This window comes from Oryctolagus cuniculus, chromosome 11 (assembly GCF_964237555.1).
Source record: "Oryctolagus cuniculus chromosome 11, mOryCun1.1, whole genome shotgun sequence".
In the NCBI taxonomy this organism is placed as follows: Eukaryota; Metazoa; Chordata; class Mammalia; order Lagomorpha; family Leporidae; genus Oryctolagus; species Oryctolagus cuniculus.
Genome location: NC_091442.1, coordinates 13,288,874 through 13,560,452, shown reverse-complemented (window position 1 = coordinate 13,560,452; position 271,579 = coordinate 13,288,874). Strand labels below are relative to the sequence as shown.

The window sequence follows — 271,579 nt, the reverse complement described above, 5'->3', positions numbered from 1 at the left end:
TAGCAGGCTCATTTTTAACTTGATTGTTTTGTACGGCCCGCGAGTGATGCTGTAAACAGCCATATGGCCCTTGGCAGAAAAAAAAGGTTCCCCCCCCCCCCATCCTTCGCTTGCCACCTTTCCTTACCTCGGTTTTTTCTTGAGTAAGTTTAAAAGGCAACTCGGTAGCAGGACTGTCATTAGGAGTCATGTCCTTGCCATTAGGAGAAGTTACCCATGAAAGTAAGAGTGGAAATGAAACAGTGCCAGTGCGGGCTGCCTGGGGGCTGTCCTCTGAAGAAGGCTGTGGCCCGAGATGCTCTTTCTGGCTCTTTTCTAAATATGGAGATGAGAAGTGGTAGAGAAGTGCTTTTTATTGAAACCAAACTGAGATCTTCTCACTCCAGAGGGAGAGCTGCCTGCTGTCCGCGGTGGTGGTGCTCCGTGTGCACCAGCAACAGCCTTAGCGGCCAGCGCTCGCACCTGGTCCACGCTGGGGTCAACACTCACCCGGCCCAACACCGCATTCGCTGGAGCGGGAAGCAGACCTGGGAGGGACTGCCTCCCCCGAGACCACACAGGGAGGGAGTGGCTGACCCTGGGTTAGAACTTGACTCTCAGCCCAGGGAACTTCTTGCTGTTACGGCTGTCTGAAGACCTGCCCTCTAGCCTGGCTTGGAATAGCCTGGCCAGGGATGTGGGGGCTGTGTCCAGCATGGAACACAGCTCCAGGCTGGTCCTAAGGGCTGGCTCAGAGGCCTGAGGCTGGTTGTCCGGGGGGGTTGTCAGGACCGACCCATGGGAAAAGACTGCTCCCCAGAAGGGTCCAAAGGGCCAGCAGCCCCAGGCTCTGAAGCTCATCTCTGTCTTTCTCTCCCTGTGCTGCCTTGAGCCTGGGTCATTTCAGACGAGTCTCAGGTAAGACGGGGGTGGGCTCCCACTCTCCTGGGTCCAGTGGCAGGGGTGAAGGGAAGAGGTGGGTAGGGAAGGGGCCCGTGGACAAGCTGCTCCTTCCCTGACTCCCACCCTCCGTGCAGCTCTACACCCTCGCCGTGACGGGCCCAGGGCTGCCAGCCCATCAACCAGCCCACATCTCTCGCCGCTACTCGGACTTCGAGCGACTCCACCGAAACCTGCAGCGTCAGTTCCGGGGCCCCATGGCTGCCATCTCCTTCCCCCGTAAGCGCCTGCGCCGGAATTTTACTGCAGAGACCATCGCCCGCCGCAGCCGGGCCTTTGAGCAGTTTTTGGGCCACCTGCAGGCAGTGCCTGAGCTGCGTCACGCCCCAGACCTACAGGACTTCTTCGTGCTGCCGGAGCTGCGACGGGCGCAGAGCCTCACCTGCACTGGCCTCTACCGGGAGGCTCTGGCGCTCTGGACCAACGCCTGGCAGCTGCAGGCCCAGCTAGGCAACCCCTCTGGCCCAGACCGCCCCCTGCTGACCCTGGCTGGACTGGCTGTGTGCCACCAGGAGCTGGAGGACCCTGGAGAGGCCCGCGCCTGTTGTGAGAAGGCCCTGCAGCTGCTGGGGGACAAGAGCCCCCACCCTTTCCTGGCACCCTTTCTGGAGGCCCACGTTCGGCTCTCCTGGCGCCTGGGCCTGGACAAACGTCACTCAGAGGCCCGACTCCAGGCCCTGCAGGAGGCAGGCCTTACGCCCATGCCACCCCCCAGTCTCAAAGAACTGCTCATCAAGGAGGTGCTGGACTAATCCTTGCTTAGACTGAGGGTCACTGCCCCAAACGGGGGCAAGACCCTGCTGAGGACATGGAGAGCAGCTGGGGCCCCTGAAATGTCCACAGAGAGGATCTGTAGCAGAGTGAGGAGACTGAATTCTGGTGAGCAGCGCTCAGGACGCCCCGGAATGGTGCAGGGAGGAAACTGGACGCAGCCTCTCTCTGGCTTATAAACAGTCAGGGGCTAGGGCCAGCTCAGGGCCAGCGTTTCGTTTCCCACAGATCTCCGAGCCAGCCAGGCAGCCTGGCTGAAGAGCGAGGGACTCTGCCCTGGAGTCCTGAAGTTGAGGGATGGAGGGAGGGCTGCAGGTCTGGCCCGGGGGAATTAAAGGCCACTCCAGCGGTATGAGTCTCTTTATTGGATGGGGGCGGGAGGGGGGGAGGGGGGCAGGGGACAGAAGGCTCAGCCCTCAACTGTAACTCTGCCTCAGGAATGGTGGGAGAAAGGAGTTTCTGGAAGGCCCAGGCCAAGCTGGTACCTCTGGCTACAGCTTGCTTTCTGAGACCCGGGGCTTCACTCGGATCACGCCCTCCTGGGCACAGGTCACGGCTAGGACCCCGTCCCGACGCCACAGCCGCCCATGGACCAGCCCCCGAGAACCACCTGCGGGTGAGAAGGGTGAGACAGGCCTTCCCTGTGCTGTGCTTCAGCATGCCCAGCTGTGCTGCTTCGGAAGGGTCTGGCCCCGGCCAGGGCTGCCCACACAGGACATAGTGTTCTGGCTGCTCCAAATCTCCTGGTGGCCCTTTATGGGCCTCTTGTGGACAGTCACTGGGGGGAACTCCTCCCACAGAAACTCCACTTAACGGTTGAAAAGCACATTCAAGCACCGGCTCACTTCCTCAAAAACATCACAGAGGGAGGAGCTCCGAGAACCGTGCCCTCCAATAGGTTGACCCAGCAGTTGTGCTGTACCCCTGGCTGCCTGGGTTGGGAAGCCCAGCAGTTCCCCTGTAATAATCAAGCCAAGGCCTCCAGGCTGGAAGTTCATGAGGACTCGGAGGGGCTCTGGGGAGGGCCCCTGAGGCCGTGCGACCTGGCCTCCCTCTCCACCTGGACATTCTTCCTCGCTGGACTTGGACCTGAGTGTGAGGTTTCTTATAGAGAACTGGTGGTTTCCCCAAACATGGCAGAGCCCACCTAGTTCTCACAGAAGCCAAATGCAGTCGGCTTCATTTCTTGTCCTGTTTTCTAGATGACGACATCAGAGTCCAGAGAGGCTGAGGAACTCGGCCCCAAGAGGCAGGCCAAACCTGACCCAAGTGCCCTGCCTTCAGGATCGCTCGTCTTGTCTTTGACCCTACTGGCACCTGAGAGTGCCCCTCCCCTGAGGATAAACAGTCCCTTAAGTTCTGTCCCAGTTTTCGAAAGCAAGGTGTTTCATTACTGGAAATGTACTTCCTGCGAAACAGAGCAGGATTCTGGAACGGGGTGATACCTGAGTCTAGATTTCTCTCTCCCTGACACGCAGGGCGCAGGGAGTGAGGCCCTTAGGGACAAGAGCCTGGGGGACAAGAGCCCCCACCCTTTCCTGGCACCCTTTCTGGAGGCCCACGTTCGGCTCTCCTGGCGCCTGGGCCTGGACAAACGTCACTCAGAGGCCCGACTCCAGGCCCTGCAGGACCCCCAGCCACGTCAATCAGCATAATCACTTAGGGAACTTCTCATGAGTAGCTTCCTGGACCTCGTCCAAGACCAGCTGAATCACCATCCAGGGAGTGGAGTCAGAATCGAGTTGGGAAAAGCTCCCTCAAGTGGCAGTCCAGTGAGTTGCCAAGTTTAGGCAACACTGCTCTGAGGTCACCCTACTTGGGAAAAGGCAGAGGGGAGACCGGATTTGCCACGTGGAGAATGAAGTACTTCCGGACTAGACCTGGGTCTCTAAAAAAGTGAGTCATCTTCTCGGAATGTCAGAGAAACAGAGCTGAGCGGGTGTCCCCTCCTCACCCTGTTCTAAAGAGGAGAACGCCAAAGCCGGGCAGGAGAGGACGCGAACCGTGCAGTGCCCCCGAGGAAGTGGGGGAGACAGCATCACCCAAGGAAGCAGGCTCCCTCCACCCCGGGTCAGTGCCCTTGTCCCCTGCGGCCCCAAACTCACCAGCCCAAGGGCTCTCGCACTCATAGAGCATCCAGTGGTCAGAGCGGAACGGAGCATGGAACCACATAGAGTGGTCTAGGGAGACCATGAAGTGCACCTTATGCTGCCGGTGGTGGGGCAGCAGTGCCGTGCCCAGGAAGGCATAGTCCGAGATGTAGGCGGCCACGCAGCAGTGCATCTTGATGTCGCCCTCCCCTGGAACAGGTCCCAGCGCGTCAGCCCTGGGCTCCTGGGCGTCACAGCTCAGGACCTCCAGGGAGGTGGGGAGAAAGGGACCTCCACACACGGTGTATAGGCCAGCTGCTGCCCGAAGTATGTGTGTGTGTGTGACAGGACAAAGGAGTGGGAATGGACAAGGGTGGGGTAACTGAGGACTAAAATCCAGTCTTCACCCCCGAGTCTCCCGCCCCGGGGCCCTGGCCGGTGTATATTCCTCTGACTGCAGAGGTAGAGGTTCCCTCAGCGAGGCACCTTACTTCCCCCGAAGGGTCCTCCGCTGGGATTAGTCACCTCCCCTTTCTCCCTGTGCAAAGGGCTGAGAGGGCCCTGGTGAGAAGCTCTGCCAACTTCCCCATCATGCAGGTAACAAAAAAAGACAGCAGATGCAGCGTGCCCCAGGCCACCCTGGGCAAGCGAGTGGCAGGCCTAGACCTCTGCAGCGGTTCCTCCAATCTTTGGGGTCCTCTTACCAATATAGCCCCGGGCTCGCACCCAGAACATCTGTTTGGGCTCCGTCCTTTGTATCTGGCTCAGGGAGGAGGGTGGGTTGACCAGCTTGATCTCAATGGGCACCTCCTTGGCAGCAATTCGGTTCAGCCCCACTCGGTACTTCTTCTGGAGGTTAGGGTCCCTGAAAGTGAAGAGGAAAGGGTCAGGAGACCCTGAAGATGGGGAGCCTCTTGTAATCCCCTCCTCATTCCTCCAGACCTCCCTCCCCTCGTGGCAGGCAGGAGGGCACAGTGTGTGAATCCTTAGGAGCCACGTGGTCTTGTGTATGTCAGCAGTCTCTCAGCCTGCTTTCCCATCTGCCCTGCTTGGGAAATGAGAGTAACCTACCTCCTAGCGAACGCTGTGAGAAGACAAGATAAGGCAAACAAGCCCAACATGCCCTAGTAATAAGCACACACTACCATATGCAGCTCCCAAGTGCTGCACATACAACTCACTCTTCACAGCAACCCTGTGAGAGGAATCGTTAGCATGCCCGTTTGATAACTGTAACTCAGGCTGCCCAGTTCCATACGCTTAACCATGACATTATTCCAAACATGCAAGCCACAGGCTGCGTGATCTGCATGGAGCGACCAGCAGAGGACACCATGAACCCTGCATTCCCAGGAAGGCGCCCTCAGCACAGTCCCCACCACCCACAGTGCTCTTCCCAGGTCCTGCCATTTTCACTCCATCCATCCATGTGAACAGAAGAGTCAGGCTGATGGGATGTGGCAGAATAACTGAGAAACAAGTGTGAATTCTATTTCATTTATTTAAAAAAAATTTATTTGGGGCCAGCACTGTGGCACAGCGAGTTAAGCCGCCACCTACAAGGCTGGCATCCCCTATAAGCACCTTTGAGTCCTGGCTGTTCCACTTCTGATCCAGCTCTCTGCTAATGTACCTGGGAAAGCAGCAGATGGCCCAAGTGCTTGGGAGCCCTTGCCACCCATGTGGAAGACCCGGATAGAGTTCTGGGCTCCTGACTTCAGCTTGGCCCAGCCCTGGCCATTGCAGCCATTTCAGGAGTAAACCACTGGGTGAGAGATCTGTCTCTCTCCCTCTCTGCCTTTCAAGTAAATCTTAAAAAAAAAAAAAAAAAAGACATTTATTTGCTTGAAAGGCAGAGTGACAGAGAGGAAGAAAGAGACATCTCTCAGCACCAGTTAAGTCCCAGCGGCTCCACTTCTGATCTAGCTCTCTACTATGGCCTGGGAAAGCAGTAGAGGATGGCCCAAGTCCTTGGGCCCCTGCAGCCACATGGGAGAGCCAGAAGAAGCTCCTGGCTCCTGGCTCTGGATTGGCTCAGCTCCAGCTGTTACAGCCATTTGGGGAGTGAACCAGCAAATGGAAGACCACTCTCTCTCTGCCTCTCTCTAACTCTGCCTTTCAAATAAATAAATGAATCTTTAAAAAAAAAATGAGCCTGCTACAGATTTTGTGAATTTCGAACCCTGCCTGCGGTTGCCTTGGCAGGCCAGACCTAAGGGTTTTGCTGGCCTTATATGGCCCCGCCCCTGCACTAAAGGATTCCAGCAGCCACTAAACCCTGTGAAAGCCCTGCCCTGGAGCCATCGCTCTCTCACCTCAAATACTGGTCAATCAGGGCCTCGTGGTCCAGCAGCTCTTCCGGTGGGGGCACAGAGGGCATGGAGAACTGGTGCTGCACAGGGCTGGGCTGGGTCTGCTGGAAGGAGGCCTGGCAGGTGAAGATGGGCTTCCCATGCTGCACCGCCTTCACGGAGCGCACCGAAAAGCTCGCACCTGTCCGCGTCCGCTCCACCTGGTACAGCACTGGCACCTTTGGGTCCCCTGCGTCGGGCACAAGGGGCCTGGTGAGCCAGAGTCGGCCCCACAGGCCCTGTCATCACCACAGTGACTGCACAAGCACCTCTCCTCCACCTGTCCTCCCTTTCATTCCTGCTTCCTAGCTACTGACTGAGGCCCGCGAGGGCCTGGGTCCTGTCATCACGCAGCTCCGAGCAGGTGGCGCACGGACATGGCCAGATCCTCAGCATTCACACCCTAACTGTGCCCCTCATCAGTGGGGGATCCTGGGAAAATCTTTTTTTTTTTTTTTTTTTTTTTTTTGACAGGCAGAGTGGACAGTGAGAGAGAGAGACAGAGAGAAAGGTCTTCCTTTGCCGTTGCTTCACCCTCCAATGGCCGCCACGGCCGGCGCGCTGCGGCCGGCGCACCGCGCTGATCCGATGGCAGGAGCCAGGAGCCAGGTGCTTTTCCTGGTCTCCCATGGGGTGCAGGGCCCAAGCACCTGGGCCATCCTCCACTGCACTCCCGGGCCACAGCAGAGAGCTGGCCTGGAAGAGGGGCAACCGGGACAGAATCCGGCGCCCCGACCGGGACTAGAACCCGGTGTGCCGGCGCCGCTAGGCGGAGGATTAGCCTAGTGAGCCGCGGCGCCGGCCCATCACCTCATTTTTCTGAGCAGCATACTTATTTGTAAAACGGTGGCCAGAGTGGGGATACCTCACAATATTTTAGTGAGAATCAAGTGAGCTCCCAGTAGTAAAGTGTTTAGAACAATATCTGGCACACAGTATAGCTTTCTTGTTCCATCCGTGCCTGGGATCTTGTCATGAGGCCTAACCCATTCCATTCTTTTAGATCAAAAGTCAGCAACGCTGGCCTACTGCCTGTTTCCCTTCTTGGGTCTTGTCTTTTTTTTTTTTTTTTTTTTTTAAGAACAAAGGCTATTTATTCAGAACTTGCTCCAGCAGAGAACCAACCACCGTCACGTGCTTTTGGCAGAGCCCCAAAGGCAGGCAGAGGAGCGGAGAGGTCTGGAGAAGGAAGGTTCAGGTGTGCCCTGTTGCTGGCATGGGGAAGCAGGTGAACAAGACACAGGGTATTCCAAGCACAGGGTGACGAACGCAGATTCCGCTTTCTCTAGTTGGCCCTAAGTTGGAAGCGGGGCCACGAATGAGGGAAGCTGTCAGTTATTAACTGAGTCCTGGCTGGGGTTGTTGTCTGGCTGCCTGAACTGCTCGCTGGAGACGGCGGTCTGATCGCCTACAAGGCTGACATGGAGAAAGGTTGGCTTCCTGTTGGATTACCGCTACCTATGGATCAGAGATGAAGGTTTTTTCAAATTTTTATTTAGTATTTTTACTTTTTATTTGAAAGGTACAGAGACAGAGAGAGAAGGCAAAGAGATCTGCCTGCATTGGCCAGAGCTGGGCCAGGCTGAAGTAAGGAGCCTGGAACCCCACCCAGAACCCCTATGTGGGTGGCAGGGACCCAAGTACTCGAGCCACTGTCTGCTGCCTTCCACGGTGCACAATAGCGGGAAACCGGATCAGAAGCAGGGAGCCCAGACTCAGATCAGGCACCCTAATATGGCACGTGGGAGTCCCAGTTGGCATCTACGATCCCATTGTGCCAAATATCCAAACCCATTTCTGTAAGTGGTCTGGCCAGGCTATTATCTCTTTGTACACTCAGTCTCTCTCTGGAAGGCTGTCAGCCAGGCTCTTCATGTGTGAATGGTCCTTCCCCAGCCAGTGCCTGTGCGCCAATGCTGCGTGGACGCACTGACTTCGATTAGAAGGTCAGGGAGCATCGTTAGAGGCCCAGCCCCCAGTGTCCCTGAAGCGCCTTGCTGTCAGGTTGACTCTGGAAAGCTCTGACACCTGAGCTGTGAGGTATTTAGGGGATGATCTTCAACTTGCAGTTGAAAGAAGCAGACTAGAAGTGTTGCCTCCTCTACTGGGATCCAAATCCTAGGGGAACTAACTTGTACCAGGGGCTTTTCAGTAAACACCAGTGTCTGAAGCCCAGCTGGTACTGGGATCGCCATAAAGAGCACTTTGAGGGGCCGGCACTGTAGCGTAGAAGGTTAAATGTCTGCCCGCGGTGCAGGCATCCCATATGGGTGCTGGTTCAAATCCCGGCTGCTCCACTTCCAATTTGGCTCCCTGCTAATGCTCCTGGGAAAGTATCAAAAGACGGCCCAAGCGCATGGGCCCTGCCACTCATGTGGGAGAGCCAGAAGAAGCTCCTAGCTTCAGCCTGGCCCAGTCCTGGCCATTGTGGCCATTTGGGGAGTGAACCAATGGATGGAAGATCTCTCTCTCTCTCTCAGTATCTCTGCCTTTCAAATAAATAAAGAAATCTTAAAAAATAAAAAAAGAGCTCTTTATCAGAATGGGAGGTATTCAAAGTCAAAGGCTTTTAAGGAAGGCTTACAAAGAGTGGAGGCACTGGAGACAGCTACTGTGCTGTCTGATTTCAGGGTCTGGGAAGGAAGCCTGCCCTCTATAACACTGAAGTTTTACACTTTACAAAGAAAAGGGTGGGCCAGGCGCTGTGGCGTAGTGGATAAGGCCGCCGGCTGCAGTGCCGACATCCCATATGAGTGTCGGTTCGAGACCCGGCTGCTCCACTTCCAATCCAGCTCTCTGTTATGGCCTGGGAAAGCAGCAGAAGATGGCCCAACTCCTTAGGCTCCTGCACCCATGTGGGAGACCCAGAAGAAGCTCCTGGCTCCTGGCTTCAGATCGGCACAGTTACAGCCATTATGGCCATCTGGGGGAGTGAACCAGAGGATAGAAGACCTCTCTCTCTCTCTCTGTAACTCCGCTCTTCAAATAAATAATTTTTTTTAAAAAAAGAAAGCTCTAAAGGAATCCTCAGGCGGCAGCTAACACGCAAATTCCCAGAGGAGGATCGCAGCCTTGCAGTGTGACTGGGTTCCCAGTCTCCTGCCTACTTCCACGAGGGCAGAGCAGGCAGGCCCTAGAGCACCCTGAAGGAAGGCGGTAACGGTTCTGGAGCAAGTGCCGGCTGCCAGGCGGCACCAGGCCCTGGGGAATGTCTCCTCGTGCTGGTCTCACAGGAGCTGCGCAGGGTGGGGAGAAAACGGATGCTTTAAGATAAACATTTTCGGAATACAGTCGTGCTCACTTACATATTGTGGAGAGCTCCAAAATATTTACTATCTGACCCTGGACGCAATGTTTGCAGATCCATCAGGGATTCTCCAGACTCTATCAGAACCCACACCGAGTTACATTAGATTACTCCCATACACTTAGTACCTCTGTAGAGGAAACCTGAAAATAAAACTCCAGCTGATCACCATTTTTTCCTGGGCTTTTGGAGAAAGAAATGAAATGATACGACAAACGGCCAAGCCCTGCCCCTTGCATATTTTATTTAAAATGTCGTTGAAACATCATCACTGGTTATCTTTAATGTATCTGAATCACATCACAAACTGGTAAGAAAGCTTCCATTTTGCCTTGTGCCAAGAAGCTCAGAACTAAGTTTTGTGCAAAACTGATCCAGTGTTTTAGCTTAGTTTCTTGACACGATCATTTCCCCCAAGCCTGTTCTTTGACTCTTATTTTGATAGTCCTTTAACAGGTGCTAATTATTTTAAGCTGTCTTGCCTTTCAAGAGGCAGACAGAGGCACAAATAATTAATGATTAAGTCTGAAATGGTAGCTTGGGCATGGTTCATTTTATGCTGCCCTTGGGTGGAGAACTTCCAAAGAAGAGGACCTTTCCCCCAGAACCTGGGAATGGCACCCTGGCAGCTCTCTCACGGCTTGGAATTACATCCCAAGGGCAAAGCAGCAGCAAAGAGCTTGGCCTTGGAAACACCCAAACGAGGTTCAAATCCAGAACACCGCAGGAACTGGTTGAAAACCCTCAAGCCTAGCTTCCTTAAGTAAGAATGGTGGGGGGAATACCCACAGCTCCACTTCCTGCTAAATCAACATTACAAAGGAGCGGCCATAGCTTTGGAATAAGCTCCTGCCCTAGGCCCCAACTGGCCCCAAATGACCAGACTGAAAACCGGAATGCAGTCACTTATGCTTAAGCTCCAGCTCATCCACCTGAAACTGTTTATCTGATACTTCACTACACTAGGGAAGGGTCAGACATTTGGCACTGTGTCAAGGTGTTGGTTGGGGCCGTTGCAGCCCACATAAAAAGAGTGCCCAGGTTCAAGTCCTGGCTCCACTTCCGATACTTCTGATGCCAGCTTCCTGCACCCTGAGAGGGAGCAGATGATGGCTCTCTGCCACTCACATAACAGACCCAGAATGAGCTCTGAGGTCCTGGCTTCAGCTTGACCCAGCCCCAGCTCTTGCGGGCATTTGGGGAGTGAAACAGCGGATAGGAGATCTCTGTCTTTCTCACTTGCAAACAAATAAAAATAAAAATTTTAAAATATCAGGAGACATCATCACTGGGGTTTGCTTAATGCAAATCACATATTGCAGAGTTGCACAAAATCTTCTCAGCCAGTGGGCCAGGCCAGGGCCAAAGACAAATCACCGGCATCTGCCTTAGAGACGAGGTGGAGGAGGGGAAGCAAGTGAGGATTTTGTTTCTTTTTTCAAAAGAGAGCATCTGTTTTATATTATTACTCTTTTATTTGATTCCAGAGCTATAAGCACCTGTATAGGACATATATAAAATACCTCTGGTCCTGCCTCTCTTCCATTTTTATTATTTTAATTTTTAAAAAATATTTTATTTATTTTTCATTTAAGAAGTAGTTACAAACAGAGCGAGGTAGAGACACAGAGAAATGTCTTCCACCTGTTAGGTAGGAAGTCGGAAATTGAGCCTGTGTGTCTGTGTGTGTGTGTGTGTGTGTGCAAGGCCTGAAGACTAGCACCTACTGCGGAAGCTCCAGAAGCCCCGCATCTTGCACTTCAAAGTCCTGCTCAGACCCTGAAGACCTCCCAGAATTCCTCCTCAGGACCAAAGGGGTTACCTGATAACATGGGGCAATAAAACCTTCTCAGCCGCCCTAAGGGAAGCCCCCCTACTCTGCCAGCAAATCTGGGAGGAATTTGCTAATTTTCACCCCATAAACCCTTCCGCCAGGACTCTCCATCCTTTGTCCTGGAGGAGAGAGGGCGGTGGGTAAACAGACTCCCTTAAAAACCTAGGGAATCCAAACGGACTGTGCGCTCAGCCCTCTGCCTCTCTGCTGAGCGGCCCACCTGGCCTGCCCAGGTGTATTCTCTCCACTCAACCATGTAACCTCGCTCTCCGCAGTCCGAGTGACTGGGTGCTCTCTGTCCCTTCCGTTCTGTCGGATGCCCTATCCCCAATAAAGCCTTTTTACTCCGCTCTCTGTCTCACGCCTGAATTCTTTCTTGCACGAAGAACCCCACGAAGACAAGAACCCCATGGCTTCCACAGCCTTCCCTCCAGTATCACATCCGTTGGTTCACTCCCCAAAAGGCAGCAATGGCTGGAGCTGAACAGATCAAAGCCAGGAGCCAGGAGCTTCTTCCAGGTCTCCCACACGGGTGCAGGAGCCCAAGCACCTGGGCCATCTTCCACTGCTTTCCCAGGCCACGGCAGAGAGCTAGATTGGAGGAGGGGCAGCCAGGGTTTGAACAGACACCCATATGGGATGCCGGTGCTGCAGGCGAGGCTTATCCTACTATGCCACAGCATCTGCCCCTGTTATTTTTAATTTTTAACAATTTACTTGAGAGACAGGGATCTCTTAAATGCTGGCTCACTAACCAAATGCTACTAATAGTCAGGGCATGCCAGGCTGAAGTTGAGAGTCAGGGACTCAATTTGGACCTTCCAAGTGGGCTGTAGGGATCCATGAACTTGGGCCATCAGCCGGTGCCTCCCAGGGTGTGCATTAGCAGGAAGCTGAAATTGAGCAGAGCCCAGGCACCCTGATACGGGACTGTGGGTGTCCCAAGTGGCATCTTAACTGCTGTCCCAAACACCTGCCCCCTCCCTCCATGTTACAGATGAGGTCAACCAAGGCTCAAGGCTGCCCGATTCCGGGCCCTAGAGCCACAGATTCTGCGCTCTCGCCCACCTCCAGACCCCTAGCAGAGGATAAGTGCGGTGCTAAGCCCCAGAGGGCATGTGAAGAAGGAAGGACAAAAGGCACACAGGAAGCAGTTAGGCCACCATTTGCATCTTCAGGGATCAAGAAGACTAGTACACAGTGAGCCTCAGGGGGTGTGAGCTCTACCCAAGGCCTCCTAGGGAGGTGTCTCCCGCTCCCTCCCTACTCTTCCTTCCAGCCCTATTCTCTTCCTTTCTCCTAGTGGCTCCTGGGTCACTAGGGCTGCCTGGGGATTAGGGAAGGGGGTTTACCTGCCCGAACAAAGTAGCAGTGCAAAGAGTGCACGTGGACGTCTTCACTCACAGACTTGGCTGCGGCCACCAGGGCCTGGCCCACGATCTGACCTCCAAACAGCCGCTGGGTGGTGGGTACCCAGTAATGCCTTCCTCTGTGGGGAGAGGAGAAAAGCAAGACAGACGGAGGGGGGGCTGGGCTCAACTTCCCGGCCTCCCCAGCCCCTCCGTGCCGGATCTCAAAACCACATCTGGGTCTGGGATGTTTTTCTGATTCTAGGAACATCTAGTAAAATTTGCTTTCCAGGCAAATATCCTTACGTCCGTCACTCTGCGGGAGACTCCACAGCCTCTGTGACCACGAAGGCGTTGCGCATAATGAACGAACCTCCATATTTTACACTCGGAACAGGGCTTAGGGAGGGAAAGTAACTCAAGCAAGCTCACACAGCTTCAACACTGCCAGTCTTGGGCGGCACCTGGACTTTGACTGCCAGGTCCAGTGTTCCCTCCGCTCCCCGTCACAGGGGGAGGCACAAGCCTCCCAAGGCCTTGCTTGAACCAGAATGAAGCCCGAGGGCTGAGCTGCAGGTGGGCTGGATTAAGGCCTGTCCCTCACACTTCTCACCCACAGCAGCCCAATCCTTCCAACGGGATTCGGAACTACAAGGGTCTCTGATGTCAAATCTAACTCCTTCCGGCTGTGCCATCTTACACAGCCGAGCCAGGCCAGGCCCGGGGGTGACCGGAATCTCCCACCACCCAGCCTGGAGCTTACCATTTTCCCTAACAATGTGCTGCAAACAGCCCCCAGGAAGGGATTTGTAATTAGCGCGAGCAGGGGAGGTCTAGGCGAGGTAGCCTCCAACAAGGCCAACCTGCGCGCCTGGGAAGTAAACAGACCCAGGCTTCAAGGTGCGAGATGAGCTGCCAGCCCCCACAGGGGGCCGGCGACGGGGTGCGGGAGGGGCTGCGTCTAAGTTTTCAACCTGGTCCGCTTGTGCCCTTGGGCAAACCCCAGGGCAGCCGCCCCCCGGGGAGGGCAGCTCTGTCGGGCGCAGGTCCGTTCCTAAGTGCACAGAGCTTGAATCTCGCGCACGGCTCCTCCTGCCCGGGTGGCGAGGGCCAGGGCACGGCGGCAGCCGAGATCAGCGGGCTCTGGCGTCAGGCGGGGTGCGGGCCAGGCGCCGCCGGCTACCTGAAGAGATCCTCGTCTAGCGGCTCGAGGTTGAGCACACTGGTGACCAGGACGCTACGAAGGTCCCGGGGGGGGTCGTCGCGGCCGTCGCCGCCCTGTCCGTCCTCCCGGGTCTGAGGAGACGACATCTTCTCGCTCACGCGCTGCCAGCCCGGTGCACTGACCAGGGCGGGACACGCGGAGACCTACCCGGCACCCTGCGCTTCCGGTAGACGCTCTTAGCAGCCGGAAATCCCCTGTGGCTCCAGGGCGAGAGGGCTGCAAGTTACGATTGGTTGGTGCTCCTGTCAGTCCGACGCTGGGCGTGGCCCTCTTTCTCGGGCGTTTGGAGAAAATGAGTGCCAGTCTGGGAACTCTGTGTGTGATTGGCTGTGACATGAGTGGGCGGAGCCTTTGGCCTGGATAATAAGGACCGAGTGTCATCTTTTTTTTTCTTCCTCTCTGTCAGAAAGCTAAGACGCCCCCAGCCTCATAACCTTGTCAGACCTAGAATTCCTCCTGAGCTCCATAGTCGGCCACCCAATTGTGGCTGCCCCTTAAGGCGTCCTGGGCCCACGCCAGGCTGGGAACCCTCATGGTGTGACCTCTGACCCCTGGTGAGGTGTTGGGCCCGGGTTGGGGCCAGGCCGTGGCGTGGGCTGCGTGGGCGGCCATGGAGCTGGGCAGCTGCTTCAAGACCTACGAGGACTTCAAGGAGTGCTTCAGCGCCTACAAAAAGGAGAACAGGTGCTCCTTCATCCTCAGGGACTGCGTCTCCGTCCGCTTCCACAACCTCAACCACGGCACCTCCATCCGCGAGGACGTCCTGTAAGGGCGGGGCAGGGCGGGGCGGGAGGGCGGCCGGCGGGCCGAGGGCGGCCCTGGGCCCTGCGCCGCGGCCGGGGCCGCCCCTGGTGCGGGCGCGCGGAGCACCTGCTGCACGCCTCGCCTCGCGAACCCTCCGCAGGCATCGCTCGCTTGACCACCGGATCGCTTCCACGCCTCCGTTCACGAATTCTCGGAATTCGTAACTGACATGTCGCCCCTCCCCCTCCCCCCTTTTTATTTATTATTTATTTATTTTTGAGCACCTGCAGCACCCCAGGCACACAGAGTGCGACTTTCACGGAGGGGTGCAAACGCCTCTCCTCCATCATTCTCCCCTTGCCGGAGCAGGGACGTGGTCATTGGTTGGGTTGTCCATTCATTCATCCGCTCCCCTGTGCACGGGTCTCCTGGCATTAACAGTCGTTTTCAAGCACTTCCCATGTCCCCGGCTTTATGTCTGCTTCAACCTGCCCTCCGTTTCCAGAGTTATAGGTAAATGCTATTTTTTCCCCGTGGACAGATGAGAGTAGGCTTAGAGGCTCAGATGGGTGAAAAAACTCAGATGCCTTCGGGGCTCGAGTGTAAGGAAGTGTGACTTGTGATTTCACAGTTGGAATAAGGAGTAACACACTCACCAGTCTTTGTGGTAAGGACCACAGGAGTGTGAACAGGAAAGCAGGCTTCCTGTCCCAGCTCCAGCGGATGGTGCCGTGGGAAAGTGGTCTCGTGCCAGAAACCAGACTTCATGTGAGCGTGTCCAGCTTTTAAAGGTGGAAAATCCATTTTTTAAAAAGATTTATTTATTTATTTGAAAGAGTTACACACAGAGAGAGAGAGAGGTCTTCCATCCATTGGTTCACTCTCCAGCTGGCTGCAGTGCCCAGAGCTGCCCCGATCAGGAGCCAGGAGCTGCTTCCATGTCTCCCATGTGGGTGCAGGGGCCCAAGGACTTGGGCCGTCTTGCACTGCTTTCCCAGGCCACAGCAGAGAGCTGGATCAGAAGTGGAGCAGCCGGGTCATGAACCGGTGCCTGTGTGGGATATTGGCACTGCAGGCGGCGGCTTTACCGCTACACCACAGTGCCGGCCCCTATATAGCATTTTCATCTTTAACACACATCCTGTAGGCCAACTCTGAGGGTCAAAGTGTATCTGAGTTTGACATCTAGATTGAGATGTTTGGCTCATAACTAGAAAGCCAACCTACATTCTTCCCAGACTGCCCTCAGAGAGCTTAAGGTGGGACAGACTTGGACTCAGATAAGCTAACTGGTATAGTCAGCTCCCTGACATCCATGATTCAACCAACCACAGATCAAAAGTGTGTGTTTAAAAATTTTGTCTGCACTGAAAATGCGCAGGCTTTTTAAAAGCACTCCCTAAAGGAATACAGTATGATAACCATAGCGTGTATATCTGGTTGGGTATTACAAGTAACCTAGAGATGATTTGAAGTATGCGGAACCACAGTCCCATTTTATATAAAGGGCTTGATCATTAGCAGGTTTTGGCCTGGGGGTGGGGGGAGGGGTAGCCTGTAGCCGATCCCCTGAGGGTACCAAGGCCACTATATTGTATGTGATGGTAAATGCCTGGGAGGTAGGGGAGGCTTCCCACTGGAATGCATGCTTTCTCTGGGCTGTGAATACATGTGAAAGGCTGGAGAAGATTTGTGATCAATTACTGGGCAGCACCGAGTAGTTTGATCAAAAGAAGCTGTGTAGAAGGCCTTTGGGAGCAAAGACTCAGCTGTCAAACAGGGTGGGGTGCTGTGCTTGGCGGGAGATGAAGCCAGATGCAGTCTATCTGAAGGGCCTTTGGGTGCCGTTTCGAGGTACTCGGACTTCACACTGCGTGGGTATCCCCTTGCTAAGCAGCGAGAGGAATACGAAACACTCACAGCTGCCCTTAATCCTCTTAGGTGTGTAGCACAGGGCTTGGCGCAAAGCAGGCATGGAATAATTGTTGAATGGAAGAGTGGTCGGTGCTAAACATGATCTGGGGAAATGGTGCTGCAGGAACTCGGGAAAGAGGACAACCACTACGGGCTGGAGGAGAGAGAGGGAGGCTTGAGACGGACGCCCGAGATGCGCAGGCGCAGGAGGCACAGTCGTTGTCTAGCTGCTCGGCTTTTTTTTTTTTTTTCCCCAAGATTTATTTATTTATTTGTAAGTCAGAGTTACACAGAGAGATCTTCCTTCTGTTTTCCACTCCCCACCTGGCTGCAACAGCCAGAGCTGCACCAATCTGAAGCCAGGAGCTTCTTCCAGGTCTCCCATATGGGTGCAGGGGCCCAAGGACTTGGGCCATCTTCTACTGCCTTCCCAGACCACAGCAGAGAGCTGGATCGGAAGTGGAGCAGCCAGGACTAGAACCAGTGCCCATATGGGATACTGGCGCTGCAACCAGGGCTTTAACCCACTGCGCCACAGCACCGGCCCCATGATTGTTATTTTGTAGATGGAAGGCAGAGCCAGAAGTCAATGTTAAGAGACCAGCAGTTTCTACTTCTCTGCTTTATGTACTTTGACGGTTCAGATCCCCAGAGTTGTCCATGCTTAAGAAAAAGGGAGGAGGAGAGGAGAGATACAGGGACTGGGATGGACAGTCCCTGCAGGAACAGGGACTGAGACAGGGCCCTGCAGAGGCAGGCAGTGCCAGGCAGTGCCGAGAACCTGGGACAAGAAGCACCTGCCCCTCGAAACCACCTGGGAGGTGGTCAACAGTGTGAAATGGGAGGGGTGAAAGGCAGGGAGCAAATCAGAGCAGAGAGTAAGAGAAGGCTTCAAAAAGCTGTAAGAAAGCGTTTACATGTCAGAACTCGGTCAGGGGGGCTGGCGCTGTGGTGCAGTGGGTTAACACCCTGGCCTGAAGCGCCGGCATCCCATATGGGTGCCAGTTCGAGTCCCGGCTGCTCCTCTTCCAATCCAGCTCTCTGCTATGGCCTGGGAAAGCAGTGCAAGATGGCCCAAGTCCTTGGGCCCCTGCACCCGTGTGGGAGACTTGGAGGAAGCTCCTGGCTCCTGGCTTCGGATCAGCTCAGCTCTGGCCGTTGCAGCCATCTGGGGAGTGAACCATCAGATGGAAGACCTCTCCTCACTCTGTGTAACTCTTTTGAATAAATAAATCTTAAAAAAAAAAGAAGAAGAAGAAGAAGAAGAAGAACTGAGGCCAGGTCAGGTCAGCCTGTGTAGTGCCGGGCTTGTTAACTTCTGTATTTAGCCACCAGACTGTAGTAGCTCTCTACCAGCACTTGTTCACTCACAAATATTCCTTCAACAAACTGTAGTAAAAGGCCAAGTGTTTGTTATTGGCCAGGCATTGAGCTCAGATACAAAGATGAGTAAATTAGGGACAAGAGTGGACTGTGTTAGCTTAGAGGTGGTGAGTTCATGAGCAGCCCTGGCCTTCAACGGAGACAAGTTGACCTGCTGGCCAGGATGTTGGAAAGGGGATTCTGGGATTGCTAATTGCACAGTGGCTGTCTGCAAAGCTTACTGTGTTAGGCTTCTCGAGTGACAGGTGAGGTTTGGGGAGGAATGCTGCTTTGGAGGGGACGGGTAGAAGGGAGAGCTCTTTCTAGGAGGTGGTTTTTTGTTTTTGAATGGTAGAGAGACAGCTCCCAACTGCTGATTCACTACACAAATGCTTGCAGTGGTTGGGGCCTGAAGCCAGGAGCCGGAGCTGGGAATTCAGTTCAGGCCTCCCATGGGAGTGGCAGGAACCCAAGTACTTGAGCCGTTACTGCTGCCTCCTGGGGTGTGCATAGCCGGAAGCTGGAGTCGGGCTGGAAGTGATGGTCTAACCTGGTGCTCTGATGGAACCAGTGTCTCAGTGGCTCAGCCAAACACCTGCCCCTTTGGGAGATAATTTAACACAGGTTTCCACAGCCAAATATTCATACCACTAGGTGGTCAAGTGAGGTGACTTTAATAGTAATTTATCTGGCCGGCGCCACGGCTCACTAGGCTAATCCTCCGCCTTGTGGCACCGGCACACCGGGTTCTAGTCCTGGTCGGGGTGCCAGATTCTGTCCCAGTTGCCCCTCTTCCAGGCCAGCTCTCTGCTGTGGCCAGGGAGTGCAGTGGAGGATGGCCCAAGTGCTTGGGCCCTGCACCCCATGGGAGACCAGGATGAGTACCTGGCTCCTGCCATCGGATCAGTGCGGTGTGCTGGCTGTAGCGCGCCGGCCACGGCGGCCATTGGAGGGTGAACCAACGGCAAAAGAAAGACCTTTCTTTGTCTCTCACACTGTCCACTCTGCCTGTCAAAAAAAAAAAAATAGTAATTTATCTAACATATAGACATAAAGTTCCTTGTTAAAGCAAAGCAAGTAAGTTAAATTTTTTTCTTTTTTTTTTTTTTTTTTTTTTTTTTTTGACAGGCAGAGTGGACAGTGAGAGAGAGAGACAGAGAGAAAGGTCTTCCTTTGCCGTTGGTTCACCCTCCAATGGCCGCCGCAGCCGGCGATGGAAGGAGCCAGGAGCCAGGTGCTTCTCCTGGTCTCCCATGGGGTGCAGGGCCCAAGCACTTGGGCCATCCTCCACTGCACTCCCTGGCCACAGCAGAGAGCTGGCCTGGAAGAGGGGCAACCGGGACAGAATCCGGCGCCCCAACCGGGACTAGAACCCGGTGTGCTGGCGCCGCTAGGCGGAGGATTAGCCTAGTGAGCCGCAGCGCCGGCCCAAGTGAGTTAAATTTAAAAAAAGAAATAAGAGTGCCAGTGTTATATGGAAGGCATGGGAGACGTCACGGTAGCTTGCAGTTCTCTGAGGTTCAGGAAGAGCTCTTGAGTTGGACACAGCCTTTGTCCTCAACCTTCGCAAGACTCTCAGCCTCTGATAGTTCATCCTTTCTGGAACATCATGATGGCAGTTGAAGAAGAAGGTGGGTGTTGCACCTGAAACAGTGCTCAGTAGATATTTGTCGAGGTCATAAGTACAGAATGAGGAAGGGGACCTCAAAGTCTATGGAGAGGCTGGCACTGTGGCTACAAGGTTAAGCCACCACCTGCGATGCTGGCATCCCATATGGGCGCTGGTTCGAGTCCTGAGTACTCCACTTCTGATCCAGCTCCCTGCTAATACACCTGGGAAAGTAGAAGATGACCCAGCTGTGTGGGCCCCTGCACCCACCTGGGAGACCTAAAGGATGTTCCTGGATCCTGGCTTTGGCCTGGCCCAGCCCTGGCTGTGGCAGCCATCTGGGAAGTAAACCAGCAAATAGACAATCTCTCTCTGTCTCTCTCTGCCTTTCTAATTAATTAATTAATTTAAAAACAGAGACCAAAAAGTCCTATGCAGAGCAATTACAGCAGTTTATAAAGCATACGGGAGGAAGTGTTTTGACCTTTTTCATAATTGACTGTTATACATTAACATTCTTTTTACATCAAGCCAAGCTGTTTATACTGTTCTGTTTGATTTCACATGCTGAGTTGTGTGACAAAGACGTGATGCTTAGGTTGTGTTCCGTTTGTAATTAGAGCTAGCATTTCAGGGAAATCGAGCTATGTGCCTGTTGAGGGGCTGGCCTTGGAGAAGTGTGATAACGGAAGAATTAAACAAACTCAAACTCAGTTTCTCATCCTCACATTCTCACGACACATTTCTAATACCAGACGTGTGGCAGTTTTTCCTCTGCTCACCAAGCAAGCAATGCCGTGGCAGGGAACACCCGACAAATGTCCTCTAAATCAATTTAATTCTGACACTTTCTACCTGGAGGTAGCATCAGCTCCTCCAGGCTGAGGGCTCAGTCCCACGAGGCTGCATCCCTTCAGATGCCAGTCACAAGTCCAGGCTTCCGGGATTTCTGACTGGCCATAAATTGGGGCTCCCATGACCCCTTTCTTGAGTTCAGTTAATCTATTGTAATGGAGTCAGCATCGTGGTGCGGTGGATTAAACTGCCACTTACAACAGCAGTTCAAGTCCTGGCTGTTTCGTTTCCAGTCCAGCTCCCTGCCAGTGTGCCTGGGAAGGCAGCAGAGAATGGCTCAAGTACTTAGGCCCCCTCCACCCACACGGGAGATCCAGAGAGAGTTCTGGGCTCCTGGCTTTGGCCTGGCCCAGCCCCAGCCATTGGAGCCATTTGAGAATGAACCGATGGATGGTTTACTTCTCCCTTTCTGTCACTCTTCTTTCAAATTTATTTATTTCAAATTTCAAATTTATTTATTTATTTAGTTGAAAGGCAGAGTTACGCAGAGGCAGAGAGGTCTTCCATTCGCAAGTTCACTCCCCAGATGGCCACAATTGCTGGAGCTGAGCTGATCAGGAGCCAGGAGCTTCCTCTGGGTTTTCCACGCGGGTGCAGGAGCCCAAAGACTTGGGCCAACTTCACTGCTTTCCCAGGCCATAGCAGAGAGCTCGATCAGAAGTAGAGCAGCCAGGACTGGAAACAGTGCCCATATGGGATGCTGGCACTGCAGGCGGCAGCTTTACCTGCTATGCCACAGCGCCAGCCCCAGAATCTATTATTTTATGTTCGGTTTCTCTCCTTTTTTTTTTTTTTTTTTTTTTTTTTTTGCCTCTTTGTTTTGACTTGTGGGTGACTGATATTCAAACAGTGCACAAAGTATTCTGGTGTCTCGCTCCATTGCTGTCCAGTTTGATAGCCACCGTCTTTTAACACCTTGCTGGAATGCATTCCCGGTAACTCTGCAGGCATTTTGCAGGCATTGTCCTTACCACACCCTTTAAATTAGACCCTTGTTATCAGAGTTTTCATTATCCATGTGTCTGTGGTCACAAGGCCGTTTAGGAAAACAAAGGTCATGACATAAAAATCTTGCTAAGAAATCAGCTGCTTAGAAAATTAGTCACCACTCGACCATTCCTTCCTGCTTATCCTTACCATCCCTATCAACATCTGCAGTATCTGGCTGATGAACAGAAGTGACAAACATCAGGATAGTGTAGCGCAGATAATATTGTACACACTGAAACGGCGCATCCCCCAATATGCAAGTCCCAGTCCTGCAGGACAGGATGACATAAAGAATCTTCAGCTTTATACCAGTTAGCAAGTGGAGAAGGGATCTCAGGAAGGCTGACTGAAGAACAAACTGGAAAAGCACAGGATTTGCCTAGCAAATAATTAAATTATGCCCTTGGGAAGCTTGATAAAGCCCAGGAATATTTTGGCATAATTAACTTTTGTATGTGTAAAAGTGAGACAGGAAATGAAGTATTCATAGTGTTTGAAGAAACTGTGTAGGGGAGCAAGGGGAAATGAATTGATGCTTTTAATCAGAACCTAAGAATTGGCATATCCAGGCAGCATTTTATAGTACAGTGTGGTCAAGCCGCCACTCGGGACGCTCCCATCCCATATCTGAGTGCCTAGATTCAAGTTCCACTCCACTTCAGATCCAGCTTTCTGCTAATGTACACACTGGGAAGCAGTAGGTAAAGGTTCAAGTGCTTGGGTTCCTGCTACCCACATGGGAGACTCAGATGGAGTTCCTGGCTCCTGGCTTCTGCCTGGCCCAGCCCCAGCTGTTGGGGGGCTTTTGGGGAGTGAACCAATGGATGGAAGGCCTTTCTCTCTCTCCCCACCACACACACTGTGTGTGTGGGTGTCACTCTGCCTTTCAAATAAATAAATATTCTTTAAAGAATTGGCATGTATTGCCATTATAACCCAATTTTGTGAAATATATTAACTTCATACTTTCAGTCCCAATTTTTTTCTTAATTTATTTATTTGACAGAGTTAGACAGTGAGAGAAAGAGACAAAGAGAAAGGTCTTCCTTCCGTTGGCTCACCCCCCAAAAATGGCCGCCATGGCCGGAGCTACACCGCTGATCTGAAGCCAGGAGCCAGGTACCTCCTCCTGGTCTTCGACGCGGGTACAGGCGCCCAAGCACTTGGGCCATCCTCCACTGCCCTTCCGGGCCACAGCAGAGAGCTGGACTGGAAGAGGAGCAACCAGGACTAGAACCCGACGCCCACATGGGATACCGGCGCCGCAGGCAGAGGATTAATCAAGTGAGCCACGGTGCCAGCCTCTTCAGTCCCAATTTTAAAAGTAAAATTCTACTCAAATATTTTTTCCACTGGTCTCTCTGAAATGTTTCTGGGGATGTTTGTGGGTTAAGCCTCTGCTGTGATACCCACATTAGCGTGCCTGGCAGCTCCACTTCAAATCCAGCTTTCGGCTCATGGGTGCCCTGGGAGCAGCAGATGACTGCCCAAGTACATGGGTCCCTGCCACCCACGTGAGAGACCCAGATAGCGCTCCCGGCATTTGGGGAGTGAACCAGCAGGTAGGATAGCTTTCTCTGTTTCTGCTCTCTGTCACTCCATCTCTCAAATAAAAAAGGTAAAAATGAAGCAAGTCTAGGATGGGCCTCCCAAGGTGATATTTTCAGTGGCCCAGGCTATACGCATCTTTCCACACTACCAATATCAGGTTTCAGCTTTGCCCTGGAGGAGGCTCCCAGGAGGCACAAATGCAGGACCCGCATTTAGAAGATTCCTGCAGATTTCCTGTTTTTTTCCTTCTCTAGAATTGGGCCGGTACCCATGCCCATTTCTAATGAGATTACCTTGATTGGCCTAGACTAACCCCGAAGCACGTAGCTCTGTGGGAGAGAAATGGCAACCTGAATAAAATCGGAAGAAAGGAACTAAAGGATGCTGGGTGGGCAGCCAGCAGCTTCTGTCACAGCCTTTTAAATGATTTCATTTTAAATAGTACTGATCATTCTTTTTTTTTTTTTTTTTTTTGACAGATAAAGTTATAGACAGAGAGACAGAGAGAAAGGTCTTCCTTCCGTTGGTTCACTCCCCTAATGGCCGCTACGGCTGGCACTGCGCGGATCCCAAGCCAAGAGCCAGGTGATTCTTCCTGGTCTCCCATGCGGGTGCAGGGGCTCAAGCACTTGGGCCATCCTCCACTGCCCTCCTGGGCCACAGCAGAGAGCTGGACTGGAAGAGAAGCAACCGGGACCAGAACCCGGTGCCCATATGAGATGCTGGCGCCGCAGGCAGAGGATTAACCAAGTGAGCCATGGCGCTGGCCCAGTACTCATCATTCTTAGATCAAGTACTGATTTTTTCCAAGACGCCCCACGGATACCAAACCTTGTGGATGGTCAAGACCTTTTTATACAGTGGCCTAGTACTTGCTTGCATATAACCTGAGTACCTCCTTCCACACACTAAGTCACATGAGATTATTTTAAATGCTTAGTAAGTACTAAGTAAGCATTTTAAATACTTAGTAAGTTCATGAGAAATAATATTATGACAAAATTAGGCATGAATTTCAGTTTTCTGCACAAAAGATGTATCCTTTAATTCCTTTTTTCCATGAGCCTTTTAAAGTACCCTCATACAATGTAAATGCTGTATTATTATACTATATTATTTAAGGACTAGTGACAAGAAAAAAGTCTATATATGTTCAGTACAGATGCAGTCTTTTTCCACATATTTCCATCTTCAGTTGGTTGAATCCACAGATTTGGGAACCCCCAGATATAGAGGACCAGCTGTGTGCATAGACCAGTACTCTGCCTGTGATTTCCATATTTATGAATAAGGACTTGGGAGTCACATAGCTAATAAGTGGAATTTAAACTCACATCTTCTGACCCTGGAGGTCTTGTTCCTACTTCATGTTGTATTGTCTAAAATGACTTTATCCATTCATCACCTTTAAAAATCTATTCAGTATTCAAGGTGCAATTTGCAATCAAGGACACAAATCTACGTGAAAGAAGTAAAAAGCCTTAGTTAATCTGTGCTAATCCCTATAGTTGCAGTGTACGTCTGTTTAACTGTTCGCTTCATTTACTGGCCCTCTATGTAATAATCTCTCTCCTTACCAGACTTTGAAAAGAGAGACTACCTAGTTTGTCTCTGTAGACCTTGCAATTCCTGGAGTGTTTCATACATAGTAGAACTTAGTACATGTTTGAAAGTCAATAAAAGATTTAGCCAAAGTTACTAAGAGTAATAGTGCTAGGACTAGAAGCCAAGTCTTCTAAACTCTCTCCCAGTGATTTTTCTGGTCTACTACCTGTGGATAGGAAGAACTTTCCATGCCCACATCATCCACTGAACATTTACTCAGTGTATGTATATAAACCACTAGTATGTGCTGGGCACTGGGGCACCATGGGCTCTCTGCCCTCTGAAGCAAACACCTGCACAGTAGATGGGAAGAGAGCGGAACTGGCTGACTTCCCCCAGGCCCCGATCGTGTGCTGTTATATAAGCACTAACAGAGATTCAGAGAAACGTGAGACGTGTTCTTGTCCTGAAACAAGTCTCTGCTTTTACCAAAAACACAGAAATAAGTACAAATGAAAATAACTAATGCTCAACAGATTTTTACAAAAGATTTATGTATTTCACTGCAAATTATAGGTTAATAAGAAAGATTAAAATAATCAGAAAAGAGAAACTTCAAGCTAGCACATAGAAAGTTTGAAATTCATGACCCCAGCAAGCACAGTTGTTTAGAGATGTTTCAGAAAGTCATGGACCCGAACTGATGTGCTGAGGGTCAGTCTGAACAGGTAAAAATAGCAGCCCAGAGAAAGGAAATAATTTGAAGACAGCCAGGCAACAGAACAGTTAGCTAGTTGACTACAGGCAAGCAAATTTAGTCTAAATCCCAGATTTTCATCTGTGCGAACCTCCTTAAGCCTGTTTGCCATCTCCAAAATGTAAATAATAGAACTTTTCCCGGTACAAAATGGTGTGTATTAGGGGCTTACTATACCCTGGCATATAATGAATCCTCAGTACATGTAGCAGTGGTAGGGAAGAATTAGAAGGACTTGTTGATAACAGTGGTCATAGGTGAGAAGGGGAACTTGAAAAGGATGCCCACACTGCCACCCTGGAAGGTGGACATTAACGGAGCCTGGGGTTGACGGTCACCAGGATCTTTCTGGGAGGAGTTCCACAGACATTGACTAAGTGCCCGTAAAGTCAGCTTCGGTTGATGAGCTGGAGTTGGTCTAAGATGAGCCAGCGGGATGGTGGTGCTCAGCCAAAGGGCTTGAGGGAGGCTTCCTAGAGAAGACAATGGTGGCGCGTAGTTCTGAAAGATGGCTAAGCTCTGAGATGAAGAAAGCTGGGAAGGGCATTCTGGACAAAAGACAGACATCAGCGAAGGCCCAGAGCGAGACGCAGCTTGGTAAACACAGGAAGCTGTCGGTAGTTTGTCTTTCTGTGATGTGAAAAACAAGGTAGTGGAGGGCAGAAGACAAGGCAGAGGCCCCACAGCGGCTGCCCCGCACTGGCCTTGCCACACCCACTGGCCGGCTCCAGCGCTCCCTGATCCACAGCTAGCGGTGGTGCTGCCTGACACGGTGCACACTGCAGGTGCAGACATTCTCAGACCCAGGCCCCTCCGCCCTGTTGTTATGGGACTGACATCCTGTTTTCCTTAACTCGCCCCACAGGATGGGCAAACAGGACCAGCTGGACGGGCGTGTTTGGAGGAGTGTGGGTGGGACTCCCAGGCTGTGCCAGGTCATGCCAGGGACTGAGATTTTTTTTCCACCCCCTACTCTTTGGGATGAGATACTCCCTGGGGATACGAGGGTGTGACCCATCCCACCCGCTGGTGGTGCCTGAATCATTCACCTGGTGCGTCATCGATAAGTATCTGATGAAGGAATTGCTTGTGTTAGGTGCTTGGAATAAAATAAGGCCTAACTTAGTCTTGCCACTGGAAGACATCCCAATCCAATTGGGCAAGCACTGCATAAACATTCAAGAGAATGTCCCAAGGTATAGGAGTTGTAACAGAAGGAGTAGCTACATTTTATTTAGCATGAATAGAAGGCTGAACCAATATTTTGCCTGTGGTTCGTTTAATCCTCGTAACAACCCTAGTGTGAGGTCATCTCATTTTATGACCAGGAAACTGCACACCGAGAGGTAAAGTGAGTTGCCCAAAGAAACAGCTTCTGAATGGCAGAGGGGGTGCAAATCCAGACAGCCTTCCTCCAGGGTCTTTGTTCTGCTGGTAGGTGTACTGTTACCCAGAAAGTCTGCCGAGCCTTTTAGATAAATGCTATGAAGCAGTTACTGTGGGTTGGGGACACCCATAAAGGCTTCCCAGAGAATGTAGAACCCTAACTTGGGCCTCAGAGCATGGATTAAATAGGGATAGCTGGGGCAGGCGCCATGGCATAGTGGCTAAAGCCACCACCCACAGTGCCAGCATCCCATGTGGGCGCCGGTTCGAGTCCCAGCTGTTCTACTTCTGATCCAGCTCTCTGCTATGGCCTGGGAAAGCAGTGGAAGATGGCCCAGGTCCTTGGGCTCCGGAGGAGGCTCCTGGCTCCTGGCTTTGGATCGGCCCAGCTCTGGCTGTTGCCGCCAATTGGGGAATGAACCAGTGGATGGAAGACTTCTCTCTCTCTGCCTCTCCTTCTCTCTCTGTGTAACTCTGACTTTCAAATACATAAATCTTTTTTAAAAAATGAGGATAGCTGAGTAGAAAGGTTGACTACGCAATTTATTACCACTGTCCTTTGAATCAATACTTTCAGCCTAGAATAGACAATGCTAAAAGGACCCCAAAGAGAACCCAATGCTTATCAAACTTTCTTTCTTTCTTTTTTTTTTAGGATTGTTTTATTTATTTGATTGCTTCTCAGCCTTTGGCTAAGATCAAGTCTAGGATTTATTTATTTATTTGAAAGGCAGAGTTACAGAGAGAGAAAGGCAGAGAGAGAGATTTTTCCATCCTCTGGTTCACTCCCCAAATTGCCACAATCTGAGTCTTCCACATGAGTGGCAGGGGCCCAAGTACTCAGGCCATCTTCCACAGCTTTTCCAGGTGCATTAGCAGGAAGTTAGATGGGAAACAGAGTAGCTGTGACTCAAACCAGTGCTCATATGGGATGCTAGCGTTGCAGGTAGTGGTCCAACCCTGTGTACCACAATGTCAGTTCCTGGTTATCAGACTTTCTTAGGATGCTATTTGTTTTTCATTAGAAAAAAGGTAAGCAAAGAACCCTTTTTTGAGAGCAAGCCCAGACACACTGTAACCCCAGAAGGCCTTGAAGAGTTCACTTGATAACCACTGATCTCCTCCTGCATCCTTAGAACATCTTTTTTTTTTTTTTTTTTTTAGATTTATTTATATGTTTAAAAGGCAGAGTTAGAGAGAGAGGATGCGCTGGCTTCCATCTGCTGGTTCACTCCTCAAATGGCTGCAACAGGGGGACCTGGGCCAATCCAATGCCAGGAGCCAGGAGATTCTTACAGTTCTCCCACTTGCCCCCACAAGTACTTGGGCCATCTTCCACTGCTTTCCCAGTCGCGTTAGCAGGGAGCTGGATGGAAAGTGGAAGCAGCCAAGACTTGAACCAGCATCCAAATGGAATGCTGACACCACAGGTGGTGGCTTAACCTGTTGCACCACAGAGCTGGCACCAGAACTTCACTTTTTATCACCAGTATCTGAGGGAGGAGAAAGAAGTAGCATCCTAAGGATAGGGATAAGGGGGACACTTCAACCAGGGAGTAACCAGCCAGGCACTCTGCAGCCGCCACTTGTCTATTTTCCCTTGTATCCTGCTGCATCAGGTTGAGTTGGTGATAGCTATATATAGCAACAGAGGAAAAGGAGAGTTGGCATTAGAGCTACCATAGAGGAACCTGAAGGGAGTTGACATTGGTGAGGTCTTAAAGAGCTGAATGTTTTGGGACTGTAGAGTTCGTGTGAATCTTTCTTTTTACATTCTATGCTACGTGGTGGTCTCCAGGAAATCTCTCAGCCAATATGAATCCCTGTAGTGCCTTATCTTATAAGAGAGAGGGGGTGGTCAGCACCTTTCTTACTATTCCCTCTACCTTCCCTAGATATATGCAGGTGAAATTTGTCTGTATTCGGACCCAATCAAACAGGAAGAGAACACGGAAGGCGGACACGTGCCCGGCCTACTTGCTCCTGCGGTACAACGAGAGTCTAGATAGACTGTTTATCAGTGAATTGAACACCCATCACATCCATGTTGACTCCAAAGCCGCTGGTCATGGAGCAGATAGCACAAGCAAGCCGCAGAAGACGATATGCATGCAGAAACTCCAACCCGTGCAGCCTGCAGCCGAGGCAGACCCTGCCACGGCAGAGAAGTTGCCAGTCGAACCATCATTTTGCCTGGAAAAGGTGCAAGTGCCCTCAAAAGCAGAGCAGGAGGGCATCACTCCTTCTGACCTGGCCAAGATAGCAAAAGTGATGAAGAACTTTCTTAAGGTAGATGAGGGTTCCATGGCCTCCTTCAGCGTGGGCAACAACCAGGACCTCGACCGGCTCAGCTTCCAGAGCAGCAAGATGAGCGACCTGTTCACCCGCTTCCCCGAGAATCTCCTGCTGCACCGAGTGGAGAACACCCGGGGCCACATCCTCTACGCCTTCCTGGTGGAGAACAAGGAGCGCGAGGGCCGGGTGGTGCACTTCGCCATGCTCAAGGCGGAGACGGCCACCTCTGTGGCCAAGATGCTGAGCATCTTCACGGAGTTCAACGCTGACTGGCCCAAGGTCAAGGTGGTCTTTGTGGACCCCTCGTTCCCTTACCGGGCCGTCCTCCAGGAGATCTTCCCTGCTGCCCGCATCCTCCTCTCCATCTACCACACAACCCGCCTCTTGGAGAAGAAGTTGCAGCGCAGCCCGGCAAATCCGTCCTTCAAAAGGCTCATGAAGGAAGCCCTGCGGGAGGCTGTGTTTGTCACGTCCGACGCCAGCCTGAAAAATCTCTGTCAGATGTCCCAAGCCCTCCTAGATGAGGATCTCTTTAGCTTTCTGCAGGCCCACTGGTTCTCTTGTGAGCTGCTGTGGTACATGCATGTACGGAAGGGCCTGCACGCGTGCAGCACCTACATGGACAGCCTGGACATCGTCACCAGCAAGGTGTCCAGCCTCTTCCGGGAGCAGCAGTCCCTGCTGGACTGCATCCTTCGCTTTGTGGATTACATAGACTTCTTTAACACCAAAGGCTTGAAGAACCTGCCCACGGCTCCTCCCAAGTTAAAGAGACCGCGGCCTGCCAGCATGCCGCCCAGGTCCAAGAAGGCCTTCAGAGTCTGTGGAGGGGGCCTCGACAGGCTCCCCGGGGAGGAGGCGGAGGCGGAGCCGCAGCAGGCGCAGGCGCAGCCCTCCCAGGGCGGCATGCTGGACACTCTGCACCAGAGCGGCTCTGAGCTGGCCTACAGGCTGTGTCACAACGAGTGGGAGGTGGTGCAGAACTCCACCCACCTGGTGGGCGTGGCCGGCTCCTCGGTGGACGTGCAGCTGCTCGAGGACTCTCACCAGGTCAGCAAAGACGGCTGTAGCTGCAGTTGTTCCTTTCAGCAGTGGTACCACCTGCCATGCCGGCACATCTTGGCGCTCCTGCACACCAGCCAGCAGCCAGTGGGCGAAGCCATGGTGTGCCGCCGGTGGCAGAAGAAATACCAGCACCTTCTTGGGCCCAACGGGGAGCTCCAGGACCGTGGAGGGCTCCCGAGCACAGGCCAGCCCGAGAGGCAGGGGCGGAACAGCACGATTCAGGACCTAAGCAGGGAGCTAGCGAACCTGCTGATGCAGACTGAGGGCCCAGAGCTCGAGGAGCGCTACTCTACCCTGCGCAAGATTGCCGACATCTGGGCAGACCCCTGCCAGCCGCCCGAGTCCACGCAGCCGCAGCCGCCGGGGGACTTCCGGGACGTGGGGTGCCTCCCCTTCCTCTGGGGAAAGCTGGAGGAGGGGGAGGGGCTCCCTCCTGCTGAAGCCGTGATCCACGATTGAAGCACTTGCATGGCGTGTTGGACCACAGACTCCTCTCCTCAGAGACATGAGGCTTCAAAGAGGGCGACCGTGCTGGGGAGCAGCATTTGACCAGTGTCTCCCGGCTGCGGCAGCAGGGAGGAGCGCCCCACCGTGTGATAGTCCTTCGGCTGTGTCCCCCTGCAGCCCTCCCTTTGGCATTCCGTGGGCACCTCATTCATTGTTCAAGGCCAAAGTTTTCTCTGTGTTGAAAGGTCACCGCTCGTCCCCCTCAACCGCTGCCATCAGATCTCAGCTGCCCCCTAGGGATGAACCCCGCCCCAGGACAGGGCAAGACAGATGGGCCTGGAGAAGGGGCTTGTCTGCCGGACAGAGGGAAAGAGGGTGGTCCTTGACTGTTGCTGCTGTTTATGAAGAATCTGTTATTTGTATCTATTTTTATTCATATTAAATAAAGTTTTACTACTAAAATCAAAGGAGCAGGGAAAATGCGTTCTGCTTGATTGATAGGGAAGGAAGGGGGTTTGCACAGCAGTGGGACTCCTGGCTTGATGGCCGTGGAGTGGGCACGACAGAGTGGATTTATTAATTTTAAAGGACTTTCAGTGTTATCAGTCTAATGGAGTTGTGGAGCCAAATAGAACCTGAAGCTTCCAGTGCAAACCTCAGCAGTCGCTTGCCCTCTTCTCCAGGCAGCAGGAGGAGGCCAGAGAGACCGGGAGGGGAGAAACCTGAATCCGACTCGACTGCAACTGGCAGGGGCTGTAGGCAAGTGGCTCACGTGTAAAAATCGGCACACTGGCCTGTTCTCACCCCACATTTTCCCTCCAGATTTGTATAAAATCTGGAACATTTTTGACACAGTGATATTTACTTATTTATTTATTTATTTATTTATTTATTTATTTATTTATTTTGACAGGCAGAGTGGATAGTGAGAGAGAGACAGAGAGAAAGGTCTTCCTTTTTGCCGTTGGTTCACCCTCCAATGGCTGCCACGGCTGTCGCGCTGCAATTCGAAGGCAGGAGCCAGGTGCTTCTCCTGGTCTCCCATGGGGTGCAGGGCCCAAGCACTTGGTCCATCCTCCACTGCCTTCCCGGGCCACAGCAGAGAGCTGGCCTGGAAGAGGGGCAACCAGGAAAGAATCCGACACTCCAACCGGGACTAGAACCCGGTGTGCCGGCGCCGCTAGGTGGAGGATTTGCCTATTGAGCCGCGGCGCCGGCCAGGAACAGTGACTTTTGACAAACTGACCTTTGGCGTTGCTAGTTGGTGAGCCTACTTGTTACCTGTTACCCACCCAGCTTTCTCAGACTGCCGTCTTCAGTAGGAGCCGAGGACAAAAAATGGCGGTCAGTTGGCTCTTACCAGTTCACCAGGATCTTAAACAGGCCTGGGTGCCAGGCTGGGCTTGTCCTGTAAAATCCTGGAAGGCGTTGAGCTGGACTAGACCAAGGTCTGGCTCCAGGGGCTGGGCTCCTGAACGCTGAGGCAGCAGCAGAGGCTGAGATCCGGGCCTCAGTGTCTCCAGGAGGTAGACTACACCTGCATGTGCTCCTTTTTCTCACCCCCTGAGACTGGAGTTTGACCCAAAAAAGAAAAATAGGATTTCTATAAAACTTGTTCTTTATTTTTTCTTTGCATTTTCGGCCATCCAGGGAGTTCCATAGTAACGTGCTCATCCCTGAGTCTACCAGAAGGGGGAGCTCCAGAGTTCAGCCACAGAGCTCCGATGCCTCCATTGGTTGCTGCCAGACGAGCCTCTCGTAACCTTGGTAACAGCAGCCGCCTACAAACTGCCAGGTTACGATTGGTCCGTGGCGCCGAGGACCGAGCGCGAGCTCCTCAGACCATTGGCCCGAGTCGCTGCGAAGCTGGCGCCGTGATTGGTGAGCGTAGAGGTCGGTCAGATCGGAGGCAGGGTCAAATAGGGAGAAATGGCGGCGGAGCCAGGCTGGGGGTGAGTGATTCTGGAGGGTGGAAGTGTGAGGCGACTGAACACAGTTGGCTATCACGCAGCTCCCAGAGCGTGGGAGAGCGGGCTCCGGCCCCGCCGGACTCGGAACGGGAGCGTCAGATTCCCAGGTCTCCCGCCGGGTCGGAGGTGAGAGGTCAAAGGCGGCGTTCCCTCCCCGTCCCTGACTTCCACCGGTCCTGCAGGCAGCAGTCAGGATCCCGAGCCAAAGACTCGGCTTCCTGCTACTTACAGAATAACGGCGGACAGTTCTCGTAACCTTCGCGCCTCTATTTCTCATCCGTAAAATGGGGACAGTAGCCCACCTTGGGGCCAGTGTGAGAGGAGACGCTTGACCAGGGAGCTACGCGGGGGCTGGAGAGGCAGTGCCTCGCTGGTAGCGCATTTGGCGGTGGAAGGGATTGAGGCTCAGAGAGGGCGACCGGCTTGCTCAGGGTTACACAGCAAGTGTGGGCCCCTTGCAGCTCTCTTGTACTCCTGCAGAGCGGGACCAAAGCAAAGAACGGATGGCAGGGGGTCACCCGTGAATATAAAGTGCTGTACAAATCCTTGGGGCGGGGCATATGCAGCTCTAGCCTTCACATCCGTGTAAATCCCCTGGAGCCACATCTTCCCGTGGCTGGCATCTTAGCCTCTGGGCTCACATTCAGTGTGGCCCCCCCAGAGACGCCTCCTCGGGCCACCTGAGCTAAAGGAACCACCCCACCCCCCCGTTTTGTTCTCCCTGGCTCAGGTTGGTGGCCATGGGAACCTGCATTATTTCAGACTTGCTTGTTTGTGGACGTGGCCATTGTGTGTCTGCCCCCCGACAGTGCTGACGCACAGTTAAGTGTCCAGTAAACACGGGGTCAGTAGCGAGGAGCCACGTCCCTGCTGTCTCCTTCAGCCTCTGTTCCTCTCCGTAGGCCCGTCTTGGGGAGACAGCCTGGAAGCCACAGTCCAGCCGGGAGCCTCCACTGACTCGGAGCCCGACAGACGCCCGGCCTCCCGGACAGCAGCCGTCCGGAGAGAGCGTGCTGCGCCCGGCGGCCGGTTTCTGCCATCGTCCCCCATGGCCTTCACGGTGCTGAATGGACTCTTGCTTAAGGACCTGAGCCAGCCGGTGCTGCTGCAGCAGGTGGGCAAGACTCCTCAGCTGGACAGCTTCAGCTACCAGAGCCGCTTCATGCACGACGTCTTTGCCCATTTCCCGGAGGTCTTGTTCATCCACCGGACCTACAACCCCCGGGGCAAGGTGCTCTATACCTTCCTCGTGGACGGGCCCCGGGTGCAGCTGGAGGGCCGCCTGGCCCGGGCCGTCTACTTTGCTATCCCCACCCGGGAGGATGCCGAAGGCCTGGCCCAGGTGTTCCAGGTGTTCAAGACATTTAACCCAGCGTGGGAGAGGGTCTGTACCATCCTGGTGGACCCCCACTTCCTCCCGCTGCCCACCCTAGCCATGGAGTTCCCCACAGCCGAGATCCTGCTCTCGGCCTTCCATGTTTGCAAGTTCCTGCAGGGCAAGTTCTACCAGCTGTGCCTGGAGCGGCCCGTGGAGACGCTGCTCCTGACTTCCCTGCAGAGCACCATGTGCGCAGCCACAGCCGGCAACCTGAGGAAGCTCTACGCCCTCCTGAGCACCTGCGTGCCGCCCGCCCGGCTGCCCGAGCTCCACCCTCACTGGCTGCTCAACGATCGCATCTGGCTGGCCCACCGCTGGCGGAGCCGGGCCGAGAGCAGCCGCTACTTCCAGGGCCTCGAGGTCACCACCCGCGTCCTCAGCCAGTTCTTCGGCACCACCGCATCCGAGAAACAAGGCATGGCCTCCTTGTTCCGCTACATGCAGAACTCCGAAAACAAGGCAGGCCTCCCCCTGGGCCTGGGCCCCCAGGACAGCGGTGCCCTCTCGGACGCTAGCGCGCAGAGCCCCAAAGTGGAGCAGCTGGTCGAAGCCCGCATCCAGCACTCCCTCAACACCATCTGCACGGGGCCAGCGGCCCAGCTCTGCCTGGGCGAGCTCGCCGTGGTCCAGAAGTCCATGCACCTCATCGGCTCCGGCTCGGAGAAGATGAACATTCAGATCCTGGAGGACACCCACAGGGTGCAGCCCCAGCCGCCGGCCAGCTGCAGCTGCTACTTCAACCAGGCCTTCCACCTGCCCTGCCGCCACATCCTCGCCGTGCTCAGCGCCCGCCGCCAGGTGCTGCAGCCCGACATGCTGCCGGCTCAGTGGGCAGCCGGCTGCGCCACCAGCCTCGGCGGCATCCTGGGCAGCAAGTGGAGCGAGACCCTGGACAAGCGCCTGGCCGTGACCCTCCTCACCGAGGAGGTGGGGCGGCTCCTGCAGCAGTGCAGCAAGGAGGAGTTCGAGCTGCGGTACAGCACCCTGCGGGAACTGGCCGACAGCTGGATCGGGCCCTACGAGCAGGTGCAGCTCTGACCGCCCTCGGCGCCCAGGGCCGGCCCCGGCACGTGTGCACACTCACAGCGACCCCCCCAACACGCCGCTGGGCTTTTCATGAGCCCTGCTTCCAGAATAAGGAGGACAAGGCTCTTAGGTGTCTATCTCCGTGAGACAGAATCCACAAGTCTTTTCTGCCCAGGGCCCCACAGTAAATATTTGAGACCCTGCTGGCCACAGCCCAAACCAGAGCGCCTCTGTGTTCTTGGTTTGGTTTCCTTAGTTCAAGGATCTTCACAGATCCAGGTGAGCCCAGGTCTGAGATAAGAGAAAAAAAAAAACAGGCCATAAGATTGAGGGCTGGGTTTGCTGGCAGCTGCCGTGGTCATGAGACATCATCTGCCCCATGTCCCCTGAGTGAGGTGGCCAAGAGCCCTCCCATAGAGGAAGAGGCCCCTCAGGGCGGGTGGCTCGGCCGGGCTCCCAGCATTTTTGCCCCTGCCCTACGCTGGGGTCCATAAAGGTGAATGTTGCGTATTGCTCCACTTGTCCAGTGTTTCGTTTTGTAGAAGCCAGGTTAGAGTAATGCCAGGGGAAAGAAAAAAGCCCGGGGGGTGACCCCACACGTGAATCATGGTTCTTTCCCACCCTCATGTTTGATGCCACCTTCTGCCTTTACAGACTCTGGGAACTTTGGCCAGGTCCCCTCGCTAGGCCCCAGTTTGTTTATCTCGGGAAACGGGGTCCCCACGGAGCGGGTAAGATGAAAGAATCAGACACCACTTGACCCGCAGCCCCAGCCAGAGCACCTGGGCTTTCAGGCCTCAGCTCCCATTCTGAGCTCAGCTTTCTACTCACATACACCTTGGGGGGCAGCAGGGAGTGGCCCAAGTACACCCATATTGGAGGCCTGGATTGAGTTCCAGGCTCCTGGCTTCTGCCTGGCCGTTGCTGACTGCTGTGGGCATCTGGGGAATGATGGGAGAGCTCTGTCTCGGTGTGTCTGCCTCACAAGTAAATAAAATATATAATGGGCTGAACACCCAGTGGGTGCACAACTGAGTTCTCATTTTCCTTGTCTTCCATCCCACCGCATGCCTTCAACAGGCGAGGGGATTTAAGGTAGGAGGAAAATTCACCTTGTCTAGGACTTCCTGCAGATCAGACACCTCTCCTTGGTGTTACCAGGAGAAACCTCACGCAGTCCGGGCCCTAGTGAAAGACTGGATTTGTCAGAGTGGTTCAGCCTTTTCCCATCCCTGCCATAGGCCCCCAAGCCCCAGGTGCCCAAAAACCATACGGAGAAGCCACCCTGTGTGTCTGGTGCTATTTCATCCAGCTACAAGCAGAAGCCGGAGGCTGGCTCTTCCCGGCTCTCCCTAGGGGCATCTGGCCAAAGGCTGGGTGGAAACGCATCTGCTCCTGCCACGCCCCTCCACGGCCCCCTCTGGCTCCGGGTGGGCCATCATGAAAGCCTGGGCCGCCCGGATCAGGTCCTCTTCCCGCAGGCCCGGGACGGGCACAGTGGGGATGCCAGCGATCATCATGGCCAGGGTAAGGATGCAGATGTCCGGCTGGGAGCCAGCCTCCTTCCCCCCTGCCTCGGAGGGTATGGGCAGAACCCCTGGTGACAGCCCACACAGCAGTAGGGGCCTCGGCCTGCTGGGGCCACGCAGCTGGGAAGTTCTAGAGCCGCCATCCTCCCAGCCCAAGCTCTCGGGCTGCCTCGAGGGAGGGAATTTGTGGCAGTATCGGGCGTGGCTGTACTCCTTCCTTGCCAGAGTCTCCCAGCCAGTGCCCCCAGGGCAGCCTCTGGCTTCGGAGGAGCCAGCCAGGGCTGGGCCCCAGGCCTGGGCAGCAGGTGTCACCTGCTCGGCCCTCTGGCTCAGTAGGCCTAGTCTGCCAGAGGCCATGACCATCGGCTCTGCAGGACTATAGAGCCGGAGGGATGAGCCGGGCGAAGGAGAAGCGGCCCCACCTGCAGAGAGGAATGAGATGGAGTGTTATTCTTGGCCTCCTTCAGCAGGAAGCCCTGCAGGGAACGCGTGGGGAGCAGAGTTTGGGAGGGCCAAATAAGACCCAGCCCGAGAGGACCCTGCAGGGGTTAGCAACTCAGACTTGCTCACATCCACACCCCCAGCCCCAGCACTGCAGCTGACAGAGGAGTGTTTGTTGAGTGAATGAATGAGTAACTAGTTACTGACTGAGCAGGACCTGGGGAGAATGGCCGGGGTGAGCAGGCAGCCGCCTTCCCCGCTGTGGGCAGCACCCCAGATCCAGAAGCCCCCTGCAGTTCCAGGAGCCCGTTGCTCACCTTGGCCAGGAGGCAGAAGACCTAGCTGAGTTTGTGGAGACATGAAGTAGGACATGACTGCCCCAAAGCCCTTCTTTGTGAGGAAATAGTTCTCTGCCTCCTGTGCCACTTCTCCACCCTTCTAGAATGCCACCTCATAGTCCCTCCCCTTTACACCCGGAACCTGCCTCATGGCATTGAGCTGTGCATTCTAGAACCTGCACATGACAATGACATGAGAGTAAAGCACCCCGGCCCAGAGTCGGGGTGCTCCAGGCTCTTGGCTCTCACGGACTGGGTCAAGTCACGTGGGCGCTTGCAGCCTTGACAGCTCATCTGTAAGGGGTGGGGGGGTGAGTGCCCAGTACTCCGTGAGGAGTTGTGAGGATGAAATGAGCTCATTTCTGTGGTCAGAGACCCAAGAAAGGCAGGGCAGTGCCCTGTGCCCTACAGGAGATGAGAGGACTCTGCGCTCCGCCATCTGCTGTGTGGCCTCTCTGGGTCCGCGTTTCTCTCCTGCAGAACGAAACAGCCGGTCTAGAGCATGCTCTCAGCCCAGGCAGCTTTAAGAAATCCTGATGCGGGTCGGCGCTGTGGCATAGCAGGTTGTCTTCACCAGCAGCGCCGGCATCACACAGGGCACGGGGCCAAGTCCAGGCTGCTCCATTTCCCATCCAGCTCCCTGCTAATGCACCCAGGAAAGAAGCAGAAGACGGCCCAAGTGCTTGGGCCCCTGCGCCCACATAGGAGACCTGGAAGAAGCTTCTGGCTCTTGGCTTCAGATCAGCGCAGCTCTGGCCATTGTAGCCATTTGGGGAATGAACCAGCAAATGGAAGACCTCTCTCTCTCCCTCCCTCTCCGTGTGTGTTGCTCTGCCTTTCAAATAAATAAATGAATACGTATTTTAAAAAGAATGAAATCCAGGGGTGGGTGTTTGGCACAGCAGTCAAGTTGCCACGTGCAACACCTGCATCCCATAACAGAGTGCCTGCTTCAACTCCAGCTCCTCTGATTCCAATCCAGCTTCCTGGGAGCCACCAGGTCATAGTTCAAGCACTTGGGGCCCTGCCACTCACATAAGAACAGAAAGAAAGCAAGAGAGAAAGAGAGAGAGGAAAAAAGCAAGCAAGCGGGGCCAGCATTGTGGCATAATGGGTTAAGCTACTGCCAGCAATGCTGGCATCTCACATGGGTGCCAATTTGAGTCCCGGGTGCAGCACTTCCAATCCAGCTCCCTGATAATGCGTCTGGGGAAGCAGCAGAAGCTGGCCCAAGTGCTTGGGCCCTCCATACATGTGGAAGGCCCCGATGAAGCTCCTGGCTCCTGGCTCCTGGCTCCTGGCTCCTAGCTTCAGCCAGGCCCATCCCAGTTCCAGCTGCTGTGGCCATTTGGGGAGTGAACCAGCAGATGGAAGATCTCTCTCTCTCTCTCTCTCTCTCTCTCTCTCTCTGTCTCTCCCTCTTTCTTCTGTAATCCCACCTTTCAAATAAATAAGTAAATAAATAAATAAATAAAAAGCCAGCCTGATACCCAGCCTCATCCCACACCAATTATATCAGAATCCAGGTATAACTATTAATTTTTTTTTAAGATTTGTTTTTATTTGAGAGTTACAGGGGCCATCCTCTGCTGATTTCCCAGGCACATTAGCAGGGAGCTGGATTGGAAATGGAGCAGCCAGGACTCAACCCAGCGCCCGTATGGGATACCGGCACTGCAGGCTGTGGCTTAACCTGCTGTGCCACAGCGCTGGCCCCAAGGTATGACTATTTTTCAAAATTCTTCAGCTGATGACCGTGTGTGCTGGAATTGAAGCCTCTATTCCCAGCACACACTACAAGTGTAAAGAGAATCTTAGATAGGGCCTGGGACTAGACATTCTAAGTATCCCACAATGCCAGCCAGTGGCCAGGCCAGGAACCACTGGTCTGCACAATGTCTGAGATGCTCTCTAGCTCTGACCTGCTGACCCACAATGATTCTAGAAGCGTCTCTCACAGGTTCCAGGGGCAAGGAGATCCTACAAGGATCAGAGTGTCAGCACTGGCTGCGTTTATTTCCGGTCTTGGCTGGCAGCACCGTGGCCAGCTTCCGACCAGCCCGCAGCTCTGGGGCCAGGGTGTGCTCCTGTGGCCCTGCCCCGGGGTGGGGGCTGCAGGCCATCACTCATACTTGCAGAAATCCTTGAGCCCTTTGGGTAGATGGAGCCCGTCGATGGCCAGCCGGTGCACCACGCTCCTCTGGATGACCAAGCGGCACAGAGTCTGAAGGGAGGGCACTGCGGAGAGAAGGGTGGAGTGGCACCGATCGGGGAGGGGCGGTCAGAGTGGGTCAGCATCGGGGTCTCGGCACCCACTCTGCCATTCCCCGGGGCGGGTCTGTATCAGCTCTCAGGCCCCGCTGTCTCACCGGGGTGCCCACGGGGATGAGGTCTTTCACAGCGCCCCCACCCCGTCTCTATCCTAAACTCAGCACACTCCCTCTCCCCCGATTCCTGGCAGCTTCTGGGGCCGGGGGTGGTGTCTACGCGGCCTGCGCTGGAGGCTGCGGCCCGGAGCGGGCTCTACTTCCCTGAGTTCATGAAACACCATCAGGGATATAAACTCGATTTTGGGGGGCTCTAACGAGCCTCAGGCCAAAGAAGCCCCGAGTCGGGTGTGGGATGTTCCTCCAGCTGAGATGCCCGACCTCTGAGCGTTTTCCTAATGAGGAAGCACCCAACTCTCCAAGAGGCCCAAGATCTAAAACCATTTTGAAATCCCCGCACTAGGTTGACACAGAAGGCAGCGCCACAACAAAGCGGGAGCCCTAATCCATCTGCCCACGCGGGTGTGCTGTGGCCCAGAGCCAGGAGGGACTTTGTGCAGAATCACAAGGAGAGGGACAACCTGTGGCCAGTGCTGGACAGAGGGGCCTCGGCCTAGCCCGCTGGCCGGGAAGTCCCTGCGCCTGGCCAGGAGGGGTCGCTGCTGCCCAGGGCGGGTGGGATACCTACAGCCATACTCGAGCTGGACCAGGCGCACGCTCTTGGTGGAGGCAAACACGTCCACCACCGCGTAGAGGGGCTGGGCAGCGGGCAGCCCCCGGGCGCTGGGGCCCATGTCCTCGCCGTTGATGAGGATGTGCATGTCGGCGGTGCCGTCCCGGCGCGGGCAGAAGAGGACGCCCAGGCGGCTCCGGCGCGCGGTCGGAGGCAGCACGTTCAGCTCGTAGAGCTGGTCCAAGAGGTGGCTGTAGAGGCCCGGCCGGCTGCGGCCCACCAGGCGGTCCCGCGGGATGCGGAACTGCTCGACGCACAGATAGGGTTCCACCAGGAGCGCCGGGGGTCGGCTGGGGGCCAGTGCCTCGGCCGCCGGCTGGCCCTCCCGGGGCACGCGGTTGTGGTGGCGCGTGATGGCGAAGACCCAGGTGTGGCCGAGGCTGACCAGGTCCGGCAGCGAGAACTCGGGCACGACGGCCAGGCTGGCGGGGTCCAGCGCGGTCAGGCCGAGGCGCAAGTGCCCGCACCAGCCCAGCTCCTTCTCCTCGATCTCCACCAGGAACACCTGGCCCGGCGCCAGCGGCTCGCGACTGAAGCACACGCCGTGGGCGAAGCTCTCCACGCGCGTGGCCCGTGTTCCGGAGAGGTCCACGCGGATGTTAGCGCCGTGCACAGGGTGGAAGCGGGTGGGAGGGGGCTCCGGGCGTGCGGGTCCCCAGGATGCGGCCAACGGCACGGGCTCGGAGGCAGCAGCCATGTCCCGGCCATGAGGCAGGGGGACAGGCGCCAGGGGCTATTTTGGGCGGCGGGAGGACGTGGTGACCGCGGAGAAACCATGTAAGGCATTCCCCCTCAGCCCGAGGCTCTGCCCGGGGGTCCTAGCGCCGCTTGCCCAGCCATCCAGCTTGGAACTGAGCCCCGGGAGGCTGGAACACCTGACTGGTCCACACCCAGGTCATCTGATCGCAGGCGCCCGGGCTTCGACCTTAGGCACCGGAGGACCTTGACCCAACGTGGCCCGCCCCCGCCCCCGCCCCCCACCCCATCCCCAGGGACCAAAGCGGGGGCCTGAGAAAGGCTGTCACGTGAGGCCGGCGCCCACGTGACTCGGAGTACACATGACTGCCTGTCTCCCGGCGCCTCCTGGAGAGCAGAGACGCGAGGGAGCAGAGGTGAGGGGGCTCCGGAGCTGGAAGTGGTCCCCGAGCCCCTGGGTCGGGGGCGGCGGAGGCTCGGCGGGCGGAAGCTTCCCGGGCCCGGGCGCCGCCCTGTGCTCCCCAGGGGCGGCGGCGCGGAAGTGCAGAGCAGCCGGGGCGCGAGTCCGCGACCGGCGCCCGCGCCTTGCTCCCGCAGATGGCCCGCGCCGCGCTGTCGCCGCTGTTCCTGCTGCTCGTCGCGTCCTGTGCGCCCCGGAGCCAGGCAGCCCCGGACCAGGACGAGATCCAGTGCCTTCCGGGGCTGGCCAAGCAGCCGTCTTTCCGCCAGTACTCGGGCTACCTGCGAGCCTCCGACTCCAAGCACTTCCACTACTGGTCTGCCGCCCGGCGCCCAGGACGGGCTGGGGAGGGGGGGAGGCGGTGCGAAGCCCACCCGGGGGAGGGGGAGGGGAGGGACGGGGCTCTGGGGGCGCCTGGGAGCCCCTGCGCCGGGTCCAGTCCTGCCCTGCCCTCCACTCCGCCAGGTTTGTGGAGTCCCAGAAGGACCCCAAGAGCAGCCCTGTGGTGCTCTGGCTCAACGGGGGTCCCGGCTGCAGCTCTCTGGACGGGCTGCTGACCGAGCACGGCCCCTTCCTGGTGAGTAGGCGGCGCCGGGGAAGAGGGAGAGGAAGACTCCGGTCTCCTTGTCCTTGGGCCTCCCTGTTTGCCTCTGCTGACTCGGCCTCCCCGGACGAGGGGAGGGGTCCCACACTGAAAGGGACTTCTGGGACCTCCTCAGCCACCTCTCTCCCTTCTCAGATCCAGCCGGACGGTGTCACTCTGCAGTACAACCCCTATTCTTGGAATCTGGTATAGCCGGAGCCCGGGGCTTGGTGGGCAGCGGGCGGCACCCGGGCGCTGGGATGGGCTCGGGGACCCTGTCACCTCTTGCCTCCTCCCCTCTAGATTGCCAACGTGTTGTACATCGAGTCCCCGGCTGGGGTGGGCTTCTCCTACTCCAATGACAAGGTTTATGTAACCAATGACACTGAGGTGAGACTGGCAGCAGCTTTCTGGCCCAGCCCCGCGGGTGGTCCAAACTGTCATGGAGCAGGTGCAGAGAGCTGGGCCTTGGAGTCCCGGGCCTGGCTCGGCCCCGGGCTGTGTGGCGCAGTCAGGGCCCAGTCACTTCCTCTTGCACACACAGGGCGGGGGTTGTGGTCATGACCTCCGAGGTCTGTTACAGCCAAAGCCCTGCTGACTGCCTGCCTGCCTCCTGCCACCCCCAGGTTGCCCAGAACAATTACGAGGCCCTCAAAGATTTCTTCCGCCTCTTTCCGGAGTACAAGGACAACAAACTTTTCCTGACAGGAGAGAGCTATGCCGGCATCTACATCCCCACCCTGGCCGTGCTGGTCATGGAGGATCCCAGCATGAACTTGCAGGTGCGGGGCAGCGGCAGGAGGCAAGGGGAGCTGCGACCTTGGCATTGGCCGGATCACACGGGCTGGCGCCCCACCCAGCCCGGCCTCCGCCGTGCTCTGCCTGCCACCAGATTCCCTATCTCTGCATGGGGCGCTCAGCTGCCAGGCTGCCCACTCCCTTCCTGACGCTGCGTGGATTTTCCCACCCTTCCACCCCCACAATCCAGCTGGGGTTTCAACATCTGGATTGCAGCAGGGCTGGGTACGTGTCAGGCACAGCCCTGCCCACTGTGCAGATGAGCTGAGCACCCTGCCTGTTCCACAGGGGCTGGCTGTGGGCAATGGCCTCTCCTCCTACGAGCAGAATGACAACTCGCTGGTCTATTTTGCCTACTACCACGGCCTTCTGGGGAACCGGTATGGAAGGAGGGGGATTGGGCAATCTCTCGGGCGGGGTGGGTCAGGATTGCAGCCCTCGTGCCAAATGTGTGACAACCCCAGCCCTGCCCTGGTTTGTGGGTGGGGGGTGGGGTTGTGGGCAGGGCTGGATGCCACAAGGCTAGCCTGCAGGTCACTTCACAGGGGCGCAGGAGTGCTGGCCGGCCCCCGGGCAGCTTGCTTGGAGACCTGCCTGTCACGCCTGTGATGGTCTTCCTCAGTCCCCCAGATCAGACCTGATGGGGCTTGGCAGGGAGACGGTGGGTGGCCGCCGCCCCCTCCCCTGCCCACTGGGCCTGAGCGCTTCTCTCTGGTCTGCCACAGGCTCTGGTCTTCCCTGCAGACCCACTGCTGCTCCCAGAACAAGTGCAACTTCTACGACAACAAAGACCCAGAATGCGTGACCAGCGTGAGCCTCCCCCCCACCCCGCACCGGCCCTGCCCTGACAATGGGGCCACATCCCCTCCCTGGGGGACTCTCGACCCCTCGTCCCCTGTCACCTTTCAGAAGCTTCTGTGTGTGGGGGACGGGGGGTTCCTGTTTCTCAGATCCCTGTGCTGTGCCAGGTACTGAGCTGAACCACGGCTCCTTCATGGGAGATAGTTGTGTCTCCCCATTTTCCAGATGGAGAAACTGAGGCCCAGAATGTGGAAGTCACCTGCCTGGAAAAACAATGGTGCTTCCGGGTTTGGAAGATTGCTTCCGCCAAACCTGTTTTCCTACCCCTGTTCAGAGCGGGTGGAGAGTGATGACAGAAGTGGAGTCGGAGAGCCCTGAGGGGTGCGAGGGCTGGAGTCTGGAAAGCTCAGGGGCTGGGTGTGTCATTGCAGCTTCAGGAGGTGTCTCGTATCGTGGGCAACTCGGGCCTCAACATCTACAACCTGTACGCCCCGTGTGCTGGGGGCGTGCCCGGCCATGTGAGGTGGGTGTGGCCCCACGCCGCTCAGGCCCAACCCCAGTCCCAGCTGGAGGCCCGGCCCCCTTGCACCCATTTCCCTTGCAGGTATGAGAAGGACACTCTGGTGGTTCAGGATTTAGGCAACCTCTTCACGCGCCTGCCGCTCAAGCGGACGTGGCATCAGGTGGGCGAGGGCCTGGGCCTCGTCCCCGTGGGGTCGGGGCCGGGGGAGGCAGGGAGGCAGAGCCTGATGTCCCTCTCTGTGCCCCCAGCTGCTGCTGCGTACTGGGGATAAGGTGCACATGGACCCCCCCTGCACCAACACCACGGCCGCCTCCACCTACCTCAACAACCCTTACGTGCGCAAGGCCCTGCACATCCCCGAGCAGCTGCCCAGCTGGGACATGTGCAAGTGAGGGCCCTGTGGGGGCCTGGGGCTCAGGGCCGCAGGCCGCCGGGGTCCCTCTGGCTCGGGTTTCTCCCAGGGGACGCTGTGGGCGTTCAGGACAAGACACTTCCTGGTCGTGCAGGGTGTTTCCCACCCATTGTGAGCAGGGGGTGGGGGCTGGAGTTGGGGGCCCATTGCCGTTCAGCCCATTCATCCTTCAGGGCCGCACTGCTTGTCAGTGTCCGTTACTCCACGGTAGTCAGTTAACGGACACCGTCCCCAGCTGCCCAGATCGCCTGTGACCCCCGCCAGGTAAAAGGTGGCGCCTGGCACGGCGGGGGCCCCTGAGGTCCATTCTGACTGCTCGGTACGCACGCTGCACTGCCTGCTGGCCCCCAGGCATGGAATGCCAGCTGCATCCTGGTCGCCATAGCAACCAGAGTGCCTGTGCACTTCTGAATGGGGGTGGGCTCAGCATCCGAATTCCAGAAGCCCTGGACAGGTGACACCCACGGAGGGGGCTGGAACCCAGCCGTCTGCCACCTAGGGCAGGAGAGGTCTGACCTGTCGTCTCTCTTCTCCCCCTCCCTGGCCGTCCTGGGGCCTGCCCACCTACTCCCGGCAGCTTCTTGGTGAACATTCAGTACCGCCGTCTCTACCAAAGCATGAACTCCCAGTACCTGAAGCTGCTCAACTCACAGGTGCCGGGGCAGCACTGCTGGGGACCCCCTGAGAGCGCCCCTCAGGCTGAGGAAGCTGCAGCCCCAAGTGGTGAAGTCATGTGCCCAAGGCCCTGGGGTCAGTGGGGTCAGGATTTGAACTGAGGTCTGTCCCCACCCCGTCGTACTCTGCTGGAGGAGGCCCAGGGTCTGCCTCAGCCCAGGAGCCTTTAGGGTGAGAAGAAGTTGGGGTATCTTGTCACAGAAGGGCAGAGGTCCAGGGTGGGGACACAGCCTTGTCCCAGGTCACACAGGACCGGCACAATGGTTAACAGCATTGTCCCTTTACAAGGTATGTGCTCCTGGGCAAGTTTCTTAAATGGCCGCTGCCTCAGTTTCCCCAGCTATAAAATGGGGATAATCACAACATCTACTTTCATGGCCAAAGTGTTTAGTTCAGGCTCACCAGACACGTGGTAAGGATGTCAGCAAACAGGAGAATATCCGGGTTCAGGCGATCTCGCTGGGCCCCTTGAACTCCGGGAGGTCGGGGGTTGACCCAGGCAAGAGCTGCGGCCTTGGCTCGTTGCGGACCCCTCGTGTTCCCCTGCCCCATTCCAGAAGTATCAGATCCTGTTGTACAATGGAGATGTGGACATGGCCTGCAACTTCTTGGGCGATGAGTGGTTTGTGGACTCTCTGAACCAGAAGGTGAGGCAGGTGCAGACGGGGAGCGGCGGGTGTGCGTGTGCGCATGCGTGGCTCCGGCCGCCGGAGGACAAACCCGGCCAGGAGCTGCGGGCTCCCGAGGCCCGGCCGGCGCTGTGAGCGGGGCGGAGGGGCCACCGCGGGCTGATTGATGTCTTTCCTGGCGGGGCAGATGGAGGTGCAGCGCCGGCCCTGGCTGGTGGACTACGGGGACAGCGGAGAGCAGATCGCCGGCTTCGTGAAGGAGTTCTCCCACATTGCCTTTCTCACTATCAAGGTAGGGCGGGGCCTGGGCGGCACCACGGGGGGAGGGGCGGGGCTTCCCGTGGCGCGGGGTGGGGGTGGGGGTGGGGGACGGGAAGCACAAAGGGCTTAGGGTGAAGGAAGCATCTCACGAGCCGCTGCTCCCCAGGGCGCCGGACACATGGTCCCCACCGACAAGCCTCAGGCTGCCTTCACCATGTTCTCCCGCTTCCTGAACAGAGAGCCCTACTGACACCACGGGACGCCCCCCCACTCCCGCCTGGTCCAGCCCCGCACGGGCTGGGACCGAGCTCTGCCCCTGTGGGGCAGGCCCCTGCCTCCAGAAACTGCCCCAGCCCCCAGCTTCCCTCCGCCTCACGCACCCCACACTGCCCCGGGGTGGCCGGGCCGGCCCCGCCCTGCTTCCACGGCGCCCTTGACTGCACCCCAGGAATCACGCGGAGCTCAGGACAGCCCGCCGCCGAGGCGTGGGCAGACTGTAATCGAGGGACTGACCGATCATGGAATTAAATTGGGTGCAGCTTCACACCCTTCTCTGCAGCCCTGGGGGTTAGCGGGGACGCCAGGGAGGAGAGGGGCTGTGTTGGGTAGTGGGGGGCTGAGTCCTGAATGGCAGCTGTCAGGCAGGGGGGTGCGGGGGGCTCAGTCAGCTGCGGGGGCAGGCAGGGGAGCCTCGGATGCCTGTGGCTGCCTGGTGGCCGCGGGCGGGTTCTTGTCGATCACCTCACGGTTCTTGTCGATCACCTCACGCAGGCCTTTGGCAAAGTGGAGGTCAGCACCGATGGTGAGGAAGCCCTGTGCGGGGAGGGAGAGAGAGAGGGAGCTCGTGGGTATGCGTGGTGGCTCGGAGCCATGGAACAGCTCATGGCCTTAAGGGTTTCTCAAATCTGGAGGGAGACAGAGGGCTTCCTGGAGGAGGTGACTTCCTAGCTAAAATCTGGGAGATCAGTAGGTGTCGGGGTGGGCTGGGAGAAGTGTCCTAAGGAGAGACATGGCCTGTGCAAAGGACCGGGGGAGCCTCATATGATTAGGATGGGAGTGTTGGTCAGTAAAAGGGGAGCTAGCGTTGGGTCATGGAGGGCACGGGGAAGCTGCGGGGCGGGAGGGGGGCCGGCCCCATTGCGCCCACACTCACCGCGTGGTTCGTCACCACCTCACGCACAAAGTTGATGCCCTCGGGGAGGGGGATCTGCACTCCACGCCAGGTCCGCTCTGTGGGTGGGAGCCACTGGCTCAGCCTGGGCCCGCCCTGCTCACCCCTCCCGGCCTCCTCCGCCCCCAGCCCTACCATTGAGCATGGGCATCACCCCGATCTGCAGCAGGGTCTTCAGGGGGGCCTGGAGCGGGATCAACTGCAGGGAGGGGAGACAGGCAGCCGCGGCGGGGGGCTTGCCTCGGCCGCCCACCCCGGCCCTCGGCCCGGCCCGCCCCCCGCCATTGCCAACTCACAGCCAGTGACTCGATGGCAGACTGGTTCGAGTAAATTCGGAATCTGTGGGAGAGACGCGAGGCTGGTGGGCAGGCAGCCTGCAAGCCCACCTTCCCCGGGCTGCCCGGGCCTAGCGGGCCCCTGTCTGCCACCCCCACGCCCTGCCAGGCAGCACTGCGGGTTCCAGAGGCAGATCCTAGCGCGGGTCCTTTGTCGCCCCCTCCCTGGGTCTCCCGTCCCCCAGGTCTGCTGCTTGTCCTCCACTGAGCACGTCTACACAGCAGGCTTCAGTGCACAGCTCGGCAGGTGGTGTTCATTTTAGTCAACAAAACCACAAGGCCGACTTCCTGGCAGATACTAAGCACATGAAAAAAAAAGGCTGAATATCATCAAAGTAATTTTAGAAACCAGTTGATGTAGTACTCATAGCAACTCTAAAAAGCGGGCAGGCGTTCGGCCTAGCAGGTAAGATGCCCGCATGCAGGGTACCTGAAGATCCCCGGCTGCAGCTCCTGACTCCCAACGCACACCCTGGGGGGGCCGCAGTCATGGCTCAAGTGCTCAGGTTCCTGCCGCCCATGTGGGGGACCTGGATTGGGTTCTTGACTCCCGCTTTAGCCCAGGGCATTGTAGTGTTCAAGGAGTAAATTCGTGGATGGAACCGCCTCTCTCTCTCTCTTTCTGGGTGTGTGTGTGTCTTTCTCTGCCTCTCAAATAACGTGTTTAAAGCAGGCACTATGATTTGCACTTTGTGCGTGAGGACGGAGGGGCCCAGAGAGGTTCCGTCAGTGGCTGGAAGCTGGCAGAGCCTGCCTCTAGGACCCAGGCTCTCGCCATCACCACCCTTGCGTTTTCTCCTGAAGTCCCTAGCGCAGCGCCGTGCGTGGCACTTCGTGGGTAACGTTCTGGTCTGCGCTGTCTGCCGGGGAGCTCGCTGGCCCCGCGTGTCTGCTGAAACGCGAGGGATTCGTTGATGTAATGACTCTGGATGCAGGCAGTCACCTGTGGCCGCAGTTCCGGTTCGGACAGCGCAGCCCCAGGAAGGAAGCGCCACGGTCACCTGTGCTGTGGTACGCACCTCAAGGAGGCTTAGGAAGATACAAATGGCGCTCCTGTGACATCAGGTCACAGGGCTGTGCTGTGCTGTTTCTACCAAAACCCAGGCTCTCATCCTCTCGGCTGCCAGGCCGTGGGCCCCTCCCTTAACCTGGTGGGATACGCGCCCCGCCCTGCCCTGCGCGGAGGAGCTAGGCTTTTGGAAAAGCACTTGGACGCAGTAACAAAGACAGTGCCCAGCCCAGGAGTGCCTTCTAGGATGTCGGCCGTCAGCGCTGGGAGACTGCTGTGCCTCCAGCCCTGACAGCGAGGGGCCTGCCCGGCCCCCGGCACGGCACGGCTGCTCACTTGCGCAGGTCCAGCTGCGTGCGCAGCGCCTTCCCCCGGAGAGCCATCTTGGCGCTGAAGCGGGCGTCCTGCAGACACGTCGGGGAGGGGGCTATCACTGGCCGCAGAGGGCCACAGCCCGCTTCCCCCTGACCCCCGGCTGCCCCCACTCTGGGGCCCGCACCATGACCATGCTGGACAGCTGGACCTCGGGCTGCATGGGCGGGACCAGGGCGATGGTGACGGTGGCGGTGACAGAGATGGTGGTGCCCGAGGGCTTGATGGTGCAGCGGGGAGGCGCCGTGACCTGAAGCTCCAGCTTCAGCGGGGAGTCGATCACCGCAGGGCTCTGCGGACAGACGGCAGGGAGGGCCGGTTGGGTCCTGCTTGGTGCCCTGGCCAGCCCCCTGGCACTGGAAGAGTGACACAGACTCGGCCCTTGGGGACCAGAGGTGGCAGAGGCCATGGCCTGCCTCCACGTGGTTCCCTGCTTGTTTTCCGAAATTCCCTCCATAATTAGGGGCCATGGCCAACCCCGATCCCAAGAGACAGGACTTTATGTTAACATCCCGGCCCCTGGTACACCTTCCTCTAAGCCGCTAGGCTACGTTGGAGCCAAGGCTTAGTCCCCACCATCCCCGGCTGTGTGGTTGTGCCCTTCAACCTCCCAGTGAGCATGCGTGCCAGGGACACTGCTCCTCAGTGTCCAGAGGGGAGACTGAGGCAGGGAGGCAGCAAGTAATGGTGCAGAATGGGGACTGGAAGCCGGGCGGTCTGACAGCAGAGCCCACGCCCTTCACTCCGTGGCCAGGGATCTGCCAGTGGCGAGAGCAGTGGCAGCAGTCCACAGAGCACTCACTGTGCCCCGGGTGCTGTTCTGTTCGAAGGAGTTAATCCAGCGAAGCCCCAGGCCAACCTTGAGCGTTTGCATTGTGAACTCAGAGACTCAAATCCAGGTGCAAAGTCCAGTTCCACCATTTACAACATTACACCAAGGGCACACCCTTTGACATAACTGAAGGGTTTCTTTCAGCGTTCTTAGCTCCCACTGCCTGCCTTGTTAAATAAGGGGAACCAGACAAAGAGACAGATTCACTGTTAGAGCCCCTGTACCTGCCCAGCATGGGTTCGTGCCCACCCGTCCTGCCAAGAACTCCGTGAAAAGGGAGGAGCAACCCCGTTCACTGCTAGGGCTGGCGTGGCAAGCTGAAGGGCACAGCCACAGGCCAGGGGCCAGGCCTCTGTCTCATCCACGGCTGCTGCACACACCTGCTGGCGGGCGGGCGCCGCGCCCTCCAGCCCTGGCCACCTGCCTGCCTCCCGCCAGTGCTCACCAGCAACACGATGCTCCCAAAGTAGGTAGCTCGCAGCAGGATGTCCAGATCGTGGGGCACCTGCACGGGGGAGTTGGGAGCAAAGGAAGATCACCGGGAGCTCTGTGCCCAGTCCCCTGTCGCCTGTCCCCCAGTCAGGCCCCAGCATACCTTGTCCCCCACCAGCGACAGCTTCAGGGCCCCTGCCCGGAAGTAGCTCTCCATGGCCGAGTCGAAGAAGAACTCCGAGAAGGCCACATACACCATGCGCTCCTCCTCCTGCAGCTGGGGCTCCACCGCCCGGTTGAGGAAGCTCCAGTTCCCCTCGGCCAGGGGGAAGAAGGCTCCCTGGAGTTGAGGGATCGGAGTCGTGTCAAGGCAGTCTGGCCCCGCACCCAGACTGACAGCTGTCACTCAGGCACAGCCGTCTCCCAGCACGATGGCGCTGACGGCCGCCATCCTTGAAAGCACTCATGGGGATGGCGGCGAGCAGGACCCAGCCGCTGTTCTCAGGGACTTAGGGCACAGCTCTTAAAAGTGGGAGGAAGCAGGCTGGCCGGGAACTGCAAGGGAGCACCCTCGTCAGACTGGAGAAGGGAGGATCAGGAAAGGCTGGTGGAAGAGGCGGCATTGGGGTGATCAGAGCCAGGACTTGAACTTCAGACATTCTAGCTCTGGAATTTGTGCTCTCAAACTCTGCCGTACTCCCCAGAGGGGAGCCGAGCTGCTGCCTGCCAATGAGCTGTGTGGCCTTGGGCAGGTGAAGCTACCTCTCTGAGCAAGGCTTTGCATCCTTGAAAGGAGGATGGTGTTAGCACCTGACTCCCAGGGTTGTGGGGGGATGAAGTGGGTTTATGTGCACAGAGGTTCCTGTCCAGCTCCTTCGAGGAAGATGGGGAGAGGCTGTGCCTGGGCAAAGGCCCTGGGGTGGGAAGCAAGGGCCATATTTGCAAGAGAGGAGCTGCAGAGACACAGGATGGAGTGAGAAAGGTGGAGCCAGGTAAGGCTAACAAAGCGCCAGCGCCAGACCCTGGAGGTCAAAGTCAGTGCTTTGTGGCGCTGGAGAGCCATGCAGCCTTGGAGGTGAAAGTGGCCTCGGCAGAGCCGGGCTTCGGGAAGGTAAAGATCAATGCATTAGAAGAAGAAGGAATCTGGCGAGGGGGTCGGAGGGCTCACCCGCACACCCCACCCCCGGGCAGCTCACCCGGAACTCCATGTCCAGGTAGCTGTTGGACACCACGGGGTCCTTCAGGAGGGAGTAGTCAATGCCCACGAGCTCATCCACGGCACTGCGCACTGCAGGGAGGCCGAAGTCATCCGCAGCCTTGGCGTCCCCAGGCCTCGGCCACTGAGCGGGGACTTTTCCCTCATGGCGTGGTCAGGGGATCGAATTCGTTTTAACAGGAAGACACTGAGTGCATAGTGTGTGGCAGGTGCGCCCTGATGTCACCTGTTATTATTATTATCACTACTTCAGGAGTTTCAGGAAATCCCTAAGCAAGATGGCAAAGGGTTCTTTCCAATCCTCGGCATCCCCTGCCCCCGCCTTCCCTTCCCACGCCCTGCGACTTTTGCCAGAGGTCACGGCTGAGAACAGGCCATTCCTGCTAGGCGGTCAAGGCAAAGGCAAGGACAATTCTCACAGCTGCCTCCAGGGGGAGCCATTGCCAACCACAAGAGGAATCCAAGGGGCAGAAGTACTCACCTGAGGTCACAGGGCAAGCCAGCAGCAGAGGCCACATTGGGACCCGGGACTGCTCCACGCTGCGGGCCCCTGTGCCCCCAGCCTGCTCCTCACCCCACACCTACTCCAGGAACTTGGCCCAGAGCTCCCAGCCCCGCTAGTGCCAACTCACCGGGTACAGTGTCCAAGAGGGAGTTAAGCAGAACCATGCCTGCGTGGTAGAGCACCGGGCAGATCTGGGAGGTGGGGGCCAGGGTCAGGGCCCGCTCCGGAGAGGGCACGCCCCCCCGCTGCCCCCTCTCCCCCCCACCACTGCCCACACCTGCAGGTTGAGGAGGAAACGCATCCCGGAAGTGATGAACGTGGAGAGAAACTCGTACACTTTCCTGCCAGCAGATGAGAGATCGGGTGAGCCCAGACCCTGCCCCTACCCAGCCCAAGTCCAGGAGAAGCCACACTGTCCAGGGACGCAGCGGGGGTGGGGTCGCCTCCGCTCCAGCCTGAATTACCAGCTCCACGGTGGCCGTTTCCCACGCGGGAGGCCCGATCCCCTCGCTAACCTGATTCTCAAGACCCCCTCGCCATGCCTTCCCCAGCAGCCCAGTGAATCCATGCAGGGCTCCTCAAACCTGCTCAGAGCGCCCTCCACCTCAGTGCTCCCACCCTGCGTTTCCCCATCTCAGAGGCTTCCTCTTCCAGGCAGTCTTCCCAGATCATTCTCCCCTGAACCCCAACACTGCTTTCTTGGTTCCTCACCCAAGGCCCTGAGGACAAATGTTCTGTCCCTTCGGCCAGGCTCTGAGGTCCTTTCGGAACCCTTAAGGGCCTCATAGACTCTTTGCTGCACAAACATGAACTGACTATACCGACACCAGACGGTCAATCCACCATCTTTTCTCCCCTACGCCCTCTTAGAACCAGCACAAAGTCCCTTTCTGAACCCAGCTGTGCGTACCAGGCCTCACAATTACTCTGACCTAAGGGGCTAGCGTGGAGATAAGCATGCGTCACACACCAGGAACTGTTCTAAACACTTCTCCAGTCCTCTCGCTGACTTTATAAACTAGGTTCTGACATCATCCCCGTGTCACCTGCGAGGGAGCCGGGGCACTGAACCTGAGGGACTTGCTGAAGCTCACGCGGCCACGGCTTGGCGGAGCCGAGACTGGGAGCAGCTGCTCTGCCTCTCCAGCCGTCACCCCACACTGGGCAGATGGGCTGGGGGGCTCCCCGGGGGCCCTGGCTGCAGCTCACCTGAATGTTCCCCCAAACGCCGCGTGCATCCTGGAGACAGAGGCCAGGCAGGAAACGTTGGACACTCTCATCTGGCCGGCGGGACCCTGGGAGAGCTGCAGAGCCGTCCGGATGGACACCCCCTCGGCCGAGGCGTTGATGTAGCCCCCGTCATAGCTGCCGAAGGCGGTGACCGGTCACCCCCGCAGGGAGCCTCGCTCTTCGCTGCCCCCTCCCCGCTCCCACGCATCGCGATCTCTCTAAAGCTCACTTCTGCAGTTCATCAGGCAGTGACTGTACCCATGACACAGATGGAGAAATGGAAACTCAGCAAAGCCGTGGGGTCGCCCCCAGCCCCCAGCCTCGCTGGCCCTCCTGCCCCGCCCTCCGCTCCCCTGGGGGTGCTGGGTGCTCACAAGAACCAGTAGAGGAGCTGCCGTCGGAAGCGCAGCCCCAAGGAGGCGTTGGTGATCTGCAGCGCGAGCTCCTGCTCCGGCTGGAAGTGGAGCTCAGACCCCGTCAACTGCAGCTCCGTGACCTTCACGCTGTGCAAGGCAGGGTCAGACCCTGGGGCACAAAGAGGGACCCCCCCACCCACACACAGGAAATCCGCTCCCGCCTCCTCCACCCCAGGCCTGGGGAAGCTGGGCTGGGTGGAACGAATTCTTCCATGGCCTTTAGGGACCCAACTTGGACTTGGGGAGCTCGGGGCGGGGGTGCCCCTGACCCAAGTGTGGATAGTGAGCTTCATTCCATCTCTTGGAAGTTCTGTTGCTTGCATACCCTCCACTCCCTCTCCTTGGGGCTGCTACCCCCTGGTCATTTAACCAAATCCTATCACCTAAGGTCCGCCCCCTATCGCAGTTCCCCTCCCGCCCCTGCTCCTAAACCACTCCTCCCATGAGCTCCAGCGCTGCCCTAGACTCCACTCGCATCCACTGGCCAGTCCCTGCCACCCTTTCGGTGCTCTCTGGCCATTTGTCATCCACTGGTCCTGGCCTCTTCTAGTCTGGGCCACGCCCATCTTCCTGGCCCCGCCTATGCTGGCTGGCTGGGTCTTTCTAAGTCCCGCCTCCGGGCCGCCCAGCCTCTCCTGCGGCCCCGCCTCCGAGGCCCACTCACTCAGAGATGTTGTAGTAGAAGTGGCCCTCCCGTCCTCGCAGGTCGGGGATGGTGATGGCCTCCAGCTCTTGCTCCAAAAAGCGCAGCCCCTCCTGCTTCACTGAGGCGGCAGGAGACCCTTAGCTGGGGACGGCGACCCCACGCCCGGCCGCCCCCGCCTGCACCCGCGCCTTACCCAGCGCCAGCGCCTCGGAGGTGACGCGGATCTTGCAGCCGGGGATCTCCGCGTGAGCGCCAGCCAGCAGCGCTAGGAAGACGGCCCCGAAGAGGGCCATGGCGAGCGGGCCTGCGGGTGGGGTGGGGTCGCTAGAATCCACTCCTTGGACGTCCGACCATTAGAAGGGTCTAGCCCGGGGTGTTACCTTCCAGGTAACTTCCGGGAATTCGGGACCGATAATCCTGCCTCCATTTGGCAAAGGTAGACTGAGGCTCAGAGAGGCCACGCGACCTGCGCTCTGGTCCCAAGGACTCGGGGCCCGGGGAGGAGGTGGTCTCGTTGCCGAGTGCAACCGCCGCGTGACGAGTCCGGACCTCCGGGGGTCCTGCCCACCCCCCACCCAACCCGACCAGCGCCTCCCAGCTCCTCCAGCGGCAGGCGGGTGCAGGCTTGCACGTTGCCGTGGCAACAGCTGCACGCGCATTCCTGGGGGGTGGCTCGCGGTCTCCCAGGGCCCACGCCGAGGGGGGAGAGGAGCTGCCGCCGGACGGAGGACTCCCGGGTCCTAAGTCCTCCCCTTGGGGATCTGTGCCCCCCCCCCCCCAGCTCTCCCGACCCTTCCCACCCCGAGGTCAGTGCACCGCAGGCTTGGCTCAGCGAGGGTCGGGGATGGGACAGGGACGCGCCCCAACTCACTTAGCCGTGGAGCTGGGGGCGGCGGGCTGCGCAGCCGATCCGGGCGGCGGGGTCTGGCGGGCAGCGCTGTCCCTGCCGGCTTTATAAAGCCGGGCCTCCGCGACCCCCCTCCCCTCTCCGCTCTCCCCTCCTCCCTCAGGGGCTGGGAGGGGATGAGGCGGGACGCTGGCAGCCGGGAGAGTGGAGAGGGCTGTTCGAGCCCCGTGACAAGCCCGACCGCTGTCGAGACAAGTGGGGGACCCAAGTGAGCAAGAGGGAGGGAAGTGCGGGGGTGGGTGTGTGGGCACGCCCGCCACCACCACCGCCCACCGCCCAGCCCCAGCAGGGCTGCTTTCCGGGGACAGCCACCCATCTCCCTACGTGATCGTGTGCAAGCCCCTTCATGGGGTTACTGAGTCGGTTCCCCCTCCAGCAAAATGAGCAGGGGCATAGGAACTTTCATGGTAGCCCAGGGTTGGACACGAAGTCACCGCGGAGGCAGCGGTCTCTCTCTTCCCTCCCTGGCCATCATCTCCAGCCCTCTCCTTGCCCGGCCTTTGTCTCTGTGTCACTCCCTGGGGAACCTAAGGACCCAGGGACCTTTCCCACTTGGAAAAAGCAAGTGCAAGGGAGGGCTGTGGGCCCAGGAAGATACCCCCGGGGGACTGGAATTCTCCCAGGAGCGCTTGGCTCTCTGCAGAATTGTGGATGTTTTGGTTAACGCTTGGAGCTAGGTGCTCCCCCTCAGCTGCCCCCGGGACAGGGCACTAAAAGACCAAAGAGGAAGCAATCCCAACGCGCCCTGAGCGTGGCTTCTGCACCACGCCGCCAGCTGGGTAGGGACCCGCTCCTCATTCACCCAGGGCCTTCCGATTAGGAAACTCTTCCCAGGAACCCACTCAGCCCCGGGGAAGCCGGGCATGCTTGGTCGCCCAGACCTAGGGGAGCTCATTTACCTTTTAAACAACCTGCTGAGGACGCGACGCGCAGGCGGGAAATGAGAGGCTGAGGCAGCCCCAGGGTCCAACAGCAGCCAGTGGGTTTTACAGTCCAGAGAGTAAGAGCTGAGGGACCACGTGCGCGTCCTGGGCTGCCGGTTCTTAGGTGTGCGGGAGCCACCATAGTGCCGGCACGTCATTGGTGTCAAGTAAATGCTGGCTGTTACGGTTAGGGGCACGAAGCACAAGCAAGCAAGGCACAGAGGGTGGCTGTGGGGGCAGAGAAAGTGCTGGAGCGCTGAGGGCGGCCAGAGGAGGAAGTGCCTTTGTGCCTTTGAACTTGAGTAACCTTCCTAGAGCCTGGCTGGGCGGTGGCTTCATCTCATTCCCCGCACTGAAGTGAAACCTCTGTCTTTGTATCATTTTTGTCTCTTCCAGGGTGCCCAGCGAGCTCTACGTGCAGCTGTGCTGCTGTGGACCACTGACTTAACTCTTGGGCCTCAGTTTCCCCAACTGTGAAATGAACACCATCAAAGCGTTGCTGTGAGGATCCAATGAGTTCATTCACTGAGACGGTTTAGTGTGTACTTGGCGTTTGGTGGGGCTCAGAAAAATGTTGCTACAATCATTAGCATTATCAACCATTGGTAGCTTTTTTTTTTTTTTGTAAAGATTTATTTTATTTATGTGAAAGACAGACTGAGAGAGAGAGAGAGATATATTCCATCTTCCGGTTCACTCTCCAAATGGCCAAAGCCAGGAATCTGGCCTCCCGTGCGGGGACAGTGGGATTCGAACTAGCGTTCCAGCATGGGACACTGGCATCACACACAGCAGCGGAACCCGCTATGCCACAACGTCGCCCCCGGGAGTGGCTTTTTGTTTTACTGAGAAGAGACTCCCGCCTCCATGCCTTGGTTTCCAGGCATGGTTTAGGGCCCCCTGGTCCCTGTCACAGAGGCTCAAACCTGCCACCAAAGCATGAAAGTCACCATCAACAGTGTCTAAAGGAAACACAGACTATACGGAGCTTACCAATTGCAGAAGAAACCATTCCTTTCTAAGGCTCAGTGTTCACATCTGTAGAATGGGGACATTGTGGTACCTGCCTACCTCCCTGGCAGTGAGGAGGGTTTGATGTGACTTAAGGACATGTAGTGTAGCACCTAGCATACGGCACACCAAAGGGCTGCAGAAATTCCTCTTAGCTGGTTGTTCAACAGGAAGTGCTTGGGGCCTGTGCTGTGGCACAGCCGGTTAAGCTGCCGCCCGCAACACTGGCATCCCACATTGGCGTGCTGGCTGCTCCACTTCTGACCCGGCTCCCTGCTCGTGTATGTGGGAAAGCAATGACAATGACCCCAGCACTTGGGCTCCTGCACCCACGTGGGAGGCCTGGATGGAGTTTCTGGCTTTGGACCAGCCCAGCCCTGGTCACACTTTTTTTTTTTTTAATAGGATTTATTTGTTTATTTGAAAGGCAGAGTTCCAGAGAGAAAGAGATAGATCTTCCATCTGCTGCTTTACTTGCCAAATGGCTAGGGCTGGGCCTGGCAGAAGCCAGGAGCCCAGAGCCCCATCCAAGCACTTGGGCCAACTTCTGCTTCCCAGGCAGAGTAGCAAGGAGCTCAATGGGAAGTAGAGCAACTGGGACTCAAATCGGTGCTCATGTGGGATCTCTTTGTAGGCTGTGGCTTAACCCACTGCACACAACGTTGGTCCCTTTGTATTTTATTATTTTAAATATTCATTTATTTGAAAGGCAGAGTTACGGAGAAGGGGGAGAGGGAACCATCTACTGCTTCATTGCGGCCACGTGGGGAGTGAACCAGCAGATGGACGGTCTTGTCTGTGGCACCATCTCAGGCTCTGGCCTGTCACCATTTTGTACAATAAGTTCCATTCTAAGCCCAGCCTGGCTCACTAGAAGTCAGGTGACCAAACGGCCCAACCACAAGTGTCAGCCCCCACCCTAACGGGATTCACTGCTCCCACTTCCTGACCTCCGCAAAGCTGTATCAGACCTGTTCTCCCAGCACAGGCCGCTGCGCTCTCCTGCACAGGGAGGCAGCCTGTCCAGTTTCCCCCACTCGACAGTAAAGCCTTCCGTTAACTATGGCATTTGGTGTATTTTGTGGTTCCCTTTTTTTTTTCTTTTTGGACAGGCAGAGTGGACAGTGAGAGAGAGAGACAGAGAGAAAGGTCTTCTTTTGCCGTTGGTTCACCCTCCAATGGCCGCCGCAGCTGGTGTACCGCGCTGATCCGAAGCCAGGAGCCAGGTGCTTCTCCTGGTCTCCCATGGGGTGCAGGACCCAAGCACTTGGGCCATCCTCCACTGCCTTTCCGGGCCACAGCAGAGAGCTGGCCTGGAAGAGGGGCAACCGAGACAGAATCCGGCGCCCCGACTGGGGCTAGAACCCGGTGTGCCGGCGCCGCAAGGTGGAGGATTAGTCTAGTGAGCCGCGGCGCCAGCCTCGTGGTTCCCTTTTTAAATTATTTTCTAAAAATTTATTTTTATTTATTTGAAAGAGTTATAGAGAGAGGCAGAGAGAGAGAGAGGTCTTCCATCTGCTGGTTCACTCCCCAGATGGCTGCAACGGCCAGAGCTGCGCCGATCCGAAGCCAGGAGCTCCCATTGGATCTTCCCATGTGGGTGCAGGGGCCCAAGGGCTTTTTTTTTTTTTTTTAAAGATTTATTTTATGTGAAAGACTGAAAGAGAGAGAGAGATTTTCTATCTGCTGGTTCACTCTCCAAATGGCCAAAGCAGAGAGCTGGATGGGAAGTGGAGCAGCAGGACTGGAACCAGCGCCCACGTGGGATGCCGGCACTGCAGGCAGCAGCTTTACCCGCTTTGCCACAGCACTGACCCCACATGGCTGCCTTCAGTCCTCTGTTTCTCCCTCCTCTCTGTAACTGTGCTTTTCAAATGAATACGTACACCTGAAAAGGAAGGAAGGAAGGAAGGAAGGAAGGAAGGAAGGAAGGAAGGAAGGAAGGAAGGAAGGAAGGAAGGAAGGAAGGAAGGAAGGGAGTCAACTTAAACCTCACAGCATCCTGTGAGACAAATATCACCCCCATTTTACAGAGGAGCAAACAAGGCCCAGAGAAGTTAAATAATGAGCTCAAGTCAGTCTGGCTCCAGACCCCATGTTTTAACTACTGCATTCTGTTTCGTTTTGTTTTCTATCATCCCATTTAGTCATAGAAATCTCTTGAGACCCCTACTGTTGCCCAACAGACTGGGAACCGGAGGCGCAGCAGGAGGAAGTAACGTCCAAGTGGGTGAACACAGGTTCCAGGATTTCTGCCCAAGAGGTCGACAGGCACAGTCTGGCCGCCCTCACACACACACACACACATACACACATGCACACACGCACACCACACACACGCACACACACACACACGCACACACACGCCGTCTCCAGTTGTGTTTTCTTTGGATCCCTGCATGGCTTGGAGAAGCTGCGTCAGCCCACCTCCTCTGCTGACCCAAGGCCCGCGCAGCTACCCCTGGGGAAGCGGCCCCTCCTCGTGCAGCCTGATGTGTCAGCAGTGTGGCTCCTGTGCCTGTGCCAGCAAGTGCGGCTGTGCCAGGAACGAGTGCTGGGAGACACAGCAGGAACAAGCAGTGGAGGTGGGAGGGGACAGATGTCAGAGCAGCAAGGGCTGATGACATCGCCCCAAACAGGCAAGTGGCCATCTGTTTCCAGGATGCAGCTGGACAAAATCGTCCCCGTGGGGTTGGCCCCTTACCAGCCCCAGGACTTCAGCGATCGGCCAGGACAGAGCTGGTGGCTGACCGCCTGCCTTCCAGAGCTTGGAGGCCTGGTCCTCAGGGATGTCCGTTTCCTTCCCGTTTCTTTCTTGCAGATCGGTCCCTTTCTCGGGGGAAGGAGCTGGTCCCAGGAGGCCCTTCCAGGTTGGAACCCCAGGGTGCTAAGGTTTGCTACCAGGTGCTGCTTCTCCAGGGCCCCAAATCATTCGCACCGTCATCTGCTGCCTCCCTATCTCTGCGCTGGTGTCTCCCCCTCTGAATTCCCCCTCCCCCTCCCCTCCTCCTCTCCCTCCCCCTTCTCCCTCCTCCCCTCCTCCTCTCCCTCCCCCTTCTCCCTCCTCCCCTCCTCCTCTCCCTCCCCCTTCTCCCTCCTCCCCTCCTCCTCTCCCTCCCCCTTCTCCCTCCTCCCCTCCTCCTCTCCCTCCCCCTTCTCCCTCCTCCCCTCCTCCTCTCCCTTCCCCTTCTCCCTCCCTCCCTCTCCTCCCCCTCCTCCTCCCCCTTCTCTTCTCCCTCCCCCTCCTCCTCCCCCTTCTCTTCTCCCTCCCCCTCCTCCCTATCTTCCTCCTCCCCTCTTCCCCCTCCCCTCCCCCCTCCACGTTCCAGCTTCCTTTCAGGTTTCTACACCTCTTTCGGCCTGCTGGTTGACTGACTCATGGGCGCCCCCTTCCCTGTGGTCCCCTGGGTCTCAGAACCCTCCGCGTTGTGTTTTCCTTATACTGGCCGGAGCTTTCCAGCTTCGCACAGTTCTGAGGGAGCCTGGTGGGGGGGGAGGCAGTGGCGTCTTGGCAGTGGCGTCCAGACGGTTGGATTTCCTAAGCCAGTAGTGTCATTTCAAAGTGACTGAAGGGAGGAGCAACAAGAGACAGGGACTTTTTCTTTTGATGACGAGAGGCCGCCATCTTCAGCCGGAGAGAGATTTCCTATCCACCAGTTCACCCAAATGCCAGCAACAGCCTGGTCTGGGCCAGTCTGAAGCCTGGAGCCCAGTGCTCGCTCCAGGTCTTCCTCCCACTGGGTGGCAGGGGCCTGAGGACTTGGGCCACGACCTGCTGCCTTCGGGGTGTGCATTGGCAGGAAGCTGGACTAGAAAGTGGAGCCCAGAAACTCCCCTAAGGGATTGCAGGTGTCGCGTCTGCCCCATAAACAATGGGTGAATTCAAGAACGGTGGTCATGCAGCGGGCGTCGTGGGCAGCTGGAGCGCCTGCTGGCGCCTGGCCACTCTTCTTCCCACCCAGCTTCCTGCCAATGCGTCTGAGAGGCAGCAGGCGATGGCTCAAGTGTCTGGGTCCCTGTCACTCACGTGGGAAACCTGGATAGAGTTCCAGGCTCCTGGCTGTAGTCTGGCCGAGCTCAGGCTGTTGTGGGCATTTGGGGAGTGAGCCAGCAGATGGAAAAATCTCTCTCTCTCTCTGTAACTCTGCTTTTCAAATAAATAAATGTCTTTAAAAAGGAAAAAGAACAGGTGGCCATTACGGTTTGCAGACCCTTCAGAAGGAGGGCGGATTGGGTGGCCCTGGCCTAGTGCCCGGCTGAGCCTCTAAGCTGTCTTTGCTTCCTGCTGCTACCAATCATCTTGCATTTCTCCTGGGTTATCTGGAGCCAGTCTGCAGCCAAGAATGTCCTATTTTTCTAATCTCTTCAGAGGCCTGGATCCCTGAGGTTATGGGAGGCGTTTCTCAGGCTCTCAGCCGGCCGAACAGAAATCAAGGCCACGGCCAGGCCCCTTCCCTCTCCTTCCCACAGGCGGCTCCGTCCTGGGACTGAGCTCCTGAGCTCGTGACTGTGACTTCTCGGCAGGCATGGGGTTGGGGGATGTCTGCCTCCCACCCCGAGCCTGTGGGCTTCTGGGTATGTGAGAGGCCGCTGGCCAGCGTGAGGTCCTTCCCGGGGTCCCGCAGAGCAGGCCTGGAGTCAGGTCACCAGTTCTCAACCCTTCTGCACAGAAGCAGCTTTTAAAGTAGGGATATCTTTGTTTTGTTTTATTCTGAACACCTATGCCTGGGTCCCAACCCCAGGGTTGATTGGTTTGGGATGGAACCAGGTGTCAATGGTGTTTTTTTTTTTTTTTCTTCAAAGTTCTGCAGAAGGATTTTTTTTAAAAAAGAAGACGGGGCCGGTGTTGTGCCTCAGCCAGTCAGGTGGCCTCTTGCGAGGCCAGCATCACACGTGAGCACCTGGTCAAGTCCCATCCACTCATCTTCCCATCCAGCTCCCTGCTAATGCGCTTGGAAAGCAGCAGATGATGGCCTGAGGGCTTGGGCCCCTGCCACTCACCTGGGAGACCCGGATGGAGTTGCAGCCTCCTGGCCTCGGCCATTGTGGCAACTTGGGAAGTGAACCAGAGGATGGAAGATCTCTCTCAGTCTCTGTAACTCTGCCTTGCAAATAAATAAATCAATCTTAAAAATAAAAAAGAAATAATGAGTGTTGGCAAGGACATAGAGACACTAGAACTTTCATACGTCACTGGTGGGAGTGTAAAAAGTCAGAGCTACCTTGGAAAACAATCGGTCAATGTCGCTTGGTGCAGCGGTTAAGCCCCGGCTTGGGACGCCTGCCTCCATACTGGAGTGCCTGGGTTCAGGTCCTACTTCTGCTCTCCATTCCACCTTCCTATTAATGCACATTTTAAAAATATGTATTTATTTATTTGGAGAGTTACAGAGGGAGAGAATTAGAGAAAGAGATCCACTCCCCCAAAGGCTGCAACGGCCAGGGCTGGGCCAGGCTGAAGCCAGGAGTCGGGAGCTTCCTCCAGTCTCCCACAGGGGTGGCAGAAGTCCAAGGACATGGGCTCTTTCTGCTCTTGCCCAGGCCCATCAGCAGGGAGCTGGATCAGAAGTGGAGCAGCTGGGACGTGAACCAACACTCATACGGGATGCCGGCCCGCAGGCAGAGGTTTCACCCACTGTGCCACAGTGTCGGCCCTTTAATCACATCTTGGGAGGCAAAGGTGATGCCTCAAGAACTTGGAAGACGGGTGGAGCGCCAGGTCCTGGCTTTGGCCTGGCCCAGCGCTGGCTGTTACAGGCATCTGGGGACTGACCCAGTGGGTGAAGATCTCCGTCTGCATCTGTCTCTTCCTCTCTGCCTTTCAAATAAACTAAAATAAAGAAAAATATCTGAAGTTAAACATAAATGTATCATACAGCAATTCCACTCCTAAGCATCTACTCATTAAAGAGGAGAATGTGTGTTCACCCAGACACGTGGCTGTGGCTGTTCATAGCAGCACCATTCACAATGGCCAGAAAGTGGATGCAATCCAAACGTCTACCAGTTGGTAAGCAGAGGAACACAGTGTGAATGTGGTCTATCCGTGCAACGGAGCCCTCTAATCAGCAATGGACACCTACACGGCGGCACCTCGGGAACACGGTGCAGAGCGGGAGACGCACGCTTTCCCACGCGCTGCGTGACTCCACTTACGTGAGATGTCTGCACAGGCCGATCTCTAGCGACAGAAGGCGGATCGGTGAGCCCGGGGTGCAGACACAAGAGAGCTTTGTTTACTAAGGATCGTTGATTTGCGTACCTGAGACAGGCGAACCTCATGCCGTGTGAGTTACACCACAAGCACCCTTCCCAGACAGGGTTGAGGGACCCAGGCCCAGTTGGGTGTCTTCCCCTCCCTCCTTTCAAGGTCAAAAGTCCTCCTGATCTCAGACTTCCGGCTTCCGGGAAGCCGCCAGCTGGCACCCTGGAGGCGGCTGCTGCTACTGTTGCTGCTTCTCCCTTTTTTTTTTTTTTTTTTTGAGAAGTCTGGAATTTAGTTCTGCAGACTCAGCTCATCTGGATGTAGACAGCCTGGCCCTTGGCCATTCTGTCTGAAGTACAAAAATGGGCACAGCTGTGAGAGACCCAGATGGAGTTCTGGGCTCTTGACCTTGACCTGGTCCAGCACTGGTTGGCATGGCCATTTGGAGAGTGAATCAATGATGGGAGATCTCTCTGTCTCTGTTTCTCTTTGTCACCCTTCCTTTCAAATAGATGGCAATAAAACAACATTGACATTTGAAATGGGCACAGCAGGGGCCAGCATTGTGGCACAGCAGGTTATTCTGCCACCTGCAACACCGGGTTCTGTAGTGCAGCGCCAGTTCAAGTCCTGGCTGCTCTGCCTCTGACCCAGCTCCCTGCTCACGTCCCTGGGAAAAGCAGCAGAAGATGGCCCCAGGGCTTGGGCCCCTGCCACCCACAAGACAGAACTGGATGGACTTCCAGGCTCTTGGCTTCAGCCTAATCCATCCTTGGCCTGCCCTTGTGGCCGTCGGACTGAACCAGCAGACTGAAGAGCTCTCTCTCCTGACTCTGTCTCTATCACTTTGCCTTTCAAATAGATAAATAAATCCTTTTCTCTTAAGATTTATTTATTTATTTATTTTTTGACAGGCAGAGTTAGAAAGTGAGAGAGAGAGAGAGAGACAGAGACAGAGAGAGAAAGGTCTTCCTTCCATTGGTTCACCCCCCAGATGGCCGCTACGGCTGGCGCTGCACCGATCCAAAGCCAGAAGCCAGGTGCTTCTCCTGGTCTCCCATGTGGGTGCAGGGCCCAAGGACCTGGGCCATCCTCCACTGCCTTCCTGGGCCACAGCAGAGAGCTGGACTGGAAGAGGAGCAACCAGGACAGAACCGGCACCCCAACTGCAACTAGAACCCGGGATACCAGTGCCGCGGGCAGAGGATTAGCCTAGTGAGCCGCTGCACTCGCCTATTTATCTATTTGAAAGTCCAGGGGTCGGCCGGCGCCGTGGCTCACTAGGCTAATCCTCCACCTTGCGGCGCCGGCACACGGGTTCTAGTTCCAGTTGGGGCGCCGGTTCTGTCCTGGTTGCTCCTCTTCCAGTCCAGCTCTCTGCTGTGGCCCAGGAAGGCAGTGGAGGATGGCCCAGGTCCTTGGGCCCTGCACCCCATGGGAGACCAGGAGAAGCACCTGGCTCCTGCCATTGGATCAGCGAGGTGCGCCAGCCGCAGCGCGCCGGCCGTGGTGGCCATTGGAGAGTGAACCAACGGCAAAAGGAAGACCTTTCTCTCTGTCTCTCTCTCACTGTCCACTCTGCCTGTCAAAAATTAAAAAAAAATTTTTTTCAAAAAAAAAAAAAAGAAAGAAAGAAAGAAAGAAAGTCCAGGGGTCAGCGCTGTGGCGCAGTGGGTTAAAGCCCTGGCCTGAAGCGCCAGCATCCCATATGGGTGCTGGTTCTAGTCCTGGCTGCTCCTCTTCTGATCCAGCTCTCTGCTATGGCCTGGGAAAGCAGTGGAAGATGGGTCAAGTCCTTGGGCCCTTGGACCCTCATCTTGTGGGAGATCTGGAAGAAGCTCCTGGCTCCTGGCTTCGGATCAGCACAGCTCCAGCCTTGTGGCCATCTGGGGAGTGAACCAGCAGATAGAAGATCTCTCGATCTCTCTCTCTCTCTCTCTCTCTCTCTGCCTCTCTCTGTAACTCAGTTTCTCTAATAAATAAAATAAATCTTTAAAAATAAAAAGATAAACTTTCCCTTAAAAAAAAAAAGAATGTCCAAGTTACACAGAGAGAAGGAGAGGCAGAGAGAGAGAGAGAGAGAGGTCTTCCATCCACTGGTTCACTCTCCAGTTAGCCATAATGGCTGGGGCTGTGCCAATCTGAAGCCAGGAGCCAGGAGCTTCTTCTGGGTCTCCCACGAGGGTCCAAGGGCCCAAGGACTTGACCCATCTTCCACTGCTTTCCCAGGCCATAGCAGAGAGCTGGATCGGAAGTGGAGCATCTGGGACTTGAACTGGCGCCCACATAGGATGCTGGCTCTACAGGCAGTGGCTTTACCAGTTATGCTACAGCGCTGGCCCCAATAAATAAATCGTAAAAAAAAAAATTTAAAAAGGTGGAGAGGACCACCACAGGTGCCCTCACCCTCCTACCCTGATAACACCAACCACTACCTGGGCTGCTGAAACCCAACCCAGGACCAGGACTGCATCTGAATTCCAAGGTCATCACAAGACCTGAACTTGCCTTGTTTCACAGCAGAGCTCTGGTCGACCAGTTATCCAAACACACCAGGCTTTTCCATGCTTCTGGACCTAGCACAGGCTGCACCCTTTCACTTCCCTTGCCTGCCTTGAAAATCCTATTCTTCCTACCAGATTCAGTCCATTGCTATCTCCTTCTTTGTATACCCCCACCCTACCCCACGATCCCATTAAAGCCCGTCCCTTCCTGTGGCAGAGGGTTTGGTTATGGGTCTGCCTCCCGCACTACTTTGGGGGTGCCCTAAAGACAAAACCTGTCTCATCTACCGCTTGTTCTCAAGGTTCTAGGATAGGCCTCAGCATGTGTCAGGTGGGGGAGGGCACCTGGCTTAAGACGCCTGCATTCCAGACGGGGGCCCTGGGTGTGAGTCCGCTCTGCTTCTGATCCAGCTCCCTGCTCATGTGCACCCTGGAGGCAGCAGGGGACGGCTCCAGTACCTGAGTCTCCACCACCCACGTGGGCCAGCCAGACTGGATTCCTCCTGGCTTTCTCCTGGCTCTGGCCGGCATTTGGGAAGTGAACCAGTGGAAGGGAGATCTCCCTCTCTCTCCTCTTCTGTCTCCCTCTCTCTGCTTTTCCAGTGAATAAGTACATAAAAAAAGAGAAATAAACGGAGGGAACATCATACCACAAGAGAAACGTCCAGGGCCAGGAGACCAATGGAGACGCCCCGGACTCCTCAGCTATTCTTGGTCTAAATGGCTCCTCTCATCTGCTCCCAGAACGGCCAGAGCCGCTCCCTGTGGGAACCACAGCGTGGTGCGGAAACCTCCCTTCCACAGCCTTCCTGGGGCCTGGCCTGTTTGCCTTGGGAAGGGCCCTCGTGCAATTTAAACTGCAGAGTGGGGTCTGCAGCCCAGCTGGGCGGGGGCCTCCCTGCCTCTACCGCCAGGACCTCGGGGGACGAGATGTGCATGGTGGCGGAGGGCGAGGGCGTTCAATAGATGGCCCTCGGAGACAGCAAGCTCCTGTTTCTGTTGGCGCGTGGAGCCCGGGCCTCAGCCTGGCTTCAGACGGGGTCCTCGGAGGCCTCGGCACAGGTCCCAGCCGGGAGCAGCTACATGACTCCTGGGGCTCAGCGCAGAAGGGAGATGCGGGGTCTTTGTTAAAAGTTTTTAGGGTTTTAGGGGCCAGTGCTGTGGTGCAGTCGGGCTAAGCCACCGCCTGTGACACAGTCATCCCATACCAGAGTACAAGTTCGAGTCCCAGCTGCTCCACTTCCAATTCAGCTCCCTGTTTAGGAGTCTGGGAAGGTACTCTTGCCACCCAAGTGGGAGACCCGGATAGATTTCCTGGCTCCTGGCTCTGGCCTGGCTCAGCCCCAACCATCACAGAATTGGGGACTGAACCAGTAGATGCAAACTCACTTGCCCTCTCTCTCTGCTTCTTCTGTCAGTTCGCCTTTCAAACTAATAAATATTTTTAAAAAAATTACTAGGAATATTGGGGCTGGCGCTGTAGCGCTGTGTCACAGTAGGTCAATCCTCTGGCTGCAGTGCCAGCATCCCACATGGGTGCCAGTTCAAGTCCTGGCTGCTCCTCTTCCAATCCAGCTCTCTGCTATGGCCTGGGAAAGCAGTAGAAGATGGCCTAAGTCCTTGGGCTCCTGCACCCACGTGGGAGACCCAGAAGAAGCTCCTGGCTACTGGCTTCAGACCTGCTGAGCTCCAGCCATCGCAGCCATCTGGGGAGTAAACCAACAGAAGAAAGACCTCTCTCTCTGTCTCTCCCTCTCACTCTCTGTAACTCTACCTCTCAAATAAATGATAAATCTTTAAAAAATTACTAGGATTTTTAAGATTTCTGCCTTCAGCAGAAACATGAAAGCAAGCACAAGGCCTTTCTAACCCACGAAGCCAGCTAACAATCTGCTTATGCCAGCGACTCTCCCAGCCAGACCAGCCATCTGGCAAGGCTTCCTCGCCCAGAGAAGTTGCCGGAGCACTTGACAGCCCAGGACCCTCGCTCACCGGGCCATCCTCATCTTGCGAGTCGGGGACTCCAAGCCACTGACAGATTCTGCCCCAGCAGGCAGCTTTTGCTTTCCTTGGCAACCCCGGAGGGCGCTGGCCTGCTGTTCCCACCACAGAAACCAGAGCCTAGAATAGAAACGGGGTACCTGAAAGTTGCCCACGGTCAGCAAATAATTAGAGTGTTTCACATCATTGCGCCTCACACGGGGGCTGTGGGGGAACCAGCCCCACGCTGGCCTGCAGCAGCCTGCAGCCTGCAGAGAGTGGGCACTGTAAGCACAGGCCACTGTGGGGAGGGAGTCAGGGAAGGCTGACTGGCAGAGGTGACGTATAGGCTAAGAAGTGAAGGCTGGAGGCTGGCATCGTGGCGCAGCAGGCTAAGCCATCTCCCGCAACGCCGGCGTCCCATATGGGTGCTGGTTTGTGTCTCAGCTGCTCCACTTCTGACCCAGCTTCCTGCTGACATCTGGGAAGCAGCAGATCGCTCAGGGGCTCGGGCTCCTGCACCCACGTTGGAGATGTGGCTGCAGCTCCTGGCCCCCGGCTTGGGCCTGGCCCCAAAGCTATTGCAACCACTCGGGGAGAGAACTAGCGGATGGAAGAGTGATCTCCTCTCTCTCTCTCCCTCTGTAACTCTGTTTCTCTATAACTCTGTCTTTCGAATAAATAAATCATTTAATTTTTTTTTTAAAGATTTGAAGGCTGAATTAGGCAAAGAGGGGAGCAAGAGCAACCACATACACAAAAGGCCAAAGGTCAAGAAAGAAGCTGGCACAATTAAGGAAATTACAAGTAGTTCAAACTGACCGGGAGCAGGTTGAGAAGGGACGCTACTGTCAGGATCCCGAGTAAGACAGATATATGTAAAGGGTGTGGCACAGGGGCCGGCGCTGTGGCGTAGCAGGTAAAGCCACCGCCTGCAGTGCCAGCATCCCATATGGGTGCCAGTTCTAGTCCTGGCTGCTCCACTTCCAATCCAGCTCTCTGCTATGGCCTGGGAAAGCAGAAGATGGCCCTAGTCCTTGGGCCCCTGCACTCTCCTGGGAGACCCAAAAGAAGCTCTTGGCTCCTGGCTTCAGATCAGCCCAGCTCCGGTTGTTGTGACCAATCGGAGAGTGAACCAGTGGATGGAAGACCTCTCTCTGTCTCTGCTTCTCTGTGACTCTGCCTTTCAAATCAGTCAATCAATCTTAAAAAAAAAAAAAAAAAAAAAAAAAAAGGAGTGTGGCACACAGCGACCAGCAGGGCGCAGTGGGTTGAGCTGCTGCCTGGGACACGCGTATTCCACATCGGAGTCTGGTTCCAGTCACTGCTGCTCCACTTCCTATGCAGCTCCCTGCTCATCACCTGGGAAAGCAGTGGAAGATGCCCCAGTGTCTGGGCTCCTGCACCCACATGGGAGACGCAGAGGGAGCTCCAGGTTCCTGACTGGGCCTGGCCAAGCCTTGGTTGTTGCAAACACGTGGGGAGTGAACCATGGATGGAAGATATGTCATTCCGCCTTTCAGATGAATAAACGCTTAAAAGGATGGAGACCGTGGGGCTGTAGACTGGATGAAGGGCCAGAGGAGAAGCAAGGGTGGAGGGCAGAGGCCCGGTTGGAGACTGGAGTTACGGTGGACAGGGGGCCCATATGTCCTCAACAACAGAATACACAGTGAGACAAAACACGGTGCTGGAGACAGCTCACCACAGCTACATCTGACAACACTCACGAGTCTTGCAAGTGCAAGTTAAACACAAAAAGCTGGACACAAAGTAGTGCACAACTCCATTTATGTAACGTTCAAGGAACAGGCAAAAGCAAACCCTGGCGATGACCACGCAGGTGGCACCATTATTAAAGCAAGGAAGCTGGGATCGCCAAAGGAGTCAAACAGCAATTACCCTGCAGGCGGCGTGCACTGGACTCTAGTACCTTGGCCAGGGTGATGTGGACTCACCTGACCACTTGGTCATAAACCCTAACATTTCACATGCATGTTTTGTGTGTTTTCCTGTATGTGTACTTTTAAAAAAAAATTTTTTTTTTTTTTAATTTGAAAGGCACAGAGAAAGAGGGACAGGGAGCGGAGAGATAGAGAGAAAGAGAGCTAGCTAGCTAGCTAGCTAGCTTCATCTGCTGGTTCACTCCCCAAATGGCTACAATGGCCAAAGCTGAGCCGATCTGAAGCCAGGAACCAGGAGTTTCTTCCAGGTCTCCCACATGGGTGCAGGGGTCCAAGCACTTGGGCCATCCTCTGCTGCCTTCCCAGAGCATAGCAGAGAGCTGGATCGGAAGTGAAGCAGCCAGGACTTGAGCTGGCGCCCATACGGGATGCTGGCCCCACAGGCTGTGGCTTTACCTGCTATGCCACGGCCCTGGTCCCATAGGTGCTGTACTTAATAAATGATTTAAAAAATAATGGGGCTTCAAGCCGGTGCAGCAGCTTTAGTCGTAGCGTCCTTCTGGGCACCAGTTCAAGTCTCATCTGCTCCACCTCAGATCCAGCTCCCTAATGCGCCTGGGGAAGCAGCGGAAGACAGGCCAAGTGCTGGGGCCCTGCACCCTCGTGGGAGATCGGGATGGAGCTCCTGGCTCCTGGCTTCAGCCTGGCTCTGCCCTGGGTGTGGTGGTGCCCTCGGGAGTGAGCTAACGAAGGGAAGATGACTATTTTTCACATAAATAGAAGTTCAAAGGTGAGGAGCAGTGTTGACCACCTGGCTAGAAAAGCCTGCAAGATCCGGCCACGGAGACGCCCAGGGCCCCCGCGTGGAGGCAGACAAGCTTCCCTCCTTGTCCCGTTTCCTCTCTCTCCGAGAGAACAGGGTGTTTAATGGAACTGGCGCTGGGCACCCCGGGCACGCGGCCCCAGTCCTGCTGCTGGATTGTGTATTTCTTCACCCGAGCCTTGCTCCCAGCGTGTCTCCCTGGGGCAGATCTGAGGCAGGAAATGCGTCTCTCAGGGCTCCCTGGCAGAACTGGCATAGGCACGGGGCGGGCGGGCAGGGGGCAGTTGGCACCCTGATGATCAATTTGAAAACACAACAGGACAGGTAAGCATCCATCACTGTGGGCGTTCACACGTCAGTGACTCAGGACGGGCTGGGAGTTGTGTCCCGTCGGTCTCCAGTGGGAGCGGTACACGTGACTGATGCCACCGGTGCATTTCTGAGGAGGCACTGTCGGTGTTTATCCCAGGCCCACGGGAACCAAGCAGGGCTGTCCTAGCTGAAGCTGGACAAGGCCGGCTCCCTGGGTGGGCCCAAGGTATCTGGTTTCCAAAAAAAAAAAAAATTTTTTTTTTTCATTTTATTCGAAAGGCAGAGACACAGAGGTCTTCTACCTGGGTTCACTCTCCAAATGCTCCCAACAGCTCAGGGCTGGGCCAGGAGCGTGGGACTCCATGCGGGTCTCCCATGTGGGTGACAGGGACCCAAGCGCCTGCACCTGCTGCCTCCCAGAGTAGCACTTCGGCAGGAAGCTGGAATTGGAAATGGAATGGGAGGCAGGACTCGAACCCAGGCACTCCGATACAGGGTGGGGACATGTTCAGCAGCGACCCAGCGCTGTGCAGGCCCGGGAACCCGGTTTCCAGGCCTCCCACCTGTGCCGTGAGCTCAGGGCGGGGCTTCCGCGGGGCTCAGGTGCGCCCGCACCTCCATCAATCGGCACTTAGGCATGCCAGGCAGCGGGCAGAGATCTTTGGCAAAGATCACCTCCGCTAATTCTCACCAAACCTTTCCGAGGCCGGCGGATGGCTCTTCCACGGCGCAAGTTTGCAGAGGTGGACTCCTTCAAGGCCACAGGTGTAGGGTGGAGCGGCGGGGGCTCGACAGCTCTAGTTCTGTCACCGTCCATACCTCTGCCTCCGTGGCTGAGCACCCCCGCCCCCCCCCCCCAGCTGCACAGAGACCCCCCCCCACCCGGGGGCACCTGCAGCCTGCGACTCCACAGAGGCCATCCGACGGCAGGTGGCACGCCTGTCCTCAGCTGGCACTGGGCGGTCGCATTACCACGGAGGTCAGAAGTGTGTGAAGCTACTCCTCTGCCTCCCACTGGCCCCTACCAAAGAATCCCTGCAGGGAGGCGGGCAAGTCGCACCCAGCCGCTGTCTCCGTCCAGGCCTAACCTCTGCACGGGTCCCAGCGAGGCTCTGCGCTGTAATAGCAGCTACAGATGGGTCAGTGTCCAAGTGCAATGATGCACTTCGCTTAGAACTTTCCGTCTTCATCACACGCCCTCCCCCTCGCCCCAGCTGTCTTGTTTCTCCTACGGGAGAGCATTTATTGCTTGTGCGGGATCATTCAGGGAGAAGGTTCGCTTTGCACGCAGCTTGGCTATGTGGCGGAGCTGGAAGATACTGTGGCACCACGGAAGACAGGTCCGGACCGGCAGGAAGTAGCAAAGCCTCGCGGAAGCTAGGACCCAGGTCCCCGTTACGTCCAGGGCCCACGTCACCGGCCCCACCCCCAAGCCGGCGGCGGAACCCAAGCCCCCAGCCGATCCTGAGCTAGCCCCGCGCCTCCTAGTGCACCCACCCAGATGCTCCGGCCCGCGCAGGAGTGCTTTGGGGGGTTCCCTAAGATAGGCAGCGTGCCCGCTAGGTCGTTCTTTCCTTAGCTCACATCCCGGGCCCAGCAAAGCTGTCTCCCTGCCACCAGAGCCGCAGGGAACCGCAGGCAAGGAGAGGAAGGGGAGGGGATCGAAAGCAAGCAGGGCTTGGAAGCCAGCCGATCCTGCCACACTCAAGATGGCGGCGCGGCCGCGGCGAGGTCCCTCAGAGGCGGTACCAGCGCATGCGCAGCGCGCAGTCCCGGCCCGGGACACAAGATGGCGGCAGCGGCGCTGGGGAGGGCGAGGCGGAGGCGGCAAAACGGGCGGTCGAGCAGAACGTGTAGCCGCGTCCCCTCGAGTCCGCTGCGGGCAGGTAAGAGCCCCAAGAAGCCATGGTCCCGCAGCAAGTCGTGCCAGGGTCCGGGGATCCGAAGCCGGGCGGAGATGGCTCCGCCGGCGCTTCCCGCTCGGGGTTGCCGCTTGCCCCGGTCTCAGTCGCCGCCGCCATCTTAGGCCCGCGGGTGGGCAGCCGGGCCGGTGGCCGGGGTGAGGGAGGTGGGGCCCGGAGAGCGCGGGCGGAGCGGCCTCTGGGGCCCCTCCGCTGCTGCCGCCGCCACCGCCTTTGTGTCGGGCTCCGACTCTGAGTCGCCTCAGCCCGGGGGCGGGAGCGCGCGGCGGGGCGGGGGGCGGAGCCCGGGAGAGGGGTTGGCGCGCGCGCGCCAAACAGCCCGCCCCCGCTGAGCCTGGGGTGAGTGGTAGGCGCGCGCGCGCCAGGCTTCACCCCGCCTCCCTGTGCGCGCCCCCGCGCCTGCGCACTTTGCAAGCCTTTGGACTCCGCCCTCCAGGGCCGGAGAGTTCTCATTGGTGCGTTCCTGACGTGCTCCCGCCCCGCCGTCCTCCAATCCCGGAACCGGAGTTGCTTCCTTCTGGCGGGTTCGGCGGGTTGCGCAGATAGAGTTGTTTCCCCTTAAGCTTCGCCGCGCTCCTCGAACTGCGGTATGCGTGGGGGTCGGGAAGCCCCAGGAGAAAGAAAGACGGTGTTTTAGCAGGAGCCGCTGCTTCCTAAGAGGGCTGCGCGTAGAGGCTAAGGGGTCCCGGCAAGTGGGGGCCGTGCGTCCCACGAGGCCGTCCCTCGCCGGCCGAGCTGCCGCACCCCGTTCCCGTGGGACGCCCACAAAACCATTACAAGTGATAGGATTTCAAATGGTGTAAAGTGAAAAACGGACCCCGGCCTGCCCCTGGGGCCTCCGCGCCCCGTCTCTGGGTGTGGAGTGTGGTAGAGGAGTGCGGTTTTTTATCGATGGGCCCCCAGCGGGTTCTGACCGCAGCCGGCTCCCTGCGGTTCCCGTGCCTGTCCTGCGAGGCTCATCCGCGTCCAGGGCGCTGCCGGGGAAGTGCCTCTCAATAAAGACGAGCTGTGTGGTGTAACGCGTTTGCATGTTTATTTTTATCAAGACATCAGGGTGTCCCCAGCCCTCGGCCATGTTTGTACCGCCGCCTCTGCTCTGAGCGGACTTGGGTTGGACGGGCCTGCTCTGGAGGTGGTGGGGCCTAACACGCGCCGCTTGTTAAATCGTGAGAAGTTTCAAGCCTGGGACAGAAGCGCAGGCAGCTATGCTGGGGCCCTGCACCCCCCGGCAGTCCGCCTGCCCACGCAGGGGGCGCCTGTTGGTGGGAGAGCCTGGGCGCTCCCAGCCTGCCGTGTCCAGCCGCCGTCCGTGCGGGGCAGCCTCGCAGGGCCGTGACTCTCTCGTTCTGTTTACTCTCCAGCTGCTGACGCAAGGAGGAGTCCCCTGGGCCCCTGTCCACGCCACTGCTGACCAGCCCCCCACCTGCTGAACCGGCCGCAGGCCTCCCCTGCCTCTGTGGGACCCCGTGGCGGGGGTCCATCCGGCTGGCGAAGAAAGCCCTCTCATGCTAGCGTTGCAGACCCCAGAGGGTGAGAGAAGGGGGGCCTCATTCAGCCTTGAAGCACACGGGGAATTCCTGCTCCCCAGAGCCGGGGCAGCGCCAGACCCTCTTGCCGTTCTATGTCCTGTTGCCCCACGTTTTACCTGCTAAGCTGTCCTGATGGAGTAACCGTTCAGTTTGCGCTTCCCAAATTAACAAGACGTCTACGACTGAGTGTGCAGTAAAACCCATCCCAGTGAGTCCCACGGTGCTGTCAACAGCCAGTCAGCTCCTGATGCGCCGGAGATGACCATGGTGACCACAGTGCATTGATAGAATGTCAGCGTGCAAAGATAACTGATGCTTAAGCCGGCCTCTGTGGTCTGATTGTGGGAGGGGTTGGCTTTGTTCTGGGTGTGTGGCATTGGAAACAACGCCAGCCTCACCGGCCCCATCTCAGTGGACCCCCAGGAGCCTGGCAGCCGCAGGCACTGAGGCTTGGGCTGGCTTTGGTGGTAGAGAAGAGGCTGCAACTCTGCCGCAGCCGGCCTCCCCGCTGGCCTTGGAGACGTGCGCCCGTGAGTCAGGGCTGACTCGTCCTTCCGCTTGCACCGAGTCTTAGCAACAGGTGCTTCCTGCCCCGAGTGTGAAGGGAGAGGCCGCTCAGAGGCCGCACTCCCTCCCAGCTGTGCCTTGTTCCAGCCAGTTCCTGCTGGATGAGAAGAGAAAATCCCGTCTCCTAGGAGGAGCTACTCTTCCTCCTTACAGGAATGCTTCTCACGGGCAGGCCCGTTCTGTCTTGTCCCTGCTGGCGCTTTGTAAATGCTTGTAGGACTGAGAGCACTCCTGTTGGGTGCTGTGCAGAGCACTGGAGATGAGTTGGACCCAATTCCTATCCCTCACCGTCAAATGGGGAGACAAACCTAGACGACGGCCCAAACCATCTAAGCGCCATGACGGGTGCTCAGAGCCTTGAGGGAAAGCTCTGACACCAGCCCAGGGAGAGGCCTGTGGGGTGTGAGCCCCGGGGGCAGCCAGGCAGAGACCTGGGGACAGGGCTGGACTGGATTTCTCTGTATCTGAGGGTCGTAGTAGGGGGGTGGGGTGGGGGTGGAGCTGACACTCTGGTCCTGTGTGTGGCAGGTCCCTTGTGGGTGCTGAGATGGCCAATGAGAACCACGGCAGCCCCCGGGAGGAAGCGTCCCTGCTGAGTCACTCCCCGGGCACCTCCAACCAGAGCCAGCCCTGCTCTCCAAAGCCAATCCGCCTGGTGCAGGACCTCCCAGGTACTGGCAGGGAGCGGTGGCGGGGTGGCGGGGCGGCAGGGGCTCCAGGAGCAGCCCGGACACGGCTGGCTCCGTGCTTGTTTGCAGAGGAGCTGGTGCACGCGGGCTGGGAGAAGTGCTGGAGCCGGAGGGAAAACCGTCCCTACTACTTCAACCGATTCACCAACCAGTCCCTGTGGGAGATGCCCGTGCTGGGCCAGCACGACGTGATTGTGAGTGCCTGGGGCAGGGCTGCTGCAGCCTCTGGCACGCGGGTCTTCCCCGAGTACACGGTGTTCACCTGCAGCTGCCGTGCCAGATGACACACAGGGCACACTGGCGGCACAGGGTGTCACCACCACCGTGCCAGGGTGCAGGCGGGAACCTGGCAGACGCACTCCCTGCCTGCGCTGCCGGCTCTCAGCGCCTCCTCAAGGGGGGCCGACAGGAGTACACCTGGGCACTTGCACGTACGACAGTATTAAGTGCGTTGAAAGGGGAGGGCGCGGGCAGAGCTGCCCTGAGGACTCCCAGTCCGGGGATCCCAGTCCGGGGAGGTGGCTGGCTAAGTGCACGTGGCGAGAGGGGTGTGGACGCCGTTCCAGGACCTGAGGTGACAGCTGAGGACGGCCAGGCGGGCTGGGCTGTCTGCAGGAGCGTGGTTTTGGGTGCCTGTAAGTTGGGGCAGTCTGTCTGCAGATGGCATCCCATTTTGCAGGTGAAGAAACTGAGGTGCAGGTGGGAAACAGCTGGTCCAAGGCCCCACGGCCCCCACGGCTAGTGCCACGCAGAGCAGGGCTCACACCCTGCGACAGTCTCAGGGCCACACTCTCGGTGTTGCCAGAGGAGTTCCACCCACAGGGCCTTGCTTTCGTTTGGTTTTTAAATAGAATTTCTTGAGTTCTCCCTTGACTGCTGATTGACTTTGTTCTTAAGGAAGTAAATCACATAGCGAGTGCTGACCTCCTGCCAGGCGCCACGTTAAGTCGGTGGCGAAGCGTGGCTGGTGCAAAGGTGAGGGCATTAGGAAGGGCAGCGACTCACCCAGGGTCACAGTTGCCAGCGGCAGGCAGGCAGCAGGGGTGGAGCCCAGCGCTCGGCCCGCGTCCCAGCCCCCTCTGCTCTGCTTACAGAGTAGGAGCGGGGTGGGAGGGCGTGAGGTTTCCAAAGTCCTGGGGCTCTTAAGCTGCTGGCCCTGGTTGCAACTCTGCTGGTCTCCCTCCACCAGTCGGACCCTTTGGGGCTGAATGCGACCCCACTGCCCCAAGACTCGAGCTTGGTGGAAACCCCCCCGGCTGAGAACAAGCCCAGAAAGCGGCAGCTCTCGGAAGAGCAGCCGAGCGGCAACGGCGTGAAGAAGCCCAAGGTGAGTGCGCGCCCGCCCACTGCTCAGGGGGAGCTCCGGCGGCCAGGCGCACGCGGCGGCGCAGCCCGCCTGCGACAGCGCCCCGACTCCATGCCTGTGCGACTCTTCCTCCAGATTGAAATCCCCGTGACGCCCGTGAGCCAGTCGGTGCCCAGCTCCCCGAGCGTTCCAGGAACCCCAACACTGAAGATCTGGGGCGCATCCCCTGAAGATAAGCAGCAGGCAGCTCTCCTTCGACCCACTGAGTGAGTCCCCGCAGACGGCAGCCTGCCTGGGCCGTGGTGTGGCCTGGCTGCGGCGGGCAGGGCCCCTCACCGCTGCCGTCTGTGCCCCAAGGGTGTACTGGGACCTGGACATCCAGACCAACGCCGTCATCAAGCACCGAGGGCCTTCGGAGGTGCTGCCCCCGCACCCCGAGGTGGAGCTGCTGCGCTCCCAGCTGATCCTGAAGCTTCGGCAGCACTACCGGGAGCTGTGCCAGCAGCGCGAGGGTAACTGGCGCCCGGGCCCTGGGCTTTGTTTCCGTTCTCCTTTAGAAGAGCCGGGCTTGGGCGCGGGGCAGCGGAGCCCTGTGGTTCAGAACCGGTGCTGTGGAGGGCTCCTGCGGGCACCCCGCATTGGCTGCTGCCTCTGCAAGCTTGGGCACACTGCCCAAGACCTGGGCACCCCGCTGTCCTTGTCCTGACACAGGCACCGTGTCAGTGGCTGTGAACACGTTAGAGCACTCACGGCCTGCCTCAGTGCCTGCGTACACGTCTGTAAAAGCTTCAAATCCAGGGCGCCTGCCCTCCCGGGTCGGTGCACACTGTGGAAGTGGGCGCCTGCGCAGTGACCGCCGTGTCCATCAGCTTGCTGAAACACACGGTTCTCTCCCCTTTTTACTGTGTGAAGTTAACACTGAAACAGCGATCCTCAGAATGTGCTGGGGGGAACGTGGCCTGGAACGTCGGCCTCCTGTTTCCTGCCGACGGTGGCTCCTGGGCGCTGCCCCAGGGGAGCGTGCTGCCAGCCCACGCCCTCAGCAACCCTCTGGCCCCACAGGCATCGAGCCTCCCCGGGAGTCCTTCAATCGCTGGATGCTGGAGCGCAAGGTGGTGGACAAAGGGTCTGATCCTCTGTTGCCAAGCAACTGTGAGCCGGTTGTGTCGCCTTCCATGTTCCGGGAAATCATGAATGACATTCCCATCAGGTACAGCCCCAGTGCTGGGCCCGCCCTCCGAGCTGGCAGGAGTGGCAGGGCTCCTCACCGTGCGCTCTCTCCTAGGTTATCCCGAATCAAGTTCCGGGAGGAAGCCAAGCGCCTGCTCTTTAAATACGCGGAGGCTGCCCGGCGGCTCATCGAGTCCAGGTTTGGCTCTCCGGTACCCCACGGTCACAGGCCATCTGCCCCCACACTCCCACAGGGCACTGTCATTGGTTCTGGCGGCAGAAGTGGGCCGGCTCCCAAAGGCAGACCAAGGGCTGCAGTGGCCAAGAAGCCGATGGAGTGGGATGGGGAGTGGTGGGGGTGCAGCGGCCCTGGCACCCAGCTAAGCCGGCTCTCCCGACTGGCAGGAGTACGTCCCCCGACAGCAGGAAGGTGGTCAAGTGGAACGTAGAAGACACCTTCAGCTGGCTTCGGAAAGACCACTCGGCCTCCAAGGAGGACTACATGGTGAGCGGGCCCTTCCTCCAGGAAGCCTATTCTGCCTGTCCAGGCCGGGCGGGGCTCCCACAGCGGCCAGCTCTTGTGCAACTTGGCAGGCCTTGACATTCGTCTGTCCCCAAACTCATGACCATGGAGATGTTTTTCTGGGCTCCTGGCACTCTCCCAAAGAACATTTCCGTTAACATTCTTAACGGGAATCCTGTGCTTGGCCACACATCACAAGTAGCTGCCTTTTCGACTTCGTGAACGGTCCCCGTCCCCCCGAGTAGATGTCTGGAAACAGGTCGACAGGCTGCTTTGCTTGGGTGTGTGTGTTCTCTCGTAGTTAAGATGTGCTCGTTGTTTCCGAAACAGTTCTGTTTTCTGGCCAAAGCCGGCTCCACCCTATCCGCCAGCACTAGCAATGGGCTTTCTTTTCAGGAGCATTTTTCACAAGAGACAAGGTTTCGCACTTCACGATAGTAACTGTGTACTTGACACGTAGAGAGTGACAAAGGTAGGTGTGCTCACTAGCCAGAGTGACCCATTTCCACTCTTCAGTTCACACGTGTGATTCAGCAGAATGACAAATGCCGACAGCCATCCTTACAAGTAGCTAAGAGCTCAACCTAGATCCACCTCCACCAAGCACCCTGTTCTGTAACTGTGCCCACTAGACTGCAGACAGCACGAGCTGGGACCAGGCCTGGTTTCTTCCCCCAGTAGTACCTGACCAACTGCTGGCATGTATCGCACACTGACTATGCCAGGGGCTTGGGCAGCCCCCCGGGGAGTGACCACACCTCAGTCAGCCCGCCCTGTGAAGTGTCCTGTGTTCCCTGGACAGTGGAGTGAGAGTCAGACGCCCAGGGATCTATCCAAAGCACACAGCTAGCCGGGTAGCGGCCAGCTCCTAAACGAGGCCTGCTGGAATCCGACTGCCCCGCGAGGCCCTGGGGCCTTGCCAGCACCCTGATCGCGAGCGTCCCCTCCAGGACCGCCTGGAGCACCTGCGGAGGCAGTGCGGCCCCCACGTCTCGGCCGCGGCCAAGGACTCCGTGGAGGGCATCTGCAGTAAGGTCTACCACATCTCCCTGGAGTACGTCAAACGGATCCGAGAGAAGCACCTCGCCATCCTCAAGGAAAACAACATCCCAGGTGGGTGCCCACCTCTGTGGCCCAGGCCCTGACCCGGGGTGGGGGGGAACAGTGAGGCTGAGCCTCGAGGTCAGGGGCTGGTTGAGGGGAGCCCATTTCTCCCAGCAGTGTTTGCGGCAGAACCTGTGTGTCCTTTGGGTAGGGGGTGTCAGCCTTGCTCTGAGCACTGGAGAGGTGATGCGCAGGGGGGAGTCGGAAGTTAGCAGAGGAAGACGGGGCCTTCCAGGAGTGGGACTCCCTCCCTGGGTGTAAGGCGTCCAGCACGCAGTAGGCAGGGAGGCTGCTGGGCTGCGAATCCAGTCCTCAGTGCGCTCCCTGCCCACAGAGGAGGCGGAGGCCTCTGAGCTGGAGCCCCGCCTGGTGTACTGCTACCCAGTCCGGCTGGCCGTGTCTGCGCCCCCCATGCCCAGCGTGGAGATGCACGTGGAGAATAACGTGGTCTGCATCCGGTACAAGGGAGAGATGGTCAAGGTCAGCCGCAACTACTTCAGTAAGCTGGTAAGAGTGGGGCCCTCGGACGGCACCCGGCGCGCCCAGCAGGAGGCCCAGGACTGAAGCCCACTGCTCTCCGTCCCACAGTGGCTCCTCTATCGCTACAGCTGCATTGATGACTCTGCCTTTGAGAGGTTCCTCCCCCGGGTCTGGTGTCTTCTCCGGCGGTATCAGGTACAGGCCGGCCGGCAGAGGCGGGAGGCCTACCTTGGAGGGGGCAGGGCGGCTGGGTGCAGCCACTGACCATGGCTACTCTGCAGATGATGTTTGGCGTAGGCCTCTACGAGGGGACTGGCCTGCAGGGGTCGCTGCCTGTGCACGTCTTCGAGGCCCTCCACCGACTCTTTGGCGTAAGCTTCGAGTGCTTTGCCTCGCCACTCAACTGCTACTTCCGCCAGTACTGCTCTGCCTTCCCCGACACAGATGGCTACTTTGGCTCCCGCGGGTGAGAGCAAGGGGCTGCTGGGCCCCCTTCCACCCAGCCAGACAAAGCTGCTTCCCAGTGCTGCAGGGCTCGAGCCAGCCGTCCTGGAGGCTGTCCCTGCCTCCAGCGGACCAGCTCTGCGACCATGGGCAGGTGCCAACCTCTGGGAGCCTCAGCTTCTCTGGCCCCGTGGGCAGGCACCTGTACCCTGTAACCTGGCCTGTGGGTGTCTCAGTGATGTCCCAGGTTTGGAACCCCTGGCTCCAGGCACTGAGAGCGGTGAGAAGCGGGGCACAGAATTCAGGGAGTTTTCAGACTTGTGGGGGCCAGAGCTCACGGCTGGGAAGTTGCTGGGTGTGGCTCATGCTGGGGGGTGTGGGGCAGGGGGCCCAGGATGGGACTTGAGCGCCAGCTAGGTGGCCATGGGCACCCAAGCCTGTGGCCTGAGCAGCACCACCTCTACCGTGTGGGGACCTGGCTGGGGGTGGGGGAGCAGCACTCGGTTTCGGTTGTGGAACTGGGTGCTGATGGGACCGTGGATGCTCACCTCTCTCCCCAGGCCCTGCCTGGACTTCGCCCCGCTGAGCGGTTCCTTTGAGGCCAACCCTCCATTCTGCGAGGAGCTCATGGACGCCATGGTTTCTCACTTTGAGGTGAGGGTGCTGCTGCTGCCAGGGAGCAGGCGGGCGGGCGCCACTGCCAGCCGCCTGGGGGGCAGCGCCTGACGCCCACCCTGGGCCCCTCCCACAGAAACTGCTGGAAAGCTCGCCGGAGCCCCTGTCCTTCATCGTGTTCATCCCCGAGTGGCGGGAGCCCCCCACGCCAGCGCTCACCCGCATGGAGCAGAGCCGCTTCCGACGCCACCAGCTGGTCCTGCCCGCCTTCGAGCACGAGTACCGCAGCGGCTCCCAGCACATCTGCAAGAAGTGGGTGCCCAGGGAGGGCAGGGCGAGGCGGGCTTGGCCAGGCCAAGCGCCGCCCTGAGCAGCTGTTCTGTCCACAGGGAGGAGATGCACTACAAGGCTGTCCACAACACGGCCGTGCTCTTCCTGCAAAACGACCCTGGCTTTGCCAAGTGGGGGCCGACGCCCGAGCGGCTGCAGGAGCTGAGCGCCGCCTACCGGCAGTCGGGCCGCAGCCACGGCTCCAGCTCCTCCTCCTCCTCCTCAGAGGCCAAGGACCGGGACTCAGGCCGCGAGCAGGGCCCTAGCCGTGAGCCTCACCCCACTTAGCACATCCTGCGGGGAGGAGGAGCTAGGGCTGCTGTTTGGACTGCAGGGAATGGGACCTGTGCGGGCGGAGCAGACCCAGGGCCTCCCCCCACCACCGGGTGGCAGCAGGACCCAGGCTGCAGCGACATAGGAAGATGATGGCTCTGCCCGGGCTCCCCTCCCTGCCCCACCTCCCAGCTCCCACCCTGAACTCCAGAGTCCCCTGTAAATAGGCCCGATGCCTCCCCTCCCCTTCCCGCCCCCCCCCCCCCCACCGTTGCATTTGTAAAAGAAAATACAGAGACCTCCTCCCAAGAATGTGTGAGGGTCTCGGGAGGAAAGGTCTACCTCAGGGACCACACCCTCTCCGGCCAGGTTCCCCTTCTAGGGCCCCTGGTCTCACACCCGGTCCAGGGCCCCACACGGCTGGCTCCCTGGGGCCCAGCCTGAGCGCAGCAGACGGGAAGGACCTGGGGGCCTGCCCCGCAGAATTCCAGGCTCCCACAGCCGCGCCTGCCCGCGGACCTCTGGGGAGCAGAGGACGCCTCCTGCTGGCCCTGACTTCCCGGCGGAGGCGCAGTGGTGCAGGGTGCTCGGCGAGGCATCTCCACCCTCCGGCCCTGCGGCTGGGCAGCCTGCACCTTATGACCCCACTGGAGTGGCCTTTGCTTGGGCAGGCTGTAGCAATAAGAGGACACAGCAAGCTGGCCAGGCCTGGACTCTGGTCCCTTTATTGAGACTGAGGGCCCAGTGGGTCCATGCAAACAAAAATAAATTTCTCTCCTAAAGCCTGCCTGCAGGCTAGGGCCCCCAGCGTGTCCTGGCGAGGCCCATGGCTGCCCCCAACCCCAGCAGCACACGTCTGGCTCCCTTGGAGTGAGTGGATGCTGCTGCCCAGGATCTGGGGACCCCGAGGGGAAAGAGAGGTACACCCAGGCGGGTCCTCCCGCCCCCAGAAGGGCTGGCCCTGACTCCATGGTCTGCGCGGGCCCGTGGGGCTCATTCGTCCGTCAGGGTGATGACATCGTACTCAATGCCCTGGTGCTGCAGCTGTTGAATGTGCTCAGGCACTGTCTCCTCTGTGCCATACAGGCCCTGGGCTTGAGCCATGGCAGCGTCGGCCACCGCTGCCGGGGGAGGGGGGAGAGGGGAAAGCAGGGTGAGCCTGAGGCCCTGGGAGCTAGGCCTGGGGCCCAGCCCCCACGGCCCTCAGGGTCCAGCTCCCTACCTGTGACAGCCGAGTGTGCGGCAGCCTCAAGTTGTGCCTGTGTGACAAGCTGCTGGCCTGGGGACACAGGCACATACTGGATCTAGGGGGGAGAAGCTGGTGAGAGCCGGCCCTGCAGGGCCACGCCCTTGCCCGGCTCTGCCTGAACCCAGGGCCTACCTGGGGCTCCTGAAGGAATGGGGTCCCTTGTTCATACTGGATGTGCGTGATCTGACCCTCCTGCACCTGCAGAGGGAGCCAGCCGGTGACCCCAGGGAGGAGGCTGCGTAGCTGCCCCAGGCTCGCCCCGCGACCCAGGCCTGGCCCACCTGGATATGATGGCCTTCAGGCACCACGACATATTCCTGAGGGAGCAAGTGCTGGACCCCATCCTGGGAGATGATGTACTGCACCTGAGGGGGAGGCAGGTGCTAGGGCCTTGCTCACTAGGAGTGTGGCTGGGAAGGCTCAGGGCTACCCAGCAAGCCTGGACCCGGGGAGGGGCGGTTTGGGAAGAACTGTTCCTTCCCAGGCCCGTGGGCGGCTCACCTGGTTGTCGGAGGTCACCAGATGCTGCACCGTCTGGCCGTCAGCCGTGGTGATCTCCTGGATGTATGTTGCTTCCTCCTGCCGGGGCCAAGCCAGCTCTAGCCTCGGTGCTCCACCACCAGCCCTGCCCGTGACTCGCCAGCGGGGCCTCCAGTCCCGGCTCTTACCTGATTGGTCACCGTCTGTTCTTGGGCCACGATGATGTGTTCCTGGCCTAGTGCCTGCTGTAGCCGCTCTGGGCCCAGGACTCCGTGACCCGACTGCAGGGCCGCTGGACAGAGAGGGGAGGATGCTCGCTGAAGGCCCTAAGCCTAGAAGAGGCTTCTGGGGCAGTGGCTCAAGTCTGGACCCACGCTGTGCCCCCCCCATCCCAGGGCAGCTCACTGCAGTGTGGCCAGTGCCACGCTGTGCCCCCCGCATCCCAGGGCAGCTCACTGCAGTGTGGCCAGTGCCACGCTGTGCCCCCCCATGCCCTCCCTGTCCCAGTGCCACGCTGTGCCCCCCCATGCTCTCCCTGTCCCAGGGCAGCTCACTGTGCAGTGTGGCCAGTGTCTCCTCATCACTGTTTAGGATGATGGTCTGTGTTGGGGTCCGCGTGGGGGTCCTGGCTGTTGGGGTCCCTGATTTCCTCCCATCAGGACTGTGCAGCCGCTGGATGTGAAACTTAAGGTGCCCATTACGGTTGAAGCTGACAGGGAGAAGGCAGGAAGCTCCAGCGGCTGCAGCAGGTGCGCCCGGCAGCCCCCTGCCGGCACCCCCGCCTCACCGCTGTCCACACAGGTGGCAGGCGAAAGGCTTCTCGTTGGTGTGGGTGAGCACGTGCCGCCGCAGGTCCTTCTTGTTCTTGGAAGCGAAGCTGCACTGGCTGCACTGGTGGGGCCGCAGGCTGGAGTGCTGCGCCATGTGGGCCTGCGGGAGGGCGGAGTTGGGCAGGTGCAGTGCGTCCCCGGCCCCCACAGGGAGCTGGTGACAGTGCCTGGAAGCAAGCAAGGGGCTGGGCACGCACACACAGCACATGGAGGACAAGAACGCAGCAGGCCAGAGGCTGGCTCCCCACAGTCCCCCGGAAAACGCGGGCCTGGCTCGTCTGTTCAGCCAGAGGAGCGCAGGTGCTGAAGGAGGAACAGTGGTCTGACACTGGGCTTGGTCCTGCCTCGCTGGCCTGCTCCCCATCTGGAGGGCTGGCTCGAGGCCGGGCCCTCACTGAGCTCTGAGGACAAGGTGCACTAGGAGCCCACCTCCCTGCCCTGCACCCCTGTGCCCTCAGTGACCGGCAGTGCCAGTCCCTGACCGGCCGCCTGCCGTCACGCCTCAGTGCCCGAGTCCAGTGACCTGTGCTAGGCTCTGCGCCCGCATGCCTGCATCGCACTGGAGACCCTGGCGTCAACGTCTTGTCTCCTGACCAGGGTGAGCTCTCCCAGGACTGGCTGAGTGGCGTCTGGCCCTGGTGGGCGGAGCTGCCTGATAGGTGGCCCAGTGAGTGACGGGGGAGGGGGGTGCTGCACCTACCCGGACCTCGGGCCACTGGCGGGCACTGAAGGGGCAGTCCGGACACTTGAAGGCACTGGGCCCGGCGTGGGCCCGTTTGTGACTCTCCATCTCAGCCCGGCCCGGGAAGGCCTCAGCACAGATCTTGCAGGAAAACTTCTTTGACGCCGTGGCGGCTGCAGACGGGGGCGAGGGGGGCACCGCCAGGCCCAGGGCTTTACTGGCTGCAGGAGGAGGGGAGGCAGAGCTCTCAGAGTCCCCCGCCTGGTGGGTCTTGGCCGGAGAAGGGGGCTCAGGGCCGTCTCTGGGAAGACCCCCACACTGTAGCAGGGGCCACTTGGCTCCAGAGGCCAGGGCATCCGGACTTGGGAAGGAGATGGAGCCATCTGCAGTCAGCTGTGGAGAGACCAGAGGGCATGAGGGGCTGGGGAGGCAGGGAAGAGCAAGGACTTGGCCAGGGCTCAGCACCCCAAGCCCCACCTCGATGTGGTGCAGCTGGGTGCCGTCGGCGGCCATGATGTAGTGGGTGCTGGCTTCTTTCAGGGTGTCGCTCACAACCACAGCCTGGGCTGCCTCCCCTGCAGGCTCCTCGCTGTGGGCAGAGAAGGGGAGGGGTAAGGCCAGGTCCTAGGAGGCTGGAGACCCCAGAGGGAGTCAAGTCGGAGGGCCTGGCCTTGCCCTGTCCCAGACTGACCCTCTGCCATCTTGTGTGATGGTGTATCAGGCACCCAGCATAACCCCTGCTCAAAAGGTAGTGACCCCTGTCCCCTTGCTGGGCACGGCAGGGGGCACGGCCAGCCAGGCAAAGGGCCCCAGGGGGTCTGAACGAGGTGTGGCCAAGTGCAGCATGAGCACAGGGCAGGGCCAGGCCAAGAGGGTGCGAGGAGGGTGACTGCCACCATGAGGCTGGCCCCACGGAGGACCCCGCTGATGAAGGACACAGGGCTGACAGGCTCCCCTAGCCCGAGAGCAGATGGCAGACGCTGACGGGCCCGTTCGGGTGCTGGTCCAGGGATCCTGATCCCATCCCAGCTGAAGTGTGGCACAGGGACTCAGGGCTCCCTCACGTGGCCCAAGGGTTCAGTGAACTCCCAGCACTTCCGCCCCAGGCCACCCACTGCAGGGAAGCCGAGGGCAGCCACTGAACGTCTGAGATGGGAGGCGCCTGGATCCCCAAGGCAAACAGCATGTAGGCTCGGGAACCAAAGAGACCAGGGTTCAGATGCCCTTGGCTCCTACGTGTCTCATCTCTGGCCAGTCACTTAACCTCCTGGGCCTGGCTTGTAAAACGGGAAACGTGGGTCTCACGGAGTACGTTAGGTAAATCACAGTGCCGAGTGCTGGAGCCCCCAGGCATCAGGAAATGGTGGTGCCTGATTCCGCAGGACAAACAGCCCCGCTCCACCTCGGCTTGGGGGGGGGCCTGCATCTGACTGCCCCAGCACGCCTAAAAAAGGCTGCGAGGGGGCAGGTCTCACCTGTAGGGTGTACCAGGAGCTGATGTCCCCTCCTCCATAGGGGGAGCTGTGATGACACTGTAGCCAGCCCCACCAAAGGGACCGGAGGCCAGGGTGATCTGCTGCAGGTCAGGGGAGCCCAGCTGGCTCTCAGCTGCCACGCCGGCCCCCCGCTCTGCCACGTGGAGGGTGACCACCTGTGGAGCGGTGCCTTCGGGGGAGGGCTCCCCACCAGGGGATGCCAGCCCTGCTCCCACATCCTCCGATTTCACCACGGCCACCTGCAATGGCACCACAGGGCACGATGGGCAGGACCCGAGACAAAGGAGCTGACGTTCCAGACCCTTCTCTGGTCCTCGGGGCGCAGCCATATTCCGGTGAGGCCCCGGGCCCCTGCCACTATCGGCACAATCCAGGCTCCTGCTCCTCGTTTACAACCACACCAGGACACGTGGAGAGCATGCAACGCCCCTCTCCCAGGCTGGCACAAGATGCGTGAGTGACGACACCCGACGTGGGTGAGGGTGCAAACTGGCACCCCTCCCACCAGGGCCCACGCCTCTGGCCCACCTATTCTACTTCCAGGAGGTTTCAGAAAAGCAGTTGAAAATACGGAAATATGAATCGCTGCCTAAACCAACGAAAGACTGCAAACGCAGGCCGGCGCCGCAGTGTAGCAGGCTGAGCTGCCGCCTGCGATGCCGGCGCCCCGCAGGTGCTGAGTCAAGTCCCGGCTGCTCCACTTCCCCTCTGGGTCCCTGCTAATGCACCTGGCAAAGCAGACGATGGCTCAAGCACCGGGACCCCTGCCACCCACACAGAGCCCTGGATGGAGCTCCAGGCTCCAGACTTCAGCCTGACCCAGCCCTGGCCTTTGTGGCCATTTGGGGAGAGAACCAGCAGATGGAAGATCTCTGTCTATCTCTGTAACTCTTTCAAAATAAATAAATCCTTAAAAAAATAGGATGCTGATCTCTTAGGAACGAAACAAGGATGGCTACCTTTTTGTAGACACCCAAGGTAAACTCTTCATGGAGTAAGGACTCAAGTGTGAAAAATGGATCCGGAGGGAAAAACCACAAATGAACGTCTCCACAGTCTTGGGGTAAAGGCTGGGGGGGGGGGGAGAGACCTCTCCAGGAAGGGGGGCACCAAAGGCCAAGGCTAACAGACGGACGTGAGCATTCCCTCCTGCGTGGAGTGGGTTCTGCCCCACCCTGGCTGCAGGGTCCGGGGATTTCTGCCCTTACGCATCCTACCCTCTCCACCTTCTCAGGCGGCTGGGCCAGGGGAGGCACTAAGGGACTTGCCCCGCCTCGGAGAAGGACTGGCTGAGCAGGGGCAGGGAGGGCGGTGCGGTGGCGACCGCAGGCAGCTGGGCGGGCCGGGGGGAGAGACGAGCTCGAGGAGGCACGCTGGCCTGACGGGACACGACCACGAGCGGGCTGAGCTAGACAGGGCCCTGCGAGTCTGAGGCTGCACAAGGACCCGGCGAGATGGGAGGCCAGCGCAGGCGCTGGGGAGCACCCACGGGTGGGGTGGCCACAGCAGAAGAACAGCACACGCTGCCGTGGCAGCCAGCACCGGGCCTTGGGAGCTCCTAACCTCCGGGGGCTCCCGGGGCTGCCCATGGGTTTCAGTGGTCTGTCCTGCCCCCCCCCCCCAGTGCTCCCGGCGGCTCACCTGCAGGGCCGCGCCCCCCAGCTCCCGCTGAGCGCTCATGTTCAGCAGCAGATCCAAGGCTGTCTGCGTGGCCATCGCAGTGGACTCCTCGGCTCCTGCGCGGGGAGGGGCCCACGTCTGAGACAGGGCACCCCGTCCTCTAGACCCCCAGGGGCACCCCCAGCCGGTACGGCTCCTAGGGCTCTCAGCACCCCCAGAGCTCACCTTGCTGGTAGATGATGGTGGCGCCACCCAGGGTGTCGGAGCAGAGCAGGGGTGGGGTCTCCGGGGACTGCAGAGGTGCTGCCTCTGGAGCGATCTGTGGGGCGGGGGGCACGGCCAAGCCTGAGAAGGGGCGGCCCAGACTCCAGCCCACTTCTCAAGCCCCTCCCACCTCCCACGGGTCAGGCATCCCCCACGGGTCGGCTTGTCTAAAATCACCTTGCGAGGTATTTACCAGCGCCACGCTCCGGACAGACCAGCCGAGGCTGGGAGGGTGACGTGACTCTCATCGGAAGCAGGGCAAGGATCCGAACCCAGGGCGCTCTGCCAGCTCCCCGTGGGGGCCACCCTTCTGGGGCTGCGAGCAGCTGGCCCTGGACCCAGCCTCCCCTCCTCCTTGGTAACAGAACTCCGAGGTTCACGGGGGAGGGCCACATATCCAGCTCCAAGACCACACTTCTCCCCTCCCTCGCAGCTCAGCCAAGAGTGGCCAGGTAGCTAAGCAGGGAACTTCTGGTATAGTTCGTGAGGACAGCAGGCATCCTCTCCACCCTTTCCTCCTTCTTCTTGCTTGGGATGTGGCTAGAATGGCTGGTGCCCCTGCAACGCACCTGCACTGCGAAGCTATTACAAAGGGGGAGGTCATATGCCTAGACTGACAGAGCCTGGTCCCTGATGGCTCTCAGGGGCCGTGCCAGCCCCGTGGCTGCCTGTGGGATCCTCTGTGCGCGAGAATAAGCCATCTACTTCCATTCCTCCTACTGGCCCAGGAAGCCATGCGAGGCTAAGCTCAGGGCAGCAGCGCGTGGAACCCAGCCCCCTCTAGCCAGTCCAGGGAAGTGGGAATCGCTTTGCTGTCACCCACGGGAGGCCGCTGCAGCCCGGCGTGGCGGCGCCCTGCTCTGGGAGCCTACCTCGGCAGGTCCCGGGGGGCTGGGGGGCGGCGCGGGGGCTGCACGGTGCTGCTGCTTCAGCTCCTCAATCTGCTGCAGAGAGAAGAAGGGGCGCCGGCGGGACGGGGGCTCCTCGGGGTGGCGCCGCCCCCACTCCTCGAAGCTGCTCGCGTGCCGGCACCGCACGTGGAGACGCAGGTTCTTCTTGTGCCGCGTGCTGAAGTGGCAGTACTCACAGGCGAAGGGCTTGGCCCCTGCTGGCACAGGTCCGGGCTGCTGTGTCCACCCCTCCTCCCAGCCCTCCTCTTCCAGGAAGTCTGCCCTGACCGCAGAGGCCTCGCCAGCTGACTCTCCCAGCAGTCCCTCTGTCCACCCCGGTGCGCAGGACAGAGCGGATCAGAGCCGCCCTCCACACCACACGCGCCTTCTCCCTGCAGGCTCCTGTCTTCCAGCCCCATGACCGCACCGCCCTCAGTCGCCTCCCCCGGGTGGACAGGAATCTGGCAACAGGAGGCCCCGCTCCCCTTCCCCGGCTCGAATCAGCTTCGCCAGTCCATCTCTGTGGGCCACGCACGTGCTGCCGCCGCCGCTCCCCTGGTAGCGTGCCCGGGCTCTGGCCCAGCGCCCAGGGCTCACAGGACCCCGGGCACCAACAGAACTCACTTTCCCGACAACTGCCCGGCAGGCACTTCTGACTCTCCATTTCACAAGTGAGCAAGGCCCAGAGAGGGCAAGCAACTGGGCCAGGGCTGTCCAGGCAGCAGCCAGGGAGCTCAGCGGAGAGCGAGCACGACCCAGGAACTAACTCACTCCCCGAACACGGTGGGAGCCGGCTGTTCCCACGGACGGACGAGGACGAGAGCCGAGCCTCTGACCACGGGCACAGGGGACACCAGGCTGACCTGTGTGCTTGACCGCCACGTGGGACAGCAGGAAGTCCTCGCGGAAGGTGCGGTAGGGACAGAAGCTGCACTTGAAGGGCTTGTCGCTGACGTGTGACAGCTGGTGGTTCAGCAGCGCCTTCTTGTCCTCGCAGACGAACTCGCAGAACTCGCACTTGAACCTGCGGGCGGGAGCCGGCGGGAAGGTGAGCGACGCGCTGGGGCCCTCCCAGCCCTGGGCCGCCGGGGGAAGTACCTGCGGTTGGCGACCGCCTGGATGTGCGTGAGCAGGTGCATCTTGAAGGTGTAGCGCTTCTTAAAGGACTTGCCACACTGTGAGGGGTGGGGGGAGTCAGACGCAGGGTGCCGGCGCCCTCCCCTCCGCCCCCGGCTCGCCCGCCCGCGCCCACCTTGTCACACATGTGGGGCTTCTCCGTGCTGTGTGTCTTCAGGTGCTGCGTGAGTCTCTTCTGCATGGGGTACACCCGGCCACACACGGGGCAGGGGAAGGAGCTCAGCTTCGGGGTCTGAGGACACCAGGAAGGGGCGCGGTGGAGAGAGGGAGAGGAGGGAGGGGTGAGACCTCTTTCCCTCCTCCCCCGTCAGCCCCCAGGCAGGCTCCCCTCCCAGCCCACCGCCCTAGACTCACCGGATCCGGCCTCTTCTTCCTGGGGAAGAAAGGCCTAGGAGTTAGACCACAGCTCCCCCAGGCACACCCCAGAACCCCCGCTCCCTGTGCCAGCCTGAGGACACTGCTCCTGCCGAAGCCCTCCCCCCGGGTTCCCTGGGAGGGGCCGGGCGCAGGGACACTTCCTGTCCCCATCAGGAAGCCCACTTGCACGTTAAAGACCCGAGGCAGGATCGCGGCAGCACAGGTGTGTGCCTGTGTGCGTGTGTGTGTGTGTGTATGTGTGTGTACTTGGGTGACTGAGAATATCTGGTCACAGACCTCCTCTTTCACTGTTTTTAAAAGCGGGAAGCCCTGCGAGCACCCAGGAGAGCCGGCTTCCGCACAGAGACAGGCTGGGTCCCAGGCCCAGCGCCTCTGTGCCGGGTGTGGCTCATGCACTGTGAGCCGGCCGGAGGCCACGCCCTCACTCAGCGGGCAGCCTGCACCCCAGGCCTCCCAGGGGGCGAGAGCGGGGAGGAATCCCCTCCAGCCCTCAACAGCTGTCCTCACTTTGCAGATGAGGCTGAAGCTCACAGAAGGGGAGGCTGAAGCTCACAGAAGGGAAGGCTGCACTGGGGAGCCCAGGGGAGCTCAGGGGGAACACTGGGGAGCTCGGGGCCTACGGGTCACCCTGTTCTCAGCCACAGCACCCAGGATGAGTGGCTGTGCCTTTCTCATCACACGTGCATCGGGCCACAAACCAGGCTGGCTCAGCAGGCACTCGGGAAGTGGGACCATGGTTAGCCTGGGCCTCCCCTCTCCCACCACCTGGTAGCCCCACCCCCACGCCCACGCACCGGTCCCGGCTGTGCACGGCCGCGTGCCGGATGACGTCCTTCCGGTAGACACTGGTGTAGCTGCACTCGTCACACTTGTAGGGTTTGCTGCCCACGTGGTTGAACATGTGCTCCTGGGAGAGGCAGGGAGATGGGGCTGGGGCCCGGCCTCCCTGGCTGTGCCCACAGCCTGGTGGTGGCCACGGGATCAGGCTCCCGGAGTGAGGGGAGGCAAACAGACGCTGTGACAAGGGGCAAGGCCTCCAAAGGCTGGGGACCACCCTGGCCAGGGACCCTCTCTGTGCCAGGCCCCATGCCGGCTCACCATCTGACGAAGGAGGGAACCGAGGCTCGGGGTGAAGGGACCTTTGGTCACAGGGCTTGGGACTGAACCCAGGCCGCACGGCTCCCCAATGAACTCCCTTCCCACTGTGCTATGTATGTGGCATCGCCCCTGTGGAGCCCGTGGCCACCACCCTGTGTGCACGGGATGAAGCACCACACAGGGAGCCCCCGCCACGCCTGCCGGCTGTGGCGCCCTGGTCAGGCCTCCTGCACCTCCTGGGGCGGCCGCGCGCAGTGCTGGCACCCCAGATCAGAGCGCTGGTCCGGCTCCCAGCGACTCTGCCCCCGATCCAGCTCCCTGCTAACGCGCCCAAGAAAGCTGCCTGCCACCCGTGTGGGAGCCCTGGGACGAGTTCTGGGATCCAGCCTGCCCAGGCCCAGCCCTGTGGTCACTGGGAAGTGAAGTCAGCAGATAGCATCTCTCTCTCTCTGCCTTTCAAACAAATAAATAAATATTCTGGAAATAAGCAAACTGGGACTGTGGACCTACGGCTCACTGGGCCGCGCGACGATGGAGTTCCAGGTGCTGGGTAAAAGGCTCAGGGCTGCTCTGGGCTGCAGGAGCCCCTCTCCTGAGGCTCGCTGCCGCCCTCTGCTGGACGGCCTTCTAACACACGAATCAGAGGACCAGCCCGAGGTGGGACACCAGCAAACTGGCGATGCCCACCGTGGGAACAGCTCCCCGGAAAATGCGAGGCCACTGAACCCCGCACAACCCGCTCCCCACATCCCGCAGGGCTGGAAGAGCTGGCAGCCCTCGTGCCCCGGCAACCCCACCCCCGACAGCGCCATGGGGCGGACCCCCACCGCTCCCTCCGCCTCCCCGGGCCCGAAGGCGGCTGCACCTTGAGCGAGGACCAGCGGCGGGAGCGGTAGCTGCACTGCAGGCACTTGAAGAGCTGGGGGTCGCCGGACTCGTGGGAGTTGACGTGGAAGCGCAGGTCGTCGTGCGACAGGAAGCGAGAGCCGCAGATGCGGCACAGGTAGGGCCTTAGGAGCGGCTTGGGCGACTTGTAGTAGTACCTGCCGGGTGGGGGGGAGCGGCCTGGCTGGGCGGGGCCTGTCCACCCCCAGCCCTGGCCCCGGCCCACCCTGGCCCGCGCTCCTCCTCCTTACTTGCGGTACTTCTTGCCCAGGAAGCGCCTGGAGGGCCGCCCCCGGCGGCGGGGCGGGGCGTCGGGCTCGTCAGGGCAGCCGGGCGCCGCGTTCTCGGCGTCCGACTGGCTCACCCCCGGCTCCAGGAGGGCCCGGCCGCCCAGGTGTCCGGGGCCCGAGGAGCTGGGAGCCTCGGGGTCCTGTGGCGCCAGCGGGCTCTGTCCACTCTGGGAGCTCACCAGAGGCTCTGCGTCCACACCTGCCGAGGGTGCCGGGGCACAAATCCGTCAAGACCCTGCCAGCCGCGGGGCAACGCAGCGAGCCTGGGTCACAGGGCAGCCCTGCTGGACACCTCGCAGTCGGGAGACCTGCATTCGAGGCTCGGCTCTGTCCCGGGCTTGCTGTGCCAAACCCCTCCCAGCCGTCGCGTGGGGACCGGCATCGCGGCTCTGGCAACCCCCCAGGACAGCCCTAGCAGTTCTCCCGAGGGCGCATGCGTCGTGGGGAGGTGGCCTAGCTGCAGCTGATGGCATAGCTTCTGAAGCCAGAGTGATGGGAGTGTGTCACCTCTACAGCCCACAAAGGACTTCAACAGAGCCCCCAAACCAGCAGGGCTACAGATGCCGGGGGGGGGGGTGGTGGTGGCGCTGGCTACCCAGGCGTGTTCACCTGTGCAGGGTGCGTGAGTGCATGCGCACACGTACTGCGGTATAGAAGTTATTTGGAAAAGAGGCTAACGAACAGTTCTCCCACGCTGCCCGTACCCAGCAGCCACCGTGTCCTCCTGTGTGCATGTTTAGGCTGAAAGCGGTCTTGAAGGGCAGGTGCTGCTGTCACCTCCGTTCACTCACATGGAACAGGAGGTCCGGGGCCACGTCACGAGCTTGCAGCCACAGAGCAGGTGCACACGCCCCGACTGGCTCCTCCCCGCCCCCGCCTGCAGGCTTCAAGCCAGGGCTCCTGGCCGCTGCCTCAGCCTCATGCGTTTTCCTCCGCTGTCAGTTTGGTAGTGATATTTCGGTCCTATCTCATCGGTTCAGCCACAAGGACCGAACTTCGGTTTTGCCGTGAGACTTACTGCTGGAAGCTACTTCCGGAAAGCTGAACTACAGGGCCGGCTCTGCAAGGCCCCTCCCCTCCCAGGAGGCTGCGGCCGGCCTGGGGGAGGGGCTGCTCTGCACCACGCACTCGGAGACCCCTCCCACAACCCAGTCTCACCGTCCGGCAGGTCCGACGTCTCCAGGCGGGGCACCTTCCGGGGCCTGCCGGGTCTCCTTCGGGTTCTGGGGGTGCTGGGGCTGGGGCGCTGGGGCCGCAGCTGCCGCCCTCGGGGCTCGTCCTCGGCTGGGTTGTAGTCGCTGTCCTCTGGGGACAGTGAAGGCAGGCAGAGGCTTACTCCACTCCTCCGGGAAGAGGCCCATTTCTCCACCCTTGCCTGCTCTCCAGGCCCACCCGTGACGCCCCCTCCAGAAGCCCTCCTGGAAGCCCCTGCCTGACCGTGAGCACTCTCCCTATACAAGTTCATGTGGCCCTTCACGTGAGTTAGAAAAAGGCGCCTTGGGGCTGGCACTGTGGCAAAGCACTCTGGGCCTCCACCTGCACTACTGGCATCCCACATGGGCACTGGTTTGAGTCCCGACTGCCCCACTTCCGATCCAGCTCTCTGCTATGGCCTGGGAAAGCAGTGGAAGATGGCCCAAGTGCTTGGGCCCCTACACCTGCATGGAAGACCCGGAAGAAGCTCCTGGCTCCTGGCTTCAGATTGGCCTAGCTCTGGCTCTGGCCATTGCGGCCATTTGAGGAGTAAATCAGCAGATAAAAGACCTTTCTCTCTCTCTTTGGCTCTGCCTTTCAAATAAATAAATAAATCTTTTTAAAAAAATGTCTAGAAAAGTAAAATGATTCACTCATGACTTGTTAATGACTGCATGCTGAAAGAACATTTTAGATATATTAAATAAATATACGATTAAACTCAGCTTTCCCTCAGTCTTTTTATAACCATGGCTCCTGGGCCAGCGTTATGGTGCGTGGGTTAAACCACCACCTGCGATGCCCGATCCCGAATCGGAGCTCCACTTCCCATCCAGCTCCGGCTGATGCACCTGGGAGAGCAGCAGCAGGTGGCCCAAGCACTTAGGCTTCTGCACCCACGCGGGAGGCCTGGATGGAGCTCCTGGCTCCTGGCTTCGACCTAGCCCAGGCTTGACCATGGCAGCCACTTGGGGAGTGAACCAACAGATGGGAGATCTCTCTGTCTCTGCCTCACTCTGTCACTCTGCCTTTCGAATAAATAAATCTTGAAAAAAATAAAAACCAAAAACATGGTTCCCCAAACAACGGCAAGTACGCAGGTGTCTGCCCGTGTCACAGGTCTGCAGGGCGAGCGCGACCTTCCCAGCATGCCGCCTGCACAGCTGCACAGACCAGTCCTGGAGCGGAGTGAGCGCCTCTCCCGGGGCACCCACGGCTGTGTCCGCGCCTGTTTCTCCTGGCACTCCCGTGAGCCGCAGGGGCTCCATGACTATGGGCGGGGCGCCCACGGCTGTGTCCGCGCCCACTCCTCCCCCCCAGTCCTCCCGTGAGCCGCAGGGGCTCCGTGACTATGGGCGGGGCGCCCACGGCTGTGTCCGCGCCCACTCCTCTCCCCCAGTCCTCCCGTGAGCCGCAGGGGCTCCATGACTATGGGCGGGGCGCCCACGGCTGTGTCCGCGCCCACTCCTCTCCCTCAGTCCTCCCGTGAGCCGCAGGGGCTCCGTGACTATGGGTGGGGCGCCCACGGCTGTGTCCGCGCCCACTCCTCTCCCCCAGTCCTCCCGTGAGCCGCAGGGGCTCCGTGACTATGGGCGGGGCGCCCACGGCTGTGTCCGCGCCCACTCCTCTCCCCCAGTCCTCCTGTGAACCGCAGGGGCTCCGTGACTGTGGGTGGGTAGGGAGCCCACGGCTGTGTCCACGCCCACTGCTCTCTCCTGGCCTTCCCGTGAGCCACAGGGGCTCCGTGACTGTGGGTGGATGGGTGGGAGCCCACGGTGGCCTACCCTCTAGGTCGTCAATGGCGCCAGCGTCTACTATGTCGTCGTCCTCCTCCTCCTCCGGCCCCTCCTCCTCCTGGGTCCTGGTCACAGCGCCCCACTTCCGCACACGGCCCTTCTTGCCGGCTGCGGCTGTGGCTGCGGATGGCGAGACGAGCTTGCCAGGGCCAGTCCCCGGCTCCCCAGCCCTGTGTAGCCCCCGGCGGGCAGCCGCCGCGCACGCACCTGGCCGGAAGTGGCGCTCGCGCATGTGGCGCAGCAGCGTGGCCTTGGTGCTGCTCCGGTACTGGCACATCTTGCACTTGAACTGCTGCACCACCACCACCTCCATCATGGCCTCCAGGCTCTGCAGGTCTGGCTCCTCCGCGCCAGAGGCCGGGGGTGGCTGTGCTGGCGAGCTGGGCCCGCCCCGCACCTCCTCAGGTGGCTCGAGGCAGGTGGACGTGGACGTGGGGCCGTCGGCCAGGGCCTCGATGGCTGCCAGGCTGTGGGCCAGGGTGGAAGTCGACATCGGTGATGTCATGGGGGCTCCTGCAGAGGGGAGGTAAACGGAAGACAAGGCTGGCCACGAGCGCCACCAGCCGCCCCGCCATCAGCTGGTCTGTGATCTCCGAACAAAATTTTCCTCCAAAAGCCAATTTGCCAGTAGGGAAACTGAGGCCCAGAGCAGAGCCAACCTGCCACGGAAGTGCGTGGCAGACCCTTCTCCCCAACTCCCCCCAGGGCTGCGGGGTCTCACCATCGTCTGGGCCCTGCAGGAGCAGGTACCGGGTGGTCTCAGCTCCCCCATCTTCTGCACTGGTCACAGTGATGCAGCCTGGACAAAGGTGGAGTGGGGAGGGGAGGTGACGGGAGGGGTGGGTCACAAGGCTGGGGGAGGCACCGAACCCACGGCGCCACTCTGGGCTGTGAGTGGGCCTGGCCCAATGTGAGACCAAAGCCAGCCACGTGGCCCCTCTGAGCCCGGGGCCTCCGTGGTGTCCGTGACCCCTGGCCAGGCTCACAGGAGGTTGGTGTGGGTCCCGTGTTGTGCGCACAGCAATCCAGTGGTCACGCAGGACCCCAGGCCTGCAAAGTCCTCCTCCTTCCTCTCCAAGGCTTCCCCAGGTAGAGGCCCAACTCCCACGCCACGCTCTCGGGAATGGGCTGCAGGACCCTCCCTCGGCGTTTGAGGGGCTACGCCCAGAGGTTTGCTGTGCCCCCGTGCCTGTCATGGGCAGGCTCCGTGGGCCCCTCACAGCAAGAGCCCCGAGGGGAGAGTCCAGGAGCACCCGGCCCAGGCCAGCACGGTGCCTGCAGGACCCAAGCAGTGCTGGACAGGAAGTGTTTAGAACAGCCCCCGCCCCGTGCGCGCATGCGCGTGCACACAGATGTGTCCCCTGTCCCCTCCCTCTGCCACCCTTGTCGCCCCCACCTGACTCACCCTGGATCACGTCGGGCCCGAGCGTGGACTCGATGATCCTGTCGATGGCCGAGCCCAGATCCGAGGAGGAGGCCGTGCAATCGGAGGCCAGCGCGCTGGGGTCCGGGAGCGCGCTGGAGTGCACCAGCGCCGGGGGGCCGCCCGCCACGCCTGCCACCGGCTCCCGGGACACAGAGGAGGAGTCGGGGAGGTAGCCGTGGGGCAGAGGGTCAGCGCTGCAGCTGCTTTCCGATACCTCCTCCTGGGGGGGGGGGGGCAGGGAACAGGGCGGGAGGAGGTTCCATGAGGCAGGGCGGCTCCTGCTTGCTGGACAGGTGAGCAGACCTCCAGCCCCAGTGAGGACCAGCCGGAGAAGCCACCAGAGACCCCAGGAGCAGCTTGCGGGGTCCCTGGCTCTGGTCAGGGGCTACCCCAGAGTGAGGGGTGGGGTGCCCCGCCCACAGGTGGGCGGAGCTATTTCCACGGGGCTCCTGCCTCCTGCAGTGTCCCCCGGTGGACTCCCCAGCCTTCTCACAGCTGCTACCTCTTCTCCGCCGCTCACCCCGCCCCAAGGCCAAGGGCGGACCTCTGTCCTCCGTGGTGCAGCCGCCCGGCACCCTGCACCACACTCATGCTCGCGGCATGGTGATGCCCCCTGCTCTATGCCCAGGGCCCAGCACATGCCGGGCACGTGCAGACCCATCTCTGCTGAACTAATGAACCCCGGGACGCACGGTGAGGGCCATCGCCGGGCACCCCTACCAGCTGACGCCCGGGACACCACCGCTACGTGGCAGGTGCGTGCTGTGCGCTGGGCACCTAGTCACCCGTCCCGTCCTCGGAGAGGCTGCCACGCCCACCTACAGGTGTGGAAACCCGGCTAGAAGCTGGGCGCCCAAGAGGACAAGGCGCTCCGGACCCACGCACAGACAGACTCTTAACAGGCCGCCCGCCAGGGGAAGGCAGGGCCCGCACTCGCCTGGGACACCTGCGCACGCAGGGAGCCCACAGCCAAGACCTGACCCTGGCCCTGGCCGCACGCTGTGGTTCCTGTGAGATGCGGGGCATGTGGCTCCGTGCCATATAAGGCCTGAAGTTTGCCCGAGCACCACCCCCCCGGGGGGTTGGCACGGAGCCTGGCTCCCCCGAAAGCGGCAACGACCAACATCAGCCACCAGTCGAGCTTGCTGGCCGGCCAGGCACCGCTGCCCGCGTCCCCGCCTCCACCCACGCGGCCACGCCGCGGCGTACCAGACAGCTGCCGCGGTCCGAGCTCTGTCCCACGCCAGAGTCGTCGGCCTCCGCCGGCCCCGGGCCGGCCGCCGCGTCGCTGCTGTCCGCGGACACGGCTTCCGAGGTGCCCACTCCCAGGCCGCTCTCGGAGGGCTCCTCCGGCCCGCCGGGCCGAGGGGCCGCGTCGCTACTGCTCTCCACCTCGTTCTCCTCCATCGGCTCGGGGAGCTGCCTGACAGGAGGGCGCGGGATCTGGGGCTTTCACTCTGCGAGGAGAGGTGGCCGGAGTTGGAGCGCGCGGGCCACCTTCCCGCCGTGGGCAGCCACAGCCCACCCAGCTGCACCCCTGCGCCCATTTCGCAGAGGCAAAGACTGAGTCTCCGGCGAGGCACGGCTTCCTCGTGTACGGCGAGGGACGCTCCCAGAAGAGGACGAGGAAGCCCAGCCTCCCAGGCTAGGAGCCTCCGCCGGGCGGGGTGGTCACTGGTCGGTCACCGTGACCCTTTCCCCGCCCCTGCACGGTGGCCCGCTCGGTGAGCCCCGTCCGGGCTCAGCGGTTCAGCCCCGCGGGCCCCCCGAGTCCCCCCGGTGCAGGGTCGGTGGTACAGCCCGCAGGCCCCCCGGGTCAGTGGTTCGCTCCCCCCGCCCCTGGCTCCCCGGCAGAGGGGGCTGACAGCGACGGTCTCGGGGCCTGGCGACGCGGGGCTGTCCCCGGCGCTGCCTGCGCTCCAGGCCCGGCGCCATCTTGTGGCGGCGCCGGGTTTCCGCTCAGGCAAGTGCGAGAGCGACTAAAGGGCCTGGGACCCCGGGGCCCTGTTCGGACAGCCCCGCCGGGCCCGGGACCTGGCCGCCGGGTGCTCGCGCAGTGGGGCCCCCCTCCCCGGCAGGGTGCAGTGGGGCGGCCGCACTCGACCCGACGCTCACCTGAGGCCTCCGGCACCGCGTTCCTCTCCGGCTCCGGCATCGACGGGGTCGCCATCCTCTTTCCCCCGCCGCGGAGGGACCCATCGGCCTTCGGGAGCCGGAACTACTTCCACCGCCGGCTCCGGGCAAGGACAGATATGCGGCGTCCGGGAGGCCGCTCCGTGGCCTCGGAACTACAGCCGGGCTCGGAAGGACCCCAGAATTTCTTTGTGCTGCCCAGCACGGGCGACGCGGGCCCGCCGGGGGCCGGGGACTACCTTTTCTCCTGGCGGAGGGTTACAGAGGAAGTGAGCCGTGACGTCACGCTGGGTCCCTTCCCGGGGCCGCAGGGGTGGGCGCGGCGAGAGCGGGGAGCAGCCGTGGGCGGGCGCGGTGGTGGGCGTGGCCGTGGGCGTGGCTCCTGCCGGTGGGTGGTGGCGGGAGCTTAGGTTTGGCGGGCGGGGAGCAAATGTCACCGTCGTTTTCTCGGGCTGTGGGTCGGTTCCAGAACGCTCTCCTGGAGAGTGGTCGAATCCCGCGGGTTAGGTTTGCCGGGGCGGGCGCGGGGACGCGGGGGTCCGGGCGCGGAGGCGGGGCGGGGGGCGCGGGGAGCCCGTGCCTGGCCCGAGCTTTGCTGAGTTAACGGGCAGAGACGGCTGTGCGGCGCTCGCGGGAGGAGTCGGGCGCCGCGGGTTCCGTCCCCGCATCAACTTGTTTCCCACGTTATTATCAGTCGACAGACACTAGGGGAGAAGACTCAAGCCGGAGACTTGGTGTATTGAAAAGCGGGCGGCGGGCTGAGCCGCCGGCGTCCCGTGTGCGCGCAGGTTCGAGTCCGGGCTGATGCGCCTGGGAAAGCAGCAGAGGGTGACCCAGGTGCTTGGGCCCCTCACCCGCGTGGGAGACCCAGAACAAGAGCCTGGCCTCGGCCCGGCCCGGTGCCAGCCCGTGTGGGGAGTGAGCCGAGGGCTGGAAGATCTCTGGGTCTCTCCTTTGTAACTTTCAAATAAATGAATAATCTTTTAAAAAATGAGACAGCCGGCGCCGCTGCTGTAAGCGCTGGGTCCTCGTGACGCCCCCGGGGCGCAGTTGCCAGTGTTGTCTGCATTTTGCTGGGAGGGGGTGGAAGCTGGCCTGGTGCAGCAGCCGCAATCCTTGGTTCTCAAGCAAGGTGGCATGGCCGCTGTTTTCCCGTTTCACAGATGGGGAAACTGAGGCCTAGCAGGAGGAAGGGACTTGCTGTCTGAGAGTCCAGGCCGGATCCACAGGGCGGAGTGGTCCCCCAGGGATGTCGGTTGCGGGCTTGCCAGGTGCTGTGTCCGGTGACTCACAGCCGCAGCAACCAGAGAGGGCTCAAGGCCGCTCCCATGTCACAGGTGAGGAGAATCCTGCGGTGGGGTCGGCAGAGCTGGGCCTCAGACGCCCGGTCCAGTGCTCCTTCCAGGAGGGCAGCAGGCAGGCGCTCAGGGGCCATCCCTGCCTTCTGTCTCCTTGGCATTGCCCTCTCAGGCCTTAGTCAAACCTGTTTTAAAAACCTATTTATAGGTTAAAGCTACCGCCACTTAGCATAATGAGCCCCTGGAGTTCCTTCCCCATGGTGCAAATGAAGGCTTCCTGTTGGTTATCCTAAATCTTTCAGGGCTGGAGCAGGGTGGGTTCGGAGAGAAAGACCCCAGGACCAGAACACCTGGTCTCAGAAAACAAATTGGCCAGGCAGCAGGTGACGGGGCGGCATCGTTTGAGCTGATAGCGGAGACCGGGGTAGGCTGGCCTGGGACCGGGGACAGTGGGCTGCTCCGTCCGCTCCTTTGAGGGGCGTCCCCAGCATTCAGCCCAGTTTGACCGATGCAGGTCGACGTCATGCACCTGTTGGTTGTAGGAATGAACCCGCATTTTATGGATGAAGCCCGGCTATCAGGGGTAGCCAGGAGAACCGGACCTGTGCCAGATGGTTCAAAAGAGGGAATTTAATGCGGGGAAATAGGACAAAGTTGTCTGACGGAGAGAAGTGACAACAGGGGAGGCTGAGGCAAACCTGAGGTTGACGACATCGAGAAGCCGCTGTCTCCCGTAGGGCTGGAGGCATACAGGCAGGAGAGGAAGGGCTCCAGGGACACTAGAGGCCAGGGCTGGGGCTGCAGAGTCACCAGTGCACCTGCTGGCACACCTGCCCAAGGTCACTACATGGGGAACAGAGACGCGGGCCGAGCCCTTCCTCTTCCTCTGAACCCAGCCAGAGGCCAGTTGGTAGGAGAACCCAGGAAACTGGTCCTAAGGGCCAGTCCCTGCCTGTTGGAGCAGAGCCAGAGAGTAGATTTGCCACAAAACAGAAAACTTGGCCTGAATAATCCCGTTCCCAGGAACGGGCTGTGCTCCTCCTCCCCTCTGAGGCCAGTGCTGTTTCTAGGCTCTTTTTTTTTTTTTTTTTTTTTTTTTTTTTTGACAGAGTGAACAGTGAGAGAGACAGAGAGAAAGGTCTTCCTTTTGCCGTTGGTTCACCCTCCAATGGCCGCTGCAGCCGGCGCACCGCGCTGATCCGATGGCAGGAGCCAGGAGCCAGGTGCTTTTCCTGGTCTCCCATGGGGTGCAGGGCCCAAGCACCTGGGCCATCCTCCACTGCACTCCCTGGCCACGGCAGAGAGCTGGCCTGGAAGAGGGGCAACCGGGACAGAATCCGGTGCCCCGACCGGGACTAGAACCCCGTGTGCCGGCGCCGCTAGGCGGAGGATTAGCCTAGTGAGCCGCGGCGCCGGCCTCTTTTTTTTTTTTTTTTTTTTAAAGATTTATTTTATTTGTTTGAAAGATAAAGTTATAGAGAGAGGTAGAGCCAGAGAGAGGTATTCCATTTGTTGGTTCACTCCCCAAAAGACCACAATGGCCGGAGCTGAGCTGATCGAAAGCCAGGAGCCAGGAGCTTCCTCTGGGTCTCCCACGTGGGTGCAGGAGCCCAAGGACTTGGACCATCTTGTACTGCTTCCCCAGGCCACAGCAGAGAGCTGGATTGGAAGTGGAGCAGCCGGGACTTGAACCAGCACCCACAAGGGATGCCGGCGCTGCAGGCTGGGGCTTTAGCTCACTGTACCACAGTGCCGGCCCCTCTAGGTTCCAGTTTAAGCATCACCTCTTCCAGGAGGCTTTCTGGGACTCCTCCCCAGAGAACTGCTATCTGCCAGCAGTGAGTTCTGCCCGCCTCTCCTAACATGCACCACAGCGTGGTGCTGGGAAGCAGCCCTAGCCTCTGCTGTGCTGCGCCTCCCACGGCCAGGCCTGAGTCTGATTTATATCTCTGCTGGGCAGAAGATGGTTTGTGCAGTGAGTCAGCTGTGCTAGTGTAACACAGGCAAAGAACTCAACGGCGATCAAGCTGAGCGCCCACATCGTCATGCTGGGTGACCTTGGACAGGCTGGTTCTCTGTGTGTCAGTGTCAGATGGCACAGCAGGTGCACCCACAGGGAGCCAGGAGGACTGAGGGGACCGCGTGGGTCTGTGGGTGCACTTGTGGGCTCCGGGCTCAGCCCCCAGCCTCACTTTGAGGCTCCACACTTCTCCTCCTGTGTCCTCATCTGTTTATTATTATTATTACTTTTTAAAAGATTTATTTATTTGGAAGGCAGGGTGATGGGAGTGGGAGAAAAGATTTTCCATCTGCTGGTTCACTCCTCAAAATGGCGACAACGGCAGGACTGGGCCTGGCCGAAGCCGGGAGTCTGAAATTCCATCCGGGTCTCCCATGGGGGAGCAGGGGCTCCCAAGCACTTGGGCCATCTGCTGCTGCTTTCCCGGCACATCAACAGGGAGCTGGATCAGAAGTGGAGTAGCCAGAACTCGAACCACCACCCATGTGGTACGCCAGTGCTTCAGGCCAGGGCTTTAACCCGCTGCAGCACACGCCGGCCCCTGGGTGCCATCTCTATATACATTCTGTTGTGACTCATTCTCACAGCCTGCAAAGCACAGACTGTTAACCCCCTTTTCATTTATTTTTTTTCCTTTTTTTTTCTTTTTTTTTGTCTTTTTTTTCCTTCTTTTTTTTGTTTATTTTTTCATTTATTTTTTAAAGATTTATTTATTATTTGAACGTCAGAGTTACCCAGAGAAAGGGAGAGGTCTTCCATCCACTGGTTCACTCCCCAGATGGCCGCAATGGCTGGGGCTGGGCCAGGCTGAAGACAGGAGCTTCTTCCAGGTCTCCCTCGTGGGTGGCAGGGGTTCAAGGAGTTGGGCCATCTTCCACCGCTTTCCCAGGCCGTTAGCGGGGGGCTGGATGGGAATTGAAGCAACTGGGATTCGAACTGGTGTCCACATGGGATGCCGGCGTCAGGCGGCGGGTTTACCTACTGTGCCACAGTGCCAGCCCCCATCACCCTCATTTCAGAGGTGATGAGATAGGAGTTCTGAGGGGTGAGGAAATTCAACCAAGGTCGTTCCGACATGAAGGCTGACAGCTGGATTTGAACTCTGCCCCATCCGGCTCCCTTCCTCTGCGCAGCTGCCTCCCGCAGGGCAGGGAATGCTGGAGGCTGAGCCCCACGCCATCCCGGAAGCCCCAAGAGCCAGTGCAGAGCCAGGCCCGGGCTGAGTGACAGCTGGAGACCGCGACTCTGACAGCTGTGCTGAGGCTGGCCCGCAAGCAAGCCGTGCTAAACGGGGCTGCCGGGAAGATGAGCTGCGATCCTGAGGACGGGCGGTGGCCGGGCGCCGAGGAGGTGCCGGGGCCTGAGCGGCGTGGCCTGGGGCCCCGCCCCTGAGCGGAAGCAGCTGCTACTTACTTCTCTGTGACCTTGAGCAAGTCAGCGTCCTCGCTTGTCACACCCGGTCCCTGGCCATGCTGGGTTGCCCTGGCCTTACATGAGATGACACAAGAGGACAGAACTGGGTCAACCCAGGCCGGAGCTCCAGGACTAATTAGTTATAGGATCTGAGGCCACTCAGTTTGCCTCTCTGAGCCTTAGTCTCCCCATCTGTATAATGGGGACTGTCCCTGTCTCACCAGATGACTTTGAGGATATAGTCATTGAAGTCTGTGCCCCGGAATACACTTGTGGGAGAGCGGAGTTCAAATCCTGCTGCACCACCTCAAGTTGCGTGGTCTCAAAGCCTGTTTTCTCCTCTGTAAAATAGGGGTGCACCTCATGGGACTGTGATACTGAGTGATCCATGGAACTGCATCTGATGCAAGCAGTCCCTCTGCACTGGGAGCTCATTAGCCCTGGCCTAGCCCCCATGGTAACCAGTGCCTGCTGCCTGCTGGGACCACGTCACACGCTCAAAGCAGCCCTCTGAGGCAGGTGACACCACGCCCCCATTTCTCTCGGGAGGAAATGAGTTACTCAGGTCGCCACGATCCATGCACGCATCAGGATTTGAGCCGCACAGACTCCCAGCCACGCCATCCCTAAGGGCTCCGTGAATGGAAACTACTAGAATGCCTAGGCCAGAGGGATAGCGGTGACTCATGCCCAGCTGGAGTGGTCCTTCAGCGCGCCCCACGGCTGGGTGCCCACGGCAGGGCACAGGGAGTCCAGGACTGGTCTGCTCAGTTCCAATTTGCTTCCAGCAGGGGGCACCCACGCCTCTGCCAGACTCCCAGGCCTGACCCAGGAGGCTGGGCTGGAGACCACTGGAGAAGCTCATCCAGGCAGACCCTGGACACCGCTTGGGGGGGCAGCGAGAAAGGCAGCACTAGCCTGCGCACAGCCAGGGCACGCCAAGAGCTGCTCATCTGTCCGTGTTCCCCACACCAGGCTGAGGAGCTGCTCCCAGACTTTCCAAAAGAGGCGAGACCCAGTCCCGTCTCGCCCCTGCCTCCATCAGAATCTTGGGGGCTTAACAGAATCCTGGGCGGGAGGGAAGATCAGCCCACGGGGGCCGTAGGCATTCACGTGGGTAACACGCCAATGTGTCATGGGAGGACAAGCAAGTTGCCAGGTGCAGAGAGCTTAAGTTTGTGTGTGTGGGGGGGTGGGTGGGCAAGGCAGGAAAGCAAATGGAGGCCCATCCCACCCCCAAGCCAGACAGTAGCCCCTGGGCCCCCTGCTTGCCTGGAGGTGCTGGAGGTCTGGGCGGGGCGCCCTGCGGTCCCAGGTGCCCTGAGTGTGGACTGAGAGGCTCGCAGGCCCCACGGGCGCTCCTTCCTCCGGCCTCCAGCGCTCCCTGCTCCCTGGGTCAGCCACGGGGAGGCCCCTCTCAAACTTGGGGCCCAGGGCCCGACTGGTCCGGGTTCTGTGATGCACGTGACAGTAATAACGGGTGTTTGAAATGCGTGGGAACAGAGCCGTGCTTATCTGAGGCCACCCAATGCAGAATGGCATCGCCTGCCAGTGGGGGGGGGGGGGGTCGCAGAAAAGTGCTCGAGAGTCCGTCGTATTCAGTGACAATCCCGTGACGGGAGCCTGGGCTTGCTTCACTCTTACCCGCACTTTTCCTATGCCTGAGCTATTACATAATATTAACAAAATTTATCTTGATGCAAAAAGTAATATGTGTGTAGGGTTTTTAAAAGCTCAAGATTGAGGCCAGCGCCATGGCTCACTTGGCTAATCCTCCGCCTGCCTGCGGTGCCAGCACCCTGGGTTCTAGTCCCGGGTGGGGCACTGGATTCTGTCCCGGTTGCCCTGCTTCCAGTCCAGCTCTCTGCTGTGGCCCGGGATGGCAGTGGAAGATGGCCCAAGTGCTTGGGCCCTGCACCCGCACAGGAGACCAGGAGAAGCACCTAGCTCCTGGCTTTGGGTCGGTGCAGCACACCGGCTGCAGCGTGCCGACTATAGCACCCATTTGGGGGGTGAACCAATGGAAAAGGAAGACCTTTCTCTCTGTCTCTCTCTCTCTCTTACTGTCTAACTCTGCCTGCCAAAAAAAAAAAAAAAAAAAAAAAAAAAGAAAAGAAAAGCTCAAGATTGGGGTCAGGGTTGCGCCCAGCAAGTTAAGCCGCCACCTGTATCCCCTGTGGGCAACCAGTGCAAGTCCTGGTCCTGGCTGTTCCACTTCCAAGGCAGCTCCCTGCTAATGTACCTGGGCAGGCAGAGGAAGATGACCAGATACTGCACTCACATGCAAGATCAGGAAGAGGCTCCTGGCTCCTGGCTCCAGTCTGGCCCAGCCCTGGCTGCTGCAGCCATTTAGGGAGCGAACGAGTAAATGGAAGATCTCTCTCTTTCTCTTTCTGCCTTTCAAATAAATAAAATATAACATTTTTGAACTGTATGTTTTGGTTGAAATTCACATAACATAAATTTAACCTTTTTAAAGCTTACAATTCAGTGGTATGTGAGAGATTCCTCCTCTATCTAGGTCCTAAGCATTTTTGTCACCCCCCAGAACCTCACGTCCGTCACGCAGTGTATCTCCGTTCCCGGCTCCCACCAGCCCCATTTGTTCGGTTTCGTTTCTGTCATCAGACTTACTGCTGCTTTCCGCAAGAGCTTTGAGACGCTGTGCTGGCCGTAGGATGCGTTCCACGCCCTACGGTGATCTTTACAAGCGAAGGACCTGACAGGTGTTTATCAGTGGTCGGGGGCATCTTACCACGTGGAGCCACGTCCTGGTTGCTTGGCTCATCCCCACCCACAGCCTGAATGCACAGTTAGCTGGAGAGCAAGCACTCGTAAATGTTGGCTAAAGGCACTTCCTCCTCAAGATTTTAAAAAGAAAACATCTCAATACGCTTGTCATCCTTTTAGTGTTTTTTTTTTCTCCCCTCTTAATTACGTTTTCCCATCCATCTGGAATTTATTTTGGTGGCTGGAGTGCGGTGGAGTACAGCTCTATTTTTTTTCCGAATGGCTAGCCAGAGGAGCCAACACCGTGCTGAATGCTCTGTGTCCCCCCCTGATTGGAAGCGCTGCCTTTGGTGAGGACCAGGTCCCACGGGGATTCGGGGCTGTTTCCGGGCTCCCTGTCCACGATCCGTCTGGGGGTCTATATTCTGCGCTCCCGGGGGGACTCCGACGCAGCCAGTCTGCCAATGCGGCTTCTCCACAGCGAGATATTCTTGTGGATCCTTAGCCGTGAAGGAAAAAAATAGTATCGTAAAATTAAATTCCCTGCTAAGGGCTCCCTTTTATTCTGAGGTTATATATTGACTACTCTTTTTATTTGAAATGTTTTTAAAAAATTAATGGGGGCCCTAGACAGTCATTCTGATTTATTTTTAAGTACATTTAAAATACTTATGTATTTATTTGAAAGGCAGAGTTACAGAGAGAGAGAGAGGGAGAGATAGAGAGAATCTTCCATCCACTGGTTTGACCCCCCAATGGCCGCAATGACCAGGGTGGGCCCAGGCTGGAGTCAGGAGCCTGGAACTCCTCTCTGGTCTCCCCTGGGGGTGGCAGGAGTCCAAGCACTTGCTCCATCTTCTGTTGCCTTCCTAGGCGCATTAGCAGGGAGCTGGACGGGGGGACGGAGCAGCCAGAACTTGACCGGACGCCCATCATCCGGGATGCCAGTGCTGCAGGTGGCAGCCTAACCTGCTGCGCCACAGTGCCGGCCCTGAGGTCCATTTCCTTAAAGGGAGCTGGACGGTCCTGAGCCCGAGGCAGCTGCTGGGGTCTGGGGGCCGGGCTGAGTGTGGCCTGAGTGGGTTGAGGGGTGTTTCATGGGGGAGAGGAAACGTGCCAGGGCTGCACTGCCTACACCTGCCTGGCTGTGGGCTTGCAGCGGTGTAGTGAGCCCAGCAAGAAAGGAAGGGCCTGAACCTTGGGGCAAGAGGGGAAGCCCGAGTACTTCTCAGCCCCGGGTGTGATGCGCCCTGCCGCTCCCTTCCCCTCCCCTCCCCTCCCCTCCCGGCGTGACTCAGGCTGAAACTGGACCTGGCCTTTGCCTGCCTGCGGTGTTCACTCCCGAGGGCATCTGGCCCGTCTCAGCCTCCGGGGCCTGAGCCTGCTCTGCCGTCAGTTGTCTGCCATTTGCCCCTCCCTGACAGGTGGGGTCCGGAGGAGCAGTTTTTGGGTCTGCAAAGCAAACTCCTATTCATGCTTCAAAGCCTGGCTCAGGTGTTGCTCCCACTCAAGCCTCCGTGACTTCTGGCCTCAACCCCATGGGGCTAATCACCCCCTCTTGCGGTAGGCACCATGGAGCGCACAGCCTCAGTCTGAATCCTTACTCTGCCATTGCTGGCTGTGTGGCCTTGTGGGTTGCTTCCACTTGTACATTTGGGATGTACTCACCTCACTCGTGAGTCGTGAGGATTAAATGAATTATTACATTACAGTAAATACCTTGGAAAGAGCCTGCCCCATAGAATGAACTCAAAACACACTGACTAGTATGACTGTTTTTAAAAAGGATTTATTTATTTATTTGAAAGGCAGAGAGAGAGATTCCATTCACTGATTCACTCATCAAATGCCTGCAACAGCCAAGGCTGGGCCAGCAGAAGCTAGGAGCCAGGGGCGCTGTCTGGGTCTCCCAGGTGGGTGGCAGGGCTCAGGTACTTGAGCTGCCACCTGCTGCTTCCCAGGTGTGCTGGCAGGGAGCTGGATTAGAGGCAGAGCGGCCTGGACTCCAACCGCACTCCGATACAGGATGCAGGCGTCCCAAGTGCTGGCCTAACACCACCCGCTCTGTTAGTATCATGTTTTATTTTAGCAAAATAATTCCTTTTTATTCTGTAGAATGTCACCACCATAAAGAGACATGTGCATGATTTATGTAAATTTATACATAAGGATGGGAGTTAAGGCTCAAGGAAGGCTTCCAGAGAAACTGGCACTGTGTATTCTGGGCTATGATGTTTATATATATATATATATATAACATACATATTATATATATATAAATTTATATATAATTTTCAAGATTTATTTATTTATTTGAAAGGCAGAGTTACAGAGAAGCAGAGGCAGAGAAAGGTCCTCCATATGCTGGTTCACTCCTCAGATAGCCACAATGGACGGAGCTGTGCCGATGTGAAGCCGGGAGCCAGGAGCTTCCTCCAGGTCTTCCATGCAGGTGCAGAGGCCCAAGGACTTGGGCCATCTTCCACTGTTTTCCCAGGCCAGAGCAGAGAGCTGGATCGGAAGTGGAGCAGCCGGGACTCGAACCGGCATCCCATACGGGATGTTTTTCTGTTTAAGAAATACCTGAGGGACTGGCATGGTGGCATAGTGGGTAAAGCTGCCACCTGTGATGGCCACATCCCACGTGGATGAGGGTTCATATCCCAGCTGCTCCACTTTCCATCCAGCTCCCTGCTAATGAATGACCTGGGAAAGCAGTGGAGGACGGCTCAAGTGTTTGGGCCCCTGCCGCCCGCCTACGTGGGAGACCTGGATGAAGTTCTTGGCTCCCAGCTTTGGCCTGGCCCAGCCCTGGCTGTTGCAGCCATCTGGACAGTGAACCAGCAGATGGAGGACCTCTCTTTCTCTCTCTCTGTAACTCTGTCTTTCAAATAAATTAATAACAATCACAAAAAGAACTACACGCGAATACAGCAGACACAGCAGCTAAGTCCTAAGGATGGCCGCAGCTTGCAGGGAGGGGTGGACAGATAAACAGGAAATCCACTCTGGATTATTGCAACTGCCACAAGAGGGGAAGTGGTGGGTTGAGAGGAGTCATGGGAGCGTGGAAGAGGCCCCCTTCCCAGGTTGGGTGGTCAGTAGCATTTTCCTGGAAGAAATGACATTTTAGCTGAAGTCTCCAAGATGAGTAAGATTCTGCCTAGCCAGGGCGGAGGACAGGGAGGGAGATGCAGGGAGGTTTTCAAGGAAGCGGATGGCCTTGGGGGCCAGAGTTCTCTGTGAGCTCCGGGAGGTGCAGTTTGGGGGGACGTGCGGTAGGTGGGCACCCGAGGCATGTGCACCAGTTATTCCACGCTTCGCTCTGTGGCCGCCTACCTTCCCGGCTGGCGAGCTCCTGCAGGACAAAGCTCCCATCGCCTTTGAATGCCTTGACGCCCAGCACCCTGCATCCAGCCCCGCACTCCACAGGGGTTCAAGAAATGTCTGCTGAATGGAAAGGAGAAGAGAAAACCTTGCCTTTCCCCCAGGGAGCCCTCTCAGGCAAGTCTTTCATTTGCTTACACCTGTGAGTTAGAATTCTTAATAGCTTTGGGAAGTCAAGTTCATTTGTTTGTTCAGAATATTCATCTGCAGTGTATCCCACACTCCCACAAATCCCATGGTGGCTTCCGGGCAAAGCTAAGTTCCTGGACCAGCAAGGACAAAGCCCTCTCTGGACTCCAGCTGTGCCTGTGAACTTTCAGACTTCAGGATGTGGATGGATTCCCTTGTACAGGCGACCCAGATCCTGAGCCCGCAGGTGTGGGGGCTGGCCCGAGATCCTGGGTGTCTAACAAGATGCCAGCCAGTGCTGCAGGCCCATGACCTTGCTTGGAGCAGCAAGGCACCACACAACATTCCCCCTGGCCCTGATGGCAATGAGGATTGCAAAAACAGTCTGCGGTCAGCCCCTGAGGACCTCGGATGCCGGGCTAAGGAGCTCAGACTTCCTCCTGGAGGCATCAGGGTGCCCCGGCAGCTTTCAGACCAAGTTCAAGGAGAGCTGATTGGGGGGGGGGGGGGGCGAGTGCTGGGGACGACAGGGGCTAGGCTGTCACAACACCAAGCAGGAGGTGTTGGGGCTGAAGCCCAAACAGGCCCCTGAGACTGCAGAGTGTGTAGCATGTCACTGGTGACATGTGTCCCCCAAATCCATGTTAAAGGCTTAGCCCCGGGGCAGGCATTTGGCACAGTGGGTAAGCCACGGCTTAGGCTGCCAGGGTTCAAGTGCTGGCTTAGCTGTAGATTCCAGCCTACTGTTAACGCACGCCTGGGAGGCAACAGGTGATGGATGACACAAATATTTAGGTTCCTGCCGTCCATGTGGGAGACCAAGTTCAGTTCCAGGCTCCTGGGTTCGGCCTGGTACAGTCTTGGCTAATGCAGGCATTTGGGAATTGAACCAGCAGATTCCTGTCTGTCTGCTTGACTCTCTGCCTCTGAAATATATAAAAGAATAAGTAAAAACAACCTTAGAAGTAAAACTTGGGGCTGGCATTGTGGTACCACGGGTTGCAACACCGGCATCCCATGTCAGAGTGTCAGTTCGAGTCCCGGCTGCTCTGCTTCCAATCCAACTCACTGCTAACGCACCTGGGAAGGCAGTGGAAGGTGACACAAGTTCTTGGGCCCTTGCCAGCCAAGTGGGAGACCCAGATGGAGTTCCAGGCTCCTGGCTTCATCCTGGCCCAGCCTCAGCAGTTGCAGCCATTTGGGGAGTGAACCAGAAAATGGAAGGTCTTTCTCTCTGTTTCTCCCTCTCTCTCCCTCTCTCTCTCTCTCTGAAACAAACAAAAAATCTTTAAAAAAAAAAAAAAGATACTTAACCCTCAGCACCTCAGAACATGGCTGTATTTGGAGACAGGGTCTTTAAAGAAGTAATGGACTTATGGGCCAGCACTGTGTCCAAGTAGGTTAATCCTCCACCTGCGGTGCCGGCATCCCATATGGGCACCGGTTCTTGTCCTGGCTGCTCCTCTGCCCATCCAGCTCTCTGGCTATGGTTTGGGATGGCAGTTGAAGATGGCCCAGGTCTTTGGGACCTGTACCCACGTGGGAGACCCGGAGGAAGCTCCTGGCTCCTGGCTTTGGATTGGCGCAGCTCCAGCTGTTGCGGCCGTTTGGGGAGTGAACCAGCAGATGGAAGACCTCTCTCTCTGTCTCTACCTCTCACTGTCTGTAACTCTACCTCTCAAATAAATAAATACAAATATTAAAAAAAGTAATGAACTTAAAATGAGGTCACAAGAGTGGGCCCTAGTGCAATATGGCTGGTGTCTAAGGAAAGAAGGTCATGGACAGAAGTGCAGAGGGAGGACAAGGTGGAGACACGGGCAGCAGACAGCTGTCTACAAAGGAGGGAGGAGGCCGCAGAAGAAACCGGCGCAGTGGGCACCTTGATCTTGCACCGTGAGACGGTAGCTTCCTTGTTTAAGCCTCCTGCCTGCGGGATTCTGCCACTGCAGCCCTAGCAGAGTGGTCAGTCCAGAGAGGTGGATTTAAAAGGGTTACCCAAGTTCCCAACTGGACGATGGAGCTGAGGGTGGGCTGGACTGGGTGCTGTAAGGTTACATACAGACAACTTGGAAAATAGGAAGGGGCAGGCGCTGTGGCACAGCGGGTTAAGCCACTGCCTGCAACACCGGCATCCCATTATGAGCTCCGGTTTGAGCCCTGGCTGCTCCACTTCCAGTTCAGCGCCCTGCTAATGTGCCTGGGAAAGGAGCAGAAGATGGCCCAAGTGCTTGAGCTTCAGCTGCCCTCGTGGAAGACCTGAATGGAGTTCCAGGCTCCTGGCATCAGCCTGGCCCAGCTCTGGCTGCCAAATGGAAAGCAGGAGGGGAGCCCAGGAGGAAGGAGGAGCAGGGCGGGGTGGGGGTGGATTAGGATCATGTTCCGTTGGAGGAGACCTTCAGGAAGAGTTGCCAGGAATGACGCAGGAAGTGCTTGCCATCAAAGCCAGGGCAGGTGTTCAGCCTAGCAGGTGCCCGCTGGGACTGTCACAGTCGCATAGCGGGTAAAGCTGCCATCTGCAGTGCCGGCATCCCATATAGGGGCCAGGTTGAGTCCTGGCTGCTCCACTTCTGATCCAGCTCCCTGCTGATATGCCTGGGAAAGCATCGGAAGATGGCCAAAGTCCGTGGGCCTTTGCACCCATCTGGAAGACCCAGGTGAAGCTCCTGACTCCTGGCTTCAGCCTGGCCCAGTTCTGGCTGTAGCAGTCATTTGGGGAGTGAACCAATGGATGGAAGACCTCTCTCTCTCTTACTCTCTCTGCCTCTCCCTCTCTGTAACTCTGACTTTCAAATAAATAAATAAATCTTAGAAAAGAAAAAATAGAAGGCACCTGCATCCCACATTGGAGTACCTGGGTTCGATACCCATCCTGGCTCCTGACTCCAGATTCCTGTTGAGGCACACTCTGGGAGGTGTGTTGGCACTTGGGTCCCTGCCACCACATTGGAGCCCCAGATTGCGTTCCCAGTGAAGAACCTTAAAAATCAAACCAAGATGGAGTGACTTAAGCTAACACTATTAAAAACAAGAAGTCACCTTTGCCCCAAATAAAATTAAAGTTTAAAAATTATAGCCCTAAACTTCTTTCCCCAAAGCTAAAATTAGGTGCAGCTATAAAAATAAGGGACCCTATGCTTAGCTAGCTGCGACACTTGTGCCTGACTATGCTAAGACCTAACCCAGTTTGCATGCCTCCTAGTACTCAGATAACGGTGTGGGAAGCGGGACGCTGCTCTCCCTCCAGGGGAACGAAGGGAGCGAGACGTCGTCCCCCTCGGGGTGGGACGCTGACAGGGAAAGGAACTGCTGAAGAAGTAAACAACAAAATGGCGACGAGGTGCATGCCTCCCATGTGATCCCGTAGCTGATTGGATAGAAGACGCATGCCCTTCACATGATCAGCTCGCGGATTGGACTGCTGTGTGCATGCCTCCCATGTGATCCCGTAGCTGATTGGATAGAAGACGCATGCCTTTCATATGATCAGCTCACGGATTGGACTGCTGTGTGCGTGGACACTATAGTACTTTTGATTGGTTGCTGCGGGTATATAAACCATGTGGCTTTGTGCTGGGGGGCGCTCTCTGGACTCCCGAGTTCAGGAGGCCCGTCTGCGCAGACGCCGAATAAATCCTCTTGCTTTTGCATCAGCTGGTCTGGACTCTGAGTCTTTGGGGTGTGCCTCTCGACGTGTTAGCATCCTCACTCAGAAGGTCTAACACCAGCTCCTGACTTCAGCCTTGCCCAGCTTGGTCTTTGCAGGCGGTTGGGGAGGACACCAGCAGACAGAAATCCCCTCTGTCTGTCTCTTATGTAAAACAAACAAAAGAGGAACGGATCGAAGAGATTTCTGGAGGCTTACAGCAGCGATGTGAAGGCTCAGTGCCAGGTCTGGAAACTGAGCTGGAGCCAAGGGAGACCGGCCGCTGTGAGCCTGCTCGGCCACAGGCTACAGGGACAGCCTGCTGGGCTTTTAAAGCCTCCTCCGGCCGGTGCATCTGTGCAGCATCCCCCGGACTTAAAGGAGAGCATGCTATAGGCCGAGCCCAGTGACAGGTCTGCATGCTTCATGCCCAAGTTGTACTTCCTACCCCTCAAACAGCTGGCCTGTGACTGCTTTGGCCAGTAGACAGTGGTGGTGACACTATGCCTGCTCCAGGTGGCATGGTGTCTCTGGAGCCCCGAGCTGCCCCATCAGAAAAGTGACTGGAGAGGCCCTAAGATTACATGGAAGAGGGAGAAGGAAACAGCTGAGCCCAGCTTTCCAGCTGGCCCTGCCAAGAAGCCAGAGTTTTGTTTTAGTCCAGGCATGGAGAGACAATGCCTCCGTGGAGATGATTGGTTGCTCACAGCTCCTGAGAGAAGAGGGCATGCCAGGCAGGCAGAGCTGTGGGGAGAGGCAGGGGTGGGGCGGAGGGTGGGTGGGGGGGAGCAGGAGAAAGCTTGGAGTAGCCCATGGCCTGGGCGGGAGGGGACAGGCAGGGCAGGTGACAAGCTGGGCAGGTTTAGGCTCAACCAGTTCCAATGACTTCACTGGGCTCTGGGCTGTATGTAGCACAGCCGCTCATTGCGCAGTACCTGGGCGGGGGTGACTTAAGAGGAAGGATGCTTTTCCTGTCTGCAGGAGCCTGGTAGAGGAGACAGCCCTGTCCACGGCACCAGCTGCCACCTGTCTGGCCTCTTAAGCCAACCTCTCTCACACCCTTGGAAGAAGAAGCCCCCACACCCCTTCCCTGGTGCTCCCCATCTTTTCCCACTGGAGAAACCCTGCATTGCTTCTCATCAGGAGCTGGGCCCGAGCTGTTGCGGGTGCCGCCCTCCGCCCACCTTCCTGCCGCCTGCCTCCTGTGCCATCTTCCCTTCCTCCCAGCGCCCCCGGCGTCAGGTGTATCTGAGTTCCTGCGCTGCGTGAAGTTCAGGTTCGAACACATCCCAGCAGGCTTTGTGAATACATTAGTTTTATTTTCCCCTAACATGCCACAGGGGCGGGGATGGGGGAAAGGAAGGAGCACTGCACTTAATATGCAAATGTATGCAGATCGCATCTCTTTGAGGGTGTCCCAGGATTAATGGGCAGAGCAGGCAATCAGAGCAGACCCAGCCCGGCCTGCAGCCCTGGGGCTCTGCGGCAGCACAGTCGGAAATGACTCTCTCGGGAGGGTGTCTTAGGCTGCTTTCAGAGCCAGTTCTTTGCAACAATGTCTCCCCAGCACAGGGGAAGGAAGAGCCGCAGAAATGGGTTCTGGTTCCTTCCTGGCAGCCTCCTCAGTTGCTTCAACGGCATTGGGGGTGGGGTGGGGGAGAGGGGATAAAATCTCAGCCTCTCTCCTTACCGCGGCAGCAAGCAGGCTGTTCGCGTTCAGGACTCCCCAGCCAGGGGATCTGACCAGCATCCACTACTGGACCCCACTGAAGCTCTCAAGGCTCCCACCACCGTGTGTGTTCAAGTCCCCAGGCTCCAGAAGCAGACTAAGGCAACCAGGGGGTCTTAAACTGAGTCTCCCGTATGATCCGATCCAGAGGAGCTGCATTTTACAATCAATGGGGCTGAAAAAAAAAAAAACCCCAATGCATCCCAGAACAATTAAATCAGAATCTAAAGGGGAGATGCATGATGATGAAACCCAGGCATCAGGATTAAAAAAGAAAGAAGAGGCTGGGCGCTGCGGCTCAATAGGCTAATCCTCTGCCTGTGGCGCCAACACACAGGGTTCTAGTCCCAGTCGGGGCGCCGGATTCTGTCCTGGTTGCCCCTCTTCCAGGCCAGCTCTCTGCTGTGGTCCGGGAGTGCAGTGGAGGATGGCCCAAGTGCTTGGGCCCTGCACCCGCATGGGAGACCAGGAGAAGCACCTGGCTCCTGGCTTCGGATCAGCGCGGTGCACTGGCCGCGGTGGCCATTGGAGGGTGAACCAATGGCAAAAGGAAGACCTTTCTCTCTGTCTCTCTCTCTCACTGTCCACTCTGCCTGTCAAATAAATAAATAAATAAATAAAAATTAAAAAAAGGAAAGAAGAAAAAAGGGCTGGGATGTGGCCCTGTGGGTTAAGCTATCGCCTGCAGCCCCCTGCGACGCAGGTATCCCACACCAGCACCGGTTCGAGTCCCCACTGCTCTGCTTCTGATCCAGCTCCCTGTTAATGTACCTGGGAAAGCAATGGGAGATGGCGCAAGTACTTAGGCCCCTGCCACCTACATAGGAAGTCTGAATGGAGTTCCTGGCCCCTGGGCTTGGCCTGGCCCAGCCCTGGCTACTGCGGCCATTTGAGGAATGGAAGAACTCGCTCTCTCTCCCCCAATCTCTCTGTCACGCTGCCTTTTAAAGGAAATAAGTGAAGGAAGGAAGGAAAGAAGACAGACAGACAGACATGAATCAATCAATCCTAGGTGCTTCCAATGTGCGGCCAAACGTGAGAGGCACTGCTGAACAGGGGTTCTATAGGACGCCTGCTACCCCTGCGCTCTCTTTGGGGCTATATTTAGCTCAGGCCACCATCTGGTACAAGCTCTGGGGAGGAGGGGGTCCCCCTTCCAGGAAGGGCAGTAGTGAGGGCTGAAGTCCAGCTGGATGGACTGGGACAGCAGCGGCTACTAAAAATGCTGAACTGTTTCCCTGCCTATTTATAACAGGTGCTGCTTTGTACTTTCAAAGTGCCCCAGTGCCCTTGCACAACCACCGCCAGGTCCGTGGACCAAGTCAGCTCTGCATGGCCAGGGCTCGTGAGGTCCTGATTGGTGACTATGTGAGGTCACCCCAGCTCTAATGTCGTGGAAATGAGTGGCAGCATTCTGGTCAGACGGGCCCAAGCACCTACCTGATTTCAGTACTGGCTGAGTGACTTTGGGCACGCGGCTCTGGCTCTGAGCCTCAGTTTCCCTCTCTGTGTGGAGCTGAAGCTGTAGTAAGCAGAGACCTCACACTGGAGCATGCCGCAGAGCCATCTGGTGGACTTGTTACAAGGAAGGGCACCGGGCGCCACCCCAGCGTGGCCTGGGGTGGGGGCATCACGAGGGGGATTTGCACCTTGGTCTGGGGGCTACACTTTGTGAACCAGAGAACTGGGAGATGAGAAAGTGCACCGAACTGAGAGTGGGGGCTGACCCCAGGCTCGAGGAAGGAGCAGAGTTCCTCCAGGGCTCTCTGCATTCACCCGGCCAGCAAGGACGGAGCCCCACTGAATATTCCGCCCTGGGTTTCCCGAGGGCTCAGGCCTCCGCTCTGACCCCATTGAGACCTTCGGGGGCTTTGACGCCGGCGAGCCCTCCCCCATGGCCTGCGCAGGGGAGTCCCACAGGAGCTGAGTTCTCAGTCTGGCCACGTTGAGGATTTTTCCCAAATGCCAGAGACAGCATTTTGAGCGTGTATTTTGGAACTGCGCTTGCTTTTCTGGGACCCAAGCATAGTCCTACCTGCCAGGGGCAACTTGATGCCCAAGAAACAGGCCCCAGACCCGCCCTCTGTGCCCCTCTGGTCCCACGTCTCACTTCACTTCACTTCACACCTCTCGCCTTTTTTTTAATGTTGCCTTTATATGTTTTTCTTTTCTTTTCTTTTCTTTTTTTTTTTTTAAACTTTAGGGGCTGGTGCTGAATGCAGCAGGTTATTCCTCCTGAGGTAAGCTGGCCCCCCAGCAGCGCCGGCATCCCATACGGGCGCCAGTTCTAATCTCAGCTTCCCCCTTCCGATCCAGCTCTCTGCTGTGGCCTGGGAAAGCAGTAGAAAATGGCCCAAGTCCTTGGGCCCCTGCACCCATGTGGGAGACCCGGAAGAAGCACCTGGCTCCTGGCTTCTGATTGGCACAGCCCCGGCTGTTGTGGCCATTTGGGGGTGAACCAACAGAAAGAAGGCCTTTCTCTGTCTCTCCCTCTCACTGTCTGTAACTCTACCTCTCGAATAAATAAATAAAATCTTTTAAAAAAACCTTTAAATTTTTTTGAAGAGTTATTTTTATTTATTTGAAAGAGTTAAGAGAGAGGTAGAGAGAGAGAGAGGTCTTCCATCCACTGGTTCACTCCCCAAATGGCTGCAATAGCCGGAGCTGGGCTGATCCAAAGCCAGGAGCCAGGAGCTTCTTCTGGGTCTCCCACGTGGGTGCAGGGGCCCAAGGACTTGGGCCATTTTTTACTGCTTTCCCAGGCCATAGCAGAGAGCTGGATCAGAAGTGGAGCAGCCAGGACTCAAACCGATGCCCACATGGGATGCCGGCGCTTCAGACCAGGGCTTTAACCCTCTATGCCACAGCACCGGTCCTGCTGCTCTTTTTTTTTTTTTTTTTTTTTTTTTTTAAGTGGGCTAAGCCTCCAACTGTGGCGCCAGCATCCCATATGGGCCCCAGTTTGTGTCATGGCTGCTCACCTTCCAATCCAGCTCTCTGCTTTGGCCTGCGAAGGTAGTAGAAGATGGCCCAAGTGCTTGAACCCGGGCACCCACATGGGAGACCAGGAAGAAGCTCCTGGCTCTGGATCAACTCAGCTTGGCCATTTGGGGAGTCAACCAGCGGATGGAAGATCTTTCTCTCTGTCTCTCCACCTCTCTGTCTGTCACTCTGCCTCTCAAATAAATAAATAAATAAATGTAAATTTTATTTATTTGCTTAGAGAGGCAAAGACCTTCCATCTGCTGGTTCACTCTCCAAATACCTGCAGCAACCAGTGTCGGACCAGGCTAAAGCCCAAAGCCCCAAGCCCACAACTCCATCCGGGTCTCCCACATGACTGGCAGGGACTCAAGGACATTCGCTCTCAGCTGCCGCCTCCCAAGGATGCACATTAGCAGGAAACGGGATCAGAAGCAGAGAAGCTGGGACTGAAACAAGTGCTCAGATGTGGGATACTGGTATCCCAAGTGGCCACTTAACCCAGTGAACCACAATGCCCACTCCGCTTTTGTTTTATTTATTTATTTTTTGACAGGCAGAGTGGACAGTGAGAGAGAGAGACAGAAAGGTCTTCCTTTGCTGTTGGTTCACCCTCCAATGGCCGCTGCGGCTGGCGCACCGCGCTGATCCGAAGCCAGGAGCCAGATGCTTCTCCTGGTCTCCCATGGGGTGCAGGACCCAAGTACTTGGGCCATCCTCCACTGCACTCCTGGGCCATAGCAGCTGGACTGGAAGAGGAGAAACCGGGACAGAATCCGGCGCCCCAACTGGGACTAGAACCCAGTGTGTCGGCGCTACAGGTGGAGGATTAGCCTATTGAGCCGCGGCGCCGGCCCGCTTTTATTTTTTAAGAACTTTTTTTAATTTGGTAGGTGAAGAGAGAGAGAGAGCGCTTCCATCTTCTGGGTCACTCCCCAAATGTTTGCAATAGCTAGGGCTGGGCCAGATTGAAGCCAGGAGCCTGGAACACCATCCAGGTCTCCCATGTGGGTGCAGGGGCCCAAGCACCTGGGCCATCCTCTGCTGCCTTCCCAGGTGCATTAGCAGGGAGCTGGATTGGAAGCAGAGCAGCCGGGACTGGGACTGGGACTGGCGCTCAGCCATGGGATGCTGGCGTTGTAAGCAGCAGCTTCACCGCTGTGCCACACCGCGGGCCCCAAGGTCCTCTCACTACGAAGGAAATGCACTTGACTTTCCTCTGCCCCATCCAGGTGCCTTACTCTGTCATTTCCTTTTCAAATTTTATGCACCCCCCCCCATTTATTCTGCAGAGCCCAGCCAAACCCTCCATATTGGCTCCCCTTTGCGATCCCTGATTTTCAGGGCACTTTGAACCCATGAGACATGAGACACCCCCTTCCAGCCTTGCTCGTGGGCCCCCACCCCCCCACCCCGCCCCGACTGCTTCCCCTACTGACTTCCTTTTGGCCAGAGACAGTGACCTGGTCATAGCACGAGACTTGGAGTCAGAACGCCTACCCCGGAGTTCTGCCACTCACCAGCTATGTGGCAGAGAGAAAACCAGCGCACTTCTCTGGGCCTCGGGTCTGTTACCTTGAAAGCGGTTCACAGTCCCTGGCTTCCATGAATGCCAAGAGCTTCCTTCCTTCTTTATTAATCTGAGAGAGAGAGAGAGAGAGAGAGAGAGAGAGAGAGAGAGAGAGACATCTCCCATCAGCTGCTTCACTCCCCAAATGCAGTCGCCAGCAGGGGTGAAACCAGGCAGTTCCAGGAAACCTGATCTGCGTCTCCCATAGGAGTGGCTGGAACCCCATCAGGTGGGCCACCATGGCCGCCTTGCAGGATCTGCAGCCGCTGGGAGCTGGCATCGATAATGTGGGATGCGGGCATCCTAACTGTCAGGCCAAAGGCTCACCCTGCCCAGGGTCCTGAAAGCTGAGGCCAAGGCAGGAAGCGGAGAGGATCAGCTGGGGTGCGATGCCCGGCCCTGCTGGATGACCCCACTTGTGTCGATTAGACAGAGAGGGCGGGGACACACGATGTGGGGTCCGGGCCGAGTCCCGGTCCGTCTCTCACTGGGGCTCTGGCCTTGACCAAGCCCTGAGCCTCACTGCTTCCTTAATAGTGGAAGTGAGAGCCTTCAGGAGTCACAGGAGTTTCTTTTCCTGCTCAGTGTACCTAGCCTGCGTCCCGCGCCAGCGTGCCTGGGTTCAGGTCTCACCTTCGGCTCCCTGCTCATGCGCACGGAGGCAGCTGGTGATGGCCCAAGTACTTGGGTCCCTGCCACCGTTATGGGAGACCCAAACTGAGTTCCGGGCTCCTGGCTTCGGTTTGGCCCAGTGCCAGCTATAGTGGGCATTTGGCGAGTAAACAGCAGATTCCAGTTGCTCTCTCTCTGTCTCTGCCATTCAGGTAAAATGAAAACAGAAGGATTCTTTCACTCTGCATAACCTTGTTTAATCCCTACTGCAGTCTTTTGAGGTGAGCACCGTTCTTTTCCCCGTTTTACAGGGGGGAACAAATGGAGGCCCAGAGAAGCAAAGTGACTGATCTAAGGTCACACAGCTGCGATTCGAACCCAAAAGGGCGGGTTCCAAGTCTGGTAAGTGGGAGGCAGGACTTGGTGTAGCCAGGGGCCCTAAGGGCAGCCCGGGAATGGCGGCCGCCCTGGGGCTAGGGATGGTAGCTGTATCAGTGGGTGGGGACAGCCCTGGAGTGACACCGTCCCCAGGCATGCCTTGCAGGACACACACCTTGGTGCTTCATCCTAGACAGAGACGGGGGCGTGTCTTCCCTACATCCTGCCAGGGCCTCTCAGCCCAGCCGCCCCTCCCTTCTCTGCCAAGTTTGGAAGACACAGCCTGGGAGTTCCCCAGCCTGGAGAGGGGGAGAGACCGCATCTCGTGAGGCTGACCCTGGTCTGGGGGCCTGGAGATATTAATAGCGGCCAGCAGGGCTGTGTCACTCCACTGGTGACTCAGGGCTCCAGGTCAGCCCCCTCCTCACCCGGATGGGGCCTCTACTGAGTGAGGGGGCTTACAGTCCCAGATAGGAAGGACTCCGGTCAGGGGTCGGGGCTGCAGGGGGGCCTCCGGGGAAGTTTGAAGCTCCCTGGCTGTCTCTGTTGTGGTACTGGAAGGCGGGGCTGGCGGAAGTGGGGAGGAGGATGTGGTAACCAGGACGGCTTCCTGCCATGGCTGTGTTGAAAGCCATGTTCCTCCTAAGTTCCTCTTGATGGGGGCTGGAAAGGAGGAAGCTGTGGGGGTAGAGGGAGGAGGGAAGGGGTGCTTGCTTGGATTGACTCCAGGAACCGAGCTCCGAGGTTCACGGCCCCCTGCTCTCTTCCCTGCTGACAGTGGGTTAGGAGCGGCCAGCAGCAAGTATGACCCCCGGCGCCAGGCACCGGGACTCTGTGAGCTTCCTTAGCCTTTGCTGCAGGCCCAAGAGGGAAACCCCGCTAGCAGCCCATTTGTCGGGTGGGGAGACTGTGGCACTGACAGGTTCTGTCGATTGCTCAGATCATACAGCGGATCAGTGTGGCACACTTGAGATTTGCACGCAGGTAGCCTGGCCACAGCTCACTCATCGCCTCCCCTCGCCTCCACCCCTGGCTTGCTCTGTGGTCACTCCAGGCCTCGGCTTGCTCATTGGTGCAGTGGGGGGTAACGGGAGTGGACAGGCGAATCTCCTTTCCGTGGTGCTCCTGGGTAAGTGATTCTCATTCAGTTCCTCCCCTACTGGACTCAGCTCCATGAGCAAGGGCAAGGGCCCAAAGGCCTGTCTCGGTCTCTACCATATTCCCAGTTCTCAGCACAATCCCAGAATCCCAGTAATGCCCAGGAGTGCCCACAAGTGTCTGTCGAGTAAACGGTCTTGGAAGATCTGAGTGCCTTCATCCACGCTCTGAGTCTATGATGAACGATTGGATTCGGACCCTTTACAAGAATGCGCCTGGCATTGCATTTTCAGCTGGGGTGATCCTGCACGTCCACCCCCTCCCCAGGGGACGGCTGGCAATGTGTGGCATTCCTGTTGTCACAGTGCACAGAGGAGGAGCTACTGGCGTCTCCTGGTAGAGTGGCTGCAATGCTACTACAATCCTAGGATGCACAGGACAGCCCCAATGTCAACAGCACCATGTGTGAAATGTGCATGTGACATGCATGTGGCTCATGGATTCTGCCGCCCGATGAAGACCCCCTGGGGCTGGTGCCGCGGCTCAATAGGCTAATCCTCCACCTGCGGCGCCAGCATACCGGGTTCTAGTCCCTGTCGGGGCACTGGATTCTGTCCTGGTTGCCCCTCTTCCAGGTCAGCTCTCTGCTGTGGCCCGGGAGTGCAGTGGAGGATGGCCCAAGTGCTTGGGCCCTGCACCCCATGGGAGACCAGGAGAAGCACCAGGCTCATGCCTTTGGATCAGCGTGGTGTGCCGGCCGCAGTGTGCTGGCCACAGCGGCCATTGGAGGGTGAACCAACAGCAAAGGAAGACCTTTCTCTCTCTCTCTCTCTCTCTCTCTCTCTCTCTCTCTCTCACTGTCCACTCTGCCTGTCAAATGTCAAAAAAAAAAAAAAAAAAAAGACCCCCTGGACTGGAGGATCTCTCACTTTGGGTCCGTCTCTTTGTCTCTTTATTGCTAATGACCTGCACCCCCCGTCTGGAGTAGAGTTCCTCTGGGTGCCTGTGCTAGCTTCTGAGTCCCCAAAGGCCTGAGCCTCCTCTCTTCTCTTCTCTTCTCTGGGTCGCTGGGACACAGAGAAGGGTCCAGGTGTTAAACCCCCTCCAACCCATTCGCCTATACCTGGTCCTCTCAGTTCCCTGTAAACAGTAATACAAATCCAAGGCTTCAGAACCAGGCAGCCCGAGTTCTGTGTGCCAACCTGCTGTGTGACCTCTGGCAAGTTCCTTAGCTGTGCTGAGCCTGTTCTTCCTCTGAGAAACCAACCTCATAGACAGTAAGGATGAGACGAGAGGCTCACGGAGAGCTTATCACAGTGTTGGACCATACAGTAAGTCTCAAAACACTGCCTTCTGATGGCTCAGAGGGGAGTGACTTTGCCCAAGGTTACAGAACTGGAACTGGCAGAGCTGGGACGGAGATCCAGGACTGTGTGACCCCAGAGCAGGTGCTCACTAATTAGTGGAGCTTAGAGCTTCCGCTTTCCTATCCAGGACGTCAGCTGTCTCCATCGCCATGGAGTCATTTATCAGAAAAGCACAGCTGGTGCCCGGCACATAGTAGGCTCTTTAAACATAGTGTGTGTTCTTTCCAGGCAAGGCAGCCGGCCGTGAGCCTGTCCTACGCTGGCTGCCCAGGAGGCAGGGGGAAAGGAAGCTGCTGGTTGTTGGGAGAAGCGGTGAGGACTGGGGCGGAAGCTTTTGTGAGCAGGGCTGGGGAACGGGGAGGCCAGCTGAGGAATCCAGGACCCAGGAAGGGGAAGGCGTGGACTCTAGTCACACAGCAGCTCAGAGCCCAAGCCTTCCGCCTCCTGGTTTTAGGTTGGATTCATGATCTTGGCCTTGACAGTGAAAAGCAGTCACTGATGTTTTAACAACAGCACCCACCATGCTAAGCATTCTGTATGTTTATTTTCATATCAATTTAGGGACAAAGGGATGATTTAAAAAAATCTATTTATTCAAAACCAGGGGGCGGAGAGGGGGAGAGAATGCCAGCTACCTTCTACTAGTAGTTCACTCTGCAAATACTTGCAACAGCCAGGTGCCGGGCCAAGAGCTTATAATTCCATCTGCGTCTCCCACGCAGGTGGCAGGGACTCAAGTACTTGAGCCGTCACCTGCTGCCTCCCAGGGTGACACCAGCAGGAAGCTGGGTGAGAAGTAGAGCTGGGGCTGGAACCCAGGCCCTCCAGTGCAGGATGCAAGCATCCTAAGCAGTGTTTTAGTCACAGCATCCAACACCTGCCGGGGGGGGGGGGGGTGCTATTTTTTGACAGCCGAGCAAAGAAGTCCCCAGTGGTGAGGCCGTGTGCCCGAGGCCCTCAGGGAGCACCGTGAGGCTGTCTGCTGAGCTCTCCCCATCACTGCCCTGAAGATTCAGCCTGTCGGAGACAGGGGGTTACCCCGGTGGAATTCCCCAAATCCTGCCTCAGAGAGCCCACTCCTTCCGCCCAGCTGGAGCCGGGAGGAGGAAGCTGAGTCAGAGGAGGGCTTTCCAGGAGGGAGGACGTAGCCTGCGGGGAGAGCCTCAGGAGGGGGTGTCACAGAGTCAAGGGTGGGCCTGGGGTGGCACTCAGGAAGGGGGTCCCAGGGCGTCCAACATCCTTTCGCTGAGCTGACCACTTGGGACCTCCTACCCCGTCCCTCTCCCTCCTGTTCCCACAAACGCTGCAGTTTGCAAAACCCAACCGCTCCCCTGAGGGCCTGTGGTTTCCTGTGGGTCTGGGGTCCTGCCTGACTCGGCAGCGGGGACTGCAGGCGGGTGGGGGGAGAGGCGGGGGGAGAGGAGGTGGTGAAAATCTGTTCTTTGCCTTCTCATGCTGGGGCTGCCCCCTTCCCCCCTCACCGGCCCTGAGTCAGCACTTGCCTGCAGGAGAGGGGCGGGGTCACGACTCAGGAGTGCCTCTTTAAAGCCCCCGCTGCCGTGGCTGCGCCAGACGCTGCTCCCCTCACCATGAGCCCCAGACAGCCCCTGGTCCTGGCGCTCCTCGTGCTGGGCTGTTGCTCAGCCGCCCCTCGCCGCCGCCAGCCCACCTTGGTGGTCTTCCCAGGAGAGCTGAGAACCAGGCTCACCGACAGGCAGCTGGCAGAGGTAGGCGAACATCCTGGCTTGGAGTCAGAGAAGGCTGGCCGGCTGGCGAGGGAGGTGTTGATGTCCCAGAGAGAGCACGGGGCCCGAGGAGATGGCTTGGGGCATGCTGGGCCGACAGAGATGTCCAGGCATAGGCCGGGGGGGTCTGGGGAGCACTGGCAGTGATGGTCAGGAATGGGCAGAAGGGGTTTCCTAGTGGGCACTGGTGCAGGGTAGGGGGTATGGAGGGTTCTGGGTGAACAGAGGTAAACCCTAGGGAGTCTGGGGCAGGCATGGTTGGAGGTGACCAGGAGTGGGAAGGAACTGAGGCCATCCACCGGGGAGAGACTCCTGGGTGGGCGGAAAGCACTGGCATCCTGGGCTTGATGCCTGTTTGCCAGTCCCTGAGCACCTGCAGAGGTAGCTGGAGTCTTGGTGCAGGAGGGGTGAGAACGGGCTCTGGCATGCCTCTGTCTCTCCATGCCAGGAGTACCTGTTCCGCTATGGTTACACCCGCGTAGCCAACATGCACGGAGACAGCCAGTCCCTGCGGCTGCCGCTGCTACTTCTGCAGAAGCATCTGTCCCTGCCGGAGACGGGGGAGCTGGATAATGCCACCCTGGAGGCCATGCGGGCCCCGCGCTGCGGCGTCCCGGATGTGGGCAAATTCCAGACCTTCGAGGGTGACCTCAAGTGGCACCACCACAACATCACATACTGGTGAGCGATTGGGCTGGCCGGTCCTGCGCTGCCAGCGGTGAACACGCCCTGTCTTAGACGGGCCCTGGGTTTTTGCAGGCTGGAGCCAGTGACTCTGTTTCTCCATTGGGCACATGGGCCTCCAAAGCCAAGCCCTCTTACCAGATCCGTTGCAGGGCCCAACCTGAGCGCGCCGACCGCAGGGAGCGCTGTGTTCGCGAGGTCCTGCTACTGCCTTGCTCAGGCGGCTCACTTCCCACCCTTTGCCACCTGCGTTTCCCCTGCAGGATCCAAAACTACTCCGAAGACCTGCCGCGCGACGTCATCGACGACGCCTTCGCCCGCGCCTTTGCGCTGTGGAGCGCGGTGACGCCACTCACCTTCACCCGCGTGTACAGCCGGGACGCAGACATTGTCATCCAGTTTGGGGTCGCGGGTGAGATCGGGGTCCCGGACCCGGAGCGGGGGAGTGAGGGCCACGGAGAGTGCAGAGGGGACGGGGCGGGGTCTGGCTTTCCCTCGCCTGCCTGGCGCCCCCCTCTGCCTACGGGGCACCGCGCCCGGGCGCGAGGCTTGGGCTTGGGCGGCTGGGCGCTGGGGGGACTGAGGCTCCGCCTCTGCCCTTGGACGGCGCGGCTGACTCGCCTCCTTCCCAATTCAGAGCACGGAGACGGGTATCCTTTCGACGGCAAGGACGGGCTCCTGGCGCACGCCTTCCCTCCTGGCCCCGGCATTCAGGGAGATGCCCACTTCGACGACGAAGAGCTGTGGTCCCTGGGCAAGGGCGTCGGTGAGACCCAGCCCCTTCCCTGTTCCCAGCTCTCCCACGTCCCTCTCACCATCACCGGCCGCCCTGACCCCAAGCCCCCTCTTCCCGCAGTGGTTCCCACGTACTTTGGAAACGCCGACGGCGCCCCCTGCCACTTCCCCTTCACCTTCGAGGGCCGCTCCTACACCGCCTGCACCACGGACGGCCGCTCTGACGGCATGGCCTGGTGCAGCACCACGGCCGACTATGACACCGACCGTCGGTTTGGCTTCTGCCCCAGCGAAAGTGAGTTGGGGGTCAGGGTGAACGGCAGGGTCGCCCAGCACCCTAGAGGGCCCGGAAGCCTGGGTTCGGACCTCAGTTTTGCTCCTAATGCTGTGTGGCCTCTGAGTCAGTCTCCTGCTCTGTGGGTCCATGTTCCTCCCCTGTGAGATGGGGGGGAGGGATGGATGGCAGGTGGTCGCACCTGGGGGTAATCACAGGGCTCCTCGCCAGGACTCTACACCCAGGACGGCAACGCAGACGGCAAGCCCTGCGAGTTCCCGTTCATCTTCCAGGGCCGTACCTACTCCGCCTGCACCACGGACGGCCGCTCCGACGGCCACCGCTGGTGCGCCACCACCGCCAGCTACGACAAGGACAAGCTCTACGGCTTCTGCCCGACCCGAGGTAGCCCAGCCCCACCCCTAGGCTCAGCCTCGCCCTCCCGTGTTCCCGAAACCCGGACTTTTGACGCGTAGTTTGTCTCTGCACTTCTTATTGGTCTTCAAAATGGTCGTGGCTCCGCCCACCCTCTCATCCTGACTTTCAATCGCCCCCGCCTCCCGGCCCCTCGGCCACCGGGCTGTCCACGCTCCACAGCGCCCCCTAGGCCTTAAAGACAGGCCACCAAGGCGCTCTCAGTGGCTCGTTGGTCCCGCCGAGGGCTTGTTATTGGTCTCCTTCCACCCTGCTCACCTAAGGCCCCGGGTCTCTGCAGCTGACTCCACGGTGGTCGGGGGCAACTCGGCGGGAGAGCTGTGTGTCTTCCCCTTCGTCTTCCTGGGCAAAGAGTACTCGTCCTGTACCAGCGAGGGTCGCAGGGATGGGCGCCTCTGGTGTGCCACCACTTCCAACTTTGACAGCGACAAGAAGTGGGGCTTCTGCCCTGATAAAGGTACGCGGGGTCCCGGGGCTGCGGGGCTGGGGGTCGCACCCCGGCAGGGTGGTGCTCACGCCACGGACCCTCACCTCCCTCCAGGATACAGCCTGTTCCTCGTGGCAGCCCACGAGTTCGGCCATGCACTGGGCTTGGATCACTCCTCTGTGCCGGAGGCCCTCATGTACCCCATGTACCGCTACCTAGAGGGGTCCCCCCTGCACGAGGACGACGTCAGGGGCATCCAGCATCTATATGGTGAGGCAGACTGTGGGAGTGGGATGGAAGGAGCGAGGGGACGGTGTGGCCCGGCCGTGGGCTTGGAGAGAGGATCAGGCAGCCTGGAAGTTGGGAGGGTGCCAGGAGCTGGGCCTGATGCTTCTGTCTGAATAGAGACCCAGGCCCATCTCTGGCCCGCCAGTGCTTGGAGATAGTGATAAGGAAATTAGATGGTGGGAAGGAGGGGAGGGAGGGAGAGAGAGGTATTCCAAAGCCAGTCCTGCCACTGCATAGCTAGGTGACCCAGCCCTCAATTTCCACGTCTGTAAAGAGGGGTGATCAGAGCACCTGCCTCACCTGGCTGTTGGGAGGTTTCGACGTGTTAGAATGCTGGCTGGCATTCAGTGAGTGCCATGTTCCTATCGTTACTGTCATTTACTATTGTTAGTGTCAGTTCCTCATTTCAAAATGCTGAGGCGACAGGTGTTTGACCCAGCGGTTAATGCCTGCATCTCAGCTCCAAGAGCCTGGATTGGATACCTCCTTCCTGGATAGCAGTCGCCATGGCACCCCCAAAGTGGGTCTGCTTGTGGGGGACCTGGATTGAGGTCCCAGCTCCCAGCTTGGGGCTGCAGAGGGCTTTTCAGGGGAGTTGAACCAGCAGATGGGAACTCTCTTAACTAAACACGTGTGAAAACGAGGATGCTAAAGAACTTCTTCACAGTGTTCCTTTGAGGAGTCCGTGAGCTAACAACGTGAGTTCATAGCGCTGTGTAAGCCCGCCATGTGGCCTGGAGGGGCCAGCAGGGGCTGCCTGCCTGTCCTGTGCCCACCCTAGGGTCTGACACAACCCGTGGATTGCATAGATGCCCGTGAAAGGCAGGCGGGTGCCAGGCCAGTGTGTGCCAGAGGGGGCGCACTGCGAGGCTCTTAGGGGGCGGAGGGTGTGTGTGACCCCTGAGCGTTTCCTCTGGCCTCTGTTCCAGGTCCTAACCCCAACCCCCAGCCTCCAGCCACCACCACACCTGAGCCGCAGCCCACGGCTCCCCCGACGGCCTGCCCCACCTGGCCGGCCACTGTGCGCCCCTCCGAGCACCCCACTACCAGCCCTACCGGCGCCCCCTCAGCTGGCCCTACCGGTCCCCCCACGGCCAGCCCCTCTGCGGCCCCCACTGCGTCCTTGGACCCAGCTGAAGACGTCTGCAACGTGAATGTCTTCGACGCCATCGCCGAGATAGGGAACAAGCTGCATGTCTTCAAGGATGGGTGAGGGCCGGGGATGTGTGGGCTCGGAGGGGCTCGGAGGAGGCACCTGCTTGCCCCTCCCCCACCCCGCGCCACGGGCCCTCGGGTCAGATCCAACGCCGCCCCTTCCCCTTCACGTAGGAGGTACTGGCGGTTCTCCGAGGGCAGTGGGCGCCGGCCGCAGGGCCCCTTCCTCATCGCCGACACCTGGCCCGCGCTGCCGGCCAAGCTGGACTCCGCCTTTGAGGAGCCGCTCACCAAGAAGCTGTTCTTCTTCTCGGGTTAGCTCCCTAGCCCTTCCTCCCGCCACAGAAGCAGCCTCCCCAGTCAGCCGTGGATGGAGGGGCGGCCGAGAGAGCCCAGCAGGCGTGCAGCGTGGCCGGAAGGGGCCACGCTGGGCTCGCCCTCCGGACCGTCCCGTGACCCTTCTCCCCCCGCAGGGCGCCAAGTGTGGGTGTACACAGGCGCGTCGGTGCTGGGCCCGAGGCGTCTGGACAAGCTGGGCCTGGGTCCCGAGGTGCCGCACGTCACCGGAGCCCTCCCGCGCGCCGGGGGCAAGGTGCTGCTGTTCGGCGCGCAGCGCTTCTGGAGGTGAGGGCCCGGCGGCGCCGGCAGGGGGAGCCCGCGCGCACCTGCGGCCGCCCGCAGCCTCAGCACCTGTCTTCCTGCAGGTTCGACGTGAAGACGCAGACGGTGGATTCCCGGAGCGGCGCTCCGGTGGATCAGATGTTCCCCGGGGTGCCTTTGAACACACACGACGTCTTCCAGTACCGAGGTGAGGGCTGCGGACCGGGCCGGGGCGGGGAGGTGGTCCCTTCCCAGGACACCTGCCACTCTCAGTTCTGAGCTGGGAAGAAGAAAAATGCTCTCGAACGTCGGGGCCTCTGCCCTATCGCAGAGAAGAGCTCTACAGAGGCAGAGCTGTCCCAGGGCCCGCAGCGGGAGAGGGGCACAGCCAGGACCAGGACTCAGGTTTCCTGCCTCCTGGCTCTTGCTCTCCGCTACACGATAGGTGGTTTGCAAGAAGCTACCAGGCGCCTATGGTGTGCCAAGCACTGTGCTGCCTCTGGGATGCAGTGGGAGGGAAGACGGCTCACGGCTGTGTGTCTTTGGGCCAATCACGGCCACTGCTGGGCCCTCAGTTTCCCAATCTGTCAGGCCGGTATGATAACTGGAGTCATGCTTGCTTTCTCTTTCTCACTGTTGACGTGGGATCCTTTGACAAAGTGAAAATCAGTTTTGAATCTGTGGTTTTTCACCACACTTTGTGAACACCTGAGTCTCAGTGGTGATGGTTGCCCGGGAGCAGGCAGGGTTAGGAGAGGAGGGCAGGAGTACTGGGGGTGACCCCAGACCCATTTCAAGGTCACAGGAACTCCTGCGATCTGACCTCCCCCCGCCCCCGGCAGTGTCTGCTCTCATCTCCTCAGTACTCCTGTCACTCACCGGGCTCCACCCTCACCGGCTGTTCTTAGAACAGATCAAGGTCATTCCTAGCGAGAGCAAAGGCTGTCCCCTGGACTGTCACTGGGCTGCTGCTGTCTGCCCTTCAGGTCTCTGCACCACGATCACTGTTTAAGAGAGGCCTTCTCCGGCCTCCTTAGCTCTTCACTTATTTGTTTTTATTTTTTCCATGCTGTCTACAATGACAAATGCAGTCTCATGTATTTTCCTGTTTACCTGCTAATCATCTGTTTTACCCCCACCCCAAATGTAAGCACCAAAATAGTGAGATCAGGCCTGCTTTTCCTTTGCCGAATCCCTAGAGCCCCAGATAGTACTTGGAACATAGCAGGTGCTCGGTGAAGATCTGTTGAAGGGATACATGGTGCATTCAATGAACGAATGTTGATGAATTGTTCTGAACATTACGATGGTTGTCGATCCATCCATTCATTAGTTCCTTCACAAAACATGTATGGAGCACCTGCTGTGTACCGGGCTCTCTTTGGTGCTTTGCGCATTGAGGTCTGTGTGCTCCGGAGTCTCACTGGCAGAGGGGAGATGGAGGTGTTACACGAAAACCTTGGGAAGGGGCCACTGTCGTGGTGCAAAGGGTTAAGCCGCAGCATTGGAGTCCTGGCTTCCTGCTAATGTGCCTGGGGAGGCCACAGAGGATGGCCCAGGTGTGTGGGCCCCTGCAGCCACGTGGGGGACCAGGATGGAGTTCCTGGCTCCCGGCTTCAGCCTGATCCAGCTATGGCTGTTGTGGCCATTTGGGGAACAGTGGATGGAAGTGAACCAGTGGATGGAAGACTGCTCTCTCTCTGACACTTTGCCTTTTAAAGAAAACAAAAGAAAAAAAGAAAGGTCTAGAACGGGCGGGAGGGTTGACTGTAGGTTTTGCTCCTGCTGTGTCTGAGTGTGGGAGGGCTGGAATCACCCCTCTTGTCCCTGCCCCCTGCAGAGAAAGCCTACTTCTGCCAGGACCGCTTCTTCTGGCGTGTGAGTACCCGGAACGAGGTGAACCTAGTGGACCAGGTGGGCTACGTGAGCTTTGACATCCTGCACTGCCCTGAGGACTAGGGCGTCCTTCCTGCCTCAGCTGTGCCGAGCAAGTCCCCTCGGGGGCCGCCGTGACGGGGAAGGGACCAGTTTGCCGGATACAAACTGGGTGTTTGTTCTGGGTGAGAGGGAGGCGCGGAGGTGGGCTGGGCCCTCTCTCCTCGCCTTTCTTTCCTGTTGGAATGTTTCTAAATAAAGTTGATTCTTTAACGTTTTGGAGCAGAGTTTGCTTAGGCTTGTGTGCACCTCTATATGTACGGTGGCTTTTACCGACTGTGTTCCAAGCACCCCAGAGTAACAGCATATCTGTTCCTTCCCGTTGGCAGGGTTGGATATGACTGTTTCTGTGTCACAGCCCGGGACATGGCCACCCTGTTTGTTCATTCATTAGTAGATGGTTACTGAGCTCCGCGGCGGAGCTGGGCACTGGGGGTGAAGCAATGAGCTGGACTTTGTTCCTGCTCTCAGGGAATGGCTCAGTGACTCACACGTTAGAGCACAGAAGGGTGACCGAGTAGCTTGCTTCAAGCCTGGGCTCCAGACTCCATCCCCGGAGAGTCCCACTCAGTGACAGGATGATCCGAGAGGGTGGTGGTGGTGGGGGTCATACTAGGAGGGTACCCAGAGTGCGATGTTTCATACTAGAATAAGGTATGTGTGTGCGTGTGTGTGTGTGTGTGTGTATGTCTGTGTTGTGGTTGGGGTCAGGGAACATTTCTCAGTCGTGATGACCTCAGAACTGGAACCGGAACTGAATTGGGGAAGAGGAGCGAGTGTTCCTTCTTGTATGAGTGGCTCCGTCTTCTTAGAAGGTTGCTTATTAAAAACCCTTAAACCCAACAATCGGGTGCTCTCTAATACTCACACATGTGCACAAAACAGCATGTAGAATGGTGTTGACTGCAGCATTATTGTACAGTGAGAAACTGAGAAGAACCCAGGTGCCAGGAGCAAGGCAGAGGATAAGAAAAAGACGGATCACTCCCCCCCCACTGTTTCCTGTGCTCTGGGTGTGTTGAAACAGCCCTATGAGACAGACACTATGATTATCTTTTGGTACTATTATTACTGTATAGCCGGTTGGGTTGTCATCACCAACCTCCCTGTTTTGCAGTTGAAAAACTAAGGCACAGAGCATTACATAGTTCACCCCCAGTCCCGGGGCAGGACAGTGGCGACAATTTTTTTTTTTTTTTTGACAGATAGAGTTAGACAGTGAGAGAAAGACAGAAAGGTCTTCCTTCTGTTGGTTCACCCCTCAAATGGCCACTATGGCCAGAGCTATCCTGATCTGAAGCCAGGAGCCAGGTGCTTCCTCCTGGTCTCCCACACGGGTGCAGGGGCTCAAGCACTTGGGCCATCCTCCACTGCCCTCCCAGGCCACAGCAGAGAGCTGGACTGGAAGAGGAGTAGCCAGGACTAGAACCTGGTGCCCATATGGGATGCTGGCGCCGCAGGTGGAGGATTAACCAAATGAGCCATGTGGATTCTTGGTGTAGTGTCCGGGGAGCTGCTAATGGCTCACAATTCTGTTTCATGGTGGTAGCAGGTGGATTGCAGGGGAGCAGAGTGGTTCTGGACCAGTTGAGGGAGAGGTGATGGTCCGGGCTAGATGACAGCATCTGAGTGCAAAGCTAAATGAGAATGGACTTGACTTCCCAGGACGGCAGGGGCCCTCAACAGAGAGTTGGGGCGGCAGGGGAGGGCTTGGTCAGGTCTGAGGGTCCTGTGGCCCCAGAGCTTGGCAGGAACGTAAGGAAGAGTTCTGAGAACCCCCAAGCCTCCTCCGGGGAGCCTCTCCTGACTCATCAGTTTCTGGCTCAGGAGTGACTTCTTCCCACTGGCATACAAACATTCTCTTAAAAAATATTAATGACAGGGCCAGCACTGTGGTGTATCGGGTAAAGCTGACACCTGCAGTGCTGGCATCCCATATGGATGCCAGTTCAAGTCCTGGCTTCTCCACTTCAGATCCAGCTCTCTGCTGTGGCCTGGGAAAGCAGTGGAAGATGGCCCAAGTGCTTAGGCCCCTGGCACCCACGTGGGAAACCCAGAAGAATCTCCTGGCTGCTGGCTTCTGATTTGCACAGCTCTGGCCCTTGTGGCCAACTGGGAAGGGCACCAGCGGATGGAAGACACCTCTCTCTCTTGCTCTCGCTCTGCCTCTCCTCTCTGTCCTCTTTGTGTAACTCTGACTTTCAAATAAATACATAAATCTTTTTTAAAAAAGTGCTAATGTGGCCGGCACCGCGGCTCACTAGGCTAATCCTCCAACTTGTGGCGCCGGCACACCAGATTCTAGTCCCGGTCGGGGCGCTGGATTCTGTCCCGGTTGCCCCTCTTCCAGGCCAGCTCTCTGCTGTGGCCAGGGAGTGCAGTGGAGGATGGCCCAGGTGCTTGGGCTCTGCACCCCATGGGAGACCAGGAGAAGCACCTGGCTCCTGCCATCGGATCAGCGCGGTGCACCAGCCACAGCACGCCAGCCGCAGCGGCCATTGGAGGGTGAACCAATGGAAAAGGAAGACCTTTCTCTCTGTCTCTCTCTCTCACTGTCCACTCTGCCTGTCAAAAAATACATAAATAAAAATAAAAAAAAAAGATAAATAAAAAAGTGCTAACGACAGAGCGAGCGAGTGAGCACTTCCATCTGCTGGCTCACTCCCCGAATGCTCGCAGCAGCATCTGTGGGCTGGGTCAGGCCACGCCAGAAGCCAGGAACTCAATCCAGGTCTCCCGGGTGGGTGGCCAGGACCAAGTACTTGAGCCATCACCCTTGCTCCCAGGGTGCACATTAGCAGGAAGCTGGAGCCAGGAGCTGGAGCTGGGAGTTGAACCCGGGCACTCTGACGTGGGACATGGGTAGCTCCATTGCCCAGCTAAACACCTACCCCCAGACGTCACTGCCGCTTGTTTAAAACCCCTGTGGACCCCTCTGTTAAGGTGCGAATCCATTACTCCACCCCCACCCCGATTCCCATTCCCAGGAAGACTTCCCCAGTGTGGCCTCTGCTGTCGGGACTTCCTCAGTTCCCATTCGTGCTCAGCCACTTCCAGCTCGGCTCCCAGCCCCCTCCGCCCCGCAGTCACCCCCTCTGGCAGGGCACCTAGGACCTGCCTGCACCCCCCCCCTCCGCCGTGTGACAGGGTGGGGCACGCTGTTTGCCCACAAGCCTTTCTCCCCTAGGTCTGGGGACACTGCTCCCTCAGCCCCCGCCCCCACCTGCTGAGCCCTCCTGCTGCTAACCTCTAACCGAGAGAGTGCCCTTGGGCTCAACCTCCAGACTCCTTCTCTGTGTGCACGCCTTCCCTGTGATCTTGTCTAGCCCTACAGCTTTAAATAGTAGCTTTCTGCTAACAGACTCTGGAATTTATATCCCCGGCCTTAACCTCTGTGCTGAGCTCCACACACACACGTTCAACTGCCGACTCCACGCTCAGCCTAAACCTGCTCCTCTCTGTCATTACTGCCTGAATGCGAGACAACACCATCTACCGCCGAGCGACCGCCGCGGCAGAGCGGCTGGGACACAAGCATCCATGCAGGAGTGCCTGGGCTTGCGTCCCAGCTCTGTTCCAGATTCGACTTCCTGCTAACGAATACAGCTGGTGATGGCTCAAGTACTTGGGTGCCTGCCACCCACATGGGAGACCAGACTGAATTCCCAGCTCCTGGCTTTGGTCTGGCAAGCTGTTGTGGGCATTTGGGAGTGAAGCAGCAGATGGGAGTCTCCTCTCTCTCTCTCTCTCTAACAGAGAAAGAATTGCAAAAACCAAACAAGAAACCACCACAGCTCCATCCTACAATCTAGGAAGCAGTTCCTCAAACTCCTGGTTATTGTACAGGGTTTCTCAGCCTCAGCATGATCCCATTCGGGGCAGATCATTCTTTGCAGTGGGGGCTGTCCTAACGCTGGCGTCTTCCTCTAGGAGGTAGTGGGCCAGCCGCCAGGCTCATTCAAGACCAGTCCTCCCCCTGCCTGATGTGGGGGCAGGGCGTAGTGAGGCAAAGCCGGGACTCAGGGCCAGTTAACCTGCTTGCAAACCCAGCTGGCCACAGTGGCCTTGAGTTACCCCCTCCAGTTGTGACAACCCCAAAATGCCTCTGATCATTGCCAAGTGTCCCTAGTGGACCACACTGCCCCACTGAGAACCACTGCTCCAATATAACACGTATGTCATTAAATGGTCACGGCCAAGCACAACTGTGTAGCCAGCACCCAGTTCAGGGATCAGGGAACAAAACACCCTCAGCACCTAGGAGCCCCTCGTCCTCGCTGGACTCACTGCTGCTGCTTGCAAGCATTGCCACTGTCATCACGTCCAACAGCCTGGACTTTGCCTCCCTCCCTCCCTCTCCCCTCTCTCTCCCCCCTCCCCCTCTCTCCCTCCTCCTCTCTCCTCTCCCCCCCTCACCCCCTCCCTCTCCCCTCCCTCTCTCTCTCCCTCTCCCCTCTATCTTTCCCTCCCTCTCCCCCCTCTCTCCCTCCCCCCTCTATCTCTCTCTCCCTCTCCCCTCTCTCCCTCCCTCCCTCTTCCCCCCTCCCTCTCTCTATCTCTCTGTCCCTCTCCCCCACCTATCTCTCTCTCCCTCCCTCTCTCTTTCTCTCCCTCTCTCCCCCTCTCTCTTCCTCTCTCTCCCTCCCTTTCTCTCTCTTCCCCCTTCCTTCCTTCTTTCAAAGAAGATATGCAGGCAGCCTTTTGTATATGGGTTCTCTTGCTAAATGTTGGGTTTGTGAAATTCACCCTTAGTGTTCTGTGTTCTGTTGTAGATTTTTTAAAAAAAGATTTATTTGAAAGTCAGAGTTATAGAGAGGGAGAGAGAGAGAGAGAGAGAGAGAATCTTCCATTTGCTGGTTTACTCCCTGGATGGTTACAATGGCCATGGCTGAGCCAGGCTGGAGCCAGGAGCCAGGAACTCCATCCAGGTCTCCCATATGGGTAGCAGGGGCCCAGGCACTTGGATCATCCTCAGCTGTTCTTCTCAGGCCACGAACAGGGAACTGGACCTTGGAAGTGGAGCAGGCGGGACTTGACCCAGTGCAGCAGGTGGTGGCTTTACCCACTACGCCACAACGCCAGCCCCAGATCGAGTCTTCTTAGCACTGTGTAGTATTCCAAGGTGTGAATGGTCCATGATGTATCCATTTTGCTGTTGATGGACATCTGAGTGGTTTCCAGTTCATGTCCTTGGCACACATGGGCAGCCATGTCTTCTGATAAGGTATGTCCCTCAGTGTATAGCTGCCGGGTCAAAGGCCATGTGTCCATTCAGTTTTGGCAGCTGTGGCCAGTTGTCCGACGTGGTCTGGACTCCACTCTTGCTGTCCCATACCCCGTGCAAGCCATCAGGAAGGCTTACCTGCCATGGGACACCGGCCATCGTGTCTGGATGCCATCACAGTCCTGGCCTCCTCCAGCCAGGCCTCGCCCAGCAGCCAGAGTGACCGTATTGGAATACAAACCAGTCCCAACCCTCTCCTGTCAAGGGTCCCATGGCTCCCCTGGAAGGCAGGGAAAGAATCGCCCCTCGGCAAAGCCTCAAAGCCTCCGAGACCACCTGAGGTGTGCATCTCCCGCCCCTCTCTTCTGGCCGCTGTCTGCCGCACACGGGAGGCTTCTCACCGCTTCTTAGAAAGTCCAGGTTCGCTCTCGCCCCAGGGCCTTTGGAGGGGGGCTCCCCCAGATCTTGGCGCAGCCGGCTCTTCTCAGCTCCGCCTCCACCCCCTCCCGGAGGCCTGCCGAGCTCACCCCTTAGAGGGGTCCCCTGCCTGCCTCGTTACCCACGGCTCTATCTTTCTTCGCAGCACACACTCAGTCACGTGGTCTTTTCTTTGTGCTTGCCCACTTAGGATCTCTCTCCCCCTTTCCTCGTAGGTCGGTGTTCTCTGTTGCGTCCTCGGTGCCTAGTCTCGCGCCACCAGGAGCCGTCAACGTGTGCTGAATGACTGAACGGGGACGCCCCCGGCTCCCAGGAGCCACACGGGGTCCCCCGCTCTCAGCTGCGGGAGGGCTTCTTCCGCGCTTGCGGCGGGATGGAGAGCCCAGGGCCTGCGCCAGCGGCCACCGCGTTCGGGGCAGCGCAGCTCAGCGGGCACTAGGACCCTGCGCGGCGCGGCGGACGGCGGGGGGCGGGGGGCGGCGGGCGCGGTGGGGGGATCCGCGCTCGCTCCCTCCCGGAGCCTCTGCGGCCACTTGTGCGATCCGGGCTTGCACCGCGGCCGCCGCGCCCCTCTCCGCGCCATGAGCCGCAGGTTCACCGTCACCTCCCTGCCCCCCGCGGGGCCAGCCCGGACTCCTGACCCGGAGTCCCGCCGGCATTCGGTCGCCGACCCCCGCCGCCTCCCGGGGGAAGACGCCAAAGGTAGAGGCCGCAGGGGGCGGGGCCTGTCGGAGTGGGCGGGGCTAAGGTGGGGCCGGGGCGGGCTTTCGGGGAGGGGGCGGGGCTGCGGCTGGGACCCGGGGGTCCTCAGAGAGGGCCGGAGAGGGGAGGGCAGCGGGGACTCGGGGACTGCGGACGTCGGAACTGAAAGTGTGAAGGGGGAGGGGCCAGTCCCGGGGGCGGGGCCACCGGCAAAGGGGGTGTGGCCAGGGAGAGAGTTGGGGCCACCGGCGAGGGGCGGACCTTGTGATGGAGCGGCTAGGGCCGAACTGGGCACGGAAGCGACGGGGACAAGGGATGGGGGCGAGGGCCGGGAAGGGGCGGATTTGTGGTTCAAGGATGGGTCCAGCAGGATGGGGGTGGGCCGGGGTAGGGGTTGGGCTCGAGGGCGGGAGGAACCATGAGTCAGGGTCGAAGAGGCAGGTGCCGGTCAGCGGGCCATCGGTGCCTATCGGGTGCTCAGTCCTGTGTCCCTATGGAGGCGGCGCGGACGCCTGGGACCCTGGGAGGAGACGGGGAAGTTAGTTTGGATCTTGGGCAGCTGGGTCCAGGGACGACCCCGTGGGGACTTCAGGACCCCTGGGGACCCCACGAGGCCTGCAGCTCCGGGAGGGTCGGCAGGGGCAGCTCAGGCGGGCCGGGGGCGCCTTTCTCTAGGGCCCAGGGCATGGTCTGGTAACGGAAGTTCCCCGCCGGGTGCAGACACGGGACAGGGGGGCCCTCAGTGAAGAAGTAGCATCCCGCTGCCCGCGAGTCTCCCCGGCAGAGGGCGCTCACCAGGGGCCTCCCCCGGCTCTGCGCCCCTCCGGGCTGGAAGGAACGAAGCGAGTCGGCTTGCAGCGGCCCAAGCCGCCAGGGGTCGTTGCTGAGCCGCAGGTGAACTCGCTCCGACCGAAGCCTACCCCAGCTCCGAAACTCCCGGCGGGGCTTGGAGCGGGATTTCGGCCACCTGCCTCCTCGCATCGGTGACCACATCGAGGCCGAGACTCTGGCAGGTCTCCGGCCCTGTGGTCGACCTCCTGCTGGACCTGGCCGCCCGAATTCCTTGAGCTGCTTCCACGCTGGGTGTTTCCCATCACGTCTCTGGGAATGGCCGTAGCAGCCTTCCAGGTTCCAAAGTCTGACACACGGGAGCCTTCTTTTCTACCCCCATCAAATCCATCTGGTGCTTTAAAACTTATCCGAAATCTGGCCACATCTCCCAGGCTCTGTCTCCAGTGTCTCTCACCCGGCCATGGTCCCAGGCTCCTCACTGGTCGCCCTGCCTTCATGCTGCCCTAATCATCTTTCACAGAAGCTTCGCAGCCCTCCTAGGATAAAGGCCACACCCTCCAGCTGCCCCTCAGTCCCCCTCGTCTCTGCCCTGCTGTTCCTGTATCTGTCCATCACCCGCTTCCTGCAGCCAGGGAAGCCCCTATTCATCACTTTCCCTTGCTCCCAGCCCACTGTAGCATACAGCACAAGTCCTAGCAATGCCTGTGTGTCTCCTGCGAGGGAAGCTCTCTCGGACAGGGAGTGCATCCTTGCATCTCTGTGTTCTGGGTTCCAAACCTGGAGCCTGGTACTTAGGAGCTGTGTGTGGGCCCCTGCTTCCCACGCCACGGCTTCCTCTCCTCCCACGCTCTGTCCCCTGCCTGGGGAGTGAGATGGCCTTCTTTCCTGTCCCCAGGTGATTGCTCAGCCTTCCCACTCAAACTCCTGTGCAGCTGAAATAAATCCAGCCTGCAGGCTTGGGGTGTGCAGAGGAGTGTAGGAGAGGTGTGCAAAGTGGATGCGGGTCTGGGATGCTGGGTGCTTGTGGCAGAGGCTGTGTGTGTGAGTCTTGAGGGAGGAGCATCCCACACCACCTCTGCTGACCTGTGGGGTGCTCGGTGAGTCAGTGCCTGTGTGTGTCACTGTGCTGCCAGTGTGTTGATGGGCATGTTGATGTGTATATTTTTGTGTCTGGCCGTGAGGTGGACACCAGTGTGCCTGAATACATTGCAAGTTCCATCCTGAGGATGATTTGAGTGACCTGTAGCCTCTTAAGCCATGCATGGGACAGCTGCACCCACCCTCTCTGTGTTAGGTCACTGCATGGGAAAGTAGACGAGGGCTCCCTGGGGAAACCTAGTGTCTTGTGGCAGCTTTTCCACCACTGTTTTTTCCAAATAGTTAATTTATTCAAGAGGCAGACAGAGAGAGGAAGAGGGAGAGAGCGAGGGCTTCCATCTGCTGGTTCACTTCCCAAATGCCTGCAACAGCTGGGACTGGGCTAGGGTTCTAGCAGGGAGCTGGGAGCTCACTCCATGTCATCCATGCGGGTGGCAGGAGCACAGTCACTGGAGCCATTACCCTCAAAGGGTCTGCATTAGCAAGGAGCTAGAGTCAGGAGCCAGAGCTGGGACTTGAACCCAGGCACTCTGATGTGGCCCCGGTGCCTTAACTGGCATCTTAGCCACTGAGCCACGCGTTTGCCCTGCTACAGCCTCCCTGGCCCCAGAGAGCTGCTCTTACCACCTCTCGTTGTCACCCAGGCCCAAAGGGAGGGAGGGCAGCACCTGTCCGATTGGGAAAGGTGGGGAGGGGGGTGTGCAGGTCACACGTGTGTGCTGTCATGGTCTTTTGCTCTGGGCCCAAGTGGTGAGGTGCTTCCTGCCCCCAGGGTGAGCACGAGTTAAAGAGGGTGAGAGAAAGTCAGAGACGGGCCTGGAACCCACCATTGCCCCTGGGCAGTCGCTTCATCTGTACCCTGGGAAGCCAGGTGGAAGTGAAGCTGGGAGCAACTGATACAACCCAAGCAACTCCCCCATCCCTTTATGTGCCCCACCCCCACTGTGCCTCAGTTTCTCAGAGAGGAGAGCTGGCTCCGGGCCTGGTAAGTTAAACAGGGGTTGGGATGGGTTCCCATGGAGGGAGAGGGAGCTAACTTATGCCTGGGAGATGGGAGGAGACCACAAGGTAGCCCATACTCTGGTGCGGCTCTGTGGCATGGCCTTGGCACACCGTTTCCCTCCCCTGGGCCCTTGCAGTATATAGATGAGTTGAACAGGCAGCTGTCCGAGGGTCCTTCTAGCCATAGGAATGCCAAGTGTTTTTGATGATCTAGAGGCCGAAGCTCTCGCCCCCCGCTCCCACCCCAGACCCGCCCCTCGTGCTTCAGTCTCTCCATCTGAGAACTGGGAAGAGAGCTGCTGCTGTGGGTACATGCACTCAGTGTAGAGATTTCCACTCCGTCCCACGAGTTCTCCACTCGCTCCATCCTCAAGCCAGGACTCAGAACCTCACAGCCCAGTACCTCAGCCCAAGGTGAGCCCTAGGAATCTCCATGGCAACAAACTGGTTATGAACGGGGCTGCAGTTGCTATGGTGACAGGTCTCTCTCTCTCTTTTTCTCTTCCCTCTCTGTTCCCCTTCTCTCTTCTCAATGAACCAGAGCGATCCGCAGGCCTCAGCTCTCCAGGTGGGGTGGGGGTGGGGGTGGGTGCATGAGAAGGGGGTCCGGATTGGGAAAGGGGAAAGATGGGCTGAGTCTGCAGGGGAATGGGGGGCTGTTGGGGTGCCATTGCCATGGTGACGGGGCTGCAGCCTGTTAATTAAGCCCCCGGTTGCCACGGAGACAGTGGTGGTTGCCGTGCTCTGCGGTGAGCCCTGTGTGCGGGGAGTGTGCTGTGTGCTGGACTCATCAATTCACTGCTAGGGGCTTGGGGCATGCAGATGGGGGAGAAGGAGAGTGAAAGAGGGGGTCAGGGCCTTGGCTCCCCGAGGCCAAGGCTGGGAGTGGGTGGCTAGGTCCTGAGGGAATGCTGTGGCGATAAGGGTGGATAGAACCCTAAGGGGGAACTCTGGGCCTGCCTCTAGTGGAAAGAGGATCCAGTCGTGTGGTCCAACTTCCTCCAGACAACCCCTCCTCCCGGCTCAGTGGGTGGAGCCCTGGAGGTCAGAGAGTGGGAGTCTAGTCCCCACGTGCTCCCAAGGTCACCCCATCAAGAAAAAATGTGTCCCTTTCCACTCTAGCTTCTGATTTCACTGTAAGTGGGAAACATGTAAAGTCTCTTCCAGTTTCTAAATTCTGATACCCAGGAGGCAGCTTCTCTGTGCTTTTTTCTCTCTGAGAAACACAAGGAAGGAGGGGACCATGAGTTTTAGAGACTCCAATTCAACCACAGGCCCCGGCCAGCTCTGCATCTTGCGTTGCTTTAACGAGAAGGCTCCCCTGGCCTGATATCTCCCAAGGGCTCTGGGCTGGCAGCTGGGTTCCTGGGGCTCCAAGCTGGGGTCACCTCTTGCTGGCCAATGGCAAGTTGGCATTGCAGGAGGCGCTTGCAGTGTGCTTCTTAAAGCTTCCCCCGGAGGACTGGCTGGAAGGCAGGATGGGGCCCAGACTCCTTGAGAGGCACCAGTGTCCACTGTGGGCCTGGCGTCTGCTCACGTGGCCTGGGGCCTTCAGGGAGGTCTGCGGCCAGGCTCTGGGACTAGCAGGGCACACTGAGTTTTCAGAGCAGGAAGAAGTAGGATTGTGCATCCTCACCCTCTCCTTTTATAGTCAGGGACACAGGCCCAGAGAGAGGAAGCCAGTTTTCCCCAGAATTTGGGGGCAGGGGCTAGGATGGAACCAGTCTCCCATATCCCAGAGGTCTCCTGAAACAATTCTAGCAAGGGTAGACAGAGGGGACACCCAGGGGAAGTGGTATCACTCCTGCCTTCATCTAGGGAGCTAGATTTTCCACCTGTAGGTGGGCTCAATCCCCGAGTGGTCAGTACTTTAACGAACTCTGGACCACACGTAAAGGGGAATACGCCCAGGGGGACGTCAGACTGGGGGCTGCTGCAAACCTTCTGCCTCTACTTTATTCCTCTGCGCTCCTCATACAAGCATCTTCGTGTTCCACTGTTACCCATCTCTGCTAGCTGTAGTGCTGCCACCGCTGCCGCCAGTGTGTGTGTCGTGGAATGCCCAGAAATTCTGAAACAGTGGCTTTCCTTCCTGCTGTCCTTTTAACCCCTATCACTGACCAAAACTCGCCTCACCTATTTTGTAGTTTTATCGGGACAGCCAAGAACACCGGGGCTCACTCCTTGTCTGCATAGCTAACTCTCCACCCAAGAGGGCACATTAGGCGTCCACAAAACAAAGTGGCGGTGACACCTGATTGGTAGATCCATCAGAAGCACCTTGGACTCATCTGCTGAAGACAACTTGTTGACCCCAACCTGAGACCATTGACAAATTTGTGTAAGGGAGTTTGAGCAGGGATCCTGTCCCTGGTTCTAAAAAAAAAAAAGTCCTGTAACAGAGTCTCTGTGGCTATGGACGGCTCATTAGGGCCCTTACAGGCCCAAATGCAAGCCAAGAGGCCACTCCGACCCTACAGCTTTGAAGCCCGGAAACAAGAAGAGGGAGAAATCTCATCTCAGACCCAATTCCTGTTCTTTTTTTGGAGCCAAAAATCAGGGGCCACAGAGCCACTTCCATATGACTATGCCCTCGTCCCTTCTACTAGAGATAAGGCCGGTTCCGAAAGAAGTTCTGTTGGGAAGGAGAGTCCTAAATTAGAGTAAACTGGCTTCTAGATCGAGTTCTGCCTCTGACTGACTGCCATTGTGTCCACAATCATCTCACCTCTTTGGGCCTCAATTTTTTCAACTGTAAAATGAAAGCTGTGCGTTACCCAATCTAAGATGACTTCTGGAATTTATTCCTTTTCATTGTACTTAAAAGGCAGAAGGAAGGAGCAAAAAGAGAGAGGGAGGGGGATCTTATCTCTAATTCCACTCAGTTGACCTCCCAAATGCCTGCAACAGCTAGGATTGGGCCAGGCTGAAGCCAAGAGCCAGGAACTCAATCTGGGTCTCCCACATGGGTGGCAGGCACCTAAGTACTTGACCCTCCACCTGCTGTCAGGATGCACATTAACTGGACCCTGGATGGGAAGTAGAGTAGCCGGGATCTGAACCAGGCACTCTGATATGGCATGTGGGTATTTCAAATTTGACTTAAGCTTCTATGCCAAATACCTGTCCCTATTTGTTAATTTTTTTTTTTAAATTTACTTGAGAGAGAGAGAGAGAGAGAGAGAGAGAGAGATAGTGAAAGAGAACTTCTGTCTGCTGGCTCACTGCCCAAATGCCCACAACTGCCAGAGCTGGGCCAGCCTAAAGCCAGGAGCCCAGAGCTCTCAATCCGGGTCTTCCATGTTGGGAGCAGGGACCCAAGGACTTGAGCCATCCTCTGCTGTGTCTCAGGGTGCATCAGCAGGAAGCTGAGCTAGGATTTGATCCCAGGTGCTCTGATATGGGATAGGAGTGTCTTAACCCCTGTACCAAATGCCCGCCCCTGTACCAAATGCCCGCCCCTCTCCTGGAATGTAAGGACCAGCATTATGACCTAGGGCGAGTCTGAAGATCATTTCTACTCCTACCCTCGGATATTTAGATTCCCCAGCTACTCAAAGGCTCCAATGTCGCCTCCTGGGATGTCTCTGCCACTGGCCCCAGCCCTGATCTAGGGGTGCTGTGGAGTCCCAGGACGATCAAGCTTTGTAGATCTGGACTCAGGAGGGGGAGGAATGCAGAGAGCACGTCAGCTCTGGAGGCCTCAGAGAGCAATCCTGGATTAGGGGATTAGACACTCCTGCCCCAGGAGAAAATCTGGTCCCACACCGGCAGGCGGCCTCATTCCACCCTCCCCCACTCTGCCCCTGGCCAGCCTCAGACCAGCCTGCCCTCCCTGCAGGCTGCGCCATCCCTGGTGGAGAGAGGGCTCCCCAGAACCTTGCTGCTGCCTCTTCCTCTGCAAGCCCTGGGCATTCCGCCGGCAGAAGGTCTTGGTCTCGGGGTGGGATGCTGGCACTGCTGTCCTCAGCAGGTGAGAGTTCACTGGAACTCCTCAGCTCCCATCCCACCCAGTTAAAGATCCATAGACCAGCTATCCCAGGGACCTGACCCCCGCTGCGGGCAACACACTCGCTTCCGGTCTCCGGGGTCTGCATGTCTCCAGCACCCACCTCTTAAACAGCCAAAGGGGAGGGGGTCTGGTTCTCCACTCCCTTAGGGGCTGGCCTCTCAGCTTTGCAGCAGGCTGCCCAGGGCTCCACTTCCAAAGCACCCCCCCGCCGCCTCAGTCCCCTTCTTCTCCCTGGGGGTCACTCCAGACCCCCAGTCAGGCAGCCGCTGCGGGGCCGCCTCCCCATGGCCGCGACCTAGTTCCCTGCCGTTATTTTTAGGGCGCGGGATGGCACCTGCCCACGTGCCGGGCCCCGCCTGCGCCGGAGAGTGGGGGGGCGGCTAGCTGCGTCTGCTCAAGGAAGGCGAGGTCCCCGTCCCCCGCAGCACCCCCGCCATCCCACCCGCGCGAGCCCCTGGTTTTTCTGCGAGGGGGCCGCCAGGCGCGCTCTGCCCACCCCTCGTCCCCTTTCCCCCTCCCTCCCGTGCTCCTCCCCACCCTAAAGCCCCGCCAGTGGCTCACGCCTCCTGCATACGGGATGAGGTGAGCAGCGCCGCCGCTGCGAGGGGGCGCGCGCGGGTGTGAGCGTGTGTCCGTGTGCGAGTGTGTGTGCGCCGGGCGGGCGGGCACTGCAGCTTCTTCCTCCGTGGAGCGGAGAGCGACAGAGCTAGAGCGAGCGGGCGAGCGGCGAAGGCGGGCAGAGGGGCGCGGGCGAGGCGGCGCAGCCATCCCCGGCCCGGCGCCGCGCCGCCACCATGCTGAACAACCTGACGGACTGCGAGGACGGCGATGGGGGTGCCAACCCGGGTAAGCAGTGGTCTGGGGGCGGCGAGCAGAGCAGGCACAGGCGGCTCTGGGGGTAGAGCCGAAAAAGCTGCCACCGAACCGGCGGTGGGCGCCCGCGGCGGCCTGGAGCCTGGCTCCATTGGAATGCGCTAGGCGCTGTCCGAGGTGCTGGAATGCGCCGCGCTCTGGGGCACAGCCCGGGGCCCCGGGATGGTTTTTGCCCACGGCCTGGGGGCGGACCTGTGTTAGTCAAGCCGAGGAAGCGTTGGGAAAGGGGATGGAAGGGCTACAGTGGGCTGACGTGGAGCTCGACGGGCGGGAGGAGAGCTCCTTTTCCTGAGAGGGGACCCAGGAGTCCTGGCGCAGAGCCGGGACCGGTGGCGCCGGGGGGCGCAGTGTACTGCAGTCCCTGGCTCTGAGACTTCCAGCTGGAAGGCTGGGGGGAAAGGTGTCTGTGGGGGGCTGGGGCCATACGACTGCCCCCGTCTGGGCTGCAGCGGCTTCTTAGGGGACACTTGGTGCAATCGGGGCCCCCTCCCCCAAGGCTTTCCGGGGTCCGACCTCACTGTGAAACGTGCCTTCCCGGTAGATTTTTCAGCACTACTTAGCGGAATCTCCCTCTCGCTTCCCCGTGGGTTCCTATTCAGGACGGGAAGCAGGCTCACCCTCCCTTCTCCTTTCCCCCTCCTCGGGGTCCCTGGGGCGGCAGTGAGCTTTCCAGGGCGGGGCAGGGGGGAGTCTTTCTAGTTAGCTCAGCTTGGATTCCCAGTGAGGCCTCGGAAATGGGGTCCCAGCGGCCGAATCGCCAGCGCCGCGGCGCGGACACTGCGGACGCGCTGCGGTGGGTGCGGAGACTTGTCAGGAGCCGGGGGGCTAGGAGCTAGTCCTTTGGCCGCTCGCGCTCCCGCCGCCCTCCTCCGCGATTTCCCTGCTCTGAGGTCTTGGGGCCAGCCACCCCCTCGGGCTCCCAGGCCCCCAGCCGCCCCCCAGCGGCCTCAGCCATCCATCACGGCTGTCAGCCGCCCCCACCCCCCACCCTCCGGCGGCGCTGCGTCCCCTGCGCACTAGCGTGCCTCCCGCGCCTGCTGTCTGCGCTCAGCACCTTCAAACGCTCCCCTGGGCATTGCTTGACCCTCTGGGCCGAGACTCCCGCAGCCCTGTCTGGGCGACAGCTGGAGGGCCCCTGAGGGCTAAGGGAGCAAGGTCTTCGAGGGACTGGCAGCTTTCATTGAGACCCTGGGGACCCTGCATCTCAGGCAGGGTCATCAGGCCCCTTGGGAAGGCTTGGGACACGAGGGTCCCTGATCCTTGGTCTGAGACACCCCTCTCTCCATCCCAGTTCCCTGGGGCTGAGCCGGGCCAGAGCTACCAGCTGGCCAACTCATCCATCTCCCCAGTGACCCCGGGGTCACCTCCTCCCCGCGGGCTTTGACCGTAGGGGGAGGGAGTTTGGCAAAGTCCAGTCTGCTGCAGCAGCACTGAGGTGGGGGTGGGGGGGTGGGAATTTCCACCTAGGATCCCCTCCAAACAAGTGCTCAGCCTGTGAGGTGATCTCTCTGCTCCCCCAGACACAAGGTTTGGTCCAGCCCCAGGCACCTGCTTCCTCTACCAAGGCCTCATGGGGGCTCCGGGGTTCCCTGGGGTCTCAGGAGGCCCAGACAAGAGCTATCTATGTGTTAAAGCCGAAGAGGGGCTAGGAACTCTTCTGGTCTGTCCCCTCCCTGTTCATTTCAGAGCTGAGTGTAGTGGGCCTATCTGGAGACTGTCTTTCTATATATAGGGCCTAGGACCTGGAACTGGAGGGCTAGAGCCTGGGTCAGGCGTTCTGGGTCCCATAGAGAGAGGACTTCCCAGCAACGCTCAGAGATGGTGGCAGGAAGTGTTCTGGGTCTTCTGGACCTGAAGGAAGAGGGAGAGTCAGATCAAGAGCCCCTGGTGTCTGATTCCAGGTTCTTGGGCTGTTGACCGCGGGGAGATGGGAACGGCCCCAGTGAGAGGGCTCCTCTGGACTACAGTGGAACTCAAGGATATAGACGCTGCCCCCCAGGCCCTGTTTTCCTTGGGGTCTGATGCCCCCTCTCCCTACCCAAGGTGGCCTGGGGATTCCCTCGGGCCCATCCCTAGGCCCCGGGGGAGGCTCCCTAGCCCGCGCCGTTTCGCCTGTTTCCTCCCTGGGAGCTCTGGCCGCCGCAGCTTAATTGAAAGCCGATTCGGGTTGAGAGTTCCCAGGGGGCGGGGGTGGGGAGGGCTCAGCTTCAGTCTGGCCCTGCCTCTTGCGCCGCACAGCTCGCCGCTCCCGCATCACCCTAGCTCCTGGCTCTGGGGAATCGGGGCGAAATTCCCCTTAGCTGTCCTATTCCTTTGAGGACCCAGAAAGAAGCTCAGCCCCCAACCCCCTCAACCAGTGAGGCCGGCATTCCCGGAAGGGGATGCAATCGGCTCTGGCAGACACGGTCCGGAGCCTGGCGTCCCGCCGGAGCGGCGAGTGCAAAGGCGAGACCCAGAACGAGCCTACCGTGCGGCCCCCTCCCCTGCCCTCCTCTCCTGGCCCGGATCCGGCCGGGAGTCTAGCTCCGCGCTGCGCGCCGCGTTACATAAGCGGCTGCGGGCGCGTGGCCGGCTCGGAGCTGCGCTCTCTGGCCCGCGCGGTCGCCATGGAGACTGGTGCAGGGCCGCCAAGTTGCGGGGTCTCCGGCCCGGACGCCCACCTTCCTGCCCCCTACGCGCCTTCTGCCCCCGCGAAGGCAACAGAGCTTGGGAGCCAGTGTGAAAGGCGGAGGGGAGGGACTCGCCTGTCTGTTCTGGTCCTGAGGGGACATCGTGGGGGAGAGGACCCTACAGGAAGCAGAGCCCCTGGGCTGGGGAGCTGGGGCTGGGTCAGCAACACATAACGCTGTTAATAATCATAACCGTAGCAGTGGCTGCGGGGGCTTGGCCAGTGTGCTGGGCACACCCAGTGGGCAGCCTTTCCTCGTATCCCTGCAACCCTTTGAGCTCAGCGCACCCATGTCCCTTTACAGAGGTGGAGACTGAGGCTTAGGGAGTTTAAGTGAGTTGCCCCATGTGAGGATGCACCTGGATCCGCGTGACTTCCGCTCTGTCTTTCCATTAGGAAATTTCCTGGCATCTCCTGCCCCGTCAGCCTCTGCAGTCTGCGTCCTGGTGTGGGGACGCGGGCGGCCTCTGCCAGCAGAGGGGACCCACCTCGCTCTTCTTTCTGGTCCCTGCTCAGGAAGGGTGCCTGGAGAAGTTACTCCAAAGATTTTTTTTTATGAGCACCTATTGTGTGCCGGGCTCCCAGGGGGAGGGTGAGTCTGTTATGCCCAGGAACTCACACATGCTTGTGAGAGGCACTGACGCAGGGCAGGTCCTATTTGGCAACCAGGAGCCTCAGCCTGGGTAGCTGAGGTGGAGGCGATGGTGGGAGGCTGGGCACTGGATTTCCTGGAGCAGGTGAGGCATGCTTCTTTGCCTCCTCTCCCGTGTTAGGATGGGCTTGGTTTATAACAGGGACAGGGTGTGCTCCAGAGGTGTAGCCTGGCCAAGCAGATGGGGACAGGGAAGGAGAGGTGCTGGCGATGAGGGCACAGAAGAGCCAGCATCTACCGGGCCTCAGCTGCTCTTGGGGCTTGGTCCCTGAGAAGTTTCTCAGGATCCAGAGAAATGTCTGCCACTGGGGTTCAGCCCTGGGACCGGGGCAGCGGAAAGAGCCTATGGGGGCTGCCTGTAGCTTTCGGAAAGTCCCGTCCCCTGATGGCCTGAAGACTTTCATCCTGAGTGATTTCAGCCAGTGCCTGGGTTTGCACACGTATACGTGGATGTCTCCCTCTCCTTCTCCTGCCTCTTTCCTGGGTGCATCCTGACCCGTGCACCCAGACTGGATGTATTTGCTCGAATGCCTTAGCCTTAACTAAATTTCACGTGTTCCCCATCCCATACTCCTCCCTTTCTTCCCATTTGCTAAATAGCACCCCATTACCCACTCATTTGCCTATGCTAGAAACCCCAGGCACTATCCAAGATCTGTCTCTGCCCTCCCCAAACATCTGGCCTAGGACTGTACTAATAATTATTATTATTATTTTGACAGGCAGAGTTAGACAGTGAGAGAGAGAGAGAGAGAGAGAGAGAGAGAGAGAGAGAGAGAGAAAGGTCTTCCTTCCGTTGGTTCACCCCCCAAATGGCCACTACGGCCGGTGCAGCCGATCTGAAGCCAGGAGCCAGGTGCTTCCTCCTGGTCTCCTATGCAGGTGCAGGGCCCAAGGACTTGGGCCATCCTCCACTGCCTTCCCGGGCCACAGCAGAGAGCTGGCCTGGAAGAGGAGCAACCGGGACAGAATCTGGCGCCCCAACCGGGACTAGAACCCGGGGTGCTGGCACCACAGGCAGAGGATTAGCCTAGTGAGCCGCAGCGCTGGCCCTGTACCAATAATTCTTGCCCCACGTTTCTGTGACCTCAGTAGAAACCAGCCATTTCTCAGATTACCAAGCATCTCTAGTTGCTAAGGGTCAGAGTGATGGCTCTAAAATTGAGTCTGTTCATGGCGCTCCTCTGCCTGGAAGTCTTCAATGGCTGCCCATTGTCCTTTGGATGAGGTCCAAAGCCTTGAATAGGACCCAGCCCATACCTCCCACAGCCACCGCTTGAACTTCAGCCCTGGATGTGCCCGCCTCCCGCCAGATGATACTTCATGTGGCTCCTCTAACCCGCTCTGTTCACTGTCACCTCTGGGCCATTGAACAGGCTGTTCTGCTGTTCTGTCTGCCTGGGACACCCCCCCCCCCCCGCCCCGCCTCCCTCCCAGTCTCCCAGTCGTGTTCTTACTCATCCTTCAGTTCTCAGCCAACACTTCCTCTGGGAAGCCCTCTGTGATCTCCCAGGTTGGGCCGAGGTGTTCCCATAGCCGCGTGTTCCCATGCGGCTTTTCCCATGGAAGTTGCCTCCCTGGATCGGCAGTGCTTGGCTGCTGCCTCATCTCCCCTGCCCCTGAGGCAGGGACGGTGGCTTGCTCTGGGTGCTGCTCCTTGTGGTGGTACCTGGTAGACGCATAGTATGTGTGTGTTGACTGAAGGTGAATGAATGGCATAGGAGGTGCCAAGGGGGGGGGTCACTCCTCCAAGAGTGGAGTGGGGGGCGTCCTCAGGGCATCAGGCTGCTCTCTGCTCCCCTCCCGTGGGAGAGAGCATGCTTCTATCCCAACACACTGGGCTGGGCCCAGTTTCGGTCCAGAAGGGAGCTCTGGAGAGGGGCGGGGCACCCTGGGGAGCGAAGCGGGGCAGCACTCGCACGTGGGGCTCTTCCTACATGCTGTCAGCTAAGCTCCTGCAGGGCAGGGAGAGTCAGCTCCACTTTCCCACGGTGAAAGCCAAGGTCTGGAGGGCTGACATGGCCACACAGCCAGGCCCCTGACTCCTCTGCCTTCTCAGGTGATGGCAACCCCAAGGAGAGCAGTCCCTTCATCAACAGCACCGACACGGAGAAGGGAAAAGAATACGATGGCAAGAACATGGCCCTGTTCGAGGTGGGCTGCTGGGGGTGCGGTGCCCTCACCCACAATGCATCATCCCCTAGGGAACAGCACCCTCTCTCCACCCGTGCCTCCAGGCCACCTTCTTCCTTGAACCTCCCCACCACTCCTCTCCCTCTCTGGCTTGAGTCCTGCTACACCCTGCTCCCCTCTTCCCTCCTCCATTCGCCTCGCCCTGCCCTCCTTGCCTCCTCCTTTTCCTTCTCATTCCAACCTCCTTGGTCCCATCTGTCCCTCCGTCCCCACCATTTGGCCCACCCAGCCTAATATTACTACCTTCCCTCTCTGTAGGAGGAGATGGACACCAGCCCCATGGTCTCCTCCCTACTCAGTGGCCTGGCCAACTACACCAACCTGCCCCAGGGAAGTAGGGAGCATGAAGAAGCCGAGAACAATGAGGGTGGAAAAAAGAAGCCAGTTCAGGTGGGGGCCCCGGGGAAGAAGCGGTGGGGGAGGGTGGAGGAAGGAGGAAAAGTGGACTTGGATGGAACCACGGATGCTGGAGGCGGAGGGTGGGAGGCTGGAGGCTGGAGGAGAGGAGGGAAGGGGGCTGAGGGCAGGCAGGGGCAGCTCCGGTGGGGAGGGGGTGGGTGTGGAGAGAAGAGGAAATGGGGGTGGGAGACGTGGGGGAGGAGTAGGCCTGGGGCACTGGTGGTGCCTCAGGGCTGCAGCGATGACTCTGGCCCCCCTGGCAGGCCCCACGCATGGGCACCTTCATGGGCGTCTACCTGCCGTGCCTGCAGAACATCTTCGGCGTCATCCTCTTCCTGCGGCTCACCTGGGTGGTGGGCATTGCAGGCATCATGGAGGCCTTCTGCATGGTCTTCATCTGCTGCTCCTGTGTGAGTGACCCCTCCCCTGCGACCCCCTGACTGCCGGGGCTGGGGGCTGGACGTGGGAGCCCTGAGCTTTTATAGGAACCCCTGATTCTGGTCTTTGAGAGTCAGTCAGATCTACCTGGCCCCTCCTGCCTCTCTCGTCCCTGAAGGCTGCTGGCCAGGTCTCGCCTGGGTCTGGACGTGTGTGTAATTACACAAGGAGTACAGGTTCATTGATGAAACTGAGAAGTGTAGGGAAGAAAGTCAAAGTCACCGGTAATCCCTTAATTGGTGACATTTCCGTGGGTTCTGACCTCACAAAGTGATGAGTGTCACAACAGGATGGATTCCTCCCCTCCTCTCTGAAGACTCAAAAGCTCCCCCGACACTGTGCACTTCTGGGCACATTTGTATGTTCTTGGACGTGACGCTGAGATGCCTCTGCATATGACGTAGCCAGGGCCAAGGGGTGTGCGTGTTTTACAGATGGATAAACCAAGGCCAGAGGAGCGACATGAGTAGTCGCGGGTCCTAGAGCTGCTCGGGGGTCGCCCGGAGGTCTCCGGAGCACTCTGACGCCCCAGGCTCTGCTCCTGCTGTTTGCGTGGTGAATCAGGGGTTTTCTTGAGAAGGACTTGGCAGGAGTAGATGTTGGATCGGGCCCAGGGAGAGGCTCAGCCGAAGAGGACGTGTGAGTCTGGCTGGTGTTTACGGGGTCTGAGGCCTGGCCCTCGCCCAGCCACCGCTCTCATGATCTCTCCCCCCACAGACGATGCTCACAGCCATCTCCATGAGTGCGATCGCCACCAATGGTGTTGTGCCTGGTACGTGACCGGGGCTCCCTGGAGGGAGGGGAATGGGGGCGGCGCTGGTCAGGTGGCGAGACAGGGCCCAGGGCTTTGGGGGCCATCAGGACCCAGGAGAGGCTACTGCAGACCAGGGGCCTGGGCTGCGACCCCTGATGGCCCTGTTGGGGAGGGGGAAGAGGCAGCTGGTGTTGAGTGGGGGGCAACGGCAGCCCTGCCCCTCAGCCTGAGACCCCCTTTTCTCCTGTCCTGTTTTCTGAGCATGACCTCCTTACAGAGCAATTAGCAATATGGTAATTAGTGCGGCAAAATCCACACGGGGTCTCCCACCAGGCCCCTTTCTGGGGCTGCAGCCTGTGGGGCCTGTGAGACCCAGAGCAGCTTCCTTCTGCCTCTGTCACTGTCCCCTCACCCCCCACAGCAGCCCCTCCCCCCTCATGCTGATACTAGGTTCTCTCTGCAGCTGGTGGCTCCTACTACATGATTTCCAGGTCTCTGGGCCCAGAATTTGGGGGCGCCGTGGGCCTCTGCTTCTACTTGGGCACTACCTTTGCTGGGGCCATGTACATCCTGGGCACCATCGAAATCCTGCTGGTGAGAGGGGCTGAGGAGGAGGTGTGGGGGTCCCAGGTTGTCAGCCAGTTAACCAAAGCTCCCTGGACACCTCCTGTAGGCCAGGCCATTCAGTAAAGCCACAGAGAAATCAGATGGGGTTGTGTCTTGACAGGGTTCCCAGTCTAGTGGGTGAGACGAGATACGACAATTATGTAACACAAACAGCTGTCGCGTATCAGGCTCCCACTGAGCTCTCAGCATCGTTCCAAGTGCTTTATAGTCATTCTCTTGAATGCTTACAAGGTTTAAGTATCATGATGACCATTTTACAAGTGAGAAGCTCAGAGAAGTGGGATAACTTGCTCAAGGCCACTCAGCTAGCAGGTAGGTGGTTGGCAGAGGTGGGTTAAGAGTTCAAGTAATGGTAGAATAATAATAGTAATGCCACCTGATAGCTACTATTTCGTGTTGCCTACCGCATGCCAGGGACTGTGCCAAGTCCTCTGTGAGTGATAATTGTAGAAGGCTGTTGGGAGAAGAGCCATCCGTTCCCACTAGTGACTCGGGGGCGGGAGCAGGTTGCTGGGCACTGTTTGAAGGACAGGGCTGCTGACTTCGGTCTCTGTTCTTCCTGCCCTTCCAGTGCAGGTGAGGCTGTGCAGGTGAGGGTACCAGAGCGGACACTTGCCAAGCCCCTGCTCTACGTGAGCTCCAAGGCTTGCAGTTTATCACTTTATTTCATCCCCACCACCTCTCATAAGTTAGAAGGTGGCCATTTCACAGATGAGGAAAGCAAGCTCAGAGAGTGTAGAGGATGTGTGGCAGGGATATGAACCTGTGTCTTTCTGACTTCTGAAGTCTGGAGTTGTCCCCTGTTTGGTATAGCTGCAGAGAACTGGAACTAACAGGTGCACAGCTCCTGGCCTGGGGCCAGGCTGGAAGAGTGCAGGCACAGGGAGGATGGATGGGGAGTAAAAGGCCTGAGGAGGCAGTGAGAGAACGATGGACCCCAATCACTTCGTTAAAAATTAAATATTTTGCCCATTGCACGAAATTAGAAACATTTCAACATAAAGACAGAATGTGAAGAAGGAAATAACAATACCCAGAGAGAATTACCGTTGACTTTTTGGTGTATTTCCTTCTAGTTTTTGTTTTTCTATGTGACGTTGTATTCTGCCTTTGTCAAATATAACCCTAGACCACGGCCATTCCCCTACGTAACTCAAAACTCTGTTTGTAAATACAATTTGCAAGTGAACTGAGGATGACTTGTAAGAATGTGAACATCTTGCTATTTGCTGTAGAAATTTAAAAAAATACATAGGTATAAAATGAATAAAGATTATGCACATTTTCAAGATTCATGGAAACTCCTGATAACATTTTGATAAACTTACACACACACAGAGATACATGTGTGTATGGGTGTGTCTTCACACATAAATTTACAATTATGAGATCATAAGACACATTGCTTTTTAAACTTGTCTGTATTCACCTAGTATAACATGGATCATTTTCTGATGGGTCCATAGAAATCTATGTCATCCTGTTTAATAGCTGCATGGTCTATGTGGGAATATTATGATTTCTTCACCCAGCCTCTAGTGATGAACATCTAATTTATTTCCACATTTCTATTAGAAATAATAAAAGCAATACATGCTTTTTAAGATTTATAATTAACAACCAAATGAATTGGAATAAAAAATTGCTCCCAGTATCTTATCTTTGAGTGTCAATTTTTAATGACTGCATCATAGCTGTTGCAGGACAGGTACTGGCTTCCTTGGCCACCCCCCCCCCCCAGTGCTGGCTGTCACTGCCATGATGAGCATCAGTTGCCCCCAAAGCCCTCACACACAGGTTAATTCCCTGGGGGTGATTCTCAGCTGCTCTTTACTATGTACTCTCCTGATCTCTTTTCCCCTTTCCTACAGGCTTACCTCTTCCCAGCTATGGCCATCTTCAAGGCAGAAGATGCCAGTGGGGAGGCAGCCGCCATGTTGAACAATATGCGTGTGTATGGCACCTGTGTGCTCACCTGCATGGCCACCGTGGTCTTTGTGGGTGTCAAGTATGTCAACAAGTTTGCCCTGGTTTTCCTGGGTTGTGTCATCCTCTCCATCCTGGCCATCTATGCTGGGGTCATCAAGTCTGCCTTCGACCCGCCAAATTTCCCGTGAGTGCTGCCCCTCTTGGCCTGAAGCCTTGCCCTCCTCTTTCCCTGGCCCCTTTCAGGGTCTATACATCAATCTCTGCTAAACCTTCTCTCCCTACCTCTTAGAATCTGAGTGGTGTGGGTTGGCGGCAACTCCCTTGGGAGGGAAAAATCCCTCTTGGTTTGGGGGCAGTCTTTTCAAATGAGCTAACCCTTCTGGAGGTGGGAGGGTCAACTGCTTGATGGTGGGATGGGCTTGGGAAGAACAAAGTGGGAATGGCTTCTAGAGTGAGCATTCAAGTGGCAGGGAGACCTCTCCTGGGTGGGACACCTCCTGGAATGGCTCAACCTCCTAGTATTAGACAGTTTCTCTGTAGTGGGAAAGGACACAGAAAAGAGGACCCAGGGACTCAGATCTCTGTTGGTTCTGCTACTGTCTAGGAGAGTCTCCCACATCCCATTGGCCAGAGGACAGCACCCAGAGACTGCTGTCCATGGTGCTGAAACACAGGGTTGCCCTGCTGTGTGTGTGTGTGTGTGTGTGTGTGTGTGTGTGTGTGTTTTGACAGGCAGAGTGGACAGTGAGAGAGAGAGACAGAGAGAAAGGTCTTCCCTTGCCGTTGGTTCACCCTCCAATGGCCGCCGCGGCCAGTGCGCTGCGGCCGGCGCACTGCACTGATCCAATGGCAGGAGCCAGGTGCTTCTCCTGGTCTCCCATGGGGTGCAGGGCCCAAGGACTTGGGCCATCCTCCACTGCACTCCTGGGCCACAGCAGAGAGCTGGCCTGGAAAAGGAGCAACCGGGACAGAATCCGGCACCCTAACCGGGACTAGAACCTGGTGTGCCGGCGCCGCAAGGTGGAGGATTAGCCTATTGAGCCATGGCACAGCCCCTGCTGTGGTTTTGCTTTGATGGCGTGTTAGAATTGCTTGGGGGAGACAAAAAAGAGAAAGAAAGAAAGAAAGAAAGAAAGAAAGAAAGAAAGAAAGAAAGGGAGAGAGGAAAAGCCAATGGCCACATTCCATCCAAATTAAATCAGAATCTCTGGAAATGGGGCCCCAGCATCCATGTTTTTCACAGCTCCCCTGGTGGTTCTGTTGTGGAGCCAAGGGCAAGGGAGTGTGCCTCCCCATCTTCCTCCCTTGTTTCTCTCCCTAGGATCTGTCTCCTGGGGAATCGCACACTGTCTCGCCATGGCTTTGATGTCTGTGCCAAGCTGGCTTGGGAAGGAAATGAGACAGTGACCACACGGCTCTGGGGCCTTTTCTGCTCCTCCCGCTTACTCAACGCCACCTGTGATGAGTACTTCACCCGAAACAATGTCACAGAGATCCAGGGCATTCCTGGTGCTGCCAGTGGCCTCATCAAAGGTCTGGGGATGGGAAGAGGGCTGATACCCAGGGAGTGCTGCAGGGATCGTAGGTCAAATGGTCAGGATTAAGGGGTTGTCCTGGGATCCAGTTAAATTCAATCAGTTTTAGTTGAGCATCTAGTCTGGGCTATGTTTTATCCTTGGTATCATGGAGGGGTAGAGATGAAAGAGAGAAAAGTATCTCACCACTCACGGCAGAAAAGTCATCAGTTTGACAAGTGTTCACTAAGTACCTCCTAAGTGTCTAGCCCTGTGCTAAACACTAGGAATACAAGACAAATAAGTCACAGTCCTTGGCCTCCAGGGGTCTAATGGCAGAGACAGATGTATTAGCAAATAAATTATGACGTGCCTAGACGTGCATTCATGGAATAGAGATGTATCCTCAGAGACCTCCCAGGGGAGGGAGCTTTCTGTGCAGAAGATGGCAAAAACAGACTTCCTGGACTCCCCTGAAGAGGGCTTTGAAGGACAAAAAAGAGATTTTCGGTTATACTAGGGAATAAGGGAATTACAGACGAAGAACAGCTTGCCTAAAAGCATGCAGATGCGGAAGAGCATATTGTGTCCTTCCAACCACAAGTAATTCAGGATGACTGGGGTCTAAGTGCAAAGGCAGGAGGAGCAAAGAGTGGTGCTGGGGAGGATGCCAGGCCCCGGAAGTCATGCTGAAGAGTTCGGCCCGTACGCCAAAGGCACCCAAGGGTTTTGAGTACGGAGGGCATGTGGTCGGACCTTCATTCCTGAAAGTTTGCTTTGGCTTGTGCTATGAAAAGGGTTAAGAATCAGGAGAGAAAATAGGTGGAGGCTGAGGCTGGTGGTCTGGGGGAGATGATTTAATGAAGTAGGGTGATGGGACAATGTCAGTGGGGGTGGGGCCATGGTTCTCAACCTGGGCTGTTTCACCACCCAGGAGGCACTTGGCCTTGCATATCTGCAGACAGCTTTGGTTGGCAGAAGTGAAGGGGTATACACAGGGGCCAGGGTGTTGCTAATCATTCTGCAGGGCATGGGGTAACTCCTCCACAACAAAGAACGATCCAGCTCTAAGTGTTGCTAGTGCCAAGGTGCAGGAACACTGGAATGGAGGGAAGGGGCATATTGAGAAATGCTAAGAAAGGGTAAGTGGACAGAAGTTGGGGATGGATTTGAAGCAGGGAGGGGAGAGGGCCATCGAAGGCAATGCCAAGATCAGAACAGGTGCTTATGCCCTTTGTTGAGACAAGGGATCTGGGAAAGGAACTGGAGTTGGGTGGATGCGTGGGAAGATCAACTTGGACACACTGAGTCAGTCTGAGTAGGTCTTTATGTGTCTATTTACTTCAGTAGGTTGGACTAGTTGAGGGCAGGGTCTGAGTCTGATTCAGTTGTGTAACCACTGCATGGGGCCTGGCTCAGAGCAGTCACTTCGGGAATGTAACACAGAGCCACAGCTGACGGGGGAAAGCAGGATGTGGTTGATCTTGACTCTTACTTCCTGCCCACTCTACCTCCTGCTCCCAGACTTCTGGTCCCCAGCCTCTTGACTTCCTCCTGAGCCTCCCATCTCTCCACAGAGAACCTCTGGAGCTCTTACCTGACCAAGGGGGTGATTGTGGAGAGGCGTGGGATGCCCTCGGTGGGCCTGGCAGATGGCACCCCTGTCGACATGGACCACCCCTACGTCTTCAGTGATATGACCTCCTACTTCACCCTGCTGGTTGGCATCTACTTCCCCTCAGTGACAGGTGAAGCAGGGCTCGGGGTGAGTGGGAGGGACTCAGCTGGGGACCGGCAGGGTAGGATGATGTTGGAATTCCCAACAGCCCCATCACATAAGCAGGAGCTGCTGATTCTGTTTCCATTGGATGGATGAGGGAATTAAGGGCAGAAGGCGGCGAGGAACATGCCCAAGGCCTTACACAGTCAGTGTGCTGGGACTAGACCCCAGGCTCCTATCTCTGAGCCTGTGTGTTTCTTCTGTCTGTCTTGGGACCTGTGGCCCTGGCCCCTGTGCTAACTGCTCGTCTGTTCACAGGGATCATGGCTGGCTCTAATCGCTCTGGGGACCTGCGGGATGCCCAGAAGTCCATCCCTACCGGCACCATCCTGGCCATCGCCACCACCTCTGCTGTCTGTATCCTGTGCTGTGGCACTGGGGCCATCCTGGGTGGGGAGTGCTGGGGGGGGGCAGCCTAACCTGGCCAGTGCAGGGGGGCAGGGAGGAGGGGGCACTTCACTTCGGGGATTTTCCTTCATTCTATTCTACAGATATCAGCTCTGTTGTCCTGTTTGGGGCCTGCATTGAGGGGGTCGTCCTGCGGGACAAGTAAGTAAGAGAATTAGGGTTGAGGAAGGGAAGGGGAAGGTGTTGGGACCCACGCAAGCAGCCTGTGGGAGACGGGCCACGGGGGCTGCTTACACTGTCACCTCCTTACACTGCATTTCGTCTTTCTCGTGACACTCCGGGTCTGGAAGCTTGAAAGCAGCCTCATTTCCTCTAGGATAATGATACTTTCTTTTTCTTTAAAAATCTAGTGATTCACTAATTCATCTAGCATTTATCGTATGTCTACGTGGGCCACTGTCCGAGGTTCGGGTTGTGTGGTGAAATAAGTAACACCTGGTTTTTGTCCTGAAGGAGCTCTTTGTGGGTGTTGACCCCACTTGCAAGTGAAGTGATAGGGTGGCCATGAAGGAAGTCAGGGCTCTGGGAACACACAGGGGGCTGTCCCCAGGTTGGAGAAGCCTTCCCAGAGGAAGGGAGGATACAGGTGTCTCAGGCACATCACTGTGGATTCTGCATCTGGGATTCAGATAACCATGGATTGAAAATATTTGAAAAAAATTGGTATCTGTACTGAACGTGCACAGACTTTTTTCTTGTGAAACTATTCCCCAAACAATACAGCACAGCAGTGACTTATATAGCGTTTGTGTTGCATTAGGTATTATAAGTCATCTAAGATGGTAAAGGATAGAGGAGGATGTACATAGGTTCTGTGAAAACTCTACTCCATGTATATAAGGAGCTGGAGCATCCATGGATTTGGTATCCACAGGGGGGCTAGTGACACTGAGGAATGGCCATCCCACGGTCCATGCTGAGCAGAGATCAGTTGATGAAGAGGGTAGAGGGAACCTCAGGGGAAAAGTGGACAAGGGCTGGGGGAGGAAGGGCTGTGCTCATGTGCATGCGAGGGTGTATACACGTGGTTCCAAGCCTTGTGCACATACGCCCAGCAGAGTGAAGGGAAGGTCTTATCACAGAATCACCTTCCATGGGCACCACCTGGGATTCTGTAAAGTGATGTCATGGGGACATAATTCTGTCGCCCTAGACTGGAGCCAGGTCTAGAGATGCGATTTTCAGCTGCAGGAGACTGGAAATTTAGTATATACATGAAGACAGAGGAAACCAAAGAGATTTAAACATGGGAGTGACCTGGCCAAATGGACAATTTGCACACCTTGCGTTTGTTAGTTTGGGGCACTTCAACCTGGTAATCTCATTTAATCATAGTCCTCATAGCAGGTCCTTCAGCACAGCCCTGCATCTGGTTCCTGGGACACTACAGCAGTGGCCCATTTGAGCGCACTGTTCTGCTGAGGCAGCAGCTCCCATTTTAGGACACTGTCATGGTTAGAAAATTCTTTTCTTTCTCACACCCTGACCCCATGATGAGCCCAAAACTCCCATCATTTCTTAATGTTTTACATTTTTATTTATTTATTTTCATTTTATGAGAGAGAGAGAGAGAGAGAGAGAGAGAGAGAGAGAGAGAGTGTATGTGTGTGTGTCCATCCACTGGTTCACTCCCCAAATTCCTGCAAAAGCCAGGGCTGGGCCAAGCCGAAGCCAGGATCCCAGAACTCCATCTGGGTCTCCCATGTGGGCAGCATGGACCCAAGTACCTGCTAACTCTGAGGATGATAATTAGCAAGAAGCTGGATTGGAAGCAGAGGAGCTGGGACTCGAATCAGGCACTCGGGTACAGGATGCGGTCATCCCGTCCCAAATGGCGATCTACCCACTTCACCACTCTGTTGACTACCTGCCTCACCCCCAGAACTCCCATCTTTCAGATGGAGACACTGAGGTTCTAATAGGCTGAGATTGTCCCAGGATAGCGTAATATTAACATTTGACCATTTGCTAGGATCGATCGCGTTAGCACCTTTGATCCTCTCATCATGGTAATGAGGTGGGTGTGTAATGACTCTCGTTTTACAGCTGAGGAAGCTGAGGCCCAGAGTAGCCAAATGGTTTTCCTGTCTGTGTGACAGACAGGAAGTGCCCAGGACTTTTAGGGATTTGTGACTCCTCTCGCCTGTCCAGAGCCACAGCCTGTGGTAGGCATGCAGTTGACCCTGCAGTTGGTGTGGGGAACCTGCCCTGGAAATCAGGTGGCATTGCTCACCTGGCTTCTCCTGTCCCCTTCTGCTTCATTCCAGGTTTGGTGAAGCTGTTAATGGCAACTTAGTGGTGGGAACACTGGCCTGGCCATCTCCCTGGGTCATTGTCATTGGATCTTTCTTCTCCACCTGTGGGGCAGGGCTGCAGAGCCTCACAGGGGCCCCTCGCCTGCTGCAGGCCATCTCTCGGGATGGCATAGTACCCTTCCTTCAGGTCAGTTTTGGAAGGTGAACTGCCCACTCCAGTGGACCAACCAGCCAGACTTCTGTCCAGAGAGGCCTCACGGTGAACCTCACAGGGCCGCCACCAGCCTTGAATTGCCTCCTGGACCCATCTGCTCTACACTGAGGAAGTGGGTGGCCATTATTTGAGATTTGGCCCATGGTTGGTGCCATGAGCACTATCTGAGCACTTTGAGTACTGTCTGGTCTTAGGGAAAAATTAAATGGCCCTTCTTAGGCCGAGTGGTTGGCCCGGGACTCAGAGAGGTAGCCAAAGGGCAAGAAGAGGGAGTACTGTCCATGGTTCTGAAAGTACAGCTGTGTGAACCTCAGTCACAGCCATTGCTGGCCGACCTGCTGGCTCCTCTCCCACCCGTCCCACTGGAGCTTCTTTTCCCCTTCAGGGGTCATTTGAACTTGAGCTCACGGGGCCACCAATGTCAGGGTGGGAAGGACACAGCAGGAGCCTGCCACTCCCTTGAGTTCCCCAGAGGGTGAGAAATGGCGCATCCTCTGCCTCCCCCCACCCCATACCATATGTTATGGCATCCTGCCTCTGCTCCAGGGGTCCCCAGGACTGCTGGGGAGAGCAAGAAGTCCTTAAGGTCCCAGTCCCCACAATGGTTGCTCTGTCCCCAGGTCTTTGGCCACGGCAAAGCCAACGGAGAACCAACCTGGGCACTGCTGCTGACGGCCTGCATCTGCGAGATTGGCATTCTCATCGCCTCCCTCGACGAGGTCGCCCCCATCCTCTCTATGTGCGTGTCTGGCCTCATGCACTCCCCATCACCTCTGCTGTGACCCTTGACCACACACCCAATGCTAATTACCCCAGGAAGTTCCCCGCCGTTCCCAGAAGCCTCTCCTTTGTTATATAGAGATTCACCCCTACTCATATCGGGGTGTGTTGTAAGGGGGTTTGGCCTTTAAACTCTTTCCTAATCACCAGAGGCTGATTCTTCCATCTCCCTGGTCTTTCCCCTTTCTCTCCCGGTGTCTCTGTTTCTGTTTTTGCTTTCCTTTTGCATCTCGGTCTCTCTGGGGGGCTTTTCTGTGTCCTAGGTTCTTCCTGATGTGCTACATGTTTGTGAACCTGGCCTGTGCAGTGCAGACCCTGCTGAGGACACCCAACTGGAGGCCACGCTTTCGATATTACCACTGGTGGGTGCCTGTCCCTCCCCCACTGCTGAACCGTTCGCTCACCTCTGCCCCAGTGCCCACCTTACCCTGGCCCATCTTGTTCTGGCCCCACACCCAGCACCCCAGGCACCCACTGCCCCACTCCCTCCTTCCACACCTGATCCCACACCTGAATAGAGCATCCCATTTTCTCCAGACTTGGTAGTCCAGCTAGCTAGCTCCAGGTTCTCCTTGTAATCCTAGATAATAATGTGCAGTCGTGAGCGGTCTCAACTCTCACTCCCCTGCTGTCTACAATGCTCCATGTTTCAGTAGAGTGTGGAGGTTGGGACTCAGCCTGGCCCTGAGTTCGAATCCTGACTCTGCACTTCCTAGCTGTGAGATCCTGGGTTGATGCTAGGGCTTCTCTGAACCTGTTTTCCCACCTGTGGAATGGGCATGACAGCCACCCACCACCCTCATGGGATTCTCGTGAGCATTACAGAAAGTGCTCATCACACAGAGGCTGTGGTGCTTCTTGTTTTACTACATGGCCATCCTTACCCCCAAGGACTGCAGGGGCAGATGGCCAGGGGGCAGGGACTGGCCCAAGGGAGCCGGAAAGACGTGGGCGTAATGGGACTAGAGCTGGGGCTGCCAGACTCTCATCTGGGTGCTCCTGGCTTGCCGGTGGCCTCCCTCCAGGAGGCCCTGTCTCAGAACCGAGCTGGCCAAGGCTGTCTGGCAGGGACAGAGGCACAGGGCCTGGAAGCACAGTGACTCAGGAGTGAGCCAGGCTGGGGTGGTGCCCGTCATGGCTGCCCCGCGGCCCTCCTGGATGTGCTGGTGGGAGCTCCCCCAGCCCTGTGCTCTGACTCTTGCCGCCCGAGCCCTGGCTCCAGCGACAGCTCTGTCAGGGTTCAGAGGCTGGGTCTCCTCGTTGTCCAGGACCCTCTCCTTCCTGGGCATGAGTCTCTGCCTTGCCCTCATGTTCATCTGCTCCTGGTATTACGCGCTGGTGGCCATGCTCATTGCCGGGCTCATCTACAAGTACATCGAGTACCGCGGGTGAGTGAATGCCAGGCGGGCTGGGATAGGGTGAGGGGTGGGACCGGAGGGAGGGGTGGGGCAGTGGGTGCCTGGGGTGCTGGGTGTGGGGACAAGGCAGGGAGTGGGAGCCGGTGAGGCTGGACTGGCAGGAGCTGGGTGATAAGGGTGGGGTTGGGACTTGGGGGACAGGGCCAGGAGCTTTGTGAAATGGACAGAAGTGGTTTAGGAGCCATCTAGCCAAGGCTTTGACTTTGACCCAGCCTGGTGGCTGCAGTGGCCTGCACGTCCTTTCAGAGCCCAAGATGGGTGGCACAGCCCAGGGGCAGCCACTTCAGGTAGTTGGTTCTCCCTGCGACCCGCTGGTTCCCTGCCCTCACGTGGTCCCCTTCTCGGCCCCCAGGGCGGAGAAGGAGTGGGGTGATGGGATCCGAGGCCTGTCTCTTAGTGCTGCCCGCTATGCCCTCTTGCGCCTGGAGGAGGGGCCCCCGCACACCAAGAACTGGAGGTGAGTGGGGAGGGTGTGTGTGTGAGGGGCTGTTCTGCTGCGTGGCCCCGTGGGTCTAGCCTTGTCTGACCCCTTGCCCCCTCCCATAGCAAGGCTGAGCTGAATCCCAGACGTTTGCTCACCCACTCCCCACCCGCCAGGCCAGCCTGCTCGTTCTCTGTTCACTCACTGTTCAGAGCTGCTACAGGTGGCACAGGGCCACGCAGAGCCACAGAAACACCCTCCCAGGTGCCGTTGGCTCTGGGGGAGTGGACTCGCTCACACTCAGCGTGACGGGCTCTCAGGATCTCTAGAGCAGTGACGCACTCATCCATTCCATTCCAAGTCAGCATGTCAGGGGCCAGAGAGGGTCTCAGGGGTCACAGAAGGCAGGGTCGGGACCGGAGTCTTTGCCCCCCGCCCCGAGCCTGGCTCGCTTTCTCACCAAGTGCTCTGCAGTCCCAGAGCCTCCCTCATCTCTCCAAGTCCTGTACCACGTGCTGGGGACACTGTTGGCTCGTCCTCGCTGCTGCCAGCTAGACTGCGTCTCCCAGACCAGGGCTGTGCATGACTTGTCTGTGAATTCTCAGCCACTTGGCATGGGTGGTAGCCGGAGTAGGTGCTTAGGGCAGTTAGCTTGGTGGTGGTCAGACGAACGGGAGGGAGGGACTAAGGAGTAAAGACATGAGTGGATGCATGGAAGGGTGGATGGGTGGGATCTGTATGGGAGGGCAGCTGGGTGAGGAGACGGATGTGTGTGAATGGAGAGTGGGGGTGGCTGGGTGGGTAAATGAGCGAATAATGCATGCGTGGGTAAATTAATGTGGCTATGAGGGGGCGAGTGGAGAGCAGAATACATGGGGGGTAAGATGGCTGGATAGGCGAGGTGGGTGGGGAGAAGGACGGGTGGGCGCGTGGGGAGACGGGGGATGTTCAGATGGCTGGCTGGGTGCTGGGGCTGTCGGTGGGTGGGGGTGTAGGGTGGCAGTCGGTGGACTGGAGATGGGAGTGGGGGGTGACGGAGACTGGGATGTGGCTCTGCTCTCTCTCAGGCCTCAGTTGCTGGTGCTGGTGCGCGTGGACCAAGACCAGAATGTGGTGCACCCCCAGCTGCTCTCCTTGACCTCCCAGCTCAAGGCCGGGAAGGGCCTGACCATTGTGGGCTCCGTCCTGGAGGGCACCTTTCTGGACAACCATCCCCAGGCCCAGCGGGCGGAGGAGGTGAGTGGAGGCCCTGGGAGGGTGAGGGGAGGCCAGGGCACAGGAGGTGTCCTTTGAACTCCTCTTGCCGTGGGCACCTGGGGGCCGAAGGGGGCTCAGGCTTTTTTGTCCTTTTCTTTAGAAGAGAAGCCAAGGGCTTAGAGCTCCTTAGAATTCAGCTCACAGAACCAAAGCCCTTCGGAGTCAGGATGGCCCATCTTATGGATAGGGAAACTGAGGCTGAGAGAAGGCAGGTGGCTTGTCTAGGGACAGAGCACCCAGGCTCAAGTTAGGACTGCTGGGCTCCTACTCGGACTTCTTCCTGCCCAAGGTTAAATCTTTGTGTGTTTTCGCATCCAGACCCCACTGATCCCTACCTTGTCGGGAGTCGGCAGGGGGAGTATCCATGTTTGGCACAGGGAGCAGCTGAGGCCCAGTGGGGGAAAGCAGTTTGCTGAAGCCCACAGAGTGGCTGGAAGCACAGGCAGGGTTTGTAGCTGGATCCCTGGCTCCACGTCACCTGCTCAGGGCTGCAGCCTCTGGCCCGTGTGCACAGAGCCGCGTGCGCAGTCGGCGGGGCCTGGGGTGGCCAGAGTCTGCACTGAGCACACTTGGAGGTGTTTGGAAGCCAGTGGGCAGCCGAGGAAGTGAGTTCTGGCTGCTGCTCAGGCCCTTCTGCCCCCTCAGGGCTGTGGCTGGGATGGGAGAGAGAAAAGGGAGCCTGGGGGAGGCGAGGCGGGGTGGGGGAGGGCGCCCCTAATGGCTTGTGACAGTTGCTGTTTCTGCCTCACTGGCCCGCTCACGCAGATCTGTCAGGGCCTGCAGCTGGAGGCCTCCACTGGTCAGTGCGATTCAGTGCTGTGGCCAAGGGTGGCCCTGTGCCAGGCACTGGGCTGAGCAGTGGGCGAGGGACGTGTTTAAGACCAGGTGGCGGCCCCGAGATCGAGGGCTGGTAGGGAACACAGGGCAAACCCAGCAGCCCTCAAACCCGCTGATGCTGAGCAGTGCTGCGTTAGAGCCGGTACCAGGTAGGACTGGGAGCCCCTGCACACACCACGCCGTGCCCTTCTCCCTGTTCCTAAGTGGGGTCGCTGTTATGACCCCATTTGACAGACAGGAAAGCTGAGACTCCTGGAGTCCAGGTAACCTACCCAGGGTCACTCCGCCAGGAGGTGGGGACAGGGCTTGGACCTCTGAAGTCAGGGTGGTGATTAAGAGGGTGGGGCTGGAGTCCCGAACCTGGGCTCAAAATCCCCTCATTAGCCGTGTGTTCTTAGGTGACCCCTGTTTGTTTTTAAATATTTTATTTATTTACTTGAGAAGCAGAGTTACAGAGAGGTAGAGTGTGGTCCACTCCCCAAATGGCCACAACGGCCTGAGCTGGGCCAATCCGGAGTCAGGAGCTTCTTCCGGGTCTCCCACGCGGGTGCAGGGGCCCAAGCACTTGGGCCGTCTTCCATCGCTTTCCCAGGCCATAGCAGAGAGCTGGATCAGAAGAGGAGCAGCTGGGACAGGAACTGGCACCCATATGGGATGCTGGCGCCACAGGCGGAGGATTAACCTTCGCCACAGCGCTGGCCCCTAGGCGAGTCTTAATTTCTCTGAGTCTCAGTTTCCTGACTGATAAAATGGGCACAATAACACTCCTTTCGTAGTGCAGGTCCATAAAATACTTACTATTGTGCTACTTGAAAAACTGTTAAAACAAGCTGCCTGGTCATGCAGAGAAACCCAGTTTAATTCTGGTCTGGGTGGGGGTGGTATCTGAGGAGGCTGGGCCAGTGGGGGTGGAGCGTGCTGTGGGGTGGGGGTGGGGGACTGTGTGACAAGTGGGAGGGGAGGGTGACGAGAGCCTCGATTGATCAAAGGAGCACGGATCCTAAACAGCAGGGAGCCAGCGGGATGCTGGCGCCCCAGGCTGACATGATCAGAGCTGAGCTTTGGGAAGATGGGGGCGGAGGGAGGAGCGAGGGGGAGGCAGGGAGGCTGCAGGGGCCCAGCCAGAGCCCGGGTGGGGGGGGAGGGGCCCGGAGCGAGTCCGTGTCTGAACCCGTGCCCCCACCCGCAGTCCATCCGGCGCCTGATGGAGGCGGAGAAGGTGAAGGGGTTCTGCCAGGTGGTGATCTCCTCGAACCTGCGTGACGGCGTGTCCCACCTCATTCAATCCGGGGGCCTCGGGGGCCTGCAGCACAACACGGTGCTCGTGGGCTGGCCCCGCAACTGGCGGCAGAAGGAGGACCACCAGACCTGGAGGAATTTCATCGGTAACGCGGGGCGAGTAGGGGGCTTCTCTTGAGTCCGAGGGGTTTCCCAAACACAGCCTGACTGCTGTGCACTTGGCCCGTGCCGGCGACGAGCTGGGCCTGTGCCAGCCGCTTTGCTGGCCGCTGGGGACTCGGCTGTGAATGAGACGATGGTCTTGGCTTCTGCGGGCTCACAGGCCCTGGGAGGAGGGGTGTGAAGGGCAGTGCGGAGAGCGTCAGCTTTGGAGTTCCAGTGGCCAGGGGGCTGTGTCGGCTCTGGTGCTCCCTAGCTGTGTGACGGCGCACACGTGACTCACCCTCTCTGAGCGGCCGACCCCTCGGCAGTGCCGGTGCGCGGGAGCAGTGAACTCCCTCCCATCGTAGCGTGCGTTCTGTGCGCCCGGACAGCGAAGCCAGCTGAGTCTCTCGTCCGTCTCGGGAGGGCGAGGCCTTGTTAGTTCTGCGCTGTTGGTGTGAAACTGAGGCACAGAGGGAGTCTGGAGTGTTCTCCAGGTCATGCAGCTGGGATGTCAGGGTTGAAGCAGCCCCTCCAAGCGTCGGGGGACCGCAGTTAGGAGGAGGGGTCGGGAGGATTCCGTGAGGCCGTGCCGCAGACGGGGCTGGTGACGTTGCCGCTGGACGGAGGCAGAAATGCAGCTCCAGAGAGAGCGATGCTGGCGACAACCACGTGATGCGCAAAGGCTGAAGCCAGGCAGGGTGGGGCGCCGAGAGGGCCCCCTCTGACGCTCTCTCTGCCCCACCCCCACCCCAGAGCTGGTGCGGGAAACCACAGCTGGCCACCTGGCCCTGCTGGTCACCAAGAACGTGGCCATGTTTCCCGGGAACCCCGAGCGCTTCTCGGAGGGCAGCATCGACGTCTGGTGGATCGTGCACGACGGAGGCATGCTGATGCTGCTGCCCTTCCTGCTGCGGCATCACAAGGTGAGCGCCCAGCACGCGCGCCCGCTGCGGGCCGGGCTCAGGGGCCTGGCCGGGCTCAGCGGCCCGCACCGCCTCCGGCCCTGTGAGCTCCTGGGGAGGGGAGCGGATGCCGCCGCACTGCCTCCGCTCGGGGACGGTGGGCGTGACTGGGTGTCCTGGGGAGGAGTGCTTGGCTGTAAGGGTGAGGGATGCCCCCCCCACCCCGCCACAAACGAGTGAGACTTTAACAGGGGACCCCAGACCTACGCGGGGGCTTCTTTGCAGGGAGTGGTCCCGGGATACAGGAGCTCAGGCCCGCTCGTGTGCGCTGAGCGCGTGGGGAGGGTGGGTGCCCCTCCGGCGCTGGCTGTCCTCCAGGCGTCTTCCTGGACCACCACCCCCGCCCCCCACCCCGCAGGTGTGGCGGAAGTGCAAGATGCGCATCTTCACTGTGGCCCAGATGGACGACAACAGCATTCAGATGAAGAAGGACCTGACCACCTTCCTCTACCACCTGCGCATCACTGCGGAGGTGGAGGTGGTGGAGATGGTGAGTCCCGGCGCCGCAGGGGCCTGGGGGTCTGGGGTGCCCCTCCTCCGGTCTCTTTCCTCTTTGCCCCAGCACCTCATAGGGCAACCCTGTGCCGTGCCATTCGGCTCCTGATGCCAGATCTCTTCCTGCTGATCGAAGTCCCTCCCTCCACCCCTCAGTTGCGTCCAATAGGGCTCATTCCAGGTCAGGCACAGATTGTCCACACAGCAGCCAGTGAGGTGGATAGCTTATCAGCAAGTCCCTTTTATAGATTAGGAAGTGGAGGCACCAGCAGGTCTAAGCCCAGCACTACGCGGGGAGGGGCAGTCAGGATTCGAACCTGGGCAGGCTGACTCTAGTCTGTGTTCCGGGTGACGACACCACAGCCTCTCATGTGTGTATCCATCCACCCACCTCTCCGCGTTCATTCCTCTGCCTCTGTACCCATTGATGTTTCCACTCACTCAGCCCTCCATTCACCCGTGGATATACTCATTCATCCTTTTGTTCCTTTCCTTACTTCCTCCCTTCTCCATTCACTCAGGTGATTAATTAGTCCACTCATTCAGTAGTTCCTCTGTTCACCTGCCTGGTCCCGCACTGGGCTGAGGAGGGAGCAGGCTGTCTGCCTTCCAGGAATGTTGCCCTGTCTGCTCAGTCCTTGCCTCCGCAGCCCTTGATGAGGTTAGACACCGGCTGGCTTAGATACTGGCTGGCTTAGATACCGGCTGGCTTAGGTACCAGCTGGGTTAGGTACCGGCTGGCTTAGATACTGGCTGGGTTAGGTACCGCCTGGGTTAGACACCTGCTGGCTTAGACACCAGCTGGCTTAGGTACCGGCTGGGTTAGGTACAGACGGGGTTAGATACCGGCTGGCTTAGATACCGGCTGGCTTAGATACCGGCTGGCTTAGATACCGGCTGGGTTAGACACCGGCTGGCTTAGATACCGGCTGGGTTAGACACCGGCTGGCTTAGGTACCGGCTGGGTTAGGAACAGACGGGGTTAGATACCAGCTGGGTTAGGTACTGGCCGGCTTAGGTGCTGGGAAGCCTGAGTCTGGCAGCAGGAAGGGGCCTCCCTGTCCCTTGACCTTTCACCCGGGCACAGATCTCGTGCTCTGCTCCCCTGCCGCTCTCACCTCCCACCCCCACCCCTGGCCGCCCACAGCATGAGAGCGACATCTCGGCTTACACCTATGAGAAGACGCTGGTGATGGAGCAACGCTCCCAGATCCTCAAACAGATGCACTTGACCAAGAACGAGCGGGAGCGGGAGGTGAGGTTGCCTCGGCTGGGCTCTCAGAGCCTCAAGCTGCTGCCAGGAACCCTTTCGTTACTGGATGGTGAGGAGGTGGGGGAGCCAGGTCGTGGGGCAGCAGCACTGCACTGTGGTAGTTCTGGGAAGCAAGCATCCGGGCTGACCAACAGCTGTGGGGGAGGGGCGGGGAGGTCTTGGCAGGAGGTGGCCGGTGACCTCCAGCAGAGCTGTCAACCTGTGTCACCCCCCAGATCCAGAGCATCACCGATGAGTCTCGAGGCTCAATCCGGAGAAAGAATCCAGCCAACACTCGGCTCCGCCTCAACGTCCCAGAGGAGACAGCTGGCGACAGCGAGGAGAAGCCAGAGGAGGAGGTGTGGCCCTGGGTGGCGTGGCCCCAGCTAGCGGGAGCACAGCCTTTGGCCTCCCAGGAGTCACCCGCTGTCCCCTCATTCATTCTGCAGGTGCAGCTGATCCATGACCAGAGTGCTCCCAGCTGCCCCAGCAGCTCGCCGTCCCCAGGGGAGGAGCCTGAAGGGGGGGGCGAGGTGGATCCCGAGAAGGTGCATCTCACCTGGACCAAGGACAAGTCTGTGGCAGAGAAGAACAAGGGCCCCAGTCCTGTCTCCTCCGAGGGCATCAAGGACTTCTTCAGCATGAAACCGTACGAGCACTGGGCTGAAGGCTGGGGCTGGGGAGGACCCAATGGGTCTTGCTCCCCACGGCAGAGCAAATGGGCACAAGGGGTCCTGGCTGGCAGCCTGGAGGCCCAGCCCCGGCACCGCCTTGCTCTCCCCATTGGAGGACTTGGGAGCCAGGGTTAGAACTTCTGGCAGGTGCAGGCAGGGGAGGTGGCGGATGTGGAGGCTGGGGGAGCAGGTGCAGATGAGTGTCTCAGGCCCCTGCCTCTTCCTCTTTTTCTGACCCCTCTCTTTCTCTCTCTTTGCTTCTCTCCTGTTACCTGAAGGGAGTGGGAGAACTTGTAAGTGCGTCTGCCTTTTTTCATTCTCTGTGGTTGGCCAGGGTCCCTGCTCTGCTATTCCATCAGGAACCCCTGGAGTCTCTGAATAGCCCAGCTGGGAGCTGTCTGGGGTTGGTGGTCCTGGCCTTGCCGCCGGGGCCGGAGACCCAGCGGCCCAGGGCGGCCTGGGAGGGCAGCTGGCTCCAGCGCCTCCTCCCCGGGGCTCACGCGCTGGCCGCCTGCGTGCTCCCGCAGGAACCAGTCCAACGTGCGGCGCATGCACACGGCCGTGCGGCTGAACGAGGTGATCGTGAAGAAGTCCCGGGATGCCAAGCTGGTGTTGCTCAACATGCCCGGGCCTCCTCGCAACCGCAACGGCGATGAGAACTGTATCCTGGGCTCTGCGCGGGGGCGGGGCGGGAGGCGGGGGGAGGGGGGTACGCCGGCCAGCCGAGCCGCGCCTGCCTCCAGGTCAGCACCCCGGCCAGGGCCGCGGTGGGAAGGGCCCCGGGGCTTTCTCCTTGACGGCCTCGCAGACATGGAGTTCCTCGAGGTCCTCACGGAGCACCTGGACCGCGTGATGCTGGTCCGCGGCGGCGGCCGCGAGGTCATCACCATCTACTCCTGAGAGCCGGGACCTGCCGCCCGGGCCCAGGCGCGCCCGGCCCGCGCCCCCCGCCGCTGTCACCGTTTACATACAGACCCCGTGCCCGTGCCCCGGCCCCTTTTCCCGCTGCCTGAAGCCCGAGGCCACGCCCGCCGCGGCTGACTCGGAGAGGGCACGCCGCGTTGGCCCGGGGGTCTGTGGGCCCCGGCTGCGCTGCCCCGATGCTGAGCCCGGCCTCGCCCCGCTGGAGGAGACGCTGCAATAAAGGTCGGGAGGAGGCGCGGGGAGCGGAGGAGCTGGGGCCCGAGGACCCCAGCAGTCGGCGCGGCCCCTGCCCCTTCCCCGCCGCGCCGCGGTCCTCGCGCTGCGCTCGTGCGCTCCGGGCGGTCCGAGGCGCCCTTCTCGCCGCGCCGCGGGGGCCGCGCCGGCCGAGCCTATACATAGTGTACAGGAGACATAGCGTGTATTTTTAACGTCCCCATATTTACATGACGAGAAGCGCAACGGACTTCTCTTCGCGCCGCTGTCGAGCTCTCCCGCCGGGGGCGCCCGGGGGAGGTAGAGCCCCGGGCGGCGGGGTTTCCCTAGCCGTCTGCGGGATTCTGAGAGCCCAAGTGCTTTAGGCCCAGGCGGGGGTCGTGGTCCTGGCCCCTCGACACCCCCGCCCTGCTCTCGCCTCCTCGCCTCTTGCGCGTGCCCTCGGCTTCCCCTCGTCCCTCCTGTTCTTTCCGGAGACTGAGACAGACCAGCGTCTTCTGGATTCACCCTCTCTCCCCTCGGCTCTTATGCAAGTTGGGGCCAGGATAGGGGAGGGGCGCTCGTCCAGGAGGAGCGGGCGAGACAGGCCCGCGCCCCACCGAGGAAGCCCCGCCCCGGTGCCTTCGCCGGGGAGCAGGCGTCTCTCCCCAGTCGGCTTGTCGCCTGCTCCCCCTATTCCACGGCTCCTCGCCAAAGACTGAAATCGTGGAGCTGGAGGGCGCCTCCTTCCCAGTCTCCTCCCTGGGACAGGTGAGGCGGCGGGGGGTGACACTGGTTTAGGGAGGCCCCAGCACCACCCGTGATGTTCCCTCCCCTGTCCCCAGCTCCCGCCTCGGGGACCCAGCCACCTTCTGGGTTCTGGGGCCCGAGCCCGCTGCCCAGCGGCGGCCGCCAGCTGTCTCCTAGGCTCCTGAGCCTGGAGGCGGGCTGGAGTCGCCAAGGCGCCTTGCTCTGAGCGCCTCTCTGCCCTCCTCTACCCGGGACCCGAGGCCCTCGGCTTTCCCACCTCCAGTCCCGGGCGCTTCCGCTCCACAGCCCGGTCAGAGAGGCGTTGGCTGGGTTCCCTTCCCCCAGGGCACGTTTCGCAGGGGGACAGGCACTGCATGCTCGTTCCAGCACCCTCTGGGACTGGGTACAGTACCTCCAGCCCCAGAGCCCTGACCTGCACACCTAGTTAGGACATCCTGCCCCCGCCCCAGAGCTGGGGACCCCGGGCACTCCTGACCTCACCACCTCCTGTCCTTTGAGCCTGAGGCAGAGCTGCAGCTGGTGCCATCTAGACAGGGGTGCGTGCGTGCGTGTGCATGTGTGCGTGTGTGCGTGTGCAGAGGGGAGGTCTGGAGGGCTGCTGGTTAGGTCAAGGCCTCTGGTATTTCCAACAATCAGGGGGCTGCACAGATTCTCCCAGCACCAATCAGGAAGTTGGAGGCTTTAGACACCAGCCCCCTGCATCCTTCCAACGACCTCCCTCTGAGAACACAGCTGGGTCCCTGAGCGCCTGGGCGGCTGCAGTGGGCTGGATGGAAGTGGGCAGGGGCTGCGATACCACCACATAGGGAAAGAAAGTTGCACTCTGGGCCCAGACTGTCTGGTTGGCAAGAGCTAAGTTTCCGTTGATGAAAAAAACAAATCCCACAACAAAAACCCAAGTTCTCTGTGCTACACGTGCAATATTTGTTATGAATGTTATCCCAGTCATCCATCAGATTATCTTTATAAAAACCACTGTAGCTAGGTGTTTCATGTCCATCCAAGTGACTTTTATTCTGAGTGCAATATTTCAATAGCCTTGTAGTGGTGACTAGTGTTGCTTCCGTTTTAGCCAATCCGTGTGCAGAGCCCTTGTAAATAGGAGAGGTTGCAGACCAAATCAGAGTATTTATTACTATTATCACTATTATTACTAGGCCTGCCTTTCACTTTGTGTTCTGGTATTCCGCATCCTGCCTCAGTACTGCTCTTGTGTTCTTTGTGCCAATACGAAAAGGAGAGGGTTGGTTCTTTCCTTCAGTGTTGAATGCTCCCATTTAATGCTTTATGGCTTTTACTGTATTTTTTAGATTCCTGTCTGCACAAAATGCAATAAAAATAATTTTATTATACCCTTCACAGCCTGAGGTGTGCTGACACTCCAGGGGGCCCCTCCAGGACCCAAAGGCATACTCAGCAGCGCCACGGGTCCCTGACAGAAGGGGTGGCTGTGGCCCAGCTCCGGTCCATCCTGGGCTGCACAGGGGGTCAGGCTCAGTGCTGCCGGCACTCGGGTCCCTAATCCACGGGAGGCCTGTGCCGCCCCCTTCACCACACTTACCCCAAGTTCACGAACGCTCCTTCAGTCTGTGACTGCGGGTCCCTGGCACAATGGGTGACACAGCTGTGGCAAAAGAGAAACCAGGACAGGAGAGGGCTGCCTCGCCACGCCCCCGCCTGCTGCCCAGTGCTAAGAGGCTGCACCTGCTGCCACCCCGAGTGTCGCCTGGGGCAGACCTGAACACGGCGCTGTCAGGAGCCAGCAGGCTTCTACCTAGGTGGGCCGCGCTGGGCTGCCTGAGGCTGAGGACAAGGGACACACCAGAGCTCTGAGGGCAGGGCCCTCCCCTGGGATCTTGGGAAACAAAGAGGAGCACAGCTTTGACTTTTTCATTTTAATTAAAAAGTAATCATTTCATCTTATTAACACAAGGGTTTTAAAGAGGAAAAAAAATTCACTATGTAACATAAACAGGTCAGAACATGAAATGCTGCCATCTGGGGGACCTTGAGTTTTGAAACCATTTCTTGGTCACTGGCAGGAGCTCCGCCAAAGCTACAGCGGCTCCCTCACCCCTGCCAGGGCCCCTGAGGCTGCCCCACAGGGCGCCACTGCCCACAGTCCCTAGGGAGAGGGCAGCTCCCCTCTGGCTCACTCAGGGCAGCGCCAGAAGCCCTCCCTGCAGTTTTGCCCCACGCCACAGCGAGGCACGGCACCTATGCAGCACGTGTGCACACAATGCTCCCACCTCCCGCTGCTCAGAAACCAGAACCCGGGTCTGGAGAGAGAGCCCGGGTCTTGGAGTCCAACGCTCACACCCATCAGCGAGAGGCGGGGAGTCCACGGCCAGGGCCGAGAGCTGCCCCTCAGAGGGCGCAGGCAGAACTGTGAGGGAAGCACGGGCGCCCAGAGTCACAGTCTGCGCCAAACTGCTGGTGACTGGAGCTGTTCAGTCCACTGGAGATCCTCCCGCAAAATGGGGGAAAAAGCCAAAAACCAAAAACCACCACCCTGCCTAGGGCAGGAACTTTCTTCCTTTGTAGCTGCCTCGGCCAGGATCCCGCACCGCAGAGCGGCTGACCAGGAATCCTAAGGCAGACCCCACGTGGGGGGAGGGCACGAGGACAAGGAGCCTCCACGTGCAGTGCTTCTCTGCAACCCCAGGGGAGCTCGAGCTCCTGAGGTGCGTGGAAAGCCTTGGTGAGTTCAAAATGAACAATGGTGGCGGCCACCACCATGGCCAATGCCGTCCCCAACGCTGCTGGCTGGGGCTGCTCCTCCTGCCTTTCCACCCCCAAATCCAGCAGAGAGGGCCAGAGACGCTCCCTCAAGTATACGCGGAGCCCAGACGCCTGTACTGCCCCGTAACCCCAGAGATAGTTATCTTCTATATAAAAACAAAAAACAGAACAGGGAAGATACACCCCCAGGTGTAGTACAAACTTCGACTCTGTAGGGAATAAGTAATACAGCTTTGGGCAGAAGAGAGCAGGTGGCAGAAACTCATGACAGTGGATGGAGACCTGGAGAATGTGAAGGACGTCCTCCAAGCAGCTCTATTTAGAACGCAGTAGCTGGGAGGAGGCCAGGGGCCCCTGGGACGTCAGTAATGCCTCTGGTAAGAGCCCATGGGGGCCTGGGGCCGTCCCACCTGTGCCGTGGTCTGGCTAACCAGGTGGGAGAGAGCAGGGCCACTCTGGATCAGGGTGTCCAGAGCCTTCTGTACACTTGGATTGTCAAAGTTGATACCTGTGGAAGACACAGGCCTCTGGCTAGCCATGTTGCTAGTAGGTGCCAGGCGACTGGAAGGCTGACCAAAGAGCCCTTGGGAGGCAGCCCCAGGCCTGGGGCCCATGTTCCGAGCAGATCCTGCCTGTCCCAACATGTTTGGGGGCTGACTGCCAGAGGCCTGTGGTCTCTGTGGAGGCTGGCTGTTCGCTGCTGTGGGAAAACTCTGGTTCTGGGCGCTTCCTGCAGCAACCGAGGGGGAAGCAGAGCTGCTGTTGGCCGCAACTGTGCCACTGTTGAAGAGGCTGAGGATCTTGGCCTGAAGCTCTTGCTGGGAGGTGGAGGGTGCAGCTGGAGCAGGCGTAGCAGAGGGCAGCACTTGGCCGCCCTGGAGCGGCTGGGAGCTTGGCTGTGTCTTCAGCGAGGCACCCGAGGTCGCCCCAAGTGGCTGGCGGGAAATCGGGCCTGGAAGACAGAAGAGGGAGGCACGTGGCTGCAAGCACCTCAGGGGCAGGAGGCCTCGCAGCCAAGGGAGGAACAAGCAGTGAAGTCACAGCGGTCACACAGGACACAGAAGGCAGCATCGTTTCCCAAGGGGCCACGCCAGGGTGGGCACTGCTCACAGCACACAGCCTCGTTCCCCCAGAGAACGGCTTCAAAACCGAATGAAGACAAAGAGCATCCATCTTGGCTCCCAGGGCGCCAGCACCAGCCGTGGGCCGTCCACCCACAGTAAGTGCTGCATCAGATTCCGTGTGTCCCGTTACCGCGGCCGCACAGACAGCGTGCGGGGGAGCCCGAGGGCCAGGCTCATTTCCCTTCCCCACCCCAAGGAGCCCAGGACCTGCCCCTCCCCACAGGGCCTGCGGACCGGAGACATGCAGAGTGGGAACTTGACCTCGGCCCTGCCACGCAGCTCACCGGGCAGAGCGTCGGCGCTGCTCCTCAGCAGTCTCTCCTTGCGCTCCCGCAGGTAGTTGATGATCTTGTCCGTCTCCTCGGCCGTGAGGTACCTGTTGTCCGCCAGCAGGTTGATGAGGCTCTGGATGGCCGGGGGGTGCCCCCCGCGCACGCCCTCTTCCGGGCCTCCTCGCTCTCTCTCCTGCAGGATGGCGTCATCGGCCATCTTGGCTGCCTGCCTGGCAATCTCCTCACGCTCCTTCTCCCGGCACTCATTCTTGTAGCGCTCGTAGTTCCTGGCCACCAGCACCATGGCGTCAGCCTGCGGCATGTTGCGATGCTCTATGGGAGGGAACGACAGCAGTGATTGCTCCCGGCGCACAGCGCCCACCTGCTGCACTCTGCCAAGCCTCTCCTCACCTCAAACCAGCAAGAAAACCATTCCACGACAGAAGCCTTGAGGTTGGGAGTGCAGTGGGGAGGCGGGAAGACAGGTGAACGGGGAACACAAACCTGTGGATAGCGCTGGTTCTCTGGGGAAATTCCTAGATCACAGACTTGTAGTAAAAACCACACACACACGGCAGCCTCACACAGAGTCACACAGACCACGTGGGGAGCAGCCGTGGGGGGCAGGCCCGTGGCCTCGAGGCCAGCAGCAGGCGGCCAGAGCCCCTCTGCAGAGCTGGCTCTCCACTTCGCTCCTCAGGACAGAGCTGGCCTACTGGTTTTGAATCCATCCGCTCAAAGGATCCGGATTAAGCCCAAACTGTGACCCGAAATCACCTCCTCCCCCTCCCCCAGGAGGCAACATGGTTTATAGGAGGCTGAGCAGCCTCAGGGCTTTCTAAAAGGTCTTCACGCATCTCGAGGACTAGTCCCGAGACAAAGGCCTCGCTGGAACTCCTTCTGAGCTCTATGGCCGCAGACGCACCGTCAGGCACACAGCAAGCCTGGCTGTGGGAGCGCTGGGCAGGGCATCAGGTGGCACAGCTGCAACACCATAGGCTTCATGTACCACGAGTGACCCCCGAGAAGGACTTCAGGAAACCCACTGTGGGCCCTGTGGGGGTCAGGCCCTCCTCCCTGTCCCCACAGCCCCCTACTCACTTCCCTGGCACACTTATAAATAGTATCCTCTAAGCCTGCGACTTTCCATGTCCCCCAGTTGAAAGCTGGGAGAAGAGAGGATTCAGTCTCGTCTGGGTCGTGTGTGCCAGACGTGCCCTGGAGCCAGAGCTCACTGGCCAGTAGCAAACACGTGCACTTCTTTCCAACTCTCTTTAAGAACTTCATGCTGAGGACTTGAAATGGGACACAGAAATCAGTAAATCCGACAAACCAGTCCCCACTGCCCTAGAATTAGTTGTCAAAAACTACCTAGCACAGCACTGTAGCATGTATCTAAAGGCCAAGTGGAGCAGGCCCAGAACTGTACCCAGAGCGCCCGTCTCCTCCACGCACGCAGAGCAGCAGCCTACCTCATCTGGGCTGACACTCGAATTTCTTGCCCCAGACCTCCTCCTTCCGAGCAGAGCATCACAGAATTACTCACCAGGGACGACCTCTGGGAACACGACCCACTTGAGCCCTCGTACCTTGTGGAGTTCCAAACATGATATTGACTGTACAAGAACGGTGAATCTGGTGCTGCTGGGTAATGACGATAGCAAAAGGAGAGCCTCCTCTGCTAACATCCTCCAGGGCTTGTGACAGCGACACTTCAGTGTTGAGGAAGATCAAGTCCACCACCATGCCCAGGTCTCGGACCTTCCGCCCCACAGATTCAGCATAATCTCTGTACGAGCAAACAGAATTCAGGTTAGCACCCCTGACCAACCTCAGTCCTGAACACTGTACTGCAGCTGGCTGTACTGCTCCCACAGAGGACTCAAACCCGAGTCCACCCAGCGCTTCCCTCAGGCTATGAGGATCTGGACCAATTCTCTCTTTACACGGGCCCAGAACGGCTCTGACTTACTAGGGTGACATGGAGTTGACAGCTGCCAAGTTTTCTGTCCCCTTCTCTAGTCTGCCAGCACTTCCTTAACATCATCCTGCTGCCTGAGACCTGCGGAACTTATCTGTCCTCGGGGAGACGGCAAAGCAGTGGAAAAGACATGGACTGTAATACTGGAAACGCAGGGGCTGGCGCTGTAGCGCATTAGGTTAATCCTCTGCCTGAAGCATCAGCATCCCATATGGGCGCTGGTTCTAGTCCCAGTTGCTCCTCTTCCAGGCCAGCTCTCTGCTGTGGCCCGGGGAGTGCAGTGGAGGATGGCCCAAGTGCTTGGGCCCTGCACCCGCATGGGAGACCAGGAGAAGCACCTGGCTCCTGGCTTCGGATCTGTGTAGTGCTGGCCGTTGAGGCCATTTGGGGAGTGAACCAATGGAAGGAAGACCATTCTCTCTGTCTCTCTTTCACCGTCTGTAACTCTACCTGTCAAATAAATAAATAAAAATCTTTTAAAAAATACTGGAAACACGAATTTTATTCTCAGCCCAAACATTTGCCGGCAAAGTTATGGAACTTTAAGCAAGTCCTTTTAACTCTTAGAAACTTAATTTTCTTAACTAGTAAGACAGGAATACGACGACTCAGTCCACTGTGTTTCCATGAACTTCCTTCTAACTACTGACATTCTCTTTTCATTGTTGTCATCTGCTCGAGTAGGCTGTAAACTCCACCAACACAAGGGGTGGAGCGTGCTTTGGTTGTTATCATTATAGCCCTAGTACCTAGCATCTACCATGCATAAAAAAACCGTGTAACGTGATTCTGATTCCTGGAGGATTAAAAATAGTCAATGTGATGTGCTTGCCATGGGGCAGGTGCAAAGTAGGTGCTCAGAAAATGACTGCTATCATTATGTACCCCAAAAAGCTGCTTACAGCTAAAGCAGTGTCTGTCTACAAACAAGGCAGACCCGATCCTGTGAACTCTGCCTGCTGCTGTCCCGACACCCATTTTCCTAGTCACTCTCTTGAAATTAGCTCTTTAACCCCAAACTGCTAGAAACTACATAAGTCACTGACAACCTCCTGGGAAAGAAACATGGCTGCACTAAGCCTGCAGGCCGCTGCCCTGGCTTTTGCTCCTCTGCTCTGCCTCTTCACGGACCGAGTGCACACAGAACGGAGGAGGCAGCACTGTGAACTCTGGCTTGGCTAACGTGGGCATCTAACAGTTCTGCGAAGCCAGCGCACTTTACAAAGAAGGCTTCGTTCTTGACTGACACACACAGAAAAGTGTGCCTCCCAAAGAGCTCAGTTCAGGGTTGTCCCAGGAAACAGGTTATCCACGGCTTCACTGGACCAGCATCTACTCCCTCTCCCTATGGTCTACAGGGCTACTCCCACTTCTAACTCCAGGGGTAGGCATGTGACAGCTCCGGCTAGTTAAGAGCATTCTGGACTACCTGGCCAAAGTGACAGGTTCAGGTGTAGGAAAATAAGCCAGATTAGTCCAATGAGAAGGAACTCCAGGACTTCAGGTGGAAGGACGGGGAGAGAAGCTCTCTTCCCACGATTTTTGCTAAGCTAGGACTGTCTGGTATCAGTGCCATCTGCCTTTCCAAGCAGAAAACCTGCCTGAGAATGAAGGCAACACTGAAGACATCAGTGCTTAGAGACCACCTCTTGATAACATAGTCTGACCCTGGCTGTGGCCACACCTGAGCTTCCTATCCTCTCTCCAGTTAAATAAACTACAAATGTCCCTTTTGGGCTTACGTCAGTTTGAACTGGGTTTTCTGCCACCTACAACTGAGAACTCCCCAGCTAACAAAGCCTAGGAAGGCCAGATTACACAGCCCAGCGTCAGCAGGTAGCGCTGCCCAGAGAAGCCTGCATTTCTTTCCTGACCCTTTTCCTTACTTGGGAGAAGTAGCTAAAGGGTCCTTACTTAGTCTGCTTGTTGACCACAATCACAGAGCAATCCACAGGCCTCTCGGCATCAAAGCGTCTCTGGATTTCCTCAAAATACTGACGATAGAGCTCCTCTCTCCGCCGTTCCTCACGTTTCAGACGCTCTGTAAGATACCACCAGGGAAAGCTGAAATCAGCACTGGGAACGGCAAGCTGCTTAAACACAGAGGTCGAGACATACACACACTCTGAACTTCTCAAACCTGCCTCCTAAAAATAACTATGATTATTGCCTTTTACAACTACAAATTCATCACAATGGAACGGGTAGACTGAAGGGCATGGCTGTTTCAATGCCTTTTTTTTTTTAAAGATTTATTTTATTTATTTGAAAGAGAGATTACAGAGAGAGGTAGAGACAGAGAGAGAGGTCTTCCATCTCCTGGTTCACTCCCCAGAGGGCCGCAATGGCCGGAGCTGCATGATCCGAAGCCAGGAGCCAGGAGCCAGGAGCCAGGAGCTCCTTTCGGGTTTCCCACGTGGGTGCAGGGGCCCAAGGACTTGGGTCATCTTCCACTGCTATCCCAGGCCAAAGCAGAGAGCTGGATTGGAAGAGGAGCAGCTGGGACTCGAACTGGCACCCATATGGGATGCCGGCGCTTCAGGCCAGGGCTTTAACCTGCTGCACCACAGAGCCAGCCCCTCAACGCTTCTTGTAGCATACTGGCAAAGTGCCCTCAGAGAGACTGCTACTAACTTATATTACCACAGTCATGGACCACCTGGTGCAGTGTGGAGATGGTCTGGCCCGGGGAAGGCCTGCACACTCATGTGGTCATGGTTTGCCAAGCAACCGCAGGCAAGACTCGAAATCCAGTGAATCTACTGCAGGCTCATTTTTAAATTAGTAATTCTGTATGGCCCACAAATGATGTTATAAATATCCAAATGGCTCTTGGCAGAGAAAAGTTTCCCACCCCTCGTAGTGCCTAAGTCTCCATACCTTTGTCAACACTGGGTATTGATATTTTTATTTTTGATAACTTGAAAAGAGAAAAAATAATATTCCATTGTTCTAGTCTACATTTTTGTTGATGTTTTTTGGAAAAAAAAAACACCCATGTAACTAAGTTTCACAACAAATTAAAAGTGCTGTTTGTGATGGGTGCTCCATGTAGGGGTCAGAACCCGTTAGAATGCCCAGGCGCCACACCAGAGTCTGGGGCTGACCTAGGGTCCACGTCCTGGTCCCAGGTTTCTGCTCATGCAGATCGGGGAAAGCAGCAGCGAAGGCTCGAGAAGCGGAACTGCTGCTTCCCCCGTGGAGACCTGTGTGATCCCCACTCCTGACTTTGCATCCTGGCTGCTGCAGGCATTCAGGGAGTCAATCATCAAACAGAAGCTGTTGGTCTCTGCTCCTCAAATAAACACATAAAGTCATACAGCACAAACTTGGCCAGGTACAAAACAATTTGAAAATTAAAGACAGCCTGAGAAAAAAATGTAGGCTTTGAAGAAACATGCTTGGGCCCAGCATCATGGCATAATGGGTGGCTGCCGACTGCAATACTGGCATCCCATATAGGCGCAGCTTTGAGTCCCGGCTGCTCTGCTTCTGATCCAGCTCCCTGCTGATGCATCTGGGAAAGATGCAGAAGATGGCTCAGGTCCTCGGGCCCCTGCACCCACATGGGAAAGCTGGATGAAGCTCCTGGCTCTGGCCTGGCCACTGTGGCCATTTGGGGAGTGAACCAGCAGAAGGAAGATCTATCTCTCTAGCCCTGTCTCTGTAACTCTGCCTTTCAGATAAATGAAAATATGTGTGTGTATAAACACGCTTGTCTTTACTGAAGAGATAAAAATTATAAACAACCAATGCCCCCTCCAACACACACACACACACACACACACACACACTGCAGTTACAGTTATCTGGTTAACGGGCAGAAGGCACAGCTTCAAACTTCTGTTCATTTCTTATGGCTGCAATTCCTTATTTCTTGTTGGATGGCTACACCAGTGCACTAATCTGCACTTAAAAATCATTTTCAAGCTTGTACTTCTTGTGAAGTGCCTGGCCGAGTCACGAGCACCCTGTGACTCGCCGGACTCCTGGCTCATCTCCTCTGACTTCTGCAGAGCATTCTGCCAGGAACGGGACCCTCTGCTGCTGCTACTTTACCTTTCGCACGAGACTGACTTTCTGGACCCGGGGGACCTCGCCCATCAAAGCTGTCTCTGTAACGGTCAAAGTAAGAGTCCTCTTTTCTCCTGCAATAGTCATCCATTCGCAGGTATCTGTCGTAAGAGCCTTCTCTCCTGAAAGGTTAAGGAAATTTTTACAAAGTTAAAAATTCTTCCCAGCCTGCAAAAGTCAGCTACAGAGAATCTTCAATACCCAATCCCCTCAGAGTTAGGCATATGAATTTAGGGTTTGTCAAATGAATTTCTATCTAAGACTCACTGCTTCTTAGCTCTGTGGCTGAGTTGACCTGTCTGAAGTGTGGGTAGGGTAGGGTAGGGCGGGGTTAGGGTGGAAGAAGAACACAAGTGATATACAGAAAACATTTAGTATAATCTCTGGCATATACTAAATACAAGTAACTCGCAATTTCTTCCATAAAACATTTTTTTCTATGAACTTTTAAAAAATACTTTGTATATAATAATTTGCCCTATTACCCTCTTGGAAAGTATTTTATTTATTTGAGAGACAGAGAGACAGAGACAGAAGTAGACAGCGCCCATCCACTGGATCACTATGCAAATGACCACAGTGATGGGCTGGGCCAGACTGAATCCAGAGCAGGGGACTCAATCCAGGTCTTCCATGGGGCCACCCCCTCCTGCCTTTTAAGGTGTGCATTATTGGCAGGAAGCTAGAATTGGGAGAACAGGGTACTGAACCCAGGCATTCTGATATGGGATGTAGGTAGCTTAACCAGCGCCTTAAATGCTAGGCCAAACATCTGCTGCAACACCCATTTCTTATTACTATTTTTTATTTATTTTAAAAATTTATTTCTTTACTCGAAAGGCAGAGTTACAGAGAGAGAGAGAGGCAGAGGCAGAGAGAGCGAGAGAGAGATCTTCCATCCATTGGTTCACTCCCCAAACAGCCACCAACAGCCAGGGCTCCAGGGCTGGGCCAGATAGAAGCCAGGAGTCAGGAGCTTCATATGGGACTACCATGTGGGTGCAGAGGCCCAAGCACTTTGGCCATCCTCCACTGCTTCCCCAGCAGAAACCTGGATCAGAAGTGGAGCAGGCAGGATTCCAACTGGTGCTTATATGGGATGTTGGCATGGCAGGCGGTGGCTTAACCCACTACACCACAGTGCTGGCCCCACACCCAATTTTTTTCTTTTTTATTTTTTTGACAGAGAGCTAGAGACAAAGAGACAGCTCCCACTAACTGGTTCATTTCCCAGATGGCTGCAATGGCTGAGGCTGGACCAGGCCAATTCCGGGTCTCCCGCTTATCTGGCAGGAACCCAATTACTTGAGCCATCACCACTACCTCCAGGGCTCTGCATCGGTATGTGGCTGGAGTCAGGAACGGGAGCCGGTGCTCTGATGTGGGAAGCAGATGTCTTAACCACTAGGCTAAATACCATCTTAGCCACTTCCAAGTGTGTAACTCAGTGGTACTCTAGTCACAGTGTTGTGTCATCAGCACCATTATCTACTTCCAATATCAAAAAGAAATTCTATTCACAAAGCAACTCTCCATTCCCCCTCTCCCTAGTCCCTGGTAACCTCTAATCTATTTTCTGTGTTTATGAATTTGCTTGACCTAGATATTTCATGCAAGTGGACTCACAACACCTTTTGTTATCTGGCTTATTTCACTCAGCAGGTTTTCAAGGCCCATCCATGTTTTAACATATATCAGAACTTCCTTCTGTTTTATAACCGAATAATATTCCACTGTATGGATCTATCACCTTTCTTATATTCATTCACTTGCTGATGGACACTGGGATTGCTTCTACCTTTCCGCTATTATGAACAGTGTTGGTAGGCACATTCATGTACATTCATGCACAATTCTCTTGGATACACTGTCAGTAGTAGACATGACAGGACTGTGCAGTAATTCTATACTCAACATCTGAAGACTGCCAAACTGTTTACACAGTGCCTATATAATTTTATATGCCCACCAGCAGAGGGTTCCAATTTCCCCATGCCTTGCCAACACTATTTATTTTCTCTGTGTGTGTATTTTTTAATTTTAATTTGATAGGTGGATAGGTGGGGGGAGAGAAGGAGGAAGGGAGGTAGGGAGGAAGGGTGGGAGAGAGAGAGAGAGATATTGATTGATTGATTGATTTCCCATTTGTTATTTCACTCCTTGAATACCTGCAACAGCCAGGGCTTGGCCAGGCTGAAGGCAGGATAGAGATATGTAATTTGGATCTCCCAAATGGGTGGCAGGTACCCAACTGCTTGGGCTATTATGTGATGCCTCCCAGGGTACACATTAGCAAGAATCTGGAATCAGAATCAGAGCCAAGATGCAAAACAAACGTTCCAATAGGAGATGTAGGTCTCCAAAGTGGCTGCTAAACCGCTGTGCCAATTGTCTGCCCCTTCTCTGTATTTTTAAGAAAACTACTACGGCCACCCTAGTGCATGTGAAGTGGTAACTCACTGTGGCTTTCATTTCCATTTTCTTGATGACTGATGATGCTGAGCACCTTTTCAAACATTTACTGATTAGCTGTGTATCCCCCTGTGTTTTCACACTGCCACTCTAAGTTTACTCTGTCTCTTCACATAATGGTGTCTCTCACAGGTCACAGGAAGAGGCCCACATGCATTCACTAAGCATAATTCATCAATCACTCACACATTCAGCAAAATTCATTGAGCGGCACATCTCCCCTTGATAAGACACTGAAAATACAAGGCTGACAAAGTCACCGTCCTTACAGAGTTTTCAATGAGTTAAGTAGAACACGCTGTTACAAAAAAGCAAGCGGAATGGCTGCGAATATACCTGTACATAGGCTCTCGCGAGTCTCTCAGGTCTCTGTATCTGTCATACATGGGGTCCCGGTGATCTCGAAAATCCCTCGAGTCTCTTAAATCCCGAAAGTCTCTGAGCTCCCTCATGTCCCGAGCGTCACGCATACTCCTGCTGTCTCTGTGATCCCGCAGGTCTCTGCTGTCTCTGTGGTCCCGCAGGTCTCGGGGGTCTCGGATGTCTCTGCTGTCCCGGGCATCTCGGCCATTTCTGCCATCCCTCGGCTCTCTTCTTGGACTTCCCCGAATGGGAGATCGGTCACGCCTTGTATCTCGACTGTCTCCAAAACCATATGGATCCCTGTGGAAGACAGCAAGAATATGCTAAGACAAAGAAATCAAAGGGAGCCAATCCCACAGCTCCTTATGGGAGAAAGCCCAAATCTTCCAAATATTTTTCTCTACAACATGGCAGTCAAACCAAGAGCACAATTAAAACTTAAGGACAGCTACCCATCTGGCCAGTAAATAAAACCTAGTAGCTTCAAGAATCTCAAAAGACTGGAACTGCAAAGGAAGAATGCGCAGCTGAAAGAGGTTTGGGCTGGGGTAATGGTGTTTATCAAGCTTCAGAGAGTAATTCGGTATTTCTCACACATGCCAAATCATCTCAATTTCAACAGGTTTTCAAAGTAAAAGTATTGGGGGCTGGCGCCGTGGCTCACTTGGTTAATCCTCCGCCTGCGGCGCTGGCATCCCATATGGGTGCCAGGTTCTAGTCCTGACTGCTCTTCTTCCAGGCCAGCTCTCTGCTGTGGCCTGGGAGGGCAGCAGAGGATGGACCAAGTGCTTGGGCTCCTGCACCTGCATGGGAGACCAGGAGGAAGCACCTGGCTCCGGATCGGCCCAGCGCTGGCCGTGGTGGCCATTTGGGGAGTGAACCAACAGAAGGAAGACCTTTCTCTCTGTCTAGAACTCTACCTGTAAAAAAAAAAAAAAAAAAGTATTTCCCCATCAGACTTGTCTTAAAAAGACATAAGAGCAAGAGCGGCAGGTGCTGTGGCGTAGCAGGTAAAGCCTGCAGGGCCGGCAGCCCACATGGGCAGCGGTTCGAGTCTCAGTTGCTCTTCTTCCAATCCAGCTCTCCACTGTGGCCTAGGAAAGCAGAAGATGGCCCAGGTCCTTGGGCTCCTGCACCCATGTGCGAGACCTGGAAGAAGCTCCTGGCTCCTGGCTTCGGATCGGCACAGCTCTGGCCATTGCGGCCATCTGGGAAGTGAAACAGCAGATGGAAGACCCCTCCCCCACCCCCACCCCCCGCCTCTCTGTAACTCTGCCTTTCAAATAAATACATCTTTTTTTTGTTGTTGTTGTTAAAGGGGGGGCAAGAAATCTGGGGGGACATAGTGAGGGCTAAGAGTCATGAAGAAAAAACAGAGAAAATGGCATAATCTCACACAAAGTGATCAAAAGAGTTGCCCTTAAAGCACAGAAAATTTCACGAAAAGTTATCTAACAGAATCATCAAATTAAGAGGGGGAAGCACAGTATGATACATGCAGTTAAGGATCAAAACCAATCAAATTTGGTTCCCTTTTGTCTAAGGTCTTTTAAAAACTGAAGCCACAGACATGCTTGGCCTGCTGACTCAATGTTTGTCATGAGACATTCATCCCACCGGAAACTCATCCCCAACATATCTAAAATTAGAAACTTCCTATTCCAACCCACAAGCAGTCCCATTCCTGACTTTCTCACTTCTGCCAATAATCCACTTTCTAGCTACCTAGGTTTGTTCTTGAATGTTAACTTTGATTCTTCCTCTCCGTCCCCTTTAAATCAGTAGAGTCCTATTTACCTTTCTATTCCTCTAGATTTATAGGTCCAATTCAAAAGCTTATTTATATTTATATGCCAGCACCAATAAAAATTTCCAAAAAACAAAAACTAATATTTTGGATTTCAAGTCATTTGACACACAAATATTGTACTACCCATCCAAATGCGCCAATTTCCATCGGTGGCTAATCTCAGCTTGCCCCCTGTGCCTCTGGGAACCCTCGCCTGACAATACCCTCTTCTAACTATCACCTCCTCATTTCCCGATTGTTTCCTTAGTTCGACCTAAGCTGTTCTTCTCACTTTACTCACATGTCTCTCGGTGTTTCTGTTCGTATGGCTTCTCTATCTGGAACAGTTTTCCAGGACTAACTCAAGGACCACCTGATCCACAAAAGGAAGATCATGTCCCGCGTCTCCCAGAATCCTTCCCTCGCTTTCCCAGTGACTGCTGATCTCCCCTCCTACTCTCAGAGCACTATTTCTGTTACTCATCCTGACCTGGTATTTACATTTTCACAACCATGTCTCATGTCTGATCCACTCTGAGATCCGTCCTGAATGCTTTTAACTTCTCCACAATATGCTGCTCCTCCAGTCCTTCCCATCTGAGTAGACGGCACATCCAGTTACTCATTTGCTCAAGCCAGGAAATTGGACGTCACCCTTCAAGATTTACCTACTCCTTTCAACCGTACGTCTGAAGTCTGCCCATTCTCTCTGAAAACTGCTACCCATTCTGTTCACTTCTCTGTATCTACATGGGCACCACTGAAGGCCAACCGTAACCACACACTCTAAAGCCAAAGCCAGCGGGAGCTGAAGCAGTCCCCCAACTTCTGTTCTTAGCTCTTCTCTAATCTTTCCTCACAAAGAATGCTCTAGAGTGAGCTTTTAAGTATGTAAAACCCTTCATTGGTTTCCCACAGTATTTATTTAGGATTCATTTCAAAATCTCAGCCAAGGTTAGGAAAGTCCTTTATGCCTTGGGCTCCTGTCTTGCCTATCTTTGCCTCAGGTCACCACTCTGCAGCCACACTAGCCTTTCAGCCACAGCGAGCCAAAGCCTCTCCTGATCCCTTGAGACCTGCGCTCACTCTCCAGGTCTCAGCATGTCAATGTACAAGTCTACCTTCTGCTCTTAAATTCTCACAACACCTTTTTTTTTTTTTTTTTTTTTTACTTATCTCATTTGATTTGCTAAGTTTACCTATTTAACACCCATCTGCCTAGGCAGATCACAAGCTTCCTGAGGACAAGGCCTGTGTCAGCTTGACTCTGCACTGTAAATCCACTAGAACATCTGGCACACAGCTGAAGCTCCATAAACATGTGGAAAGAATCTTGCTCCTGTACATACTTTTATTACTGAACTTCCCACACTGTTCTGTAACTACAATTATGTGCTGCCTAATGATAAGATTATATCAACTTCTGATGTTGTAGCTTAGGTTGTGTAAGTATACTCTGTGATAGTCATGCAACGAAATCACCTAATGACCCATTTTTCAGAAATTATCTTGATGTTAAGCGATATATGACTGTATTTGTTCACATGGCTTCCCTAGAAAACAGTAAGTCTCCTGAAGGCTTTGGGTCCCCACGACACAGCGCTGAGTTCAGCAGTTTAATGAATTGAATTTTTCTACTTAAAACTGTCAGCCTCAAGAGCAGGCACCAAGCTTTGTTTTTATCATCTACTGTGATTACACCACAGTAGGCATCCACCATGATGCTATCAGCCCCAGAATGCTTCAATTTCACTTCATTTACATGGGCACAGAAGAAACAAGTTAAATGCCAAGTCTTCTTTTTACAAAAGTCCCTGTCATATATTTTAAGATTTATTATTACTCCTGGTTGTGGTAGCAACCACACAGCAAACTAGAGAACTTAAATAAGGATAGCTAAACATTAGTTTCCACACTAGAATAACGTGCCGACTAATCAAGATGATTTCAATTTTCCCTATTATGTCAAAAAATCCTCCTAACACTGTAACATCTGACGTAGTGCATAATGTGGGCAAACACCAAGGGTCCAATGGGAAGGACACTGCAAAGCATTTCTGGATCATTAATGATCGGTGGATAAACTGGCCTTGGGGAGCAGTTAGAAGTCGTCATTAGAGGCAGAATCAGATTTCAAGTGTTCTTGGCAATCAGAGCTGAAATATCATGAACCTGACAGACCACAGACCACATAAAGTTTTGGTCTGGTGAAGTAGGGCTGGGAATGCAGTCATGAACACCATGTCACAGCACATTATTTACAGTCTTAGGACAATCAGATACCATATTGGGCTCTAATTCTTTTTGATCTATTGGAGAACCTTACTTACCTGTCTGAATCCACCCCTGCAGGACGACCATAACCCTAAACCCACAAAGTCTATGTTCATGCTTCCAGCCTGCGACAACAAGCCCTTCCCTTTTCCTCTCAAAGAATCTAAAGTTTGTAGGCAACAAAATTACTAATTCCCTCTCCACTGCCTTCTGGGCAAAAAGGCAGAAGAGGTGAGTCAGGAGAGAGAAGAATCTAAGCACTGATGGAAGTAGAGATAGAAGGTAATTCTCCACAACGAAAAGGCAAACGTTTTCCTTGCTCCAAAAGATGAACACTGGCACATGTTCCTCTGGAGACAAAAACAAAACAAACAACCCTTTAGGGTCACTTCAGGACCCAAAGAACTCCTCAGAACAAAAGGGCGCCTGCTGCTGGTCCCAACATCTTCCTCAAACCAAGAACACAGCTAACAAGAGTTGTACAGTGTCTGGACTCAGAGCGAGGAGAGGACAAAGCCTCCTGCATGAGAAGCTTGACCTCAGATGATAAGTGAGTAGAAGCAGGTTCCCGGAGCAAATAGTGAAATTCACAGTATCATCCCAAGGCACCAGAGCTATTTTACTAAAGGAAGCCAAACGCATACTCTCAGGTACCACATTGTAAGAGGGTAAAATGAAACCGGATAGCAGTTAAACTTCAGTACTGGAGCCCACAAACTGAAGCAGGTGGCAAACACAACTAAAATTCTGCTGTAATCCCTTATCTACTCAGGAGGGGAGAAGAAAGGCAAATGCTTGCATCATTGGGCAGCATTTACGGGTAAAGGAGGGGTGGGTGAAGGGAGAAACCACGGCTCAGATGGGAAGTGGTGTGCTGCTGGCAGAACAGCTTCTCCTCCTGAGGACTTAAGTGGTGTGGACAGCGCCTGGTATTTGAGATTTTACAGATCTTGAAAGACTTTGAGCTTCTTTTCATCAGGAGATGGAACCTCAGGTTCAGGATGGTGCTCTTTGGCCTTGGCCGTGCAGGTCAGGGAGAAAGGCCCGTCTTCGTCTTTCTGTTCTGCAGAGGCCAGCCTTTCTGTTCCCTGGAATACTTTCCTTGGGAGGGCCAGTCTTTTTTCTGACCCTGAGAAAAACCCTCCACCAGCTTTTTAAACGTTTATTGTCACAGATACTGTCCACAAATATCTAAATAAGATGGCTGCTGTGTGACGCTGGTCCCCCGCCACAGTGGCTCCATGCTACTATTAGAAATGCAGAGATAAGAGATTTCACCATCAGGTGTAGGCAGGGTATGGGAGGAAGGAGAGACCACATCTCAGATCCAAACTTTGTAAGTGGCCACGCCTCCCCTGGGAAGCAGCGGTGATCTTCTCCAGCACAAGTGAGTTTTCCGCTGGCAGAGGTGGCACTCGCTGCCGGCTTTTCTTCACGTGTTAGCGCAAAGGGAGCCACGGCCCGCAATCTTTCAATGCAGGTCCAGCCAGACCTAGGGCTGTTTCACACTCAAGGAGCAAACAGTTATCCACGAAATGAATCCTCTTTGGATAAGTAGAAAACACTTCGGGTTACAAAGGAAATCTGCCTGCAGCCAAGTGACTTCTGATGAATCAGTCCCCAGTGAGCTCCACCATGGAGGTATCGGGCTTAACTTCTTTCACAAATACACGGGGGATCCTCTGCAGAGCTTTGATGTAGACAAGCTAGTTCTGTTTGGGAAGGTTTGGGAGACCCCGTCTGACTTCAGCAAGTCAAGTTGGCATATGCTCTGAGACCTGGACTGCCGCACTGCTGACGGAGCCAAGGGCATCCAGCCCCAGCCAGAACCATGATCCAGTCTGTGAAGGAAGACCAGGGCCTAAGGCCATACCAGACAACTGTGCAGTATACTCAAAAGGAATCCAGTGGAGTGGTCCAAGGGTTCAATGATAGGAATTCAAGCTGAAATGTAATCCAGAGCAGGGATTCTTGTGCAGAGATTGGTGCGTGGCTGGACCAGTACTGTTAGAATTATACACTGGCAGCTGAGTCATCACTGGACAGAAACAGAGCCACAGAACTGTTGCTTGAAGGGCTGACAATCCTGTGAAAACGCCCAACATACCCAGGTATGTTGACACTCAAGGTTAATGTTCAGCAAAAGGTGTTACAAAGATTTTGGCAACATAAAGAATAATGTTCTTATTAAAAGCAGACAGCACTGGAGATGTAGGGGTGTAACTTAAGGAAATAAGGAAATCATGAATAGTGGTTTTTTTTTGTTTTGTTTTTCTTTCTGCTGTGAATGATACATTCCCTATGGTGGTGACACACAGAAGTATTAGGGCTGCCGGAAGGCAGTTTGGTTATTATCAACAGGCCAGTACATTTGGAATTATCTCAAGGCTTTGACTGGAAGCATGCACCCAAAAACAGTGATCCCAGTGTACACCTGAGAAATGGTTAGCTCTTCCCAGGCCACTCACTCACTTATCTTGTGAACTCTTTTGTATTTTACTTCTACCCTATCAGTGTATCTGAAGAGATAATGCATGATGAGGGTAATAATCAAAATGTTAGTACTCTACTTTGAATATAAAATTCAATTTATCCAGCTTTGATTTTTTTTTTCTTTAAGAGAAAAAATGGAGACTCTTAGATGGGGCTCAGAACAGATTCTACTAAATGTGACCACATTTTTCCCTGAAGTAAATACACACTGACTGTATGGAGCTTCACCATGGTAAACAACATGTTAGGGACATATAATCCAAGGGGAAGATTGTTAATGGACTCTGAATTAGCTTGGCTATTCCTCCTGCTGATAAAGCAGGAAGACACTGCTCTATGCACATTCCAAATAATCACATTTTAGAATTCATTTCTGAGGAAAGTGGGATTTTAAAAGATATATAAAGGAGACACTGATATGTATGTATCTACTAAGGAGCTCACTGAAAAAATATTTTTCATTTACTTGAAAGGCACAGCAACAGAAACAGTGAGAGAGATTGAACTTTTATCTGTTGGTTCACTCCCCAAATACTTGAAACAGCCAAGGCTGGGCCAGGCCAAAGTCAGGCGCCCGTTAAGATCTCCTACGTCAGTGGCAGGGGCACAAGTGCTTGAGCCATCACATTCTGCCTCCCAGGATGCATTAGCAGGAAGCTGGATCAGAAGCAGAGCAGCCAGGACTGACAATGGCACTCCGATGTGCAGGTGGGCGTGCCAAGCAGCAGCTTAACCAGCTATGCCACAACCTCCGTCACTGGAGCTCATTTTCAAAGGTATTTTCCAATGCTGTTTGTGTGTTAGTTTGTTGGGAGGGAGGGGAGTAGAGGAAGGAGTATTAAAAACACAAGGAAAAAGGCATAAAGCTCTTTCATTATATTTGAAATTATGGAGCTACATTTTAGGTTGGAACGCAGTTAATCTTTTCATTTATGCCCTTTCAACAACTAAATGGGACTCCAACTAGGGTAGTTAGTTGTTTCCTTGTTACTTACAATTAACCAGAGCAGTTAAAAAGCAATTGGTCAAGTATCATTAACAGGATGATAGAAATTACCCTCCTCAATCCGTAACAGTAACAGCAACTACTCTAGCCTGCAGTGTGCCATTTCTTTTTCTCCTGAAGAAATACACAGACATTACTCGGGAATCACAAGCACCATGAGAACAAGTAGAGGGAGTTTTCTATTGGAGTCTGTGTCTTTCAAGTTCCACACTCCTTCTAGAAAAACACCCAGTTCAGAAACACACACAGAAACACACATTAGGACACAGTGTTGTGGTGTAGCAGTTTAAGCTGCCACCTGTGACACTGGCATCCCATTTGGGCTCCAGTTCCTGTCTCAGGGGCTCTCCTGCAGACCCAGCTCCTTGCTAACGGCCTGCAAAAGCAGTGAAAGACGGCCCAAGTCCTTGGGCCCTTGTACCCAGGTGGGAGACCTGGATGAAGCTGTTTGCTCTTGGCCTTGGCCTGGTCCAGCCCTAACCATCTGGGGAGTGAATCAGTGGACAGATATATATGTCTTTTGCTCTGTAAATGTGCCTTTCAAATAAATTGATAAATCTTTTAAAACACACACACATCCACATCTTATCTCCATTTAACTCATTTGGCAACTACAATTTCCAACAGCAGCCCCATAATTCTGACCATCAGATGCAAACTCTTAGCCATGTGTATTCCATATTTATTGGGGCTGTAAGAAACAATATAGGTGGGGCTACCCAACATCTACAACATGGTTAGATGCAGCCTAATGGAGAAACATATTATATGGAACTGTTGAAGTTCTTCAGGATGCATTCATGTTCTTGAAGATACAAATTCAAACAAATCAACCTCAACCTACACACTATTGATCCGTAAGTTGCAGGCTTTTTTTTTTTTTTTTTTTTTTTTTTGGTATTAAGAGAGCAGACAGACTACCAATGTATATGCCCACTTCTGTAGTGAAATTACTGGATGGCCAGGGCATCTACCTGACAACTGTGGTGTAGCCATAGTTGCAGTGGTGGATACAACTTCTCTGGCACAGGAAGAATGGGCAAAAAAAAACCAACAAAACCAGCAGCATTACCTGGTCCCTAGCATCTGCTTGGACATGTAGAACAGACATGCATAATCTATGCCTGGGAGCTAGATCACATCCAAACAAGAGAATTACACAAAACATACAGAAGCTGTTCTATCCTCTAAGTAACAAAACATGAATTTTTGTTCAAAAGCAGGACAACTATGTGTTACATGCAAATGCTCATTCAGTAGGTATATCCCCACGTGACTCTGGAGCTACCATTATAGACTAGGATTCATTGTGTTCAGCAATGTTCAATTCACTGCAGGAAATGTAGTTTACTGTGATATGTAGTTTTTGTGGAAAACTGACATTTCCACTCCAGGGCAAGGACAAAAATCCATACTGAGCTTCCACGTGGGCCCTGAAGATACGAAACACATAGTGTTGGTCTGCATTACACACAGAACCGCACGCACTGCATCCTCGTATGTGCTGCTATGGGACCACAAAGTCTGGATATGTTTCCTCATATCTGGTGGAAATGAAAACATTTTTTAATAAACATGCTTCTTTGAGAGAAGACACCAATTTAATGTACATCTTGAGGGTATGTGTCAGGATTGCTTCTTTGGTACACACTGAAGGAAGAGTATTTTGGGGAAATGCCCTCTATTTCCAGAGAAGGTAAGAAAAAGGGAGACTTTGAGAAATGCAGTGTTTTGCCCTTTTTATTACCCCTCAAACAGGTAACCCCAAGCAAGCGAGCCAACACAGGGTCTGGCGCACGGCACCGCAGCAATCTCTCAAGCAGCACTCTCCGTAAACCTGGGTCACCATCTGGACCGGCAGCCATGTGGAATGAAGAGTCGACTCTGCCGCCTGCTGCAGTGCAGTGTGGTGCACACCAACGACCCCGGGGCACTCCTCCTGTTCTGGAGGCTCCCACTGACACGACAGCCGGGGACAGACAGAGGTTTATCCTCTTCAACCGCCTGCAACACAGGTTGCAAGCTGAACTCGCTGGGTTTGCCACCGAAAACACAAAGCTTCCTCTGCATCTCCTGTTGTATGCTTTAAAAAGCAGCAAGGCCCTTCTCACAGGGTTCACGTTCTTAAGGTTTGCTTGAGCGTTTCTGATTTGTTGGGGGGAAGAAAAGACCCTTGATGTGTGAAGTTGGGCTTAACTCCCCAGAGCCCAACTCTCCCAAGGTAACTCACTGCTTCAGGGTACTTTACCTTCGTGTGGGGCTGGGTCTTGATGGAGCCGTATTCATATTTCTTCTTTCCGCTGCCTTATTAATATCTGAAAAGAATAATCAACCCATCTGTTCAATGCTACGGAATAAAAACAAGATCATCAGCACATTTTAAATGAAAGCAACAACAAAAAAATTATAATGGCAACCAGATGGTATAAGAAAAATCCATTCAGCAGCGACACACTGTCACTTGGTCAGTTTTTTTTTATGAAGTCAAGGTAGTACATTGTCTTGGCTTTGTAAGGAAGGTCCCTTAGTTTTCCCGCTAAAATATAATTTGTATAAAATTGGTTACATTAATGATTCACCACCCTGACAAAACCTAAACCTAACACTCCCTGCCTAAAGGGAGGAAAAGGTTGTTTTCTATACTCTTGGAGAGCTAGCTGTAAAATTCTTTTTGTGGAGAGAAAAAAGTAGGGAAAAGATAAGGAGAGTTTTAAAAAATTCTATTTTAGGTTACAAGAAAGTGATTGCTGGAACCCAGTGTCTTAAAACTTCCAATACTCCACGAAGCAGGGCTCCCTTTTAGTGTGTCTTGTGTTGTATTCCACTGGATAGACTCTTCCAGAATGAGTAATACGCAGGAAAGAAAATTATCTTTTTTTTAATAAACCAAAGATATAACTGTTAACATCTACACTCTTCTTAGGTAAGTATCTAAGAATAAGAGCTGGTATTTGGCATAGTAGGATTAGGTAATAAAACACAATTTATCTAAGTTTTCATTAGAAAAGGTTGGTGTATACTATTAGATAGGAGAAAACAGTGGAATAAGCTTATAGAAAAGCTAATTTATGTAGTTAAATCCTATTGTGCTAAAAAAATACACCTGCTTTAAAAACATATTAAGAAAGAACTGATGAGGTCTTTAAAGAAATATACCAATATATGCCCTCTCGAGCCTGACAATTATTATGACTTAAGGATAAATAAGTGCATTAAAAATTTCATACTTCAGATGAATGGAGATGTAAAATGCTCCCTGCTGCAGGGTGCCTTTATTCTCCTTGTTTCATATTAACCAATTTATAGCACACCTAATGACATAAATGATAGTAAGCACTCACATAATTAGAGTGCTTTAAAATAGCAATTATATATTTAAAAAATCCCAACCAGATTCCTACCATGTGAGACAACAGCAATAAGAAGAAACTGAAGGGTCTGGTATAAACTTTACCCTGCTATGTTGCCAACTTTTGAGTTTCTGAGTTCCTGTTCAAGTGAGAATGATCTTCAATTCCATTTTAAACCGGAAATTTCTATTATGCCTAGAAGAAGAATGGCTTTTGACAAAACTGAAGAGAACACAAAACCTAAACAGAGAAGCACATTCTACTTAAATTGCTTCTTACCTTTTCAATTAAGATGACACAGGATATAATTCCTCTATTGCACACACACACACACACACACACAGAGGAAATATTTTCTATGTAAGACCTGGCCAGTATTCTTGGACCATAGCTTTGGTACTATGACAGTTAACAACTCTTAAAGTTCACAAATATCTGAATTATATAAAGGCAGGCCTTGTGAGGAGTATTATTCCTTTTATGTGGAAATGTGAAGAATACCAGTTCAGGGCTAGAAGGGCTTATTGACCTGGTCTGCTCACTTGTTTTATACCACTTTCTAATACAGAATGGCTATGAGTCAGAGAGAAACGTAATGACTTTGATTATTTAAACAGTTTATGCAGCATTTCTGGAATACCCTAGATGTATGTATTGGGACTTATTTTTAAATAAGTACCACATCTTCAACAGGACTCTGCATTTTATTAAATGGTCTTATGACTTAAAAAAAAAAAAAAACAAACAAACAAAAAACTCATCTGAGGGGCCGATGCTGTGGTGCAGCAGGTAAAAGCCCCTGCCTGCAGTGCCGGCATCCCATACAGGCACCAGTTTAAGTCCCAGCTGCTCCACTGCCTGGGAAAGCAGTAAAAGATGGCCCAAGCCGTTGGGACCATGGGGGACCCAGAGGAGGCTCCTGGCTCCGGACTGGCTCAGCTCTGGCGGAGGCAGCCATTTGGGGAGTGAACCAGCGGATGAAAGACTTCTCTCTCTTTCTGCCTCTGCCTCTAACTCTGCCTTTCAAATAAACAAATAAATCTTAAAAACAAACAAACAAAAAAACTCATCTGAAAAGACTAGACCTTGCAAGCATTTAGGTTAAGAGTACAGAACATATGGTGCTACTTCACTTGATAAATTTCTATTAATGCTATAATACGCCCCCCACACATATGAAAAAAAAAGGGGGGCTGTCATACTGTATTAATTAATCTACTTCAGTGACTATAGAATGGGAAGACCAAAGTGATCATATATTATATACCTTTGGGACAAAACTAGTTCCAGATAGAATGAAGAAGGTAAATATTTTACTTTGAAGTTGGTGACATTATTCTGCCATTACTTGGAAAACTAAAGAACATCCATAAATATATTTTTAAATATTGTGATTTGCCTTCCAGTATCTATTTTCACTAAGTAGTGCAAAGCAATTATATGTGGATGGTGTGGCTTATGTTTCTTTTGCAGAAAAGTACTTTTAGACCATTTCCTTAATTTTATGAGTTGGCATGCTTAATCTGGTATGTCAATTTTGTTTATTTACCCCTATTTAAGAGTTCCTTAAACTTTCAACTTGGCTGAGATATGAAGAAAATGAGACCTGAAAGTCCTGAGTCTCATTTCTATCCCAGAAGACTGTCCAGGTTAGAATAGGGTTCAGAGTTTTCAGTGAGAATTGTGAAAACATAATCACATACATTACCACCAATCCCCCTCCTCCCAACAACAACAAAAAACCCTAATACATGTGCACATAGAACTTTGGAAATTATAGGAGGAAGAGAAGGTAACAAAAACACAAAGAATTTTGGGTGGCTGATCTCAATAGAGAGTAAAGATGTACAGAGTCAAGAAAAACTTGCTCCATCCCGATTTTTGTCACAGAATTTGAAAATCTGTCAACTTGGAGGTTCTTTGGACACGTTTTTCTTTGAAAATGCAAATACTGGGACTAAAGGCTTTTGTATAAATTAGTTTAATCAGATTTTCTTCCTAAATCCTTACAGATATAAAATCAACACCAAGAAAATAGGATGCTAATGTAAAGGAGAAGGGGAAACACAACTAGAGAAGACAATTCAGAGGTTTTTCCAGATATTAGATAGGGGGGGCTTCAACTGGTGAGAAGTCAATCAACAAGAGAACCACAGCAATCTGGGAGTCTTTCCAAGCAGAGGTGGACTGATTCCTCTATAAAGAAAAGGGAAGAAAATTTGGTGCTTCTTTCCATTTTATCCTGGCCAACTGACCCTAAGACCAAAAGCCACACTCTCAGTGTCTTACCCATTTTGGTAAGTTCCAAGTAGTCTTCTGGAAATAGTTAAAAGCACTTTTAGCTAAGAATTTGTACACATGGGGGCTGCTGTGGCGCAGAGGGTTAAGCCATGGCCTGCAGAGCTGGCATCCCATATGGGTACTGGTTCAAGTCCCAGTGGCCCTACTTCCAATCCAGCCCTCTGCTAATGTGCCTGGGAAAGCAGCGGGGGATGGCTCAAGTCCCTGGGCCCCTGACGTGGGAGAACCAGAAGACGCTCCTGGCTCCTGGCATTACCCTGGCCATTGTGGCCATTTGGAGAGTGAATCAGCGGGTGGAGGATTCTCTCTAGCTCTCCTCTCTCTCCCTAACTCTGCCTTTCAAATAAATAAACCTTAAAAAAAAAAAAAAAAGAATCTGTACACAAGAGAAATAGCACCAACTCGAAGGATTTACATAGGGGCTGGCATTGCGGCGTGGCTTGCAGGGCCAGCATTCCATATGTGTAACTCTTTCAAATAAATAAATATTAAAAAAAAGGATTTATATAAGAAAAAAGGGAGAATAATCTAGAAAACACGAGGCAATACAGATAGTGGCAGAGCCATTTTAAACCATAGGGGAACAGAGTGAAGAGCTTCCAAAGACACAATATCTAATCTACAAATTTATTTTAGACTAATATGCCAGACAGGATTCACACAATGGTCCTGGGGTAATGTTACAGATAAAAATGCATGCTTCATTCACAGTATGAAGAACTGTTCTGTTCTACCTATTTTTAATTGTAGCATCATAAAAAAACACTTTTTATCTTAAAGCCCATTTTTATTACAACAACAGAAAACAATAAAGACTAAAAACAACAAGGGACAGTAAAAACCACACTGTTTAATGTGACAGTACCACTACTGCCTGTTAAAAGAAACCAGAAGCCTATACAATTTTAATAAAGGACTACAAATGTAATAAAACTCCCCAATAAGGCTTAGCTGAAAATCAACTAACAATCAATGATTATTAATTTGGAATTACATGACAACAAAGATGCCACCTGATAAGACAGCAGGTGACATATATCAAATCCCAAATCAGGAAGGAAATGACAAGGCTTCTTACTTACACTGTATTTATGAAGATGATTTTGATGATACTTTGTAACATCAGAGATATTGTACTGAAGGAGAGAGCTTGCTGTGCTTCTAAATCAACCCTTTAAACTTACTGCATATTCCCTCATATTTGATTGTTTCCTTCATTCTCTAACTGAATGTATTATATCTTTAAACTCCATTAGAATAACACTCCCAGGGCCGGCGCTATGGTGTAGTTGGTAAAGCTGCCGCCTGTGATGCTGGCATTCCATATGGGCACCAGTTCAAGTCCCCACTGCTTCACTTCTGATCCAGCTCCCTCCTAATGGCCTGGGAAAAGCAGTGGAATATGGCCCAAGTGCTTGGACCTCTGCCACCCACATGGGAGACCCAGATGAGGCTCCTGGTTTCCAGCTTCAGCCTAGCACAGCCCTGGCTGTTTTAGCCATCTGGGGAGTGAACCAGCAGACCGAAGACTTTTCTCTCTCCCTCTCTCTGTTACTTATGTTTTAAGTAGATAAATAAATCCAGGCCTGTACTGAGAATATTATACACACTATTTCATTCAATCCTTTTACAACACTCAGAGTGACATACTATCACGATTAACATTTTTGCAAAGGAGGACATTTGAGGTTTAGGGGAACTGACTTATCTGAAGACACATGATTAGCAGGGGGCAGAGCTGGGAGTCAGACTCAAGTCCATAAACATTATGCTACGCTGCCTCCAACAGGGAATGGACAGATATGGTTTCCCTTCAAGAACATCCTCCGAGGACTCCCAGATGAAATGCTGATGGAACCTGAAACAGACCAGTTTATATCAGACACTCCAATGTTTAAATGCCCCACAAATACCTAATAGGGTGGAATATTGAATTATTTACTGCTCCAATTTTTATCACTTCAAACTACAATGTTTCCGGGTTTTGCTACTGATACCTTACTCCCATCAACTTCCCCATCTTACGTTAGAAAAAAAATTCTCTATCAACATTTAATTTTCTGCCTCCTTTACTTGTCTTTAAAAGTTCAACTTTTGGGGCCGGCGCCATGGCTCACTTGGTTAATCCTTAGCCTGCGGCGCCGGCATCCCATATGGGCGCCAGGTTCTAGTCCTGGTTGCTCCTCTTCCAGTCCAGCTCTCTATTGTGGCCCAGGAGTGCAGTGGAGGATGGCCCAGCTGCTTGGGCCCCTGCACCCGCATGGGAGGCCAGGAAGAAGCACCTGGTTCCTGGCTTCGGATCAGTGCAGTGTCGGCTGTAGCAGCCATTTGGGGAGTGAACCAACCAACGGGAGGAAGACCTTTCTCTCTGTCTCTCTCACTGTCTATAACTCTACCTGTCAAATAAAAAATATTTTTTTAAAGTTCAATTTTTAAATTTACTTTTGACAAATTATAATTTTATATTATAATTAATTATAATTTGACAAATTAACTATATAAAATTATGTGGGTATAATAATGTATACATAGAATACAGAATAACTAACTTAAGTTAGGACATCCATCACACTTATCATCTGTCCCTAACTGCAACGGTTTTCCCTTTGACCACCATTTCTCCATCTCTTCTCCCCAGCCTGTTTAATTTCTGTTTCTGTGAGTCCAGTTGTTTCAGATTTCACATAAAAGTGAGACAATGCCTTTTGTCTTTCTGTGCCTGGCTTATATCACTTAATATAAAGGGTTTTTTTTTTTTTTTTTGACAGGCAGAGTTAGTGAGAGAGAGAGAACAGAGAGAAAGGTCTTCTTTTTCCATTGGTTCACCCCCTAAATGGCTGCTACGGCTAGCGCGCTGCACCGATCCAAAGCCAGGGGCCAGGTGCTTCTTCCTGGTCTCCCATGCGGGTGCAGGGCCCAAGCACTTGGGCCATCCTCCACTGTCTTCCTGGGCCACAGTAGAGAGCTGGACTGGAAGAGGAGCAACCGGGACAGAACCAGTGCCCTAACCGGGACTAGAACCTGGAGTGCCGGCGCCACAGGCGGAGGATTAGCCTAGTGAGCCATGGCGCCGGCCAGTATAACGTTCTTTTAAAGATTTATTTATTTTTATTTGAAAGTCAGAGTTACACAGAGAGAGGAGAGGCAGAGAGAGGTCTTCCATCTGCTGCTTCACTCCCCAATTGGCTGCAACAGCTGGAGCTGCACTGATCCAAAGCCAGGAGATTCTTCGGTCCTCCACATGGGTGCAGGGACCCAAGGACTTGGGTCATCTTCCACTGCTTTCCCAGGGCATAGTAGAGAGTTGGATCGGAAGTGGAGCAGCTGTGACTCGAAGTGGCATCCATATGGAATGCCAGCACTTCAGGCAGTGGCTTTACCTGCTATGCCACAGCATGGCCCCCAATATAATGTTCTTTTAAACGAGAAGAGCACTTAGCTGGGGATCAACAAATCTGAACTGTAGTCCCACTCTGGGGAATTTAGTCAACAGAGATTCCTTTGAACCTGTATTTCCTTCTTGATAAAACTGATACTTTATGGGGCTGGCGCTGTGGTGTGGCGGGTAAGGCCACCGCCTGCAGTGCCGGCATCCCATACGGGCACTGGTTCTAGTTCCAGCTGCTCCACTTCCGATCCAGCTCTCTGCCATGGCCTGGGAAAGCAGTAGAGGATGGCCCAAATCCTTGGGCCCCTGCACCCACATGGGAGACCTGGAGGAAGCTCCTGGCTTCGGATCAGCCCAGCTCCTGCCGTTGTGGCCCATTGGGGAGTGAACCAGCAGATGGAAGACCTTTCCCTTTCTCCGCCTCTCCTCTCTTTGTGTAACTCTCACTTTCAAATAAATCTTTTTTAAAAATTGATACTTTACCTGTGTTAGCTATGTTGAGGCTGATTCAAGGAGAAAATCAGCCAAGAGAAAAAAACTCACTAATTGTGATTCCCAAAGGTCGAGATAATATAAACTAGTAAAAACATCTGAACTACAAAAATATCAAAATATGGGTTTGTTTAAAACAGGTGAAAGTTTAACTAAACTGTACAAGTGGAGAACTATGATGATCTTGAAAAGGATAGCTTATAATCGGTACATCATATGCACCATTCAAGTATTTGCCAATGCCTCCTATGTGTCATACACGGTACTAGGCCTTTAATAACGTGGAAACGATACAGCTGAAGTCCTTGACTTAAAGGAGATCACTATTTAATAAAAGAGAGGGACAGTTCTCAGGTAGTTACAGTATAATCTGAAGTGGGTGACATTATCATCTCTGAAGAACGGAGGCCTGTGTACGTGTGTAGAAGGGGAGAGGAGCAGGAACACAGCAAACTGGCAAGAAGGTACCTGTGCGCCTGAGGGGGAGGGGAGGGGAGAGGAGGGGGAAGGGGAGAGGGGGAAAGAAAGCCTAATGGTAATATCTACACTGGCTCTTGAGGCATAAGGAGGAGCTGTTATCAAAAAGAGGTTGGAGGAGGCTGGTGTTGGGGCGCAGAGGGTAAAGCTGTTGCTGGCAACGCTGATGTCCATATGGGTACCAGGAAGTTTGCTGGTAGCAATGGCTGCTCCACTTCCAAACTAGCTCACTGCTAATGCACCTGGGAAAGCAGAAAATGGCCCAAGTACTTGGGTCCTTGCTACCCAAGTGGGAGACCAGGATGGGCTGACCCCAGTTCCAGTTGTTACAGCTATTTGGGGAGTGAACCAGCAAATGGAAGATCTCTGTCTCTGTCTTGCCCTCTCTCTATCACTCTACCTTTCAAATAAATAAATAAATTTAAAGAAAAAGAAAAAGGTCATCCTAACTCATGCAAAGTAAAGGAATGCTTTGAAGGACATAGTAAGTTAGGAAAACTACAGGGAGTTTTAGTGCTGGGAACAAGGGGGCAAGAGGAAGAAAGAGAAGAATGAAAGATGAAGCCAGAGTTGGACCTGACTGAGATTCCTGTGAAAAATGAAGAAACAGGTGGCAACAGGGTCTGTTAGGAGGCTATGAACTAAACTGTCAGAAACAGTCTCAATGAAGTCAAATTAATGAAGATTTACTGTATGGATATTATCTCCACAGGGGGAGGGGAGTATTTACACTTAAGACAATCAAAGCACTGATACTGCCCATTATAGAAATTTTCTTCAGGGACCACTGATTTGATACTGAAGGGAACAAGTGGGAGAAAACATTTATCCAGTCATCATTTTACTCTAACAAAATGGACTGATGGCTAGAGGAGTTGGTAATTAATAGCCAACAATTACTTCAATTCATTGTTCCAGAAAACAGACTACAAACCACCCTTCCTCACTTTTCAACATTAAAAATAAAAACCCTATAGTTAAAACCATAACATAAAATTCAATGCCTTGCTCATTTTTACAGGTACAATTCAATATCCCATTGTGCAAGGGATCTCCACAACTTTTTTATCTTGCAAAACCAAAACTCTAGGTCCATTAAAACACTTCCTATTTCTCTTTACAGATGTAAAGAATAAAACTTTCATTCCTTATATCACATTTCCTTAATAAAGACACCTCAGTACCACCTGGAAAGGGAGCTGAAAATCAGAGTCCCAGGTCCTGCCTCAAACTTTCAGAATCTGTGGACTGAACTTAGGAGTCTGTATTTTAGCAAATTTCTCAGGTAATTCTTGGCACATATTTAGGGCTCTATTATCTATTTATTGCTATGTATTCCTGCTTCTATATAACAACAAACACACAAATGTCCCATTTTGAAAGCTCTCTAAACCCCTGTGTTCATGGGGGAAATAACTCACAATCTGTTACAAAGAAAGTATCATGGCAATGACTAAAGTCAACAAAAATATTAATAGTACAAAAAGTATAAGCACACTGCTATTTCCAGAGAAAACGGAGCCATCAGTCAAGTTTCTAGAGTGCTAAAGCTTTCTAAAATTTCTTTTTGCTGTTTTTAGAGTGCTAAAGTCAACGATAATTGTGACAATTCTGAGGTCACTGACCCCCTTCACTACAGGAGTGTTCGTTAGACCTATCAGTGCTTCCATCAACTCTTTTGTTTCATTGAACATTTAGAAGTATCCTGAGAAGTTAAGCTTCTTCCAACTACCTAGTTATAAAAAGGCAGGAAAAATGATAGCATGTTACCCTCTTCTCTGGTTAGGGACAGCAAACTGCCGAGTGAAGTTCTCTCTCAATTCCGCAAACCCGAGCTGTCAGTACTGTCTTGCTGGTGGGGGCATAACTAAACACAATTCTTGGCAAAGGAGAACAGTCACACATAGGATTTCCTATCCACACAACTAAAAGCAAAGTGGAGCAATTCTGAAATTAATATGCAGACCATGAAGTCTTTGTGCTTACGAAGGTAAAAGCACCCTGGAAGGCAGTAAAATACTAAAAGCCACACAGATGTTCCAATTATTCCTTTTACTACTAGTTCAAACTATGAAACCAAAAATATTTTATAAAGTCTTACTTAAACCCACTAATGTATTGCAACCATAAATCAGAACTGTTCATTTGCATCAGCAATCTGTGGTGATGAGATTATTTTATTTCCCATGAAAACTCATTAAAATGGACAGAGTAAGGGGCTTTCAAACTTCCAATATACATATAACCCACCAGAGTGGCTTTTAAAAGGCAGATTGCCAGTGTTCCACTTCTACAGTCCAGTAAATTGGGAGGGGGACCGGGAACTCTAAGAATCTGTGTTTCCAACAAGTTGTTCTGGTGATTGATGCTTTTGGGTATCGGACTTAAATAAATGCTGTCCTAAGGTAAGTTTCCCAAAGGCTACAAAAGGTTCAGTTACACATTAATAGTTATAAGTTTAAACATTTTATGAAAATTATGTTTCCCTAATTTTTGTCTTTTGGATATCAATAATAATTTTAAAAGATTAAAAATAAATCCCTTGTGTTTTCTCTGACCCTAAATACAGGTCATTGCCATTTCAATCTCTAACTGCAATGAATGTTAAGTATACTCACTTAAAGCCAAATTATTTGTAATCCAGAATTCTCAAAATCTCACCCATTTGCTGCAGGATCAGTCTAATCTTTAGTAATTCAATCATTCTAGACCCAAGCCAGGGACCACTAAAACTAAAGACACATGACCTCCATTTTCCACTGCAACTTAAGCTGTCTGGATTCTTGCCTAAAGGTGTCCTGTCTTTTTATAAGTCAACAATGCAGGGCCTGCACTATGGCGTATTGAGTAAAGTGGTAAAGCTGCTGCCTGCAGTGCCAGCATACCATATGGGCTCCAGTTCAAGTCCCAGGTGCTCCACTTCCGATCCAAATCTCTGCTATGGCCTGGGAAAGCAATATAAGATGGTCCAGGTCCTTGGGTCCCTGCACCCGCAGAGGAGACCTGGAAGAAGCTCCTGGCTCCTAGCTCCATACCAGCTCAGCTCTAGCTGTTGTGGCCATTTGGGGAGTGAACCAGTGGAATTAAGACCTCTTTCTCTCTCTGCCTTTCAAATAAATAGAATAAATAAATCTTTTAAAAAGTCAACAATGCTTTAAACATAAAATAAAGGGATACAAGGAAGAGTCCTATGATCTGGAACAGTTTCAACTGTTAAGAGAGTTATTACTTTCTTAACATAAAAGTAACTGGCCTAGCTGACCTAACAGCTCTTATTTTTTTGGTGATAAGATAAAGAACGAAAATGACCAGCCCTATAAATATTCATATCTGGTACTAATAAAACCACCATTTAAGAAGCAGCAGGCCTGCTGGTATTAAATATTTAGCTGTCAGTATACTTCATATTTCCCTAATGTGCTGAGGCTTTAGCCAGTGGCCTTACCCTGGTCCCTTCATTAATGTCTCTCACTAATGACAGTACACAGAGGGTGACTTCTACTGGGCACTGCCCCTTAACTCGTTGACAGGTTACTTCAACTCTGCTTATGCAGAATAGTCCAGAGGAACGTGTATGCTGTTCACAGAACCATTCTTTTGGCACTAGAAAGCTGGCATTGAGCTTCAGAGGCACGTGTTTCAGAGACACACAGAAATCATCAATACATCACAGGGTACTCGGAGCAAAGAGTATGGTCCAAGAATAGTGCATCTGGGGGAACACTGCCGCCTCGAAATGTCCACAGCAAGACCGGCGGAAAGGCACCCGGCCTTCCCTTTACGGGGATCTACACTGACGAGGTTAGCACACGGACGCCTTCAGACCCTCGCCACCACACCTCAGCACTGTCCGGTTCTGCTTCTTCCTCTCCACCAATATCCTGTCCTTCCTCTCCACCAATATCCTGAACGTGTTCTACCAGAAAATACATGAATTGGGCAAGAAAGCGAGTCTCTGTGAGCCATTATTTCATTTGCAGAAGAGATGTAACAATGCCAGTTGACAACATGATTGGCAGGAGCAAATGAGCTGGAATTCAGCACACGCACTGCTAGCTGTTATTACCACTGCCAATAATGAGTTCAGGAACAGAAGCTTCATTCTTCACGTGGGGAGTCAAAAACAAGAGAACAAAGTACGCTGAAGGGGACAAAAGTAAATATACATCCTCCAAAAGGTTCTCATCCTGTCTCTCGTTTAAAGGTGTTTCCGCTCAATTCCAACAATCTTCACAGCAGTAGAGAGCCTGCAAAGGCACCGCCACCTGCAGGCCGCAGACAGAGCGCGCCTGCAACGGGTATTCCACTGAGTTGCAAACCCTCGAGCCTTTTCTCACCCCAATTCAAAAGCCTTTCCAAAAGACGTGTATTCTCGGGTTTTCAGCGCTAGTAGAAGAGGCCCCATTTGCTGGAGTTCTGACACTGACTCCTGATTAAAACCAAATTCTCACTTCTCTGACTCACTGCTACTTAGAAATGTGAAGAAACCGACCTTAGCCTTCTGTAAATTCTACCTTGTGATCACACCAAAGCAATCCCAAAGGAATATGGATTTTTTTAACCGTGTGTGTGTGTGTGTGTGTGTGCACGCGCATGTGTTTAGGGGAGTGAGCAGACTTGAATGACATCAGCTGACTTTGAGTGGATTAAAGTCCATTTGCTCTCACACTCACAAAAGTAAAGTATATGAGCAGACCATCAACTTATAACCCGTCCACACCCCGCCGACGCGGCGCTTACAGGCATCAACACTCGGCAGCCTACACCTGGAAGAACTCCTTCCACAGAGCCTTGCGATACGGTTCCTCCCAGCACATCCGCCAAGGACAACCAGTGTCCCGATGTCTCAGGCCAAGAGACCGTCGGGGAACGCGTGGAAGCTGACAGATGCGCTAAGGGGACGGCAAGGGAACCGCGATGGAGGAAACGGACGCGAAGCAGCCGAGAGATGCCCCACGCCCACCACGCTCTACGGCTTCCAACGGGCCGAGCCCAGCTCAGTGTCCACACTCGCGCCTGGCTCGTACAGAACCCGCGGGTACATCTGGAGGTCTCCAGAGCCGTCTTGTCTGGAACCCACTCGCAGGTGGCAGCCACATCACAGCGCTGGGAGAACACGGAGGCGGCGCGCCAGGGCACTGCTCGGCCAATCCCGAGGCCAGTTTACAACGAGGACGCTTACGAGACCAAGTCTCCTCCCGCAGGGTCCCAAGCCAGCAGGACGACCATCAACCCGCACGCCTGGGGCAGCGTCTCCCACAGCGTGGAACGCAGAATAACTCCAGGAGGAACAAGGACGCACTGTTGATTTGAATAGACAGGTATTTATTTATTTCTCATGCATTCGAAAACGAAGTGGCTTCCATTATATGGCTTGCGATCGCGGCTTCCGCCTTAAACATATTTAAGCAGGAGAAAGAGAGAGAGAGTCCGTTTCAAGAGTAAAACTCAACATTCGGTAAGCCCGTGGCCATACAGGGGGTACGCGGAGCGAAGGGGCAACGCGAGGGGCTGGGGGGCGGGCCAGCCCCGGGCCAGCAGGTTCCGACGCCGGCTCGGTCGCTCGCTCCGCGGTGGCCTCGGCCACGGTTTCCTCCCGGTCTCCGGGCTCGGGGTCCGCGTCTATAAAACGAGGGGGTGTCACACGACAAGGAGACTCCGCGAGGATGCGGCCGGGGGGGGGGACGCCGCGCGGCGCTGCGCGTCCCGGACAGCGCCGGGGAGACCGACCGCCTGAGCCCGGTTCGAATCCCCACCGCGCCACCGACTCGCTGAGGCCCCGCAGGCGAACGACTGACCGTGTGGACAACGGGTGCGGGGTGTGCGGTCCTACCCTACAGAGCAGCCTCGCAGGCTCCTGACCGATGGCTCACGCACAGCCCCCGCGGCCGTGCACCTCAGCCCGCCCCGGGACTGCAGGGCCTCGGCCTGACGGAAGCCAAGAGCGGCCGCGCCCCGCACCGGGCATGCGCAGCCCCGCGCGCACCCGGGGAGCAGCCGCGGCCGCGCGTCAAGCGGGCCTCCCGCCTCAGCCTCCGCGTCCGCGTCCGGCCCGGGCCCCCGACAAACCGCCTGCCCATCAGCCCCGAGCCTTGGCGGACAGCCACCGCTTCCCGGCACTCACCGCTACCAGCGCGGCGGGCTCCCGGCCGCTCCTTCGCCTCAGGCCCGCCGCTGCTGCCTCCGCCTCAGCCCACCTGCCCGCCGTAGGACAAAGGCGCCACCAACCGACCGGCGCGGGCACGAGGCAATGGCGGCCGGGGCGGAGAGTGGAGATGGGGGCAGAGGGCGCGCACGCAGCGGCAGGCGCGGCGGTGTCGCGCGAGCGCGAGGGTTTACGGCAGGGCTGAGTTGGGGCGTCGATCTCCTTGGCGATGAGGGCGGGGGAGCGGCTCTCTGGCGGCGGTTGGGTTGCCTAGCAACGGCGTCCTCAGCTGCAGATAGGCCCGCGCCTGGTGCCCCCCGCCCCCAGCCCCGCGGCGGAGGACTTCCGCCGAGGCTGCTGCGTTCGGGGTGCGTTTGCTCCTGCCTCGCTGGAGAAAGCACGTTTCAACCCCCCCCCCCCAATACTCTGATTTAGTCTTGCATAAAACGAACGCGAAACCGCGGTCCCCCAGACGTCTGCGGATGTGTGCGCTGGACTCCCGCAACATCCCGATCCCCGAACAAAGAACGGCGGGGCGGCGGAGGGGCTTCACTTAAATCTACATTTCAGTAGGCCATGTACCCTATTCGTTTCGCTGACAGGAAGCAAAAGGCTTCGGGAGATAGAGCCACAGGTTCTCCTTGAGTCATTTATTTCTTCCCAGAATCTTCACTCAACGTCAAAAACAAATTTCCTGGACTGTAACTGCGGACCACGAAGCACGTGAAATGCTGTGTTGTTCGTTTAATCTACAGAATGCATTTGTCACAGGGAATGGGATTTGCTCGCACCCTATTCATCACAGCCAGAGCTACGGGGTCGAGAGGTGCTTTTCTTTAGCTGGGAAACCCGTCGGGCGCCATGGGGTCCTAGCTTTTCTCCTTGTGAATGGTGCGAGCTGGGTAGAAACGGTGGCCGCAGAATATAAGCGCTAGGTGTCTTTGACACCTGCCTTCCCACCCTCATTTGCCCACTGACTGTTCGCTACCTGCTTGTTACCGCGCCCTAAGGTTTACGGTCGTGCACCTGCTCGCTGGGCGCTGTTCTGAGCAAATGCACACCCACCGCTCGGCTGTCTTGGAGACTGCGGTCTGTCGGAAAGATAGGGTTAGGCGTGTAACCACATTTGAGTCCGTCGACGCACACTGAGAATGCTGTGATGGGGAGAAACGGGACTTCTCAGAGCTGTCTCTGGAACCCGGTTTACTCACAGGCACAGTGGTTACCACAATTCCTACTTCATGAGACTGTTAGAGACGCAGACACGAAGTCTGCATCTCATTCCTTACTCTCATTCCTTTCGGAATGAGACAGGTATAAGACTAGGAAACTCTGTGAAGAATCATGCAAATTAGATCGTTAAGATCATGGCACTAAAGGCAAAACACTGTTGGTTTTAGGGGTTTATGGCAGCTCCTTAATCCTGCGCTTGAGTTGGGCAGTGGACGTAAGCCTAAGGCTGTATTCACTGACTCATTAGGAAGCGTCGAAGGAGTGCTTGCTATGTGCAGGGTTTGTAGGTGGTGGAGCATAAGACAGACAAGGCCCTCGTCATCAGAGAGCTTACAACCTATCAGAATTGTAAGCAACGAGCAAATTGTAATATGATGTGCGACGAGTGTTTTGTGACAGAAGAGCAAGTGAATTCTCTAAGGAGAGAGTCATGTACACAGGCAAGTGCTCAGAACTTGGTGCCTTTCCATTTATATGTTTGCGTTACAAAATGGGGAACACTGGGGCCGCCGTAATAGGTTAAGCATCTGCCCGCGGTGCCAGCATCCCATATGGGCACTGGTTCAAATCCCAGCTCCCTGCTGATGGCCTGGGAAGGCAGTAGGAGATGGCCTGGGTGCTTGGGCCCCTGCACCTGCATGGGAGACCAGGAGGAAGCTCCTGGCTTTGGATCAGCCATAGCAGTCATTTGGAGAGTGAACCAGCAGACAGGAAACTAACTCACTCTCTCTCTCTCTCTCTCTCTCTCTCTCTCTCTATCTCTGCCATTCTGCCTTTCAAATAAATGAACTAAATCTTAGAGAGAGACAGAGATACAAGCTGGTATTTGTTCACTCCATATCCCGTATCAGTGCCTGGGATTGAGTCTTGCTTCACCTTTCACTCCAGGTGCCTGCTAAGGCACATGTTGGGAGGTAGAGAAAGATAAGTTTATTTTTTTCTTAATTTGCATTTTCTGTGAATATATTGAAGACTTCTTGTATGCATGCATTTCAAATATTTTGCACCAAAATAAACTTCTTTCTAAAGTTTTATTTATTTATTTGAAACACAGTGTGACAGTGTGAGGGAGACATGTGTGCACGTGCACGCACACACACACACACACACACACACCTTCCATCTACTGGTTCACTCCCCAAGTGCCTACAACAGCCAGGGCTGGGCCATCCTGAAGCTAAGACCCAGGAACTCCAACCAGGTCTCCCATGTGAGTGGCAGGAACTCAAGTACTTGAGCCATCATCTGCTGCTTCCCAGGCTCGTTAGCAGGGAGCTGGATCAAAGGCGGAGTGGCTGGGCCTGGCACTCTGCTATGGGATTGCAGACCTCCTAAGCCCACAACACCCACACCTAAACTTACCTTTTAATTTTATTTTCCCACGAACTTTGTAAAGGACCCTGGTACTCTCACGAACACTTTGTATATATCAGGAGAGGTATTTAAGAGCGCTTTGGTCAAATCAAAGCGGTGGTGATAGAAGTCAGAGCAGTGGTGCACTGATAGGATGATATATAAACTGGAAAGAAGCTGGACGGAACTTTTTAGGGGGACAAAAGTGTTCTTTATTTTGATCCCATAATGGTTACATGGAACATATACAGAAACATGCAAAGAGCTGTGTGTTTAAGACTGGGTGTTTTACTGTATGTAAAGTATACCTTGATGAAAATTTTTACAGAAGCAGTGAATTAAAGCTTTGGGGGGGGTCAAATGATTTTGGTTCAGATCTTGGCTCTGTTCTTTAATAGCTATGTGAGTTTCTGTCTTTTTTAAAAGATTCATTTTATTTATTTGAAGGCAGAGTTAATGGGGGTGGAGGGGTGGGGAGATAGCTTTCATGTGATGGTTCACTCCCAATGGCTGAGCCAGGCTGAAGCCAGAAGCCTGGAACTCCATCCAGGTCTTCCAAATGGATGGCAAGGGCTGAAGTACTTAGGCCATCTGCTGCTGCTTGCCCAAGTGCATTAGCAGGGAGCTGGAATGGAGCAGCCTGGACTTGAACCTGCACTCGTATGGGATGCTGGTATCGCAGGCAATGGTTTCAACTGCTGTGCCCAGATGCCTGTCCCACCCCATCTTCTTTCCCACATTCAGTATTTATTGAGTACCGACTCAGTTTACTGGTCAAGGTTCAAGGGACATATGATAAACAAGAAATAGGTGATTCATGCTTTCATAGAATTTCAGCCAAGCCACAGGTATCTATCTTGGGAACAGGGATGATAACATTTTAATCACAGGTCATTGTAAGAACTAAAAAGGGGACCAATGCTGTAACATAGCGGGTAAAGCTGCCACCTGCGGTGCCAGCATCCCTTATGGGCGCCGGTTCAAGGCCCGGTTGCTCCACTTCCAATCCAGCTCTCTGCTATGGCCTGGGAAAGCAGTAGAAGATGGCCCAAGTCCTTGGGCCCCTGCACCCACATGGGAACACCCGGAGGAAGCTCCTGGCTCCTGGATTCAAATCGGTGCAGCTCCAGCCATTGCAGCCAATTGGGGAGTGAACCAGAGGATGGAAGACCTCTTTCTCTCGCTGCCTCTCCTTTTCTCTCTGTGTAACTCTGACTTTCAAATAAATAAAAAAAATTTAAAAAAAGAATTAAAGAGAACACGCAGGTTGTCGCTCCCCGTCTTCGTGGAGGAGCAACACAGGACCCTGCGCTGTTCTTTCGTCTGCTCGGCCCTCCCCGGGTTTGCTGCTGGTTCTTCCCGGGTTGGCTACTATCCCTTCCACCTCCGTGGAAGGGCAGTTCCCCCTGGCCACATTCCCCACTTCCGCAGGGGAGCGGCACACCGCCGGCCGGCTTTCTCGGGGGCTGCACGGGTTCCCTTAGATGTTCCCCATAGATGTTCCCGGTGCATGCCGTCTCTCTCCTCCTTTATAGTCCTCCTCCGCCAATCCCAACTCGGCTGCCCACACGCCGAGTACGCTGCTCTCCAATCAGGAGCAAGTCCTACAGTTTATTAGTTGAACTGGAGGCAGCTGTGCGGAAGCTGTTTACTTCTCTCCCAACGCCATGTTGTGGGAGAGCAGATGCATAGAATAAGTTAATTTCAGTAACTTAGTCCAGTCCGGATTCGGTGTCCCGCGGCACACACTCTGCTCTACTTGCTAGAGTTGCCACAGGCTCTTACAAGTCCTATCAGGCAAACCGAATCCAAGCCTTCTCATTGCCGTATTGTGGGGGAGACTTATTAGTGTTGGTTTGTGCCTATCTTCGGTGACCTGCAGCTCATACTCTGGTCGAGCTGCTTGCTGGCGCTTACCGCCTTAATTAGGCAGACCGAATCCAAGCCTCCTAATGGTTGTATTGTGGGGAAGCCTTACTGATGTTAATTCGTGCCCGTCTTCGGTGACCTGCGGCGCACAAGCTGCTAGCCGCCCAGGTGCTCATCGCCTCACTTAATCAGGCAGACCGAATCCAAACTTTCTCGTTGCCATGTTGAGGGGAGGCCTTTCTATTTCTCTATTTCTCTATCTCCGGGCATTCCTATTCCTCCCATTTTACTTCTGTCTGCCAACATTCCCATTTCTCTCACTCCACTTCCAAACTTCTGTTTCTCTTATCCCTGCGGCTTTCCGGCACCTCGCCCCGCCGGCGGGTTCCCGGCTCTGCGCCGCTTCAGCCCGCGCGCCTCTCTCATCTGCGCAGCTTCCCGGCTTTGCGCGGCTCGGCTTCGCGCGCTCCCCGGTCTCCACGCTTAACCCTTTCGCGTCTGAACCACGGCCTACGCCAGCCCCGTTCCCTATCTATTCACGCCCCGTGCTCTCTCTGCACGCGGCGGCTTCCGCGAGTAACACAGCGTAGCTTACGTGTCCGCCACTAGCATTCAATCTAAGTTCCCCGGGCTAGCCTGGCGAATTCAACCCAGCGTACGTCTCCGCCCCACGGTTTGGCTTCCCGTCCTTTGCTCCCCGGGCTAATCAGACGGATCCCAACCTGGCTCACGTTTCAGCTTCTGGTTTCAACTTTTCGCCCCCTATTCCCGGGCTAACTTGAGAATCCCAAAGTGGCTTTCGTGTCCACCTTGGCCTGCCCCCCACGGCTTCAATTTCCCTAACATTTTTCTCTACCCGGTATGTTTCCCCAAACTTTCCTCCAACGATATTCCTCCCTCATTTCTCCTGGCCTCTCCCCACAGTCCGCGTCCGAGTCTGTTTGTTCTAGCTTTCACTTTCGCTTTCGACCTTAGAGATTTCTCCCAGCTTCCCCCCGTAGTCCGTATCCGAGTCTATGCCTAGGCTTTCAATAGCTTCTTCCGGCTCCTTTTTCGTCCGGCTTTTCCCTAGGCTGTTTGCTAGTCTCTCCCTCCGATATTTTCCCTAGGCTGTTTGCTAGTTTCTCTCTCCGATATTTTCCCTAGTTCTTCCCGTTTCTTCCCTCCTAAGTTTCATATCCGTCCTAAGTTTCCTATCCGAGTCAGGTTTCCTATCCGAGTCACGGCACCATTATGTCGCTCCCCGTCTTCGTGGAGGAGCAACACAGGACCCTGCGCTGTTCTTTCGTCTGCTCGGCCCTCCCCGGGTTTGCTGCTGGTTCTTCCCGGGTTGGCTACTATCCCTTCCACCTCCGTGGAAGGGCAGTTCCCCCTGGCCACATTCCCCACTTCCGCAGGGGAGCGGCACACCGCCGGCCGGCTTTCTCGGGGGCTGCACGGGTTCCCTTAGATGTTCCCCATAGATGTTCCCGGTGCATGCCGTCTCTCTCCTCCTTTATAGTCCTCCTCCGCCAATCCCAACTCGGCTGCCCACATGCCAAGTACACTGCTCTCCAATCAGGAGCAAGTCCTACAGTTTATTAGTTGAACTGGAGGCAGCTGTGCGGAAGCTGTTTACTTCTCTCCCAACGCCATGTTGTGGGAGAGCAGATGCATAGAATAAGTTAATTTCAGTAACTTAGTCCAGTCCGGATTGCTCCCCACACAGGTAGAGTATCTGGGAAGCAATTGATGCTCAGAAATAAACAGCCTGACCAACTGTTTGTGGACCAGGGGACCCTGATGCTTAGGTTGTTCACAGCCAATGGGTTTACTGAGAGGTCAGAGCTGGAGCGCTTATTTAGCTTATTGTCTGATGTTCATTGCTCTGCTCAAGGAAGGCCCATGCGAGTTATGTTCCATGGGTTCTGTAGTGCATGCTTATATCTGCCTGCTGTATTTATAATTGAATGGTGACCTGACTTTGTAAACTTTTGGAGTGCACTTTCTTTCAGAACCTTTGGGCGCGTCTTCATTGTTTTGCGCACTGTTAGATATTTCGAGGTGGAAGGGAAGAGCTGTGCTGGGGCTGTGTGCACCTTTGGTACAGACCTGGGCTCAGCGCTTGCTTCAGAGACTCGGAGGAACGGCGTTCCCAGATGCACTCCACCAAAACAGGGGTGTCCGGAGCCTTTGAGCAGATTTGGTGGCGTTCAAAGTGCTGCTGCAATGCATCATGGGCCCAGGAAAATGGGAGCTGGGTGGTTTTCCACCCTCTGCTGAGAGCCCCTGGAGGCAGTAGGCGTGTCTGATCCCAGCTGTTCTTCTTTACTTTTTCCCAGGATAGTCACTCACTCTAGGGGATCGGTGAGACATCTCAGGGTTTTGTGGGTTCATCTGCCTTCCTGATATTCTTTTGTTCGGTAAGGTAAGAACCACACTTGATTCAGTCCGGAATCCTCTGTCTCTTTCCTTGGTGAATATGTATTTCTCCTCACCCTCAGTTCACATGTTGAGCCTTAATCCCCAGGGAGATGCTATTTAGAAGGAAGGCCTTTGGGAAGTAATTAGGTTTGGATGACGTGCGAAGGTAGAGTCCCTATAACAGGAAGCAGCAATCACAACTCTCCCCTGCCTTCCCCTCTCCTTTCCTCCCCTCCTTTCTCCTCTCTTCCCCTCCCCCCTTCACCTACAGGCTAGGAGGAGGGTCCTCACCAGGCACCGAATCTGCTCACACGTTGATCCCCAACTTCCCAGCCTTTAGAGTTGTGACAAATAAATGTTCTTTAAGCCACCTGGTTTACGGTGTTCTGTTAGAGCTGCCCAAGCTGCCCAAGACACTTGGTTCCCCTCTTTGATGTTCATTCCACAAAGCTGTACCCTTTCGGTTATTTGTTGAATTAATTCTCTTACTTTTTTGAATACCTTTTAATTTGTTTATTATTATTATTTGATTAATTTCCTTTATTGGGGAGGCAGAGAAATAGAAAGAGAGAGCTCCCATCTGCTAGTTCACTCCCCAAAGGCCAACAACAGCCAGTGCTGGGCTGGAGCCAAACTAAGGAGACAGGAATGCAATCCCAGTCTCCTGTGTGGGAAACAGGAACCCAATTACTTTAGCCTTCACTGCTGCCTCCCAGGTGCACATTAGCAGGAAACTGGAATCGGGAGCTGGAATCTGGTATCAAACCCAGGACGCTGATGTGGGAGGCGGGTGTCTTAACAAGGGTCCTAACTGTTAGGCTGAATCCCTGCCCCTTTTCTCTTTTTAAAAATCTTTAACAGGGGGCCGGCATGGTGGCAGAGTGGGTTAACACCCTGGCCTGCAGTGCCAGCATCCTATATGGGCACCGGTTCAAGACCTGGCTGCTCTACTTCCGATCCAGCTCTCTGCCATGGCCTGGGAAAGCAGTAGAAATGGCCCAAGTCCTTAGGCCCCTGCACCCGCATGGGAGACCCGGAAGAAGCTTCTGGCTTTGGATCGGCGCAGCTCCAGCTGTTGCAGCCAGTTGGGGAGTGAACCATTGGATGGAAGACCTCTCTCTCTGCCTGTACTCTTTCTGTGTAACTCTGACTTTCAAATAAATCTTAAAAAAATCTTTAACATTTGAATCTTGCATTAAAGTGCATAAAATGATACAGTGCATACCTTTCCACTCACTGCTGTGATTAGATAAATGTAAATGCTTTTGCCAATTTGTTTGGAAATGAAAGGATTAGAGAATCAGCCAAGAACGGGACCCCCCTCTTCTTCCTGTCCCCCACCACCAGAGGTAATCACAGTCCTGAAATACATCCCCATGTATATTATATTTGTATTTTCTTATTTTTACTTTTTAAAATATTTATTTATTTGAAAGGCACAGTTAGAGAGAGAGAGAGAGATTTTCCACCCACTGATTCAGCCCTCAACTGGCCACAATGGCTAGGGTTGAGCCAGGCTCAGGAACCAGGAATTCCATCTGGGTCTCCCATGTGGGTGGCAGGTGATCAAGTACCTGGGCCATCTTCCGCTGCTTTTCCAGGTGCATCAGCAGGGAGCTGGATTGAAAGTGAAGCAGCTGAGACTCAAACTGGCACTCATATGGGATGCTGGCATGGCAGGTGGGGGCTTAACCCAGGGTGCCACAACACTGACCCCTATATTTGTACTTTTATCATACATATATGCTTCCATAAACTGTATAGCCTTGTTTCCTGTGTTTCACTATGTTTTGTATATCTTTCAAAATTTGATTATTTTTAATTTTTGAAAAGATTTATTTATTTATTTGAAAGAGTTACAGTGAAAGAGGGAGAGACAGAGAGAGAAGAGAAAGATCTTCCACCTGCTGGTTCACTCCTCCTCAAACGGCTGCAACTAATCACCAGGGCTGGGCCAGGCCGAAGCCAGGAGCCAGTAGCTTCGTCCGGGTCTCCTACGTGGGTGCAGGGGCCCGCCATTTCTGGTGCCCCACTGAAGATCCGTTTAAATCAGAAAGTGTCCGTATAGATCCAGCCACCAACTGTCCTTTCCCCAGCTCTCCTGGTGATCCTGATACACCTTAATCTTTGAGAACCACTGCTCTAATTTATTTGTTTTGCTTGCTGTCTGGCGTTGGACAGTGTGAGCCAGCCACAGTTAGCTGTTTTTCGTTTGCTTACAGATAACGCTGCATTGAACATGCTTGTACTTCCCTCCTTGGGTAGAAATGCCAGCACTTTCCAGGGTGCACGCTTAGGAGTGGGACTGCTGACTTCGTATTAGTTCATATCTTGAACTTCACAAGGTTTAGCAAAGATTAGTCTCCAAAGAAATATTAAAGAGGCATGCAACTTCAGGCAGTTATAAGAAGTACTGTTTCTGGTACCCGTGTTGTGGCACAGCGGGTTAAGCTGCAGGCTGCAATACAAGCGTTGCACATCTGAGCTCCAATTTGAGTCTCGGCTGCTCCACTTCCAATCCACTCCCTGCTAATGCACTTGGGAAAACAGCAGGAGATGGCCCACCTACCACCCACATGGGAGACTAGGATGGAGTTCCAGGCTCCTGGCTTTGTTGGGGCCATGTGGGGAGTGAACCAGTGGATGAAAGATTTCTTTCTCCCTCTCTGTGTATCTCTGCCTCTCTCTTTTACTCCGCCTTTCAAATAAATAAAACATTTTTTAACATTTATTTATTTATTTGAAAGTCAGAGTTACACAGAGAGAGAGGAGAGGTAGAGAGAGAGAGTTTTTCCATCCTTTGGTTCACTCCCCAGTTGGCCGCAATGGCCAGAGCTGCGCCAATCCAAAGCCAGGAGCCAGGAGCTTCTTCCAGGGCTCCCACATGGGTGCAGGGGCCCAAGAACTTGCATAGCAGAGAGCTGGATAGGAAATGGAGCAGCTGGGTCTCAAACTGGCACCCATATGGGATGCCAGTGCTTCAGGCCAGGGCGGTAAGCCGCTGCACCACAGCACCAGCCCCAAAACATCTTTTTTTGTTTGTTTGTTTTTTAAGAAGTACCATTTCTAAATATCTGATCCAACTTTTGACATCTTCAGACTTTGTTCATTTGTTTATTTTAGCCTCATGCTGGTAAAAATGATATCTGTGGGGACCATCGCTGTGGCATAGCAGGTATAGCCGCCGCCTGCAGTGCCAGCATCCCATATGGGCGCTGGTTCATTACGCGGCTGCTCCACTTCTGATCCAGCTGTCTGCTATGGCCTGGGAAAGCATTAGAAGATGGCTTGGTCCCCTGCACCTGCGTGGAAACACCCAGAGAAAACTCCTAGTTACTGGCTTCAGATCGACTTAGCTCTGGCTGTTGTGGCCAATTGGGGAGTTAACCATAGGATGGAAGATCTCTCTCTCTCTCTCTCTCTCTCTCTCTCTCTCTCTCTCTCTCTGCCTCTCCTGCTTTCTCTGTGTAGCTCTCACTTTCAAATAAATAAATTTTAAAAGATGATACCTTTCTTGTTTTAACTGTAATTTCCCTCAAAATAGTGATATTGAGCATCTTATCTTGCAGGCTGCTCCGGTTTCTTCCTTTGGGAATGACTGTTGATGTTTCTGGCTCATTTTTCTGCTGGGTTTCTGTATGCTTTTATTAATCCCGAGCAATTCTTTGCATACTTTGGAGACTGATTTCACGCTGAGGGTAGGTTGTTGTTTCTTTCCTCTCTCTCTCTCTGTAGTTTGTTTCTTCACTTTGTTAATGGCACCTCCTCATTTAAAAGTTTTACATTTTAATGTAGTCATTATGGTTTATGGCACACTGTGTCTTACTTAGGAGTTCCTTTCCCAGTGTCCTATAGACAGTCTCCCTGGTAAATACTGTGATGATGTCCACTTAATAATGAGTCAGTTGAAGCAGAGAGAGCTTACATAACGTGCTCCAGGCCACAGAACCCTGGAGATGAGTGACTTGGGCTCTTGGCGCCGGGTTGTTCTGCACTCACAGTTTAGGAACATCTTGCCGTTCTGCTCCGCTGATTACCTCCTAAGATCTCTCAGCGCCTCTCTGTAGGTGGAGAGGCGCTCAGTGCTTGGACAGAACACAGGTTAAGTGCAGTCCTCATGTACTACACAATGGAACACTTGGCTCTATACTTCAGATTTAAAAAAAAATGATTTTTCAAGTAATTTCAGACTTACAGCAGAGTTGCAAAAACAGTACAACAGAGATCCTGAATGCAGCTCCTTCCTCCCCTCCTCCTCCTGCCATTATCTCCATTACAACCTTCGTCTTCCCCGACCCTCGTCCTCGCCCCTAGCCCTCCTTCCTCTTCCTCTCCCCTCTCCTTTCTTCTCCTCTTCCTCTCCCTCCCTCTCCTTTTCCCCCTCCCCCTTCTCCTTCTTCCCCAGAATCTAGTCTGGGGTTGCACGCTGCCGTCAGTTTTCACATCTTGTGAGTCTCCCTGAATCACATCAGTTCTTCAGCCTTCCCCTTTGCTGACCCTAACATTTTTGAAGAGCACCAGCATTTGGGGCTCATCCGAGGTTTATTCATTGTTAGATTCGGGTTACGCATTTTTGGTTGGAATATGCAGAAGTTATGTTGTGTCCTTCCCAGGTAGTAGTTTTTTCTGAAAATCCTTTTGAACTGGATCCCCTGCAACTTCATGTGCATACCTGCATTTTTCCAGGTGGGGGAATTAATCTCTCATATTCAATTCTGTCGCTCCCCCTCTTCGTGGAGGAACGACACAGGACCCTGCGCTGTTCTTTCGTCTGCTCGGCCCTCCCCGGGTTTGCTGCTGGTTCTTCCCGGGTTGGCTACTATCCCTTCCACCTCCGTGGAAGGGCAGTTCCCCCTGGCCGCATTCCCCACTTCCGCAGGGGAGCGGCACACCGCCGGCCGGCTTTCTCGGGGGCTGCACGGGTTCCCTTAGATGTTCCCCATAGATGTTCCTGGTGCATGCCGTTTCTCTCCTCCTTTATAGTCCTCCTCCGCCAATCCCAACTCGGCTGCCCACACGCCGAGTACGCTGCTCTCCTCCAATCAGGAGCAAGTCCTACAGTTTATTAGTTGAACTGGAGGCAGCTGTGCGGAAGCTGTTTACTTCTCTCCCAGCGCCATATTGTGGGAGAGCAGATGCATAGAATAAGTCCTAATTCCAGCAACTCAGTCTAGTCCGGTTTGCTCCCCACACAATTCTCAAAGAGGTTACACGAGCAAAATAAAGCCAAGACATTTCACATTCTTCCTTGCTGCTCTGCATGGGAGTCTTAGCCAGCAGTGATGTCTGAGAGGAGAGGACAGCGGCGTGGAGAGCCAGGCCGGAGGCACTGCAGCTCCACTTAGCAAGCTTCACAACCCACCAGGGCCCGCCTGTGCTGCCCTGCCTGGACTTCCCTGGTTTGTCTTGCAAAACTACAGGTTTCAGTTTACTGGGGGGAACTTGCCGCTTGAAGTCTTGGTGGATCAGAGCACAAGTTGGAATTAGCAGGGTCTATGTTCATGTCTCTGCTCCGCCGCTTCCCAGCTGGGCAAACTCGGGTTTGTTCTTTCGCATCCCTGCACCTGTGACAAGTGTGAAGTAAGGTAGTTGAGACGAGATAGCGGGGGTCACGCGTAAAGCCCCTGGAATCACAGCTGGCTCAGTGCGCGGGCTCATAAGCTCGTAGAGCTCATCTTCTCCAGGGCATGTATTGACATCATGGTTTGTGTCTTTTACAGATTTTCGTTCACTGTTTCCTAGACTCTTCCTAGAAAGCAGAGGCTCTTATGTTCTCACGGACTGCGCTGTTCACAGGTGGAACAAATGTCACTGGAAGCTGATCACTAAGTCCTGGGGCCCCAGGACATTGGAATGGGGGGGAGTGAAAGGCACTTTTTTGGTGATGGTATTGAGTTCCTAGTAATTGCCAACAGAGCTGAAATCTCAAGGAAATGTTCCTTAAACAAAATGGATCTGAACGGGAGTGCTGCTGCTGTTGTACAGTGAAAGAGGTGGCTCAGGGAACTCCGGAGTGTCCACCACGAAGTCCTTCCCAGCCATCAGAGAGCTCTCTGGCGGGGTCACCTGGTTTGGAGCCTGGCCAATGTAACACACACCTGTTTCAGTATAACTTTGTACAGCTGTGATCATCAGCATAATGACCCCTCCAAAATGTCTGTGTCCTAATCCCTGGAGGCTGCGACCCGGCCACCTTCCCACGGCAACAAGAACATGATCCTGAGATGAGGAGACGGCAGGTGGCCCCACTGTGGTCACAGGCATCCTTATAAGGGAGAGGTAGGAGGCTGAGAGAAAAGGAGATGCGATGATTGGAAGGATGGAAGATGCTACACTGCTAGTTTGGAGACGTCCATAAGGCAAGGAAGGCAGGCAGCCTCCTGGAACTGGAAAAGGCAAGAAACCCGATTGTCCCCAAGAGCCCTCAGAAAGAATAATGCCATTCAGATCCATTTTTAAAAAAGATTTATTTATTTATTTATTTGAAAGGCACAGCTACAGAGAAGCAGATGCAGAGAGAGAGAGAGAGAGAGAGAGAGAGAGAGAGAAAGAGAGAGGTCTTCCATCCACTGGTTCACTCCCTAGATGGCCGCAATGGCTGGAGCTGGGTTGATCTGAAGCCAGGAGCCAGGAGCTTCTTCCAGGTCTCCCAAGCGGGTGCAGAGGCCCAAGGACCTAGGTCATCTTCCACTGCTTTCCCAGACCATAGCAGAGAGCTGGATGGGAAATGGAGCAGCTGGGACTTGAACTGGCCTCCATGTGGGATGCCGGCACTGACGGCCCCCTCTGATCCATTTTTGACTTTAAACTTTCTTCTTCCCAGAAAGCCTAATAAGAATAGTTGTTTCCTTTTCCAATTTTGTCATGGCTTACTTTTTCCTTTTTAATAATTAGATCTTTAATCCAATTAAAAATGATTTCGATGGCTGAGGTCTCATCTTTGGTGATATTAGATTAATTAGATTCCTTCTCTCCCCGAGCTATCCCAACACAGAATAGCTCCCCAAGACCATTTTTTGTGTCTCTTGTGTATCATATGACATTCTTTTTTTTAAAAAATATTTATTTATTTGGAAGTCAGAGTTACATAGAGAGAGCAGAGGCAGAGAGAGAGAGAGAGAGAGAGAGAGAGGTCTTCCATCCGCTGGTTCAATCCCCGATTGGCAGCAATGGCTGGAGCTGTGCCAATCCGAAACCAAGAGCCGGGAACTTCCTCTGGGTCTCCCACACGGGTACAAGGACTCAAGGACTTGGGCCATTTCTACTGCTTTCCCAGACCATAGTAGAGAGCTGGATCAGAAGTGGAGCAGCTGGGTCTGAAACCGGCACCCATATGGGATGCTGGCTCTTCAGGCCAGGACGTTAACCCACTGTGCCACAGCGCTGGCCCCCATCAGATGACATTCTTTTCTAGGGGGGGTTACAATATCTCAATTCACTGTTGTTTCAATGATTATTGATCCAAATGGAAGATTTTTCGCCATTCTGTTGCCAGAAACATGTGAAATGCACTTGAAACTATTTAAAGGAGATTTTCTTCAGTGAAGTAAATGAATTTTGTTTATACTACTCAGATGACCAGGCCATTGGATCATGGTATGGTAGAGCTGGGAGCACAGACTGTGGGTTTGGACAACCTGGGTTGAGATCCTGGCTGCCCACTAACCAGGTGACCTTGGACATGCCATCAACCTCCTCTCACCTTGGTCTGCTCCCTTGTAGCAGTGGAATGGTAACAGTACCCACCGCAGAAGATCAGCGTGCATGCACATGCGTAGACATAGGCACACCACTTAGAACTATGCCACCACAGAGTGCTCGGTGAGCTTGCTGGGCGTGGTGTGTTAGCATGGTACTCCCTCCCGTAGGACTGCATATGTCTCTTCTTGAATTACATCCATTAAGAAGCTGTATAATGGGATGGGAGGAGACTTTTTCTGTTACCTCCTAATCTGTGACTTTGGACACACAATTTGGGACAAGGTGCTACCCAATATATTGTAATGCAAAGGCCCTTAGCCTGAGGTTCATGAACCTGATAGGAAAAAGCCCACTTCCTCATTTTCACTTATCTCTAACTGAAATTATTTCTTTCTTATGAATGCAGGCTAATATTGCACATCAAGTATAGTCTGCTACATCGTCTCCAATAGAAATCAGATATTTCTAATAATTTTTGGAGTTTGTTTAGGATTTATTTGAAAGGCAGTCACAGAAAGAGGGATAGATAGAGAGCCACTGGTTCACTCCCCAGATGGCCACATCGGCCAGGGATAGGCCAGGCTGAATCCAGGAACCAGGAGCTTCTCTGGGTCTCCCATGTAGGTACAGGGGCCCAAGGACTTGGGCCATCTTCTACTGCTTTCCCAGGTCATAGCAGAGAGCTAGATCAGAAGTAGAGTAGCCAGGACTTGAACCAGCACCTATATGGAATGCCAGCACTGCTTAACATGTTACAGCACAACACCAGCCCCCTAACCTCATCACTTTACAGCTGTTGCAGATGTCTTGAATTACTGTTTGCATTCACCATCAGTTTAAAGTTATGAAGGCTTTGGGGGCAGGCACTGTGGGACATCTGCATCCCACAGTGGCATGGACGGCTTCACACCCTGGGTACTGGGCTTCCAGTCCAGCTTTCTGCTAATGGGCCTGGCTAGGCAGCAGATGACAGCCAAGAACTTGGGTCCCTGCATCCGTGTGAGACCAGGTTGGAATTCCTGACTCCTGGCTTCAGCCTGGCCCAGCTCTGGCTGTTGTGGGCATCTGAGAAGTGAACAAGTGGATGGAAGATCTCTCTACCTCTACCTCTCTCTCTCTCTCTCTCTCTCTCTCTCTCTCTCTCTCTATCTTTATCTCTCTACCTCTATCTTTATCTCTCTCTACCTCTATCTCTACCTCTATGTTTCTCTACCTCTATCTCTACCTCTATGTTTCTCTACATCTACCTCTATCTCTACCTCTCTCTCCATCTCTATCTCTCTCTGTCTCTGTCTCTATCTCTGCCTCTGCCTCTATCTCTACCTCTATCTCTATCTCTCTTACTCTGCCTTTAAAATAAATAAACAAACAAATAAATAAATCTTAAAATTTTGGAGGCTTTAGAATTGCTGCTCACTCTTGGTATTTAATCTATTAATAAAGAAGCACGTATAGTGCTATGTCACACTTGCCTTAATATTTTGATTTCTGTATTTTGATATAATTGGTTTTCTTTGTAACTCTATTTTATTTTATACATTTACAGATTTCTTATGAGAATGCTCGTAGAATTCCCCAGACAGGGGGCCAGCATTGTGGCACAGTGGTTAAAGCCACTGTCTGTGACTTTAACCTGTTGTACCATAGCACTGGCCCCAGTAAATCTTAAAAAAAAAAAAGAATTCCCCAGATGGCTAGAGGATCCACAACACACTCATGCACACATATACATACAAACACACACACACACACACACACACACAGGATTCCTGCTCTTAAGGACGTAAGGAATCTCTGAGGTGAGAAGCCCTCCTCACTCTCCCTGGGGAGCACAAAGAGGTGAGGACTTTTCTGGGTCAGGCACTGTGCTGAGGGTTTTGTGTATTTATCTTTATTTAATCTTCCCAACACCTTGACGTAGGCTTTTTTTTTTTTTAAGATTTATTTGTTTATTTTGACAGGCAGAGTTAAACAGTGAGAGAGAGAGAGAGACAGACAGACAGAGAGAAAGGTCTTCCTTTTTCCGTTGGTTCATCCCCCAAGTGGCCACCACGGCCGGTGTGTTGTGGCCGGCGTGCTGCGCCGATCCAAAGCCAGGAGCCAGGTGCTTCCTCCTGGTCTCCCATGCAGGTGCAGGGCCCAAGCACTTGGGCCATCCTCCACTGCCTTCCTGGGCCACAGCAGAGAGCTGGACTGGAAGAGGAATGACCGGGACAGAGTCTGGCGCGCCGACTGGGACTAGAACCTGGGGTGCTGGCACCGCAGGTGGAGGATTAGCCTATTGAGCTGTGGCGCCAGCCTATTTAGTTATTTGGAAGTCAGTGTTACACACAGAGAGAAATAGAGGCAGAGAGAGAGAGAGAGAGAGGTGTTCCATCTGCTGATTCACTCCCCAATTGGCTGCAACGGCAAGAGCTACCCTGATCCGAAGGTAGGAGCCAGGAGCTTCTTCCAGGTCTCCCACGTGGGTGCAGGGCCCCAAGGACTTGTGCCATCTTCTACTGCTTTCCCAGATCATAGCAGAGAGCAGGATCAGAAGTGGAGCAGCCAAAACATGAACTGGCGCCTGTGTGGGATGCCGGCACTGCAGGCGGCAGCTTTACCTGCTACGCCACAGCACCGGCCCCAAGAAGTGGGTTTTTATTATTGTCCCCATTTTATAGAAGAAAATATTGAGGCTCAGAGGAGTGCGTGAATTGCTCATGGTCCCGGAGCAGTGACTGGTGCTGGATTCCATGCTCCAATAGCTGTGCCTGCCACACAGAACCTCTGAGCCTGGCCACTTGAGATAAGTACCTCATTCTCACTCTACAGACAAGGAAACCGAGTCTGGAGAAGGAAAGTCCCTTTTCCTCAGCGCTGTGTGACACGGTCAGGCTGTGACTTCAAAGGTCCCACATTCTCCTGTACCCTGCAGGGATAATTACATGTGTAGCCTGCGAGAGGTGATGGTTGGCCAGATACATGACTCAGGCAAACCGTTACATGCCTTCCATCAGGATTAGATGGTTTGGAAGGAAATTACTACTCTGAGTGCGTTCACTCTGAGGCCACAGAGCTGTGTGGGGAGCGTCCTGGTGGATGTGAAAGACACACTAGCATTTGGAAAACTCCATTAGCTGCTATTGTCTAGACTAGAGAGTCAAAAGGAGGAAGCCGGAGATAAAAGAATTCACAAGTGGGAAGTTCTGTGTTGGGGGCTCCTGCTGAAACAGAAAGAACCATTATTTTGAAACCATTAATGATGAACTTGGTAAGGATCAAAGTAGTCTTGTGACCTGTAAATCTAATGAAATGAAAGTGAGGTAATGGCATGTTTTATAATGCCGACGGATCTGAGACGCTGGAAATTATCTCAGCATGAGCACTACACGGGAAGAGCGAACAATGGAAGCCATCCAGACAAGGATCTTTATTCAGCTGTATTTATAGCAGGCCTTCGCCTTGTCTTTCAACGTGGGGATCACAAAGGCGCCTGTTGCACCTTGCTGGGTGTATGAAAATGCAGCGGTTGGCACAGTCCCTGCACAAAGGAGGGAAAGACGACAAGGGGGATGAATAGCTCTGGCTCTGGCTCCAAGGGGAGGGGAGACAGCAAGCAAGACAGAACCTGGGAGAGAAAAGAACCGAAAGAGGGTCTTCCCACCTCGCCCAAGCCCATTTCTCTAGAACTGAGCTGTCTCATAGTCGTCACTGACTGTGGCTATTTACATTTGCCAAAATTAAATACAGGGGCAGGTGTTTGGCCTGGGGGTTAAGATGCTGCTTGGGAAGCCTGCATTTGGTATTGGAGTGCCTACGTTTGTGTCCAGCTCTGTTCCTGCTTCCTGCTTCCTGCTATTGTGCACCCTGGGAGACAGCAGGTGATAGCTCAAGTGGTTGGGTCCCTGCTCCCCACAGGACAGACCTGAATCGGGCTCCTGGATTCTGGCTTCAGCCAGCCCAATCTTGGCTCTTGTTGATATCTGAGTAACGAAATGGCAAATGGAAGTTCCCTGTCTGCCAGTGTCTCTGCCTTTGAAAGGAAAAATGAAAGAAAGAGAAATTCCACTAGTCGAGGCTTCTTGTCATGCATTTTTTTAAAAAAGGAAAAAAAGTAAATCTAATTGTTGAAAGCTCACTGCCTCAGCTAATAGGTACACTCCAAGTGTTCAACAGGTACAGGTAGCTAGTGGATACCACACTGGGCACTGCAGATATAGTGCGTTTCCATCACAGAAAGTTCCCCTGGGCAATATTCAAAAGTCAGCACAGGGGTCCATGATAAGACAGAAGAGTGGAGTCTTCTAAGATAGCACAGGGGTCCCAGGTCCTGTTGGGACCCTCAATGAGCTACTGGCACTCTCCAGAACTCGGTTTCCTAATATTATTGATTAATATTTTTAACCAGACATTATAAAGAGATAGTCACATAATTAATTTAGTCTTAAGATGACAGGCGAGTTCTTAGGGCCCCTTTACAGGAGAGGAAGTGGAGGTTAAGAACCTGCTCAGTGGGGCTGGCTTTGTAGTGCAGCAGGTTAAGCTGCCCCCTGCGATGCCGGCATCCCGTATCAGAGCACCGGTTCGAGTCCCGGCTGCTCTGCTTCTGATCCAGCTCCCTGCCACTGTGTTTGGGAAGGCAGCAGATGATGGCCCAAGTATCTGGGCCCCTGTCACTATGTGGGAGACCTGGATGGAGCTCCTGGCTCCTGGCTTCAGGTTGGCCCAGCCCTGGCCATTGCAGCCATCTGAGGAGTGAACCAGTGGATGGAAGTGTGCTGTCTCTGTCTCTCTCTGTACCTTTTTTTTCCAAATAAAAGTCCCATAGTCAGTAGCAAAACTGGATTTTGTATCCAGGTCTCTGACTTCTGAAGTCACTGTCCTATCCTCCTAGCCACACTGCCTCCTGCTTTAGTCCTCATTTGTAACTCATGGAGTCGTAGCTGGATTCCCCCAGAAAAAGAAGCTGAAATGAGGATTTGAGTCAGGTAGTTTATCTGGGAGGTGACCCCAGGAAGCACGGGTGAGGGCATGGGGAAGTGAAACAGAGAGGGGAAGGAAGAATTTACCGGGTGAGCCAGGAGCGGGTTCCACTGTGGGCAGCTTCATCTTGGAGACCACATAGAACTTCTGCCTCTCAGTTGTCCTACATAATGGAAGGGGGAAGTTGGTGCATCTATCCACCAACTCCTCACCTGTCATGGTAGGAGGCTATTCCAGGGGCATTAACCGTGGCACTTCGGCCCCGCCACCCTCAAGGGCTAAACATGCTCTTGTGGTCACAAAAGATCTGCCTACACTGGATAGGATGGGAGGTTGTCAGCTAAACGTGTGAATTTGCAAAGTTTTTCGGAAAGTATTTTGAAAAATTCTGTTAGCGTTTACAATATACTTACCCACAAATTCATTCTATAAATATATTCAAGAGAAATACAAGGACGAGTGCCTAAGCATATGTGCACACGGCTGTGTGTTCTTGCATGCTTTCCCAGCGTGAAAAACTGGATGGTAGAATCAACTGTGCCAAGTCCACACCATGGAATATTACACATTTTTAAAAAGAATATGTCCTATCTGTGTTTAGCTTAGACTTATTTCCATGATACATTGTTAAGTAGAAAAGTGGCTGCATAAAAATGTTGCTATTCCTTTTCTTGTGAAATGAAGAAATATTTTCTTAAACATGTAGGAAACACAATAGGCTGTTAGGGGCAGGGTAATGAGTAGCTAAATGGAAAAAAAAAACAGTTGTTGATAACAATTGAAATAATGTAGATATTATGATGTTAAAGGAAAATGAGAAATAGGTGCTCCATCTATGATATCCTTGGGGAAAAGAAATCTAAAGGGAAAAAGGTTACAAAGTGACTCATACAAATGTATCCATGTAAACATTGATTTAATTTGGGGATGGACCCCTGGGTCATTTTCCGATCTGTAATAAAGTGTCCATTTCATGTAAATATATGAGTGGAGATGGCTGGATATTCACTGGACTATGGCTACATGAGAAGATGCAGAATTGTATCCTTGATCTGGATTCCCCACCTTTCTTTTTCTCACTCTTTCACTGAGAAGAAGTTTCCCGCCTTTTGACTTTTGAACCTAGCTCCCCTACAGGATCGGGCCAAGAAAGCATCTGCCTGCTTTGGGTTTTAGGGCCTGGTGTGTGGGAGGAAGGTGAGAGGAGGAGATTCCACCCTGCAGAGACAAAGGCAAGCTGGAGCAGGTGCACGGTCGGAGGCGCACGCAGGGCCAATGGACTGCTTTGGCTGCTCGGCAGCTGCACGCCCTCCTTACCTGGGAGGAAAAGGGCCATCAGGCAGCCAGAATGTGGAGTGTAAGCCAAGTGTGGCCACTCTGAAGTTCCTTCCCAGGACCTTTTTTTTTTTTTTTTTTTTAAAGAGAGGAGAGGCAGAGAAAGAGAGGTCTTCCATTCACTGGTTCACTCCCCAAATGGACGCAATGGCTGGAGATGGGACAGTCTGAAGCCAGGAGCCTGGAGCTTCTTCCAGGTCTCCCAGGTGGGTGCAGGGGTACAAGCCTTAGGCCTTCTTCTACTGCCTTCTCAGGCCACAGCAGAGAGCTGGATCAGAAGTGGAGCAGCCAGGCCTCGAACTGGCACCCATATGGAATGCTGGTACTGCAGACAGAGGCTATACCTGCTATGCCACAGCGCTGGCTCCCCTTCCCAGGACTTTTATTTTTAAAAAAAAAAGTTCTATTAAGCTGGCGCCGCGGCTCACTAGCTAATCCTCTGCCTTGCGGCGCCGGCACACCGGGTTCTAGTCCTGGTCATGGTGCTGGATTCTGTCCCGGTTGCCCCTCTTCCAGGCCAGCTCTCTGCTGTGGCCAGGGAGTGCAGTGGAGGATGGCCCAGGTCCTTGGGCCCTGCACCCCATGGGAGACCAGGAGAAGCACCTGGCTCCTGCCATCAGATCAGCGCGGTGTGCCTGCCGCAGCGCGCCGGCCGCAGCAGCCAGTGGAGGGTGAACCAATGGCAAAAGGAAGACCTTTCTCTCTGTCTCTCTCTCTATCCACTCTGCCTGTCAAAAAAAAAAAAAAAAGTTTTATTTATTTTATTTGAAAGACTTACACACAGAGAGAAGGAAAGGTAGAGAGAGAGGTCTTCCATCTGCTGGTTCATTTCCCAGTTGGCCACAATGGCAGAAGCTGTGCCAATCCGAAGCCAGGAGTCAGGAGCTTCTTCTGGGTCTCCCACGTGGGTGCAGGGGTCCAAGGACTTGGGCCATCTTCTACTGCTTTCCCAGGCCACAGCAGAGAGCTGGATCCTTCTCAGGACTTTTAATCTTGAGGGAGTGATGCTCAAGTTCAGAGCCAGTTAGAGATTGTAGTTATCTACTACTGGGTAAGAAGTTATCCTACCCCTCTTGGTCTCTTCCCCTCTCTCTGTAACTCTGACTTTCAAATAAATAAATAGATCTTTAAAAAAGGAAGGGGAGTAATGTTGTGGTGTAGTGGGTAAAAACTGTTGCCTGCGATGCAGGCATCCCATACGGGTGCCAGTTGGAATCCCAGCTGCTCTACTTCTGATCCAGCTCCCTGCTAATGGTCTGGGAAAAGCAGCAGAAAATGGCCCAGGTTCTTGGGCCCCTGCACTCTTGTAGAAAACCCAGATGAAGTTCCTGACTCCTGGCTTTGACCATCTGTGGAGTGAACCAGCAATTGGAAGATTCTCTCTTGGCTGGTGCCACAGCTCACTGGGCTAATCCTCCGCCTTGCAGCGCCGGCACCCCGGGTTCTAGTCCCGGTCGGGGCACTGGATTCTGTCCCGGTTGCCCCTCTTCCAGGCCAGAACTCTGCTGTGGCCAGGGAGTGCAGTGGAGGATGGCCCAAGTGCTTGGGCCCTGCACCCCATGGGAGACCAGGAGAAGCACCTGGCTCCTGCCATCAGATCAGCGCGGTGTGCCTGCCGCAGCGCGCCGGCTGCAGTGGCCATTGGAGGGTGAACCAACGGCAAAAGGAAGACCTTTCTCTCTGTCTCTCTCTCTATCCACTCTGCCTGTCAGAAAAAAAAAAAAAAAGTTTTATTTATTTTATTTGAAAGACTTACACACAGAGAGAAGGAAAGGTAGAGAGAAAGGTCTTCCATCTGCTGGTTCATTTCCCAGTTGGCCACAATGGCAGAAGCTGTGCCAATCCGAAGCCAGGAGTCAGGAGCTTCTTCTTGGTCTCCCACGTGGGTGCAGGGGTCCAAGGACTTGGGCCATCTTCTACTGCTTTCCCAGGCCACAGCAGAGAGCTGGATCCTTCTCAGGACTTTTAATCTTGAGGGAGTGATGCTCAAGTTCAGAGCCAGTTAGAGATTGTAGTTATCTACTACTGGGTAAGAAGTTATCCTACCCCTCTCGGTCTCTTCCTCTCTCTCTGTAACTCTGACTTTCAAATAAATAAATAGATCTTTAAAAAAGGAAGGGGAGTAATGTTGTGGTATAGTGGGTAAAAACTGTTGCCTGCAATGCAGGCATCCCATACAGGTGCCAGTTGGAGTCCCAGCTGCTCTACTTCTGATCCAGCTCCCTGCTAATGGTCTGGGAAAAGCAGCAGAAAATGGCCCAGGTTCTTGGGCCCCTGCACTCTTGTAGAAAACCCAGATGAAGTTCCTGACTCCTGGCTTTGACCATCTGTGGAGTGAACCAGCAATTGGAAGATTCTCTCTTGGCTGGTGCCACGGCTCACTGGGCTAATCCTCCACCTTGCGGCGCCGGCACACCGGGTTCTAGTCCTGGTCGGGGCACCGGATTCTGTCCCGGTTGCCCCTCTTCCAGGCCAGCTCTCCGCTGTGGCCCGGGAGTGCAGTGGAGGATGGCCCAAGTCCTTGGGCCCTGCACCCGCATGGGAAACCAGGAGAAGCACCTGGCTTTTGGCTTCGGATCAGCGCTGTGCGCCAGCCGCAGTGGCCATTGGAGGGTGAACCAACAGAAAAGGAAGACCTTTCTCTCTGTCTCTCTCTCTCACTGTCCACTCTCTCTCTTTCTCTCTCTCTGTACCTTTCAAGAAAATAAGTTCATAAATCTTTTTTTAAAGTTCTCCTACAAGGTAGTGGTTTGAAACAACAAGCATCTATTATTTCACAGTGTCTGTGAGTGGGATTCCAGGGCAGTGAGCTGGGCAGTTCTGGGTAGTCTGGAATCAAGTTTTCAGGTGGGGCGGAAGTCAGGTGAGGCTTGACTTGGGCTGGAGGACCCACTTCCAAGGTTACTTATGTGGCTGATGCCTGGAAGTTTTTGTTCCTTGCCACATGTGTCTCTGCAGAGTGACACGACATAGTAGGCAGTTGGGTTGCCCATAAGCCTGAGAGAGAAAGAGAAAGAGGGAGAGAGACACACAGAGAGAGAGAGTCCGAGCAAGCACACTAGATAGAGCTGACCTCAGATAGAGCTGTCTCCACTTTGTTGGCTTCTATGAGGACACACAAGGGTTATCTTGGAGGTCAGCAACTCAGGGATGGCTTGGGAGAACTCTTCTGTGGCAGGGTGTCATGTACATCCGGTGTCCCGGTGTTCGTGCCCGAGTCTCACTCTTCAGCCTTCTGGTCAATTCCATGAGCTGCCCAACACGCTTCCAATATTATCCTCTAATTTAAGGCCATCAGCTCTGTCTTCTGTTGTTCTCAAGGACAACCTGGACGAGGACAGGTGTCACGAGAGAGGACAGTGGCAGGGGAGGTGGCTTGGTAGTGGAGGGAACTCATTTTCGAGAAGGTGGGCATGGGCGGCCTCTCTGAGGAGATGCCACCTGCCCCAGCCCTGGATGGTGAGGAAGACTCAGCAGACGACGCCTGGAGAGGGGGCAAGGGAGCAACACGAGGCTCTGGGGTGGGACGAGATGGCTGGACGGCCGGAGGGTTAGCAAGCCAGTGGGCAGTGGAGGGGGAGGCCAGAAGAAGCAATGGCAGAGAATTTGTATCCCTTGCCTGTGACCAAAGCCGTCTCTTATCCCAGACACCAGAGTCCGCAAAGCCTGAGGACCAGACCCACAGCCTCCTTGTCTGGAAATGAGAATCGGCCGGGTCAGTCCATAGCTTTAACCAGATTGTGAAAAAGAAACTGCAGTTTGTCACTCACACATCCGTTTGTCTGGTTCTTGGGTTTTCCCAATTTTTATTGGATTCTTTCTTGAGTTCCTTAGTTCTTTTTGATAAATTCCAGCCTAACTCTGCAGAACTAAAGTGAAAGATTTCTGTGAGGCCTGGGGATCCCAGCTAGGGAGCTGGTGGAGATGGGCAGTTTTCCAGGCTAGCGTGGGGCTGAGCAGGTGCACCCGAAGCAATCCCTTCAGCCTCATGACGTCACAGTCCCACATCTATACAAACGCGTGTTTAGCATTCGGCACGTGCCTGAGCTCTTTGTCAGCATCAGGTCACACAGATGACCCAGACACTGCTCCTCCTCTCCGGGAATCAGGCTAGCTAGGGGTGGCCCAGTGCGAAGGCTACTGAGTGGGAGTTTCTTGTTGCTTAGGAGTCAGCAATACCCACAGCCAAAAAACAAACAAACCAGGCCCAGCATCCCTTGCATTCTCGGGGACCAGGTACTCTCTCCAGAGTTCACTGAGGGAAGTGGAGCTGGCCCCAAACCCACTCACCGAGACCCTGGTTTTCTCTTCCTTGACTGTGTAACCATCTGAGCAAGGGGAGGTCTTGCTCTCATTGAGGCTTGCAGCGTGTCCAGTGGGGGGTAATCCCCTTCTCTCCCAGCAAACACGAGGGGAATTCCAAAGGACTCTCAAGTGGAGGCTGACAGGGGCTGCTGGGGTGCTGCTTCCTGACAGGGGATCTGCGTGGCAGTGGGCACTACCATACTGATGGGAGCGGAAAGGGTGGGTCCCGTGGAGCAGCTGACCAGGTGGACACTGCCATGGTCAGCCAGGCTGCGGCACCCAAGCAAGCCGGGCAGGAGGATCCCACCAAGGGATGGACTCGGGTGGTGGGGTGAAGTAGGAGAGGTCAAGTGTACACAGGATGCCTGTGCAGGGGAGACGCCTCCAAGAAACCTACGCTTGGCTTCTCTTCTGTTTCCTGGCCTCTTGCCAGGAGGGGGCTGGCTGTAGCCCTGCGCCCCCAGGGTGCGTGGTCTGTGGGCCACCTGCTCTAGACTTCCTGGCCTAGATGCTCCTCCACGTGGCTGGTTCCTGGTGCTCGGTATGAACCCAGATTTACCTCTCTCTCTTAGATAAAGCTCTCACTCTCCTATGCATCATTCTTACTAAATAAAAGCCTAAAATGTAAGTAGGTAGGTAGGTAGGTAGGTAGGTAGGTAGGTAGGTAGGTAGAAAGAAAGAAACAAAGAAAGAAAGAAAGAAAGAAAGAAACCTACTCCTGGGTCCCCTGAGAAACCAGATATAGACACTCGCCACTCTGGGGAGCCAAGGAAGCAGTCAGCCAGCAGAGAGGGGGCCCTTGCCTGGGGCTGGACCTGAGGCTAGGGTGTCTCCCAGCCAGGCCATATGCCCTCCCCCTCCCTTTCCCCTTCTACTTGTAGCAGGAGGATCCTGGCTTGAGTTCACCCTTGGCTGAGTAAGAGAGAAGACAAAATGAGGTTTGAATTGAGTTTGTGAATCAAGCTTTAAAGGATGGATGGAGGTTTAACAACAGAAAGGGTCCAAAAGTGATGCAATCCGCCCAGGCTGCCATCAGGTGATGAGGCAAAGCGATTCTGCACCAGAGAGGAAAGCTGCATTATCTTACCCCACAGAGTTGAGTCAGCTCAACACACCGGTTCCACAAATAAACAGGATTTCGGAAAACTGTGTGGTGGGGCCGGAGTCTTGCTTAGGGAAGCAGCCACTGCCCAGGGCTCCCGGAGGGCCCGAGGTTGTAGGTGTGTGCATCTAGGCCGGGCTGCCGCGGAGGGCTTCCCAGAGGAGGGGCACCCAGGCTGAGCCTTGAAGGAGGAGATGAAAGGAAAGTGGGGAACGGGCTTCCCAGGCAGGGGAGACAGCGCAGATGGTCTGGGCAGTGGGCTGGAAGGATGTTGAGAGAGGAAGACCAGGAGGCGTGCGGCCTTGAGTCCCTGTGAGCTTAGGGAGGGAGGGCCTTGGGGAGCTGCCTCAAACCAGGGAGCACCACAGTCAGGTTTAGATAGAACTCTGGTCCCCAGATGCCTGCAGCGCTGGGGACCCTTGACCCCCAGGCATGCTCCTGTCCTTCTCACCAGCACAGTGACCCCACTGCCCTACTAAAGCCATTTCTACTGTGATCCTAAAATCCTGGGTCCTCCCTCTCTGACTACGTTTGCCTTCTCCCAAAGCTGAGCCCTACATGGATTCCATCTTGGATGGGACTGAACATTGCTCTCCTCCCTCAAGTCCCCTCTCCTCCCTCACTCCGGCCCACTCTGCTCAGTGCACAAAGATTCCGTGCTTTCTCTGGGCCTGTGCCTGCCAGCCCGTGGCTCCTCAGGATACGCGGTACTAAAATATCTTCCCTTTATCTTATCTGATCTTCACCCCACGGGCCAATCCGAAGGCTACTATTTATTCTTTCACACATTAATTTAAGCTGCTGTAATTGCTGCTATGATATGTTTTATATAATATAATTAATGTTTTAATTCTGTGTACTTGCTTCTCCAGGCAGTTTGTGAAGGGCCCAATTTTGGAATCAAGTAAATAAAGACTAAGTAATGGCTGAAGTTATTATAGGAACGCCTCCCGCCCAAAGGAATCAAGACTCCGCTGGCTTTCTCGGAGTGTGTTAAAAAAGGAAGAGCTGTTTCCATCTTCTCTTCGTCCTGGGCATGCTTGGGTGGTTTCAGTGAAGTCCCTGGGGCCCGGTTTTGTGTGATGCTGGTCTTTTGCAGTCTGCCTTTCAGGCCTCGGTCCACGGGGCTGCCCGGGCTTGAGGTCTGTGTTGAGGCCGACAGCTGGTACCCCCATCCCCTGCTGCTTCTCACAGTAGAGGCTGCGCTCAGGATGAGACAGTGCGGAACCTGTTCACTCACTGCGCTAGCCAGCCTGGCCCCATGACAGGGAAACAGCTGAGGCAGCTTGCTTCATAAGGAGAAAAGGCTTATTTAGTTCAGTTTGGGCAGTTCAAGTCCAAGATCAGGCCTCCTCGGTGCTCTCTGGTGAGGGTGGCAGATGGCAATGGCATGGCGTGTGTGGAAGCAGGATCACATGGTGGCCAGGAAGCAGAGAGAGCGTTGAGTCCCAACTCCAGCTTTCACAGTGTCAATCCCGGGGCTGGCGCTGTGGTGCGGTGAGCTAACGTGCAATACTGGCATCCCAGATCGGAATGATGGCTCCCGTCCTGGCTGCTCCACTTCTGATCCAGCTCCCTGCTAATGGCCTGGGAAAAGCAGCGGAAGATGGCCCACGTGTCTGAGCCCCTACCACCCACCTGGGGGACCTGTATGGAGTTCCTGGCTCCTGGTTTCAGCCTGGATCAGCCCTGGTGGTTGTGGTCATTTGGGGAGTGAACCAGCAGATAGAAGATCGATCTTTCGCTGACTCTCACATAAATAAATAAAGCTACCTTCCAAGGACATGCCCCAGTGACCTCAGGCCTTCCCTCTGGGCTCACCTAAAGCTTCCACCACCTTTTAATAACATCACCTTCAGGGCACTCCACATCCAAACCACAGCACTCGTTTATGTATTGATCCAACCAGTGTGCATCGGTGGCCTACTGTGCACCCAGGATGGACAGATTCAGCCCTGCTCGTCAGGAGCTCGCGGCCACATGGGAGCAGGAAGATAGAGTCGAAGCCTGGGAACAATGGGGAGGAGGCAAGGTGGGGGGAGGACCCACCTCTGTCACAGCAGGTTGGGGCAGGCTCACGAGAGGCAACATTTAAAATGGTTCCAGGAGGGGGAAAGGAAGGAAGGAACGGAAAGACACAGGGAGAAAACCAGGAGGGGAAAAAAGAGGGTGTGTTTGGGAGATGAGGAGGTGGACACAGCCGAGGCCAGTGGGCCTCGGAGGACGTGGCGGGAGTAAGCATGGTGAGAGAGGCCGGTGTGGAGTGAGAAGGCTTGCTGGCTGGCTTTGCCAAGATATGGAGTTTGGACAATCCTGAGTGTCTAGGGGTGCCCCAAGAGGTGTTTAAGCAAGAAAGTGCCCTGGTCAGATCAGATCAGGAGTTCACCAAGAGAACGCCACAGTGAGGAGAGAGTGGGGGGTGGCCTGGCCGGTGGTAGGGGCTCAACAAGTACTTACTGAGTGAGGCTGATGGGACAGTCCAGATGAGCCTCTGAATCCCGCCAGTGGCAGAGGTGACCGGAAAAGGGGATGGACTCCCCCAGGCAAGAGTGCTCTTGGCAGCACGAACCCTCCTCTGCCAGTCCCCTGCCGTGCAGCCTGTCCTCTCAGCCTGCCAGAAACTCAGGGCTGGGGGGAGGGGGTCATCACGCCAGTCACCATCTAGTTTGAGTTCTTCGGGTTTCCTTGCGGGTGGGGGGACACTGAGGCACAAGGCAACACAGGTCATCAGAGATTGAGCTTGGATCAGAATCCAAGTGTTCCACAGTGCAGAGCGCCCTGAGGGAGGAGACTGGGAGAACAGAAGTGCAAGGGGGTGTGGGAGGGACGCTGGTCCCCTAACATCGTCAGAGGGTCTGTGATTCCACAAAAGGCTGGTGCGCTCTTTTTTTTTTTTTTAAGATTTATTTAATTTATTTCAAAGAATTGCAGAGAGAGGGAGAGAGAGGGAGAGAGAGAGAGAGAGAGAGAGAGAGAGAGAGAGAGAGGTCTGCCATCTGCTGGTTCACTCCCCAACATGACTGCAACAGCCAGACCTCAGCTGATCCGAAGCCAGGAGCCAGGAGGAGCTTCCTCTGGGTCTACCACGTGGGTGCAGGAGTCCAAGGACTTGGGCCATCCTCTACTGCTTCCCCAGGCCACAGCAGAGAGCTGGATCGGAAGTGGAGCAGTAGGGACTCAAACCGGCACACATATGGGATGCTGGCACTGCAGGCGGGGGCTTTAACCCACTGTGCCGCAATGCTGGCCCCATAGTTTGCTCTTTTAAAAATCGTTAGTTTTGTTATTCCTCTGAAGGAGTGACAGAGAGAAGGAGAGGCAGACAGTAGAGAGAGAAGGGAGGAGGGAGCTTCCATCTGCTGGTTCATTCGCCAAACGGCTGCAACAGCCGTGGCTGGGCCAGGCGAAGCCAGGAGCCTGGAGCTTCACCCAGAGTGGGCGGCAGAGTCCATCCTCCGCTGCTCTCCCAGGCGCATTCGCGGGGAGCTGGACCAAAGCGTAGCAGTCAGGACTCGAACCTGCGCTGCCGCCGGGCTTGCTCTGGATTGACGTCGGTCTCCGGGAGCCGGGAGGAACGAAACAGAATCCAATGGCGACGCCTGCCTGGGAATTTCCCTCGCGGCAGCGCGAAACTCGGAGCCGGGAGCTTTTCCTTGAAACGGCCCGCGGCGCTCCAACGCTGCCTTCCCGTTTTCTGGGGTGGCCGCGGTGACGGGGACTTCCTCGGGCCCCGCTGTCCGCGGTGGGGACACTTTCGGTTCTGCCGGGATTCCCGGGGGCAGCTGGGGGAGGACAATGGGGGCCCCTGTGCGGCCCTCAGCAGGCAAAGGACCCCTCTCCCGCCTCTGCGGCCCTGGGAGCAGGCTGGCTCCGAACCCGCCCTTAACTCGGTGCTTGGGGGTCCCAGGGCGGGCGGACGGGCCCCCGCGGGGACCACACCGCCTCCCCTCTCCGCTAAGCCGGTCCCTAAACTCCCGAGGGAACGAGGTTCCCGGGAATGTCCTGGGGAAATGCCCGAGGCCCGAAAGGCCCGGGGCACCGCCCCCTCCGCGGGCGGGCCGCTATTGGCCCTCCGAGGCTCCGCCCCTCTCCTGGGCGGGGCCGCGGCGAGGGGCCAGGGAGTTACTAGGGGCCCCGCCCGGGCGCCGAGGGCTGCCGCCGCCCGGGTCTCGCCCGCCATGCTTCGGCTGCCTGTGCGGTGTGTCCTCTGGGGCTGCTTGCTGACCGCCGTGAGTTTCTGCCCTGACCGTTCGAGGCTTTGGGATTTGAGAGTCGGGAATGGGGAGGAAGGAGAAGCCGGACTTCGGGAAAGGACATTCCTCGCTGATTTTGGCGGGATGTTGTGTGTGTGGGAGGGGTTTGACACTGGGCCAAATGCCTGGGGGTGCTGGCTGATGGGGCGGGCTGCTTCTCTGTGCTTCTCTGAGCCCGGCTAGGGGTCCCAGGGAGCCCACCGAGGGCGCTTGGGGGTGGTGGTGGTGGGGTGCGCTGCAGACGCACACCTGCCAGGAGGCTGGGGTTTGGGGACCTGTCACCCTTTCCCTGGTTGGAAGGCTGCGGGCCTCAGAAGTTGGCCACGCCGAGCCTGGGAGGGCTTCGGAGGGCGGGAAGGGGAGGGTCTGGCCATTTCCCGTCTCATCCTGTCTCTTTCCCCTGGTGCTTATCGTCTCCTTACCAGCGGGGGCTGCCTTCTCCCAGGGTGTCTGGTGAGAGCCTGGGATGGGTGCAGAGGCCCAGGTACTTTTTATCAGAAGACGAGCTGCTTTCAATGTCCCCTCTCCTTCCCGCCACCTGCCCCGTCATCCTGGGCATTACCCTAGAAGGGATGGCCTAGGCTATCTCCCTGCCTCCCGAATTTAACATGGGGGAGAGGAAGGGTTCATGGGACCCAGGAAAGGGTTAGGGATTTCAGCAGGGGTTTCTCCAGGCACCAGAAGGGCCGGGACTCAACCAAGCAGATCTCCGGGGTTTTCAGAAGCCTGCACTTGACTCACTTTGTGCTTAAAAGTAATTTTGTAGTTCCTCATTCCGAAGGCCGGGAGTCCCCCGTGTACCTGGCCCTCTCACCCCAGCCCCTCGGGCCTCCCCCAACTCTCAGGGGGCTCGAGGTCTGGCCATGAGTGACCCATGGGTGTTGGGGGGAGGTGGGCTGCAGGGCAGAGGCACAGTGGAGAAGCTGCTCTGGGCCTGAACTTTCATTTTCACTCTAAGTAGTGACTCCAGGAGAAAAGGGGCCGGAGAGAGGCGGGAGACAGCCTTGGGGACAGAGCGGGGGGAGAGCCAGGAAATGGGGGGGGGTGTTGTCTGGCTTCCCAGAGCACAGTCTGCCCTCATAACGCCCAGCTTTGGCTCTAGGTAGAGGCTGGGCTGGGCCAGTAGGAGGGGCTGTTGTTGAAGCTTCCCAGGTGACGGGCTCTGAGCAGGCACCAGCTCTGTCCTCTTTCTGATTGCTCCCAACTCCCCCATTACACAGATAAGCAGACTGAGGCTCAGAAAGGGGCATTGTCTTGCCGAAGCTCTCACAGCTAGGTAGTGGTGGGAGCGAACCTGAATCTGCATCCGCCTCATGGCTGAGCCTGCCTCCCGGCTGGTGAGGGTCTCCCAGCCCTGGTCCTGAGACCCGCGCAGAAGGACCAGGGCTTGGGGGAGTGGCCCCTGGGGATCGGCAGACTGTCGGAGGAGCAGCTGTGGCTCTCACGCGGTTCAGATGGCACCAAGGACTCTTACTGCTCTGGGAGTGCCCTTAGCTTTGAGTCCTTGGCAAGAATGGTGCCCGGTGGTGCCCTGCTGGGGGCCGTTGCCTTTTCCACCTCCTTCCACAGTTCTCTACGTAATTTGCTCTCATTGCCAGTTGGAATGAGAGCCGTTGATTAGGCAGGGTCCGGAAAAGCCAAGCGGATACTCACTGCGGTCGTGTAATGAGCCCCTGCCACGTTCTAGAGCCCGTGCCAGGCCATGCGTTTATGCCCTTTCTCATCTGCACAACCCAACCTGCAGGGCGGGTTCAATGTCTCTCCCATTTCAAAGATGAGACAACTGAGGCCAAGAGCAGCAAAATGACTAGTAAGTGTCCCCAAATCTGGAGCCTAAAGCTGTGTGACTCTCCAACCTGTGTGCTCTCCCCTGGCTGTGCCCGAGTGTGGAGTGATTTTAGGGAGTGTCTGCATATAGAACTAAACCCAGACTCCCTTTATAGTTCTTCTAAAAAAAGATCCTCATTTTTTTTTTTCAAGGAGGAAGTCTCTGGCGCTAGAGTATATAGTTAATGCCTCTCAACGGTTCTCTGCTAATCCTCCTTTTAAACAAAAATCAAGAGCAGGCTTGGGGCCGAGGGCCCTCAGCAAGCAAAGCAACCAGCCGGGGATTATTACCATTGTTTTGTTTCTGGTGAATTTATTTTTAGGGTTTCTTTGACTTATGGGAAGTGAGACTGGTTCTTCTCTCTTGGAAATGATGTAAGGTTTTTACATCACCAAAAGTAATGAATGGCATGGGCGGACATGTATGTTATGAAAATGGCACACGTGAAACTCAAGGCCGTGGGGGGCAGGTGCATCGAGACCCGAGTTCTCATTCAGGTTCTGTCCCTGTGGGACCCTGAGCAAGGGCCCGGTCTCTCTGGTGCTCAGGCTGCCCTTCTGTGAAATGGAAGCACTGAATTTGATCCCTCCGGCTTCCCGACCCCAGTGTTTTACCAGGGAAGGGCCAATGAGGAGTCGGAGGGGAGAACCTGATGGGGCTTGGAGAGGGGAAGGAAGAGAGACAAAATGAGAGGAAGAGGTCAAGTGTTAAAATAGCCTTGTCCGTGTCTGGGGCCAGCGGGAGCCAGGCTGCCCCAGGAGTCCAGGGGGAGGCGCTGAAGTCCGCACACGTCCTGCCGGGGTTAGGGGAAGAAGAAAGACTCAGGAGTGAAGCCACGAGGAAGAGCAGTTCAGTTCAGAGCGTGTGAGGTTCCAGGGCATCGCTTTGTCCAGAGCCGGCGGGAATCTCGGTCCGGGTGCTGAGAATCAGAGCAGGGGGCAGTTTGGAAGGTACTAACAGACACAGCAAGTGTGGGGCAGGCTTCGTCGTCTGCTTTGGACTTCCCCTTGATTGTGGCCCTGTCCTGGCCGACTTCCAACCTTCTTGCCAACGAGGCAACAGCAGAGATGTCAAGATCCCTTCAAATGGCACAATTCTGTTGTCAGGTCCTCCCAGAACCGCCCACTGCCTGCAGGGAAAATCAGTACCAAGTGAACAATCAGTGCTGCAATTTGTGCCCGCCAGGTGAGACGCCAGCCCTCCGGCCCCATGGGGGGACCCCTCCCGGTTGCTGGCATGGGCTGGAGTCTGAACCGACCCCTTCCCACCCCCGCCCCACTGTCAGAATGTCTGGGTTCCCTCTCTGCATGGCAAACCTTTGCCTACACTGGGCCAGGGTCCCCATCTTCCATCTTCCCCAGCAGACTAAGACCCCCTGAGTCACCTCGGAATCCCAACCCCTTCCCCTAACCTGGCCTGATGATTGTGTGATAAGTGTCTGACTCACAGAGCCACCTCATTTCCTGCTGTTTTCCAGGAGAGAGACTGGAGAATGAATGCGTAGACGGCACCAACACAAAATGCCTTCCTTGCTCTAATGGCGAATTCTTAGACACCTGGAACAGGGAGACGCGCTGCCACCAGCACAAGTACTGCGACCCCAGTGCGTGGGCTGCTGGGGAGGGGACTGGAGGACTGGGTTCATGTTTCAGACACTGCAGCTCTTCTGAGAGAGAGAGAGAGAGAGAGAGAGAGAGCGAGCTTCCATCGGCTGGGTTACCTCCCAAATGCCTGCAATTGCCAGTGCTGGGCCAGGCCAAAGCCAGGAGCTAGGAACTCATTCTGAGTTTCCCACACGGGTGGCAGGGACTCAGGTGCTGGGGCCATTATCTGCTTTCTCCAGGGATGCATAGCTGGATTGGAAGCAGAGAGGCCAGGACTGGAACCAGGCACTCCAGTATGTGATGTGGGGGTGCCAGGAGGTGACTTAACTTGCTCCCATGCTGTCATTTTGACTTTGCGTAACCAGGGTCTGTTCTGATTGGGTGGAGTCTAGGTTGTACTGGTTGTTAAGTAGCTTGATGGCCACCTCTCCTTGGAAGGGGGTCTAAGGGAGAGGAGCAGGCCGTGTGAGGAGCAGGGCTCTGGGCATGGCTCAGCGCGGAGCTCCCGTCCTCCCTGCCCGTCTCTGCTCAGACCTAGGGCTCCAGGTCCAGAGGGAGGGCACCTCGGAGACAGATACCACCTGCACCTGTCAAGAAGGTCAACATTGCATCAGCGATGCCTGCGACAGCTGTGCCCCACACAGCTCCTGCCCCGTGGGCTTTGGGGTCAGGCAGAAGGGTAAGTGGCCCGTCTGCAGGTGGAAGGGCGGAGCTGGTGGCCAAAGGCTCTCAGTCCCAGAGGCCAGCGGCCTTGGAAGGGCAGTGGGAGAAGTCCTCCTGGGGGCTGCAGCCATCGGGGAAAGCCCTACATGGGGGCAAGAGTGCTCTAGACAGGCGCCCTTCCTGCCTGTCCCCTGGCTCTCCTGAGAGCGGGACCGTGGCCCACACCGGGGGTTAATGTCCCCTCTCCATCTGCTCCCAGCCACCGAGGTTTCTGATACCATCTGTGAACCCTGCCCGGACGGCTTCTTCTCCAATGTGTCGTCTGCTGTTGAAAGCTGTCACCCATGGACAAGGTATAAGGACCCCAAGTGTGGCAGGAGCCTGACCCCATTCTCTCCAGTCCCTGTTCCCCTGGCCACACTCACGGGTGAGCTTGTGCGACATCCCCAGAGCAGTCTCGTGGCTGAAGCAAGTGGGCCTTTTTCTTGCCTGTTCTGAGCGGTAACAGACGCCGTTGGTCTTTCCGTCTTCTTGAAGTTCTCCCCTCTTGACACCCTCGGCCCCCTTCCGCCCTCCCTGCTTCCCTCCTGCCTGCTTCTCACTTTGTTTCCCAGGGCTTTGTCCCCTTCCCCGGGCCGTCCCAACTATGTCCATGGCTTCACTTCCTGTTTCCCTTGCGTGGCCCCCAGTCAGTATCGCCCGCTCAGATCTGTCTCCTGGGGCCCAGCCTGGCATAGGCAACCGCTGGGTGTGTGACTGCATCTGGTGGCTCACAGGCACCCCCAGCTTTGTGTGTCTAGGATGGGCGCACCTGCTTCTTCCCCTCACCCCAGTGAGAGGCGCCACCACGGACCTGGGTACCCAACCCTGGCACCTCCCTCCCTTAGCTCCAGCTCCAAATCAGTCTACCCGGCCAACTGCGTATTTTGGGAATCCATCTCCTCTCTGATTCCACATTTTTCATTTGACTGGCTGCAACGCTGTGGTCTGGGGGATGCCTTCGCCGCCTCCTGCCCCAGCTGCTCCCTTTCAGCTGGTTCTCCCTCCTCTCACCCATGGGGGCTCTCCACACTTCCTTTTGAGTCACGATACTCCCATATTTGAAATGTTCTGTGGCCCTCTGCTTCCTGCCAGAAACCCAGACTCCTTTGCGTGGCGCTCAGTCTTCCAGCGGCACGTTGTGTCTGGCTGCTTCGCGCAACTGCAGTGCCTGTTCACTTCCCAGCTCCTCTCCTGGCGTGCTCTGACACACACGCCCTGCCGAGTTTGCACATTCATTTGTAACATGGTAGAACGGGCATGTGGGACAGAAGGTGCAGGAGGGCCCAGGGTAATAGATCTCTCTCGGTCCTGCCTCGCCGCGTCCCAGTTCTCCCAGGAGGCAGCCACTGTTCCTTTTGTGTCCTCCAGAAATTCTGTGCACACGTGCACACACACACACACTCACTCACACACACAGATCTCTCACACAAATAGTAGTATACCATGCACACTTGGCTTTCAGCCTGCCTTTCCCCAGGAAATGGCAAACTTCTTAGACATAGAGAATTGACTTTTTTTTTCACGCCACTGACCTCTCCCCTGCACCTAGAAAAGTGCCCATCACGTGGCAGATGCTTGGCCAGTCTTTACCAAAAGCTGACTTGTAATTGGAGCACCTGGGCTGGGGCTGAGTCAGAGTCCTGGCCTATAGCCTGCGCGCAGGTCAGGAAGTGTGTGGACCCCGGCCCTCCAAACCTTGGTGTTCTCATCTGCAAAGTGGGGATGACCTTCGTCCTGAAAGGTCTGAGACAAAGTGGACAGAGCTCTGGTGAACTCTGGAATGCGGGGCTCGTGGCAGGCTACAGGATGCATCGTCTGCGAAGCTTCTCTCTCTTTCTCTTGCCTTCAGGGGTCCTTTCTTTGCACTGTCCTCCATCCACCCCTCCTGCTCCTCCTGGGCCCAGCCTGGGCCTGGTCCCATCAGGTCAGATCCAGGCTCCCGCCATGCCTTCTACTGGCCAGTGGCATCCTCTCGCTGGCTGCTGGGAGACTCACTGGCTAGTAGAAGCCTGCGGGCCTGGTTGTCAGGGACCGGGGGTAAAGGCCACTTCCCGATCTTCCCTAGCACACCCTGTGCGCCACCCACCCAAGCACCGCTCCGCTGCTCTGCTCAGACCTTAATTCCCCAGGGAAATCCTTCCAGAAGGCCTGTAAGTCAGAGCTTCTGAATCGGGCAGTGTTGCTCCCTGCGGGGGCATTTGGCAATGTCTGGACTCTTTGTTTTTTTTTAAGAGAAAGGATTTATTTATTTATTTGAAAGGGAGATAGAGAGAGGGAGAGAGGGAGAGAGTCTTCCTTCTGCTTGTTCACTGCTCAAATGATTAATTACAACAGCCAGGTTTGAGCCAGGCCCAAGACAGGAGCCAGGAACTCCAGATGGGTCTCCCAGGTGGATGGCAGGGGCCTAAGCACTTGAGCCATCCTCTGCTGCTTTCCCAGGCGCGTTAGCAGGGAGCTGCATTGGAAGTGGAGCAGTGGGGACTCTGGCATGGGGTGATGGCATCGCAAGCAGGGGCTTAAACGGCTGCACCAGCACGCCAGCCCCAGTGTCTAGACACATTGTGGTTGTCACAGCTGGGGAGCTGAATGCTCCGGCATCTGGTGAGTAGAGACCAGGGTGCTGCTAGACATCTTACAACGCACGGGCCGGCCCCTGCATCTGAGAGGCACCCCACTGATGCCCCCGGTGCCGGGGTTGAGAAATTGTCTTCAAACGAACGCATCACGTCTCCGTTCCAGCCATGGTGGGTTCCACCCCCTTGGGACAGTCCCCACTTCACGTTAGCCTGGATCTGAAGCTTAGCACTCACTATAGGCTGCCCTGTTTCTTCAAGACATGCAGTAATCTTTTCTCTGCACGTAACGAGTCCTGTGGAACAGTGTCTTCATGACAGGCAGCCTAGAATGTCCCATGTCATGTGTGTGCTCAAGCAAACCTGTGTTTTCTAGTTGTTGCCTCCCCTCTGGGGTTGGGAATCTTATGGTTGGAGAAAGGAAACATCCTCGTGTGTGTGTGTGTGTGTGTGTGTGTGTACTGATACACATGTGTCTGTGCACAGCTGTGCGACCCACAACCTCGTGGAGCTACAGGCGGGAACTAACAAGACAGACGTGCGCTGTGGTGAGTTCTGGGGAAGGAGCCCTGGGAAGTAGAGGGGGAGACTGAGGCACACAGAGACATCAGGTGGGGCAAGAGGGAGGAGAGGGCAGTTCAGGGGTGTGGTATCCCGGCTCCGCCCCTTATCTTGGGAGCCTGGGCAGGTTATTTCCCCTATCTGAGCCTCAGTCTAATTATCTGTAAAATGGGGTGATAATAGCGTCTCTCTTAGAAGCTTGGTCTAAGTGCTTGTCATGGGTTCCTGCACTTTGAAAGCATGCTCAGTGAATGCTATTCTGCCACCTGACACCGCAGGCCTGGCCTGGGTGACCTGGACCCCTCATGATCCCAGTTTTGGTTTTAGAATGAGAAGCTTGGCCCACAGCACAGATCACAAGCACAGATAACTACAGGGGTTAGTAGGCAGGTCATGTTAATGAGGGCAAGTGACCGGGAGTAAGAAAAACACATTCTCTTTGCTTTTTCTCAAAATTTACTCTCCTCCTGGCAGAGCTGGCCCCAGAACAGAGTGAGGGGCACTTGGCCTTGGGCACAACTCCTAAAGGAGTGCCACAAAATGCAGTAATTCAGATTAGTGGCATCGTGGCGTGCTATTTTTTTTTTTTTTTTTGACAGACAAAGTGGACAGTGAGAGAGAGAGAGAGAGAGAGAGAAAGGTCTTCCTTTGCCGTTGGTTCACCCTCCAATGGCTGCCACGGCCGGCGTGCTGCAGCCGGCGCACCGCACTGATCCGATGGCAGGAGCCAGGAGCCAGGTGCTTTTCCTGGTCTCCCATGGGGTGCAGGGCCCAAGCACCTGGGCCATCCTCCACTGCACTCCCTGGCCACAGCAGAGAGCTGGCCTGGAAGAGGGGCAACCGGGACAGAATCCGGCGCCCCAACCGGGACTAGAACCTGGTGTGCCGGCGCCAGTAGGCGGAGGATTAGCCTAGTGAGCCGCGGCGCCGGCCCGTGGTATGCTATTTTAAAAGACAAAAATGAATGCAAAAGTATCCATGATGAACAAAATTGCAAAGTTCTAAATGAAGAGAGGATCTGACCACGCATTCGTGCATGGCCTTGCCTTGTTCACTTCACCATCATGGTTCCAATAAAACTTTATTTAAAAGACAGGTGAGCACGTGCCCATAGGGTGCTGACTTGGCGTCTGCCTGCTGATGTTCAAAATGCGGCATTAAAATGGCGCTGATCTCAGTTACTGAGTTCTCTAGCGGGCCCTTGGTGTAGGTTTTATCTGCATCCCTAGCCTCCTGCCAGCGCTCACCTGGCCTCTTCCTGTCATTTGCCCACCGAGAGACTTAGGGCAGAGGAATCTGGCTTTCCCTTCTGTCCTGTAGCAAACGCCTCAGTGCAGCTGTGGATGACAGGGGAGCAGGCGGCCACGGACTGAGTCCCAGCTCGTGGTTGTTCTTTTAAAGATTTATTTATTTGAGAGGCAGAGTCACAGAGAGAGGGAGAGAGACAGAGAGAGGTCTTCCATCCTCTGGTTCACTCCCCAAATGGCCGCAACGGCCGGAGCTGCGCCTATCCGAAGCCAGGAGCCGGGAGTTTAAATAAACCAGATGTCCCGACTTGGAATCTCCCAATGTTGATCCGTGGGCCAAGATCTCAGAACCTTAAGAAAATGTGCTGCCGTCACGTGTCCCAGGGGCCGCGCGTCTGAGACCCTGATGGAGCTGAGCCCTGACACGGGAGCGCCGCGAGGGCCGGGGTGCGAGCCGGGGCGGGGCCGGGAGGGACGGGGCAAGCCGAAGTCTCCGTTCCCCCAGGTGCCCAGGACCGGAAGAGAGCCCTGGTGTTGATTCCCATGGTGCTGGGGGGCGTGTCCGCTGCCCTCTTGGTGTCCGTTTATATCCGTGAGTCCCCAGCTGGAGGGAGAGGGGAGGATGGGAGGGAGGGGCAGCGGAGCTGGCCTCCTGGTTCCTAATCCGGCCTGTCCCCCCATCGCCCATCCTCTAGGCAAGGCGATCAAGAAGCCAATAGATAAGGTAGGTCATGGTGGGGACGCGGACAGGTTGGCTCCCCGGCCGTCCCGGCTCAAGCTTTGCCAGGTCCACCTGCTGCAGCCCCGGCACCGCCCTCGCGCCCACCACGGGCTGTCCCTTCCCGGCCGACCGCGAACCGGGGCCGCATCCAGGCCTCGGGGTTGGGTCAGACCGGTGGGGGCCGGCTCTGGGAGCTCCTTGTCACCCTCGGTGTGGCCAGCAGGGGGCAGGAGGCACCCAAGGAATCCTCGCGGAGCCGCCGCCTGGGAAGGGGACGAGGCCCGGGCGGGGCTGCGCAGGGGCGTGGCGGCCCCCGGCTGTGGGGCTGACCGCGGTCCTCGGCTCCGGCTCCGCAGGGCTACCGCGTCCGGACGGTGGGGCAGGACCCCGTGGAGATGGAGGACTTCCCCGGCCATAACACGGGTGCGCCGGTCCAGGAGACCTTGCACGGGTGCCAGCCGGTCACCCAGGAGGACGGCAAGGAGAGCCGCATCGCCGTGCAGGAGCGGCAGTGAGGCTGCGCCCCCCGGGACGTGGCAGCCCCGCGCGGGACGCCGGGCGGACAGCCTGGGACAGGCGGGGGCCGCGGCGGCGGGGCGCGCAGGGGCTGGCCCTGGCTGGCCCTGGCTGGCCCCTCTGCCCTGACGGACCGGAACGCATCGCCCGGGACAACGGCTCAGCCCAGCACCGAGGCACAACTCTGGGAGGGGGCGCACGGACAATAATATTCACCAGCTGCCCCCGGCCCGGCACTCTGGTGCCCGGAGACTTATGATGACCGTGGTCTCCACGTGTCCGGGGCGGGGGGGGGGGGGACACACACACACACACGAATGTCCATGACAGTGCTGCTGTCTGTACCTGAGAACTGGAAGTCACTTAGCTGTCCGTGAGCTGGGGACAGCGACATAAAATTATAACGTATTTATACAACACGGGCTCAGAAACACCGTGGGGTGGGCAAACAGGCAGCTTGCAGGATGATGTGGGAACGATTGTTAAAAGAGCACACAACCACAAAGTGACCCGCTACCCATGAGTAATGCTACACACGTGATACAGGAGTGCATAGGGGACAGCGGGGTCTGGAAGGACCCACGGAGGACTCAGTTCCCGTCCTGGTGACATCCGGGGTGGGGGAGGATTGGTGAAAGGGAACTTGGCTTTCCCATAATGCTTCGTTTTTTCCCCAAAAGGAGAGTGGATTCCTCTGATGCTTATGTAATTAAACAATCATCAAACTTGGGAAAAGAAACACGGGGGTGGACATCCTGGGTGACACTGCTGTCAGGCTCCCGGAATTAGGACACTTTCTGAGGATAAATAGGAATGTCCCACCCGCCTGCGTCCCTGCAGGCCAGCCCCCACGTGGGCTCACACTCCAGATCCGGTGTGCAACGCTCTGTCCTTGATTCAGGTTCATGAAGCGGCCGTCTGGGCAGACAGGGCTCGCCACCCGTCCCCTCATTCACAGGGGTCCAGAGAGGGGTGGGGACTTGCCCAAGGTCGCCCAGGAGGGCGTGGCCCAGTGCTGCCTGCTCTCTGAACCTAGCTCTGTGCCCCTTCCAAGGAGACCCTGGCCCCCCAGCCCCCACCTTCTGACCTCCCACCTCACAGGAGCTGCTGCTTCTGTCAGACGGCGCCCCTGTCTCCCCCTCTCCCCCAGCAGCTCAGGATAAAAATAAACCGCCCTGTTCCCTCTTCATGCTGTGCCAACTGAGGGGAGCCTAGCCAGGAGGGGCGGCAGATGGAACGGGAGCAGGGGGAGGGGCGGGGGGGAGGCAGGGCAGTGCCGCGTGGCGTGCAGGGGCCCCAGCTTGGAGATTTGGGGCGGCGGTCTCACCCCGGGACTCGGCCTTTCCCGGCAGGGCTGCTTGGATTTCCCCGGCGCGCCCCGCTGGCTGCGGGCTGTCAGGGCAGCTGGGAGCCAGGAGGGCCACCTGGCTTGGCTGCCTTCCCAGAAGAGAGCCATTTGGAGGCACCAGGTGGAGGCCTTTGGTTTAGAAAACGGAGCAAAGTGGTGGGGTATGTGTGGGGGGGACTTAAGGACCTCACCCCGACACCCTACCTGCAGCCCCAGGGCTCAAGTTGGTCCTGTGGGGGGGTACAGTGCAAAGAGACAAGCCCCCACACCTGCCACCTGTTACCCTTGACCTTGGGCGAGTTCCTCCCCCCTCCCTTCACTGAGTTCCCTTATCCGGCCACGGCTGACAGTCCCCGGAGCAGGTGCTGTCGATGCCCACTGCGTTCTCTCCTGGGTCAGAGGCCAGAGCTCCCCTCTGCCCCTGCCCTGAGCGTGTGTCACAACCACCTGTGAGGTCTGGGAACCCACAGATTGGTGGCCCCACCCCCCACATTCCACATTCAGTAGGTCTGGGACGGAGACCAAGAGTTCGTGTTTCTAATGCGGTTCCCAGGTGCTGCTGGGATCACGCTCTGAGAACCACTGCCCTTGGCATTCATGTTTCTGTCCGCGCCGCCCGTTGCCTGTTGGGAGCGTGTCTGGGATCGCCTGTGCCAGGGCTTGCCCTGGCCTTGAAACCATGCTTGGTGCGGATGAAGGCCCCGGAAGCCACAGCTGCTGCGTGCCCTGAGGACTCTTAGCCCACAGAGGATGGAAGCTGCAGAGCGGAGAGCCCAGCTTCCTTGCCCTGGGGAGGGACAGACACCTGGTGCGTCCTGCACAGCCCCTTGGTCCCTAGAGGAGCCCGCGGCGGGCACTCAGGTTGGTTCTTCCTTGCGCTGCTTTGCCTCCCCACCCCGCTGCCCACATCCGTTCCCCTTCTTGGTGGTTGCAAGACGTCCCCTGGACAAGCAGCTCAGCCGCTCACAAGGCCAGTTTTGTGTAGCCTGGCATCCCTCGCCAACAGAAAAAGTGGTTTGTAAATGTTTCTTTATGTTTAATCTACTTGAAAGGCAGAGTAACACACACACACACACACACACACACACAGATTTCCCACCAGCTCGTTCACTCCCCAAATGTATGCAATGGCTGGAACTGGGCCAGGCCAGTGCCAGAAGCCCAGAACCCCATCCTGGTCTCCTCCCTGGGTGGCAGGGGCCCAGGCACTTGAGCCATCGCCTGCTGTCTCCCTAGGTGCATGAGCAGGAAGCTGGAGGGGAAGTGGAGCACCCAGGACTTAACTCACTGTGCAGTGCCCACCCTGAGGGTGGTTTTTCTTGGCAGTCCTAGCAAGTTCTGGTTATAAACGGACCTTGTCCAGGAGCTTTCTGTGTGTCCTCATGGAAGTTACTCTCTGGTTCTGGGCTTTTGTCCCTGGGTGGGCGACGAAAGGCTGGGTTTCTAGAGTTTAACAGAGAAGACCAACTTCACCATATAGGGCCTGCCCTGGTCAGGGGATGCAAGGGGTGGCTGTGATGCACATACTGGCCAGAAGGTGGCGCCAAGGTAACGTCTGAAGACTGGCAATAGGACACCCTTGAATGAAGTTGACTTTGCTGGAGTCCTACATACCTCGAAGATGTTGTTTGTTTGTTTGTTGACAGGCAGAGTGGATAGTGAGAGAGAGACAGAGAGAAAGGTCTTCCTTTTGCCGTTGGTTCACCCTCCAATGGCTGCCGCGGCTGGCGTGCTGCGGCCAGCGCACCGCACTGATCCGAAGGCAGGAGCCAGGTGCTTCTCCTGGTCTCCCATGGGGTGCAGGGCCCAAGCACTTGGGCCATCCTCCACTGCACTCCCGGGCCACAGCAGAGAGCTGGCCTGGAAGAGGGACAACCGGGAAAGAATCCGGCGCCCCGACCGGGACTAGAACCCGGTGTGCCGGCGCCACTAGGTGGAGGATTAGCCTATTGAGCCACGGCGCCGGCCTGTTTGTTTGTTTTTAAAAAGATTTGTCTATTTGAAAGGAAGTGTGACCCAGGGAGAAAGAAACACAGAGATAGAGAGGAAGAGAGAGAGAATCTTCCATCCACTGGTTCACTCCCTAAATGGCTGCAACAGCCAGGGCTGGGCCATGCCAAAGCCAGAAACCAGGAGGTCTATCTGAATTGCCCCCGTGGGTGCAGGGACCCAGTACTTGGCCGTCCTCCACTGCTTTCCCAGGTGCATTAGCAGGGAGCTGGATTAGAAGTGGAGCAGCCGGGACTCAAACCTGCACTCAGATGTGGGATTCGGGCATCCCAGGTGGCGTCTTAACCCACTGTGCCTCAGCCGCGGGCCGCACGTTGGAGATGAGCCCCCTCCTCTGCCCCATCGACCCGCCTCACCCCTGCAGCTCCTGTATGGGGCTTCCTGCACTCCCCAGGTCTCCCTCTCTGTCAGTTACCTCCTGCGAGCGAGGCTTGTAAAAGGTGATACAAGCAAGAGTGCTCAGGGGCTGAGTGCTCCCTGTGTGCCAGGCACAGTGCCGGACTTTCCAAGCGTGGTCTGCATCCGTGCAAGCAACCACTTTTCCTAAGGCGTGATCTCTCGTAATACCCATTTCAGGGGCCGGCGCTGTGGCATAGCGGGTAAAACCTCCGCCTGCAGTGCTGGCATCCCATATGGGTTCAAGTCCCGGCTGCTCTACTTCCGATCCAGCTCTCCGCTATGGCCTGGGAAAGCAGTGGAAGATGGCCCAAGTCCTTGGGCCCCTGGGCCCACGTGGAAGACCCGGAGGAAGCTCCTGGCTCCTGGCTTTGGATTGGTGTAGCTCTGGCCATTGCGGCCAACTGGGGAGTGAACTAGCAGATGGAAGACCTCTCTCTCTCTCTCTCTCTCTCTCTCTGCCTCTCCTCTTTCTGCATAACTCTAACTTTCAAATAAATAAATAAATCTTTAAAAAAAAAACCACGAAAACACACCACTTTAAAAAAATACCCATTTCACAGATGAGGCTCCCAAGTTAGATGACTTGCCCTGGGCCAGAGCTGGGACTTTTGACTCAAAGCCTGCGTTGTTTACCCGCTGAACCAGCGGGGACCCAGGCGCGTGTGGGAGGAGGGGCTGGAACCCACTGCCCTGGGGGGAGGGCTGTGGGTGGGGTCAGCAGAGTCCCCACGGTGGGACTCCCACCAGTGGTTGCCCAGAAAGGATGAGGGGTGTACATTTAACAGATACACACATCCAAAGTTTTATGTGAAATCTGATGTTTAAATGCCACCGATTCCCACGATGCAAAAACCCTGTGAGAGCCCAAGAGAGCAGTTTCTAGAGGTTGGGGATCAGAAGAGCCTGGAGAGTTAATGGTGTCTGATTGATTCACGGGGAAACTGAGGCCCAGGGGGTGGAGCCCAGAGTCAGGTCAGGCAGAAATTCTCTTTCCTCTGTGCTCAGGCGGAGGCTGGAAGGACTGGACAGAGAGGAGAGCCTGGCTGGGGCCGCCTGCTGGGGGCACCTGTCCTCCTGGCCACGCCCCCTCCTCAGGCCCCTTCCCAGGGCCCTGCGGTGGGTTCCTCGGGCAGTACCCTTAGTCCAGACTCTGCCCCAAGGATTTTTCTCCCCCAGGGTGACACTGGCGTGCAGAAAATCGCAAACCTGCCTGCAGGAGAGGGGAGATATGGTTGCAATTTGTAAAAAAAAAAAAAAAAGAGAGAGAGCAAAAGGCCCCCCCACCCCGCGCGGTGGTCCTGGAGTCTGGAGGAGGGGAAGCCTTGGGGGCTCCCTGGGAGGAGCAGCATGAAGCAGGTGCTCCAGGCAGGGCGCAGCAAGGTCGGGGTGGGGGGGGGGAGCAGCCAAGGCCGGGGCCAGGCTTCCAGTCCTCTGCCTCTCTCCCGGCTGATCAGCACACCCCGCAGGGGCCCAGGGGCCCAGCTCCCTCCCGCCTCCTCCTCCCTCCCACCCTGGCAGCTCCCTGCTTCCCTCCCTCACCTCCTCCTTTCCTGGCCCCAGCTCCTTCCTCCTCACCCCTGTTCTCCTTGGAAGGAGCGCTGCTGTGCCGGCTAATTATGAAAGTCAGACTGTAGCGTCACACCTCTCCTCCCAAGCAATACACGGACCAGTCCAGAGACCACCTGTAAGCTCCCCTCTGCCCCTGCCCTGCGGGCCCCTCCAGGCTAGGCTGCTGTGCCCGAGTTCAGCTGGAGGAGGGAGCTGGTGGGGGTGCGCTCTGTGCACTGTTTTGTCCTCAACGGCCTTTGCTTGGCGGCCAACACCCCTTGTGCCAATAACTATAGATCGGCAGTGTGGTTTTTAATTGCTGTGTGGGATTCCATTGTGTAGCTGTGTTGTGATTCCTGGGAGCCTTCCATCTTGGTGGGCTTCTAGCAACTTCTCTCTTGGGTCCCCGGGTCTCCCTCGGGGGCTTCCTCCATGCTCTCTGCCCCCTCCCTACCATCTCTGGTTTCTCTCCAGCTTCCTCCCTCCCTTCCTCTCTCGCTGTCATCCCCAGTGTCTCCAGCCTCAGTTTGGCTCTTTCTCACCTGCCCGCTGCCCAGATGGACACCTCCAGCCCTACCCGTGGCCTCCTCCAAGCTCTCTGGCCCCTGCGGAGGTCGGGGGAGTGTGACACCCCTCCCCTGCGTCAGACACGTGCCGGCTCATTAGTGTGCTTGTCCCCCCAAGTGAGGCAGGCAGGAGCCACGGTGGCAGCGAGAGGCCTAATTGAATGTAGCTAATTATTCACTCCCTTAAATGGGCCTGGGAGGGACGGAATTACTCACTCGGAACTGGGGAGACGGAGCTGGCCAGCTAGCCAGCAAATCCTGGGGCCGATAGAGCTGCTCCCTTGGAATACTGATTAGAGCAGGCGCCTCGGGACAAAGGCAGGCCAGGACGCCACTCCCCGCCCCTGCTCCCCCAGGAATTTGGGGTCCAGAGGAGAAAGGGACCCTGGCAGAGTCTAATTGGAGGAGGGCACCTGGGAAGGGTCCGGGTGAGGTGGGGGCCTGGGGTTGCAGAAGGTGGAGGAGAGGCAGGAGGGGCAAGCAGGGCAGGGGAGGAGGCGGTGGGGTTGGCTGGCAGAGGGGCTTGGCCCCTGCTGGCTCCTAGGAGGAAGTCCCTCTGCCCCCAGGCGCCGCCGAGTGCCAAGCCCCACGCTCATCGCCCTCGTGATGTCCACGGTGGGTTGGCAGCCTCGTGGTCTCAGATGGGGAAAGCTGAGGCTGGGGAGGGGGAGGGAACGCATGCAGCCAAATCAGGGCAGAGCTGTGGTCAGTTCTGGCCAGTTCCAGAGCGCCGAACCCCAGCATAACCGAGGGTGCCTCCCAGACCAGCGGAGCACAATTCAGGGTGTGGGTGTCAGGGCCGCAGTCCAGCTTCGCCAACTGTGGTCTGAACTTAATTCCACCAGGCCGAGAACCACGCCCCTGCCCCGCGCCTCCATGCTCTGGCCTTACCACTGCCGATGGCGAAGATCGCGGCCTGCGTGGGACAAGCGGGACAGGCTGATGGAGGCCACCGGGGTGGGAGGAGGGGAGAGGACCTGAGTGTGGCCCCGGGGGCCCTGAGCTGCACGTTCTGGGGGTCAGAGGTGACAGGTCAGTTAGAGGCTGTGCAGACATGGCAAGGGGGGGAGTCAGGCTATGGAGAGCAGTGAAGAGACTCTGTGTGTGTGTGTGTGTGTGTGTGTGGGCGCTGTAGCCAGGGGAATGGAAGTGTGGAGAGGTGTAGCAATTATTCAGATGCCATTAATGTACCATTCTTTCACATTAGCTCATTTGATCCTGACAATCTTTTTATTTTATTTATTTGAGAGAGAGAGAGGGAGGGAGGGAGGGAGAGACAGAGAGAGAAAGGTTCTATCTGTTGATTCACTTCCCAAATGCCTGCAACAGCCAGGCTGGACCAGGGCAAAGCCAGGAGCTAGAAACTCAGCCCAAATCCCCCATCTCGGTGGCCGGCATTATCTGCCACCTCCCAGAGCGCACAGCCGCAGGAAGCTGGATGAGGGAGCAGCGCCAGGACCCCCATTCAGGCTCTGACATGAGTCACAAGGGTCAAAACCAGGCCAGACACCTGCCCGCAACACGCTCTGAGGAAGGGTGGTTAGCCTTGCAGCTGAGCGAGGCGCGGCTCAGAGAGATTGAGTGAGTGGCCCAAGGCCACACAGCAGAGCCAGTTTCCAATTTCTGCTTCTCCCCAGCTCCAAATCCCATGCTCCCTTCTCCTATGCGGCTTTGATTCCACGCCTGCGTGTGTGATCTCTTTCCAGGCAGGTGCTAGTGTGGGCGTGCTACTATTCTGCATGTGTGCAGGCTTGTTAGCTGTGCCTGTGTGTGTGTGCGTGTGTGTGTGTTCTCCCGGCTGTCGACAAGCCTCCTACTCCTGACCAGCGAGAGGCAGGCGGGAGGAGGAGCCCCGCCTCTGCTGCCCGCCCCAGCCCAGCTCGGGTGCCCGCTCCGCTGGTGGCCGCCTCTCCCAGAGGCTGGGGGCTGCAGAGGGCGGTGGGGGGAGGCAGGTCACCGTGGCCGCCCAGGGACAATGGGCTTGCTTGTTACAAAGCTGGAGAGAGGACCCTCACTCTTACCAGGGCAGGGAGCTCCTTCCCCTCTCGCCACTGCACCTCCCACCAGCTGTCCAGGCCAGATGGACGGTCACCCCCATCACACTTGCCCCTCTCCACTCCTACCCCTCCTGCTTAAGGGACTTCTTGGGCACCTCCTGGAGGGGCAGAAATTTATGAGCCCCACACTGATTCCCCAATCACCTCGCAGCCGATCCATCTTTCTGGAGCCAGGGTTGAAATGAAATTATCGTGAAATAAATCTGTACAGATGACGGAGGGCCTGGCGGGGGAGGGGCAGCCAGGGGTGCGGGCTGATTCGGAGAGGCTGGGGCTCAGATGGGAGGGCCTTGGCCACGCCTCCCTAGCTGAGACCCAGAGGGGATCCCACTGACCTCCATAAACTGTTATCTAAAGAGTTGCAGGAGGGGCCCTCCAGCCTGGGCTGAGTCCCAGGGGTTTCGGGATCCAGGGGGCCAGTCCCAGAGCAGGGCAGCGCTGGACCAGGGCAAGTGGGGAAAAGACAGGGGAAGGTGGAGGTGAGGCCAGACTGGGAGTCAGGATCAAGTCGGGGAGATGCTTTGCGCGCATACTTAATTACCCACCTGTAAGTCCCAGAGCCAGGCCCCCTGCTGTGCCCAGTGTTAACTGTTTCATTTCTGGGGCTACACGGAGGGCCAGGGAAGAGACTAGTGCTGGCTGCAGACAGAGCCTGAGGGCAGCTGGTCAGCAGGTCAGGTCTGTGTTTGACCAACCTCTGCTGTGGGGCTGGAGCCTTCTGGCTGAACACCAGCCCGAGAGCCCTAGGGCCTCCTCCCTCCCCTTGGCCCGTCAGTAGCTGGATCCCCTCTCCAAAGAGCCTGTAGGGTCCCCAGTGTACTTACCAAGCCGGAGTGTGGTGCCCCCTGCTTTCCCAGCCAGCCCTTGGGGGACCCCCCTGCACCCCGAGCACTGTGATGGAAGCGGATGCAGCCAGCCAGCGGGGATGAGAACATTCGGCCCCCCGAGTGAGTGTGGCCTGAGCCACAGTGAAATGGCAGGTCCCGGGAGAGGTCAAGAGCGTGTCTGGCCACTGGGCAGGTCCGCGGCTCCCCAGCCCACCCGGGACCCCCCCTTCTTCTCCCCAGCAAGCGACACAGTGGCTTTGGGGGAGGGGGAGGGCCACACGGGCCGTCGTCAGCACCCACTGATGTCGCAGTGGCTGGAGGCCAGTGTCTGAGTGCAGCGGCCGCGGGGGCTCTTGTTGGGTGGGATGGGGGTGGGAGCCGGCTGCAGACTGCCCTGGAAATGAGATTTGCCTCGTTATCGGTGCTTGCTCAGGCCTTGGGCCTCGGGCATCAACCAACGCAGCCAAGGAGTTAAGAAGAGGCGGGTGCTAGGCGGAGGCTGGGAGCTGAAACCCAAGCTGGGGTGGACAGAGCACCTGCTGGGACACGTGTCCCTGACGGGCGGTGTGCATGAGTGGGTTTCTGTCTCCGAAAGCATTGTGCTTTCCTGGTCAGTGTGGCTGTCCTTTAAAAGGAGGTCTGTGTGAGGGCTTTGCTTCCCGCTCGTGTGTGTCGCTGTTTCTCTGTAGCATGTAAGTGTGTTGCTGGGATTAGTATGCGCATGTCTGTTGGCTCTGTGTGTGTGTGTGTGTGTTTGTGTGCATGGACAGCCCCTGCATGCCTTCCAGTTTTGTTTGTGCATGCCCTGTTTATGCCCCACGCCATCAGAAGCCTGCAGGGCCAGACGTGGCACAAGTGCCAGGCCAGGTGGGCAGGGCGGGCAGGCTGGGCTGCACCCAGGGGCATTCTGGGCATCTTCCAGAGGCACCAGCCTGGCAGGGAGCGAAGGGCAATCAGCTGAGAGGCCGTGAGAGCAGGAGAGTGGGGCTGATTGAGGAAGAGGAATGAGTGAGGAGCCTCCTGGGGCCTGGCAGGGGGCGGTGGGCCGTGGGGGGCCCTGGCATCCTGATTAGGAAGGGGAACAGGTGCAGCTGGGCTTACCTGAGCCGCAGGAAGGCAGGCGGCTGGGGAGCTGGGGGGTGCAGAGAGGAAGCCCAGGAGCAGGACAGGGACAAGCTGGAGCCGGCCTGGCGCTGAGGGCCCCATGGACAACCTTGAGGGAGTACGGTAGGGGGTCCTGGGCAGGGGGCACGGAGATCATCCCCAACCTCCAGCTTATCCAGAACTCGTTGTGGGCCTGACCATGGGCTGTGCACCTGCTGTTTAATCCTCAAGACGCACCGGTGAATTCTGCCATCAGCCAGGCTCACCCACGGGCCCGCGGTACCCAGAGAAGTGAGGCAGCTCGCTGACGACCACACAGCTGCCCATTCAGATCTGCTTGCTCTTAGGTGGTTTCTAAATTTTTGTTTATTTGTTAGGTAGAGAAAGAGAGAGAAAGCAAGAGTGACAGCCGAACACCAGCCTGAGAGCTCTGGGGCCTCCTCCCTCCCCTTGCCCCAGCAGGAGCTGGATCCCCCCCTCCCCAAAGAGCCTGTGTGGTGGTCTGGCTCTAGGCTGGTGAATCAGGGGACAGGCCCTGACACACACACACACACACACACACACACACACACACACAGAGAGAAAGAGAGAGAGAGAGAGAGCGAGCTCCCATCTGCTGGTTTACTCCCCAAATGCCTGCAACAGCCAGAGCTGGGCCAGGTCAAAGCCAGAAGCCAGAACTCCATTTCAGTCTCCCACATGGGTGGCAAGGACTTGAGTACTTGGGTCTCCTCCCACCGCCTCCCAGGTGCAGTAGCAGGGAGCTGGACGGCAAGCGATGGACAGACATGCCGCAGGCGTTCTGGTATGAGATGTGGGGTCCTGGGCAGTGGCTCTGCCAGCTGCGCCACCACCCCTGCTCCACTTTCTTGATTTTAGAGCCATCATTTTATTTTATTTTTTAGAAAGATTTATTTTTATTTATTTGAAAGGCAAAGTGACAGAGAAAGAGGGAGAGGGAGAGACAGAGAGAGAAAGAGATCTTCTACCTACAGGCTCATTCCCCAAATGGTGCAACCCACTGAAACCAGGAGCCCAAAACTCACCCGGGTCTCCCACGTGGGTGCAGCGGCCCGAGCACTTGGGTCATCTTCCGCTTCTTTCCCAGGCGCATCAGCAGGGAGCTGGATCGGAAGTGGAGCAGCTGGGACTCAACCCTCTGCTCCAATATGGGATGCTGGCGTTGAGGGTGGCAGCTTCACCCATGGCACCGCAGTGCCAGCCCCTTGATGCTGCCTCTGCCACTCCCAGGCCCCTCGGCCAGTGGGGTGAAGTCACAGGAAGAAAGATCACAGGCACGGCAAAAGAGGACTTCCCAGATCCACCTGGCTCACCAGCAGGTTGTCTCAGGAGGTGGCGGGATGCCCACCACTGGAGGTGTGCAAGGCAAGGCCCCTGACAAAGGGGCTGCTTGCTGCAGGAGATTGGATTCCATTGTGACAAAAGCTGTGAGGTGGACTTGGGTCAGAGCCTCTGGGGTAGAGCCCCAGCTCCACGGTTTACTCACTGTGTGGCCTTGGGCAAGTAGCTAGGTCTCTCTGTGCTTCCGTTTCTCACGTGCAGAATGGAGGGGTGTGAGGCTCGCGTGAAAGTGCACAGGGCTGGGAGTAAGTGCTAGCAGTGTGTGTGTGGGGGGGGTGTAGAGTGGGATGGGTGGGGTGTGGAGGGTCACAGCCAGCTGGGGGAGGGGCTGAGCAGAAAGCCAGGGAGGAAGACAGGTGTTTGAGGCTGAGGCTTGAGGGAGGTGTGGGGTTCATGCTGTCTGGGCCTCGAGTCTCCCCTGGGCCGTTGCTCCAGCCTCCTTCCTGCTTCTCCGGTCTGTTCTCAGCCCCTTTGGAGTGGACCGGGTCACTGCTTCGTCTGCAGCCTTCACTGGCTCCCCTCCGTAGGCGGAGGGGATTCTCGAGGGGTGGGGGGGTGGGGAGAACTCCCAGACTCAGGGACGGCCTCAGGTGATGCCCTGGGGGTGTCTCAGTTCCCTCTCAGTGCCCAGGACATCCCAGGCGGAGGCCGCCGGGAGGTCAGCTCAGACTCAGAGCCGTCGGCCAACAGTGAGAACTCAGCATCTCCAGTTTGTCCTAAAACTTGACTTCTCCCTCCGTTTCCTTCTCTGCTCGGCTCCTCAGTGTCATGCTTGCTTGTGTGCCCTCCTGCCTCCTGCCTGCTGGGCTGCCCCCCGCCCCCGCCCGGCTCCCTCTTGGCTCATCCTCTGCAAGCTGGCCCTCAACACTCAACACAGGTGCACCGTCAGCTGCACGCCAACCCTTCTTGTCCAGGACTCCATCAGGTCCCGTGGCCTTGAACCCCACCAGCGATTGCCAAAGGCACCTCCTCAGGTTCAGGTCAGTTTCCAGCTGCCTTCCTGATATCTTCCCTCGGATGTGCAGCCTGGTGTTGGGGAGCAGAGCCTGGCACGGCCCCCGCCCTCCGCCTGGCCCTGTGGCAGTAGCTGGTCAGCCAACCAGGACGCCTCCTTAATTCCCTGGCCTCCTCACCCTCCCCATCGGATCCATCAGCCACGCCTGTCACTTTACCTACAAAACAAGGTCTGAAACAGCCCTGGAGTGAGCCCGTGTCACCCCTCACTGCATGCAGCGGTGGCCGCTGCCCCGGTCTCGCTGCTGCCTCCTGGCACCCCGAGTGCCCAGCACACAGCAGCCAGAGGGGCTCTGCAAAGCCGCCATCCGGTGACGTCACTCCGCTGCTGAGAGTGCGCACAAGCACCCCACCCTTTGCCCTGGCTCCCAAGGCCTTGTGTGCTGCAGTCGTTTTCTGGCCACGCGTCCCCCTTCATCCCGCAGGGCTCTCCCCTCCTTGCCCACTCCGGGACTATTGCACGGCCCCATTTTGTCCTTGAACTTACCAAGTCCCCCTCCACCGCCTCCCTCTGCCCGGATTCTCGCCCTTGGCCTTGGTGTTCTCGCAGCTTCTCTTCCTCAGCTGTGTGCTGAGGGCCAGCTCCCCGGGAGGCCCTCCCTGACCACACTGCAGTAATGTGGCTCCCAGAGATGATGGCACCCCTGTCTCTGCTCTCTGCAGAGTGGGACACGTTTCCTGTCTTCCACTGGTGGCTGTTTTCTTTCATGCAGTTGAAGAGGCCCTGGCGCTGGTTCGAGTCCCAGCTGCTCCACTTCTGATCCAGCTCTCTGCTGTGGCCTGGGAAAGCAGTGGAAGATGGCCCAAGTGCTTGGGCCCCTGTACCCATGCGGGAGACCTGGAAGAAGCTTCTGGCTCCTGGCTTTGGATCAGCACAGCTCTGGCCATGGATGGAATACCTCTCTCTCTGTCTCTCCCTCTCACTGTCTATAACTCTACTTCTTAAATAAATATTTTTTTTTAAAAGAGGCCCTGTGAGTAGAAATGTCACCTGTCACTTGTCACTCGGTGCTGAGAATGGTGTCTGGGTCATAAGAGATAATTAGGACGCGTTAGTTGATTGCATTAATGAGTTTTATTTATTTTTACAATCCTCCTTGATGAATGGATAGCTGGTGTCATTGTTTTTCCATTTTAGCTAGGGATATCCAGTTTCCTTTGAAGAATAAAGCAAGAAGGATCTGATAAGAGACTTGTGTCTAGAATGCGTGAGAACTCATCTATAAAAAGAGAAATACAATTTAAAAAGTGGGCAAAGGATTGAACGGACATTTATCCAAGTGTGCCCAAAAGCACACGAAGGGGTGTGCAGCATCCTTGTGGGAGAAACACAAATCCAACCCGCAAGGAGACACCCGCTGGGACCACAGTGCGTTATTCCGGCGTTAGAGAGGCTCCGGTCAGGGTGGCAGACGATGGCGAGTGTCGGCAGGCCGGGGAGAGGTTAGGCTGCTTGTACGTCCCTGGGGGAGTATCCCTGGGTGCAGACACGTTGGAGACGGTTCGGCAAGTCCTCAGAGAGGTAACCGCCGCGTGGCCGTCACCGTGCGGTGTAGCGGTGCCTCGCCTGGTTCAGACCCAAGAGGAACGGAAGCATCTCCATACAGAGCTCCTACACGCATCTCATTCAGAACAGCGAGGCAGCAGAAACAGCTCCAGGGCCCCTCGAGGAACAGGTGAACAGTGTGGGGCATGCGCACCCAGTGGAATATTATACGACAAGGAAAAGGAGTGGGCACGGAGCCCTGCCCGCCCCGAGGCTGACTCTCGGACAGTCTGTGCTGCTCCAGGGAAGCCCTCACAGGAGGGCCCTGGTGTCCGACTCCGGAAGGAAGCGTCCGGAGCAGCGAGGTCTACGGGAACGGGAGGCCAGTCCTGCGGGGGGGGGGCAGGCCAGTCCTGCGGGGAGGGGGAGCTGGCGAGGGGGAGGGGCAGTGCCCGATACCAGGGGGCCGGGTTACTTTTTTGGGGGTGAGGGTAATTGTTCTGTGCGACTTGGGGAACACACTAAAAACCACTGACCTGTACAGTTTAAAAGTGAATTTCATGTTATGTGAATCACATCTCAATAAAATTATTACTAAAGGAAACATGACGGTGGTACAGGGCGGCAGAGCCACGGGAGGGGCCGTGAGAGGCTGCCGTTGGCTTCCCGGCTTACAAGGGCAACGTCTAGACGCCCGGCTGAAGATCCCGGCTCCGTGGCCCACTGTCCGCACACAGCTGTATTGGCCAGAACACCACGGCACCTCTCCAGTTACTTATCTTTGCGACTGTGGGGCCCCTTTCTCCTCCTGGTATCATTCAACCCACTCAACCTCGGTGGGCCCGACACGGGGTGGGCACGGGCCAGGCACTGGGCCCCCGACTGCTGATCCAGTGCAGGGAAGCCAGGCGGACGCTCACGGACAGGATGGGGCCGACCCAGCTCCCGGGCAGGATGGGGCTGACAGATGAGCACCGTGCAACGCCGGGCCTGGGAAGCAGTCCCAGGAGAGTCCGCAGGAGAGCGGCGGGAGGACCCGGAGGTCGGGACAGCCCCCCACCCCCTCCCCAAGCAGGGGAGAGTCCCAGACAGAGGGGCAGTCTGGGTGGAGGCCTCAAGCCCAGAAGGTGGGAGGGAGGGGTGGGGAGAAATGGAACAGGGAGGGAGCGGGCGAGCGAGTGCCAGCCTGGCAGCCAGGGCCTTGGCACCGCAGCCAAGGAGTCTGTGTGTTTCCGGAGCTCTCTGAGGCTCCATACCATACGACGTTCTGGTTATGGTGCCGGTAGATCCGGGCCCCCTGCGAGACACAGCCATCTGCTTCCCGTCTCTCCTCCCGGACAGGCCCGGCTCACGGAGACACCGGATGCCTGGATTGACCTGCCGTCTCCTCCACTTCGTGGAGTTACTGCTAGTCAGGGCCCAGCGGCCTCGGTGGCCCCAGGGCCCTCGCAGGGCGTGCTCATTAGAGAATGAGTGAGCGAATGAGCGTCTGCCCACCTGTCACGAATTCCTAGGGGCCGAGGCCCCCGGGACGTCCATCCCCAGCGCCCAGGACGCTGCCTGGCAGAGAACAGACACTTGGGGTTGAACTAGATGAGTCGCTTCTGGGAGGGGGCGCCCTGGGCAGGCTGGCAGTGGGGGCTGATACCAGTGCCTCCTGGCTCCACGCGGAGATGCCCAGATGGCGGGGGTCTCGGGGCCCAAGTCGTGGGCTGCGCTGTGTGGACAGGAGTAGCCTGGGTGTGTGGGGGTGGTCCTGGGGGTCCCTGACCTACCCTGCTCACGAGTTCCTCCGCCCCAACCTCTTCTGAGGGCGATGGGGGGCTGGGACAGATGGTGGGGGACAAGGAAACCCCCTGCCCTCCTCCATCTGTTACATTTAATTGACTTCCCGCAGAAAGAAAAAAAATAATAAACCAGTTGCAAGGATGAAATTGCTAATTAAAAGGCCCTCTGATTAGATAGACAAATATTTACCAATTATGCCTGACCCTGCCTGTCCCTCTTATGTCAGCAAACTCCTCTGTCGGTTCCGTGGCTGCGTCACGGCCAGCTGGTGGCTCTTCCCCCAATCCATCTCTGGGGATCAGGCTGACTGTGGGCCAACCAGGGGAGGAGAGAGGCGAATGCTGGCAAAAAGTCGTTCAACAAACACAATGCCTGCTGCGTGCTCCGCGGGGGGCCCTGGGAAGCCAGAGCAGGATTTCCGGGGACAGTGTTGCACCCGGGCGCGCCTCTGTGCAGGGGGGACTCCGCTGGCCAAGCCAAGTCCACTGGAGCGTGCCCATGCCACAGGGGTGCTCAGTGGGGGAGAAAAGCATGCCTACGGTGAGTAAAGTTTCACTTAACAAACATTTATTGAGCTTGAAATCTTTACTTAATATATGCTAAATTGATCTTCTGTATATAAAGATAATTGAAAATTAATCTTGATGTGAATGGAAGGGGAGAGGGATTGGGAGAGGGGAGTGTTGTGGGTGGGAGGGAAGTTATGGGGGGCGGAAGCTATTGTAATCCATAAGCTGTACTTTGGAAATTTATGCTCATAAAATAAAATAAAATATTAAAAAAAACACTTATTGAGCACCTAGTGTTTGCCTTGCCCTGTGTTAGGCGCTGAGGGTGAGCACACCTTTCCTGCCCTCCACGATCCCTGGCTCCTGGGAAGAGAGGACCATGCATCCGGGGGCTCCCTCCCTGCTTCCCCTCTGCCTTCATGGCAAATAATCTCTGGCCGCCTGGACGGACAGCACTGACCTTCACATCCTGGCTCCACCAGGCCCTGCTGCGTGCCCCTGGGCGAGTTCCCTCCCCTCTCTCTGTGAATTGGGGATAATACTGGAAACAGCATCCTATGATGGGGGAGGAGCTAACATGGGCAACTCCTGCCCAGTGGAAGTGCTCCATAGAAGGCGGCTGTGTTTCTGGAGTGTCTTTGGTAGACCTCCCTGTCGCTTGGGGACGCAGAGGGGCGTCTCTCCTGTTTCCTCTCTTGGGACTCAGCGTGGAACACGCCCACAGAAATCCAGCGTGTGACACGCACGATGTATGCACACTCAGGCTGTGCTGACCGTAAGTTGTGGCAGCAGGGCGCGGTCTGGAATGAAGGAGTCTTAGCTTAGAGAGGGGCTTTGGGCGGGGGCCGGTGTTGTGGCGCAGGGGGTTAAGCTGCCACTTGCAAGGCCAGCATCCCATGTTGGAGGGCTGATTCGAGTCCCTGCTGCTCTACTTCTGGTCTGGCTTCCTGCTGATGTGCCTGGGAGAACAGCGGAAGATGGCCTGAGTACTTGGGCCCCTGCCACCCACAAGGGCTGGAGTTCCAGGCCCCTGGCTTAGCCCTGGCCACTCTGGCCATTTGGGGAGTGACCCAGATCTCCTTCTCTCTCTGCCTCTCCCGTTCTCTCTCTGTCACTCTGCTGTTCTGTTCAAATAAATCTTTTTTATGCTTTTTTTTTTTAAAAAGAAGGTTGGGTTGTCTGGAGACCAACCTGGGGAAAGGGAGCGCTTGCCTGGGAAGGTAGTGAGCTCTACATCACCGGAGCTGGGCAAGCCTGAGTGCGAGTCAGCTCCAGCCATCGGACGCTGGCTTCCGGCTTGGCAGGCCCGTGGAAGCCTGCCATGGGTGACGTCCTGGGAGTCTGTTCCTCCAGCAAAGAGACAGCCTGGCTTCCTGCCGTGTGTGCCCGTTCCCTGGGGCAAGGCATTGATGGTGGGACCACAGGCAAAGCACAACGAAGCAACCTCCAGCCCTTTTTAGGAGGACCAAGCTGGGGTAGGAGAGAGTTGGGATGGCTTGGAGACCTCAGTCTCTCTATCTGTAAAGCAGCAAAAGAAGGGACCAGAAAATACCAAGCACCCAGCCCCTTGTTTCCTTTCTCCCATCCTGAAATGACAAACAAGGCGGACTGAACACTCACTCCAGGCCCCAGCACTGGGCCAAGCCTGCTGCGGGTGGCAAGCATCTCAGTTAAGCCCTACAACAACCCAAAAGGCAGGCGCTGTTGTTTTCATGCCCATTTCATAGATAAGGAAACTGAGGCCCTCAAAAGTCGAGTCAGTTGTCCAAGTTCACCCGGCATGGAAATGACAGAACCCAGTCACAAGGCCAGGCCTGGCTGGCGCTGAAACCCGAGATGCCCCCCCACCTGCCCAAACCACATGCCGGGGTAACACCCCCCACTCCCCGGGCCCCTCCTGGGCTCATACCACAGACACCCCTTGCCGAGCCTTCTCTCTAGTGGGATATATTTTATCTAAATTTGATAAGACAACTTAATTTCACTCCGTGTCTGTTACTGGCGATAAAACCGGGAGACTTTTATGACCCAGCGTCCCGGCAAGATTGTCAGGAACTTATTATACAAGGTCTAACTGGATTTCTCTCTGCACATGGCTGGGAGCCACGGGCTGGAACGTAGCTCGGCAACACATTTGGGGGAATAAATGCAAAACGCTTGTTCCACAGACTTAGATAAGGCTTCTGAGCGCCCCGAGAATCCCATCTGCCTTTCCTGCGCCCGCGGGGCGAGGGGGCGCGTGGATCTGGTCCCATGGGGGGAGCAAGGGTGATGGGCTCTGTCCTTTGATCTTTCTTGCTCCACGAAGAAACGTGGAGGTGCCGGAGATTTGGGGTTCCGCAACAGCAGCCCCTGGAGAGTCGGCAGTTAGGTAGAAGTGGGGGTGGGGGAGCGGAATGGGGACAGAGGGCACAAGGACACATGGGCTGTGCTCGGGGACCAGAGGGAAGCAAGAGCTGGGCGGGCCTTCCCCTGGCTGGGCGGGTCTTCTCCCCTGGCTGGGCGGGTCTTCCCCCTGGCTGGGCGGGTCTTCTCCCCTGGCTGGGTGGGTCTTCCCCCTGCCTGGGCGGGTCTTCCCCCTGCCTGGGCGGGTCTTCCCTGCCTGCCCAGGATCTGCTCCAGGCTCTGATGGGCTCCTTGTGGCCTTGGTTTGCCTGGTCCCTCCCTGTCACACCCCAGGGAGACCCCAACCCTGGACAGGGGGTTCACAGCCAGATTCGATGTCCTCACGCCTGGCTCCCAGATACCCCAGGATGTTGAAGTTCACTGTCAGGGTCAGGGTGTCCCAGACTCGGAGCTTACCTCAAATTCTGATATCTCCCAGGCTTTTAGGTTCACGGCAGACTTGGGGTTTACCTTAGATTTTATTTATTTATGTATTTTTATTTGAAAGGCAGAGAGAGAGAGAGAGAGAGAGAGAGAGAGAGAGAGAGAGATCCTTCATCTGCTGGTTCACTCCCCAAATGCCTGGAACAGCTGGGGCCAGGAGCCAGGAACTGAATCTGGGCTCCCACGCAGGTGGCAGGGACCCAAGGACTTGAGCCATCACCTGCTGTCTCCCAGGAAGCTGGTCGGGCAGTGGGGCAGGGAGTCTAACCCGAGACTTTGACCTGGGATGCCGGCATCATCCTTGTTCTGCCACAACACCCGCCCCTCATCTCAGTTCTGACAGCACCAAATGTCCGGCTGCTGAGCCCAACCTTGTAGCTTCACACCAGCCTCAGCCCTGAATTCAGAGCTGACCGTCCAGGCTGAACCCCCCCCCATGCCACCCCCAAACCTGGGCTCGCTCACAGCTCTATATGCGGGGGCCCTGCCTGTCTCCCCACCCTTAACTCCACCACATCAAGCTGTCTCCCCAAACTGGACTGCAGCCCCCGGCTCAGGGACCCCCAGGGGGTGGGGCTCAGGCAGCCCCCTAGATAAGCTCACACTGAGTGGGGGGGTGGGGTGGGGGGCTCCCACCACTGATCCCGGAGGTTCAAGGTCAGTCCTTGCTGCTGCACCTGCAGGCAGCTGGGATCTTTCACCTGCCGCCCGCTCCTCTCCCGGACTCCACTCGGGGGAATTCTGTCTCCAGTTCTCAGTCCTTTCTTGCTGCTACTTCCCATCCCGCAGTTTTTGGAGGGGAGGAGATAGCACGCGTTCCAGGGTCCCTGGTCTCGTTGAACGCTCGCCACAATCCTGCAAGCTGGATTTTTCTCAGACCCATTCCACAGATGAACACACGGAGGTGCCGAGAGGTGAAGTCACTCGTCCAAAGGCACACAGCCCAGAAGGGGGAGCTGTGTCTCTGCCCCAGGACTTGAAGCAGAACTGGGGAGTGTCCCTGGATGGGGGGCTTGGGGTGGGCACCGTGGCCTCTGTGGAAGGCTGGTGGGGTTGGTGTCCCTGAGCCCCAAGCCCAACCTGTACCGTCCTCACCCTGGCCACGAAGTCTTCCCAGCAGACAGGTGGTGGGAGTGGGGGGCACAGGAATAGAGGACACTCTGGTGAGATCAAGGGCACTGATGTCCTGTCAGGGAGGGGGGACAGGAGATGGCCTTTGCCAGGAGACACCTGGCCAACCCCAGCTGGCCTGGGGCTTGGGTGGTGGTGCTGGAGACCATTGCCACCCTGGAGAAGGGGGGATCTACCCAGCTCGGGGACAGGCCAGGAAGTGGCCCGCTTGGGGCCTGTGGCACACTAATGCCCTCTGGCCAACCCTGCAGCAAGGCTGACTGATGCCCCCTCCCACAACTTCCTGGATGAGGCTGGTGGGGACGCTGCGTGGGCATCCGGGCTGACCAGCCTGGCTGCAGTGGGGTGCACAGGCACCTTGGAGCCAGCTCTGCCACTTCCCCTGTGTGACCTCAGAGGAGTCACATCACCTCTCTGAGCTTCAGGTGCACATGACAGGCACAGCGATGCTGACCTGTGGGAAGGTGGGGAACGGTGCTTTACGTTAGACAGGGGTTACCACGCCCGCACCCCAACAGCAAGCCCTGACAATCATCTCCAGGGAGGGGAGCCCCTAAATCCCCCTAGCCCCCCAGGGCGGGAAGTGATTTCATTTTCTTTTTAAAAAGGGAACAAGTCACGTAATCCTCAAAGGACTTTCCCTCTTGGCTCTAAAAAAAAATCTAATATCTTCATTTCCATCCCCCCTTTTAAGCTAATTTGTGGAAAATTAAAATGGGGAGCTCGCCGAGGCTGGCATTTTAATTGCATCTTGTCTGGCGTCCTCTCCAGGACTCCCTGATTAGCTGTCTCCATCAGACCCTTCGAGCTCCGAGCTCCGTTCAGCCTGGTTCCCGCCTTCCGTGCAGGGTCTGGCCTGCTGCCCGGGCCGCCCGGCTGGCCGTGACTTCCCTGCTCAGCAGCCCTAGGCTGCGGCTGGGCTTGGGGGCAGAGCCACCCAGCTGGGAATTTCTGATCTGGGCAAAGCACCTGCTGGGGCAGCTGAACACTCTCCCCGGGAGGGTCCCCACGGGGGCTGCTTCCCCACCCCGCCTCCGGGATCTGGGGCTGCACCAGCTGCCCCTGGCATCACCATCGGTCCGGGCTCTGGCTCCAAAGCCAGGTGCCCACTTCCAGGGTTTGGGTAAGACTAACCAGGATGTTTCTCTCCTAGCCCCTGCTGCCTGCGGA

General features: G+C 56.1%; 14 protein-coding genes and 4 long non-coding RNA genes across 31 annotated transcripts in view; 10 read left to right on the top strand and 8 right to left on the bottom strand.

Annotated features, from left to right (window-relative positions):
• SNX21 (sorting nexin family member 21) overlaps positions 1-2,060 on the top strand; it is a 5,732-nt gene extending 3,672 nt beyond the window's left edge. For both annotated transcript variants that reach the window (XM_070051773.1, XM_051844992.2), the window contains exon 4: positions 1,017-2,060. In XM_070051773.1, the coding sequence (XP_069907874.1) occupies positions 1,017-1,691 (675 nt within the window). In that variant the 3' untranslated portion in view covers positions 1,692-2,060. The remainder of the gene's footprint in view (positions 1-1,016) is intronic.
• On the bottom strand, positions 2,056-14,047 carry ACOT8 (acyl-CoA thioesterase 8). The gene is made up of 6 exons (XM_002721235.4): positions 13,825-14,047; positions 12,645-12,781; positions 6,116-6,341; positions 4,505-4,665; positions 3,816-4,010; positions 2,056-2,320 (listed from the first exon to the last, which is right to left on the bottom strand). Exons 1-6 carry the CDS (start codon positions 13,950-13,952, stop codon positions 2,202-2,204), a joined length of 966 nt encoding a protein of 321 aa, XP_002721281.2. The 5' UTR covers positions 13,953-14,047; the 3' UTR covers positions 2,056-2,201.
• A 368-nt stretch (positions 14,048-14,415) lies between these two features.
• On the top strand, positions 14,416-30,853 carry ZSWIM3 (zinc finger SWIM-type containing 3). Of its 2 annotated transcripts, none has more exons than XM_051844988.2 (2): positions 14,416-14,550; positions 28,475-30,853. In XM_051844988.2, exons 1-2 carry the CDS (start codon positions 14,477-14,479, stop codon positions 30,396-30,398), a joined length of 1,998 nt encoding a protein of 665 aa, XP_051700948.1. In that variant the 5' UTR covers positions 14,416-14,476; the 3' UTR covers positions 30,399-30,853. The 2 variants fall into 2 exon arrangements, with proteins under 2 accessions (XP_051700948.1, XP_002721282.1); XM_002721236.5 differs by having other exon boundaries at positions 14,477-14,631.
• Positions 14,499-35,791, top strand: ZSWIM1 (zinc finger SWIM-type containing 1). Of its 3 annotated transcripts, none has more exons than XM_008274777.4 (2): positions 14,499-14,631; positions 33,259-35,791. In XM_008274777.4, exon 2 carries the CDS (start codon positions 33,405-33,407, stop codon positions 34,770-34,772), a length of 1,368 nt encoding a protein of 455 aa, XP_008272999.1. In that variant the 5' UTR covers positions 14,499-14,631; positions 33,259-33,404; the 3' UTR covers positions 34,773-35,791. The 3 variants fall into 3 exon arrangements, with proteins under 3 accessions (XP_008272999.1, XP_069907873.1, XP_008272998.1); XM_070051772.1 differs by lacking the exon at positions 14,499-14,631 and adding an exon at positions 32,289-32,338; XM_008274776.3 differs by lacking the exon at positions 14,499-14,631 and adding an exon at positions 32,292-32,482.
• On the bottom strand, positions 23,343-25,136 carry LOC138844285 (uncharacterized). The gene is made up of 2 exons (XR_011379854.1): positions 24,198-25,136; positions 23,343-24,132 (listed from the first exon to the last, which is right to left on the bottom strand). It is a non-coding gene; the product is annotated as an uncharacterized lncRNA (long non-coding RNA).
• Positions 35,792-36,046: 255 nt separating the features above from the next.
• On the bottom strand, positions 36,047-37,212 carry SPATA25 (spermatogenesis associated 25). Its single transcript, XM_008274775.4, has 2 exons — positions 37,048-37,212; positions 36,047-36,711 (listed from the first exon to the last, which is right to left on the bottom strand). Exons 1-2 carry the CDS (start codon positions 37,100-37,102, stop codon positions 36,113-36,115), a joined length of 654 nt encoding a protein of 217 aa, XP_008272997.3. The 5' UTR covers positions 37,103-37,212; the 3' UTR covers positions 36,047-36,112.
• Positions 37,213-39,057: 1,845 nt separating this feature from the next.
• On the bottom strand, positions 39,058-41,052 carry NEURL2 (neuralized E3 ubiquitin protein ligase 2). Its single transcript, XM_051844991.2, has 2 exons — positions 40,024-41,052; positions 39,058-39,306 (listed from the first exon to the last, which is right to left on the bottom strand). The coding sequence occupies exons 1-2, from the start codon at positions 40,763-40,765 to the stop codon at positions 39,191-39,193; spliced, it is 858 nt and encodes a 285-aa protein (XP_051700951.1). The 5' UTR covers positions 40,766-41,052; the 3' UTR covers positions 39,058-39,190.
• CTSA (cathepsin A) lies at positions 40,974-46,450 on the top strand. Its single transcript, XM_051844989.2, has 15 exons — positions 40,974-41,180; positions 41,362-41,540; positions 41,690-41,801; positions 41,964-42,014; positions 42,111-42,197; positions 42,434-42,589; positions 42,894-42,985; positions 43,331-43,415; positions 43,838-43,929; positions 44,011-44,089; positions 44,178-44,317; positions 44,919-44,994; positions 45,574-45,663; positions 45,833-45,937; positions 46,073-46,450. Exons 1-15 carry the CDS (start codon positions 41,127-41,129, stop codon positions 46,154-46,156), a joined length of 1,482 nt encoding a protein of 493 aa, XP_051700949.2. The 5' UTR covers positions 40,974-41,126; the 3' UTR covers positions 46,157-46,450.
• Positions 46,369-56,154, bottom strand: PLTP (phospholipid transfer protein). Of its 2 annotated transcripts, XM_070051267.1 has the most exons (17): positions 55,877-56,154; positions 54,942-55,160; positions 54,264-54,374; positions 54,089-54,188; positions 53,383-53,511; positions 52,988-53,143; positions 52,056-52,119; positions 51,906-51,969; positions 51,254-51,345; positions 50,221-50,397; positions 50,071-50,130; positions 48,921-49,085; positions 48,758-48,825; positions 47,374-47,416; positions 47,213-47,276; positions 47,060-47,136; positions 46,369-46,719 (listed from the first exon to the last, which is right to left on the bottom strand). In XM_070051267.1, the coding sequence occupies exons 1-17, from the start codon at positions 56,040-56,042 to the stop codon at positions 46,567-46,569; spliced, it is 1,908 nt and encodes a 635-aa protein (XP_069907368.1). In that variant the 5' UTR covers positions 56,043-56,154; the 3' UTR covers positions 46,369-46,566.
• Positions 54,320-56,497, top strand: LOC103352385 (uncharacterized). Its single transcript, XR_011379853.1, has 2 exons — positions 54,320-54,457; positions 56,297-56,497. It is a non-coding gene; the product is annotated as an uncharacterized lncRNA (long non-coding RNA).
• A 5,107-nt stretch (positions 56,498-61,604) lies between these two features.
• On the bottom strand, positions 61,605-64,252 carry LOC138844283 (uncharacterized). Its single transcript, XR_011379851.1, has 2 exons — positions 62,134-64,252; positions 61,605-62,037 (listed from the first exon to the last, which is right to left on the bottom strand). It is a non-coding gene; the product is annotated as an uncharacterized lncRNA (long non-coding RNA).
• Positions 64,253-72,385: 8,133 nt separating this feature from the next.
• Positions 72,386-81,900, top strand: PCIF1 (phosphorylated CTD interacting factor 1). Of its 2 annotated transcripts, none has more exons than XM_051844987.2 (17): positions 72,386-72,525; positions 73,923-74,091; positions 75,186-75,328; positions 75,416-75,540; positions 76,536-76,673; positions 76,788-76,918; positions 77,010-77,164; positions 77,715-77,862; positions 77,938-78,021; positions 78,228-78,327; positions 79,296-79,458; positions 79,784-79,956; positions 80,038-80,124; positions 80,211-80,395; positions 80,934-81,027; positions 81,125-81,300; positions 81,378-81,900. In XM_051844987.2, the coding sequence occupies exons 3-17, from the start codon at positions 75,205-75,207 to the stop codon at positions 81,604-81,606; spliced, it is 2,112 nt and encodes a 703-aa protein (XP_051700947.1). In that variant the 5' UTR covers positions 72,386-72,525; positions 73,923-74,091; positions 75,186-75,204; the 3' UTR covers positions 81,607-81,900. The 2 variants fall into 2 exon arrangements, with proteins under 2 accessions (XP_051700947.1, XP_002721243.1); XM_002721197.5 differs by lacking the exon at positions 72,386-72,525 and adding an exon at positions 73,025-73,148.
• Positions 81,901-82,290: 390 nt separating this feature from the next.
• Positions 82,291-99,934, bottom strand: ZNF335 (zinc finger protein 335). Its single transcript, XM_051844986.2, has 28 exons — positions 99,422-99,934; positions 98,516-98,763; positions 97,286-97,526; positions 96,602-96,679; positions 96,088-96,393; positions 95,869-96,000; positions 94,049-94,195; positions 92,852-93,089; positions 92,581-92,758; positions 91,412-91,524; positions 90,594-90,612; positions 90,355-90,471; positions 90,201-90,277; positions 89,966-90,126; positions 89,085-89,317; positions 88,174-88,267; positions 87,970-88,064; positions 86,308-86,567; positions 85,310-85,421; positions 84,851-85,225; positions 84,108-84,250; positions 83,875-84,029; positions 83,509-83,612; positions 83,342-83,419; positions 83,122-83,205; positions 82,973-83,038; positions 82,814-82,895; positions 82,291-82,712 (listed from the first exon to the last, which is right to left on the bottom strand). The coding sequence occupies exons 2-28, from the start codon at positions 98,711-98,713 to the stop codon at positions 82,585-82,587; spliced, it is 4,014 nt and encodes a 1,337-aa protein (XP_051700946.2). The 5' UTR covers positions 98,714-98,763; positions 99,422-99,934; the 3' UTR covers positions 82,291-82,584.
• A 25,448-nt stretch (positions 99,935-125,382) lies between these two features.
• On the top strand, positions 125,383-132,294 carry MMP9 (matrix metallopeptidase 9). The gene is given in 13 exon segments (NM_001082203.1): positions 125,383-125,525; positions 125,992-126,224; positions 126,491-126,639; positions 126,865-126,993; positions 127,084-127,257; positions 127,468-127,641; positions 127,952-128,128; positions 128,213-128,368; positions 129,316-129,595; positions 129,716-129,855; positions 130,015-130,165; positions 130,246-130,349; positions 131,982-132,294. Coding segments are annotated over 13 exon segments (2,124 nt in total). The 5' UTR covers positions 125,383-125,387; the 3' UTR covers positions 132,101-132,294.
• Positions 132,295-138,215: 5,921 nt separating this feature from the next.
• On the top strand, positions 138,216-174,771 carry SLC12A5 (solute carrier family 12 member 5). 5 transcript variants are annotated; one of them, XM_051844978.2, is made up of 26 exons: positions 138,216-138,440; positions 151,597-151,691; positions 151,989-152,120; positions 152,393-152,539; positions 153,285-153,339; positions 153,785-153,915; positions 155,820-156,061; positions 157,199-157,410; positions 158,969-159,139; positions 159,430-159,528; positions 159,663-159,720; positions 161,847-162,021; positions 162,669-162,787; positions 163,092-163,190; positions 164,097-164,216; positions 164,599-164,703; positions 165,735-165,903; positions 167,951-168,146; positions 168,898-169,067; positions 169,465-169,596; positions 170,749-170,856; positions 171,090-171,212; positions 171,303-171,502; positions 171,806-171,820; positions 172,055-172,188; positions 172,336-174,771. In XM_051844978.2, the coding sequence occupies exons 1-26, from the start codon at positions 138,320-138,322 to the stop codon at positions 172,425-172,427; spliced, it is 3,420 nt and encodes a 1,139-aa protein (XP_051700938.2). In that variant the 5' UTR covers positions 138,216-138,319; the 3' UTR covers positions 172,428-174,771. The 5 variants fall into 5 exon arrangements, with proteins under 5 accessions (XP_051700938.2, XP_051700939.2, XP_069907871.1 ...); XM_070051770.1 differs by lacking the exon at positions 138,216-138,440 and adding an exon at positions 145,266-145,305; XM_051844981.2 differs by lacking the exon at positions 138,216-138,440 and adding an exon at positions 145,700-145,926.
• Positions 174,772-175,294: 523 nt separating this feature from the next.
• Positions 175,295-210,290, bottom strand: NCOA5 (nuclear receptor coactivator 5). Of its 4 annotated transcripts, XM_051844982.2 has the most exons (10): positions 210,137-210,267; positions 200,738-201,513; positions 197,459-197,549; positions 196,253-196,319; positions 186,416-186,742; positions 183,593-183,729; positions 181,448-181,574; positions 179,142-179,341; positions 177,565-177,885; positions 175,295-177,108 (listed from the first exon to the last, which is right to left on the bottom strand). In XM_051844982.2, the coding sequence occupies exons 4-10, from the start codon at positions 196,288-196,290 to the stop codon at positions 176,519-176,521; spliced, it is 1,740 nt and encodes a 579-aa protein (XP_051700942.2). In that variant the 5' UTR covers positions 196,291-196,319; positions 197,459-197,549; positions 200,738-201,513; positions 210,137-210,267; the 3' UTR covers positions 175,295-176,518. The 4 variants fall into 4 exon arrangements, with proteins under 4 accessions (XP_051700942.2, XP_008273005.2, XP_002721244.2 ...); XM_008274783.4 differs by lacking the exon at positions 200,738-201,513 and having other exon boundaries at positions 210,137-210,274; XM_002721198.5 differs by lacking the exons at positions 197,459-197,549; positions 200,738-201,513 and having other exon boundaries at positions 210,137-210,290.
• A 77-nt stretch (positions 210,291-210,367) lies between these two features.
• LOC127490942 (uncharacterized) lies at positions 210,368-223,472 on the top strand. The gene is made up of 3 exons (XR_007919303.2): positions 210,368-214,009; positions 216,321-220,713; positions 222,736-223,472. It is a non-coding gene; the product is annotated as an uncharacterized lncRNA (long non-coding RNA).
• Positions 223,473-240,505: 17,033 nt separating this feature from the next.
• On the top strand, positions 240,506-250,848 carry CD40 (CD40 molecule). The gene is made up of 9 exons (XM_002721199.5): positions 240,506-240,652; positions 243,611-243,689; positions 243,982-244,107; positions 244,641-244,787; positions 245,031-245,124; positions 247,873-247,934; positions 249,700-249,786; positions 249,890-249,918; positions 250,272-250,848. The coding sequence occupies exons 1-9, from the start codon at positions 240,602-240,604 to the stop codon at positions 250,428-250,430; spliced, it is 834 nt and encodes a 277-aa protein (XP_002721245.1). The 5' UTR covers positions 240,506-240,601; the 3' UTR covers positions 250,431-250,848.
• The last annotated feature ends 20,731 nt before the right edge of the window (positions 250,849-271,579 follow it).

What these genes read in the sequence shown, in the direction of transcription:
- ACOT8 (XM_002721235.4), bottom strand. Translation starts at nt 13,952, where the DNA reads ATGTCGTCTCCTCAGACCCGGGAGGACGGACAGGGCGGCGACGGCCGC. An exon ending in CTAGACGAGGATCTCTTCAG is followed by an intron (nt 12,782 to 13,824) that starts GTAGCCGGCGGC and finishes CTCTCCCCACAG; the next exon opens with AGGAAGGCATTACTGGGTAC. An exon ending in CTGATTGACCAGTATTTGAG is followed by an intron (nt 4,666 to 6,115) that starts GTGAGAGAGCGA and finishes CTTCACTTTCAG; the next exon opens with GGACCCTAACCTCCAGAAGA.
- ZSWIM3 (XM_002721236.5), top strand. Translation starts at nt 14,477, where the DNA reads ATGGAGCTGGGCAGCTGCTTCAAGACCTACGAGGACTTCAAGGAGTGC. An exon ending in TCCATCCGCGAGGACGTCCT is followed by an intron (nt 14,632 to 28,474) that starts GTAAGGGCGGGG and finishes TACCTTCCCTAG; the next exon opens with ATATATGCAGGTGAAATTTG.
- ZSWIM1 (XM_008274777.4), top strand. Translation starts at nt 33,405, where the DNA reads ATGGCCTTCACGGTGCTGAATGGACTCTTGCTTAAGGACCTGAGCCAG.
- SPATA25 (XM_008274775.4), bottom strand. Translation starts at nt 37,102, where the DNA reads ATGTCCTACTTCATGTCTCCACAAACTCAGCTAGGTCTTCTGCCTCCT. An exon ending in TCTTCTGCCTCCTGGCCAAG is followed by an intron (nt 36,712 to 37,047) that starts GTGAGCAACGGG and finishes TCCTCTCTGCAG; the next exon opens with GTGGGGCCGCTTCTCCTTCG.
- NEURL2 (XM_051844991.2), bottom strand. Translation starts at nt 40,765, where the DNA reads ATGGCTGCTGCCTCCGAGCCCGTGCCGTTGGCCGCATCCTGGGGACCC. An exon ending in GGTCCAGCTCGAGTATGGCT is followed by an intron (nt 39,307 to 40,023) that starts GTAGGTATCCCA and finishes TTCTCTCCGCAG; the next exon opens with TGCCCTCCCTTCAGACTCTG.
- CTSA (XM_051844989.2), top strand. Translation starts at nt 41,127, where the DNA reads ATGACTGCCTGTCTCCCGGCGCCTCCTGGAGAGCAGAGACGCGAGGGA. An exon ending in TCCAAGCACTTCCACTACTG is followed by an intron (nt 41,541 to 41,689) that starts GTCTGCCGCCCG and finishes CCACTCCGCCAG; the next exon opens with GTTTGTGGAGTCCCAGAAGG. An exon ending in ATGTAACCAATGACACTGAG is followed by an intron (nt 42,198 to 42,433) that starts GTGAGACTGGCA and finishes TGCCACCCCCAG; the next exon opens with GTTGCCCAGAACAATTACGA.
- PLTP (XM_070051267.1), bottom strand. Translation starts at nt 56,042, where the DNA reads ATGGTGGCTCCCGCACACCTAAGAACCGGCAGCCCAGGACGCGCACGT. An exon ending in TTGGGAGCATCGTGTTGCTG is followed by an intron (nt 49,086 to 50,070) that starts GTGAGCACTGGC and finishes GTCTGTCCGCAG; the next exon opens with AGCCCTGCGGTGATCGACTC. An exon ending in AGGTGGTGACGAACCACGCG is followed by an intron (nt 46,720 to 47,059) that starts GTGAGTGTGGGC and finishes CTCCCCGCACAG; the next exon opens with GGCTTCCTCACCATCGGTGC.
- PCIF1 (XM_051844987.2), top strand. Translation starts at nt 75,205, where the DNA reads ATGGCCAATGAGAACCACGGCAGCCCCCGGGAGGAAGCGTCCCTGCTG. An exon ending in GCTGTGCCAGCAGCGCGAGG is followed by an intron (nt 77,165 to 77,714) that starts GTAACTGGCGCC and finishes CTGGCCCCACAG; the next exon opens with GCATCGAGCCTCCCCGGGAG. An exon ending in GGCTACTTTGGCTCCCGCGG is followed by an intron (nt 80,396 to 80,933) that starts GTGAGAGCAAGG and finishes CTCTCTCCCCAG; the next exon opens with GCCCTGCCTGGACTTCGCCC.
- ZNF335 (XM_051844986.2), bottom strand. Translation starts at nt 98,713, where the DNA reads ATGGAGGAGAACGAGGTGGAGAGCAGTAGCGACGCGGCCCCTCGGCCC. An exon ending in CACCATCATCTACCAGCAAG is followed by an intron (nt 88,065 to 88,173) that starts GTGAGCTCTGGG and finishes CTCCCCGCGCAG; the next exon opens with GAGCCGAGGAGTCCACTGCG. An exon ending in GCCAGTGGCCCGAGGTCCGG is followed by an intron (nt 84,251 to 84,850) that starts GTAGGTGCAGCA and finishes GCCCTCCCGCAG; the next exon opens with GCCCACATGGCGCAGCACTC.
- SLC12A5 (XM_051844978.2), top strand. Translation starts at nt 138,320, where the DNA reads ATGAGCCGCAGGTTCACCGTCACCTCCCTGCCCCCCGCGGGGCCAGCC. An exon ending in AGGTGGAGGTGGTGGAGATG is followed by an intron (nt 169,597 to 170,748) that starts GTGAGTCCCGGC and finishes GGCCGCCCACAG; the next exon opens with CATGAGAGCGACATCTCGGC. An exon ending in AGGAGAAGCCAGAGGAGGAG is followed by an intron (nt 171,213 to 171,302) that starts GTGTGGCCCTGG and finishes TTCATTCTGCAG; the next exon opens with GTGCAGCTGATCCATGACCA.
- NCOA5 (XM_002721198.5), bottom strand. Translation starts at nt 196,290, where the DNA reads ATGAATACGGCTCCATCAAGACCCAGCCCCACACGAAG. An exon ending in AGACCCAGCCCCACACGAAG is followed by an intron (nt 186,743 to 196,252) that starts GTAAAGTACCCT and finishes TGTCTTCCACAG; the next exon opens with GGATCCATATGGTTTTGGAG. An exon ending in TCGCGAGAGCCTATGTACAG is followed by an intron (nt 183,730 to 186,415) that starts GTATATTCGCAG and finishes TTAACCTTTCAG; the next exon opens with GAGAGAAGGCTCTTACGACA.
- CD40 (XM_002721199.5), top strand. Translation starts at nt 240,602, where the DNA reads ATGCTTCGGCTGCCTGTGCGGTGTGTCCTCTGGGGCTGCTTGCTGACC. An exon ending in CTGCAATTTGTGCCCGCCAG is followed by an intron (nt 243,690 to 243,981) that starts GTGAGACGCCAG and finishes GCTGTTTTCCAG; the next exon opens with GAGAGAGACTGGAGAATGAA. An exon ending in AGCTGTCACCCATGGACAAG is followed by an intron (nt 245,125 to 247,872) that starts GTATAAGGACCC and finishes GTCTGTGCACAG; the next exon opens with CTGTGCGACCCACAACCTCG.